This window comes from Cryptomeria japonica, chromosome 10 (genome assembly GCF_030272615.1).
Source record: "Cryptomeria japonica chromosome 10, Sugi_1.0, whole genome shotgun sequence".
In the NCBI taxonomy this organism is placed as follows: Eukaryota; Viridiplantae; Streptophyta; class Pinopsida; order Cupressales; family Cupressaceae; genus Cryptomeria; species Cryptomeria japonica.
The window spans coordinates 41,363,806-41,652,163 of record NC_081414.1 but is presented as its reverse complement, the minus strand read 5'-3'; the positions used below and the strand labels follow the sequence as shown (position 1 = coordinate 41,652,163).

The following is a 288,358-nucleotide window of genomic DNA, read 5'->3' as shown; positions in this document are numbered from 1 at the left end:
GTGCAGACGAGGCAAAAAAACAAAAACGTGATTTTCGAGGGCATAGACGCGAAAAGTCAAAATGTCATCAGATTTGCAACTTCAAAAACACAAAATCTACAACAAAAGATGTTAAATGCAAAAGGGACAAGAGTCCCACCGGGCGTGCCAAAATGTGTATGGTGAAAAGTGGATAATGGAAACAATAATATTGAAAGACTAAATGAATTCAACCACAAAACCCTAGCCTAACAACAACAAAGATCCACCATAACATATGAAGATTACCTAAGACAATGCAAATCAACAAAATCAAAAAGATTATACCATCACATGTCCACTAGGGTTTGAATCTCCATTCTTCCTATCTCCAATGATCTTGCTTGATATATTTTCTCTCAAATTTTATGTGTGCACAAGAGCTCAACAAAGAACGAAAATGTGGTTGATAGCTTCATCACATAAGATTGATTAGAATGCTCATTAGCTGAATAGAATGCTTAGGATTGATAATGAAGGAAGCATCCTCTTATATAGAAGATATTGTAAGAAATGGAGGGATAAGATTAAGAGGTGTAAAGATAAATGGTCAGCTAGGATTAGAGGGTAGGTAGAAGAAATAATTAAATAATGAGAGGGTAGGTAGTGTAGGAATTAAGAGATGAATGACATGTGTCATGGGTAGAAAAGGCTAATGAATTAATTAAATAAATAAAGATTTATTTAATTAATAGAAGAAATGGGATCAATTAAATAAATGGAATATTTATTTAATTTAGGGGAAGGACAATTTAAATAAATAAAAGTATTTATTTAAATGAGGAAAGGCTTAGAAGAGGATAAATGAATTAATTAAATAAATAAAGATTTATTTAATTAATAGAATAAAGGCTTAAATAAATAAAAATATTTATTTAATGAGACAGGTCAATTTTAGGTGTCTACAAGATCATTTACTTGAAATGGATGTGAATGAGTTGAAACTTCTCAATGAAGAACCTAGACATACTAAAAGGAGGTCGATGAATAAAAGTGCAAAAGAAATAATGTCTAATTTCAATAATCTTGATACTACACTAGAGAAAGCTCAATTGTTATCAATTGTACTTACTTGTAAAGACTTAATAGATCCACTGAAATTATTGGGTATAGATACAACAAGTCAAAAGAAGAAAACTTCTCAGCTACAAAAATCTATTGTTGATAATGTTAAGAAAGGTTTGGTGAACATTGGTAAAAAATCTCGAACAATAGATAAGACCATTTCAAGAAGAGTGATGTTGACATCTTTAGTAAATGAAAGATTGCTTCAAAAAAGACAAATCTCTTTAGTATCATCTGAGTTTGGTTTTAGTAGAAGGACAATATCAAAATATGTGAAAAGGAGAAAGAGTTTGGATGATGCCACCTCATAAGGGAATTGGGAAATTATGTGTAGATCTCCTCGTTCTGATACAATTGAAGAAGTTGTTAGGAACTTGGTGACAAGTTTTTGGAATGATAATACACATCCTTCATCAAACTGTAGAGATGTTATCAAGCAAAGGATTGACCCTAATCATTATGATCTCCATGTAAAACGAATAGAGCGACCCTCTGAGGGAGAGTCCTGGTGAGATTCTGGATGTCCAATAGACCCCTGCAAAAGTAGAATTTATTTAAATATTAAATATATAGATCTACACATATACATATGCATATTATTTAAATATAATCAAATCTGACTAGTTAAATTTAAATTAAAATATAAATTATAACGCACACATGTGTATGTATGTGTATATACAAAAGACCATAACTAACCTGTCCACTAGCAGGTGTACCATCGAAAGAATATCTCCTATGCACATGCTTAGACCTCAAGCTAGGGGTGACATGAGATAACTATTATACATACATGTGTATTTTAGGATTAAAGTCTGAACAATAAATGATACTTAAAACTTCTATTATATTTATTAAATAATATATAGAAATTGTACATTACAACATATACATCTTTTAAAAATAAACGCACATGTACATACCTGTATATAAGGAGTAGGTTGTATAGTTTAATCATGTCTTGTGATCATATCTACCACATCACTTGTGCCTGCATATGTTGTACGTATGACTGAGGAGTGTAAGGGGATAACTAGATGACTAGGTATCGAGGATGAAGTGTTTGTCTCTAGTAGCATATCCATAAACCTAGTCTAGCTCAAACCTCGCAGTTGCTCCTCAAATAAATCCAAGCCCTCATTTGTGATATGGACCTGATCAGCTCGTATCTCCTCGTCTGTAACAACAAAGTGATATGTAGGTGGGTCAGTTCCTAGAGCATGCATAGAGTGATGATAATGATGTGATTGTCTCAGGGTATGCGTCGATGCAACGGTAGCCTGCACGTCTTTGAGAATCTCCTCTCTAACAACAACAAATGGTATCCCAAGTCAAGATGAAATAAAATGGTAAGAATGTAGCAGGTACTCAGCTAAATACTACGACATCTGTACATGTCTACCACCTCCTACTATAGCCACTACCTCATCTAGCAAGGGAATCCTGATAGTAATATATCGATCATCTAAATCTGAAGCCACCCCATGACTAGAAGATGCATGATTTGTCGATGATTTGGAATGTGGTCGGCTCATCATATATCTACCCAACCTATCAGATGATATGGTGGTTGTCGTTGATACAATCTCTCCAATCCTATCAATTTCTTCTCTTTGAGAAGCAATCACAATGTGATTCATTGTGGGGGCGAGGGTTGGGACTATAGCTAGAAATCTCTTGCCAACAAGGTCCTAGTGTCTAGGCGGAGCTCTACCATGCCTACGATATGCATCTCTGTCAACAATCTTGCCCCTCCCTTGTCCATAATATGCTGGAATATCAAGGTAGTTGGGTTTCAACTGACACTGAACCTCAACATATACCTCCTATGCAAAGTATAATGGAATCTGGTCATTATTAGGATAACAACCATGGGCAGCTAATAAGCGTGGGTAAATCAACGATGCAACCTGTGGATCAATACATCTCGTAACTTGATATCCTCTCCCCTTACTCTTCTCCTAATACTATGGAAAAATAATGGTATCCTTCGAGACCACCCTCAGCACATCAACAAAATAATAATGACCACTCACCTCACACCTCAACTTTCTATAGATATCGGCTATAACCTCTGGTGAAAATGAGGTGTGACTAACTAGATGGTCCCTCAATGTTCGCAAACTATGAAAAATGGATTGGCATGTAGTCTTGTACATGCCATCTGTCTATGGGTCATCTAATATAACTCTCAATATCTGTAACTCACGATCACTATAATGAAAGATGGTAGCAATATCAGGAAACAGAGGATCCTATTGTGGAGGATCTACATGCTCCTGATCAAGAGCCTATGGAGGTGGATCCTGATCAGGTACATCATGGCCTGAATCCTGGGACGCCATCTATCTAGGTCTAGGTCATGATAAATTTACAATAAATACGTAAGCACACACACATGAAGTGCATTCAATTTAAAACATTAAATTAAAATCAATTAAATTCGAGAGAGAGAGAGAGAGAGAGATCGTTAATCTTGAGCTCATGTTAAAAATTAAAATGTACACATGTGAAGTTCTCAAATAATTCATAGATATATACATTCAAAGTTCTCGTATAATTCAAATTTAAATATTTATAATTTTAAAGAGAGTGAGAGGGAGACTGAATTAAAAATATATAAATTTATCTATATATCACATTCATACATTTTAAATTATTTAAACATTAATGAGAGAGAGAGGGAGATCATTTTCATGATAGAGAGAGAGAGATATATCATTAATTTGAGAGAGAGAGAGAGAGAGATCATTAAATCTAGATATACATTTACTAAATTAAAACACTTGCTGAGCAAATTAAGGGAAGAGAGCTTGAAAGTCTAAATCATGTACATGTATATACTAATTCAAACACATGCTAAGAAAATTAAGGGACTTGAGAGAAAAAGACTAAATCACAATGTGATAAGTATGTGGTCAAATTAGGTCCTAACTAGGTACATTATAAACATTCTAGGATGTTATAAGGGGTCATAAGTGGTCGTAAGGGGTCACACATGTGTTAGAACACATAACACATGCATGACCCCTTAGGACCACATATGACCCCTTAGTACACTATGTGATCTTAAGCCTGGGTAAGTCGTACACACTAGGATGTAATAAGGGGTCATATGTGGTCCTAAGGGGTCACATGCATGTGTTAACACACATGTGTGACCCCTTAGGACCACATATGACCCCTTAGGACACTATGTGATGGACTAAGGGGTATGTCGTACACTCTAGGATTTTATAAGGGGTCATATGCAGTTCTAAGGGGTCACGTAGGACCACATATGACCCCTTAGGACATTATGTGGTCCTAAGGGGTACATGTTGTATACACTCTAGGATGTTATAAGGGGTCATATGTGGTCCTAAGGGGTCACGCTTGTGTTAGAACACATGTGTGACCCCTTAGGACTACATATTCAACCCCTTAGGACACTATGTGATCTTAAGGGACCATATGTCGTACACACTAGGATTTTATAAGGGGTCATATGCGGTTCTAAGGGGTCACACATGTGTTAGAACAAATGTGTGACCCCTTAGGACCACATATGACCCCTTAGGACACTAAGTGATCCTAAGGGGTATGTCATACACACTAGGATGTTATAAGGGGTCATATCTGGTTGTAAGGGGTCACGCATGTGTTGTAAGATATGTGTGACCCCTTAGGACCACATATGACACCTTAGGACACTATGTGATCCTAAGGGGTATGTTGTATACACTAGGATGTTATAAGGGGTCATTTGTGGTATTAAGGGGTCACGTGTGGTCCTAAGGGGTCACGTATGTATTAACACATTCGTGATGAGCCAAGTAGGACCACATATGACCCCTTATGACACTATGTGATGGACTAAGGGTTATGTCGTATGTGTATTAGGATTAAATAAGAGGTCATATGTGGTTCTAAGGGGTCACGTATGTGTTAGAACACATGTGCGTCACCCCTTAGGACCACATATGACCCCTTAGGACACTATATGATCCTAAGAGGAACATGTTGTATACACTAGGATGTTATAAGGGGTCATATGTCCTAAGAGGTTACACATGTGTCAAAACACATGTGTGACCCCTTATGACCACGTATGACCCCTTAGGACATTGTGATGGACTAAGGGGTATGTCATACACACTAGGATTTATAAAGGGTCATATGTGGTCCTAAGGGGTCACACGTGTTTTAGAATACATGTGTGACCCCTTATGACCACATATGACCCCTTAGGACACTATGTGATCCTAAGGGGTACATGTCGTACACACTAGGATGTTATAAAGTGTCATATGTGGTCCTAAGGGGTCACACATGTGTTATATGTGGTCCTAAGGGGCCACGCATGTGTTAACACATGTGTGACCCCTTAGGACCACATATGACCCCTTAGGACACTATGTGATGGACTAAAGGGTATATCATACTGCTAGTGAACATATTTTTCTCTTTGTATTTAAATGATTAATTTTACGACTCTGTTACCTTCTTTTAAGAACAAATGGTTCACTGAACAGTTGGGTCGGCGTTTGTTCAATCACCTCCCTCTGAATTTTTGCCTAGGTACAGCTCCCTATCTAGATTTTTCATAAAGTATGTTTTTGTTTTTATATTTATATCCAAATGAAAGCTTTTAACCAGAAAGCATATAAGGCAGCCTATGTCATTCTTGGATGAAAGGCTATAACTTTCCTCATATCTCATAAATAACGGAAACTATCTTCTTAATTTTCAAAATATGCAATTACAGTAACTGAAACAAAGTTCAATATACTTCTTCCAAATAAAGACGAACAAATTCAGAGAAAATGAATCTTTACAACACATTCAAAGGAAAGAACATCAGAGGAATAATGAAAAACTGCAATGAAATAATCAAATATTGTTTCTTGATCGGATAAACATATGCAAAGACATGTTATCTATTCGAATTCAAAATGCACAGATCTTTCTTCTCCCCAAAAACAATATCACCAGATTTCATATATATATCTTTATGTAATCAAAGACATAATGATACATCTGCTAATCTTTTTCCACCATAGATTTCAACCATCTGATTCCTCCTTTGATTAGGAATAAGAAAATACAAAAACAAACACACGTTCCAGTTTTTTTTTAAATCAGTTACTAAAAATCTAACCCTTCTACCATCGATTCTACTTAATTTATAGTCTAAATGGGGGGGGTCTCCCTGAAAACTCGACCACTCCCTAATAAAACAGTTATGAAACCAACAGAAAGTATTTTGGGACAGTTGTCCCAAAGTTTTTGCATAACTATGAAAAATGTTTTGTTTTTAAAAATAAAGAAAACAAGCCCAAAGCGGATGCATTATGTTATATCTCATCATCACCTTCTTCTTCGTCTCCGTGAGCGTCATGAGCAGCCATGAGTTCTTGGATCATTGATTGGCTTGGGACTTTCATTGCATTAAGCTTCGCCTTTGCCACCTCTTTATTCCACCTGTGTTGCACCATTTTATCTGAGTGCTTCGGCAGCTAATCATTCCCAATGAATACCATAGATTTGATCCTAGCCACTTTGGTTATATCCTCCGGCATGAAACTACTCCTAACTCTGATCTTCTCCATGTTCAACCTGAATGACTTGACTGCTTCCTCTGTACTTGCCCCGCAAATTCCTAGTTCCCAGTCATGATCGGGATTAACCACTTTATTATATTTGACAATACTGCTCTGCAAATCCTGGAGTTCATAGATAGAGGTTTTCGCATCCGTAATTACCGACTGAAAGGTGAGAACCCGCCACATGATAGTTTTCTTAAGCACGAAAAGTTGGCATTCATAAGATACCAGCTTAATTGAATGTTTAGTCAGAAATCTGGTAGTTTCGTACTCTTCAATTTTGGTAAACAGAGGTAGGACATTTTTCCATTTGTGCTCTTCTTTCTCCCATGGTACAAGCTGATTTTGAATTTCGGAAATCAGGCCCTGTACCTCACCACACAACTTTCGAGAGTCAGTAATGTACTTTTCACGATCTTTGATTACTTGTTCAATCCAATTTTCAACCGCTTCAGCGATGCTCTTAGCCCGTTGAACTTGATCCATCAACTTCCTATTTTCCAGAGAAGTTGGGTCAAAATTCTTAGTGGCATGGGATATTGGCATTGCTCCAAGGCAACCGATGCTCTCGATGAACTGAGCCAAAACACTTATATGTCTTTTAAGTTCTCTTTTCTCCCGTCCATCCTTCTCTAACCGGGTAAGCATCTTCTTCGCTGACACTTGGAAAAAATGGTTATCTGTATGCCTGCTCATCTTTCCCAATTCTATTTTTGTTATTTCAAAATCATCAGAACCGGCCTCTTTGTTCTCATCCTTTGGTTTGTAAGAAACAATTTCCGTCGTCCATTTACCAGTTTCCTCATCATTGTTTAGGTGCGCGGTGGTCTTGAACCTCTTTGGCTTTGGATTCTTCTCAGACTACTTGGCAACCATCTCCTGAATTGGAATGGTCACAGGAAGAGAGCTCCTTTTCTTGTTCACTGAGGTTGTTAACCATTTAGGAGTCGCAGTAGAATGAGAAGTTCCTTCAATCATCTTTGGGGGTGGCGTCATAGCCACAGTCACCGTTTGGGAGTCTAGAGCACAAGCAACTTTACCATCCAAATCTTCAATTTCAAAGATCTGAGCTTCAAGCACAGCATCTTTGGCTCCCATATCCTTGACTTGGTCCATCCTCTTCTGGGCGACACTACGTGATCGAGTATGCCATGGGGTATTGAAATCTAGAGTCGGGCTATGTCTGCGTCTAGGCTGAGCCGACTTGATTTCCTTACCTGCACGAATAGGAGCACTGTTAGAAGGACATTTTGGTGAAGACATACTTCTCGTAGAAAGAGGCTTGGCATCTGGCTTCATTGCTTTCTTTTTGACCACCCATGCCACTGTTCTCTCCAGAACTCGTTCGGTTCTCGATTGAATGTCATCATTTTCCTCTTCATCCCAATTAATTGGGGGCATTTTAGTCTCTGTGTGGGCTAAATACCCTGGTTCAAATAGTTCAAGATAATCTTCTTCAAGCCCTTTAATATCTATCTTTATTTGCAGAGAAATAACCTGTTCCAACACCAGTCTCATATTTCTCTTTTGAAGACTTCAAGTTCATCTGAACAGTCTTCCCAGAAATCTTCTAACTGTGGCTTTGGAAGATAAGGCATTAAGCCAAGGCTCCGAGAAAATCCTTTGTTGTCAAACCCTTTTCTTTTAGCATAGAGAGAGAAATTAAAATTTCTAAGGTTTGCTCCTATACTTAGTGCATCAGACATTGAATTACATGATAACACTCCCAAATGTATTGGAAAATGACCTTCCCACTTGTCCTTAGGCTATGCCTTCTTGACCACGGAAGTCTGTTGTCTGCATATTTCTGCTAGGACAAAACAATCAAAACAGAAATGCGGAAGCTTGAAGGGTTCCTCTTTAAAGCCTCCCACTTGTATATAGAAAAAGCGTGGAAACTGGATGTAAAAGCTTCCGAACTTCTTAATCAAAGCCTGCGCATCGTCTGAAATCCATTTAGCTTATGTACCTTTCAGTTCATGACACATATCGCCCAGGAATGCATTATGTACCCTTCTGAAATCTTGTAGGGCATTGTCCTTTTGTAGCATTGGATAAAACTCATACACCGGAACATCTTCCTCAGTGGGTTGCTTGGGTATGTCGGTTAACTCCTTAACACAAGCCAGACAATACAAAAGATATGAGGACATGAAGAAGTTTTGTTGAAATTGCTTGGCTAGACTCAACTGCTCTTTCATTGAATCAGCAATTAACTCCGCCCAATCCAGATATTGTTTTCCTTCCAGAACTAATTGTACATAACAATATATCCAATCATCAAAGCTATAAGCTTCGGCAGAACCTCTGGCTCAATGCAACAAAAGCATTACATCGTGGATATGTGGCAACATGTGGTTCTTGTTAGGATTTTTAGGCAGTCTAGAACCACCTCTCTGAGGGACTTTCAACCAGTACTTCACCACATTATTCCTGTGTCCAGCTCTATCTGCATTGAACTCACTAATTGACTGAGCAGGGGAGAAATTAGAAAACTGATAATCTGGTATTTTGAACACCGAAGCAATCACTTCACAGTTAATGGCGAGAAGGGTTTCGCCGTTATCTCTTTTAATAGTTTCAGATATAGGGTCATATCTGGCAATACACTCCCGAACAAGCTCTAGACAAGGAATTGCTGGAGGAAAGGCTGCAGCTTCTAAAAGTCCACTACTCAAAATCTCTATACAAAAAGACTTATCAACACCCCTGAACACCCTTTCTTTCAAATCTTCAAGGTTCTCACCCTTCAAGTCAGTATCACTAACTATGGCTTCTGTGGACGCCATGCTAAAGACATTTCCAAACAAGTGCAGGGTGGACTTCATGATTTCAAAACAAGAAACCCAAACTTGATTGTAGTGAAACCAAACCTTTGTATGAGAGAAAATGCAAGGGAAAACACTAGAGAAAATAAGGAAAGACTCACCTTCACAGCTGTATAATCGGACGACGGCTAGCGGCAAGAAAAACTCCTAGCCAGGGACAATATAAACACAAATCCAGCAGCAAGAGCAAACGCAAAACACAAATGATTTTCATACCTTATAAAGAAAGGTAATAATGCAGACACATTAAATGCAATGATTTCACAATTTCATTCCGAACGCGGAAAATTGATAGATTAGACCCCCGTACGCATGCATTGAATGCATGGCGGCGTACTTTAAGAAACTACCAGTTCCCGCAATGTTCACTTACTTCAAAAAAACCAAAGAACGACATCACTTTACAATATGGTTTTGCCTCTCCGTATTTAGCAATAAATGCACTTCTCGAAACATTAGAAACCGCGGGACCCACTAGCATTGAACCTGTATGAACATCTTGAACCAACTTCTTGAGTGTTCAAGTAGTTCAAGATGTACGTCGCGTCAAACTGTTGACCACTTTGCCGTGTTGAACACGTTGAACATATTTGAACCCTTTGAACTTAGTTCAACAAGTTCAACACAAATGTTATGTCACCGAACAAGAAAAACTTTATTAAAGAGCCGCTGCAAAAACTTAGAGAAAATGTTAGTACGAAGAACCTTTTCTGAACACTTCGAAACCTATTGAACCTAAATGAACATCTTGAACCCAGTTCAGAACATACAATGAATTGTCCGAACTTGAACGAAAATGACTAGAGAAAGGACTTGACGCCGCATTTAAAGACTTGAACCAAGGCAATATGGTATGAACTAGGACTCCAACATAAAAAAGGAAATTATGACCCATTCTCGGCATGAAGAATAAATGATGCAGTAACATTGGCTCTGACTAGGGATTGTATTTTTCAAAGGAAAATGCAAAGAACTCATAGACTCTGGTTTTGCAAAACATAAAACAACGAGGAAAGGGTTAAGAGCACAACCAAAAATACCTAGACTACTATGTACAAGTGACTCAAACATTGGACTTACAATTTATAGAGCTTGAGATCTTGCCCATTGTAGGTATAAGGCTTGATCGTTCCATCAGCTTAGCTGAGTCTGAATGCATTTTGTCCTACTGCTTCACAAATTCTGAAAGGACCTTTCCACAATGAATCAAACTTGTCGTGAGCACCTTTGGACTCTTTCCTTTTGTCCCATAGTAGCACCTCATCTCCTACCAGGAAACCTCTTGGTCGAGCTTGCATGTCAAAAATCCTCTTTACTCGGCTCTGATGTTCTGAAATCCTATCCACCAGCAATTCTCTCTCTTCTTCTAACTTTGTCAGATACATGATTCTTTTCTCCAAAGCATTTTGAAAGAAGGAATCTTCCACTACTGTTTGCAGCTTAGTTGCTGATAACTCCAGTGGCAAAGAAAGTTTCGCTCCTACACCATACACAAGTTCAAAAGGTGCCATCCCAATAGCCCTCTTGGGTGTGGTCCTATCCACCCATAAAGCCTCATATAACTTCTTATGCCAATTCCTAGCATTCTCATCAACTAGCTTCTTCATGATGACTATCAAATTCTTGTTGCTAGATTCGGCCAAACCATTGCCCTGTGGAAAATAATCAGAAGAATGTGAGAGTGAAATTTGATGATCATAGCAAAACACGGTCAACTCTTCAGAGGAGAAATATGACGCATTATCTGTCACAATTTTTTGGGGTACCCCAAAACGAACTAGGATGTAATCCATGAGAAAACTACACACAATCTCGGAGTTGGCCTTTTTGGTGGGAATGGCTTCTACCCACTTTGTAAAGTAGTCAATAGTTGTCAAAATATACATGTGACCCGCATTGGAATGAGGGTTTATTGGGCCTATGAAATCAATGCCCCACTGTGTGAAAGGTTCATCCATCACTACAGGCCTTAGAGGCAGTGCTACTAAATGTGGCTTCCCAGAAAACAATTGACATTTTTCGCATTCTTTTACATGAATATAGGCATCCTGAAACATGTCGGGCCAATAAAAACAATTTCTTAGAATTTTGAAAGCAGTAACAGACGATGAAAAGTGTCCACCACAAACGTCTCCATGATAAGCTTCCAGGAGCTTTTATTGTTGAGGTTTATCTACACACCTTAGGTATGTTCCATCTAACCCCTTTTTGTATAGAACATCTTGCCAAATTACATACTTCACAGCTTTTAATTTTAAATTCCTCTGTTCTTTAGCCGACAAATGATTTGGGCAACTACCATAAGTTAAATAGTAGGCCACATTAGAGAACCAAGTATCCTGCAATCCAACAAAAAGAGTTAATGGTAACTCTGCTTCAGTTTCTACTTCATTTTCTGCTATCAACTTGCATAAACCCTGCCCTTTAATTGTCTTCGTAGGGCGAATATCTAAGTCATACTCTTGAATTTTCGTCACCCATGTTGCTCGCTTATTTAGTCCAACCTTCTGTTGAGTCAAAATGCTTTTCACGGCTGAATCTGGAACAAAAACCACAGAGCGAGAATGCAGGATATAATATTGAAACTGTTTCACGGCTTTTACGACAGCATATGCATGTTTCTCCATAGGTGAATATTTGAGCTCATGCTTCTTGAGCGGAGTACTCATGAACGCTATAGGCATTTCAGCCCCATGTTCATCCAACTACAACAGAATTCCAGACATAGTATGGTCTGATGCATAGCAATACAGAATAAAATCTTTCATGAAATTTGGGTTAACAAGAGTGGGCGCATTTGCAACTGATCCTTTAATTTTCTCGAAAGCATTTTTGGATTCTTCGGTCCATTTGAAAGGATGTTGCTCACTTAGCAAACCAACAATGTGTTTTGTGGTCTCAGCAAATTCTGGAACAAATCTCCTTAGGAAATTCACTTGACCAAAGAACGATCTTACTCCAGTCTGGCTAGAGGGTAAACTGAGACATTGAATTGCATTAACCCTGTCGGGATCAATCTTGACTCCCTCTTTTGAGACAATATGTCCTAACAATTTGCCCTCAGTGATGCAAAAAACTGATTTCTTAAGATTCAGAGAAATCCCATGTTCACGACAACGCTGTAATACCGCACTCAAATCTTGGAAATGATCTGTCCTTTTTTTTGAAAACATCGTGAGGTCATCCAGATAAACTACAATTATTCTGTCTCAAAAATCCTTGAAAGAGGAATCCATAGCCCTTTGAAAAGTGGCTCCAACATTTATTAAACCAAAAGGCATGCGGTTGTATGCGAATGTTCCCCATGGAGTGATGAATGTTTTCTTGTGTTGCTCATGTTCTGCTACAGATATCTAGTTATAACCAGAAAAACCATCCAACATCGACATCATCTCTGACCCAGACACTGTCTGTAATATGTGATCCATATTTGGTAAGGCGTAGCTGTCCTTCAGGCTTGCTTGATTCAAATTTCAAAAATCAACGCAGATACAAATTTCCCCATTTTTCTTTCTTACGGGTACAATGTTAGCTACCCAGGTGGAATGGTGAATTGGATATATGATTCGGGCCTTAAGCATTTTCTTAACTTCCTTAGAAATTGCATCCGCCATGATGGTATTAAAGTTCCTTAATTTTTGCCTAAAAGGAGAGATGCCTAGCTTCAGCAGAATCTGATGTTGAAAATGTCCATTTCTAAACTCCTTCAGATCATCATAAGACCAAGCAAAAACATCAATATACTCCTTAAGAAATGTATCAAGTGTTCTCTTTTCCTCTGCAGAACAACACCGGCCGATTGTCACTTCTTTTGGGTTAGCTTCATCTCCCAAGTTTATTTTCTCACATTTTCCTTTCCCATCATCCTTGGGAACTTTATTACCTATGAATGCGTCATCTCTGGTGAAAAATCTCTCCAGAGTCACTAACCCCCTAGGAATTTTGTTACCTTTGAGCTGAATAAAGCTATTTGTAGGATCTACCTTTGGGTCTGGACTGAACTCTTTGCAAACACTCTCAGAGCCTTCAAAATATGACTGAGAAAATGATTGAGCACATTCTAGGAAATCTTCGATCTGTGCATCTGCATCAAAAACCTACCAATGATCTACATTATCGGGAACACTGGGCCTATAGATCATTTCGATCCTATATGAGTTATCTTTAAAATCCGGATGTGGTAATAAAAGTGAGGCAGACACGGCCAATGAATCTGCCCTACTATTTTGTTCCCTTGGAATTGCTTCAATCGAGAAGGCGTCAAAGAATTCTATCTCATCCCAAACTCTTTTCCTGTAATGCCTCAACCTGTCATTCTTAACTATATAAACATTCCTCACCTACCTAATAATTAACTCTGCATCACCTTTGACTTTAAGCAACTTAATTCCTTTACATTTAGGCTCACTTAATCCCAATAATAGTGCCTCATATTCAGTAGTATTATTAGTGTTTTTAAAATCCAACTTGAAGGAAAAGGGGAAAATATTACCAGTTGGTGACAGCAAAACCACCCCTGCTCCAGAACCAGAGTTAGCACAGCTTCCATCAAACTCCATCTACCATAGTCCACCAAGTTCATCAGTTGTCTTATCCGTTTTCTCTTCACTAGGTGCAAGGACAAGATAGTTTCCAAACTCACACTCCTGAAACAGAATCTGGGCTTTCGGGTTATCTGAGGGAAATACAATATACTTATTCTTGGGTTTAGGTTCAAGCTTGATTTTCTGGTTTCCAAGGGGAATAACGGCTTCAGACCAGTCCATTTTGATTTCACCTCCGAGATCCTTGCAAAACTTCCTACTCGGAAGCATTCCGTAACTCGTCGGAATATCAGCGACCAGTATAGTTAATCTTACTCTTTTGTTTGGGCATGCTGCCAGCACTGCCTGGACGTCCTTTACCTAACCAATAAGAGGAACCTATTTTCCATCCATTGAAAAGCATCTTCCAAATGTTTTAGTAAGGGTTAAACCTAAAGATTTAGCCACAGAAGAAGGCATTATATTGTCTGAAGCCCCTGAGTCAATTATGCAATTACTTAACTTTTGGCCATTTAAGAGAAGGGAAATATAGAAAGGTTCAGGTTTTAGAATCTCGACCTCATGCCCAGACCTTGTGTCATGAAAAGCACAGGAATCTGCCAGATTAGCTAATGAGCAGGGGATAGATGAAGACCCTTTGGCAGCAGCTAAATCACTATTTTCCATACACCCGTGTACTTGAGACTCTGAAAAGGAATCCCCTTTAACGTATTTGACCAGTTTATCCAACTCTTTTGGGTTAAGCTTTAAGTACTCAGTGGTAGGTAGTTGAACGGTCAAGGCCTTACAGAATTCAATGATATCAAAGGAGGAAGAAGAGGAAGAGCTCTTATGATCTTCATGGTTCCTTTGCAAAATCTTAACCTCAGGAACCTTTGAAAAACTATTACCTGGGAGATCTTTGCTTTTGAAATTGTTTCCAGAAGGGTTCACAAAGGGAGAAGGCTGGGAGGTGCGTTGATTCCTTGTTAGGATCGCACATGAAGAACCTTCAAGAGTTGCCAAAATGTTACTACCCTTTTCTGAATCTGACTCATATTCGAGGTAGAATGTTCCAGAGTCGCCAGGTGCCTCTTGAATTCTTTCTGCTTCAGTGAACTCTCCTAATTCATCCTTTGTGTTTTGCATCTAAACATGTCTTATCATATCGGGACATGAAACCCCATCATGATCAGTGGTAAGATGAAATGAACACATGACACCTTTGTCAGGAGGTGCCTCTATCTATAATCTTTGTGAAGATGTAGGAAGTTGCAATGGTCGTCCATAGTTATATTGATTTGAGGTTCTCCTTCTTATATCCTGATAAGGTTGTGGATAAGAGTTTCCAAGCTTAGGTATTTGCCTCTTTAGAGCAATCATATCATTGACAAGCCGTTGAACAACTGGATCGGTAGAGGACGTAGAAGCCTGAGATTGTCCTTGAGGAATTTGTACATCCTTCCTCCATTTGCCAGCTGTTATCAGATCATCTTCAAGCTCTATAGCCTCATTTTGTGCAGTTTCTAGGTCGGCCGGCCTACTTCTTCTAAGGTTAAATCCTACATCAGGTGGCATGGAGTTTACGAAGAAACATCACTAATTATCTGCAGTTGGTCTCTTGGCTTGAGGAATTTTGTGAATAATCTTATTATATCTTGCTACATAATCCCTCATCGGCTCATGAATTTCCTTCTTCATCTGTGTGAGTTGAGCTAGTAGCGTGTTTTCATCATTAGCACTTTGGAATCTTTTTTCAAAAGCAATTTTCATCGTTTGCCAGTTAGTTATGGATCCTGCTTGCAACTGGCTAAACCATTCTGCTGCCCCTTCAGTGAGGGTTTGGGTAAAAATCCTAACAGCTACATCCTCATATTGAACTGCTAGGATTCTCGTTGCTACATTAAAAGAGTTCAAATGCTCTTCAACTAAAAATTTTCCGTCACCTTTATATTTGGGTAAAACATCCTTTGCTCCTTTTGGTAGCGGATTATGGGCTGTGAGAGCAAGAGGTCCAACAGCCGCACCCCAGGGTTGAGCCATAATGAATACTGGATGAATGGTTACAAGAGGTGGAGCTTGAATTCCAGTAAGTGTTAGTGCTTGCCAAGGGGAAGAAGAAGATATAGGAGTAACTCTGTCAAGAGATGAAGGTCTGCTTTTGGCCTTCCTTCTAGGAGTAAAACTTGGGACAAATGACAGATTTTGCAATTCTTTAAAACAGTTATCAATTACTCCTTCTTTCCTTTGTGCTCTAGTATATGGACGAGAATCCAGGATGATTAAACCAGGTTACTCCAATCAAGACTCAATCTCAACAATTTTCCTGCACTCCAAACACTTTTGCTGATTATGGGCTCACGTTTATGACATACTGGTCTATTGAAAAATCTGGTTTTCTCTTTGTTTCATTCCCCAACAGAGTCACCAAAAATCTGTTAGTGAACAGATTTTTCTCTTTGTATTTAAATGATTAATTTTAGGACTCTGTTACCTTCTTTTAAGAACAAATGGTTCACTGAACAGTTGGGTCGGCGTTTGTTCAATCACCTCCCTCTAAATTTTTGCCTAGGTACAACTCCCTATCTAGATTTTTCATAAAGTATGTTTTTGTTTTTATATTTATATCCAAATGAAAGCTTTTAACCAGAAAGCATATAAGGCTGCCTATGTCATTCTTGGATGAAAGGCTATAACTTTCCTCATATCTCATAAATAACGGAAACTATCTTCTTAATTTTCAAAATATGTAATTACAATAACTGAAACAAAGTTCAATATACTTCTTCCAAATAAAGACAAACAGATTCAGAGAAAATGAATCTTTACAACACATTCAAAGGAAAGAACATCAGAGGAATAATGAAAAATTGCAATGAAATAATCAAATACTGTTTCTTGATCGGATAAACATATGCAAAGACATGTTATCTATTCGAATTCAAAATGCACAGATCTTTCTTCTCCCCAAAAATAATATCACCAGATTTCATATATATATCTTTATGTAATCAAAGACATAATGATACATCTACTAATCTTTTTCCACCATAGATTTCAACCATCTGATTCCTCCTTTGATTAGGAATAAGAAAATACAAAAACAAACACACGTTCCAGTTTTTTTTTAAATCAGTTACTAAAAATCTAACCCTTCTACCATTGATTCTACTTAATTTATACTCTAAACGGGGGGGGCCTCCCTGAAAACTCGACCACTCCCTGACAAAACAGTTACGAAACCAACAGAAAGTATTTTGGGACAGTTGTCCCAAACTTTTTGCATAACTATGAAAAATGTTTTGTTTTTAAAAATAAAGAAAACAAGCCCAAAGCGGATGCATTATGTTATATCTCATCATCACCTTCTTCTCCGTCTTCACGAGCGTCATGAGCAATTGTGAGTTCTTGGATCATTGATTGGCTTGGGACTTTCATTGCATTAAGCTTCGCCTTTGCCACCTCTTTATTCCACCTGTGTTGCACCATTTTATCTGAGTGCTTCGGCAGCTGATCAATCCCAATGAATACCATAGATTCGATCCTAGCCACTTTGGTTATATCCTCCAGCATGAAACTACTCCTAACTCTGATCTTCTCCATGTTCAACCTGAATGACTTGACTGCTTCCTGTGTACTTGCCCCGCAAATTCCTAGTTCCCAGTCATGATCGGGATTAACCACTTTATTATCTTTGACAATACTGCTCTGCAAATCCTGGAGTTCATAGACGAAGGTTTTCGCATCCGTAATTACCGCCTGAAAGGTAAACACCCACCACATGATAGTTTTCTTAAGCATGAAAAGTTGGCATTCATCAGATACCAGCTTAATTGAATGTTCAGTTAGAAATCTGGTAGTTCCGTACTCTTCGATTTTGGTAAACAGAGGCAGGACATTTTGCCATTTGTGCTCTTCTTTCTCCCATGGTACAAGCTGATTTTGGATTTCGGAAATGAGGCCCTGTACCTCACCACACAACTTCTGGGAGTCGGTAATGTACTTTTCACGATCTTTGATTACTTGTTCAATCCATTTTTCAACCGCTTCAGCGATGCTCTTAGCCCGTTGAACTTGATCCATCAACTTCCTATTTTCCAGAGAAGTTGGGTCAAAATTCTCAGTGGCATGGGATATTGGCATTGCTCCAAGGCAACCGATGCTCTCGATGAACTGAGCCAAAACACTTATATGTCTTTTAAGTTCTCTTTTCTCCCGTCCATCCTTCTCTGACTGGGTAAGCATCTTCTTCGCTGACACTTGGAAAAAATGGTTATCTGTATCCCTGCTCATCTTTCCCAATTCTATTTTTGTTATTTCAAAATCATCAGAACCGGCCTCTTTGTTCTCATCCTTCGGTTTGTAAGAAGCAATTTCCACCGTCCATTTACCAGTTTCCTCGTCATTGTTTAGGTGCGTGGTGGTCTTGAACCTCTTTGGCTTTGGATTCTTCTCAGAGTACTTGGCAACCATCTCCTGAATTGGAATGGTCGCAGGAAGAGAGCTCCTTTTCTTGTTCACTGAGGTTGTTAACCATTTAGGAGTCGCAGCAAAATGAGAAGTTCCTTCAATCATCTTTGGGGGTGGCATCATAGCCACAGTCACCGTTTGGGAGTCTAGAGCACAAGCAACTTCACCATCCAGATCTTCAATTTCAAATATCTGAGCTTCAAGCATCGCATCTTTGGCTCCCATATCCTTGACCTGGTCCATCCTCTTCTGGGCGACACTACGTGATCGAGTATGCTGAGGGGTACTGAAATCCAGAGTTGGGGTAGCTCTGCGTCTAGGCTGAGCCGACTTGATTTCCTTACCTGCACAAATAGGAGCACTGTTAGAAGGACGTTTTGGTGAAGACATACTTCTCGTAGAAAGAGGATTGGCATCTGGCTTCATTGCTTTCTTCTTGACCACCCATGCCACTGTTCTGTCCAGAACTCATTCAGTTCTCGATTGAATGTCATCATTTTCCTCTTCATCGCAATTAATTGGGGGCATTTCAGTCTCTGTGTGGGCTAAATACCCTGGTTCAAAGAGTTCAAGATAATCTTCTTCAAGCCCTTTAATATCTATATTTATTTGCAGAGAAATAACCTATTCCAACACTAGTCTCATATTTTCTCTTTTGAAGACTTCAAGTTTATCTGAACAGTCTTCCCAGAAATCTTCTAACTGTGGCATTGGAAGATAAGGCATTAAGCCAAGGCTCCAAGAAAATCCTTTGTTGTCAAACCCTTTTCTTTCAGCATACAGAGAGAAATTAAAATTTCTAAGGTCTGCTCCTATACTTAGTGCATCAGACATTGAATTACAGGATAACACTCCCAAATGTATTGGAAAACGACCTTCCCACTTGTCCTTAGGCTGTGCCTTCTTGACCACGGAAGTCAGTTGTCTGCATATTTCTGCTAGGACAAAACAATCAAAACAAAAATGCGGAAGCTTGAAGGGTTCCTCTTCAAAGCCTCCCACTCATATATAGCGAAAGCATGGAAACTGGATGTAAAAGCTTCCGAACTTCTTAATCAAAGCCTACGCATCATCTGAAATCCGTTTGGCTTTTGTACCTTTCAGTTCATGACACATATCACCCAGGAATGCATTATGTACCCTTCTGGAATCTTGTAGGGCATTGTCCTTTTGTAGCATTGGATAAAACTCATACACCAGAACATCTTCCTCAGTGGGTTGCTTGGGTATGTCGGTTAACTCCTTAACACAGGCCAGACAATACAAAAGATACGAGGACATGAAGAAGTTTTGTTGAAATTGCTTGGCTAGACTCAACTGCTCTTTCATCGAATCAGCAATTAACTCCGCCCAATCCAGATATTGATTTCCTTCCAGAACTAATTGTACATAACAATATATCCAATCATCAAAGCTATAAGCTTCGGCAGAACCTCTGGCTTGATGCAACAAAAACATTACATCATGGATATGTGGCAACATGTGGATCTTGTTAGGATTTTTAGGCAGTCTAGAACCACCTCTTTGAGGGACTTTCAACCAGTACTTCACCACATTATTCCTGTGTCCAGCTCTATCTGCATTGAACTCACTAATTGACTGAGCAGGGGAGAAATTAGAAAACTGATAATCTAATATTTTGAACACCGAAGCAATCACTTCACGGTTAATGGCAAGAAGGGTTTCGCCGTTATCTCTTTTAATAGTTTCAGATATAGGGTCATATCTGGCAATACACTCCCGAATAAGCTCTAGACAAGGAATTGCTGGAGGAAAGGTTGCAACTTCTAAAGTCCACTACTCAAAATCTCTATACAAAAAGACTTATCAACACCCCTGAACACCCTTTCTTTCAAATCTTCAAGGTTCTCACCCTTCAGGTCAGTATCACTAACTATGGCTTCTGTGGACGCCATGCTAAAGACGTTTCCAAACAAGTGCAGGGTGGACTTCATGATTTCAAAACAAGAAACCCAAACTTGATTGCAGTGAAACCAAACCTCTGTACGAGAGAAAATGCAAGGGAAAACACTGGAGAAAATAAGGAAAGACTCACCTTCACAACTGTATAATCGGACGACGGCTAGCGGCAAGAAAAACTCCTATCCAGGGACAATATAAACACAAATCTAGTAGTAAGAGCAAACGCAGAACACAAATGATTTTCATACCTTATAAAGAAAGGTAATAATGTAGACACATTAAATGCAATGATTTCACAATTTCATTCCGAATGCCACAAATTGATAGATTAGACCCCCGCACACATGCATTGAATGCATGGCGGCGTACTTTAAGAAACTGCCAGTTCTCGCAACGTTCACTTACTTCAAAAAAACCAAAGAATGACATCACTTTACAATATGGTTCTGCCTCTCCATATTTAGCAATAAATGCACTTCTCGAAACATTAGAAATCGAGGGACCCACCAGCATTGAATCTGTATGAACATCTTGAACCAACTTCTTGAGTGTTCAAGTAGTTCAAGATGTACGCCACGTCAAACTGTTGACCACTTTGCCGTGTTGAACACATTGAACATATTTGAACCCTTTGAACTTAGTTCAGCAAGTTCAACACAAATGTTATGTCACCGAACAAGAAAAACTTTATTAAAGAGCCGCTGCAAAAACTTAGAGAAAATGTTAGTATGAAGAACCTTTTCTGAACACTTCGGAACCTATTGAACCTAAATGAACATCTTGAACCCAATTCAGAACGGTTCGACGTGTTCAAGAAGTACAATGAATTGTCCGAACTTGAACGAAAATTACTAGAGAAAGGACTTGAGGCCGCATTTAAGGACTTGAACCAAGGCAATATGGTATGAACTAGGACTCCAACATAAAAAAGGAAATTATGACCCATTCTCGGCATGAAGAATAAATGACGCGGTAACACATACACACTAGGATTTTATAAGGGGTCATATGCAGTTGTAAGGGGTCACGTATGTGTTAGAACACATGTGTGACCCCTTAGGACCACATATGACCCCTTAGGACACTATGTGATGGACTAAGGGTTATGTCGTATGTGCATTAGGATTTAATAAGGGGTCATATGTGGTTAGATAAGGGGTCACACATGTGTTAGAACACATGTGCGTCACCCCTTAGGACCACATATGACCCCTGAGGACACTATATGATCCTAAGGGGTACATGTTGTATACACTAGGATGTTATAAGGGGTCATATGTGGTCCTAAGAGGTCACACATGTGTCAGAACACATGCATGAGGTCTTTATGACCACATATGACCCCTTAGGACACTGTGATGGACTAAAGGGTATGTCATACACACTAGGATTTTATAAAGGGTCATATGTAGTCCTAAGGGGTCACACACATGTTAGAACACGTGTGTGACCCCTTATGACCACATATAACCCCTTAGGACACTATGTGATCCTAAGGGGTACATGTCGTACGCACTAGGATGTTATAAGGTGTCATATGTGGTCCTAAGGGGTCACACATGTGTTAACACATGCATGACCCCTTAGGACCACATATGATCCCTTAGGACACTATGTGATGGACTAAAGGGTATGTCATACACACTAAGATTTTATAAGGGGTCATATACGGTTCTAAGGGGTCACACATGTGTTAGAACACATGTGTGACCCCTTATGACACTATGTGATCTTAAGGGGTATGTCGTACACACCAGGATGTTATAAGGGGTCATATGTGGTCCTAAGGGGTCACGCATGTGTTAGAGCATATGCGTGACCCCTTATGACCATATATGACTCCTTAGGACACTATGTGATCCTAAGGGGTATGTTGTACACATTAGGATGTTATAAGGGGTCATATGTGGTTGTAAGGGGTCACGCATATGTTAGAACACATGCGTGACCCCTTAGGACCACATATGACCCCTTAGGACACTATGTGATCCTAAGGGGTATGTTGTATACTCTACGATGGTAAAGGGGGTCATATATGGTCCTAAGGGGTCACACATGCGTGACCCCTTAGAATGACATATGACCCCTAAGGACACTACGTGATCCTCTATGGTCCTAAGGGGACATATAGTATCGTTAGGGGCATATGTGGTTTTAAGGGGTCCTAAGGGGTCATGTTGTGTGTGTAATAGGATGTGAAAATGGGTCATAGAGGTTTTATTTTGTCTAATTTATCTAAATTTATTATCTAAGTTTTATAATGTTTTTTTTAATTTAAATTTATTATTTAATTTTACTAACATTTTAATTTATTATATTTAGTTTTCTAACATTTTTCTAATTTTTAATTTTGCTAATGTTTTTCTAATTTTTAATTTACTACCTTAGTTTTCTAAGTTTTTCATAACATTTTTTTAAAAAGTTGAAAAAAAAAATACATATAGAGTTATTTAATTAAAAAAACAAATTGATGTTAAATCAAAACATTAAATTAAGTTTTCTAACATTTTCTAAGTTTTAATTTTGCTAATGTTTTCCTAAAAAAATTCAAACGTTTTTCTAAGTTTCAAAATTTTATTATAGATATGTTTTCTAAGTTTTTGTTAACGTTTTTCTAAAATGCTGAAAAAAAAAACAATAAATATACAATTATTTAATTAAAAAAAATAAATTATTTATTAATTTTTAAATAAATTTAATATAAATAAATAAATTGTTAAAAAAGCATTATTAACCAAAAAAAAGGTTATTTTGTGCACCTGAAATAATGTAGGTCGAAAGCTGAAAGATGAGCAATGTTGGTTGCTGCTGACAGGGCACAGTGATGTAATGCTGATGTAGGGTTTGCTCTAACCCGCTCTCCACAGTAAACTCCAAACTTGAAAATGACAGTTTAACCGTCACTTTCGGGTTTTATAGAGATTGTTTTAAAAATATTTTTTTAATGGGTTCGATCGAACCCAGATCCGATGGTGGGTTCAATTGAACCCTCTGGGGTGGTTCGCTCGAACACCCCCAATTCGTTCAAACCCTCATAATTTTTTTCCCCCACCTCTGCCAATTTTGTTCATTGGCAAAAGTGGGAACCATTATTGTGAGTTCACCCGCCAAAGTTTTTGTCATTGAAGAAATCAAGGATCTAGATAAATTGACAATGGAGGAATTGCATGGGATCCGCATGGAATATGAAATCAGTATTGAAAAGGAGAATCCATCTAAGTGAGAAGTCACCTTGAAATCTTGAAGGAAGAAAAAGAATAAAGAACATGAATCAAACTATAGCTCTAAAGATGAATCAAATGCCCAAGAAGCTCATTTTTTTTAGAAAGCTTAAGAAAGGATCCAACAAATACAATGGTAAATTACCCTTTAAATTCTTTAACTATGGAAAAGTAGGACATTTTTCTACTAAGTGTCCATATATAGAAAATGAAAGCAGTGATGATGAAATAGACCATAACACAAAAAAGGAAGCAAACATCATCATTACACTGAGAGATACAAATAGGGTAAACATGAAAAGAATAAGAACTTCTATAAGAACAAAAAAGGCTCTACTCTAAAGGGGTTTTAAATATTAAATACCAAACCTTGTAACTTAAAAGAAATGGCTATCAATCCCCTACGATGCATCAAGGCATCTGTTATAGTGTATGTGGGGCATGGATGCTTTTGCGCATCGTAGGGGTTGGGTAGCCCTTTCCTGACTTAAGTGCCTAGAATAATTAAATATTTAAATAAATCAATTTTTGGAGATATTTAAGGTTTAATTAAGTTATAAAGTGATTTTATATTGCACAAGTTTTCAAAAAAAAAATTGGGGTGGTTATAAAAGAAGTTTGAGATCTCATTTGTGGATACAAAAGAATTCACAAGCTTGTTTATTTCTCTGTAGAGATATACAAAAGTTTGTGCATGTAGTCAAACTGTTGCAAGTAGAATGAAAGTCCCAATGGTTTATTGGATTTGAGGATAAAAACCCTATGTATTCAACAACATGGTCCCTTATAGGGATCGACAAGATGTTGAAGATTTGAGTGGGGATGAAAACCCTCATTCTTGACATAGATTCAAAGGCAAATCTAGATAGGGTTTGCATTGGGACATAAAGAGGTTTCATATTATCTTTTGATTTAATCGATTGAAATTACTAAAATTTGTGAAATCTTTAAAAGACAAATTCTAGATTGTTTATGGTGAGAAACTTCATGGCACTTCATGGCTATTTACTGTTGATTTAAATATTATTATCTTAACAATTTGATATTGGAATTCTCTATGGAGTGAGAAAAAAATTTCTTTGCTAGTTTAAAGCGGTCAATTTCATCCTTGGTTGTGAGACAAATTTCAAACAGCTTAAAGAATATTTACATGATTTAAGTTGGTGGACTACTAGTATTTGGGTGCCTTGGTATATTCTTTGTTGGTTCAATGAAAGGATTCTAGAGGAGGAAGCCATTTTTATCGATCATATTTTGGCCGCCTTGTAAAATTTAATCTAAACCTACACAACACAGTAAGATCTAGCTAGAAAGAAAGAAGTAACCTTGCAAAATAAAGAGAAAATTTGAGAGCAAGAAATAAGAATAAAACTATTTCATTTATTGATTTACAAATGAAGGAATTACAAAATATATAGAGCCCTCATTAAAGCAAAAAATGAAGGAAAAACAAAAGCCTCTATGAAAGCATAAAATAGAGGAAAAAACAGTAATAAAACTGTCTACCTTTGTTAGCTTACAATAAAACATTCAATAGCTACAATAACCCATAAAACCCCGATAAGACGGATTGTGGTGTTTGTTATCCAATAAAAACATGGAAAAACAAAAAAATGGATCAAACAGATTGCGCTAGTTAACACCCCTCTTAAGTCTAACTAAGGAGACTTAAGCCTAAGGAAAGGAAAGAGGAAAGAGGGAAAAGTCAGTGGGAACAACCACCCCCCCCCCCCTTCAAATAAACACTAACTCTGCATGATAGCTTCTATGTCGTAACGTCCTTCACCCCAAGAAGGTCTTGCAGAAAGTGAAAATGAAAAGATATGGCCCATTTGTGCCTCCACAAAGAAGAGAAAGAATGTCAATACATAATGTAGCATGACAAATGTTGTAGTAGGTTCCTCTGCAACAAATGATGCCTCTTCCTTTTGGAAGATAGAAACCTCGAGTTGTCAAACTGTTGAATTCCCACTCAAATGAAATGTGTGAAGGAATCAAGATGAATGGTTCTCGAAAATACTCATATTTCTCCAATCTGATGCTAAACTGCACCTTTGCCATACAAGACTCAAGAACAGTGACCACTGAAGTGTGAGATTTGTTCGGATGTGAATCAAGATGTGTCAAGATAGTAGCATGGAGTGGCAGGGAGAGAACAAGAGAATCCAAACCAAACGAATATGCATCTCGATGTGAGCTAACATTGGAGAAATGACATGTGTCCTCAATATTGTCATCATGATCAAGAAGAGATTCAACAAACAAAAGATAAATGTCTGATAGGATAATATCTTGCTCATCAAGAGGACAAGAATGAACCTGCAAAAATTAATCAAAGGTAGCATTTGGAGAAGCCAAAATCTCTATCAAATTGGTAGGTAGAGGTGACTGAATAGATACCAATACTAGAGGTGTAGAAAGAGAAGAAGCAAGAGGAGATGTCTCTGTGTAATCAAGACAATCAAGACTCTTCCAATAATCAATTTCCTCTTTAGTGTCATCATCATACATAGGATCATCTTCATTATCAAGGGAGAGAAGCATGTCTATAGTTGGATCATCTAGGAATGGAGGTTCGGTGGGATCTCCATACATTTCCCATAAAGTGGCCCAAAGAGTGTGAGGGCACTCAATGTGTGATAGAGCCCATGATGTGTGGTCCCCGACACTTAAACCAATTAATCCTAAGACATGATCATTTCTACTTTCCCCAAGCAGATTTCTGCCAACAAGTACTTGGTTCAGGAATAAGGCCATACAAATGTGACAATAGATGATTAATCCATTGACAATGCTTCAGGATTCCATCACGCCAGGACTCGTAGTTTCCTTCTTCCAAAATAATGATAGATGGATGATATCTAATTCTCATTCTAGTCTTAAATTACCCCATTTGGGAACTTCATTTTAGTTCATGAATACATAAAAGAAATTAACAAACAACCCCCAAGATAATGAAATTTTTCATTCTAAAACAACTATAATCTTCAAAAACTACAAAAGATTGTTATGCTTCTTCTTTCCAGCAACCGTGTGCTCTGACACCATGTAAATTTTTATCTAAACCTACACAGCACAATAAGATCTAGCTAAAAAGAAAGAAGTACACTTGCAAAATAGAAAGAAAATTTGAGAGAAAGAAATAAGAATAAAACTATTTCATTGATTAATTTACAAATGAAGGAATTACAAAATATATAAAGCTTTCGTCAAAGCAATAAACAAAAGGAAAATAGAAACCTCTATGAAAAAATAAAATAGAAGAAAAAATAGTAATAAAACTGTCTACCTTTGTTACAAACAATAGCTGCAATAACCCATAAAATAGGGATAAAACAGATTGTGGTATTTGTTATCCAAGAAAAACACAGAAAAAACAAACAAACAAAAAAATGGATCAAACAGATTGTGTTGCTATTGCAAATTGTAGTTTGCGCTAACACGCATGAAGTAAAGGTTATTTGTGGTAAATTGATTGTGTTTTTGTTTGAAGAAGTTGTGAGGGTTGTCAAAGGAGGTTGACTCTCTCATTCCTTAAACCACATTCCTTCCTCACACCTAGACGTGAGTATCTAAGGTGCTTGCCATTGGGAATGTATGCATTGAGAGTTTATCTCTGCTAAACAAATCTCCGTAATATTGGATGCTAACTATTCCAATAGTGGCGAGTACTTGCCTCTTGATTTGTAGTTGAAATAGTAATTTTTGTTATAGTTATTGAATTTTTTTATTAATTATATAACTAATATAGTGTTGGACTATGATAAATTACAATTTTTTTGTTAGATAGCCTTCTTGTTATGTGAGGATCAAATATTTGGTTGTTCAATGTCATTTTGTTAGGGAGTAGGTATATATTAGTGATTATTTTACAAATCGTAGAAGTCCTATAGCTTTTATATGGTGCAAGCATCCAATAGTTTTACTATTAGATGGAGGAGTTGTATTTTTTATGTCTATTATTAACTCCATCATAGTACATGCAAAGTTTGGGCCACTTTAGATCATTGTTGTGTGACATGAGGGCTTCTCTTAGTGCAACATTAATGTGGCTATAATTATAAAATATTTGGTGAATAACACATTAACAACTATATTTGAATTGTTCTATGTGGAGGTTGTACACTATAGTGTATAGATGAAGACTTTATGATCTTTGGTGTCCAAATGTCGTATACTAATTAACATTTCAGCAAATGAAACAACAAAGTGACTTATATTTGTTTATATAAATTATTATTATTATATATATATATATGTATATATTTATATGTCGTATTTGACTATTAATAATTTAATTCCTACAGGAATCTAACTAAAACTAATTCCTCATAAGTCTGTTGCAAAATTAATTAAAAACTTCTTATTACCATTTTGCATGTCTGTTCTTTTAATTATAGACTTGGAAACAGGTGTACCAAGAAGTTATCTGAATATATGAATGATCTCTATGAAGGAAAAGTCTATGCCCTACTTCAGGAAACAATCTTACCTTAGACTTAGGTGGTGCTCAGGATTTGAGGTGCAGTCTAATTTAGTGGGTATCTAAAACTAGCACATGGATTAGCCTAGTCTTATTTATGGCTTGGGTATCTAAAACTGGCACATGGAATAGCCTAGTCTTATTTATGGTTGTCTAAAAGCTGCATTCTGACTGGAAGTGGAACTCGGTCTTTGGTAAGTGATGCTACATGCTAACTTGAACTGTTACCCAATACCTAGTGTTTGTTAATTGATGTTGCATGCTAACTGGAACTTAGTCCAAAAGACAAAAAAAATAAAAAATAATATATCATAAAAATCATCAGAACTATGTCACTTTTATTCACAATGATTACTAAAATTGTATGATTTTGAATTTTAATTTCTAAAGGTTAATCTTTAGATCTACACCTATAGAAATCAATCAAATCGCATCTATATGGTTCAAAGTCATAATTGAAGCAACAACAACAGAAGGAGGTGGCAGAGGAAGAGCACTAGCAATACAACAAGGGAGTCCCCCACAACAGTGTACTCCTCGAAGGCCACTGGGAGATATTGGAAATATCACTGGTCACATCACATCATGAAGCAATGTTCCAAAAAATGAATCTGTATCAGGGTATCATGCTTCATATATTTAACATTGTTCATATTTTCTTGTTTGTTTGGTCTTCTGTTTGTTCTTATAAGCTTCGTCCTGGAAAACAGTTTTAGCACAAAGGAGAAAAGTAAGAGAATGAAACAAAAAAATTGTAGGATTATCTTGCACTCACATCCAACCAAATATGGAGGCTCTAATGCAAAACAAAAAAATCTTATATTTTAGAAAATACAACATGTAAACCAATAGGTTGTAAAAAATAATTGCCCTAAATTAGGAATACGACTATTCTGATAAATGGCAGTCAAGATTATAAACAATTAGATTTTACATAACTAATTGTAAACCTTAAATAATGCAATAATAAAAAACATTATTGCCCTTGTGATGATTTTCATAAACAATTAGATTTTACATGACTAATTGTAAACCTTAAATAATGCAATAATAAGAAACATTATTGCTCATTTACAGAAACAACTTCAATGACAATTACTGCTCATCTCATGCAAACTATAAACAAAGTATTAACAGAAACATTAAAAAAAAATGAATATTTTTTTTAATAACCATATAAGCACAACAAATGAATTTTTACGTTGACCTTTCTTCTCATTGAATTATTTGTGAGAAAGGAGGAAGTTAAATACTGTGTATGCTTCCCTTACAGGTAGATGAGAGTGTGACCTAATTGTATCTTTATTTATGGTTATCAATAGATTAATATCATTTGTTCTTATCTCCCTATTTTCCAAGTGCACGTCCACCACCGCCATGCTATTATCGTGATAGATTTTAATCCCACTTTTTTCGTGTGAGAAAAACTACGGAAAAAGCATCTTATAAATTTTATAGAAGGTTGCGTCCAAAGCAATATACCATTCATACAATGGATGAATAAAAGGGAAAAAAGAAATAACATATTAAAAAAACCTCCCTTATTTAAAATGAAAGGTACGACTTTTTCCTTTTGTGAATATATAAGATTTTGATTATTATTAATAATTTATATTATTAAAATAATATATTGTTTTTATTTTATTTTTTAAGTTGTAGAAATAAACCTTTGAATAATTGATTTGTTTGGAAAAAAATTTAAAAATAGACTGATTTAATTTTATTTTTTTTAATAAATTAATAAATCAAAAAATGTCATTAAATTTTTTATAACTTATATTACATGTGAATAAACTCATAATTTATATTATTCTATTATAATGCAATGAATATTTTAGATCAATTTGTTTTATGTTGCTTAGGATTTTTTCACAATGATTTAGTTTCATTATCCTTGTTTTTATAAGATTTTATGTTTTTTTGGTTTTATGATATTTTTTATTTGTAAAAGGTCGTTGAATTTCAAAAACCTCTTTAAATTTTTATCTTTAGATTTCAATAACAATTTTTATTTTGTCAATAGCATTTTATAAAATTTTCCCAATACTTAAATTAATATGGATATTTATCTTTTTTGCCAAGAAAACATTATTGAAATTTAGTTTATTTTGATTATAAATTAAAGAACATTTTAAATATAATACATATTTTTAAAATATTTTTTTTTATCTTGTTCATAGGTTAACTTAAAAGAACTACCTATTACAACAAATAATGAAGTTAAAATTTAAGCACTTATTTTAGATTCACAAGATTGTGTCGTTTATAAATTTTTAGAAACTCAAATTAAAGAAGGTAAATAATTTTAAAATGTGTGGTGATTCCGAAAAACCTGAGATTATGCGTTGTTCCGAGAAACCCGCCTATAAGAGGCAAAACGATATTAGCCAATCGTTTGCAACAAAAATAATTTTTGTAAATTATAATGTTAACAAATGTGCATCTATACTATAAAATAAATTAAAAAAATTTAAAGAAAGAAAAATAATTGCTTTTCATTGGTCTAAATTTTTTTTTTTAATAACCATATAAGCACAACAAATGAATTTTCATTACAATAGTATTGCCTAATGACAAGTACTAATAAGGAATGTTGTCTTGAAAAACGAATAAAAAAGAAATGAAAAAATGGATTTAGAAGAGAAAGAAATTGTTGGAATGGATGGAGAAGTTGGTCTTGAAGAAGAACTCATTCGTGTCTTAAGAGAAATTAATTAATAAAAGAAATTTAAAACAAAGTTGCAGCTGTGGAAATATGAAGAATATAAGATCATGATTCAAGAACAAAAGTGTCGCAAAGCCTTGAAGAAGTAGAAAAGACTATCATCAACCTAAAGGTTCAACTTGAAGAGGAAAAAAGGATAGAAGAGGAAGTGATATTTTAGCTAAAGACAAAGGGAGAAAACTATGAAAGACTATAATTTGAAATTGTTTTCTTGAGAAAGAAACTAGATAAAGCAACTATCCAATTGAACAAAAGCTTAAAGTTTGAAAAGAGCACCAAAATATTGGAGGATATTATGAATTCCCAAATATCACCCTTCATTATGACTAGTTTTTACTTTGAAGAAAAATAGAAGACTACCAAAGAAGATTCAAATTATAAGGCTATAGAATTACCAAAGAAGATGAATGAATAAAAGATTAAAGGTTATGTTGATGAATTTAAGAGCGCCATCAATCGTGAGAGAAACAAAAATAAATAAAATTATATTTTGTTGAAAACCCACATTCCCCAGAAGAACAATAAGAAAAAAATTAGATCTTTCCCTTCAAGGCAGTCTCACATGACCGGTTTCCAAAAATCTTTCTTTGGTTATTGCTTTTTTTTGTAATCAATTTGGTCATAAATAAGTATATTTTAGGAAATGTGCAAGGTGTAACTCTTATGTATTCTTAAGTATAAACTACAATTCGTTTGCTTCTTTAATAGAATACAACATTATATGCTATAAGTGCAACAACTATGGTCATACAAAATGACTTCATAGAAGTGGTATTGTGGAACCTCCTAGACAAAACATGACGGATACCCTTGGGAAGAAAAAGCAAGAATCTACAAAATTTTAGAAGATGAAGCAAGAGCAAGAAAAACTAAAGAAAGAGAAATCCATGCATGTGTAATTAACTTTTCATGCCCAAAATGAATGAAATCAATGGTACATTGAGAATGGATGATCAAGCAACATGACATGGAACAAGATAAAATTTCTCAATTTCAAGAAATTAGATGGTGACATTAGGAAATTTGGAGATAATGTGACAATAAAGATAACTAGAAAAGGTACTCTAAGCCTTGACAATGGTAAAACAAAAAGTATGTTGAAGGTTTGAAGCATAATCTTCTTGTTGTCAGTCAAATGTATAATCAAGGATACACTCTCACATTCCATGTCAAGGATGTGAGATTAGGAAGACAAGTATTAGAAGATTAGTAATAGATGTAAATGGAGCAACAAATAACTTATACATCCTCAACAAGATCAAGGGAGAAAGATGCTTTATGGGACAAACAAATGAAAGTTGGTTTTGACATAGAGGAAAGGGCCATATTAACTTTTAACAATCAAACATTGTATAATTTAATATCAAACAACCTACTATATGTGACATCATCAAGGACAGATATGTTGACTAGGTTGAAAGGACCGGAATACTGAGATGGGGGGGGTAGTGAATCAATATTCCCACAGATATAATTTTTTTTACCAAACTTTAATCTTTCACTGAAATATCAAATTTAATCAAACATACTTAACAAATATAAAGCAACAAATGTAGAATAAACATGAAGAACACAACCACAAGAGAAACATCAGATTTTATACGTGGAAAACCCAAATGGGAAAAACCACGGAGAGTGTTAATTCTCAGGAGAATATAACTAGTCATATGGTTTTTACAAAAAGGGGTGGTTCACTGTCAGATTACAAAAATGAATCACTGTCAGACTGCTCACTGCAAAGATACAAAATATGGCTCACTGTTGGAATGCTCATTGCAACAAAAAAGGTTGAACTGAAAATGATTGCATCTCCAAATGCATGAGATCAGCTATAAGATTAAACTCAGATCACAACTCACAAACCCTATAGCAGATCCGGTTAAAGATTTCTGTATAACTGTCTTGCAACAAGTTTGGTGAAGGACTACTGCACCACTACAACGTCGTCTACACTCTGATTCTACCTTCGTTGTCTGCAACTCACACTTCACACTCTTCTATCTTTGCTGCTATGTCTCTTTCGCATACACACCTCACATGTTTCTTTAATCTCGTGTATATCCCACAATACATGCTATATATATATATATATATATATATATATATATATATATATATACCGGAGGGTACAAACACAAAATAGTGTGTCGACCAAGCCCAACATGTTATCCAACATAAATAAGACACTCACGTCGGCCTCTACAAGATCTCTACATGCTTCCTTTTTCATACTTCATTTGCCAATGCATATACCGAGATTACCAAAATGAGACAGGGTCATTCAGACCCAAAGGTGTTGACCCATTATCAAAAAACTTAAGCATAACATCTCCAAAATCCATGCATACCAAGAATACCACAACATGAAACTCGAAGAGTTGCCACTGACATGACCAAAACAACTAATTCTGGAAAATATAACTGATACCAGGATGAATGAGAACTCGGAATTTTTGAACAAAGATCTTCCAAAAGTTACTTCATAAATCACTTCATTATATCACATCCATCTTACTGCATCATAACATCTTCCCTTAACAAAAGAAATGCACATACCAACTGCATACAATATCCAGACCAATCCAGACAGCACAGAACTGCATATACTACCCGGTCCAAATTGGATAACTGGTTTGACATCAATGAAAATAATATTCACACAAGTCTAATAAGATATTTTACAAGCAATAAAGGCAAAGATGTAGAATGGATAGATAATATGTTATGATTGCATCAATGTCATATTGCACACAAGTTCTTACTGTAGAGGTAGAATACATAACAAAGGCAGATTTCATAACAATAGTGTCATAAAGCAAACTTTTAAAGACATAAATGTAGTAGAACATGTCAAGATGGAGTATCTTAGTAAAGACATCATGTTAGTAGAACAAATTGTCAACATGGAGGAGTATCTCAAGTAGAAGTTGGGAAGTGATATCTTATGAAAAAAGTATGGACTTAGGGGGAGAGTACAATAAAAGAGAGCATGATGTTTTGTGTCAAAAGGAAAACATTTTAGTAAGGGAGAGATGTACAAGATGAGGAAGAAGTATAGAAAAGAGAATATTCTTTAGAACATCCCTTTCTCATTGATGTCAAAAGGATAGAGTTACAAAAATGGGGAGTATTATAGCAAGGGGATAATCATGTTCCTATCACAAATTATTTCCTTACAAGGTTGCCATCAATGAGAAAAGAGGAGATTTTTGGTTATATATCATTTTTATTTATGTGAAAGGGAAATTAATGTTAAGGTTATTTATAATCGATGTCAAAGGAGTTAATCAAAAATATATTTATATTATTTCAAAGATAAATACTTGAATTTGAAGGTCTAGCCAACCTATGTATATTTTTTTTAATTTTGGTGTCCACATCCCAAATCACCCAAAGTAATTTAAAATCATCTAACTTCACATGGGATTGAACTCCTTGAGAGATTGTCTCCTTGGTGAAATCACCCCTCTTGGCAAATTAAAATCAATTTATTTGTGTAAAATTTGGTCGACCTCCTTGGCACCTGAAATTAAATTAAAATTGTTATTTTCAATTGAGGTCGACCTCTTAGGTGAAAAGGCATGATTGGGGTATAAATAGAAGATAAAATTGAGGTAAAGAAAGCAAGAAATTAAAGTTATATCTTTCAGATTAAAAGTAGAAATTAGAAGAGGGGTAGATTTTAGAATAAGAGTATAAATTATAGAAGAAGAGCATGTTTTAGAAGAAAGTATATTTTAGAAGAGGAGACAATTTTAGAAGAAGAGAAAATTTTAGAAGAATAAAACACGTGGAGAAGTTGCAAGCAAATTTATTACAATAGACTTTAAGAAATATGGAAGAGTAGAATATTCATCAATTGAAGAAGTAATATTCAACAAGGAAGAAATTTTGTTCATTTGGAGGTTGGTGCATCCTAATAGAAGAGATTGGTGTGTCTTGTTAAGTTGGTGCCTAGTAGAGGGTATGGGTGTCTCTAGTGGGTTAGTGCCTACAAAAGATTTGATAGAGAATTTTATTTTTATGGGTGTATTTCGACAATAGATCCAAGTAGCCTTTCTTCATGGTTCCTCCCCAAAGAGTTTCTATATAAATCTTGTGTTTTATTATTGGATCTTGTGTGATTACTTTAATTATGGTTGTTAAGTTTTAAATAAGTAAAAAATTATCTTATACAATTTCACTCCTTCTCCATATAAGTGTGTGTAATATCCCCACAATTTGTTTTTTCAATTATTTCAGTTTTCAACCAACACAAACACCCATTAGGGTTACAAAATGAAATCCCAATACGGCTGAAAGTAACCCTTTCCACCTTTTGATTACCGAAAGCCCAATCTAGGAGGGTGAGAGCATACAGTGTTGAGGGGATCGTTAGATGCAATAAACTGAAATGGATTACAATACTCGGGTGACAAGCCAACCCTTCCACTTTTCAGCGGGATAATGAGAATACTGAAAGATCACTTGGCGGTAAACCAGCCAAGGACAAGCCAAGAAACTGAAGTAGCAATCACTCAACCACTTTTCAATCGGAGGATATTATTACAAGAAGGAAATATATCACTCAACCACTTATGTAGTGGGAGGACTAGTAATGAAAACAACAATCACTCTACCGCTTGTGCAACGAGAGGACAATACTACAAAATCCAAATGTAGGTGGCAAGCCAACCTCTTCCACTTTTTAGCGAGATTTTCTTTACAATCCAGAAATGGTTGATAGTACTACTATCTAGCCTTACAATGATGAGATATGAATCTTAGAATAAAGAGAAGATACTACCCATTACAATGAATACTTCCAAGGTAAACACACTTAACAAAATCAAACACACCCATAGAGAAATAACACACCACTAACTCCTATTCTAAAAAAGTAATTTGTAGTACGCATAACATGCAGAAAACAACCACTACCTAATTCACTGAAAAAGCTCATAACTCGCTCAAAACACCTCTAAATGAAACATGAACATAATCAAATAAAATATATGATAGAGGCGATAAGAATGAACCCTAATACCTGCAACATAGATACCCAAAGACTTCAGCATCCAACCCAAGGCAGCCATGAAATGGTACGACCCCGCTGGCAAGTACAATTTGCAATATTAAATCCAAATCAACAAGTGTTGTTCTGCAAATTGGTAGGCTCCATTGCTTAGGGGAAATAATTAATCAGAGCCAATACCCAGAATGACTTGGCAAACACACAGGGACCCACGAACATATTTCTACTTCTGCACACACACCAACCAACAACATGAACACTTAGAAAACACTCCAAACATCTGAAACTAAAACACAAATCTGCAACATTACTTCTCAAATCTACTCCTTTGGATGAAGAATAGTCACAAGCTCAATTAGTTGTTGTATTGCAAGCAAGAAACCAAGCGGTAGCTAGGAGGTATGCATTCCCTGAAGCTTCACTCCAAATTTCGGTGGCACTTCGTTATATTTTCTTCACAGATGATAAATGAGGAGCCTAGCTCTCATATTTATAGATTCAGAGGTTCAAATTCACATCCAAATGGCGCCTAAATTCCTATCTTCTCATTTGAATTTCATTCCAAACATGTCCATGAGTTGGCATCCCCCTCCTCTAGGTATAAGTTAAAACTTTTTCCTTGGTATACATCTTTGCAACATAAACATTATAAACATGAAGTGTTTTTCATCCTTAACGCCATCTGACTTAGGAAAAATAATAAGATTTTAAGTAAAATGTATTTTTCTCTTTCCTAAGTCATCCAACATAATAATTAAATATTAAACTTAGGATAAAGTATTAATATTTAATAAATCACTTTCAAATCAAGACTGATCAATGCCAAATTAAACCCAAAATTGAAGTGCTGAAAACCAACAAAACTGACTAGGTCGGAGCTCTGCAATGAACTACTAAAAATAGTAAGTCTTGAAAACAACTCCAAAAATATTTATCTTTGAACCCTGAAGATGAGCTCAAAAAACCTAGAAAGACTTAGAAATCCTGTCAACTGCCACCAACTTACTAAAAATAGTAAGTTCATAATTCTTCCTAGAACTGAATGCATGTTACACCTTTGTGAAGCTTTTGTAAAACCTAAAAGGAATCCACAATTAAAATCACATAATTCCAACTAGTCAAGAATCAAACAGCTCACACAACCTCCTCAAAATTGAAAACCCTAATTTCTACTTCCAGTTAGCCTACGGGTCTCCAGAATAGGCTAATGGCCAATTGAACTCCACCTCACTGAGAAGGGGACATTACAGTCTGGCCTCCCCAAGATTGCTTGTCCACAAGAAATTGCAAACCTGGATGTTGTAGAATATCTTCACTCTCCCAAGTAGCATCCTCTACAAGTAAGTTCTTCCACTTCACCAATTACTCCTTGATTGTCCTTCTTCTCAAGGAGCGCTCTCTGAAATCAATAATCTCTTCTGGAATCAACATCAACTTGATGAATAATGATGAGAAACTAAGGTCCTAACTAGTACTGAGAGGGAGGGGGGTGAATCAGTACACATAAAAACTTGCTCAGACACTATAACAAATCAAAATAGATAACCAGTTGTCATATACTGTTGTACTTAACCATAGCAATACCAGTTAACAGAAATACTTCAGATAGCTAAACCTGGTTAAACAAAAGTACTTCAAAAAACATTCAACAAATCTCAAATCTTGATAGCTACTTTACCATTTTAGTCATGCATGAGTTGTATTACTAATATCACAACCATTAGCTCTGCATGCATATACAACTAAAAAAAAATTACTCAATCATCACATAAAAACTCGCAACCCATAACACACAGATTTTTCACGTGGAAACCCAAATGGGAAAAACCACGGTGGGGATGAATACCCACAATCTTGTTTTTGAACTCTTTTGAAGTCTGCTCTGTTAGGAGCCTAGTCCGGTTAAAGACTTTACAATAAAGGTTATGTTAGGAACTGATCCTGTTAGGGATCACCCAGTTAAGGGGTGGCTATATACCCTGTTAAAGGTTGAAACCCTATTAAAGGTTACCTAGCTAGAGGATTTAAATAACTCAATGAGCTTGAGTCACCTGGTTAGAGGATTTACAACAAGCTTGTTAAAGCTACCCGATCAAGGGATTTTCCTTATGTTGAAATGGTTAGAAGACAACAGGTAAGATTTCAATCTGATAACAACACTACTTTGCTAAGGCAAATCCTTTTCAGTTCCTCTCTTCTGCAATCACACTCTGCAGACTACTCCCTCTAGTTTGGTAAGTATCAAAACATGTGGACACACACACAAATTTTGCCAACTCAAACAATGACAAATATCATCGATCTTATAGACAACAATTAGGTCAGTAGCATAAACCCTAAACCCTAAGCATTTTAGGTTTACAATTACAAGCGATCCAATCCTGACTGTCAAATACATTACATAGAATGAAATGATCTAAAATAGATCTCAAGTCATTATGCATCATCCAATCTTCACCGCAACTGGAAAACAGTAATCCATCACACATTTTTCACATACCTCTAAGAAAAATGCACATTCCCGAGGTAGACATTCAATGCATTCGATCTTTCACATGCAAGATCCTCAAAGAGATTCTTCACATGCACATAGCTGACATGGCACCTTGATCTCATCCTTATCTCTTAACTAACTCAACACATAATGTCATCGATTGCACCGCACAAATCAGATCACCAAACCGGAAACCCTTGAGCTAAATTGAGACTACAAACCGGTAGTCAAACTATGAACCCCAAATTGTGAACCCCGACACCAGTTCACTCCATCCCGGTTGACTATAACCACTTCTAGTATTCACACCGGTTTATACCGGTTCACCTGCTTGAGTACCATATACCTATTCACTTATTGACATCAATGACAACATACATTATCACCACTTCATCATATGCCAACAATCTCCCCCTTTGCCATTGATGACAATACTCAGTGAATTATTGCTCAGTAAAATATATACACCGGTTGATACTATACCTATACAACTTAAAAGATCACCATTACCTAGACTGATCAGTGTGTATATGCTCAACATCTTCTCTCCAAACAATATATCTTCTCCCCCTTTGACAATAATGCTAAAGTGGAGGCACAAGCATCCAATCTCCACCATGTTGCTCCCCCTGTGGAGTAGCATCCTTCCTCACATCAATCCTATAAGATCTGACACGGTAGTACCTAATTGATGTGGAAAAAACAACTTTATCTTACTTCATGAAGGGGCAGAACCCCTAATTCACCTCTCAAATAGGTAAATGTAATCTTCGATAAGGGCTTAGTGAATATGTCTACTAGTTGTTCCTTACTGGAAACATGTTCTAATACAACCTCTTTATTCTGAACCTTTTCTCTCAAGAAATGATACTTGAGTTCAATATACTTGGTCCTAGCATGCAATACCAGATTTTTGGAAATGTTGATTGCACTAGTATTATCACAGAAAATACTGACCAGTTCAGATATAGTCACGTTGAAGCCATCCTAAAAATATGCTTCATCTATATTGTCTTAGTGCAATTCATAAATACTGCCACATACTCTGCTTCAACTATAGACTGGGAAATACAGCTCTTCTTCTTGCTCAGCCATGAGACTAGTCTTCCACCAAGGAAGATCGCTCCACCGGTTGTGCTCTTCTGATCATCTATATTACCTACCCAATCTGCATCGGTAAACACTTTGAGATCAAATTTACCATTATATGGATACCACAATCCATAATCAATTGTTCCCTTCAGATATCTAAGAATCCTATTTACCACTACCAAGTGGGATTCTCTTGGATTTTTCTGAAAATGGGCCACTATGCCCACTGCATGAGCAATATCCGAACTATTGTGCACCACATAGTGCAGCTTACCAATCATTGACCGGTACTCCTCATTCACCAACACTGAATCATCCTCCTTAGTCAGTTTGCAGCCGGTCACCATCGATGTTCCAACTGGTTTTCTCTCCTCCATGCCAAAGGTCTTCAATACCTCTTTGATATACTTGGTCTGGGTAATGAAGATACCCTCCTTCATTTGTTGAATCTGTAGACCAATGAAGAGCTTTATCTCTCCAATCAAAGACATCTCAAACTCTTTCTTCATTTCATTTGCAAATGCATGACTCATTTCATCATCTCCTCCAAAGATTATGTCATCTACAAATACTTCACATATCAGTATTTGATCACCTTCAAATTTTAGGTAGATGTTGTTGTCCTCACTTATTCTCTGAAATCCTATCTTCACAAGATGCGAGTGTAACTGTTCATACCATGCCCTTGGTGCTTGTTTCAATCCATACAGGGCCTTGTGTAATCTACACACCATATTAATATCCTCTAACAAAGCAAACCCATCCGGTTGCTCAATATACACTTCTTCTTCTAGGATTCCATTCAAGTATGTAGAATTCACATCCATCTGGTATACCTTGAATCCTTTGAATGCTACAAATGCAAGTAGCATTTAGACACCTTCCAGTCTAGCCACTGGGGCAAAGGTTTCTCCATAGTCTTCTCCTTCTTCCTGAGCATATCCTTTGCATACAAGTCTTGCCTTGTTTCTTACCACCGTGCCTTCTTCATTCAGCTTATTCCTAAAGACCCATTTGGTACCTATGACATTCTTGTGTTCTGGTCTGGGTACCAAGGACCATGTTGTATTCTTCTCTATCTGGTCTAGCTCCTCTTCCATTTCTTTTACTTTGTCTTCATCGGTAAGTGCATCTCTAGTGGTCTTAGGATCAAATTCTAAAATCATGCAGGAGTTTTCTTTCACCTTTCTCCTCATGAGTATCCTTGCATCTTTGTCTCCAATGATCTACTTTGGATCATGATGCAGTTTTACATACCTAGGAATGACCCTAGCTGGTTCCACTTGCTTTTCCTCTTCTTCTTCCAGTTCATCTTCTTCATCTCCTACCGCAGCTTCTACCGATATAGAAACACTGAGGTCTTTGTAGTGTTTGTCACTTGTTTCTTTCTTAAGTGGTTCCCAGAAGGCTAAACCTGGTTCATCTTTTGTTTGATTGTTGTAGGATTCCTCAGGATTCTCAAGGGATTCATCAACCCTGACATTGATACTCTCAACAATTTTCTGAGTCCTGTTGTTGTAGCACTTGAGAGCTTTTCTTTTAGTGGAATCTCTTACAAATATTCCTTCATCACATTTAGCATAAAACTTACTCAGATGCTCACCTCTTCTGATATAGCACTTGCTACCAAATACTTTGAAATAACTTACATTAGGAGTTCTCCCATTCCAGTACTCATAGGGGGTTTTGTCTTTACCTTTCTTGATGAGTACCCGGTTCATAGTATGGACTGCAATGCTTACCGCTTCTCTCCAAAATGTGTGAGCTACCTTTCCTTGGATCAACATAGTTCTGGCCGCTTCCACTACAGTCTTGTTATTTCTTTCTGCTATGTCGTTCTGTTGTGTTGTCCTGATAGTTCTAATACTTAATATAAGTATAGATCCAATAGCCAACAAGACGAGAGGGGGGGGTGAATCATACAAACTTAATCATCCATAAAAACATCAGACTCAACCTCGGTAACACATATATCAGTCATATAACCAAAAACTGTCAAACATGCAAACTCAAAAGAATATGAACAATATAAACCTCATAACACCAAATTTAACATGGAAACCCAAATAGGGATAAATCACTGTGGGATTTTGGACCCACTAAGAAATATACTCTTCCAGAGTATGCTCGGTTAAAAGCAAATCCTGTTAAAGATTACAAACACATTGCTAGATGTGACCCGGTTAAGGGATTTCCCTTAGATCTGTTAGGATCTTCACTTTGTTAGAAGTGACCTTGTCAAAGGATTTCAAACACTCAATCAGAATGTCGCCTTGTTAGAGGATTTACATATAAGACTGTTAAGTCCACTTGGTTAAGAGATTTCCTATCACTTTCACAAAATAACAGTAATACAATCTATCTGCAACTTCACATCTAAAATGCTAAAGCAGATTCCTATGTGTTCAATACAATCTAGACATAGAACTAATCTTGTCTATTTGTTGGGCATCAATACTCTGTTATTCTAACAAGTCTTCAAGCTTCTATGCTCGGTAATCACTATGTAGCATCCATGTGCATACAATTGCCCGCATGCATTGTTCATCAACAATTTCCTATTTATAAACAATCTTCTAACCGCTTAATCTCCTTGATCACATTTCCCATGATCAATCATAGCCATCAGATCTTCAATCTTGTCCAGGTTCATTGTATCTTTCGATCTGAAAATGTTATACCCCACTTTGGAACTTGCACATTCACCTTGGAACTTGTGTTAGGGTAATGTGGTTCAATCTGAGCTGTAGATCTTCCTGCCAACTTTCCATTGCCTTAGATTCATTTAACAAACTTCTTCCATGACTTACCAATCATTGATCCGCTCTAGCTCATCAGCATTTTTTATTAAATATCACATGTAAACATTTAATGCATTCTGTTATAGCTCGGTTACAACTAGATGAATACTAAACTTCACTCAGTAGACATTCTATCTTCATTAACCGACAACGATAACCTTAGGGTTTACCGACTAGGTTCCTTAGGGTTTACCGACTAGGTTCTTTGTCTGATAACATAGTATAGTATTAACCTTTACATTTTACAACATATGTATGATGTTAAAACAATCTAGAACATCAAGATCTCATCATTGTCTGACTCGGTAGAGTTGCCCATTGAATAACTTATCCCCTTATTCATCATATTCTTTTCTGTGTCTTTACTGACTTCTTTATAATCTTCATAACATACTTCTCAAGATATGGCAACATCATACTGAATTAGAAAATCAATTTCTTGACATCAATGACAAAATAATAATATCAAGATAGTAAAACATCTTTAATCAGTTATGTCCATAATCATCAACAACCTTCTCAATATCCTTATTGAAATGTCAACAATCTTTCATTGTCTGTAATAATGTAATATTGCCAACAATCTCCCCCTTTGGCATTGATGGCAAAACCAATTGATTTGACCTTAATAGATTCAGATTTCTATGATTCTGAAATGCTGAAATGCTCTCCCCCATACATTAGACTTCTCTCAGTCTTCACCCATATATTAGTCTTCTCCCCCATTGGTAGGTCTTCTCCTCCTTAGGTCTTCTCCCCCTTAGGTAGGTCTTCTCTCCCTTTGCCAACAATGCCAAAAAGAAAAGAACTAAAACATAATTTGTTTCTATAAGAAGTTATTGCCTGATGTTGTGTAGCAACTAAGTCTCGGTCAGAGCATTTGTCTTCAATTCTTGTTACTTGTATCATTCTCTTTATTATTCCAGTATTTCTTCCAGTACACTTTCAGAAAAACATTCTTAAGTGTATCACTCCAGCATCAACTCCCCAAAAGATATTCAATAGAGTCATCGTAGTGATGCTTTCACCGAACTTGGTCAATGAGTAGAAGATAGGGGTAGGACCCCTAACTTACTTTTGAGGTATTCAAAAGTGTCCTTTGGTAGTGGCTTGGTGAAGATATCAGCTATTTGCTCCTTTGTGTTAACATATTCCAACACCACTTTCTTCTCTTGAGCTTCTTCTCTAAGATAACGATATTTGATAGATATGTGCTTTGTCTTAGAGTGCATAACAGGATTCTTTGAAATATTAATGGCACTAGTATTGTCACAGAATATAGTTACTGGCTTAGTAACTTTATCATTTATACCTTCCAATAGTTGTTTAATCCATGCAATGTTGGTACAATTCAGTGTTGCTGCAACATATTCTGCTTCGACTGTTGACTGAGAAACACATCCTTGTTTCTTGCTAAGCCAACTCACTGGTCTTTCTCCTAAAAAGAAAGCTCCTCCACTTGTGCTTTTCCTGTCATCAATGTTGCCTGCCCAATCAGCATCAGTATAAACTTTTAAATCAAAATCATTTCCTTTCTGATATACTAAGCCATAATCTTCAGTGCCTTTTAAGTATCTGAAAATTCTTTTGATTGTTGTCATGTGTATTTCCTTAGGATCTGCAGAGAATCTTGCAACAATACCTACTGCATGTGCTATATCTGGCCTGCTGTGAACAACATATTGTAGTTTTCCAATCATGGATCGGTAGAGTGTCTCATCAACAGATGTAGATTCATCATTCTTTGATAATTTACAGTTGGTAGTCATAGGAGTACTTACTAGTTTTGAATCCTCCATTCCAAATTTCTTCAAGATTTCCTTTATGTACTTGGATTGAGTAATGAAAATCTCATTTTTCATTTGCAGTATCTGTAAACCTATAAAATACTTTATCTCACCGATTAATGACATCTCAAATTCTTTGCTCATTTCATTTCCAAAGTTCTTGCATAAAGAGTCATTTCCACAAAATATAATATCATCAACAAATATGGCTGAGATTAGTATTCCATTTTCATCATTCTTCATGTACATGTTGTTGGTCTCACTTGTCCTTATAAAATCAATCTTAATCAAATAAGAGTGCAATCTTTCATACCATGCTCTAGGTGCTTGTTTCAGACCATATAAAGCTTTGTTCAATTTACATACCTGATCTTTATCATTGTCTTCAACAAATCCTTCAGGTTGTTCAATGAAAACTTCTTCTAGTATTCCATTCAGAAATGCAGATTTGACATCCATTTGATATACCTTGAAGTTCTTGAAAGCAGCATATGCCAACAATGTTCTTACTCCTTCAAGTCTAGCAATAGGTGCAAAAGTCTCACCATAATCAATTCCTTCTTCTTGGGCATACCCTTTGCAAACTAGTCTTGCTTTGTTCCGAATGACCTCACCTTTTTCATTTAGCTTGTTTCTGAAGATCCACTTTGTACCGATTACATTTTTGTCCTTCGGTCTTGGGACCAGTGTCCATGTGTAATTCTTCTTGATTTGATCAATCTCTTCTATCATAGCATTTATCCAATCTTCACTATTAAATGCCTCTTTCACTATTCTCGGTTCAAATTCAGATATCAAACATGTGTTCTGTCTCAGTTTGTTCCTTGTCATCACTGGATCATCCTTATCTCCTATAATCTGACTTGGTGCATGGTGTCTTCTGACATACTTGGCTAATACAGGCTCGGTAGGCTCTGTATGATCTTCCTCATCACTCGGTAACTAGATATCTTCTTCATTTTCTTCGACAGTTATCTCGGTAGGACTTCTCGGTTGCACATAGACAAATTCATCATAGTCTTCTGGTTCTTTAGAATTCCCTTCATCAGTTCTTTCTGCAAATTCATCAATTTTCACATTTGCACTTTCTACTATTTTGTTAGATGATTTGATCAAACATTTAAATGCTTTGCTTCTAGAAGAATATCCTAGAAATTTTCCTTCTTCACTTTTCTGATCAAACTTGTCATTTCTATCATCTTTATGAACATAGCATTTACTTCCAAAGATCTTAAAATAACTTACATTAGGTTTCTTGCCATACCAGATTTCATAAGGTGTCTTCAAAGTACCTTTCTTCAATTGAACTCGGTTCAAGGTGTAAACAACTATGCTTATTGCTTCTCTCCAAAATGTTTGTGGAACCTTCTTCTCAATCATCAGTGTTCTAGCACAATCCACAATAGATCTATTTCTTCTTTCAGCTATTCCATTCTACTATGGAGTTCTCGGTGCAGAGACTTGTCTTTTTATACCATGATCATTGCAAAATAGGTTGAACTCATCAGATGTGAACTCTCCTCCTCTATCTAATCTAAGACATTTTAGTTGTCTTCCTATTTCATTTTCAACTCTAGCCTTGTACCATTTAAACATTTGAAAAGCTTTTGATTTTTCTTTTAAAAACTTTATTGACATCATCCTTGAATAGTCATCCACAAATAATATGAAATACTTATCACCATAATAACTTTGAACTTTCATAGGACCACAAAGATTAGTGTGCACAAGATCTAAAATTCCTTTCGAAGTGTAGGACTTACTTGTAAAGCTTGATCTTATCATCTTATCCATCTGGCATCCTTGACACATAGCATTCTCAGGTTTTTCAAGACTCGGTGGACCTCTTACTTGGTGCTTCTTACTTATTTTGATCAGATTATCAAAATTAACATGACAAAACCTTTTATGCCATAACCAGGTATTATCAATCTTTGCATGCAAACACTTATTGTGAGTTGAGTCAAGGTGAAATATATTACCTTTTGTTTGTGTCCCAGTAGCAGCTAACTTTCCATTCTTGTCATGAACTTTAACAATTCCTTTCTGAAATTCTATTCGGTAACCTGTGTTGTTTAGTTGTGCTACACTAAACAAATTGTATTTCAAACCTTCAACCCAATAAACATCATTGCATCTTGCATTATCAAGAAGTGTTATGGATCCTTTACCTCTTACCGGACATGGTACATCATTACCAAATCTAACATAGCCTCCATCATAATCTTCTAACATAACAAACTTGTGTTTATCTCCGGTCATATGATGTGAGCATCCACTATCTATAATCCAAGAATCAATAGTGTTTATGTGAGATATTAGGGCTTTTTCTTCATACCTTTCTTCATCTGATCCATCCTTGATAGCCACATAAACAACTTCCTTTGTATCAGTCTCATCTGATTTATCGTCATCAGATTCTTCATCAGCTATTAAACATGTCTTTCTATCTCTTCTTCTGAAGTCTCGGTGTCCTTTGTAATGATTATCTTTCTGTCTGTCATCTTGGTAATCTATCTTTTCAGTAAAATCTTTGTCAGGACAATTAGAAGCCATATGTCCAATCTTATCACAATTGAAACATTTCAAAGGTAGTTTTCCTTTATACTTACCTTTTCCTCTCGGTAACCTTTTGGCCAATAGTGCTTCAAACTCTTCTTGCTTTCTGATTTCTTCATACAGTTTGTGTACCTCCTCCATGTTCTTCCGAAATATTTCACTTGCTCCACTGTGATCTCCTTCAGAGTACTTATACTTTCTTTCATTGTAATCATTAGATTCATTCAGATGAAAAGAACTAAATGCAGATTCAACTTTATTTACCGATGACCCACTGTTATCAAAATTACTTAACTCAAATGCATGTAGCTTACCAATAGTAGCATCCAAGGAAACTGGCATATTAGGTACAAACCTCAATTCATTGATTGCAAAGACTCGAATTTCATAGGCAGGTAGAAGAGTTCTTAACAACTTACTTGCTACATCCTTTTCTTCAATAGTTCCTCTTGCTCCTTTGATTTGATTTACAATCTCCTTTAGTCTTTTACTGTACTGGGTTATGTTCTCACCTTCATTCATCCTCATAGATTCAAGTTGTCCTCTTAGACTATCTACTTTTGCTCTTTGAACATGTTCATCTCCTCCATATATAGATATGAGCTTAGTCCACATTGCCTTTGCATCATTGCAGCCTTCTAGATCATTAAACTCTGAATCGGTCAATGCAGATGTTATTTCAATCATTGCTTGAATATGTTCTTGCTTAGCCTTTATCTCTTCCATAGTCAATGGATAGGTGCTTGGTGCAACAAAATCATTCTCCAGATAGTATATAGCATATTCTCCAACTCCTGATAGATGTAGCTTCATCCTTTTCTGCCATGTAGAGAAACTTGACTTATTCAGCTTAGGTGCATCCCTCTTATACATCTTTGGATCTTTAACTCAAGTGCCTTTTAACTTTCCTTTTGGAGTCCAAAGCTCTGATACCAATTGATAGTTCTGATACTTAATATAAGTACAGATCCAATAGCCAACAAGATGAGAGGGGGGGGTGAATCATACAAACTTAATCATCCATAAAAACATCATATTCAACCTCGATAACACATATATCAGTCATATAACCAAAAACTGTCAAACATGCAAACTCAAAAGCATATGAACAATATAAACCTCATAACACCAAATTTAACGTGGAAACCCAAATAGGGAAAAACCACTATGGGATTTTGGACCCACTAAGAAATATACTCTTCTAGAGTATGCTCGATTAAAAGAAAATCCTGTTAAAGATTACAAACACATTGCTAGATGTGACCCGGTTAAGGGATTTCCCTCAGATCTGTTAGGATCTTCACTTTGTTAGAAGTGACCTTGTCAAAGGATTTCAAACACTCAATCAGAATGTCACCTTGTTAGAGGATTTACATATAAGACTGTTAAGTCCACTCGGTTAAGAGATTTCCTATCACTTTCACAAAATAACAGTAATACAATCTATCTGCAACTTCACATCTAAAATGCTAAAGCAGATTCCTATTTGTTCAATACAATCTAGACATAGAACTAATCTTGTCTATCTGTTGGGCATCAATACTCTGTTATTCTAACAGGTCTTCAAGCTTCTGTGCTCAGTAATTACTATGTAGCATCCCTGTGCATACACTTTCCCGCATGCATTGTTCATCAACAGTTTCCCATTTATAAACAATCTTCTAACCGCTTAATCTCCTTGATCACATTTCCCATGATCAATCATAGCCATCAGATCTTCAATCTTGTCCAGGTTCATTGTATCTTTCGATCTGAAAACATTTTACCCCACCTTGGAACTTGCACATTCACCTTGGAACTTGTGTTAGGGTAATGCAGTTCAATCTAAGATGTAGATCTTCCTGCCGACTTTCCATTGCCTTAGATTCATTTGACAAACTTCTTCCATGGCTTACCAATCATTGATCCGCTCCAACTCATCAGCATCTTTCATTAAATATCACATGTAAACATTTAATGCATTCTGTTATAGCTCGGTTACAACTCGGTGAATACTAAACTTCACTCGGTAGACATTTTGTCTTCATTAACCAACAACGATAACCTTAGGGTTTACCGACTAGGTTCCTTAGGGTTTACCGACTAGGTTCTTTGCTTGATAACATAGTATAGTATTAACCTTTACATTTTACAACATATGTATGATGTTAAAACAATCTAAAACATCAAGATTTCATCATTGTCTGACTCGGTAGAGTTGCCCATTGAATAACTTATCCCCTTATTCATCATATTATTTTTTGTGTCTTTACCGACTTCTTTATAATCTTCATAACATACTTCTCAAGATATGGCAACATCATATTGAATTAGAAAATCAATTTCTTGACATCAATGACAAAATAATAATATCAAGATAGTAAAACATCTTTAATCAGTTATGTCCATAATCATCAACAACCTTCTCAATATCCTTATTGAAATGTAAACAATCTTTCATTGTCTGTAATAATGTAATATTGCCAACATGTCCTTGGGGCAGACAACTTCCTCTTGATGTCGTTCTCTTCATTGTACTTGTTGAATTCATCAGAAGTGAATTCACCTCCCTAATCGGTTCTAAGGATTTTTATTCTTCTGCCGCTCTCCTTCTCCACCAATGCTCTAAAGGCTTTGAACTTTCCAAATGCCTCAGACTTGTCTTTCAAGAATGTGATCCACATCATTCTTGAGCAGTCATCGATAAGAATCATGAAATACCAATCTCCCTAAATACTTCTTTTTTTCATCAGACCACACAGATTGGTGTGCACTAGATCAAGTAAGTTCTCTGCTAAAAAAGACTTACCTTTGAATGTTGAGGAAGACATCTTCCCAAGTTGACATTCTCTGCACAAGGCATTCTCTGGTTTGTTCAGCAAAGGCAATCCTCTTACTGCCTTGATCTTACTGGCCTTTACTATATTGTCAAAATTCATATGACAAAGTCTCCTATGCCATATCCAACTATCATCAAACTTCTCCATCAGACACTGACTGATCAGGGCATTCAGTTGAAACAGGTTTCCTTTGGTCTATTTAAGGGTGGCAATAAGTTCACCATTCTTTCCAATTATTCTGTAGACTCCACCTTTGAACTCCAGAATAGGTCCTTTGTTGTTCAGCTGAGAAACACTCAAAAGGTTGTGCTTAAGGCCTTCCACCCATTAGACATCATCCACAGTGCTCTTTCCATTTAGTGAGATGGATCCTTTTCCTTTCACCATGCAAGGTGCATCGTTGCCAAAACGGATAACACCTCCATCATATTCTTCCAGAGTCATAAACTTTCTTCGGTCACTAGTCATGTGGTGAGAACACCCACTATCAATGATCCACTCATTAGAGTTGTCAATGCAAGAGACAAGGGCTTTCTGATCAGACACCTCTTCCTTTAGAGCTACAAACACTATGTCCTCATTCTCTTCATCCTCAGATTCTTCATTGGTAACACCTTCATCCACTGCAACAAGACAATTTCTCCTACCTCCTCCTTTATACTTTCTAAACCTTTCTGGTTTATCCTTATTGTCATTGTTAGGATAGTTAACAGCTATATGTCGTATCTTATTGCAAGAAAAACACTTCAGAGGAAGCTCACCTCTGTATTTTCTGGTGCCTTTTGGAAGTCTCTTGGTGAGAAGAGCTTCAAACTCCATCAGAATCTCCTCATCATCCATATCTTTGCTTGGCCTGGATTCATAACTAGTGCTAACCTCTTTTCCTCTCTTGGTAGGTGCAGAGGAAGCAGATGCTCTGAAGGCTGACTCAGTTTTCTGAATGCTACCATCATAGCCATTCAATTCATATGCAGTTAATTTAGCAATAATAGAGTCTAAGGATACCTTTGTATTGTTGATAGACCTTAGCTCTTGGATAGCGGCAACCCTGATTGCATAGACCAGTAACAATGATCTCAGAACTCTACTGACAACTGTGGCATCATCAATTGTTCCACCAGTGCTCTTGATATCTCCAACCACAGTCTTGATCCTTATGCCATATTGTTGAATGGTCTCACCTTCAACCATCCTCATGTCTTCAAATTTTCCTCTGAGGCTTTCTTCCTTAGCCTGCTTGACATGCTCATCACCACCATAAATGGTTTCCAGTGTGTCCCAAACATCCTTAGGGTTATCCTTATCTTGTACATCAATGAACTCAATATCAGAAAATTTGCTAATAAGGGCTTCCATGACTTGCCCATTTTCTTGAATCTCTCTTTTCTGATCATCGGTCAGAGTGCCAGTAGTGATTACATAGGCATTCTCAACATAGCTCCAGTGTTGAGTCCCCAAACTCTTGATATAAATCTTCATTCTTTCCTTCCTTATTTTGAAGTTGTCCCTATTGAACTTAGGACCTTCCCTCTGCATCATTAAAGTGGGATCTTTTGCCTCAAGCGGTTAAGCTTATATCACCGAGGACCTGGAGGTGCTCTAATACCAATTGATGAATAATGATGAACAACTAAGGTCCTAACCGGTACTGAGAGGGGGGGGTGAATCAGTACACATAAAAACTTGCTCAGACACTATGACAAATCAAAAAAGATAACCGATTGTCATATACTGATGTACTTAACCATAGCAATACTGGTTAACAAAAATACTTCTACAACTAAACCTAGTTAAACAAAAGTACTTCAAACAACATTCAATAGATCTCTGATCTTGATAGCTACTTTACCAGTTTAGTCATGCATGAGTTGTATTAGTAATATCACAACCATTAGCTCTGCATGCATATACAACTAAACAAAAACTACTTAATCATCACATGAAAACTCACAACCCATAACACACATATTTTTCACGTGGAAACCCAAATGGGAAAAACCACGGTGGGGATTGTGTGTGTGAAAAGTGGACCTGTATTTGTATCTGGAATACACAACACTTCAATTAAGTTATTATATGCATGGTTAGTAAATCAATAATCAATGAATAATAAACCATTACAAAGTGACCCATTTCCTTCTAGTAGATGTGAGTTTAGATTGCTCTCAGATTGCTAAGCTATCCAGTGACTAGACAACACCTAAACAAAGGATTTTTAAATCTATATGAGCATGAATATGAGCTAAATGAATGCAAGATTAATCTAACATGATTTAAGCAATATATGAATATTTAAGCTAAATGATTTAAGCAATATGAAATAACTAATATGCAAATTCTCAATGAACCTAGAGCAAAAACATCATAATAACAATATATTCTCCAGGATTTTTGAATGAGAGATGAGAGCCTGAATTTATAGAAAATTCAGAAAGAAACCAAACGTTGAGATCGAATGATAATGAGTGGTCAAGATTTTCCAAGAGGAAGCACAATCTAGGTGAATTGATGTGATTGGATGTTTTTCTCAGTTTTAAAGGAAATTGAACTAAAATTAAGATAAAATCAGAAAAACTGATTTATTCTCTATTTCATTCAATTTTAATATTTAATTGTTTTAATTGCTTTCTTTGAGATTATCTATCAATTTTTAATTTGTTTTTCAAGATTATCTCCAATTGATTTCTTTTAACAAATTTTAATTCTTTCTTGGTCAATTAATTCCTTTTTTTATTTATTTCCTTTTTTGAAGATTTGTGCTCATAATTTCAAATTCCTCTTTTTTGATGATTTAATGGCAAATTGATTTATTTAATTAAATATGCTAGGGTATTTAATAAAATAAATAAGATAATTGTTTAAAATGATTTACTTGGAATGATCAATTAATTAATTAAATATTTAATTAATATTGAGTGATTAATTTTGCCAGGTGACATTGATGATTTTAGAAATTAATTGTATGTTCAAGATTTATTTTAATTATCTTTGGTTATGATCTTGGTGATGTTGTCGAGATTAGGGGCTCATGGTTTAGATGACCATTTTTAGAGTATTACGTTTGCCCCTCTTTGAATTAATGTGTGAGCAACGCATTGGTTCAAAGAAAATTTGATGTCTAGGAGATACTAGTTCTGAACTTGATTGATCACGAATCAGATGAAGAGCGAGGTGTTTAGCTTGATTTTAAGAGATGAAGCTGAATAGAGTTGATTAAAGCGATATCGATTCCGAACTTGATTGAACTAGGAATGATAGAGAGCAAAGATACCGAACTTAAACTTGATTGATCAAGAAGCGGATCTTACTAATCTAGAACTTGATTGAACTAGACATAGTGAGCGAAGATAAAATCGATCTTGAACTTGATTGATCAAGATACGATGAGCGAAGATAAACTATCTAGCTTGATTCGATGCGATGAAACTGAACACCTTCTTAGATTGAGTGTGTGATCAAAGATACTCTTTAAACCCTTGATTGAGTTTAAACAAATAATCAGCTTGATGAAAAGGGATGAAACTGATTAACGTTAAGAGACTGATTCAGACAAAGACAATGCCAGCTTGATATGAAGCGATAAAACTGATATGCCCCTAGTCATTGATTTGATGAAGCTTACTCGACTTGTAACAAAGATTTTTGAAATAAATTCTTGACTTTGAGGTCATGAGTATGCCCCCTCGGGAGTGAAATCAAAAGATAGTGAGGGTTGCGCAATGATTGAAGGCAATTTTTTTTTGTAGCGATGATAAGTTATTTCAGCACAAAGATTAATGTTGAAGATTAAAATCAGAGTTACTGTGAGAATTAAATTGAGATTTAGCATTGATTAACGAGAAATTGAGCGCAAATTGAAGAAGAGAATGAGCAGTTGATGAAAGCGCTAAGTGGTCAACGTCGTGAAATTTTGATGAGAGAATTGACATCAGATTTCGATTTCGATCCCGAAAATGGACTCAGGACTGCCGATTTACGAGCTCTTGATTTGATTTCATCGTACTTGTGTTGATTGATTATGAGATGTTATTCTATATGCTTTATTCTATATGTATGCATATCTTTTCAATATAGATGAATGAATGCAAATGGAATATGGATGTTTATTTTTGTTTCTTTTTATACAAATAAATGATGATGCAAATAAATGAGGAGAATGAGTAACTAGTAATGCAAATGTTTATTTTTCTTCATGCAATAACATGAATGCAAATAAGTATAAAATAAAATGTATGGATCTATATAAGATGCTCATGTATGCAGCTAACATCTCAATACACAAGAACTCGATTAGAGAAACAATGATGAAAAAGAGACTACTTAGCTGAGAAATGATGAAGCTTCCAACTCTCATTCAGAAGATAAAGAGAGCATTGTTATTATACCGAAATCACTCTAAATTCACAAAATGCAACATGAAATGCAAAATGAGATGCACAATGAAATGCAACCTAAACCTAGTCATTGGATTTGAAAAGCTTAATTTTCATCATTGAGCATTTTACAAACATAGCAGGCAGATTAGAGTTCCTTTCTTTTTATGTGCAATATTAATTATCTTGTCCGTAAAGACCCTTTTTTCGTTCATATCCTTGGATAGATTTCGTAGGGACCTAGATTGCATGATAAAAAAATTCCCTCAAAATAGACAAAGAAATGATTAGAACCTCTCTGTAGCATTCAAATAAGCGGAGTCGAAGTATGTGTGGCGATTTCACCTTAATGTGAAAACACTTATCACAGACACCCGGTTGATTAGATGTTTTCAGATCATCAGAATCATTCCTACAAGCAGAAAATAAAGAAAATATTATGCCCCCAATCCTTGCTCCTCTTAGTCAAGATAGACTTCCTCGAGTTACTCAAAGGGAATAATAAGCGAAAGCCAATGTAAAAGACAACACAAAGAAAATTTCATGCATATCTCAAACAATTTAGTGATTGTTTTCAGTAGCCTTGTTTTGCTTGTGTACTCGGTGATAAAACTATTCAGTAGTCAGGAGACAAGTGACTGACTCGGAGTGGATGACCGGGTATCACTGACTGAAAGATGACTTGGTGATGGGGTTTACCTAGCTTGCTCAACACTTCGTTAGTTGATGTTGCTCAATTCCACCAACTCACCAAAACTAGTTGCTCTCTAGGCCTCCAAGTCCCTCTCACTCTCTTCTAGGTCTTGGTTCTTGTCCCTTCTAGGGTGTTTTCTTCAGGTGTTTTGGTTAGGAACCCTATCAATTCACTGTGCTTCTCTAGTGCTCAATTTTAGCCTCTTAGCCTCAACTTGTCATATTGAACCCCAATTAACATGAGATGTTGTAGAGGTGTATTAGGGTCTTTCAACAAGTTTTTGATGCATAAGGAGTCCTTTGGTAGTTTCCAATCTTTAGATTTCCTACCGGATTCGCAATCTTGCCCGGAAAAGGGCTACAAGGAATTAGGCCTAATTAGGCCTCCTAGACCATTTTTTTAGGGCTTGGAGGAAAACAACTCAAAGAACCCCAAAAATAATTTTGCTTTCCCTCAATGATATACCCATGCCCAATAGATTTTTGTGGTTTTACGCTCTGGTCTGACCGTACAAGGTATGAACCCTAAAATTAAGGTTTGTAGGGTTTTCAAGGGCTTACACCGGTAGTGAGTAGGCAATTTGAGGTTTTGCTATGAGATGGACTCTTCAAGGATCCTCCTTGTTGATACAAGTCTGTCCCAACTCCATAAACTCCTCCAAATTCAGAAATGGTGCTTTTCCTTTCACCTCTGCATTATTCAACACTTCTTCACCTCTTCTTCTCTAACCGGGTTGCTCCTGGACTCGCCTAGGAAGAGGTGTCAGTCATAATCAAAGAATTATCCAACACTTGAACTTAAATATTTACACTATATAGAAGGTTCCCAACCATACCCCAACTAGCCGTGATGGCAGCACGTGTGGGATTCATGGGGCAACCATATTTACAAAGAAAAGACTATTTACAAGCCAAAACTGGCTATTTGTGAATCAAATCACTTCAACAGTAGTAAAAACTAATTACAATGATTGAAAATGAAAATCCTACTCTACAACACACTATTTAATCTCAATCCATCATTTGATTCATGGATTCAATCCATTAAGCTTTCACAAGAATGCAAAATTGACAAAAACAATGTAAAAGTACAGTCCAAAAATCTTGTATTTTGATTATTGCTTTCAAAATATAAGTACACAAACCTTGAAAAATATGTAGGAGGAGGTTTATATAGTTTTTCCATGTGTGGAATCCTTCCATGGCATTGATCAATCCCTAAATCCACCACTAACCAACTTCAGGACAAAAGTTGTCATGACAACTTTTTGCAACTTTTGCAACTTTGTGTTTTTGACACTTTTGATCTCTCCAATGTAAGAGACCTATACCCAGTCATCACATATGACATCATAAACATTTCTAAGGCTTACTTAACCCCCTCTAAGGCTTTTGTCAAATTTTGACACTTTTGACCAACCAAAAAGGTCAAAACTACTCAAAACACACTAACTACACAAAAATGCAAACCTAGATAAAATAAACTCTACCAAGACCCACATTGCCAAGAAGACTAGGCATCAAGCCTATTGGGAACACCTCATTAAGTGGTAGGGAATGGATGAAGCTAACGCTACATGGGCGATGGAGTCAGAGTTCCAAAAGCTTGGCATTGATCCAACACTGATTCCTCAAGAGGTGACATGATCTCTTTTTGTTAGGGAGAATGGTGCAGGAGCACCTAGGTCCTAATTTCCTTGTTTTTGCAAATTTTGGCTTGAACTGAACTTAGCCAATTTAGTGGTGAATAAAATAAACTCTTGGACCCTCCTAGAGTCCTTATTCACCACTAAATTGGCTAAGTTCAGTTCAAGCCAAAATTTGCAAAAACAAGGAAATTAGGACCTAGGTGCTCCTGCACCATTCTCCCTAACAAAAAGAGATCATGTCACCTCTTGAGGAATCAGTGTTGGATCAATGCCAAGCTTCTGGAACTCTGACTCCATCACCCATGTAGCCTTAGCTTCATCCATTCCCTGCCACTTAATGAGGTGTTCCCAATAGGCTTGATGCCTAGTCTTCTTAGCAATTCTTGAACTTAACACCTTCTCGGCCTTAGGATTATGCTTGGCCGATAACTGAAGGTTATTTATATCATCTGAAACCTCTGTAGGACTGAATTCCACACCTTGGACTGGTCCCTTGTATTCTACCAAGTCTATTATATTAAAAACCGGTGACAAGCCTATGTCACTAGGAAGATCCACCTTGTATGCATTTTCACCATACTTAGCTAAAATGGCACATGGACCTATCCTCCTCATCTGCAACTTGTTTGGTATACCTTGTTGTAGCCTTTCTTTGTTCAAGTGCACCATAACAAGATCCCCCACTTGAAATTGTAGATTTCTCCTCTTTTCATCAAAGTTTTGTTTGATTTTGCTTGTGTTCTCCTTCAAAGCTTTCCTAACTGATTCATGGACCTCCTTCATGGACTGAGAAAAGTCCTCTGCATATCCACTTCTGATTGCTGCACCTCCTAAATCTCTCAACTCAAAAATGCCTCTTGGGTGCACACCATAGACTACTTCAAAAGGACTCTTACCGGTAGTCCTATTTATGGTGTCATTGTATGCATATTCAGATTGAGAAAGTACTTGATCCTGTTTATGGTGAAAATGGATAACAATAACAACAATATTGAAAGGCTAAATGAATCCAACCACTAAACCCTAGCCTAACAATGAACAAAGATCCACCATAACATATGAAGATTACCTAAGACAATGCAAATAACTCAAAATCACAAAGATTATACCATCACATGTCCAATACGGTTTTGATCTCCATTCTTCCTATCTCCATTGATCTTGCTTGATATATTTGCTCTCAGATTTTTATATGCACAAGAGCTCAACAAAGAACGGAATGTGGTTGCAACTAGGATCGTAGTGTAGCCAAGTACTCCAAAATCAGTCATTAGTCATTAGGGTTTGACAATGAAGGAGGCATCTTCTTATATAGAAGACACTATATGAAATGGAGGGATAAGATTGAGAGGTGTAAAAGGAGGTCGGCTATGATTAGAGGGTAGGTAGAGGAAATAATAAAATAATGAAAGGGGTAGGTAGTGTATGAATTAAGAGATGAATGACATGTGTCATGGGTAGAAAAAGCTAATGAATTAATTAAATAAATAAAGATTTATTTAATAAATAGAAGAAGTAGGATAATTAAATAAATAAAAATATTTATTTAATTTAGGAAAAGGATAATTTAAATAAATAAATGTATTTATTTAAATGAAAAATAAGGCTAGAAGAGGATAAATGAATTAATTAAATAAATAAAGATTTATTTAATTAATAGAAGAATTAGGCTTAGATAATTAAATAAATAAAATATTTATTTAATTAGACATGACAATTTTAGGTGTCTACATTTTGCCCCTCTTTGAGACAATGCGGCTTGTCGCGTTGTTTCAAAGAAGATAAGATGAACTGATACAGAGTTGCCCCAAGATGGGAATGATATGCCCCCTTGAGAGATTGGATGAAAATGTCAGAAAAGATTGAAGACAATCTCTCAATAAGAAAGAAAGGCTAGAAGGGATTGACCGAATAAAGTGACAAAGTCACAGGATGAAGAATACTGACTCGAGAAATGAAGGCGAGGGCTAGGATAGGCTATAAGGTAGACCACGGGCAAAAGACATCCTCATTATCATCTACACCCTCACGGGATCACAGTGCAGAGCGAGAAAAGAGTAGGAGAAGTCAGCAGCGATGGCTTTGGTTCACAGATTCGACCGCGTTCGCCGATTCCAGAGGCCAGCAGAGGCAGGAGAGCCGATAAGTACCACCAAACCTCCTCGTATTTTCACGCATTTCAATTTTTGTCATTAATGCTCAGTAGGTAGCAATAAATGCGCTTAGGAATAGGGTACAGAAAAATGCAAAAATGTGCAACCGCGTCTGTGTCAGTGCCAGGCGTGTCTGTGTCCAACAGGCGCGTCTGTGTCGGTTCCAGGCGCGTCTATGCCTGGGACCGCGTTTGCGTTGATTGCGGGCGCGTTTAGGTATTGTAGAGGCGTTTGTGTCATGAAGTCGCGTTTAGGTTCCATAGGCGCGTTTGTGCATAATGTAAGCACGTTTGTGTTCAGAAAGCGCGTCTGTGTCGCAGAAGCACGTTTGTGCAGTCTAGAAGCGCGTTTATGAGTTTAAAGCGCGTTTATGTGTCAAAATGCATGGTTTTAGTCTTCTAGGTCAAATCGGCAGTTCTGTGATGAACATACACTGTCGATTGGATAAGCTGCTGAGAGGATACACTCAAACAGGTCCTCTAGGAAGACTAGGATAGATCAAGACACTTTGTGATGAACAGGGAGTGCGAATGTGAGTAACACTTTGTGATGAATAGGGAATGTCACACACGTAGTACTTTGTGATGAACAGGGAGCACTACTAGGATAGAAGCAACACTTTGTGATGAACAGTGAGTGTCACTCGGATAGATAACCATATGCATTTAGATAGCAAGTAGCATTTTGTGATAAACAGTGAATGCCACCATGACTGACATGATTGATTTGTTTGACTGCAGGAGTATTTGCCTATGTTGGAGTCACGGGAGAGATTCCCGTCCACACAGAGGTTGCGACCGGAGTTGTCGTTTCAGGATAGAGCTGCCATTGAGGAGATGGGATTGAGACACGTATTATATGTGCCTGAGTTTCGGGCAAACATGGGTTTGCTGACTGCGCTGGCGGAGAGATGGCACTCTGAGACATGCACATTTCATTTACCGATGGGGGAGATGACCGTGACCCTCGAGGATGTCTATAGGATATTGCATATACCGATCGATGGAGAGCTGATTCCATATGATCGAGATGGAGACAGGGAGGCATTGAGACGGGTATTCCAGGATCCCGGGTTGGAGATGAGAGCAGGGCACGTGGCATGGGATACCATGACTGCGACAGGTTTAGCTTTGCCAGCTGTGATCGGAGGAGCCATCAGTGGGTTCTTGTGTCCTGACAGAGCTACACGGGGGTTGGCAGTGGGTTGGGGAGGAGCACTGGAGATACTGGTGACTGAGCACACCAGATATGCATGGGGGCCATGTGTCTTGGCACATTTATACTATGAGCTGCATCAGTTCGTTTATCACGGATCAGTGGGACTGGGCTATGGAGTGACACTCCTATAGGTGTGGGCATATGAGCACCTTCCTATCACACGGCCGATTCACTTCAGAGGTAGAGGGCATGGACGGAGCTTTGTACACCTCTATGATATGATTACGTAACAGCCTCGGATTGGCCGGCTGGAGCACTGGAGGCGTGTTATAGATGATATTGATATGGTCATCTAGAGGCCGTACCTGGGGTGCGAGGAGTGGGAGGATGATGCAGTGGAGCAACCATATACATTCAGGAGAAGATATCTGATTGGGCGGATGCCCTACATTTTGGAGAGACAGCTGGCAGACAGGGTTGGCAGGCAGTTTGGCAGGATCCAGAGGATGCCACGAGGCTCGGGCATGTATGCCCGTACAGTCAGGGATCGGGCACAGTTCGGGCGATTATTATCGTATGATCAGGCCATGACACAGATGACAGAGATGATGCCATTACCCTGGGATATGTGGCCAGAGGTTGAGGATGCATGTATGGATGCAGAGTACTCCGCATATTGGGCAGAGCATCCGTTTCCGCGGTTGACAGATCCGGGAGAGTTGCTGGAGGGGGAGGTTGGAGGGGATGATGATGATGATGGTGGAGGAGATGGAGGTAGGGGCCGACGGAGGCGGAGGGGAGTAGTGGGAGAGAGGAGAGTGGCACCTCGGAGGGAGGGAGGACAGGAGGGACCAGCCCAGGTAGTGAGGGGGCGAGGTGGATTGCCCCTGCAGGTACCAGCAGCACAGGGACAGAGGCAGGGACAGGTGCAGAGACAGGTGCCAGTATAGGCACAGGTACAGAGACAGGTGCAGGCACCCAGACATGTACAGAGACAGGCACCGGTTCAAGCACCCAGATAGGTACAGGGGCAGGCACAGATACAGGCACCTGCAGAGGGAGAGCCACAGGCAGAGGCTGAGGGTGGAGATTCTGAGGAGGATGAGCTGTTAGAGCTGAGAGAGATCTGCCAGGGCCAGGCAGACGAGATCCAGGAGTTGGAGCGGGAGAGGGATCGCCTCAGGATCAGGCTCCGAGATACAGAGCGAGAGAGGGATCAGGCCATTCAGCGATATACTAAGGCTGAGACAGCTCTGAGGGCAGGGAGGCAGGCGGCAGAGGACGCAGGGGCAGGCTACGCATATGTGCTGCGAGCCGATGAGGAGATTGGCTACTGGAGAGACCTGTACTATGGTGCAGTGCCAGCGGATCAGCGGGCGAGGAGCTTCCATAGACCATCGCAGACAGCGACGGCTACGGGAGGGAGTCGGAGGAGGCAGGCATCTAGTGGTGGGGTTATGGGTCCTCCACCACCACCAGACAGGCAGGGGGATCCTGGAGTGGGTCCATCTACAGCTCAGCGTCCGTCGAGGCCAGGCGGCTTCGAGGGAGGGAGTTCATCATAACCATAGAGGGCTCCCCTTTGTATCAGTACATGTACCATTTTTGTATTGTAGACACCTGCGGGTGATTTTGTAGCCATATGATTCTTTTGACATCATTGTATCATGACACATTTGATTATATATGAGATGATTCACCATTTTTTGCGGCAGCTATATGCATGTGTACCTTTTGTGATGTATGCTTCGATGATGTATGTTTTATTTGATAGATGCAATGCAATATTTTTGTTCTTTTATGTTTTAGATGTGATGCATGATGCAAATGTGAATGTATGTAATGCAAATGAATATGATAATGCAAATGATTATTTACCTGATGAAAATGTAAGATGTGCTAACATATGTTGTATGCAGGATGTGATGCAATTGTGATATCTGAAATGCTTATATGTGGTGTTGCAGTTGTAACTATATGAAATGCAAATGTTTTTGGTGTGTCATTATACTCAGTCATGTCATAGCGGGCTACGCGGACTCGAGAAGGACGATGGAATTCAATCAAGAAAGGGGGATGGAAGACAGAAGATATGAACGTGAAAGAGCTTCTTGTGCGTTATCATCATTGAGCTTTATTATGGCAAAATAGGTTATGACAATCGAGGCATATGTTCGACCCAGAAAGTCATTGTACCCGTTTGCATGGAGATAAGACAGTCACAAACAAGGAATGCCCTAGTTCATACTAGACTCACAGTGTCCTCATATCCTTGGACAAGTCATAGCATTACTAAGAAACAATCCACAGACAGCAAATGCAAATAGGTGACGATACCCCATCCTCGCCTTTCTAGTCAAAGACATCCTGGAGATAGAATCTCTAGTCAGAGACATCTTGGAAAAGCTAAAAGACATGTCACCAAAAGATAAAATCAAAAGAAAACCAAGACTCGACACCAACATCCACTGTAGTCCTCAAGTTTAGTGTCTCTTGTCACTTGTATAAGTCATGTTTGATTGTGGTCACAATGTTCACTTTCACAGAAGGGATAGATTAACACTGAACCATAATGTTGTCTGAGTCTGTCGAAAGATTTGATTTTGTTGAAGCTCATTGTTGCTGCTGTGTCTCATTTGAAACTGACTGAATCCATGAAACTGATACTTTATTGCGGAGAAGATGAAACTTTATTGCGGATCTGTGATGCAAATGCTGCTTTATTGCGGATTGTGCGCGGATAGACTTGAAGGAAGCTGGAAGAAACTGTACTCCTTGAAACATGTGATGTTCTCAGTTCCACACCCATCACTAGACGTAGGATTTGCCTTAGCCACAGATAGGGTCTGATTTGTTATGGATGGAAAGGGATGTGAAAAGGGAGGTTTATTATGAATGGCTAACCAATCTTAGGTAGATCAATAACAAGCCATGATGGGAATGGGTAAGTTTATTATGGATGAATAGGTTGTGAGTGTGTGCAAAGTGAAAGGATGAAAGTGAATCCTGAAGGAGGGAGGAGCAATGTCTCTACGCATGGCGCTGGTGACCCAGTTTTCACCATGGTACTTGCCCAGGGCGCCACCGAAGTGGTTTTCACCGTTGGACGAAATTATTTCTCTTTACTTTTTTCGATTTTTCAATTTTTTTGTGTCACAAGGCGCCTGTTTGCCAGGTTTTCACCAAGTAACGATTTTTTTGTTTTATAATTTATTTTTTTGTATTTTTGAATTTTTTTATTTTTTTTGTATTTTTGAATTAGGATATTCAAGAAAATTATGTGTAGAACCTGCGAAGGTGCATGCTGTTGATAGGATCCTCCAAGGGTTCACCTTCTGTAGTTGAGAGCTGATATGCTCCAGATCCATATACCGCTGTGATGATGTAAGGACCAAGCCAGTTTGGTTCGAACTTGCCCTTCTTATCTCTGTCTTGCTGATTCTTGGGGTTTTCTCTGAGGACTAAGTCACCTACCTCAAATGTGCGAGGCTTGACCTTGTGATTGTAGCTGCGACTCATTCATTGTTGGTAAGCCTTGAGATGATTAAAAGCAGTATGTCTTCGTTCCTCCAGCAGTTCTAGTTCTTGTAAGCGAGAGACCCTGTAATCTTCATCGTTGATTATGTTTCTCAAAGAGACCCGTAAAGAAGGTAACTCGACCTCAATAGGCAAGATGGCTTCAGCGCCGTAGACAAGTGAGTAAGGTGTAGCTCCTGTAGGTGTGCGGACACTTGTATGGTAGGCCCAAAGTGCAGGATTGAGTTGGATATGCCAGTTACGGCCAGCGTCGTCGACTGTCTTTTTAAGGATTTTGAGAATTGTTTTGTTAGACGCCTCAGCTTGGCCATTACCTTGGGGGTAATATGGTGTGGAGAAACGATGAGAGATATGGAAGCGGTCACAGAGTTCACGAACATCCTGATTTTTGAAGGGACGCCCGTTATCAGTGATAATGGAAGTGGGAATACCATATCGGCAAATGATGTAGTTCAGGATGAAGGTAGCAATTTGTTTCCCTGTAACTTGTGTGAGAGGCACGGCTTCAATCCACTTTGTGAAATACTTTGTGGCTGTCATAATAAATTTATGACCATTGGAAGAAGGAGGGTGAATCTTGCCTATGAGATCGAGTCCCCACTGACAAAAGGGCCAAGGAGATGCGAGTGGTTGTAGTTCTTGTGCTGGTGCATGTATGAGGTCTCCATGAATTTGACACTGCCTACACTTCTTGACAAACTGATATGAGTCTTTTTCCATAGTAGGCCAGTAATATCCAGTCCTGATGAGTTTCTTGGCCAAGGTAGGACCACTAGTATGCGGACCACATATCCCTTCATGCACTTCTCGTAACGCAATCTGAGCTTCGTCACTCTCTAAACATCTAAGAAGGGTGCCATCTACACCTCGTCGGTATAGGATATCAGCTAGAATGACGTATCGAGAGGATTGGCAAATGAAAGTGCGGCGTTGGTTGTTCGATAGATCGGGAGGTAAGATATTGTCGCGAAGGTATGTGAATATGGAACCATATAACTGGGATTCAGGACCAACAACGCATATCATTTCAGTAGGAGTGATCTCGTATGAAGGAATCAACAGATTATCTACCAGGAACTCATAGCAGGTCTCATTTTGTGGTAGATCAATGAGCGAAGCAATCGTAGCCATGGCATCTGCAGCACGATTCTGTTCTCTTGGTATCTGCTCAAAATCTATCTTTGTGAAGTGTTGTTTCAAATCATCTACCAGTTGTTTGTAAGGCATTAGCTTTTCATCTTTTGTTTGGTAATCATCAGTTGCTTGACGGATGACCAGTTGAGAATCCCCAAAAACGCGAAGTTCTTGGATCTTCCATTGAACTGCAATTCTTAATCCAGTCGTTAATGCCTCATATTCCGCTATATTGTTGGTGCAAGGAAATGATAAGCGGTATGACTTTGGTATAGAATCGCCTTGGGGAGTTATAAAGAGAATACCCGCTCCTGCTCCATGTTGTGTGTATGAGCCATCAAAGTATAGTTGCCATGGCTTCACATGTGATATTGTTAAAATTGCTTCATCTGGAAATTCTGACTGTAGAGGAACATCATCTATCATGGGAGCATCTGCCAATTGATCTGCAATTGCTTGTCCTTTTATTGCTTTTCTGTCTACGTACTCGATGTCAAATTCACTCAGAATCATTACCCACTTGGCCAGCCGCCCAGTAAGTGTAGCTTTGTTGAGAAGATATTTTAGTGGATCAATTCTGGCAATCAACTTAGTCTTGTGAGTGAGCATATAATGGCATAATTTTAGTGAAGCAAAGACCACAGCGAGACAGGCACGCTCGATTGGTGTGTAATTTAGCTCATATCCCACCAATGTGCGACTGATATAGTATACTGCTTTTTCCTTGCCGTCAGCTATTTGTTGTGCTAGGAGTACCCCCAGTGCCGCTGGAGTAGCTGATATGTATAATAATAGTGGTTGATCTGGAACTGGTGGCATCAGAACTGGTGGATTTAGAAGATAGTCTTTGAGTGTCTGAAAAGCCTGTTGACAGTTCTCATCCCATTTGAACTTGATATTTTTGTGTAGCAGGTGCTGGAAAGGATTACACTTATCTGCAAGTTGTGCTATGAATCTTCGTATGGATTGGAGTCTCCCTTGTAAGGATCGGAGTTGACTGATATTCCTCGGTGGCGGCATGTCCAAGATAGCCTTGACTTTTGCTGGATTGGCCTCGATTCCTCTTTTAGACACAATGAATCCTAGGAGCTTCCCGGAGGTTACTCCAAAGACACATTTCTTAGGGTTTAACCTTATCTTGTATTTTTCCAATCGATCAAAGACGACTGAAAGTATGTCCAAATGTGTATCTCTGTCTATTGATTTTCCCAAGAGATCATCAACATAATCTTCCACGGTTATGTGCATGAGATCATGAAAGATAGTGGTCATCGCTCTTTGATATGTAGCACCTGCATTTTTTAGCCCAAAGGGCATGACATTCCAACAGAAAGTTCCCCATGGACAAGTGAATGATGTTTTATGTTGATCTTCAGGTGCAATCCTGATTTGATTATAACCGGAGAATCCATCCATTAAAGATAACATTTCATGACCTGCTGTGAGATCAACGATCAAGTCAATGTTTGGTAATGGGAAGTCATCTTTCGGACAAGCTTTGTTGATGTCTCTGAAATCTGTACATATCCTTATGCTGCGATCTGGTTTACTGACAGGTACTATATTGGAGATCCATTCGGGATAATCAATTGGGCGTATGAAACCGACATCCAATAATTTTTCCAGCTCTGCCTTGACTAGTAATGCCACTTGTGGGTGCATTTTCCTTAATTTCTGTTTTACTGGCTTTGCCCCCGGTTTGACTGTCAAATGATGCATTACCAGATCCGGATCTAATCCAGGCATATCAGCGTATGACCATGCAAAGTTGATTTGTCGTTCCTTGAAGAAGCTTATGAATTTTGCCCTCTCAGACTCTGTCAAGGATTGAGCCAGGAATATGTTGTGTGGAACCTCTTCTGTACCAATGTTTGTCTTTATAGTCTCCTCTACCAACATGGATGATTTTTCCTCATATGATGCTGGGAGAATGTCGAGCCTTCCATCTTCAGGTGCCTCAGAGAGGTTTTCGCCCTCAGATACGTCCTTTCTTTTTACTTTTTTGGAGTCAGATAGCGCCACAGTGTGGTTTTCGCCATAAGACCCTTGATTTGTTCTTATTTTCACATTTTTGCAACTAGAAGGCCCGACACCCTCACCAAAATATGCCATGTTGTTGAGTTCTACGGTGTATCCTGCTTTGTGGTCTCCAGGGGGAAGATCATCTCCTATGCCAAGATAGTCGATAATAGCTTCGTCATTTTGAAATGTATCAAATTGTGCTGGTCCTTCATGATCCCAGTCAATGAGTTGGGGGTGAACAAGGGGAAGTTCTTTAGTGTTTTCAGAGTTTGCAGGGCTAAGAGTGAAGATGTGGTTATATTCAGGTATGTCAAGACAATCGTCGAGGTCATCGATGGCACTCTCCTCATCAGTTTCGATTGCGAGCGAATCCAAATTATCGTCACTAGTAGCGCCTTCAGGGACAGGTGTCCTCATCCTATGCAATTTCAACCTAGGACCTTGAAATGAAGACTGTGCGGGATCCTTATGGGTTGGTTCTTGACCAACTCTGAACTTTTTGTAAAATTCCTCCTCTTTTGTGGGTTCATCTGGTTCTCTGAATGTCTCGGTGAGCTCATAGTCACTGGAGGATTTTTCTGAACCCCATTCCCACCCATTAGAATCTGTGGAATAGTAGTCCTCTTGTTGAATTTCGGCAACTTTGATTCGCAATGCCTCTTTTGTTCTTTTATTGTGTATCTTGGAATTCAGAAAACCAAGTCCCTTTGAGCGTTCCCTTCTTGTAGTTAACTCAGGTTGTAAGGGCTCCATGACGCCTTCTTTGCGTAACCTGAGAGGGCTTTTTCCATCATACCCGAATCTTTGCAGAATTTTGAAGCCTTTGCCATAGTTCTCACAGGGTATAATAATCTGATATTGTGTGTCCTCTTCAACATCTTTGTAGAGCATTTTGTATAAATTTTCCTCTTCTAGTTCACCCCATCTTTGAAAGGTAGTAGGATCCCATTTGAGTATCATGATGGAGATTTGCTTGTTAGGATGTGGCCTTCCATATTCTTTTGGAGAACTCATGACTTGTCGTAAAAACATTGTCTGATTCAAAGTGTATTCTCCCATGCCTTTGTCTTGAAACTTGCTTCTAAGTTCACCTTGTTTGGATGTCGAGGGTTTTAATGACTCAGGATCAATGTACGTCGAAGAAGGAGTAGCCTCACGATTACTGGGAATTATAGTTTCAGTATGTGATCTCAAGTTATTGCAATATATGAACGGATTTGGATCACCGTTGACCGTTACCTCGATTCCATTATGAGGAAACTTAATGCATTGATGGTATGTCGATGGGACTGCCCTCATTTCATGAATCCAAGGACGTCCTAGCAATATGTTATATGTGAGATCCAGATCTAGGACTTGACAAACCACATCTTTGTGACTGGCCCAATTCTTAGCGGTAAGGTAACTGTGCCCTTGGATGAACGCTCTTCATCATCATAGGCCTTGATGGTGATTTGGTTTGTAGAATTCACAGCTTTGTCAGAATATCCCAATTGTCTAATGGTGCTCAAAGTACAAATGTTTAGACCTACTCCTCCATCTATCAGGACTCGCTTTATTCGATGTTTATGTATAAAGGCTTCAATGTGTAAAGGTGCATTATGTGGCTAACTTATGGAGGCGTCATCAGCTTCCGTGAATGTGAGGGAGTGTGGAACAGATAGGTATCCCACCATGGCTTGGAACTGGTCCACATTCAGATCAGTAGGGATGGCAATGTCTCTCAAGATTTTGTCAAGGATAGCTTTATGAGCAGGGGATATGCGTAGAAGCTCAAGAATGGAGATGAGCGCGGGTGTCTTCCCTAACTGTTCTACAAGGTCATACTCAGGCTTGATTGATGAAGAATTGGTATTCTTAGTTGAGGCACCTGGCAACGTAATCTTACCTCGACGAGTTGTAACATGACATTCAGAAGTAGACTCAGAGGAAGATCCCACACCCTTTAGGACAATCTTGGGTCTCTGAGAAGGATTCTCAGGATTTTTGTTCTTGATAGTAATAGTAGAAATATGATTGTCCATCGAGATGTGATTGATAGTAGAATCATAATTGTAAGGTGCTCTAGTGTAATTGGCTTGATCATCTGTGACTTTACCTTTTCCTTTGTCGTGTTTTGGGAACGGTTCCTTAAACATCTCATGCTCTTGATTAGATGAATGTCCCTCGATCTCAATGTCGCCTCTATCAATGAGATCTTGCACAATGTTCTTCAATCGATGGCAATTACTTGTCTTATGACCCTTGCTCTTATGAAATTCACAAAACTCATCATCATTCCACCAATTAGGTTTGACCTTTGGCTCATATGGAGGAAAATCTGGAACTGTTATCACTTTGTTCGCCACAAGCTTTTTGAATACTGATTCAAGTGGTTCTCCCAATGGGGTGTACTTCCTTCGTGGTTTAGAAGTCGTTTGATTGTTCACTTGATTGTTTGTAGAACTTGATCCAGAAAAGATAAACTTTGGTCTCACTGTATTGGCATCAACCACGCCATCATTAACTGTATTCTTGTTCTTGTTCCAAAATTTTGGTTTCTCCTTTCCTTTAAAGTCATCTTTGTTTTCTTTAAATATCTTGATAACTCCTTGTTCAAGTAAGACCTTTTCTGTTGCTAGGCCTTTTTCAATAACATCCTTGAATGTAGACAAACAAGCTTTTCTGAGATCATAGCCAATAGCCTTGTTAACATTTTGTGTGAACATTTCCACCATTTGTTTCTGCGGGATTTCGCAAGAGCATCTGCTAGCTAAGTTTCTCCATCTTTGTAAAAATGTTGCAAAAGATTCTCCTTCCTTTTGTTTAGTATTGCACAAGGTAGTAACTGAGACATCTGTTTCTATGTTGTAGGAGAAATGTTGAATGAATGCCTCTGCCAAGTCACCCCATGACTTAATACCGGGAGGTAATTGAGAAAACCATTCCATAGCTTGATCGCCTAAGCTTTGTGGAAACAACCTCATCAAGTATGTTTCTTCTGCCGCTACCTCAATGCAAGCTGTGAAGAATTGTCTTATGTGTGCCTTGGGGTCTCCTCTCCCTCTGTATTTGTCAAATTTTGGCGTCACAAAGTGTGCAGGAAATGGGGGCATTGGAATGCTCTTATCAAAGGGATAAGGACATATATCTCTCATAGTGTATGTTGGTTTTGATGTACTCATGTCCTCCATCTTCTTTTGTAGATCTCTAATTTGTTGTTCCAAATTATTCTTGGGAGGAGATTGATTTCTTGTAGCATACCCCATGTTTGAAACACCCATTTGAGGAGGAGCTTGTTGCATGTATGGATGATACTGATCGTAGACATGTCCATATGGAGGTCTATATTGTTGCAGCATATATGGAGCACTTGGCATAACTTCATGTTGAGGGACCCCATATCTGTTTTGTGCATATATACCATACTCAATAGGCATTTCATTTTCCATTGTGTTGCCCCCAATTTTGACATGAGGTCTCCTTGTGTCAAAATTTTGAGGATGTCTTTGAGTATCCACTTGTTTTGATTGATCCATACCTTGAGCATGTAGTTGTGCATATTTGTCTGCATAAGGCCTCCATGATGGTCTTTGAGTGTAAGTATCATACGTTTGAGCTTGTGTATGTGGGATTGCTGGTTTTTGAAGCAAAACTGATGGTGACTCAGGCATCATATTATTCGGTCCTCTATTTCCTCCACTATTTGGTCTCCTTTGATCCATGTTGGGTTGAGTTTGTTGTGAGAGTCGACTTTCCATAAGTTGAGATAAGTCAAAATCATGCGGTATTTTAGCTCCACTTTGTGCCATCATGTGTAAAAAGTACTGACGATCTCTCCTCATTATCTCTTCAACCAATATATTGAAATGAGGATTCATTATGGATTCTTCTATGTCTGCTGATAGTATTGAAGAGTTGTCAACATTGTCATTGTGTGTAGCATTGTTGTTTATAGTATTTGTGCTTTCCACATTTGGATTGTTTCTATAAACATTCATGTCTGGTAATGTAGTGTGCTCAGGATTGTAGAATAAATCATTGTCATACTCATAAGAACTCATGTTTGCGGACTCTTGAGCTTCTTTAGCTATTCTCCTAGATTTTTGAAGGCGGGTTTCAACCATGAACTAGGTGTTTGACCCAGATGTGAGAGACTAGATGAAAAGTGAAAAGAGTATGGAAGACCAAGAGTTGTATGGAATGTAAATGAATCTTGAGGTGTACTTGCAATGTCCAAAGTGTAAGACCAAGTATGTAAGTAGTAGAGTAGGTGTGACTTCCAAAGAGTGGATCGTTTCTCTTGATGAGGTAAGCTGACCTTGACCCTAAGTAAGACCAAATGAGACCCAAAGGTAAGAAACCTTGATGAGGGACCACTTAGCAAAGTGTAGTTGTATGTAGTGTGTTGAAAGAGTATAGTGAGGACAAGCAAGTGACCTTTTTGACTCAAGTTTTTAGACAAGTATGAATGTAAAATGAGATGTAAAGCAATGATGGACCGTATGAGACCTTAGGACAGGTTGAATGCTAGATGAAACCTGAAGAGACAACCTAGGAAGCTCAAGTATTCCGAAACTGATTTTCTTTGTTTGCTGGACTGTTAAAGTTTTCAATTCCTGACACAGACGCCTCTGTATGCTTCATAGACGCGATTCCCAGACACAGACGCTTCTCTGTTGGACACAGACGCTGATAAAAACACAGACGCTATTCTGCCCTTCACAGACGCGCTTAGATTACGCAGACGCGGTTAAAACAGACACAGACGCGTTTCTGTAAACTTCATGCAATTTTTCCAATCTGTGAAGTTGTTTTGTTGTGACCAAATCCGACTGTTTGACTGTTTTTCGTGACAAGAGGACACAATGTTGATGACTCAATGTTTGCAAACTGTCTAGACTCCAAAAGTGTGTTGTTTGATGTAAAAAGTTTTGCATACACTTGAAGACACAAAAGACACAATGTTTTGTTGTTTAGTCTTGAATGTTTGATTGTTTAGCATAAGACAAGCACAAATCTTAGGGCTGGCCAAGACAATAGTTGTTGATCCCACATAGGGTTTTACCCCCGAGGCTACGCTATTCAGAGCGGATACTTAGATGCTTGACCTCACTGGCTCCACCCTCGGCACTCACTTCTCGGGTCAGCCAAGCATCAGTCCCCATGAAAACTCCCCATGGCGAACTTTGTATCTCTACTAAGAACCGTATGTGTGTGGGCCGCTACCAGAGGTCCGACCTCCTGCCTCAACAACTAGAAGGATTTGGGCTTCTAAAACAAAAAGGTGCTAGTAAGGGCATCCGTTCATGTGGCCATACATGCGGCACTTTCAGCTCTGTAAATACAGAAGGCTCCCAGCCGGTAGGGGTTACGCCCTACAAATGATCAAATAAATTTGATCAAATGGGTTTATGGGGAGACATGGTGTCGGTATGAACTAATCAGCACACGTTATTCATAGTTTTCACCATGAATACATTTGATTATAGTGGTTTGGATGAGGTGGGTTTTCCTCGCTACCACTTGGGTCGTTCTCTTCTCACTAGTAGTCCTAATGACCACACGGGAAGACAGGCCCTCTAAAGATTGAACAAAAAGAGCCTATTGCTCAAAAAACAAAAGACAATGATTCAATTTTAGTGCACCAATGGAAGTGTTTGCTAATCTATGAAAACAAGGCACACAACAAAATTACAAAACCCTAGCAAAGGCCCTGCAACAAAATTGTTAGTAGTTTGGGTTGTTTCAAATGATAACCCCTTCCTGCAAGAACACAAGTTAGGTAAATTTTAGAAAACCCAAAAGACTTTGTGAAAAAGGGGCCTTCAACAAAAACGTGTTTTTGCCTCCAAAGCAAGCTGCACAAACTTAGTTAGCTAGATCTGCAAGGGTTAGCCGAAAATAAACCAGATCTGAAACCCTAAGTATAAAATCCGAAAACCCGAATCAAAGAAAAATTTGAAAATTGCAAAACAGAAAGCAGAGACACAGTTATACCAGACACAAACGCGTCTGTATGACACAGACGCGGTTCTGTGATGCACAGACGCGCTCACAGAACGCAGACATTTTTTCCGAACACAGACGCGGGCAGATTAGACACAGACGCGTTTTCAATTCACAGACGCGGCTCCAAAAACCTGCAAAATAAATTCTGACAAAAACACAGACGCGATTAATGATATTGCAGACGCTTCTGAAACACAAAAACGCGATCCGAACGCTCGCAGACGCGGGAAAACCTAAAATGTCGTCGAAAATTGTCCGATCTGCAACTTCAAAAATGCAAAATCTGCAACAAAAATGTTAAATGCAAAGGGACAAGAGTCCCACCGGGCGTGCCAAAATGTTTATGGTGAAAATGGATAACAATAACAACAATATTGAAAGGCTAAATGAATCCAACCACTAAACCCTAGCCTAACAATGAACAAAGATCCACCATAACATATGAAGATTACCTAAGACAATGCAAATAACTCAAAATCACAAAGATTATACCATCACATGTCCAATAGGGTTTTGATCTCCATTCTTCCTATCTCCATTGATCTTGCTTGATATATTTGCTCTCAGATTTTTATATGCACAAGAGCTCAACAAAGAACAGAATGTGGTTGCAAGTAGGATCGTAGTGTAGCCAAGTACTCCAAAATCAGTCATTAGTCATTAGGGTTTGACAATGAAGGAGGCATCTTCTTATATAGAAGACACTATATGAAATGGAGGGATAAGATTGAGAGGTGTAAAAGGAGGTCGGCTATGATTAGAGGGTAGGTAGAGGAAATAATAAAATAATGAAAGGGGTAGGTAGTGTATGAATTAAGAGATGAATGACATGTGTCATGGGTAGAAAAAGCTAATGAATTAATTAAATAAATAAAGATTTATTTAATAAATAGAAGAAGTAGGATAATTAAATAAATAAAAATATTTATTTAATTTAGGAAAAGGATAATTTAAATAAATAAATGTATTTATTTAAATGAGAAATAAGGCTAGAAGAGGATAAATGAATTAATTAAATAAATAAAGATTTATTTAATTAATAGAAGAATTAGGCTTAGATAATTAAATAAATGAAATATTTATTTAATTAGACATGACAATTTTAGGTGTCTACAGATCCCATATTTGCCCATACTCCTTGGTGAGGCACCTCAATAAGTTTCCCAAACTACTATTTACCACCTTGGTCTGCCCATTTGTTTGAGGATGGTAGGCTGATCCAAAAGACAAGTCTGTGCCAAGCTTTTGTCATAGTGTTTTCCAAAAATGACTCATAAATTTGGAGTCCCTCTCTGAAACTATACTCAATGGTAAACCATGTATCCTTACTATTTCCTTAAAGAACAATTGAGCTATGTGGCATGCATCATGAGTGGTCTTACAAGGCACAAAGTGAGCCATTTTTCTAAATCTGTCCACAATGACATAAATACTATCATATCCTTTCTTAGTCTTTGGCAAACCTACCACAAAATCCATGCTAATGCATTCCCAAGGTCTACTTGGAATGGGAAGAGGTTGATACAAACCGGCATTTGTTGAAGTACCCTTAGCTTTTTGACAAACTATGCAAGTCTCCACATACCTCTTCACATCTTGATTCATCCTTGGCCAATAATAGAATCTTTGAACCAATTCTTGAGTCTTATTGACTCCAAAATGACCACTAAGGCTGCCATTGTGTTTCTCTTTTATTAGATTTTCCCTCATTGAGCCTCTAGGCACACAAAGTTGTCCACCCTTGAACAATAGCCTATTTTATAAAGTGAAATCTGAGTATTCACTAAGGAAATGATTTTGATACTCCTTGCATACTTGGTAGGAACTTGAGAAGTCTTCATCCTCTGCATACAAATCCTTAAAACTGTCCACACCTATGCTTCTCAAATAAATTTCTTGGACTATCAAGAGCCTCCTACTTAGTGCATCAGCTACCCGGTTTTTCTGCCTTTCTTGTGCTTAATAGTGAAAGTATAGGCTTGCATATACTCCACCCATTTCATGTATTTGTGACTGAGTTTGTCTTGAGAATTCAGAAAACTCAATACCTGGTTATCTGTGTACACCACAAATTCTTTAGGTAGGAGATAGTGTCTCCATTTTCTCAATGCTTGCACCAAAGCATACAACTTAAGATCATAAGAGGAGTATTTCCCCTTGGCATCACTTAGCTTCTCACTATGGAAGGCTACTAGTCTTCCCTCTTGACTTAGGACAACACCTACTGCAACATTGTTGGCATCACACTCTACAATAAATAGTTTCTCAAAACTAGGCAATACTAGTACCGGTTGGGTAGCTATTTTCTCCTTCAAGGTTTCAAAACCTTTGTTTGCTGCTTCATTCCACTGAAACTTGACCTTCATACCACCTCTAATGATTTCTATCATTAGGGCACATATTGCAATGAACTGCCTAATAAACTTCCTATAGTATTGGGCTAATCCATGGAAGCTTCTCACCTCTGTTGCTGATCTATGAGTGGGCCAATTTACAATGGCTTCAACTTTTCTTGGGTCCATCTTGAGGTTTCCTTGAGATAACACAAACCCAAGGTAAACCAATTCCTGCTTAACAAACTCACATTTCTTCAAATTCATGGTTAGCTTTTCATCGTATAATCTTTGTAATACATCTTGCAAATGACTCATATGTGCTGCTATATCCTTACTGAAAATGAGAATATCATCAAGATATACTACCACAAATTTACCTATGAAGTCCTTCATCACCTCATTAATGAGTCTCATGAAGGTTCTTGGAGCATTGGATAAGCCAAATGGCATTACAAGCCACTCATAAAGACCTTTAGTAGGCTTAATTGCAGTCTTCCATTCATCACCCTCCTTGATTCTTATTTGATGATACCCACTCTTAAGGTCAATCTTGGTAAAGTACTTGGATTCCCCTAAACAATCCATTAGGTCTTCTATTCTAGGAATAGGGAACCTATATTTGATGGTGATCCTATTTATGGCTCTAGAATTAGTACACAACCTCTAAGTACCACCTTTTTTTGGTGCCAACATGGTAGGGACAGCACAAGGGCTAATACTCCTCCTAATTAGGCCTTGGTCTAAGAGCTCTTGGATTTGCTTGGCAATTTCAACATTTTGTTGAGGAGTCATTTTATAGGCTGCCTTATTAGGCAAGGATGCTCTAGAAATGAAATCTATTTGATGGCTTATGGTTCTTTTAGGAGGTAAGGTGGCTGGCTGTCCTTCACTTACTATACCTTTGAATTTCTTCAACAATTCTTGCACCTCTATGGGCAAATATTGTTGTTCTTTCTTGTCTTCTTCTTTGGGCTTCACCACAAGTGCAAACCCTATGCCTTCACCTTCCTCAAGTGTCTTCAAGAACTTCTTTTCACTCACCAAAAGAACATTAGGACCTACTGCCTTTTTTGCACCTTCCTCAAGGATAGACTGAATCTTGAAAGTGACTCCATCCTTCTTGAATGAACATGCATTCTTGGCTCCATCATGGATAGCTTGTCTATCAAATTTCCATGGTCTTCCTAAGAGAAGATGGCATGCATCCATGGTTAGGACATCACATAACACCTTGTCCTTGTACCTTCCAATGGTGAAATCCACCCATGCTTGCTCATTAACAAGAACATGTTGTCCTTTGTTCAACCAAGTGACTCTATAAGGGTTGTTGTGAGGAATCCTTTGCAATCTGAGCTTGCTCACTGCCTCTTTTGACACAATATTGTCTGTAGACCCTGAATCAATAATCACCTTGCACACTTTATCCAAAATATTGCACTTGATCCTAAACAAGGACCTTCTTTAGCTAGGCTCTTCTCTGACCGGCTCTTTGATCAAAGTTCTCCTTATCATCAAGTTGTCACCTACTTCTGACTCTAAGGCAACTTCTGAAGTCTTGTTGCTTGAAGACCCTTCTTGGAGGTAGCTCACTCTTCTTTCACCACCATGTGATGACAATCCCTTCTCTGAACACCTATATGCTGGATGACCAAGTTGGTTACAATGATAACATTTCATTGTTGCAAAATATGAGTAACATCTACCTTGGTTACTAGACCTTCCTCTAGAATCACTATTTGATCCCCTTCCTCTATTGAATCCTCCTCTACTGCTGCCACTATCTTGTTGTTCAATGAGTTTAGACTCTCCTTGTGTTCTTTGTTCAGAACTTCCAAATTCTCCTCCCTGGCCTCTATTGTCTTTTCCTTTGCCTCTGCCCCTATCATTGCTTGAGTCATGTCTCCTTTTTAGTTTTTCCTCCACCTTAAGGGCAAGTTGAAAAGTTTGGTGGACTATTTTTGGGCTCATTAAACTGATTTCCTCTTGGATGTTCCACCGTAGGCCATTTAGGTACCTAGCAACCTTGAGACTCTCCTCTTCTACCATATGAGATCTAAGGCTAAGTTTGTGAAACTCTTCGGTGTAGCTACTAACATCAAGATCTTTCTACGTTAAGTTTTGCCTCTTCCTATGAATTTGCACTTCATAGTCATTAGGGAGATAGACTTCTTTGATTTTAACTAACATCCCTTTCCAAGAAGAGATGGGTGCTTTGCCCATTTTCTTCCTCTCATCTTGCACAAACTGCCACCATGTGAGTGCAGGGCCTTTCATCCTGGACTTGGCTACTCCAACTCTAAGGGCTTCAATTATGCATTCACACTCAAAGTGATTCTCCATACCTTCTATCCATTCTAAGACCACTTCTGCCTCCATCTTTCTAGTGAACAATGGCAATCCTTCTAGTGACTTGCCACTCAAGGCCTTCAATGCCCTCAAGAAGGGTTCTTTCTCTAAGATAGGATCAGGTTTAGGTATCTTTTCTACCTCTGCCACTTCTTTACCGTTTCCTTCTATTCTTTCCACCTTTACATACACTTCCTCTGCCTTGGTCTCAATATCACCAAGCTTGCTCTCCAATCTTTCCAACTTTTCCTTCAGGAGCCTATTCTCCTCCTCCTGATCTTCCACTTTCCTTGTCAATTCAGCATTGGTCACCATGTTGTCTCCAACTAACTCTCATGACAACAAGGACATCAACCTTACTAGCCCAAATCTTGTAGGCTCTGATACCAATTTCATGGGGTTTACCTAGCCTGCTCAAGACTTCCTTAGTTGATGTTGCTCAATTCCACCAACTCACCAAACCTAGTTGCTCTCTAGGCCTCCAAGTCCCTCTCACTCTCTTCTAGGGCTTGGTTCTTGTCCCTTATAGGGTGTTTACTTCAGGTGTTTTTGTTAGGAAACCTATCAATTCACTGTGCTTCTCTAGTGCTCAATTTTAGCCTCTTAGCCTCAACTTGTCATATTGACCCCCAATTAACATGAGATGTTGCAGAGGTGTATTAGGGTCTCTCAACATGTTTTTGATGCATAAGGAGTCCTTTGGTAGTTTTCAATCTTCAGATTTCCTACCGGTTTCACAATCTTGCCCGGAAAAGGGCTACAAGGAATTAGGCCTAATTAGGCCTCCTAGACCGGTTTTTTAGGGCTTGGAGGAAAATGACTCAAAGAACCCCCAAACAAGTTTTTCTTTCCATCAATGATATACCCATTCCCAATAGATTTTTATGGTTTTAGGCTCTGGTCTGACTGTACAAGGTATGAACCCTAAAATTGAGGGTTTGTAGGCTTTTCAAGGGCTTACACCAGCAATGAGTAGACAATTTGAGGTTTTTCTATGAGATGGAATCTTCAAGGCTCCTCCTTGTTGATAAAAATATGTCCCAACTCCATGAACTCCTCCAAATTTAGAAATGGTGCTTTTCCTTTCACCTCTGCATTATTCAACACTTCTTCACCTCTTCTTCTCTAACCGGGTTGCTCTTGGACTCGCCTAGGAAGAGGTGTCAGTCATGATCAAACACTTATCCAACACTTGAACCTAAATATTTACACTATATAGAAGGTTACCAACCATACCCCAACTAGCCGTGATGGCAGCACGTGTGGGATTCATGGGGCAACCATATTTACAAAGAAAAGACTATTTACAAGCCAAAACTGGCTACTTGTGAATCAAATCACTTCAAGAGTAGTAAAAACTAATTACAATGCTTAAAAATGAAAATAATACTCTAAAACACACTATTTAATCTCAATCCATCATTGGATTCATGGATTCAATCCATTAAGCTTTCACAAGAATGCAAAATTGACAAAAACAATGTAAAAGTGCAGTCCAAAAATCTTGTATTTTGATTATTGCTTTCAAAATACAAGTACACCAACCTTGAAAAATGTGTCAAAGGAGGTTTATATAGTTTTTCCATGTGTGGAATCCTTCCATGGCATTGAGCAATCCCTAAATCCACCACTAACCAACTTCAGGACAAAAGTTGTCATGACAACTTTTTGCAACTTTTGCAACTTTGTGTTTTTGACACTTTTGATCTCTCCAACCTAAGAGACCTATACCCAGTCATCACATATGACATATTAAACATGTATAAGGCTTACTTAACCCCCTCTAAGGCTTTTTTCAAATTTTGACACTTTTGACCAACCAAAAAGGTCAAAACTACTCAAAACACACTAACTACACAAAAATGCAAACCTAGATAAAATGAACTCCACCTAGACCCACATTGCCAAAATACTCACTCTTCGACCCTCCTGGAGTCCTTATTCACCACTGACTTGGCTAAGGTCAGTACAAGCCAAAATTTGCAAAAACAAGGAAATTAGGACCTAGGTGCTCCTACACCACTTGGTTAATATTGCTTAAGACATGTAAATTGCTCAGCTGATTACCCTAAGACTAGGACAATGATTAGTTTCAAGCCATGAGGGTTCCAACGAACTAGGATGTCACAAAAGTGACTGAAATATGTACAAGTGAAAGCAAAAATGTATGAAAGTGGGAATACCAACATTGTGTTGATAGATGGAGTGCTTTAGTACAAGAGGCACCTGTTTGCCAGGTTTTCACGTGCTTGGCAGAGATTCATTTTTTTTCTTTTTTTAGGACTTTTTCTGATTTTTAGGATTTTCTTCAGGACTTTTTTCTAATTTTTAGGATTTCTTCAGGACATTTTATGATTTTTAGAATTTTTTATGTTTTCTCCTAGTGTCTAGCAAGGCAAAAGGGATTTTGAGTACATGAATGGATAAGCGAATGATGGTGGACGCTTTCAAGGACTATCTCACAACGTTAATCCAAGCACATGGTCCAGATATAGCAATGTAAACCAAGGATTTTAGCGATGTAAATCAAGGATATAGCGTAGCGAAGCAAAGATATAGTGTAACGAAGCCATATGGTCCAAACAAGTGACCATGTCAAGAGGTTTGTAGAAAACATGTTTTTGCATTTTGTCCATAGTGTTGATAAAGATCTGGATAGGGGACAAATAGGATAATCAAGATCAAAGGTGGTAATGAAGGATGTAAGCGAGAAATGGATAGGAGCTAAAGGGTGTGGATCAAGTGCAATATATAGGACATACAAAACTTGTAAAGATCCTTAACCTTGTCAAGATCAAAGGTGGAAAAGGGATATGAACGTAGATAGAGCGGATGAGGGATAATGGAGGAAGAAGGATAATAGATGGATGTACATGGATGGAACTTTCCCCCAGTGTAAAGAGAAAAAGGATAATGGATTACGCATGACACCCATTTGCCAGGTTTTCATCATGGTACTTGCCCAAGGCGCCACAAGAAGTGGTTTTCACACAAGGACGAATTTATTTCTCTTTACTTTTTTTTCTGATTTTTTTTTCATTTTTTTCATCATTTTTTTTTCTTTTTGGAAGATAATGGAAGCATTCTAGGGGATGGAAGAAGGACCCCAACATCTCGCTGCTTTGGATGGTACCCTTAGAATATGAGTTGCAATAGACCATGGCTATGAAGGTATGCTCAAAGATGTTGGCAGGATAATAAAATGAAACTAGGGCAAGGATTTATGCAAAGGATTGGATAAGTGGGATGGAAGGGTGAAAAAGAGGTGTTGGATAATGGATGGGATGTTGGAAGGATTGTGTATGGATAGATGGAAATGTTGGAAACATCAACATTGGTACACACCTTGAGGGATGATGGATACATGGAAGAGAAATGAATCTCAAATTTTGAGATTTGGATGGAAGAAAGGTTACATATTTTGGGGCATAAGAACCCAAAATGGATGAAGGAGGTGATGGAGGAATAGACTCAGAAGGTTTGGATGGAGAAACAACAATTTTTGATGCCAATTTTGATTTTTCTTTAGACTATTGTGCTTCAAGCAGCCGCTTAGGGATCCACATGGTTTTTTATTTTGCATGCTTTTGTAGTTCCTTAGAGCACATTGCTTGTACAAGTGCTTTAGGAACCCATATAACTTTTGAATTTTCTTCTTTCTTTGTGGGCCTCTGTGGCGTTTTGTATTTTTCTTTTTCTTTTTGGATCATATTTTTCTTTGTTTTGACATGTCGATTAGATGGGACATGTTGATCCTTGAATACATGTGGATTGCGTGATTTATGACTTTTATGCTTGGCATCAAAATTGCTTGGAGGGAGATGCATGGATAGATAGGAATGATATGCAGGTCTTTTAGATGGATGGAAGGTACTCGAAGATGTGTGCCTTTGTTGATCCTTCATAAAGAATGGAGGGATATAGGGACCTAGAATGGATAGAAGTGATGATGGGGAAAGCATATATTTGGATTTAACTGGAGAAATGTAGGATTTATGAGGGATACCAACATTTTGAGAGTGAGAAACGTAGCCATTATAATCAAGATTTTGTTTTATAGCAGGGGGTTCTAATATACCATGTTCATGAATTTCTAACCCTTTTCTTTGATAACGCATGCTTTGAAAGATCTTTTTAACAAAGGGTTTCTTCTTACTTTTAATGCTAGAGGCAAGTCCATTTTGAGGTGGAGGTGGCTTGCAAGGTATGATAGGATCATGAAGTGAACATGGAGGATTATGACAAGGAGATGAAGGGATACTTTGATCTTGACATGGAAGAGGACCATTGGATAGAGCAGGAAGGGTGTTTGACTCTTCATTTTGAATAGGATTGTTTGAAAAGGTGGAAGAGGCATCATGATCTTGCTTAGGAAGTGGATTAGGAATGAGATTTGGAAGGATGCTTTTCTGTTGAGATGGAAGGAGTTCATCTTGAAAGAAATGGAAAGGTATAAGGGGATCATCATGGGATTCTAGTGAAATAGGATCTTCTTCAATCATTAGATGGGATTGAGGAGTTTTGGTGTCTTGATCTTGATTTATGGTAGGACTTATTCTTTCATTTTCCAGATTATCCTCTTGACATGAAGCCATTTATAAGGAAGAGGTAGTGTTTTTTATATGCATGGATGATTCTTGGAAGGTGTTCATATTTTGGTATGATGGGGAAGCATTTTGGAAAGGGCCTTCTGGAGTGGGTATGATTGGAATTGGAGTGCATGATGGCATAGGATCTAGGATTTTTAAATCTTTAGAGGAACTTGTATCAATATTGCCATTAACTTGGATTTCCATAGGAGATAGCCCTTGAAGGTAAACATGAGAAGTTTCATTGTTTGAAGGAGATGGTATGAATTTTTTCTGAGAATTTTTAGGAGATGGAGGCATCATGGAAGGGATGGAGGCCACATATGGAGCCTTTCTAGACATAGGTTCATGATTTTGATCATGATTAGAAGTAGTTCCTTCTTTTTCTTTAGGTGAGTCATTAGGATCTTCAATTTCAATGACACCATTATCAATGAGATCTTGAATCTTATGTTTTAATTCCATACACATTGAAGTCTTATGTTTGTTATGCCTATGATATGCACAGTAACTACTCAAAACTTCACATCCCCATGTGGTCTTTTTAGGCAATATGATAATATTATGATCAAGAAGCTCTTTCAAAGTTGACTCAATAGATTGCCCCAAAGGTGTAAACTATCTATCTAGGGAATATATGTATTTTTGTCTTGGTGAAGGTGTTTTGTGATCTTGTATGATATTTGGTCTTTGATTGTCAATTATTTATTGGTATTCGATTGTCAAATCACATAATCGTTTTAGCATTCCTTGAAGTTTCTCACTCTTGATATCATGCATTTGTTTTTCAAATGGAGTCATTAATTTATTTTGTTGGATTTTCATGTCATATATTTCTTCCTTGATATCTTGAAGCATTTGAGCCAAGGTAGCCATGAGAATTGGAGCTAAGGTATCCATGAGATTCTTACTTTTGTAAAAAAAATTTAGAAGAGCTTCTGGTTTGAACAGGCATTTACAACCGACGGGACCAAGAGCTAGATGTGTTGCAGAAGTCAAGATCAAATTATAGCTAGTTATTCATTTAACGTAGTGATTGAGTGAAGTAACTAAGATCTAGTCTGGTTTTAGGAATGATCTATCTTGTGTAAGACATTATCTAAGTTAACTTAGGTTTGATAAGATGTTTGTTTGAACTAGCTGAAAGATGATCGACAAAATCATGCAACACAACGGTAGGGGTACACTATCAAGGTTGTTTATGCTCAGGAGGAGGATGACCAGTTTTATGCTCGTTGTAGACTGATCTGGGCAGGTTTAATTGTTCTATATTGACAAAATCAGAGATTCGTATGATAGGATTTACTGAGTCGGATGACAATTTAATAGTTCCAGGACGACAATAGTTTTGTTTCGTACGAGTTGTTGCCTAGTACCATACGACAAATGGGTATGTCTAGGATGAAAAAAGATTTAGTACAATTACATATCGTACGACACAGGATTTAGCTTCAGATGACGGACTGTTGGGTTTCGTATGATAGAGGATTGAGCTTAAACGACAGATTATCAGACTCGTACGATACATGATATGGTGTAGGATGATAAATGATCAGATTCGTACAACTGTTCACAAGGCAGAGACTAAAATTTTGAATTTTTTCGATAGCTGAGTATGACATGAGTATGACCAATTCTGAGATGGACTAATTTTTGACCAAGATAAACTATTTTGGACAGAATTTTGACTTTAGGGTAGACTAGTTCTGACACGGATAGAGTTTATCACTGAGTTGTTGATTTGTTTTCTCCAGTTTTAGTATTTCAGTTTAAGTTTTAGGGATGAAAACATAGAAAACACGTAATATGAATAATAACTCCAATCATAGCATGCAAACCCTATGGAAATTGGTGAGAGAAGAAAAGCTTTGCTTGTAGACTCAGGTACACACCCAATAGCTAATCAGAATACGATCGCTAAGTCTCATGCAATGGATTCTTAATGTTGTATTAGCCAACTCCAAACGCTAATGGGGGCATGAAATGACAAGTATCTTGGGAGAGTTACTATCTCTCTTGCACAAAGATTATCAACCTTTCGGAGGTGAACCGGGTAGCTTCTAATCTTATAGTTCTTAGTCAGAAATTTTGTTTGAAATTACCCCTTGAAGTCATGCAAGCATGATTGAGGCCTATAGCCCAACAAGGTACAGAAACAAACTATAGTCATGTAAATGTGATTGAGACCACGAGGCCCTACAAAATGCTCGATATGAGAGATCTCAAAGAGAAAACTCAAATAATCCCATCCTCTGAGACTTTAATCATCAGAGGCCTATTTATTATAGTGAGTTGGAATGCTCAGGTCCAGCTGTACTCAATTGGGTCATTTTCATAGGGTGATTACTTTTTCCCACTATGACAGGCCCACTAAAGGTACACAAATCTCAATTTTAGAAAAAGCCTCAAGGGTCTAGATTTCTGATTGTCTGTAAAAGACAAGAGCATACTCTCCTACCTCTTAGATTTTTCTAAAAACACAAAAGACAGATTTGTTCATTAACCAAATAACAATTTAAGTGCCTAAAAAAAATGAATTTAAAGAATACACGATGTTTGGTTGATTCTCTTTAGGCAACCTGCAAAAACATCGTATCAGTAGTCATGTTTTTATTCTTATTCTTTGACAGGCATATGTTTGATTGATAAATTCTTTGACAAGCATCCTGCAAGTAATTGGTTAGGCTGTGAAAATATCAGGCAGACAAAAGACAATTCAGGGTTAGCGTTAGCGTAATCAAAATTTAATTAAAAAAAAAAAACCCCTGGAAAGTAATTTGTTTTTCAAAAAAAGAATCCTAATCTAACTCCTCCAACTTGCAAGAAATTGTTAGAAACCTGCAAGAAGAAAAAGTTAGTGAAATATCAAATCTCTTAGTGAGCTTACACAAGCCTAATTTCAAATCGTGGTTACAAATTTTTCACTCCGAATGCTGAAATGCCCTGAAATTTGACTAAGTCTGAAATTTGGAAGATCCTCCAAAAACTAGATTTTGCATTATAACTCCTAGAGGTTCGAAACCCTTCTCAAACATCCTGACAATATATATGGAATATAAATTAAAGTATAAGAAAGAGAAAAGAGAAGAGGAAATTTCACTTATACTTAAATGTTATATTCCATATATATATTGACCTTCCACAAGCCTAATTTCAAGCAAACTCCTAAAAAAAAACTTTGTTTTTCATACGAAAAAATAGTAACTCGTATGACAATTCTCATAGACTGAAATGACAAAAGGCTTGAGTTAGAACTAAGCATAGGATGACAGAAGAAAAAATCAAATATTCAGAACAAAATGTCGTATGACACCATTTTCTAATTCGTACGACAAATAAAATGCTTCAATAGAATGTTGTACGATGCAGTAATACTACTCGTACGATATTTCGCAGAGATTGTATGAACGAAACCTACAGGATAAAAAAAAATGATTTTGAGGCTGAAAAATTAGTCTTCTGTCCCATGGTGGGTGCCAAAAATGTGTGTGTGAAAAGTGGACCTGTTTCTGTATCTGGAATACACAACACTTCAATTAAGTCATTATATGCATGGTTAGTAAATCAATAATCAATGAATAATAAACCATTACAAAGTGACCCATTGCCTTCTAATAGATGTGAGTTTAGATTGCTCTCAGATTGCTAAGCTATCTAGTGACTAGACAACACCTAAATGAAGGATTTTTAAATCTATATGAGCATGAATATGAGCTAAATGAATGCAAGATTAATCTAACATGATTTAAGCAATATATGAATATTTAAGCTAAATGATTTAAGTAATATGAAATAACTAATATACAATATCTCAATGCAAATTCTCAATGAACCTAGAGCAAACATAACATAATAACAATATATTCTCCAGGATTTTTGAATGAGAGATGAGAGTCTGAATTTATAGAAAATTCAGAAAGAAACCAAAGGCTGATATCGAATGATGATGAGCGGTCAAGATTTTCCAAGAGGAAGCACAATCCATGTGAATTGATGTGATTGGATGCTTTTCTCAGTTTTAAAGGAAATTGAACTAAAATTAAGATAAAATCAGAAAAAACTGATTTATTCTCCATTTCATTCAATTTTAATATTTGATTGTTTTAATTGCTTTCTTTGAGATCATCTATCAATTTTTAATTTGTTTTTCAAGATTATCTCCAATTGATTTCTTTTCTCAATTTTTAATTCTTTCTTGGTCAATTAATTCCTTTTTTGATTTATTTCATTTTTTGAAGATTTGTGCTCATAATTTCCAATTCCTCTTTTTGGATGATTTAATGGCAAATTGATTTATTTAATTAAATATGCTAGGATATTTAATAAAATAAATAAGATAATTGTTTAAAATGATTTAATTGGAATGATCAATTAATTAAATAAATATTTAATTAATATTGAGTGATTAATTTTGCCATGTGACATTGATGATTTTAGAAATTAATTGTGTGCTCAAGATTTATTTTAATTGCCTTTGGTTAGGATCTTGGTGACGTTGTCGAGATTAGGGGCTCGTGGTTTAGATGACCATTTTAAGGGTATTACAGGGATGAATACCCACAAGCTTGCTTTTGAACTCTTTTCAAGTCCGCTCTGTTAGGAGCCTAGTCCGGTTAAAGACTTTACAATAAAGGTTAGGTTAGGAACTGATCCTGTTAGAGATCACCCAGTTAAGGGATGGCTATATACCCTATTAAAGGTTGAAACCCTGTTAAAGGTTACCTCGCTAGAGGATTTAAAGAACTCAATGAGCTTGAGTCACTTGGTTAGAGGATTTGTAACAAGCCTGTGAAAGCTATCCGATCAAGGGATTTTCCTTCTGATGAAATGGTTAGAAGACAACAGGTAAGACTTCAATCTGATAACAGCACTACTTTGCTAAGGTAGATCCTTTTCAGTTCCTCCCTTCTGCAATCACACTCTACAGACTCCTCCCTCTGGTTTGGCAAGTATCAAAACATGCAGACACACACACAACTTTTGCCAACTCAAACAATAACAAACATCATTGACCTTATAAACAACAATTAGGTCGGTAGCATAAACCCTAAACCCTAAGCATTTTAGGTTTACAATTACAAGCGGTCCAATCTTGACCGTCAAATACATTACATAGAATGAAATGATCTAAAATAGATCTCAAGTCATTCTGCATCGTCCAATCTTCACCACAACTGGAAAACAGTAACCCATCACGCGCTTTTCGCATCTCTAAGAAAAAAGCACATTCCCAAGGTAGACATTCAATGCATTCGATCTTTCAAGCGCAAGATCCTCAAAGAGATTCTTCACATGCACATAGCTGACGTGGCACCTCGATCTCATCCTTATCTCTTAACTAACTCAGCACAAAATGTCATTGGTTTCACCGCACAAGTCAGATCATCAAACCAGAAACCCTCGAGTTGAACTGAGACTACAAATCGGTAGTCAAAATCTGAACCCCAAATTGTGATCCTCGAAACCGGTTCACTCCATCCCGATTGACTATAACCGCTTCCAGTATTCACACCAATTTATACCGGTTCACCTGCTTGAGTGCCATATACTTGTTCACTTATTGACATCAATGACAACAGACATTATCACCGCTTCATCATATGCCAACACAACTATCCTTCCTCATCCAAACGAGGTGATTATGAAGAGACCACAACATTGTGTCCAAGCGCCTTCTTGAGGCGTGACACGTGGAAGACATTATGCACCTTGCTACTTGTTGATAGCTCCAATTCATAGGCCACTGCACCAACTCTCCAGATGACCCTGAATGGTCCATAGAAGCGTGGCTTGAGTTTGTCTTCTCAACTCTTCTTGAGACTAGACTATCTGAAAGACTGAAGTCTGAGATAGACCATGTCTCCAACCTCAATTGAACGCTCTTCATGTTATTGATCAATGTACAACTTCTATTGGTTCTATGCAATATGAAGGTTTTTCTTCAAGGCTTTTAGAATATCCTGACATTGTTGCACCATATCTTTAGCTTGAGGGGCTTTGCTATCACCAAACATCATATCAAATTAAGTTGGGAGCCTCGTAACCAAACAGTGCCATAAAAGGAGACATCCTAATGGACATGTGATATGAAGAGTTGTAACAATATTCCCCCAAATGTAACCATCTCACCCATGCTTTCTGCTACTCTGAGATATAGTTTCTGAGATAGCCTTCCAACCATTTGTTCACAATTTCTGTTTTCCCATCAGTCTGTGGATGATAACTCATGATTGGAGTAAGAATTGTGCCACACAATCTGAAGACTTCTTGCCAAAAAGTGTTCAGGAACTTGTTGTCCCTATCACTTACAATGTTCTTAGGCAGTCCATGCAATCTAAACACATCAGCAACCTGAGCTGTTGTAAATGAGCTGGTAATCGCAAAAAAGTGAGAAAACTTAGTCAATCTATCCACCACCACATAAATGCAATCCTTTCCATTAGCTCTAGGCAACCCAGTGATGAAGTCCATTAAGATACTTTCCCATTTCTGATAGGGAACATGTAGTGGTTGCAACAAACCAGTTGGTGCAATATGCTCATCCTTGTTCATCTGACAGGTTTGGCACTCCTTGATGTATCTCAAGACATCATTCTTCAACCCTTTCCAAGAAAATATTTCTTGGATCTTCCTGTATGTCTTGAAAAAACCTTGATGACAAGCAAGGGGGATGTCATGGAAGGTCTACAAAATCTTCCCTTTCAACTTAGATTCGGGCAAAAGAAGGATTCTTCCCTTATACATAATCAGCCCATCCACTAATTTGTACTTTTCATCATGAAAAGTACCCTCAATTATGTTGGTTGCAAATTGATTTTTAGCATAATCAACAAGCAACAAGTCCCTCCAATCAGTTGTTATCTAGCATAGTGAGCTCAAATGGGTTCTTTTCGTTAGTGCATCAACTACAATATTGTTTTTGCCTTTGACATACTCGATGTCAAAATCGTAAGCTTGTAGCTTACATACCCACTTCTGTTGCCTTTCATTTAAATCCTTCTGATGCATGAAGTGTTTAAGACTATTATTATCTGTCTTAACCACAAATTTTATCCCCACCAAGTATTGCCTATACTTGGCCAACACGTGCATGATTGCAAGCATCTCCTTGTCATAGATGGAGTATGTCTTCTTAGCTCCTCTTAATTTTTTTCTTTCAAACACAATCAGATGCTTGTCTTGCATCAATACAACACCGACTCCTTCTCCCGATGCATCACAATGAAGCTCAAAAGTCTTGGAGAAATCAGGTAGAGCCAAAATAGGGCATGTGCTCATGATTTCCTTGAACTTGTCAAAAACTCCTTGTGCCTTTTCTGACCATACAAAAGCTCCTTTTTTAGTGAGGTCAGTGAGGGGGAAGCCAACTGAGAATAACCCTTCCCAAACCTTCTGTAAAAACCACATAGACCCAAGAACCCCTTCAGATGTGTCAAGTTCTCAGGTGGAGGCCAATCAACAATAGCCTTGATCTTTTTAGGGTCAACCTTGACTCCCTCTATATTGATGATGTGACCAAGGTAAAGTAGTTCTCTCATTCCAAATTCACATTTGGACTCCTTAGCAAATAGGTATTCTGACTCTAGTATACTGAGCACTTCATCCAAGTGTTGCAAGTGCTCTACCCAGGTCTTGCTGAAGATGAGGATGTCATCAAAAAATATCAGCACAAACTTCCTCAACTACTTCCGAAAGATCTTATTCATACAAGACTGGAATTTTGCAGGAGTGTTAGTCAAGATGAAGGGCATGAATAGGAATTCAAAATACCCAAAGTGGCACATGAATGCAGTCTTCTCAATATTTGACTCCCTCATGCAAATCCGATAGTACCCCGATCTGAGATCAATTTTTGAGAAGAAAACCGCTCCATGCAGTTTATCAATCTGGAGGATGGGGTACCGATTCTTGATAGTCTTCTAATTTAATGCTCAGTAGTCCACACACATGCGCATGGTCCCATCTTTCTTCCTAACAAAAACCACCGCTGAAGAAAATGGGCTCTTACTTGGATGGATAAACTCCATGTCCAAGGGTTCCTTGATGGCCTTCTCTATCTCATCTTTCTGCTTCTTAGGATACCGGTATGGAGTGGTAATAACCGGTTTTGCTCCTTCCTCCAACTCAATAATGTGTTCAGATCCCCTATCAAGAGGTCTCCTAGGTGGTAAATCCTCAAAGACTTTGATTCTTTTTGTGATTAACTCTTGAATATCAAAAGGATATTTCCCCTTTACTTCAATAGGATCGGATGGGATAATCATGCACTCTACTTCCCACTCAACTTGTCCATGGCGAATAAACTTTTCCATCCTTTTTTGTGACACAATAGGAGGGCCTCCATTTGAAATCCCTCTCAATACTACCCCCTTTCCTTCAGACATGAATTTTAACTCCATGGTTTGCAATTTAAGGGTGATCTCTCCAAGAGATCGCAACCACTCTATGGTAAGGACCATGTCATCAATTCCTCCAATGTTGACAACATAGAAGTCATCCTTGACTTCATAGTTACCCAGCCTCATTGACATATTGTAAACCATCTGTTTGCAAAAAATGGTTGACCCATCAACCACCATTACCTTTAAGTCTTCAACTTCACTAGTGACAAGGCCTCTCTTTGCAATAATTCTAGCGTCAATGAAGTTGTGAGTTGCTCCAATGTAAATTAGAGCAAAAAGTCAATGCTCTCCCAATGCTCCTTGAGCTATGAATGATTCATTCTTGTGGAAGATCGAGAGTTGGGCAACTATTCCCCCATTATCTTGATCACTTTCAGGCCCTTATGGAACCTCTTCATACTCGCTCTCCTTCATGTCAGTCTACTGTTATGAAATTTTAGAATCTGATCCATCAACAAAATAGGCTTCCAGTTGATGCGTACTACCCTTTCCATGACACCTATGACCTGGGGACCAAGGTTCCTTGCAAGAGTAACATAAATTCTTCCTTCGGAGCTCTTGGTGGAGCTCATCATCCACCTAAGAAGGGAACTTCTTGGTTTGATTTGTAACTTTATTTTTGTCCTTTCGATTGGGGAAGGGTTTTGATTGAAATTTGGGCTTAGGGGAATCCAACTCCATGCTCCTAGCCTTCTTGATTTCTTTAGCCAAGGTGGGTGGATCAAAGGCTTTAACCCAAACTTTCAATGGTTCTTCAAGTTCTTCAGTGAATAGGACCACTAACCTCTTCTCAGAAATACTACTAACCTTAACTAAAAGACTTTGAACCTGAGTTATGTAAGTGTCCAAAGAGCTCTGCTGTTTGAGTTGTGCAAGCTCTCTAAATTTCACCTCTGTATCCTTAGTATCAAATATTTTGATTAGCTTGTTGGTGAATTCTGCATAGGTATTGATCGAGCTATGGCCAAGGGTGACCAGATCGTGATAATGCCACTCATGAGAAGCCCCGTCCAAGTACAAAGTAGTGAACTTGATGACATCTTCTTTAGGCATCAACGTCAAGGACAAATAGTTGTCCACAAAAACACCCAAGCTCTAGCCATACACCTATTGCTCCTGTCAAAATGAGCTAAAGTCACCTTTCCAAGAGCTTATTGATAGTCTCTCAGAGCAAAATAATCGTTATCATATCTCCCATCCCTTCTCTTCTTTTGGTTCATGTATTGGTCAAGGGTGAGGATGTTTCGAATCTCCACTGGAAGAGAGGCATACCCCATGTAGCTAGCCCTTATCTCATCGGCCATTGGAACCTCAACTTCAGGTGGCGGTGCTTTCTTAGGAAGGAAGATGGGTTGCAAAGGTCTTGAAGCAGACCCAGTGGGAGTTCCACCATTGTTGCTACTCTGGTTGCTTCCATTCCCATTTCCTCCAGAGTTGTTAGAGGTGTTGGCATTATTTCCATTGGTGTTTTGATTTTGAACCCCACCAGCGTTCTGAGTTAATGTAGCCAACAACTGGGACATCATATCCATCATAGCATCAAACTTCTTTTCATCTCTCTTTGCAGCCCCATTTGCATCTGTCATTCTTTCTGCCATAGTATCAACTGAATCAGCTGAATCCACTGCTTTCTCTTTGTTTCTCAATACCTCTAAAAATGTCTCTTCCACTAGAACTAAAGGAATATGATATTGCTTCCTTCTTTGTTCTCTGTTGTAATATCTGATGTCCCTATCACTCATCGAGAACCCTTATCACATAGGCTGGCAGGATACGTGGCTCTGATACCACTGTAATATCCCCATAATTTTTTATTTATTTATTTCAGTTTTCAACAAACATAAACACTTGTTAGGGTTGGAAAATAAAATCCTAATACTGCTGAAGGTAACCCTTTCCACCTTTTGATCACCGAGAGGCCAATTAGGGAGGGTGAGAGAATACAGTGTTGAGGGGATCATTAGATGCAAGAAAATAAAATGGATTACAATACTTGGGCAGCAAGCAAGCCCCTTCCACTTTTCAGCAGGATAATGAGAATACTGAAAGATCACTTGGCGGTAAACTAGCCAAGGACAAGCCAAGAAACTAAAGTAGAAATCACTCAACCACTTTTCGGTGGGAGGACATTATTACAACAAGGAAATAGATCACTCAACCACATATGCAGTGGGAGGACTAGGAATGAAAACAACAATCACTCTACCACTTGTGCAGTGAGAGGATAATATTACAAAATCCAAATGTAGGCGGCAAGCCAACCTCTTCCACTTTTCAGTGGGATTTGCTTTACAATACATAAATGGCTGATAGTACTACTATAGAGCCTTACAATAATGAGATATGCATCTTATAATAGAGATAAGATACTGTCCATTTGATTCAGGAGCATCCCCGGTTCATAGCAATCTTGCATCAACCAAAAACATTTTCCTTTCTGTTTTGCTTTCTGTTTGCAGTTTTAGTTTTCCTTTCTATGTGTCTCGGTTTTGGCTCACCGAATATTGTGGAATTGGATTCTACTTGAATAATTGATCATCTTTCTTACTTCCAAACCGCATTGCTTTTGGATCATTTTCCAGCAAGATATCGCTATCGATTTCCTTGACAGTTTCTTGTTACCGGTTGGCAGTTCTTGTCACCGGTTGCCTGGACCTATTTTGGTGATCTATTGGAACCCCTTCCGAAGCTTGTGGAGCCTTGGGAATTGATTCTGATATTCCTTGGCATGTGTCCGACCTTTTCCCACAATCTACGTTTCATCCTTTGGATTTTTTGGAGGAATCTCTTGGCAGAGACCGACCTTGTTATTCTACACGTTAGGTCTTGTTCTTCAGTTTTTTATCCTTTTGGGCCGACTAGATCCTTTGGATCAATATATATACTTGCAATTGCACATTAGAATGTAATCAAGAGAGAATCAAGTAGCTAGACTGTGCATAGAAGATAGATCTCAAGATTCAAGGTCTTGGTTGTGACCTATTTTGTATGTTCTACTACGCCTGTGAGTCGATATGTTGTAACCCGGTTGTTACCGATTGGTTGTAATCAATTTTCATGCAATAAAACAACTTGTTCTACATTGCCTCCATCATATCTTTGTGTTTTCATTTTGTTTACTCTTGTTGACCAGTCCAGATTGATCTCTTTTTGGTCCCTCCTAACTAGTGATTGCTTCAAGTGGTATAAGAGCGAAGTTTCATTCCGGAGGTTGTGTGTCTTGAATTTTTTGTTGTAGGATGGCAAATTGCGGATCCGACCTGCAGCTATAGAGGACTAGCTTGAACAATGGCATGAAGAGGAGCTAAGAATAGTGGAGCGCGTGGGAATGCAGACCCTGTTGTGATGGAGATGTTGCGACCTGTATAGCAGCCCGGTTGGAAGTCATGGAGACAGCCTAGAGAAGAGGCTAACATGTTGAAGATATAAGTGAAGATGAAGGAGAAGAAGCCCTAACAGAACAAGCAAACCTACCGGCAGTTGATTTGGATGAGGAAAGGTTTTTGAGGGTTTTGAGTAGAGCGAATACTAAACCTCATTTTACCCCACCAGAATATGATGGGAAGTTAGATTCAGATGAATTGATGGATTGGATCTTGAAGATGGAGAAATATTTTGATTTTAAAAACACTGCAGAAGAGAGGAAGGTGAAATATGCCTGTACCCAGTTGAAAGGTTGTGCATCTCTTTGGTGGGAGAATTTGTAAGTTGATAGACATAGAAGAGGTAAAGAGAAGATTAAGACATGGGATCAGATCGTTGCTAAGTTGAAGTCAAAGTTTGTGCCGATGAATTATCAAGTGGATCTATTCCGAAAGTTGCAGAATTTGAGACAGAAGGAATCTAGTGTGAAGGAGTACACCGAAGCATTTTATAAGTTGAATATCAGATCCAGACATGTTGATGATGAAGTTAAACAAGTTGCAAGATATTTGAATGGATTGCGGATGTCTATACAAGATGAACTCAGTTTGATCAAATTAGAGAGTGTTGAAGAGGATTACCAGTATGCCCTAAAGGCATAAGAGAAGCTAAACAAAAGACATGAGTAGAGGTGGAAGGTTTACTAGAGGAAGATTTAAAGGAGGAAGAGGATATACCCGAGGAAGAGGAACAAGTATAGATCAAAGCAAGGACAAGGAAGTGAGCAAAGAAGGTAATTCATACCGGAAGGATGATAGAAATTTCTACCGGAGGAGAGAACCAGATGGTTACCGGAATGAGAATTTTGGAAGGCAAGACAAGAGGACATTTAGAGGAACCCGCTTTAAGTGTGGAGGAGAAGGACATCGTGTATTCAAGTGTAAGAAGACAAAAACTACCGGAAGAGCAGTAGTGGTGGAAGATAACCCCACCAGATTAAACAATAAACCGAAAGATGGAGAACTGTTAGTGATGAGGAGAGCTTTGTGTCATACCGGAGGAGATGAAGAGCCCTTCCAGAGGAAGAATCTATTCAAGACCAAATGTAAGGTATTCGGTAAGTGTTGTAAAGTTTTTATTGATAGTGGTAGTTCAGATAATCTCATTTCAAAAGAAATGGTGAATAAGTTGAAATTAGAGAGATTGAAACACCCTAAGCCTTATCAGATAGCATGGATTCAGGATGACCATATGTTGGGAATTATCATGATGATGTCTTGTGTGATATTATGCGTATGGATATTTGTCACATTTTGTTGGGTAGACCTTGGTAGTTTGATAAACATGCAGTACATGATGGGAGGAAGAATACATACACTATTGTGGCCAATGGGATGAAGAAAACCTTGTTACCCTTGGAGGAACCTTTGAAGAATGAAGTCTATACGAATGCTAGAATCTATTTGGTAGATGGAAGGAAATTCTTGGATGGATTGAGACATGAGAATGTGTGTTTTGCCTTAATTCCTAAGAAGACTCAGAAACCGGAACGAGAAGGAGAACACCCGGAAGAGATACAAGATTTGTTGATAGAATATGAGGACATCATTTCAGATAATGTACCTGATGGATTGCTACCTATGAGAAGTATTAGTCATTGCATGGACTTGGTTTCCAGAGCTAGTTTGCCTAACAAAGTTGCACATCAGTTGACATCGACAGAGAATGAAGAACTGAATAGACAAGTGCAGGAGTTGTTGAAGAAAGGTTTGATCAGGGAGAGTTTGAGCCCTTGTGAAGTACCAACAGTATTAGCACCTAAGAAGAATGGAGAGTGGAGAATGTGTACTGATTCCAGAGAAATAAAAAAAATCACAGTAAAATATCAGTTTCCTTTGCCTGGGATGGATGACATAATGGACTTTTTGAGTGGAGCAAAATACTTTACAAAGATAGATTTGAAGAGTGGATATCATCAGATCAGGATCAGAGAAGGTGATGAGTGGAAGACAATGTTTAAGACAAATGAAGGACTGTATGAATGGTTGGTGATGCCTTTTGGATTGACTAATGCACCGAGTACATTCATGAGGCTGATGAATGAGGTATTGAAGAAATTATTGGGAAAGTTTTTTATTGTGTATTTGGATGACATTTTGATTTTCAGTAGGACAAAAGAAGAGCATTTGTTGCAGTTAAGACAAGTTTTGCAGAGGTTGAGAGAAGAGAAGTTGTTGATCAATATCAAGAATAGTACTTTCATGAAGGATGAGTTAGTCTATTTGAGATTTGTGAAATCTAAGGATGGTTTGAAGGTGGACCCTGAGAAAGTGAAAGCAATTGTTGAATGACCTACACCAGAAAGCATTGGAGAGGTAAGATCATTTCATGAATTGGCTAGTTTTTACCGAAAGTTTATCAGAAATTTTATTTCAGTTTGTAACCCTATGACTGAGAACATGAGAGCAGATCAGAAGGAATTCAAGTGAACCACTAGAGCAAATAAATTTTTTGAACTATTGAAACAGAAAGTGACTGAGCAACTTGTGTTAGCTTTATCGGATTTCAACAAAGTATTTCAAGTGGATTGTGATGCAAGTGAAACAACAATAGGAGCAGTCTTGAGTCAGGAAGGGAGAGCAGTAGCTTATTTCAGTGAGAAATTAAATGATGCCCATAGGAGATATTCAATGTATGATCAGGATTTTTATGCCATAGTTCAAGCCTTGAAGAAGTGGAGACATTACCTGTTTCCTAAGGAGTTTGTGTTGTATACAGATCATCAAGCTTTGCAGTATTTAAACAGTCAGAGTAAGTTGAATCAGAGACATATGAGATGGGTAGAATTCTTGCAGAGTTACACCTTTGTGTTGAAGCACAGAAGTGGGAAATCTAACAAAGTTGTTGATGCATTGAGTCGAAGATGGAATTTGCTGACAGAGATGAGAGTGACAGTATTAGGATTTGAAGATTTGAAGACCATGTATGATGATGACCCGGATTTTGTAGAACCTTGGAAAGCATGTAGAGAACCGATTATGGTAGATAGAAGAAAGTGGTTGGATTACTTCATTCAGGATGGGATGTTATTAAGAGGAGTTCAGTTGTGCATACCTAAGAGTTCTATGAGGGAGAATCTGATAAAGGAGAAACACAGTGCAGGACTAGCTGGACATTTTGGCATTGACAAAACAGTAGCATTTGTGAGTGAGAGGTACTTTTGGCCCCAGATTCATAAGGATGTTAAGAGATATGTGCAGAGTTGTAGATTTTGTCATGTTGCAAAGGGTAGTAGACAAAATGTGGGATTGTATAAACCTTTGATAGTACCGGTAAGACCTTGGGAGGATTTAAGCATGGATTTTGTACTTGGATTTCCTAAGACATCAAGAGGGAATGATTCTATATTTGTGCTAATGGATAGATTCTTAAAGATGGCTCATTTCATGCCTTGTAAGAAGACATCAGATGCATTGCATGTAGCAGACCTATTTTTCAAGGAAGTGGTAAGGTTGCATGGATTACCTAAGAGCATAGTTTCAGACAAAGACACCAAGTTTGTTGGCTATTTTTTTAGAACACTTTGGAAGAAGATGAAGACAGATTTGAAGTTCAGTTCTACTTTTCATCCACGGACTGATGGATAGACAAACATTGTTAACTAGAGTTTGGGAAATTTATAGAGATGTTTAGTTGGAGATAAAACTAGAGGTTGGGATTTGATCCTTGAACAAGCAGAGTTTGCCTACAACAATTCAGTGAATAGAAGTACCAGAAAAACACCTTTTGAGATTGTTATTGGAGTGCATCCTAGAGGTATATCAGAATTGAGAGATATTAGCAATGAAGACTAGAGAAGTTTAGAAATAGAAGACTTTGCAGATCACAAGGCAACCTTGCATATTCAAGTTAAGCAGCATTTGGAGGACATGAACTATCAGTATAAGGAATATCTTGTGAAGTGGAAGGACATACCAGTTGAAGACTGATCTTGGATTTCTCAGGAAAAGGTAGATCACCTTGGTTTTCTTCTGACCCTAGCAAAGTAATAGGCTCACTTTTTCAATAACCTCAGATGTCTGATGTAGGAGCATCCCCGATTCATAGCAATCTTGCATCATCCAAAAACATTTTCCTTTTTGTGTGTCCTGGTTTTGGCTCACCGGATCCCGTGGAGTTTGATTATATTTGAAGACTTAATCATATTTCTTGCTTCTAGACCGCATCACTTTTGGATCATTTTCTGGCAAGATATCGCTATCAGTTTCCTTGATAGTTTCCTATTATCGGTTGCCTGGACCTATTTTGGTGATCTACCGCAACCCCTTTTGAAGCTTGCAGAGCCTTGGGCATTGATTTCAATGTTCCTTGGCGTGTGGCCGACCTTTTCCCACAATCTACATTTCATCTTTTTGGATTTTCCGAAGGAATCTCTTGGCGGAGGCCGACCTTGTTATTCGACATGTTAGGTCTTGTTCTTCGGGTTTTGATCCTTTTGGGCCAACTGGATCCTTTGGATCGATATATATAATTGTAATTGTGCATTATTATGCAATCAATGAGAGAATCGCGTAGCTAGACTATGCGTAGAAGATAGATCTCAAGTTTAAAGGTCTCGGTTGTGACCTATTCTGTATGTTCTACTAGGCCTGTGAGTCGGTATGTTGTAACCCGATTGTTACCGGTTGGTTTTAATCAATTTTCATGCAATAAAATAACCTGTTCTGCATTGCCTCCATCATATCTTTGTGTTTACGTTGTGTTTACTCTTGTTGACTAGTTTGGATTGATCTCTTTGAGGTCCCTCCTCACCAGTGACTGCTTCACCATTACAATGAATACTTTCAAGATAAACAGACTTAACAAACTCAAACACACCCATAGATAAATAACACACCACTGACTCCTATTCTAAAAAAGTAATTTGCAGTACACATAACACGCAAAAAACAACCACTACCTAATTCACTGAAAAAAGCTCATAAATTGCCCAAAACACCTCTGAATGACACAAGAATAGAAGCAAATGAAAGATATGATAGAGGTGATAAGACTAGAACCCCAAACCTACAACATAGATACCCAAAAACTTCAGCATGCAACCCGAGGCAATGAAGAAGTGGTACAACTGAGTTGGGAAGTACGATTTGCAATATTAAATCCAAATTGGCAAGTGTTGTTCTACAAATTGGTAGACTCTATTGCCTAGGGGAAATAATTAATCAGAGCCAATAACCAAAATGACTTGGCAAACACACAGGGACCCATGAACAGATTCCTACTTCAGCACACACACCAACCATCAACATGAACACTCCCTAACACTCCAAACATTTGAAAGTGAAACACAAATCTGCAACATTGTTTCTCAAATCTACTCCTCTGGATGAAGAGTAGTCACAAGCTCAATTAGTTGTCATATTGAAAGCAAGAAACCAAGCGGTAGCTAGGAGGTATGCATTCCTTAAAGCTTCACTCAAAATTTTGATAGCACTTCGTTATATTTTCTTCATAGATGACAAATGAGGAGCCTAACTCTCATATTTATAAATTCAGAGCTTCAAATTCACATTCAAATGGTGCCCAAATTCCTATCTTCTTATTTGAATTTCATTCCAAACATATCCATGACTAGGCATCCCCCTCCTCTAGGCATAAGTTCAAACCTTTTCCTTGGTATACAACTTTGCAACATAAACATTATAAACATGAAGTGTTTTTCATCCTTAACGCCATCTGACTTAGGAAAAACAATAAGATTTTAAGCAAAATGTATTTTTCCCTTTCCTAAGTTGTCCAACATAATAATTAAATATTAAACTTAGGATAAAGTATTAATATTTAATAAATTGCTTTCAAATCAAGACTAATCAATGCCAAATTGAACCCGAAATTGAAGTGCTCAAAACCAACAAAATTGACTGGGTTGGAGCTCTGCACTGAACTACTAAAAATAGCAGAAATGACACTTACTAAAAATAGTAAGTCGTGAAAACAACTCCAAAAAGATTTCTCTTCAAACTTTGAAGATGAGATTAAAAAACCCAGAAAGACTGTCAACTACCACCAACTTACTAGAAATAGTAAGTTCAAAATTCTTCTCGGAACCGAATGCATGTTACACCTTTGTGAAGCTTTCATAAAACCCCGAAGGAATCCACAATCAGAATCATAGAATTCCAACTAGTCAAGCATCAAACATCTCACACAACCTCCTCAAAAATTGGAAACCCTAATTTTTGCTTTCAGTTAGCCTACGAGTCTCCAGAATAGGCTAATGGCCCGTTGAACTCCCCCTCATTAAGAAGGGGACATTACAGTGTGTGCTCAATAGATTTTAGATTGTCATTTTCATCTTTGTGGCCTAGAACGTCAATATGGGGACATTTGTGTAGAGTTCAGAGGCTTCATACATTTTAAAATTTATTCCTACTATTCCTTTAAGAAATTAGAAGATATTTTGCCTACACCTTTAGTTTTGTTTCTTTTTAAAGGGGGAATGTTGTTTGACAATTGTGCACTATTCTCTACATCTAGTTTTGAGCATATACCATTGGCATTCCTCTTTGGTGTTGGGGGGATACACACACACACTCTCTCTCTCTCTCTACACACACACACACATATAAATATATACATATACACATATACATATGCATATACATATACATACATACATACATACATACATACATACATACATGCATGCATGTATGCATGCATATACATGTATATATATGTATGTATAAATACATATATATATATATATATATATATATATATATATATGTATGTATGTATACATATGTATGTATATGTACATATATGTATGAATATGTACATATTTATGTATACATGCATATATGTACGCGCGCGCGTGTGTGTGTGTGTGTATAGAGGGGGTGTACTTTCTTGTTGTGGGAGGGGACTTTTTCTTCTTTTGGGGGAATTTTTGTGTACATGGATACCTCATAAAGCCTCAATTTCTAGGAATCATCATAATTTTACCCACCTAAGCTACACTTAAGGGGAGGTGTTAGTGTAGGTTTTTATTAACCTGATGGATTAATTTATTTTTCTGAGACAGATTTTTCTTACACTTTTATTAGTCTTTCTTAGGTTAATAAAGTGATTTTAATTAGTAAATAAATGGGAGATAAGGTGTTGAGGTGTCACCATCCTAAAAGGGAGGATCATTTAATATTTGGAGCACTTGGTGGTCACTTTGAGTATGGGTTGGATTCACCACCTCCGCTCTATCCCTCTATGCAAACTCACTAGCTAACTTGCATTCTGATGTGGGAGCATCTGACAACCATTAAAAGCATGATGACAAAGAATCTTGGAGTTACAAAATATGCATGCAAAGAATCTAGTGCTACAAAAAGGATGGCCAATTCTAGCAAATTGTAAGAAGGTGTAAGAGAACATTCATTGAGCATGAAATTCAAATTATATTTCAATGACATTCATGAAGGTAGGCATTGCATTTTAAAAAGACAAATGAAGGATAATGAAATTACATTTCATTATAGAGTGGTAATATGACATGGTAAGTTTTCATTTATTTAAAGGGAGTTTTATTGCCTGACATGCTCAGAGTAGTGGAGTCCCTGTAGACTCTAAATTTAATAAGTATGAATTAATTTGATTTTTTGGGTGGTGTGTAGTGGGCCGGTTTTCGTTTTTTGGTGTTTTTAAGTAAAGGCTGTGTGAGGCATTTGGGAAGGGGGAGAGGACAACAGTATTGGGAGTTTTGTTTTGGTTGGTTTTTGGGCAAGGTTTTCTGAAACAAGGAGAACTTCAGATCAGAGGAAGAAGGATAGAAAGTTGGGGTTGTTTTTTTTTGGGTGTGGAAAGTTTAACTTGTTGGCTACAGGTGCAACTTAAGTAGGAGAGTTTGAAGAAGGCTTTTGGAGAAGCCATTTGCTGGTGTTAATATGTTTTGTTGCAGGTCTATGTGTAGACCCATATCAGACTGGGATAATAAAATGTGAAGCCAATAGGCTCAAGTTTATGTAATGAAAAACTGATTAAAATTTTAATAGAAAATCTCAAGTTTCTATGTGCTCAAATTTGGTGTTCATTTTTTAATACTTGCTGTTCAAAATCAGATTTTCATAGTCCTAGAAGTGTGCTTTTAGGTGGTGGTTTGAAGTGGGTTTGTTTTCCCACTGCATAAGTGGTATCATAGCCAAAAGATTCTAAGTGTGTAGACAGATTCACCGGATTGAGACAGTTTGCACCAAGACTTGAGGGTTGGATTGTGTGAGAGATTTGTTGCATGTGTACATGCAACTTGCAAGAAGAATGTTTTAGAGGGTTGGCTCCTGCAAGTGTAAACAGATCGCCAAATATGAAGCAATTTACATGTGCAAGATTGAGGGTTGTAAAGTAAGTATTTATTGTTACACAATGAAAGGAATATATGTGAGACCAAGAGTCCGGATTTTGGACTTAGAAGAATGAACCAATTTCTGTAGACTTCAGAAACATATAATAGAGATAAGCAAAATAACATGTATGATTGATGAGATAGAAGAAACAATGGAAGGGAGTTTTGGAATTTTGATTAAAAGACATAGTGATGTTGGAAAAGAGGAGAAGATCAAAGAAAATAGAAGATTGTAGATATGAAAGAGATGGTGCAAAATGGGATGAAGGATCTCATGAACAGAGTGTCCATATTGACAAAGCTAATAAAAAATAAGAATAGAATTTCAAAGTTCAGTTTAGAGGAAACTAGAGAGGGAAGTTAGAATTTTCTTGAAGAGGTGACAAAATCAAGTGTTGCGGATTCAAGCAGTGCAACAAAGAGAAATAATGACATCATATTTGGTCATAGGTTTGAAGATGAAGGTGTGATTGAAGAAGTGCCTAAAGAAGGTAAAGGTATAGAAGACACAATAGTTTTTGTGACAAGCCAAGAGGATACTCAAGATGTGGAAGCTAAGATGATCCACTTAGAGAGCCCCTTGTTTGATGAGCAGATTAATAAAGTTGAGGATGTTATCTTGAAAGAGGAGGTCAGAAGAATCAATAGTTTCTTGGAAGGTGATTTTGGGAAAAAAGGGTAGATATTGCGGTAAAAGAGGAACATGTTGGTTTTGCTAAAGATAACCAAGAAGAAGTTAAAAAAGATGACTTGTTGATGTGTATTGAAGTGGTTGATAGAGAATGGGAAGAGCTAATTTTAGGTGGGACAAAGGTTGCAACATAAGGTAAAGTAAAATCATATTTTTATGTGTTCTTTGAGGTGAATGAGCGTAAAGAGATAGAGGAAATAAATGTAGCAATTGATAACTCTGATAAAGTCAAATTTGAGAAGCATGATGAGGAGGTAAATTTTTATAAATTTTGTAATAAAGAATTTGAGATGGATTTTTGTGTTGAAGTGAATAAAAAGGAGGATAGTGAACTGACAAGGTGGTATACAAATGTTGCATGTTTGTATTTGGAAGTTGTGAAAGATTGTGCAGGTGAAACTTGGTGGAGGTGGTTGGTTCGTGGTGGATTGAAATCCACGAAAGAGGGGAAGAGTGGAGAGGATATTTGGTAGAGGAAACCAATTGATGGTGGGTTGGATCCCACAAAGAAGAAGAAGAGAGAAGAGAACCATTATGGGAGGAGGGTGATAGTTGTTTCAATGGAATTCTGGAAGAAGAGGAAAAATAAATAGTTTCATGTGAAATTGTCAAAGTGATGGAGTTCGCTATAGATTGTTCACAATCTCAAAGGGTGATTCTATCACTCAACTCCACTTTTGTAAGCCTATGCTCACAAAATTTCTACTGAGTGCTTATGATGTGGGAGTATCGAACAACCATTAAAAGCCTCATGACAAAGAATCTTGGAGTTACAAAATGTACATGCAAAGAATCTAGTGCTACAAAAAGGATGACCAATTCTAGCAAATTGTAAGAAGGTGTAAGAGAACATTCATTGAGCATGAAATGCAAATTCAAATTGCATTTCAATGACATTCATGAAGGTAGGAATTACATTTTAAAAAGATAAATGAAGTATAATAAAATTACATTTCATTACAGAGCGATGATATGACATGGTAAGTTTTAATTTATTTAAAGGGAGGTTTATTGCCTGCCATGCTCAGAGTAGTGGAGTCCCTGCAACCTCTAAATTTAATAAGTATGGATTAATTTGATGTTTTGGGTAGTGTGTAGTGGGTCAATTTTATTTTTTTGGTGTTTTTGTGGTGTTTTTCAATAAAGGTCATGCGAGGCATTTGGGAAGGGGGAGAGGGAAACAATATTGGGAGTTTTGTTTTGGTTGGTTTTTGGGCAAGGTTTTCTGAAACAAGGAGAACTTTAGATCAGAGGAAGAAGGATAGAGAGTTGGGGGGTTTTTCTTTTTTGGTGTGGAAAGTTTAACTTGTTGGCTACAGGTGCAACTTAAGTAGGAGAGTTTGAAGAATGCCTTTGGAGAAGTCAATTGTTGTTGTTAATATGTTTTGTTGCAGGTCTATGTGCAAACCCATATCAGATTGGGATAATGAAATGTGAAGCCAATAGGTTCAAGTTTATGTAATAAAAAGCCGATTAAAATTTTAATAGAAAATCTCAAGTTTCTATGTGCTCAAATTTGGTGTTCATTTTTTAATATTTGTTGTTCCAAATCAGATTTGCATAGTGCTAGAAGTGTGATTTCAGGTGGTGGTTTGAAGTGGGTTTGTTTTCCGACTGCATCACATTTACATATAATTTTGCATTGTTGCATACTTAGGCATACATGTAGTTATTATTTTGTGGCTTATGTTGCCATCTTGATATTTGCACCTCTCTTGGAATCAAAAGTTTGTAATTTATGTTATTTCATTCACATTTTTATAGCTTATTCCTCATAGAAAGATCTTGGTTAATTTTGTGTTCCAAAGTTCTAATTTCTACACATGTCTATTGCTTTTTTGTTAGGTTCCTTAAAATACTTCCTAATTGAAGTTTGAAAACTCTTAAGGGATTTTCTATGCTCATCTCCTTTAATACTACTAAAGGATTGGATATCATGTGGCTTGGGAACTTTTTTACCTCCCTCATGATTTTTGAGGACTTGGGTTGATTTCAATAAAATGCCAAAGATTTGCATTATAGGTTAAATGGATAATCAAAGCACTTGGAGGAAATGAAGCACATGAGGTGTTGATTTCAACATGTTACATTTTATTAGAGTGTTATTTCGGCCTTAGTCTTGAAAGGGCCTTGGTCTCCATACTCTTATTATAATGAAGAAACCTATTCAAATTTAGGGTACTTTTTTTATTAAAAGTATATGGGTTAACCCACAATAATGGTTACCACTTTTTGGTCAAATTATCATATTGAAATCAACATTTTACACCAGATCTTCACTTTCTAACACTTATAGCATCTAAACCATTAAGAATTTGAAGATGAAACAAACTACTGATTTGTTAGATATTTTGTGTAGATTCTAAATATATATATTTTTAAAATTAGAAATAAATTGTGAATCTTTTTACGTAACTTTTAATAACTTATATTTTTATAGTAATCAACAGTTTTTAGAAGTCTCTTATGTTGTCACGCATAATTTTTTTAATAGAAATGATAGAATTCTAATTTTCAAAATATAGATGTGTCACACCAACATCTAGTGCATGGATATTTTTTCATAATTTTTTGTTGCATATATATTTTTAGTTAATTTTTGAAGTTAAAGTAATTATAGTTTGGATAAAGGTGTATGTCGTCATGCATAACTTTTTTTGTTGAAATGAGGATATCAATACCTATGAAAAATACACTTTTTAGATATTTTTTCCCTCATTTTTTCTATTTTTCCACATGAGTGAAAACAAAACCTTGATGTTCAATGAAAAACCTACATTCATAAGAAATAAAAAATAAACATATTAATGAAATTAAATATATTCAAAATTATACTTTTTGGAAGGCTTATAATAAGGGCTACATAATTACAAAACATAACTTGTAAATGAATTTATTTGACCCTCCAAAAGGTAAAGTAAAAGTGTTTTTTTTTCAGCATTTTGATAAGTGTAGACGAGACTCCATTGTAGGTATAAGTTAAGACTAGAGGGATTTTATCCAAGGGGGTTTGATTTAAGAGGGCTTGATATAACCCTCTTCAATTAAAATCCTTCAAATGGAACCTCTCAAGGATTAAATCATTATATTCTATAAAAAATATGCGATTTCAAGTAAAAATCAAGATGTCCCAAGTTTGTAACCCACTATTGTGGGATTACCCATATGGAAAGCTTGGGAGACCATCAACCCTTGATCCTTGTGGGATAACAAACAATTTTGTAAGTGATTATCTATCAATTAGCAATTGATTTGGCGATCTCTTGTTTTTTCTTAACAAGAGTACCCATTTTCTAAGGCTCCATGGATTCATGCTTTGAAATTCTATGAAAGGAGAATCAAGAATGTGCATATTTATTTTTTTGAGACAACTACAACTTTTCTCCCATGGCCTAAGGCCAAATTGAAAGAAAGGTATTCCAACTAAGATTTTAGGACTTACAAGATTATTATTTCCACCTAACATGATTCATAATATTGGGGTTAGGTGTATCAAACCTTGATGGAAGGATGGGAAATGGTACCAAACCTAGCTTTCTTTGCATCTTCATAAGGTGCCTAAATTGGACCACATATGTCTTATCTAGTCTTTGCTTGACTCTTGAACCACATAATGCAAATTTTGGATTGTTTGTTGGCTATTCTTAGGCCAAATCTTACCTATTTTACTTGGTGCATTTTTTTATAAAGGTCTTCCTATTGATACTAGATTGACTCATGTGGGGGTTATCAATCCTTGTTTTCCAATCTATGGACAACAAGAGACTCTCAAGCACCTTTTTTTATTTCTTCCTAGAGCCTAGGAAGATTGGAGAATTTTCAAGCTTATTAGATTTGATACTTTCTCCATATGGTTTTATTAAGAGATTGACTCATAACTCTTACTACATTCACCTAGATTTTGTTATAGTATTCGGGTATTTACTTGATTAATTAAGCAATATTTGTTTAATTATTTAAGTTCCCTTTATCTCTTTTACACTTAAGCTAACTTTAGGTGCATAATAATTAATTCTTTTATTAATTATTATGTGCAAACCTAGGTTTTCCCTTTTAGGGTTTCTTGACCCATTAAAGGTTGAGTTCATTCTTTTCATTGTAAGAAGAAGGAGGTTTTTTACATTATACATTTTGTGAATATTGAGCTCTCTCTTTTTGAGCATATTTTCTGTGTATTTCTTTCTTCTGTGATTTGCTTCCTTACTTCTCCTTGTAACAAGTTTTTCAGCTTGCAGAGATCATTTGGGCTCCTGTGGTGTTGTATTTTCTCAACTCCAATAGATTTAACATACTTTCAAGATAGAAATTATTATTAGCACTTGGAAAGAGATAAATTTTATCTTATTCATTTGTTGTTTTGTTAGCATTCACTTCTCAATTTTTACTAAAACTATGATTTGTTCCAATGTTCTTATGCAAATTTAAGTGCAAGCTAACAATTTTTTTCTTGAATTAATCCATTTACATGTGTTTTTAGATCATTGGGGTGATGCCCCATGTATGGTTGCTAGAGTTTCATTTACTCTAGCCTCTAGTAAGGGCCATTCTCTACCCCATGGATATACACGGGAAGGTCATTTTTCTTAACCACATGCTTCCTATTCCCTTCAAGAAGAGCCAAGGATGAATCTACTTGTGGATTGTCTCAACCCTTTTTCTTGTCTTTAGCTTCTTTTCAATGTAATGATTTAAAGGCTCCTAGATAGTTGAATTTTGGCAAATTCTATTGCCTTGCTTTGCCCATTTCACCTATTTGTGACACTTAGCTACATGAAGGAATAAAATAAAGGGACTGATTATTGGCTAGGAGTTTGTATATGATGGACATAAACCCCTTTAATGCATGGGGGATTTAACCAAATGATCACGACCCCCTTCCAACCCCTAATCATATAGCTCTTGCCACTTAATGACTTTGTATTCTCATTGTTTTAATGATATTAGACTACACCCAATTTGAGTTTTAAGGTGTGACTTTTTCTACCCATCCATTTTTAATAAACATAATTATACTATTTTTGTACAATCAATATAAGACACTTATTCATAAATATATAAAATCTACTTAAAATTATACAAAAATTAAAATAATATTATCATCAATGGACCCTTAATCTATTTGTGAAGTTGAATGGTTCTTAATGAGTCTACTAGAGATCAAGTCTTGATAAGTACACCACCTTGACATCATAAGAAATGAGGTTGAAATTGTGTCATGCAAATTTGACAAAATGAATACCCATGTGTCTTTGGCTCTTAAACAAAGAGGTTTTAACATAAAGACTTGTGCTTTCACATTAAACATCTAAAAATTCTTTATAAATGATATAAAATTCTCCATAAAAACAATACAAAACATTGATAATTAAATAATTTCCGTTATTAATAAAAAATAAAAAAATAAAAAAATAAAAACTCTCAAACGGGCAAGCTAAAAAGATTGCCTCCAAGGGTTCAAATAACTGCAGTGTATATGCATTCGCATTCCAAGCTCTGGGAAATGACTACAGACATTACACTGTTCCGTTATTCGGGCTCCTTTGGTGAAAAACCCTCTCCGATTCTGTACCTAAATCCACGCAGTACGCATGCACGACCATTCCAGCGAAGCCTTTAAACCCAATGCCTGCTTCTAGAGCTTAAAAATTGTTAAGAAGCAGAGTTCTTGTTTTTGTTAATGACGGATGAATGTCTACAAATGTTATCTCATTTCTCTGCATTCTTTGTTCTTCTCCCTTAGCATTTTTCCTTTGAAGTCTTTATATGTGTTCTTTTGCTTGCATCTGTTGCGTTTGTTTTCTGAGTTCTCTTTAAGCTCCAACACTGTTATTGATAGAATTTTTTCAAGAGGGAAACGAGGAATTTACAACATTTATTTAATATAAATCAATAGGAGAAGAATCGGTGATTATAACGAAGAAACATTATCTTAAATTTCGCGGCTTTTGCATTGTTGAGACGACTCTAGCTTTTGTAAACGTAATTAAAAATATTTTCGATTAGATTCGAACACATTTGGTGATTGCAGTCAGTTATTTCAAAAATTGGCCATGCCGGCTTCGAATTATCCGTCAGTATTTCGTCGCGAGCTAAAGATTGAATTATAGCAACTCAACTTTTGTATGCTTCTTTTATCCTTTTCCCAAACGATCAAAGGGACTCAAACCGCGGGCTTGCCTTGAGTAGAATTGAACATTTACCTAAACATGATTGCAATTTTAAAGAAAGTGAACATTTATGGTAAATATGACTGCAGTTTCAAAGAAACCATGTCTTGGACTAAGTCTAAAAAATTTCTTGCACTAGCATTCTTCATAATGTATGAGTTTGAGGTGTAAAGACATTAGTATTTCAGTTTAGGAAGTGGTAATGGGGTTTATTTGGGGTTTTATGATGGGAATTTTATGTGGAATAGGGCTGGTTGTTGCGTTTGTTTATGCACAGGACTACCGAGGTAAAGAACGCAGACAACTGGTATGTTTATCTTTTCTCCTCTTTTCTCTAAATTTAATTTATTTAGAATGGTTTCAAATAGACCCACTATTTAGTTCAGTCAATTTGTTGCCATTCCGACGATCTTGCCAAGACCTTGCTTCATGTCCAAAATTGAGCTGCTATGTGATTTCTTTTAGCCGAATTAATAGTCCTTAGCGAATTCGCTGCCACACAATAGGACCGCGTAGAGGCCAAGAAAAGGTTGTTTGAATTCGCATGTTTCATGTATTTTTGCCGAATCACCATGGAACTTGTGTGCGTTGTTGTGAAGACCGCGTCCATTTCATTTTCAATGTCTGGTTGATTAAAAATTGTATTTGAGACTTAATCAACCTGTCCGTTTTGGATGCATTCTTTTTAGCAAAAAAAAGCGATGAGTATCTATGAGTATACTGGACGTTTTTGCCAGAGAAATCATTGGTGCATACCGACATAAACTTTGCATGGTGGTAAAGAGGAAAACTGCAAAGCTAGTAGAGCACCCTTGCCTGCACTACAATTTGAATTTATTGGATTATTTGAACTAGGAAAAACCATGAAAATGCGCACGATCAATGCATGCGCTGGCGCTGGAGATTGGAGTTCTGTATTTTGTTTCAGCTTTTTAGCTTTTGTTTTTTCCCTAATAAAACTGCAGATCTACGTAGTTTTTAGTTTTTGCTTTTTGCTTTAGTTTCTTGCTTTTCTATCTTTTGCAATGCATTATAAACACGGCATGTATTCACAGTATTCTAACACAGTTCAATATCTGTTTCTCAGTATAATGTTAGAGCTTGAAAGATCCCTGATAGATCTTTGCTGTTAGCCTGCTGTAATTTTTTATTTTTAATTTTGTTTTCCTGTTTATTTAAGTTTTTCTTACAGAACTAGACAGAAGTGCAAAAAGGGTTGTTTGTTTTTGTGTTTTTGATTGTTTTATAGCATAGGAAGGAATAGATAACAGCAAATATGAAGCAATACTGAAATAAATGAGGTATACAGCAAAAGTCAGAATTATTGCAAATCGTACCAGGCAGATTTGTCTGAATTACAAAGCCAAACAATGAATCCAATGTATTTCCCAAGCTCTCATACAAATTCGAAGTCAAACTGGAAGATGAAGAATGTTCTCCAACCCCACATACACTGGAAGTGAATACAAGCAATACCCTATACACCACGTGGTGTATTTGCTGCAAATGGCATTCCTCCAGCTGCAATGAACCACGTCTCCACTGGAAAGATGGTAGGCTACGCTGAAACCCTACTGAGAATTGATGCCTCTGTCCTTAATCACCACGCACAATGCCTTATAAGTCCGGTGCCAAAGATTGCTGAGGGCTACGTCCCAGCCAATCCTAATCCTGGGGTTTGCATCCCAGTCTAGAAATCGCTCTCCAGAGCAAATTCATACAAGTTGTCAAATATGCAAAAGATAATCATAGAATGAAGCTCCTATCCCCTTATAACCCCTCTCAATTGCAAATCGAACCCTAATTGTCTCCAAGTGGCGTGGTCTAGTGGAAATGTTATAATTTCTTATTTTAAAGTGGTCATGTTACTAGAAAATGACCTTTTTCCCCATAGACAGAAATCCGCTCACTGAATTGCCCTGAGACCAAAGAGAAAGATTTAAAGAATTTCAAGATCTTTCCAACGAGCTATCACACAATAGGATGCGCATCTAGATGAGGCCAAAAATCCCCTTATTACTCCAAAATGGCTAACAACTTAGCCTTATTTAATTATTAAACGCTAACTTAGGAAATATTAAAAATATAACCCAAATAGCCACAAAATGCCCAACTGACATTACAAACCCTAAAATCATCCTGTCACCTGTCTGCGACTGAAGTCGGAAATCAAGGATTCACTGGTAGTCTCATCCCTAAAATCTAGGGATGCTCCTAAAATTTAGGAAACAAGCCCAATCTCTCTGAAACTGAACCCAAAGAGGCATCTCATGGAGACCCAACCTTGGGCATGATCAAACCTCCTAAAAAGTAGGAACTGCCTCCTAAAAACAAGGAATGTCTCCCAACTGATCAATAACTGCTAGAACACCAAGTCTCCAACACTGAATAACCAAACCGGGTCTCTGTCCAACCCTGTCAGCCTACAAGACCCCATAATAAGCTGACTCACATGTCTCTGCTAGACTGAGCTAGAGTGGGGACATGACAGAGCTGTTTTTGAAATCTTAATCTTTCAATTGGTATCAAAGTAGGTGCAGAAACTTTTATTGTTCAGATGGCAAGCTCAGGGAAATAGTTATTTCTGGATGGTTAATAGACTGCAGTAACTGTGATGTTCCCATCCTTTACATGATAATGTAATGTCCCGTTATTTTATAACTTATGAAATAGAGACATTTAACTTGCAAAGATCAATTGCAAGAGACTTCCTTCAAGTCTCAAATATCACTTTGAATTACAATATATGATACTACTTATGTAATTGATAGAATATATATATATATATATATATATATATATATATATATATATATATATATATATATATATATATATATATATATATATCACTTTGTAGGATAGTTGATCTTATTATATGACTAATATCAATATCACTGTATGCTAGATGAATTGATTTTATATACTTTTTTTTTTTTTTAATAAAAGTGGATTATTCCACAACTTTTTTATTAATATTTTTTATTTTTTACACAGGATTCAAAGAGCATACCGGAGGAAAGAACCCTAGGAAGAAAACCTCTGGTCACAGCTCATAAAATAAACCTATAGTATCTGACAGATCAATTTATGCACCCCGCCCAAAACCACATACAAAATGCGGTCACAACACATATAATATCAGTTTTGCATAGAGCCCATATGACAATTTGCCAAAAAAACCCATCGGATAATTTTCAAATGTAGACTCCACAGCTGCTACCAATGGAAGAAGACAAAATTTTCCAAAGCCCTGTGCCAAATCCCATGAGCCAAAAACCTTCCTGCCAAAAAAGAAAGTATCAAAAAACCTTTGGAAAAACACTATTGTATCAAATACCATGAGTTCGAACTCTCCTCTTAGACAACGAACATGAATACTTGAAATGAAAGGGGAAAGCGGGAATAATTATCATCATAAAATTTTACATCAACATTACTCAAGAAAATCATATAACTATTGCTGCAAACCTTCCCATACCCTAGAAGGAATTTCCTCAAAACCCACCTCTCGCTGATTAGCATTGCTATCAATGGCTAAATTTGCCAAATAATCTGCAATCTTATTAACTTCTCTGTAACAATGGGATACCAAGAAAGATTCAAACAATTCTAATTTTTGTAAAATGGGATCAAGTATATACTGCAAATTCCAACAATTCGATTTCTTTTTCATAACACATTGAATAATCACCATAGAATCTCCTTCAATTATTAAGTCCTTAATTCCCAAAGAGATTGCCATATCCAATCCAAAAGACAAAGCATGAAATTCCGCATAATTGTTAGTTTTAAAACCAATAGCATGACACTTAGCTCGAATAAAATTTGCATTGTGATCATAAATTACCATGCCTACCCCAGCCGGCCCAGGGTTACCACGAGAGGCCCCATCAAAATTCAGTTTAAAGTGCCCCTGCGGAGGAGGTTTCCATCTAGCAGAGCATCTCTCACCTATTGCATCATTCTTTTTTAAAATTGAACCATGAGAGGGTAAAACTGACAGCAGCTTCCAAACTCTAGTAACTCTACTATCCCAGTGCGAAAAAGAAGTAAGATTTTCCAAATTCTTATAAATAAATGACAAAACAACCTCAGAGATTGAAGACTCAATTTTTAATAGAACCTCAGACATAGGAGACCTTGTTTTTTTAAATATCCTGTTGTTTCTCTCTAACCAAACATTCCAAATCACAATAGATGGAGATATGATCCAAAGGCATGCATAAAAAGATGAGGCAAACATAAAGGGCCAAGCTCTGAAATGGGAAATGAGATCCTTACCAATAACAAAGGATATATTTAACTTCTCAAACAACCACTGCCAACATTCATAAGCATAATCACAATGTAGGAACAGGTGTGAAGAAGATTCTAAATTTTTGTTACAAAGGACACAAGGGAAAACAACAGTAATACCAAGCCTGTCTAGTCTCATACCTGTAAGGACTCTGTCCTGAACTGCCAACCAAGCAAAGGCTCCAACTTTAGGAAGACAAGCCGAATGCCAAAACAATTTATAAGGCCAAGATGATAAATCTTTAGCAACCATAAGAGAGTTGTAACCACCTTTAACAGTGTACTTACCAGAAATATTCTTTGTCCAAATAAGTTCATCCTCAAAATCAGAAAGAAATACAATTCTATCCCCCAAAATCTTCTCAAAATCTAATTTCATGCTTTGATCAACATCTAAGAAATCAATCGACTTCCATCTAGCTAGCTTAAGGGGTCCACTAGTCACAATTTCAAAATAATCTGCTACAAAAACACCCCAAAGGGAGGAAAGAACAGCGATAAGAGGAGACCAATCCCTAATATTCACCAAAGGTATGTGTCCATTCCATACTTCATCCCAGAATTTGACCTTTCTACCATTATGAACAATCCATGAGAGATGAGGCAAAATAACTAATCTACATTTACAAAGGAAATTCCAAATAGTAGAACCCGAAGGCAAATTTGAGACTTTAAAAATGTACTATCTCGGTCCATTATTTAAATATTTGGCAAACATAATCTATGCCCATAAGGAGCTAGGCTTGTCATATAATTTCCAAACCAACTTAGCACCTAAGGCTAAATTTTGATTTTCCAGACTCCGAATTCCTGTTCCCCCAAGTTCCTTAGGCAAACATACTTTATCCCATGCAACTAAAGGGAGTTTCTTCTTGCCATCTTTATTATTGTTCCAAAGAAAATCTCTAAGAGTATCCTGTAAACTAACAATAGCTGCTTTTGGAGACTTCAAAATAGACATGAGATATATGGGAACAACATTCAAAACAGACTTGATGAGAACAATTTTACCCGCCAAAGTTAACCATCTATGATTCCATGAGAGAATTCTTTTAGAAATGACCTAAATAATCTTATCCCAAAAACCAATCTTATCCTGTTTAACAAATAAAGGAATCCCAAGGTAAGTACATGGAAGATTTCCAGTCTCAAATCCCCAAAAGGATTGCAACCTATACTGAACTAGTTGTGATGTATTAAGGAAAAAAATCTTTGATTTATCACAATTCACTTTTTAACCAGAAAACGATGCATAATTTTGTATTATTCCTTTAATCACTTTTGCCTCTACTAACGAAGCATGTCCAAACAACAAAGTATCATCTGCAAAGAGACAATGAGAAATACTTTGGGGAATATTCTGAATCCTTATACCTTTCCAAAGCCCCCACACTTTAGCAGCCCTAATAGCCCAACTAAAGGTTTCAACTAGGAGAATAAACAAAAAGAGAGAAAGGGGATCTCCTTGTCTCAAACCCCTAGAGGAAGTGAAAAAACCACAAGGACAACCATTAATTAAAACCGAGAATCTTGCAGAAGAAATGCATGCACGAATCCATTTGACCCAGGCCTTGGAAAAACCTAACTTCTCAAGAACAACACATAAAGCCCCCCACTCTACTCTATCATAAGCCTTCATCATGTCTAGTTTAAGTATCATGGCCGGGGTTCTTTGGGTGGAAATAGAATGCAGCACCTTATGTGCTACAATTGCACCCTCTGTCGTCTCCCTTCCGGGAACAAAACCACCTTGCTCCAATGAAATGATCCTAGGTAGAATTTTTGCCAACCTAAGGGAAATTGCCTTTGTAAATATCTTATACAAAGTGTTACATAAAGCAATGGGGCGGAAGTCAGCAAAAGTCTTAGTATCCTCTTTTTTAGGAATAATTGCAATCATTGTAGTATTAAGTTCTTTTAAAATAGACCTATTTCTCCTGGCTTCCTCGAGAGCCAATAAAACATCATTTCCCACAAAATCCCAACATTTCTGAATTTAATAAAGGAGTAAAACCATCTGGTCCCGGAGCTTTATCCGGATTCATGGCAAAGACAACACTCTTAACTTCTTCTAAGGAAAAGGGAGATATCAACATCTAATTGTCTTCCAAAGATACTAAAGGAGGAATATTAGATATAATATCATTGCTGAGATTTCCATTTTCCGAAGATAATAATGACTTAAAAAACCTAACTGCCTCTGAAGCAATGTCCTCTGGCTCTGTCAATAAATTCCCATTCTGACACTGAATTCAAGATATTCTATTCTTACATCTTTTAATCTTAGTTGAAGAATGAAAAAATTTTGTGTTCCTGTCACCATCTGAAAGCCATAACTCTCTAGATTTCTGTCTCCAATAGATTTCCTCTCTAGCTAACACCTCCTCAAGTTGTAATTTTAGTGACTTCAATTCATCAAAAACTTGTGGCACCATACCATGTTGAAGCACATTAGTATTAAGACACTCAATCATATCTTGAATCCTTTGTTTCTCCTGAAAAATGTTCTTAAAATGCGAGATATTCCATTCCCTAATATTCAATTTCAAATAACTTAACTTCTTAGCAATCTGAAACATACGGGACCCAGAACAAAAAGGAGCAGAATTCCACCATTTCATAAGCAGAGGCAAAAAGGAAGAATCCCTAAACCACATGGGCTCAAATTTAAATGGAGACTTAAAAGAAGTCTTATCCTCAATAACTGAAAGGGAAATTGGAAAATGATCAAAACCCGAGACCGGTAGAATAGAGGAAAAGAATTCAAAATCTAAATCAATCCAATTCTCAGATAACAAAACCGATCTAATCTCTCAGTAATCTGAGAAAAATCCCTTCTCATGTTTGTCCATGTGAAAACTCCATTTTGAGACTTACAATAAAAAAGGCTCATATCAGAAATGAAATCCCCAAAGTCATCCATAATCCTTTTATTAGGGAAAACACCTCCTCTTTTCTCATCTAAATCAGTGATAGCATTAAACTCGCCCCTGAAGATAATAAAGGAACCATTTTTTAAGGGAGAAGAAATCCTCTTTAATTCACCCCATAACTTACTCTTCCATTGAATACTTGACGGAGCATAAATGTTAAAAAGCCAGAATTTAACTTTCGAAATCTTGCTTATAACTAAAGCCAATATCCAATTTGTAGCAGATGCCACTAACTGTACCTCAATATTATAATTATTCCAAAGCAGTGCCAAACCTCTTGAAGCACCACAAGCTGGAGAAGAAAGAAAATTCCACCTTCTCCAAGATGAAAAAACCAAATCAGCAGACTCCTTTGACAACTTTGTTTCTTACAACATAAAAATATCACACTTAATTAAGTCCATCTAGGACTTAATTAAGCGTCTCTTATTAGGGGCATTTAAGCCCCTAACATTCCAAGAAATAATTCTCATTGTCCTTGAGGGGAGGCCGAAGCTCTCCTCTTCCCATTAATTGGAGAATTTTTGCTTTCCCCAAAGCAACCTTGCAAATTACGTTTCACAGCCCCTGATCTTGTCACAGGAGGACTAGTCACAAATCTTTTACTCCTCTTTCTTTTTACACTTACTGGAGTTAGGCATGTTTTCTTAGGCCTACTAAGAGAGACCGAATGCCTCCCTTGCCCACCAGCAGGAGAAAGGGACAAAGTCTTTTGAATTCCAGCATCAATTTCCATTTGAGTCTTAAGATTATTTGGAGGCCTACCTCTCCTAGGAGAAACCACCGATGGTGAAAAAACAGGAGTTGTTTGGACAATTGGTAAACTCTTGCATGACTTTGGAGAAGCCAGGATAAATGGATTATCTTCAAAACCCAACTCTGTTGTAGCCAAAACCGCAAAAGGATTAGCAGATGCAGAAATTGGAAGGGTCGAGTTTATACCCCCCAAATCATTCTCAATCGAACAAACAACTCTATCAATAATACCCTCATCCATTTGATGTGCATGATTGTTAAAAATATCATTTACTTGCTGAACCAGATTCTCATCTGGCATAATAATAGGGACAACCTCTGATGGATTACTATTCCCTAAGGAAGATTCATTAGCCATATTAATTTCAACATTCAGAGGGGAATTATTAGACACCAAATTCTTAATTTCCTGAACTAAAGAAGCATCATTAGGAAAACCTATGGCAGGTACCTGTTTAATAGTTTCCCTATCAACCACTGCATTTTTATCTAAATTCACATTCTTTGAAGAATCGAAAACCTCCTTTTGAGTGCATGAAGACAAATTGTCGCCCTTACCCTTTGTGTGATTATTTGGCATCTTAGGGCAATCTATCATCAATGGATGATCTACTCCATTCATCGGGGGATTACCATCCACTATACCCCCATTATTAGAAAATGTCTTCAGTAAAGACGAAAGTGAGACCGAACCCGAAGTGTGAACATTGGGTTTCCCGGAACTACGACACAATGAATTATTTTCAAGATTAATGTGACCTGTTTCTACCAATTTATGCGAAGAGACATTTCCACATCCTTCAACCGAAGGTCCTGCCGGCAAACTATCTTTATTAAGGGATTTAGGGACAGAGTCAACAACCTGCTGGTTTTTCTTAAAATCCATAAGTAATGGAGCATCCAAAAGTAAAGGAGACTTAAGAAGCTCCGTATCTAATTTCTCAATTGACTGGTGCCAAATACCATCATGAGACTTGATATTACAAGTACGGGGGCAAACATTGTTAGGGTTAATAAGAACACAAATTTTTACCAGAACCTCCCCATCCACAAAGTCCATTTTAGATGTTAAAAAAGTTTCAATAGTATTTCCAATTTTCTCAAGAACATCTGGATCGATAAATTCAAAAGGAATTTTAGGTAAACCAAAACAGAAAGGAATAAGTTTCGAACTAGACCAAGAAGGAACAAAAAAAGGTTTCCAAGCCGCAATTGAAATTAAATGTTTTCCAAACCAATGATGCGAAGTTCTTAATACCTCATCTCTAAAAGAAGGAGAACCAAAGACAATAATAAAAACATTCGCAGACAATAATTGAAAATAATGCATATCCCCCCATCTTTTCTGCAATTTATGATAAAGCTTTAACAAACTAATTTGATCACCCCAAATTTCCCCAGAAATAGCATTCGTATGCAAACAATTCGCTTTCTTATCGACATAGGAACCCAAAAGATCAATACAAGGGATAGGAGCCCAAACCTGTGATGAAGAAACCCCCGGCAGAATAGGATCAGAAGGTATCTTACTTACCTTTTCCGAACTAGCTTCCTTGAGGTTCACATTTACCTTATTTCCCACCTGCTGTGAAGAAACATAAACCCTAGCTGCAGTCTCCTTATTTGCCAAGCCAACAACCCTAGCAAAAGTTCGCTGATTGCCCAGATCCAAAGACCATTTCCTTGAAAAGCCTTTGAATTGCTTCTCAGAATTCCCTTGATTCGCACCATTATTAAAATGCCCTTGAGTGAATCTCCTTCCATTGTTATTCTGCCTCCATGCCACACTTCGTCTGTTCCCAAAGAAGCCTTGAAAGTATTTTGAAGCTGGCCGAAAAACCTTGTTATTTCCGCTCCGGTTTACCTGTATCGCCATGTCCTTGCATCTGCCGTTTGTGTAGACCCACTGCGGAACATGAGGCGGGTCTTCCCAGCCCACATCCGCCCATGAACCCAAATGTCCTCTATCAGCCATATCCGATCACTGTATTAACAACAATAAACTCTTGATCTTATAGACTGCGACCTCTATTTTTAATGACTGAAACTGTGGTCTTCAAACCCTTTGAACTGCTATGAACAAATAGTGAACTACGATCCTCCTGATGCCATTAAACATAATCTGTACCCTCAATACTTTGCTTCCATATTGCAAACCTTCAGGTGGTGTTGACTACCTCTAGGTTGGGGCGGGTTCCAGGTGTCTAGATTCGGATCTACACTCAGAATAAGATTGCAACTCAGATCTGCAATGGATGGAGTATTTGCTGTCCTAATCTGTTTCTTCACAGTGTCAAGATGATTGTATCTCCTAAAGATGGTGCTGGACTGTTGGGATCTACTGACTCAGCTAGATTCGCAGAAGTATTGTAATCGATCTGAACGCCAAGGTTGCCCTTCCGATTCCCACACTCTGTTTATGCGAAAAATTAACTCAGATCTTTAATACATGTTTTGTCGAATACTTTTGCAGAAGAAACAAGGAAAGTTCTCAGATCGGACATAGCTAAGCAAGTTTGTATGGACATGGTGCCCTACGTCTGGAAGGAGAAAGGGGTGCGATGTAACCCTAATGGCGACTCCCCTGTCATATTTTCCGTGTTGTTCATGCCCTACAAATCCTTCGATAATTCCACGGAGTTCCAGTCAGTTGAGGAGACATAGTCATTCTGAATATTGATCTTATATACTTGCATTTAGTGAAATAAGAGGATTTCTGCTATGTCTGATATGACTGATTGGAGTATGCAAGATGATCCTGATGTTCAATAGCTTTCTCTAATTTGACAATGGGAGATATGCTATAAGAGTGTCTATAATCGCTTATAGTGATGATTTGCTATTTCTGATATAATCCCTCAATGTATGTGATGCCAATATCGCTTAAAGCGATATGTTGCTGCTTCAGGCGTGGAATTATATTCTTGCAACAAGTTCTGATGCTGTTTCTGACATGATCGATTAATCTTTGCACCAATGGTTAATGGTGCCAAATGGCAGATGCTCAATCGAGCAGATCCAATAAAGGATAAATAAGAGATAAAGGTTTTCCAATACTCCTTGCTTGAGAGATTGTGAATGCCTTCTTATATCTTGGAATAGGAATGATAAGTCATGTTACCAAATGACATGTCTTATGACCATTCATTATCACTGCACCTTTCCATGATTATCGATTAGACTTAATTTGACCTTTTCAATATGAACGATCTTCAACTAGTAATCGCTGTTTACTTATCATGCCTCTTTAATCATTTTTTCATAACAATTCGGTTCTTTCAACTTAATCGAACCCTTCCTCTAATAAGTGTTTGCTAATAACTAATTAATCTTCTTTATTAAATCTATAGTCAGTGCTAACTTACTTAGTCGATACTCCTTTGCTTTGACTTAGTCATTAACATATCGTTCCTTAATATACAAATCGGTACTGAACACAATGATAATGATTATTTTAATCGCTGTCTCCATTTGCTGCCACTTAATCACGATAATCTTTATTATCGTTATCCACAATTTCTCCAAGTCGCTGTCTAGGGATCGATTCTTGCCAACAATTGGTCTGAGCAATACTAACCTTTCTGTAGGATGCACTGAGCTTATGTCTGGCCTTTGGCAGCGGCGTCAGTGAAGAAACTGTTCCTTGTCGACTTAATATGTTTACTATCACTTATCACTAGTTATCGTGGATGTTATCCATGTCTTATGTCTTAATTATTATGTGTGTCTTTCTCCATTCACCAGCGGGTACTTCCTGATCAATTAAGTTCTCCTTTGACTATTGACTCCTTTCTACGTTGGATTATTACTTCAACTCTTTTGATATACTGCACAACTTGTTTGTTTGATGATTATTATTAAAATTTTGTCTCTTCAGAGACTTCACAAAATTGGGATACTTGGTTGATCTGAATTATTTTGTCAATTCAGAGGACAATACCCAAAGCAGAATTTGTGGTATTGTAAACACATAACAAATCATATAAAATTTCATTTCATTGAAAATTTGTAAGAACCATACAATTTTTGGCAAACTTTGTGAAAAAGAGTTGTGTGCCCTTGAATTTATCCCATTTGGGCAAACTCTGTAAAAGAGAGTTTTATGCCTGGAATGTATCCAATTTGGGCAAACTCTGTAAAAGAGAGTTGTATGCCTGAGCCTATACAATTTAGGCAATCTTGTGAAGGAGCGTATGCCTATAACTCTACAACTCCATAACTCTCCAACTCCTTGCAATTGGATTCGAATTGGGCTTATTTATAAGCTTTCAAAGAAGCTGAACAACCACCACATTTATTTCCTCATTGGAAGTCGAAAAGACAATCCAGTAGTGAAAGGTTATTACATTTATATGAGGACAAAAAATAATTAAAGATTAAAATATTTAATACTCTCACTTATTTCTGATCATTACTCCCTTCTTGAAAGGCAATGGGCCCCATTGCTTGATCATCTTCCAAATAAAATTTTGCCATGTAACTTGAAAGTGCTAATGAGACTCTCAAGAGAATAATCGCTTCTTCCTGATTTGTTGTAGCAGCAGGAGCCTGGTCAGCTTGAGGCGTAGCAGCTACTGGTTCCTTGGTAGATGCTGCAGCAGCTTCCTCGTTTCCTTCTGCTGAAGACGAAGACAAGGAAGAGTTTGACGTAGAATGGGCAGCGACTCATTGGCTGTAGATGCACCTGCAGCCGAAAATGGCTCTGATACCACTGATCTGAATTATTTTGTCAATTTAGAGGACAATACCCAAAGCAGAATTTGTGGTATTGTAAACACATAACAAATCATATAAAATTTCATTTCATTGAAAATTTGTAAGAACCATACAATTTTTGGCAAACTGTGTGAAAGAGAGTTGTGTGCCCTTGAATTTATCCCATTTGGGCAAACTCTGTAAAAGAGAGTTGTATGCCTGAAATGTATCCAATTTGGGCAAACTCTGTAAAAGAGAGTTGTATGCCTGAGCCTGTACAATTTAGGCAATCTTGTGAAGGAGCGTATGCCTATAACTCTGTAACTCCATAACTCTCCAACTCCTTGCAATTGGATTTGAATTGGGCTTATTTATAAGCTTTCAAAGAAGCTGAACAACCACCACATTTATGTCTTCATTGGAAGTGGAAAAGACAATCTAGTATTGAAAGGTTATTACATTTATATGAGGACAAAAATTAATTAAAGATTAAAATATTTAATACTCTCACTTATTTCTGATCATTGGTTGACTTGATGTGAAAAAGGATAGAGACATTATAGATAAGCAAATTAGCGATAAAACATGTGTGATCAAGAGGTGGCAGACCTTGAACACTTCCAAGTAGTTAGTAAATAGATATAGACCTTTTCTACATAACAATTTAGAAGTTTAGTAGTTAGGTTTGCATCAACACAGCCAGTGGCATTAGTATCAATATAAAGATCTTAGCAAGAAAAATCGCCTTATTTAAAAGATTTCACGATTCAGCATCTTCAAGTAAAAACATAGACAATAAGATGGAGTGTTGCCATAATAAGACCAAGTCATCAAAATGCTACTCGTACATTCACAGGATCAGACTCTAAAGATTTCAAGTCACCAAGCAGCAGATATTACACAATAAATTTTTTCCATGTATCAATGAACATTTGATTTCATGATCCAGGTCTTGAAATAAGATGATATCAAACAAGTTAATCTTGTTGGTCACCAACCTTACCAACATGAAGATCATGATATAACCATAGATTGCATCGAACCAGTCCGGTCAACGTAATAAACAGTAATTTCATATTCCGACATGTCCAAAAGATGGTATTCCACATATTAATCATAAAATTCCTTCTATCGATGTTCTCAAGACAAGTATGATATCGATAATATAGCCTCCAAGGAAGTATGATAGTGATCAGCAAAACATAATATTGATATCATTGAGCAAAGGAAATATTTGGCAGGCAGTATTAAAGATAGAGCGATCAACATAATCGCTGCAAATATCAATTTATTATCATCGCCTTGTAAAGAATGGTTAATTCATTAGTTGCGTCTAAAGTGGATTAGTTATTCGTGAATCAATCAAAGGATGCGATGAAGAGTCTCACGTTAAGGTTGCAATAAAGAGTCTCCACTCCTCCATTTGATATTAATTAACATCGAAAATCATTGGAAGATCATCATCGATTATTTCTCTTCTTACTCTCATCCATTTTTGGATTGCTCTTGTTGGGCAGTAGCCTTCTGAAGGCAATCGGTTGCATATATTAAAAGATATTAATCAGGAACAGCAACAGGGACATTGCCATTATAATCAGTATATCAGACAAGCGATTACCGAGAATTGGGAGGTCTGATTAGACCAAACTGTGGCATCATTGCATACTTCTAAAGTACTATCAGAAATAGCAATCATAGTATCATTGCTATAAGCGATAAGGAGAATATCTATAGAATAATTTAGACTACTAAATCTGAGACAGCAGGGATAACTCCATAGTATCAAAGTGACCAAGCTTTCACAATTGCAGATCGGAGTATAGCATCCCATATCCGAGTTCATCATTGCATAATTCACATAGTTATATCAGAGACCGCAAGATATACTCCATTATATCAAATCAATAAGATTCATATGTTGCAGATTTGAATATCCTTGTTTATATATCGCTTGCATTCTTCAAGTTGGAGTAGATCGTTCATGATTACATAAGTGGTATCATTAATATAAGTCTTGTAAGGTATCAAGATACTGTATTTTGTGTTATAAGTATTTGATTAAAAAGAAGTCTCTTGCAATTGAATAATTTTATTATCTTAAGAAATTAAATAAGGGGACATTACAGTAACTTACTATTGTGTTGTTTATAGAAGGCAATTATGATTATTTGAGTATTAAAATGAAAACTCTACTATTATCTCAAGATCTCTGGGAATTAGTGGAAATGGGATACACAGGACCTGTAGATCAGAGTGCTTTGAATGCATTGACACCAAATCAATAAAATCAGTTAAAAGAAGATAGAAAGAAAGAAAGAAAATAAAGGTATTTTCACTATCCAATCTACATTGGATGTTTCAATTTTCCTTCCTATTGCTGGTTTGAGTCTCATTGGTGCACTACTAAAAGATTTCGCAAGTTGCATACCAAGGTGCATACAAAATTAGACTAGTAAGACTTCAAATTTTTTGAAGTGAGTTTGAAAATTTAAGGATGAAAGAAACTGAGTCCATTCAAGAATTTATTATTAGGACTCAAAAGGAATTATGAACGAACTTAAGGCTCAAGGGGAAATTGTAACAAAACAAAAAATTGTAGAAAAGATTCTTAGATATCTTCCTCCTAAGTTGGATCTAATGGTGATAGTCATTGAAGAAAGTAAAGATTCTAACCAGTTTCATGTTAGAATTATTATCATTGATGGCAAACGGATTGTTGAAAATATTGTTATTGATGTCAAAAAGAATCAAAAGACAAATAAAAATAAAAGTGCATGAAATCGTCTAATGGACAAAGGCCACTAATCACAATTCAAAGGCCCACCTATATCAGTTTTAGTTCACCTCATTCAAGGCAAGCCTATTATTCTATTGGCATAGATGGATGCAAGGTATCTAAAGATAAGTTTATGAATACTGAAGTATTCTGGCCGACCTCTATTTCTTATTGACTGACAAATTTAAATACGAGGCTGGCCGACCCCTTCACTTACTTTGGTGCCCAATATGATAATGAAAGATCCCTGATGGATCCCCTTGCTGATCCGCTGTAATTTTTAAAATAATAAACTATATTTTTCCTGTGATTTTGCTGATGGTCTTACAAAATAGAGAGAAGTTGTAGAATGTTTGGTTTTTTTTTGTATTTTTTTGAATATATAAGCAAGTAATGAATAAAGAACAGCTAATAAGGAAGGAAGCTGAAACAAGTAAGAACATTCAATTAAATCAGAATTGATACAAATCGTACCAGGTAGATTTCTGATTTATAATATCCAGATTATTCCCTACGCACTGGGGATGTGCTTACATCCAATAATGGCGCCAACTGAAGGGTAGATGATGAACACAAACCAAGAACACCAGCTATGGCTGAATGAAAGTCTTCAACACTTCCAGCGTAAAGTGTACCTGCTGTAATGGTGGCATCAAGCTGAAACAATCACGCCCCAGCTGGGAAATTCAACCACCCTGCTGAAACCCTCACCAAGCAATCTGAATCTCCACAAGGAATAGCGCATACACTCTGACCAATAATGCCAATGCCAAAAGAATCCACTGCCAATCAATAGCTGAGGGCTACATCCCAGCCAGTACCAATCATGGGGTTTGCGTCCCAGATTGAAGAATTGCTCTACCGGAGCAATATCGCACCAAACAAGTTTTCAATATGTAAAAGATAATGAGAAATTAGGTTTCCTTCTTATATCTCTTTCCTTCCAAATCGAACCCTAAAGATATATGAAAAGTGCGCTTTAATATAGTCATATTTCCCAATATTGGGCACCCAAGTATAGAAAAAACACCACTTTTTCAATATAAAATAACTCCAAGCGCCAAAAGGACCCTGGCAAGTGAAAATCATTTAGAAAAGTTCAAGACCTTTCCAACAAGCTATAACACATGGGCATACGAATCCAGATGAAGCCAAAAACCCCTTATTACTCCGAAATGGCTATAGACATAGCCTTATTCAAAATATTAAAACGCTAACTTAGGAAATATTTAAATATATTAAAAATATAACCCAAATAGCTACAGAAAGCTCGAAACACACCAAAAGCCTGAAACTGAACCTGTCACCCGTCTGTGACTGATGTCGGAAATCATGGATCAACTGGCAGTCTCATCCCTAAAATCCAGGGATGCTCCTAGAAACTAGGAAACACACCCAAATCTCCTGAAACTGAAACCATCTGAAAGGTCATGAATAACCTCACGACTGGCAACTGTCACGACCTCCTAAAATTTAGGGATATCCCCTAAAATCTAGGAACTGCTCCAAACTGGCTCCAAACTGCCTGTAAAGCCAAAATCCAGTCACTATATGCACTGAATGAGTCCCAATCAACCTCTGCTAGCCTACGAGACTCCAATGATAGGCCAACTCCTCCGTCTCTGATGTCCACTCTAGAAAGGGGACATGACAGATAAACACTTTAAATCAATAGCTACTTATTGTGGGTTGACCACCCTTGGAATTTGACAAAGAAACTCATATATAAATGAAGAGTACATTGCTTAAGGTTAGTGACCATGGAATTAATTACATCCATCATAAGGAACAGATAAATGAAGTGCAGCAAATGCAAAAAGGAGTAAGCAGCGATTATATATGAATTATGCAGCGATTAACACATTTCAAAGTAAGTGAATGAGACAAAAGATGAATAGGACAAAAAGAGAATAAAACAAAAAAAGAATAAGACAAAAGTTAAGGCAGCGATAAAAGTTAAAGAAGGCAGCAATTAGCATGAAGGTTTATTAACAACTGTTGTCTCTCTTGAGAAAATGCCTCTCTACATGAATGGGACGCCTCTCTTAATGAAAACATGTAATGATATAAATAGAAGTTAGGAGAGGAGTAAAATGAACGAAGAAGCTGTAAAATGTAATATCATTCAACTCTTACCAAGATTTTAGAGCAGATCATGTGTGAAGAATGCAAAGGCATAACATACAAACACAAGCAGCTTAATGGAGCAGAACTGAATTAATATCAATAAAGAGAATGGAATGATGAAGTGAATAAAAAATATAATATCATTCAAGAATTAATAGAAGAGTAAATGTAGATATAAGGAGGAGAGTATATGCAGTTTTGAAGAAGAGATAAATGCAATAGCTCTCAATATACTGGCAGTCACTGGAGCATACTTGAGTGAATTATATTCAGAATTTATGAATAGATCACAAGGGGGATAATGAGCAGATCTAGATGAGATTTATGAGCAGATCTGAAAAGCTTTCATGAGCAGTTCTAGATGAGATTTATGAGCAAATCTGAAAAGGTTTAATGAAGCAGATTTTTGGGCTGAATTAAAAAAAGAGTAAGAACAATTCTAGAGAAGAAGTATGAGAAACAAAGAGACATCATTCATCACAAGAAGATCGTGTGAGTAAAGTATAGGAAGATACATCAAACACCAGCATATGAAGACTTGAGGAGAAATATAATTATATGAGGCAGATTTGTATGTGAAGGAAAATATATGAAGAGTCGAGGAGAAATATAATTATGAGAGGCAGATTTGTATGTGGAGGAGAACATATGAAGAGTTGAGGAGAAAAATATATGCAGATTTTTATGAAGAATAAATAGAAAGCAGAATTGTGAAAAATAGTACAATTATTAAAGATCTAATTGTCCATCATCTGTTGAAGGTGCAACATCCAAGAAGGTGGAATCTAGTTTTGTTTTGGAAGTTGGTGCTTTCTAAATAATAGATTGGTGTCTCTCACTAAGTTGGTGCTTAGCTATGGAGGTTGGTGCCTCTAGTAGGTTGATGCAGATGAATTGAGGGGATTGGTGTCTTCTATGGGTTGGTGTCTACAAAGTTGTAAGAAGAATATATATATAAGTAAATGTTGTGTCGTGGTTTTCTCATGGAAGGGTTTCCATGTAAATTGTGCGTTCTTGTGTTGCATAATTGTTGCTTATTATGTTGTTATTTTGCAATTGATTTGTTTATGGTATTGAGTTTGAAAAAATAAAGATTGTTGTTATATTGGTTCACCCTCCCCCTCTTAGTATGATTGTGTGTTCATCATTTTAAAGTTGCAGAGTTGATAGGTTCATTGCAATTTCATGAGTGGATGCAACAATCTACAGAAAGCTTGGTACAAGCTTTCCGGATTGCTATAAGAATTGTAGAAAAGTCTATAACTTCATCTCATACAAATAAATATCAAGGTGAGTATTCTGGTAATAATAGAGGATGAGGTAGAGGAAGAAGAAATAATAAAGGAAGAGGACGACGTTCTGTGGATGACAAGAGAATCCAGTGCAGATTTTTTGAATAGCACGGACACTATGAATATGAGTGTAGGAAAAAGAACTCTGACTTGGAGAAGTCTTTTGAAGATGCTAAACACTCCACTGTCTTCACATGCAATTTGGCAAAGGAACACCAAAAGGATGTGTAGTTCTTGAATAGTGGTTGTTCAAATCACATGATAGGTAAATCTAATCTCTTTGTCAAATTAGATGACTCGGTGCAAAGTCAAGTTAAATCTGGTGATAATAAAGAGGTTGATGTAATGGGAAAAGCTACCCTTGCGGTCAATTAAGAAAGGAGAAACTATTCGTATTCGTGATACTTTGCTTGTGCCAAAATTATAGCATAATCTTTAAAAGTATTGAGCAATTTGTAACAAAAAACTATAAAGTAGTGTTTGAAGATAACTGCTCCAAAATATTTGCTAAATTAGATAATTATCTTCTTTAGCAAAGGCTTGTATGACAGAATAGATTGTTTCTTTTCATATTGGATTTTAGTAAGTTGCATGCACTCAAAAGCAACCACAAATGTATGTTTCATGGTTATGACATCAACACAATGGTCATTTGAATCTTCAAGGGTTAAGTTTGCTTCACAAGAAGAGTATGGTGAGAGGGGTTCTTGCAATTCAAGCTAAAGAAGTTTGTTCAGGGGGTGCACTTAGCAAGTATCATTGAGATAGTTTTTTGGTGAACAAATCATGGAGGGAAAAATCTCCTCTAGAGCTTGTGCATGTTGATATCTATGTTGACATGCAAGAGGAATCATTGGGTAAGAACCTATATTTTTTTGATCTTGGCTTTTGTGTATCCTCTGCTTTTGTGCTTTGTGTGATTTGAAGTAAGAAAAACGAAAGTGAAATCCTTGATTGACAAAGATTAAGAACAATGATTTTTATTTTGTGTATCCTTTGCTTTTGTGCTTTGTGTGATGTGAAGTAAGAATAACAAAAAGAAAATCTTTGCATTATGCATGCATAGTTTGAATTTTAATTTCAGAATTATAAACTTATAAATTTTATATTGTTTATTGAAGTGTCACAATGAGTTCTCATGGCATGAATGAGGATGAAGTTGAGGTTCACAGTGAAAGTACTAAACTTGGTTATGCACTTGAGGCTAAGGCTGAGAGGGGTGAGTATGAGGTTGAAGCCCAAACCACTAAGTTCCATGGCAAGTGCAATTGCAAGTATAAATTGCCCTTCCACATTACTGGCAGAGTATGCTAAGGGTCCTTTTGATTGTAAGTCTCCTTTGAAACAATTTGCAACAAAATTGTTGAGCAGGTTTGGGACACAAGATTATGGAAGTGCCACTTTTGTGTACTTGAATTTTATGGCAACATTACTAGAGTTAATGCCCAACTTCTTCATATCCGAGGGAAAGGTGTGGAACCATGTGAATTTTTGGGTTGACCAACAAACCTGAAATACACAGTTGAGATATATAAGCTATGGGGTGTCACTGAAGACAATGTAGTTGCACCTCTATCAGCCTCTTTGTCTCATAGGCCACAAGCACATCATATTTGCCCTTTGCAAGAGTCACAACCTTTCACAATTACCTCCCTTTGAAAGAGTACGACCTTTCATAATTTTTGCCCTTTGAAATAGTCACTTATTTTCTTCCCATTCCTTTCTATTAATCCTTGATTCATATGCTCCATTGTTTTTTCTCCCTTTCTTATTGTTAGAATTTGAAAAGATGAATATCCTAGAATATCTAGTGCAAACAAATAGAAATAAAACTGTGAGCAAATAATACAAGATCAAAAAACATAGTTAACCTTTAAGAGAGAACTGCAAATGCTAAAGAAGTAAAATAGCATAAGGAGAATGCAAGAGCAAAATCTACAAAATGCATTACAATGCAATAGAATGGTATATAGAGACTAGCTAGGAGTGAGTATATATAGGAAATGAGAGAGGGGAGAGGTGGCAAATATGACCAATGGGAAGAGACTGCCACAATAGCCTAAAAAAGGCAAGTATAACTCTCATGGAAGATGCTCACACCTTGCACCCACTCACACTAATATTCACTTTATTAATTCTAAGCAAGCTTAATTGAAAGTGTAGGAAAAACTAAGAATAGGAAAATAAATAACCAACTAGGAAATAAAAACCTACACTAACACCCTCCCTTAAGTGCAACTTAGGTGGGTGAAAAGATGATGGGTCCCAACAAATGAGGCCATGTTAGGTACCCATGAACTAGGTACCCATTTACAAAAGAGAAGCCCCCCTCGCAAATAGAGAGAGAACACCCCGCAAAAGAGAGAGTAAAGAGGACTAGGAAGCCCCCCTAAAGTGACACCTACCCATCCCCAAAAAAGCCCGCAACCAAAGGAACTTTCTCTCTGTGAAGGGTTTGGTGAAGATGTCTGCAACTTGATCTGATGTCAGACAATACTTGAGATCACTGATCTATTCATGAATCAACTCCCAAATGTAGTGCATGTGGATCTCAATGTGTTTGGTCCTTTGATGATGGACTAGATTGTGAGAGATCTATATGGCACTCTGGTTGTCACAAAAAATAATTGTAGGCTTCTAAAAAGCAGTGCCAAATCCAGTGAGAATGTTCTAAAAGAACAATTGCAGATTGCTTCTTGCTCAATACTCAACTTTTGTAGATGAAAGAACAATTGCAGGTTGCTTCTTGCTCAACCAACAAACTGGATTAGACCCAAGAGGGAAGCAATATCTTGAAGTAGACTTGCGATCCTGAGAATCAATTGCCCAATGTGAATTTTTGTATCTTGCCAAGTCAAAACCCACACTTGCTGTATAGTGAATGCCAAAACTATGGGTTCCCTAAATGTGGTGAAGAATCCTATTAGCTACTTTCCAGTGCAACTCATGGGGCTCCTGCGTGAATCAAGAGACCATGTCTACAACATATGAAATGTCAAGTCTTGTGTGAGTCAAGTATATGGGACTACCAACAAGCTGATATAAAATGCCATCCACCAAAGGTGAAGAACACTTAGCCTCAAGTTTGACTCCAGACAACAATGGAGTTAGTGTAGGCTTACAGTTAGCCATGCAAAATCTAGAGAGCATATCAAGAGCATACTTAGGTTGTGCAAGGAATATCCCTAAAGAAGACTAAATGATCTCAATCCCCAAGAAGTAGTGCAATAGGCCTAAGTATGACATCAAGAAACGATCATGAAGGGCATTTTTCACTGCTTGAATGGTGGATGAGTAACACCTTGTGATGAACAAGTCATCAACATAGAGAACCAAAAAGGTGAGAGCATCATCTTGTTGCAAAATGTAGACATTCAGATCAGATTGGCAACGAGTGAACTCAATTGTCATCCCTCCAATTAATCAGCTTGCTAGAGTAATGATAAAATAGTTTTAAAATCAAGCAACAATATTAACCTTCTTTATTAATCAACCTGCTAATGAAAGCAATAGATAGATCCCAGGAAGGAGTCCATCTTGGAATACCAAGCCCGAGGGGCATGTTTGAGGCCATATAGAGACTTCCGAAGATGACAAACAAGTGAAGGATCTTGGATGAGCCCTTGTGGCTGCTCCATGTTTATCTCCTTTAGAAGGTCACCATGAAGAAAGACACTCTTCACATCCAATTGAACTTCCCATCTATGAGCTACAACAATAGTAAGGACAAGTCAGATGGAATTCATTTTGGCAACTGGTGCAAAAGTCTTAGAGTAGTCAATCTTAGCCCTTGTGGCTGCTCCATGTTTATCTCCTTTAGAAGGTTACCATGAAGAAAGACACTCTTCACATCCAATTGAACTTCCCATTTATGAGCTACAACAATAGTAAGGACAAGTTAGATGGAATTCATTTTGGCAACTGGTGCAAAAGTCTCAGAGTAGTCAATCTTAGGAACTTGGGAGAATCCTTTAGCAACCAAGCGAGCCTTATGTTTATCAACATACCCATTTGAAGCAAATTTTGTTTGATAGATCCATTTGCATCAAACAAGTTTTCTTCCCTTAGGAAGAGGGACAAGACCCAAGTGTGGTTCCACTTCAAGGAATTGAACTCTTCCTGTATAGTTGCATCCTACTCGGGGATACCTGAAGCTTCTCGAAAGGATTGTGGATTAGAAGCTGAAGCATTGAAGAGATGTGGAGCTTGTTGAAACTGTGACCTTGTTCTTCTAGCATCTGAAGGATCACCAACCCAATCACCTACAGGTTCTAGTGTTTGATGAGCCCAAAGAGGTCCTGACACTGAAGAATTTGAAGGAGAATCAACATCCTCTAAATGATGATTGTGGGAGGAATGTGAATCCTCATTGTTATTGTCACCATTTGAAGTGGACAAAGAAGACTCCTCATCACAAGTAGGAGGATTTAAATGCTTTGAAAAACTATCATCATGATGAAATATCTCCAAAGTGGTAGTGGATGGAGAAGTGCTAGGAGAAGAGCTAGCATGACTTCTCAAAATGAACACCTCCTCTCAATGAACAACTCATGAGTGGAAGGATCAAGAAACCTGTAGCCTTTGACATCATTTGGATATCCAACAGATATGAAAGGCTTAGACTGTGGATCCATGGCCTTGCATTTCTTTGTTGGAATGTGAGCCCATGCACGAGAACCAAACACTCGAAAGGGCTTAACTGAGGGTTTCTGACTAGTCTAGGCGTCAAATGAGTTAGCCCCTTTAGCTTTGTGAGCGATTTGGTTCTGGATATAACACATACAGTTAATGGATTCTACCAAGTATGGTGGTGCCAAAGATTTGGAGTGTATCATATAGTTGGCCATTTCTTTCAAGGATCGATTTTTCCATTTTGCAACTCCATTCTGCTGAGGACTATAGGGAACTGTATGGTGCAAGTCAATGCCTTCAAAGACACAAAATTGGTCAAACCTATTGTTGAAATTTTCTTGCCCATTATCTGTATGTAGAACTTTGACAACTTTCCTAGATTGTTTCTCTACAAATGCTTTGAAGTCCAAGAATGAGACTTTTGTTTGAGAAAATATACAGAAGTCTACATGGAGAAATCATCAATAAATGTCAAAACATATCAAGTTCTATTGAAAGATGAATGTGAAAATGGTCCAACCAAATCACTATGTACCAACTCCAAAGGTTGTGAAGCTCTCCGAGCTTTGCCTTTGTCAAATTTCTCCTTTGGATGCTTCCCAAGAATGCATCTTTGACAAACACCATTAGAAAAGCGAACTGGAGGCAATCCTGTAACCATGTCATACTGATTAAGCTACTCCAAGTACTTGTAGTTTAAGTGGCCAATTCGTTGATGCCACAAGTTACTCACTTCATCAGAATGAGTGAGAAGAACAAATGCAGGAGGATCAGGAACAAAATGAAAAAAAAAGATAAAGTCGAGACTAATGATTTGCTCTCCCAACTGCAACTGTAGAATCATTGTGCAACTCACAAATTACCATTGAACTAGGAGAGAACTTAAATTGTTTACTTGACTTGTGTGAGTGATTTGATATACTGATAGAAGATTAGTTGATAGTGAGGAGACACAAAGAACATCATGGAATGTCCCATCCTCCACATCAACAAACCCTCTTCCACACACCTTAATAGGAGTGTCATCACCCATCAAAAAAGAAGGCATAGAACATGGATCCAAAGTTGCAAGTTCATCCTTTGATGAATCCATCTAGTGCGAGGCACTCGAATCAAGAATCCAAGTGGATGGTGGTGAAGCAAATGCTACAAGGGCCTTGCCTTTTCCTTTCCCCTTGGTATCTTCGTTAGCCTTGTTAGACCCCTCACTTGAACTTTGTTTTATTGACTCAAGAACAATGATATTATTCTTTTCAAGAATGTTTGTCAAGTGAACAATTTGTTTCTTCAAACATTTATGCTCATCATGACCGGGTCTTTTACAATAGGCACATTTGACCTTCTCTTTCTTAGGCTGGCCATCGTTAGAAGATTGGGTCTCATTAGCTGCTTTTGGGGCAGCTTGTTTTATAATCCTTAGATTCTCATTGCTATTCTTTTGTTTCTTCTCCTTATTGTTACTACTTTGCCGTTTCTATTCTTTTGTGCCTTGGTTGACAGCTAGGGCATGTGACTTAGAGGATTTTAGAGTACTCATTTGGATTAGCTTATCTTGCTCCCTTGTTAGAGAAATAGCAAAATCATCTAATGATGGCATGGTAAATTGAGTCCCAAGTGCACCCTTAGCTGCATAGAAGGTAGAAACAATTACTGAATATTTAGAACTTAGCTTAGAGAGAATACTGAGAATTAGTTGTTCATCTTTCTTTTCAATTCCACATTGCTTTAACTGCAGCCTTACTTATTGTTGACGTGTATTTTGTACACAACCAAACACAGAATAAAATACCCAAATGGTACCTTATCCTCTCTTGATTAAAGCCTCTGAATGCTGAAGATATCGCGAAAAGGATCAATCAGGGTGACTTCAAGGTTCTTCGTTGTAGGATCTCTACGTGTGGATAAGCACCAGTGGTCGTTGTAAATGCTGTTTCTTCAAGGGGCCTTACGTACTTTCTGAGAAAGCTTGTCCGTGTTACTCTCTTTGACTGTAGGAATAGGATTTTCCTAATACTAACAGATTTTTCAAAAATAGCAAAAGATAAGGGTTTCAAGAGATGAATTCTAATCTAATCCCAAGAATGACTCAATGTAGGCTAGACTTGGTAAGATTCTACCAATTTCAGTATTGCCAAGAAATTACAACTCTATTGGAATTGATGCGATCTTCTAAGGTGATTAGTGATTTTCAAATCATCAAGGATATAGATACTATCATAAAGATACATATCAATATTTCAACAATGATTGAATGTTTAAGCAATCTCAATATCTCCAGTTGACCACACAAGGCGTCCTTACAATCAGTAAGAAGCTAGTGGTTTGGAACATGAATCTCACCAAAGATCAAGCACAACACTTAGTCCTTCAAACTTAAACTTAAATACTACTTCGACTGAGAATGATTCAAGAAGATAAACAATCATGAAGATAGCCACAAGTATTGCAATAAAACACCATAACTTCAATATTTTATTGATCTCAAAGCCAAATGGACAACAATTGTTCAAAATTCTTTCTTCACTACTCAATCTTGCTACACAATAACTTTCTTCTCTAAGCTCTCTCTCTTCTCTAACTTCTAACTATTAACCTCTAACTACTATCAAAATGAAAATGAGTGAGGGTATATATAGCATCCTCAAATACAATGAATGGCCCAGATCGAAAGAAGATCAATGGCTGAGATTTTGACACCTAAACCCTAATTAGGGTTTGTTACAAAAAAAGGTCCCAATTTAGATAAACATTATTAAATGCATAGCCAATATTTAATTGGCACAAATGTCGAGGAAACATAGACCAATAGGAATTAAGCTGCCACATCATCCTATAACAACTTTTCATCTAGAATCTTGTTCCCTTTCCTATGCTCTTTTTTAGCATATCCAACGAATCTGGACACAATCCCCTCAATCTCAGCAATGGGAATCTTAGGAAGATTCTTCATCCGTTCTTCCAAGTGAATGACCTGATCAAAAGCACTAAGAAGAGCTGTCTCCCATCTAGGTTCAAGTTCTTTGATCTTCTCAATCAGGAACATGGTAGTGAACATCAGATCTCGTTGCTCATCTGTGATGACGTTCTCCTCTTTGCAAAAGATGACCTTGACTCTCTCCTCCAACTCTTGGATATCCACATCTGTCTCAATCTCGATTCGCCTGCCAAGAATGGTACACAACACCTCAAACACCTTATCTTGAATTGGATGGATGATACCTTCAACTTGACTGCATTTGGTGTTGATGTCTTCAAAAAGGACCTCTTTCATCTGGAGCAGAGCTGACCACTGTAGGAGGTTATGAGTTCCTCCATCCATTATCTTTTCTTGTGCCAGGATCCATCTTGGTGTTTGGCTTATTACTTGCAGGATAGGAATGATAACATCTCTAGTGTGAGTGAAAGCGGCTACAGTTATCATTAGATTATGGATAATCTCAAGGACCTGGATAGCTCGATGAATTGTCTTCATCATTCTTGTTGCAAATTCAACGGCTACCATGTGGGATTTATCAATCCAAGAGCTCATAAGCTGAACCAAGCTTTTGACCCTTTCTGCTTCGCCAATTGATTCAAGAGGAAGTGCTTGTAAAGGAGATACTACTGGATCCTGACGTCTCAAGGGCTGATTGAGATGACTAAAATAGCCTCTCCAAGCACCTCTCTCTCTCTCAAGCTTCCTATTCTTTTCCATTTCTTCCTTAAGTTTGTCTTTAAGTGCTTCAAATGAATCGGTTGCCTCTTCCATCGCTTGTTCGATGGTAAGTGGACCAAGCTCAAATGTTTCTAAGTCATACTCATCTACAAGAATCTCACCCTCATACTTGTCCACCACTGGTGTAGCAATTTGCAATTTCTTGGATCCTGTTTCATCCCTTAGTACCTTGGATATCTTTGTGGCCTTCTTCTTTTCCATTACCTCTTGAGAATTTCCTATAAGGCTTTCTAAATCAAATACATCTTCTTCTTCTTCAACCACAATCACCCTTGTCAGTCTCTCTTTCAACCAATCCGGAATGGCGGATCTTGTTTCTCTTACTTGTATTTCTTTAGGCAGTGGTTCATCCTCTCGGAGAGGAGATGTCACTTCATCATCATTTTTCTCTTCATGTAGCTCATTAGCATCAACTTGGGGAGATTGGCTTGATGAATGTTGAGGCATCTGTCCCTTTTTTGGCTTGTCATTTTGTACCATGGATTCCATAGATTCATCAACTTCAGGTACCATCTTCCCTTGATCTTCTCCTTGGCTTGCCTTCTTTTCATGTCGAGAAGATGTGCTTGATGGGCAACCAAGATTGGCTTCTTGTTTCTTCTTGGACGGTTCCCTTTTCTTAGGTCTTTCTTTCCTTTTTGCACCTCTAGGATGAGAAGTGTTCTCACTCACGCTTGCTTCTCCTTCTTCTGGTCTTGCCTCCAAAGTAAAAGTCATTGATACATTTTGCTCCCTCAACTTCTGATGCTGTACATCCACCCATCTGCGAGTACATGATAAAACAGGAGCCATCAAAGCTCTCAAGTCTAAAACCTCGGGCTCATTCCAATCAAAGCTCTCAAGTCTAAAACCTCGGGCTCATTCCAATCGAGTACATCCACCCATCTGCGAGTACATGATAAAATAGGAGCCATCAAAGCTCTCAAGTCTAAAACCTCGGGCTCATTCCAATCTATCTTCACTCCTTTGTCTTCTTTGTCATAGGATGACTCGAGGTATCTACCATTATCTTGAACTTGATCAGCTACTCTATAAACTTTGCATTTCCTGATGAAATCTAAGGGTAGCCTGGAATGCATCTTCCTTTTAACCTCTAAATCACTTGGGAGATTCATCCAAAAGTCCTCCACTTGAAACTCATGTTTGTACTTCTTACCGATTGTCTCCTCCATATAACCGTGAGGATCAAAATTCTCCCGCGAGGCAAAGGATGTGAATGAATATAAAGATAATTCCTTCTCTGCATCCTCCGAGGCTTGAGTGTTAGGACATACTTAAAGTGAATTCCCTAGTATGATGGGCACGGGAATTCCATTTCCATGTTTGTGTCTGGATACTTTTGCATAAGCTGCCAACTGTCTAGTTACCTCAAGTAGCACTATCCTGTCTGTCGGATACCTCAGCAACATGTAGGGAGGTGAAGGACACCCTTGAACTCTGATGTATGTAAACTTTTGAAACTGGATGAACCATGCACCATACTTCTTCACAAGTTCTTGTGCATCCAGAGATAGTTGATTATGAATCCCACTTTGCAATATCCTAGTAATGTTTATCGTGAAGGTATCATTGACTAACTTGTAGTCACTTCTAGGTGGATGATGCAGATGAACATAGGAATCACAAACTCTCATTTCCCCGGGTCCTCTTCCGATCACTCCTCTGTGAGGTAGCCCTGCATACTCAAAACTCCTGATTAAGGTATATATAACATATGAGCTCATGTGGAATGATTTGGTGGGTCTTAGCCTTCTCAACTGCATGTCCAGACTATTGCTAATAATTTTGGCCCAATGAAGCATTCCTTTTCCTTGGACTATCACTTGAATGAAGAAGAATATCCACTTTTCGAAGTAGAAGGCTTGAGGAGCCCCTGTAACTCGATTGAGCAAAGTTATCAAATCTCTGTACTCCTCCTGGAAGTCGATCCTATGCGGTGTATTGGGAATCTTGTTGAGGCGAGGCAGACTTTTGAGCAACCAATTCTTATTGATGAGATTCAGACAAGTGTCGGGATCATCTTCATAGATCGACCTGGCTCCTTCTAAGCTTTTGTAAATCATATCTTTATGTTCTGGAAGATGAAGAGCTTCACTTATAGCTTCCTTGGAAAGGTAAGCTAAGGTGTTCCCTTCCTTGGATACGATCGTCCTTGATTGTGAGTCATAGTGGCGGGCACACTCGATCATCAGCTCATGACACTTGACTGCGGGAGGGAAACCTGCCGCCTTGATGATGCCACTTTCAATTATCTTCTTCGCAACAGGTGATGGCTTGCCAATGTAGGGGACCTCTCGAAACTTCTTCACATTGAAGTTTCCTAAGTTGGTGTCTCCGATATTACTCCATTTGGACATGATCCTGGTCTCCAATTTGTCATTCTTCTGATCTTCTTTGATGAGAGCCGGGTGACTAGTAGATACTCCTGCCTTTGGAGTCACCATCTCAACACCTACACAACATTTCAAAATTAGTCCTTGAGCATTAAAGGGTAGAAAATAAGACTCAAAAGGAAGATTTAAGATATTAATTAGGAAACTTCATGATAAATCTAGAGTTATCATTTCCTAATTAACTAATCAACACTTAGACTTTTCTAAAAAAAAGTGCCAAAAAATCAAGTTTTGAACAAGGATATTAAAATAATTTCGCCATACCTCCTCTTGAGTACTAAAAAAAAACTTGACAATGATGAAAGAAAAACTAGACTTTGATGGACAAGGCCTAGATTATAGTCCTTTGGATGAATTGTGCCTCCTCTAGCTTCAAAAAGAATAAATTCCACCCTCCTTAGTATCCACGCTTAGTAGAAATTCGCTCCAAACAAGCTATATTTTGCTCCTCCAATTGCTCTTCAATTTCGCACTTAGAAGGAATGAATGAATGATTTGAAATGTGAAGCAACACTCCTCCATTATATAGAGCGCTCACCCTACTCCCTTCAAGGCCGACTTGGCAAAAAGGGGTAAAAAATAAATAAAATCTCTAAAAAAGGGTGGCCGACTTGCCTATAAAGGCAAAACAATCCCCTTGAGCGCTCATTTTAAATTTTTAAAAATTTAATTTTAATCCTCCAAGGTAAAATTTCGATTATTTCAAGGTTTAAAATTAATTTATTAACTGCAAAATGCTTTTAAATTAATGCGAATTTAAATTTAATTTTCCAAATGTCTCAAATTTAGCAATTTTGGCGATTTGAGGATTATCAATGCTTGACTAAGGTCTCATTGAAGCTTGCTAATGATTTCACCCTGGACCCTCTCCAAGGGTCAGGAGCGATTTTCCAAATTTAGCCTTGGATATTTCATACTTTGACTCTAAAATCTCTTGGAGGGTGAATTCATATCCAGTTAAGGTCTTGCACTTCAAATTTTGGTATTCTGCATGAGGAATTTAGGTGGAAATGTGGATTTCACCCTAGACCCTCTCCAAGGGTCAGGAGCGATTTTCTCATCTTAGGTTATAATCCACCCTAGCTTGATTGTTGAATTCTCAACGCAATTTCCAAGATCCATTTCTTTGCACCACCGAGTTACTTCATCAAAAATCTTGAAGGAAATAATGCTTTTAGAGGAATTTTGCCCTGGACCCTCTCCAAGGGTCAGGAGCAATTTTCATAATTTGGCTCAAAATTGACATTTTTCAAAGTTCAAAATCCCTTCAAGGCATCTCAAATAGGTCTTCTTACTGAATTCCAGACTTAGCTCTATCCAACTTAGGAGAAAAAGTGTGTTTTTGGTGTTTTTTGCCTTGGACCCTCTCCAAGGGTCAGGAGCGATTTTTGCAACTTTGACTAGAAATCCTCATTTCCTTATCTAAAAACTTCTTCACCAAGCAAGATCATGTTTATGCCTCCAAACTAAGCAAGAAAATCTTCTTTCCAAGTTTTTTGCCTTGGACCCTCAGCAAGGGTTAGGAGCGATTTTTCTTTCCTAGCCCAGGATCATCAAGTTTTGGAAGCAAATCTCTACTCATCATGATCTTAAAGGGCATCTTTACCTTAGCAAAATCTTCAAAGAAATAGGTAGTTTTTGTGATTTTCGCCCTGGGCCCTCTCTAAGGGTCAGGAGTGACTTTTGAATTTTAAGCATATTCCTTCATTCTTTTGACTTCAAATCACCTCTAAGGCATAACACATCACGTCCTTCTCCTATCCAAGCAAGATTTTGTCTTAATTCTACAAAAAAAGGAGAGAACCTTGGAAATTCGCTCTGGACCCTCTCCAAGGGTCAGGAGCGATTTTGATAATTGCCTTCAAAATTTTCATTCTCAACAATCCTTCTTCACTTCAAGGCAATTCAAACATCATTTCAAACTCATGCCTCGGCTTAGCTTTGTTCAAACTTGGAGGAAAAGGTCCAATGTTAGGTTTTTCGCCCTGGACCCTCAGCAAGGGTCAGGAGCGATTTTCCCTATTTAGCTTGATTGCTTCTTTGTTGGCCATCCAAATTATCTTCAATGGGTAAAACATACCTCTTTACATCCATTCCAACCACAAAAATCATTTTGACTTTGCAAAAAAAAAAGTGTTTTTGAGAATTTCGCTCTGGACCTTCAGAGAGGGTCAGGAGCGAATTTTGCAATTGTGACAAAAATGCTTCACTTTTCACCTTAAAATCTCTTTGCTAAGTAAGATTTCATCTTGTATTGTGCTATGAATAGGTTTTCATGCCCCAAAAAGGTCAAAAAATGTGTTTATAAAGAATTTCGCTCTGGACCCTCAGCAAGGGTCAGGAGCGAAATTACCTTTCCTGGGCAAAACTCCTTCATCTCTTAATCTTCAAACAAGTTTGGAGGCTTCATCATGCTCATTTCACCATTCATCATGCCTTTGACATCTCAATTTGACCAAACAAGGCCAGAAATGACTCCAATAGGAATTTTCGCCCTGGGCCTTCAACAAGGGTCAGGAGCGAAATTTAGGTTTTCAACAAAGTCCTTCATCATTTCAAGTTAAAACTTTTTCCGGTGGGTAGAGGAAGTTGTTCATTTTCCATTCATGTTCAAAACTTGATCCTTTTTCACTGCAAAATGAGGAAAATCAAAATTTCGCCCTGGGCCCTCAGCAAGGGTCAGGAGCGAATTTGCCTTTAGTGCCCAAAATTCATCATTTTTCATGTTTTCAAACCTTCAAATGCATCAAGTGACGTCCAATCTTCCTTCCGGGAGACCCTGCACAAAACAAGTTAGCCAAAATTAGTGCCAAATAAGCTTAAACAACATTTTCGCCCTGGACCCTCAGCAAGGGTTAGGAGCGAAATCCTCATTTTAGGCTAAACTGCTCAAAATTTAAGTCTCAAACCACTTCACAAGGCACAGTCAAGTCATTTTCAAGGCCAGGAACCAGTTAGCAAGTCTTCTCAAAACAAGAAATTGTGTTTAGGATGAAGTTCGCCCAGGACCCTCAGCAAGGGTCAGGAGCGACTTTTCTATTTCAGGCATCATCTTACTCTCCAAAAATTGATCAAAAACCTCTCCAGGTAAGAACACACAATTTCACCTTCAAACATGTTAACACTTAGTCAAAATTGTGAAGGAAATCCAGTCTACAAAGAATTTCGCCCTGGACCCCCAGCAAGGGTCAGGAGCGAATTTTACACTTTCAGGCTCTTGATCCATTTCATTCTCTATTTAACTTAGCCCACTAGACTCCCTTTCTTCACTGACCATGCTTAATTGACTCAGACTTGGAAACAATCAGGACTTTGCCCTAAAAACCCTCTTTCAATCAAGACCTAACCTGAGACCTATTTGACTCTCCTGAAAGGTTTACCTCATTCCAACAATCTCAATTCTTCAGGGAGATATTTAACAATTTTCCAAAATTTGACTGGACTTGGCTTGAATGATGCCAAAAAAAGAACCCTTAAGGTTTAGCCCTAGCCCAGACAGACAACCACTCACTCAAAATCCTAAAAGTAGAGAGAAAAAACAAGCAGAGAGAAAGAAAAACAAAAGCAAAGAAGAGGGGGTCCCCATTCCAATGGGGCGATGTGTGAAATGGTCACAACATCTGGCGACACCACTGAGAATGTTTGCGAACATTTGGGAATCAATCCATCTTAAAGAAAAACTCGGAAAATCTCCCTCAACAAAACAAGGAGTTAAACAACACTTACAAGAAGAGATCTTCAGATCGAGACAAAGTATTAGGTCCATAGTTACCCATGTGTGTGCAAATGAGTTAATTCCCCTCAACAAGACAGTCATGATCTCCAGATTCCCCTGTGATAGGCTACGTAGTTTATTTGAACTTCAAAAGCATCCTGGATAGAGCCTCGCTGCCAGTCAGACGTCCATAGTCCCGGCGAGGTTATCGCCGCAAGCTCACGAACATTGCTCCATTGCCAGTTAGGCGTCTATAGCCCCGATGGAGTTATCCGTATATTCCCGTTAGCCAATTTTTATATTTCCTTGTCAGCTCATTTTTTCTTTTTTTGATTTTTTAATTTTCATTTTCTCATTTTTCCCTTTTGATATTGCTTTTTCATTCCGTCAATTCTTTTGGCTTGTGAGCAGTGAAGCTCACTAGGGTTTGAGGATTGCAGTGGCGCTGAAGCCAGATTTTAGATTTTTCACCGATCACAGCTTTGCCTGAAAATCACAACGACTCGGAGATTATAAGTGTGAAAAGATATAATAACTGGAGGACAATAATATCTGAGTCCAATAAGCTAACCTTACTTCATTGCAAATACGGCCTGACTCAAAATTTTATCAAGAGAAAACTTCTTTATGTTTCCAAAAGACCTCATAATTGTCCAAATGAAACAAACAATCTAGTGAGAGGTCAGAGTGCTTCATCACAAAATCGCCTAATTTCAAATGGATACCCCTCAGGTTAAACCAACCAACCTAAACTAAGGCACCAAAACCACCTAAACTAAGACCCAAAAAACAAAACGAAGGACAAACCAAAACAAAACAAACTAGACAAACGAAAACGAAAGCAAACTAGACTAACTATGTACAAGGGAAGGCCTCCTGAATTCTAGGACTGGAAGAATGTTTGAGATACCTCCCATTGACAGGCAATGGGACGTCTTCTCCAGTTAAAGTCTTCAGTCTGAACGCATTTTCTCCTAGGATCTCGGAGATTTGATAAGGACCCTTCCACAGTTTATCAAATTTATCATGCTCCCCCTTTTTCTCGTGTGCTTTATCCCAGTACAAAACAAGATCTGAGATTCGGAACGCCTTGACTCTGGCTTGCCGATCGAACCATCTTTTCACAACTCCCTGATGCTTTGCAAAATTTTCCAGTGCTTGATCTCTCTTTTCCTCAAGATTCAATAATTGTGTTAATCGGGCTTGGACAACATCTGTGTCTTCCATGTATTCTTGGATAAATCTCAAGGTCGGGATCCTAAGTTGCATGGGGAAAACCGGGTCTTGACCATAAACTAGGAAATAAGGTGAAATCCCTAATGCGTTCTTGGTCCTGATCCTATTTGCCCAGAGAGCAAATCTCAATTGGGTATGCCATTCTCTCGGACTTCTCTCTAGCAATTTCTTGATAACACTGAGTAGGTTTTTGTTAGTTGACTCAGCTAACCCATTACCCTGAGGATAATAATTTGATGAAAACTTAAGGGTTATACCGTACTCAAAAGCCCAATTTGAAAATGTCAATGATGTGAAGGCTGAGCCATTGTCACAAACCAATGCATAAGGACACCCAAATCTTGTGATAATGTTTTCCTCCAAGAACTTAATTACGGCCTCAGTAGTGCATACCTTGAGAGCTTGAGCCTCCGACCATCTGGTACAGTAATCAGTAGCAGTGATGATATACTTGTGTTGTGCCGAGGATGCGGGGTTGATGACACCAATAAAATCCATTCCCCATTTTGCAAATGGTCTTGCTTCGATCACTGGATTTACTGGCATGGCAGGATTCTTTTCTCTGAAGGTGGCAACTTGGCAAGTGTGACAAGTCCTGACATGATTAAATGTATCTTTGAAAAGTGTAGGCCAGTAATATCCTGCCCTCAGGATTTGATGAGCTGTAGCCAGGTTAGCTCCATGTCCTGTCTCGAACTTAGAGTGAAAATGTTCAATTATTTGTTTGGCCTCTTCTTTGCCAACACACCTTAGATATATTCCCTCGTGATTCCTGTGATATAGGACGAATCCTTGAAGCATATAATGCTGACACTTTATCCTTAATGCTCTTTTCTGCGTGGGTGTCTTGCGAGCAGGGCACTTGTTGTTGAGCAGGTATGTCACAATTTCCTTGTACCATTCGTCTGGGGTGACATCCTCCAATTCATAAACTTGCTGGATTGACCCGGGTCCGTCGACTGCCAGTGTTTGAGCTAAAGCCTGTCCTCAAACAAGTTTCATAGGCTGGATTTCAATATCAAACTCTTGAATAATGGCGACCCACTTGCCTCTTCTCTCTCCTAGTTCATTTTGCATGAGGAGGGTTTTTACTGCTGCATCTGGTACAATTGCATAGATTTTGGCCCTTAAGAGGTAATGTCTAAACTTTTTAATGGCTTTGACCAATGCATATGCCTGTTTTTCAATATTGGGATATCTGAGTTCCGCATCTTTCAACGGGGTGCTCATGAATGCAATTGGGTTCTCGTCCTTCTCTTCGCTCCTCTGGGTGAGAATAGCCGCACAAGTGTATTCAGAGGCGAAGGAATACAGGTAGAAGGGCTTCAGGTAATCAGGACTAATCAGTACTGGTGCTTCTGTGATTGCCGACTTTATCTCCTCAAATGCTCTCTTGGCCTGTGTCGTCCATTCAATTTTCGCGTCTTTCTTCAACATCTCATTCAAAGGCTTGACTATCTCGGCAAACTCGGTGATGAATTTTCTGACAAAGTTGACTTTGCCGAAGAATGATTTGAGTTCCTTCTTACTGGCTGACAAGTTGATGGTTGATATAGGCTTCACTCTTTCAGGATCAATAGAGATTCCCCTTTCTGAAATGACATGTCCTAACAGCTTTCCTTCCGTTACCCCAAATATGCATTTCTTCGGATTGAGAGAAACACCATATCTTTTGCACCTTTGGAAGACTCTTCTAAAATCATCTACATGATCTTCCCTTTTTCTGGAGAAAACTGTGATATCGTCCATATATATGATAATGCATTTCCCAATTAGGTCTTTGAAGGCGATATCCATGGCTCTTTGAAATGTGGCCCCAGCATTGATAAGCCCAAAAGGCATTCTTTTGTACGCAAATGTTCCCCACTTGGTAGTGAAAGTGGTCTTTAGTCGATCTTCAGGCTTGACCAATACTTGATTATAACCTGAATATCCATCCAGAAAAGACATCATCTGTGACCCGTTGACAATCTGCAATACTTCATCCAGCGATGGCAGTGGATAATTGTCCTTTTCTGAAGCTCGGTTGAGGTTTCTGAAATCGACACACAATCTGATCTCTCCATTCTTCTTCCTGACAGGAACCAAGTTGGCGACCCACGTCGAATGTCTTACTGGAAAGATGATTTTGGCTGAGAGTAGCTTCTTAACCTCTTGATATATTAAAGGTTCCAGTAAAGGATTGACCGGACTTTGTCTTTGTCTAAACGGTTTGCTTCCAGGCTTCAAAGGGATCGTGTGAGTGATGATTGTAGTATCATAAGTCTTGAGATCTTCATAACTCCAAGCGATGACATCTGGGAAATCTCTTACATTTTTTAGGATACCGTTTCTTTCTTGTGTAGTGCAGGCCTTTCCAATGAACACATTCTTAACTTGTCTACCATCACCAACATTGATTGTGTCGCACACGTTTCCTTCCATGCTGTGGCTCTTCATCTCTCTCAATTTGTCGGGATCAAAGATTCTTTCTAACTCCACCATTCCTTTTGGAATAGTGTTTGTTCTCAAATTCAAAACTCCTTCTGCATCCAATTCTGCTCCCTCCACCTCTTCTTCATCAATGATTTGGGCTAAGAAGACATCCGTGTTGGTCAAGAAATCCAATATATGCTTGTCATCTTCAAAAACTTGAAAATTGGTGATGTTATCTGGGACCGAAGGTATTGAGGTCAGTTCTATTGTGAACTTCTTCAATCCTTCCATCGCTAATGGTATCAAAGAGCTGGCGGCTTGTGCAAGGGAATTAGCCACTTGATTTTGATGCCTGTATATGGACTTGATATTGAAGGCCTCAAAACTTTTGATGAGGTCCCAAACTCGATTCCGGTATCTAGTCAGCCTTTTGTCATGGCACACATACTGTCTTCTGATTTGTCTTATAGCTATTTCCGAGTCTCCATACACTTGCAGTATTTTAGCTTTCTTTCTGATAGCTAGCAATAACCCATGAATCAAGGATTCATATTCAGCTACATTGTTGGTGCATGGGAACTGAAGCCTGTGGGTGGCTAGGTAGGTTTCTCCTGTCGGACTAATTAATTCGAAGCCTACTCCAGATCCTTGTTTGGATTTAGATCCATCGAACCTTAACGTCCATATTGAATTCCCTTGGTCTTCCGTCTCTTGGTCTTCTTGGCTTTCGATTGATGTGTCGGATAGAGTTTCATCTTCTGAGGAGCTTTCAACTCCTGGGTCTTCAATTTCTTCTACAATCAATGTCTGTGGGGCCCTCTTGTATACTTGTTCTAATGCAGTCTGGCACAAAGCACAAGATAGTTTTGAATGGACAGCATTATGTATCCTACACCAGTTGGGGAGGAGTAGATCTTGGACAGACGCCATGTTGCCAAGTTGCATACTTTGTTGCACATTCCTGTGGACGAATTTCCTAAAATTTTCAAACATTCCATCATCCTCCTGGTCGGATCCTTGGTCACTTTCCACGACAATTTCTGTAGATTCCATCACTTCTTGTTGACTGTCTTTGTCTTGTGGGTTCTGTATCATCAAGACTTCTTCCACCTTAGGCTTGTATGTCCCTAAATCCGTTTCTAAGAATAGGACTTTGTTATCTTCTCCATACTCAGTTATCATAAGTCTCAATCTTAGAGTACTGTCGATTTTGATTTGGTTTGGAACTCCTCTCCAGGGTAGCCACATATGTGCAAAGTCTGTTGACACGTACCCATTCAACTTTTGTGACCAATCTCTGCTCAGAAGCATCCCATATGAGTCAGGGATATCTATGACTGATATGTCTATAAAATTTTGAACCCTTGGGTCTGCAGCTAATTGCATGTGGATATTGTTCAATTCTCCCATGACCGGAACTTCTGTCTTGTCTAATTGAGTGACTTTCCTTCTGGTGGGAGCAAGAGTTATACATAGTCTCTGACAGACAGCTAGGGGCATCACATTACTAGAAGCTCCTGAATCATAGAGGCAATTGTGCAATAATTTCCCAAAAATTCTGACTGACAGCAGGAACGGGGCTGGCTCATCTTTTCCTTGGCAAAGGATCGAAGAATCTTCATCATGTTCTTGATTCTTTACTTCATTGACCTTCGAATTGTTACTCTTTTCTAATGTTTCTTCTTTTGAATTGCCCATCTTCTTTAGAGGTTTTCCCTTCTTGATCGCATCTTTCTTAACGGCAACCCCCTTTTCTGGAAGAACCTGACTTGTAGTGAGACTTTCTTTGACGGCGGGTTGAGTTTTCTTAACCTCGCCTCTCTTAAGTAACACTTTGCCTTCTAACATATCTTCTTTTTTGGCTGGGAAGGCTACGGTCTGGACCATACATTCGTCTTGTTCAGGTTGTTCCTTGTTATCAGCTTCATCTTGGATTACATTGATGGTGGCTTGAACATTGTTGGCTGTTTCTTTGAATGTATTCTGAACATTTGGCCTTACTGTGTTTGAATCATTCAAACTATTAATCACAGCATCTTTAATCTTTGATACCTTCAATAGCTCATAAAGCGGCAGGCTAATTTTAACCTTCTTGAGTTCTTTTAATACCAACATAGCCAGCCCTTTCGTCTCATCCCTTGCGGGAGGAGGAACATTTCTTTGCCTGTATTCTCGCGCGTCTTGTGGATACTCTGGATTATTACTAGCTTGTGGATCTGGAGGAGTAGAGAAATTGTTTGGAGGAATCAATGTTGTCAGTGGTTCTTGATTTCTCTAATTTCTTTGATATACTCTCGGACCTATACCTCCTGAGGACTGGTGGAATACCTCTTTTATCCCTTCAACTAGGACACTATTATTCAAAGGCGGGAAATAATACTCTGAGTCTTCAATTGGTTCATTTGCTGATGCAGGTGGAAACTGGGAACCAGGGGGTACCATTGGTCCATTAGCCGACTCTGGTGGAAATCTCCCATTTTGAGTTTGGTTATTTTCTCCTTCTGGTAAATGCTTGTAGCTTTCCACAATCATGGCTTGATCGTATCGCGTAGTTGGGACCATTTCATATCCTGTTGTAGGAGGATTTTCAGGTGGATCATTGCTACGCATCTCCTGCTGGAATATGTCGGCTGCAATTTTGAATTCAGGACACTGCAACTCAGAATGTTGGTTTGTATTGTGGAGTCTACACCAGCTGGACAAGGCCGCCTCTGCTAGAAACACTTTACTGGTAGGATGATTCTCTTGATTCTGTGAACTTGATGGGTTGTCTAACGGCGTCACCACGTTTCCATTATTAGGAGCAGTATTTCATGTTCTCCTTTGAAAGCCTTGGTTGTTATTTCCCTGATAATTGTTCCTGAAACCTTGATTATTATTTCTTTGGAAATTTTGATTGTTTGCATGTTGGCCTTGGTTGACTCTTTGCATGCTTTGAAGTTGATTATTCTGATTCCTCAAATGAGTTACCTCGGTTGACAGCTTCTTGACTTGTTCGATCAACTCTTTCATTTCATCCTTTTCTTCCTGTGTTCTTGAAGAGTTTGTTGCATTTTGTAGGTACACAAGTTGTGCTGGTGGGGCTTGTGAAAGTGCAACTCCGGGATGAAGCACCAGCTGATTTGCCGGTTGCATGTTAGGATAGGATTCATAACTGGAGTCTGGTTGGTCAATGCCATACTAACTGCTTGTATTTGGTTTGGTGCTGCAGTAGGTCCCATATGAAGTAGCGGCCCAGTGATATTCTGTCCCATGTGCTTACTGACTTCAATAGCTTTTGCATATGCTGCGTTTAAATCATTCGGGATAGGATGTGTCCTTACGAACATGGTGGTAAGATGATCTAAGGCTCCATAATAGATCTCCCTTGGGTCAGCAATGAGATATGGATGTCGTAACATCGTGTAAGCCCGATGGAACCTATTGTTGAAAGAAGTGATCGGCTCATGTTTTCTCCTTCGAATCTCAACAAATTGTCTATATAGCTCAGCTGGTGTGGTTGGTATACCAAACTTTGCAATAAATGCATCCTTCATTGCATCCCAAGTCCTGATTGATCCTGTTGGTAAGTGAATGAACCAGAAGTATGCTTCTTCTCCCAATGAGTAGGGAAAGAGCCTACATGCCACATCTCCATATTTGACTCGCCTATTACGAAGAAGGTCTTCGAACATCTTGATATGATCCTCTGTTGTACGATTGAAATCACTGACATTGAATTTGGGACAGAAATTCTCCGGATTCTTTGGCATGTCATGATAGATTGCAAATTCTAATGGTGATGGATTGTTGATCATCCAAGTAACGCCGTTGAGCACATGAGCAGGAGGGGGAGGAGGAGGAGCATTGTGAGCCATCGTGCTTCCCGAAGTTTGAAAGCTTGACAGGAGACTTGATGAACCGGCCTGGCTTGTTGGTTGAGAAATTGCCTGGATACTCGCTTGAATTGCCGCTTGTACTTGTTCTTGAAGAGATGGAGCTTGTGATGACTCAGAAGTGCCTTCTAATCTTGACTCAGATTCCCTTGGAGTATCTTCTCTTTTGACTCGCTTTGACCTTGAAGTGAACTGAAGTTCATTCAGATTTTTAATGCCTGGTGTAGACCTCAATATTCTTTGATGTTTTTCGGGCGAGAAAGAACCAATATGATCCAGCGTGAAAATCTGTTTTGTGGAGATTACTGTAGGTTCCTTTGATTGCGAAGTTCTCTGGCGGCGGCTCTTTGGCGTTCTTCAGCTCTATCTTCTTCTTGTTCCAAGATGATTCTAACTCTGTTATACTCAACTTCACTTCTCTTTAAGTTCCACGCTAGGTGATTCAATCCTGAAACAATGTCCTCTTGAATGTTGCCTATATCCAAATTAGGTTGTACTACTTCATTCAATCCTTCATGTGGCAACACCATCGTGATACATGCTCATGTTGAAAAATATTTTTTTTGAATTTTTTGGATAGTACTGTTCCTTTTGATAATCCAACTTTCGTGTACGGCCCTCCTTCTAGCGCCGATTTTGTTGACGTGTTTTTTGTACACAGCCAAACACAGAATAAAATACCTAAAGGTACCTTATCCTCTCTTGAACAAAGTTCCCGACTGCTGAAGATCTCGCTGAAGGATCAGTCGGAGTAACTCCAAGGTTCTTTATTGTAGGATCTCTATGTGTGGATAAGCTCTCTGTGGTATGACGTGATTTGCTGGAATCACAAGGGGACTTACACTCAATGACCTGAACGTCTGATTTGCTGGAATCACAAGTCCTACTAACTAACTGGAAGACAAACAAATGGCAAAAGATGCAAGGTTTAGGAAGTCTACTTTACTACCTAGAATGCGAGAAGATGGATGAATGACTAGGTGGAGTCCTATTGGGCTAGGTCTCACCATCAGGCTTGAACAATTCGACACCAACTCAATGCGATCTTCTAAGGGGTGCTTCCAATATGTTCAAATCGTACACCATCAGACACTGATCACCATTCGAGATAATGCATGAAACAATAGACGTGTAACGACTTAAGATTAAGCTCATTTTATTCCAGTTGACCACGCAAGGCGCACTTACCATCAGCAAGAGGCTAGTGGTTTGGATTAGACGGATTCCACACAGGTGCATTCAACAATTTCCTTCACTCGATCTAACCATCTACCATCTAGAATTGAAGATTCAACAAGAAACCATGCATATTGCAAGAAACGACACACTTCACCATTACTTCAATGAAAATGGAGTTTATTTACAATCAATGGCAACAATTTCTTGCCTTGTCCTCCTATTCTACTCTAATTGCTATTCTATCAACTGACTATCCACTATTAGCTAACTATTCACCTTCTAACTATTGACTATATATCCTCTATTCTCTATTAGCCTTTACAAATGAAGAGCCGGGGCTTATATAGTGCCCTTAATACAATTCAATGGCTTAGATCAATTTGAGATCAATGGCCAAGATTCAACAATGAAAACCCTAATTAGGGTTTGTTACAACAAACTCAATTCTGACCAATGAAATAATTGTATTAATTGGACACATGTCTTCTCTGGAATATTCGACCAATGGATAGTTGGGGTAGGTACATCGAAGTTTGTGCCATCTCCCATGAGTTAGGTACATTGAATCTGGACATGCTGAGGTGGAGTGATGACTGGGATGCCACCTTGCATGACACTTGTAACTTGGTAGATATTCAACTTGATGTTGCTGGGAAGCTAGCTTTAATTAACTCTTCTGAAACTATCTGCTTCTTCAACGAACCCTTGCTCTAACATCCTTTGTCTTTGATGTGCAGGACAAGGATGATCTCTTCCAATCCAGCATTCCAAGGCGAGGTACATCATCATCCAAGTAGTCCAAGTATGGTTTGATCCATGATGTAGAAATGATGAAAGAAAGTGAACACAAGAACACCAATGCACCCCCCACCTTTTTCACCAACTTGGTAGGTGCAGACCAGCACGACATCAAGCCACTCGGCACCCTGATGGCCCAGCCGGTCACCATCGGCACGCAACCTTTCATACTAGATTTTGTGGTAATCCCACTCAAGAAGAAGGGGTACGACGCCATCTTAGGCAGAGGGTGGCTAGTTACAGCAAAGGTGAACCAAGACTGGAAAAAGAACACCTTTTCTATGGAGAAAGGGGGGCGGAAGTACACCATTGATTTGAGGACCCAGGTTGTTGACGAGGAACTAGCATCATCTTCGGAATTTGAGGGTGAAGGAAAAGGCTACCCGAGGGACGAAGGACGAGGCTACAGGGAACCCAACGACGAAGGGATTCTCAAACTAGGAGAATGCTCCGAGGATGAGACAGGGTCATTGAACGGGCTCTTCCACTGGCAGATGGAGGATTATGAAATGTTCCAGAGCTACAGGCTCGAAGTAGAGGAACCAGAGCAAGTAACAGAAGAGGTGTACCTGCTAGAATACATAGAATATTGGAAGGGAGACGCCCCAAACCTCGGTGACGTAGATAATCCGAAGATCAATTGTGTCGGCAACGATTGGAACCTTGTGTGGAAGGCCGTAGCTTTCAAAATCTTTATTCTTCTTCTTCTTCTTATGTACGGGAAGGAGATCATGGTCGTTGTAGAATTTGTTGTTCCATGTCTTCGGATGGCCATTGAAAATAGATTGGCCACCAACGGGCCCAAATTGAAACCCTACCACGCGAAGTGTGCAGGGGACCTGAGAGGCCGGATGGACACCCGAGAGCCCAGAGGGGGACCTGAGAGGATGGAAGGGGACTCGAGAGGCCGGGCAGGCGATTCAAGAGGCACAGGACCACAACAAGAGACTCTTGGGCGAGGAAAACTGAGAAGGATGAAGGGCGATCCCAGTGGCATGGGACCCGAGCCGAAGACTCTCGACAATTAGATTATATATTAGAAAAAAAAAAAAAAAAACGCCGTATGGGTCCGTATGACAGTTGACCGTACGACTGCAAAAAAAAAAAACTACTCGTACGCCAGGTGATCGTACGACATGGAAAAAAAAAGAAAAAAAAAATTGTGGGGCCACCGTATGGTGACCACACCGGCGGTGGAACCATTGAAGGTGGAACCACCGTGCGGCGGGACCACCGACGGTGGAACCACCGTATGGTGGGACCACCGACAGTGGGACCACTGTGCGGTGGTCACACTAACGGTGGGGCCACCGGTGGTGGAACCATCGTGCGGTGGTCACACCGACGGTGGGGACACCCGCACGCCACACTTAAAACAAACCCCCGCACCACACAGCCCACGCAAGGAAAAAGAAGGAGAAGGAAACCCCGCGGAGGTGTTAGTGCTGTTGTTGACCATACGGGGAGGTTGCATAGCCGGTGACATTATAGAGGAAAAAAAAAATTAAAAAAAAACGACGACGACTAGATCGAAAAATTATTCGATGACATCTGGAGCCTGGACACTGAAAATATTGGAGTGTAGAAGAAGGGTTTTGATATCATAAAATATCACAGAAATGATGCGCGCCATGGACTTCCGTGGGGTTCTGAAGGTTGTAAATTGGAGGAGCGCACTTGGGGTGCTGCCCCCGGACCCCGCGAGGGGCGTTGCGCCAGACCCCGCGAGGGGCGCTGCCCCTCGACCTCGTTGGGGCGCTGCCCTAGACCCCGTGGGGGCGATGCCCCTCGACCCCACTGGGGGCGTTGCCCCCAGACCCTCAGTTTATTTTTGAGCTACAAAATACCATGGGAAGTGTTGTGGTTGTTCGTACTGTGAGAAAGAAGCCTGCAGCTAAGCATTGGCGGGGAAGCCATAAGTCGTAGAGGGAGACGGATTTGGAGGTTGGGAACAAACAGAGTTTGAGGGAAGGCATTGCAAGTCCGCGCAGTTGTATGACACCAGGGAGTTATTCAGTTCAGTTTTCAGCCTTTGGGGAGTGTGATGGAGGATTTGAGGTGTCTCCTAGCCTTTTTGCCAGCGGGTTGTGGCCATCTCCAGGCAGGAATGGTATGCTTTGAGGAACTTGGAGTAGGTCTTGGCTGGACGTGAGGTTGCCTTGGTGGATGCAGAGAGGGCTCGGGAGGAGCTGACCACCAGGTTGGGGGCAGTAGTAGCGTGAAACATAGCTCAACGTACCCAGGAGTTGGATGCGTGAGAGGGCAACGCGGGTGGCTATCGAGGACAAACTGGCTAGGGAGATAGTCTCATTTGAGTAGCAGTTGGTGGAGGCTGAGACTGAAAAGCGTGTTTTGCAGACAAGTTTGGTTTAGACACAAGAGGACTGTGATGCCAAAGGGAGCACTAATGGTGAAATCCGCACTTGAGCATCGGATGGTAGTAGACAAGGGTTTTCTGGCGAGGACGCAGCAAGTGTATAAGTTCCGAGCTTGACTGGCGTCAGTAGTTCCTGCCATTCATCTCTATTTTGTATTAAGTCGTCCGGAGTCGACTTCTTTTCTTTTGGGGGGGATGATGTTGGCGGCAATATTGTACACGGAAATAAAACTAGTTAATTAAGTTGTAATTGTGTTGGTTAGTTGGCAACCGAGGGGTGGTAGTTGTGATGCGACGGTTGGCGCTCGCACCCCCTTGGCATCTTTATATACTTCCGAATGTAACTTGTGGAGGAGAACACTTATGAATGGAATAACATCTGATATATTGCATCTGAGATCTATGGCATTATCACTCTGCATTATGTGTTTTCTCTGTGTGCCTTAAGTTATTCACTCGAGAGGGTAAACACCCCCCCCCAAAAAAATATTACAACGTTGGAACTTTATATTATAGTGCGGTTACAAACTTTTCCCAAATTAGAATAGTGTTAAGGCCCACAATGACCAAAAGTACAATCACAAAATCTAGAAAAAATAGCTATGTAGTTGTGTTCATGACCAATATCAATATGCAATATTTGAAAAAGGAGATAAAAAATTTGATTAAGACCAATATGGATGGAAAGTGCTTATCTTTATCTTTCCAATAATATCTTGTTTGCTAAAATTCGACACTTGAGGTAAAAGATATGAATTTTTGAAAAACTAATTTTATTGTGTAGGAATGGTTTTTCCTAGCAACAAAAAGTATACTTCTAGTTTGATTTTTGAAAAATCTAGTCATTGTATGTAGATAATAACAAAAACCTAGAAATATGTTTGAGCTATGAATCAATCCTAGAATTTTTTTTTTAATCCAACAAATAGAAGATGAAAAAATAAATTAAATTCAACCTTCATCCAGTCAAAAAATGGCCATGCGACGCTTTTTGAATAGAATTTTTTCCAGATTTGATCAATATTTGCAAAATCTAACAGACACCCAAATGGTTTTTTGGGTTTGAGTGTTAATTTTGGATCAGATTTGATATGTGAGTAGTTTTAAATTTATTTCTCTTACTTAGTTCACAACTAAGCTATATGACTATGAACTCTATGTGCAGGTTGCTGCATATATGAGGAGAACACAACTTAATTCACAAAGTATTTGCTGGACTGCAAATGAAGGAGATCGATGTCTTATTGGCTTGCACTTTCGATTTATGTACTTGCCTTTAGAATCGAAATCTATCATGATATATATAACACGGTTTGGGCATGTCGATGAATAGACATGCCTCTATGTACGTGGAGACATGTTGATGAATAGACATGCCTCCATGTACATGGAGACATGTCTCTTCATCGAGATGCCTCTCTAAATACCGATTCACATAACCGTTTGTTTGCAAGATAACGATTCACATAATCGTTTGTTATTATTAACAGCAGATAATGATTCACATAATCGTTGGTTATTATTAACAGCAGGTAACGATTCACATAATCATTTTGATATGAAGATCGACCATAGTCGATTCAAACAGTGATTAATAATATCGAACTGTTTAATGTGGATGATCGATTTATATTGATCATTCCATTTGATCAATATAATCGATACTTATGATCATTTAGCAAATGATAAATAATTCGGTGCTCATATTCAATTTGGTATAAACAACGTGATTATAAATTCAATTTAATCACTAGATTAATATAATTGATATTACTTATCGATTCAACACGAATTTAATCTCATTGATTTATCAACAGCATGTTAATGATTTAATATTCCAATCATTATTTATATATAAATATTCATATATATAATAATAATAAGAGCACTTATTATTATTACATATATTAATATGTATATATACATATTAACAAATCATTAATCATGCTGATGGTATAATCAGCATTACTTATACATATGATTTGAGGAGATTACTCTGACCGAAGCTATAAATCATCAACATTGAGAAGCAAACCTAAAAATCATTTTTCGATTTGACTGGTAGAAGGCAGAAATATGATGCAAAAAATGAAAACATCTTCAATCTTTCTTTAAATTTTTGTGCTTTGATTTTGGTGAGATGAAAGCCAAATCTGATTTTTTTGAGCCTTTTGGATGCTATGGAACAGCTGAAAAGCCACCTGCAAACACCCTAATTTTATAAAATATTTGCACAAAAAATTTGAGAGATTAAAATTTTACCGCTATGTTTTTTTGACTTGGTGGACATTTCATGTCATGTCACGTTTTTTTAACTTAGGTGGAACTTTCCATTACTTAAACCAGGTGGAACTTCCACTAACTTTATCAGAGGCAGATATATTTGCCACTTAAGCCACTTTTGTCATGCAAGGTAGAAATTTAATGTGGTTTTGCTGCCTTAAAAGTACACCCAGGCAGAGATTTGGACTGGCTGAGCCATCATTATAAATTTATGAGTAATAGTTGGAACTAAGTGATGTTGCCAAGGTAGAGATCTCCAACGACCTAGCCAACTCTCAATGTGTTATAACTTATGCTGAACTTTGGGCTGAGTTAGCCACTTTTCCTTGCTCCTAAATGCCTTTTTCTTCTGCTGGTTTGCTGCGTCCTTTTGAATGCTGCCCACTGAATGAAATGAATGAGGATTAATAACCTCTGAATTTCTGCTGTCCTGCTGCTGTGGTGGTCTTCTATTGCTGCCTATCTGAAGATTGAATAGAGAACCACAACGTATATTCATGTAAATACATAAGTATTGCTTTGACAAGTACCAATCTGTCGTATCCTAGAAAAAATCAGGTCGGTTCTTCTTAATTTATGCAGCAGGTCATCCCTAAACCTGAAAAACTTGGCTTTCGTTGAAATATTTGCAGGGTTGAAACACAACGGATTTTAAATGGAGAGAAGTGAAAGTGGAGGCCATGAGACTATCTCCGACTAAGATTTCAAAGGAAAACCGAACAGCCCTCTAGAGATGAGAAAACCAATCAAGAGCTATAGAAATTGACAGAAACAATCATTCTTTTTATTGAATACAGGTCATGGGAAATTTGAAGATAGTTGGATTTATTTCCTCTAAGAAATTCTAGCCAACAAATATTTTGGTCTCACTTTTTATGTGCATATATTTGTGAAACCATTATGTGAACTTTCCTTTCATATTTGAGTACATGTGTGTGTAAGAGAGAGGGAGGAAGGCTGGAATGGAAACGGAGAGAGAGAAATGAAAAATAGTAGATGGTAAACTAGAGATATGGCTAGGGAAATTTTTTATGTGTAGGAAATCTGCTTTCTTCTTAGATTGATGATTGAGATTGCTTATTCTATTTCAAATGTTATTGCAGGCTGGAAAAATTGCAGCTCTATCAAAGTTGACTTTGGAAGACTCAAAATTGATTCTTCCAAAAGAATCTTTTCCACCATGGGTTGTCTTCTCCAATCGTCAAAAGGTGTTGTAATTTTGTTTAATTTTATTTTGTTCTTGAAGGGAAGTGTATTTGAATTTTTTTCTTCTTCAAAATTTTTATTTTCAAAACCAAATTTGTTGGGAAAGTTATTCTTTAATTCTTAATCTGGATTCTTTATACAGCTAAGCTGTTTGAAAGTCATAAAAAAAAGTCTTTGTTCATTTTGGTTGCAGTTAAGCTGGTTGAATTTCAAACTGAAGAAGGTTTGGCCATTTATCAACGAGGTTTACATCTAATACACAATAAAATCATGTTTTGTGAGATGTTATCTTGCAGACTTGCACCATTCAAAATTTCTTATTTAATGTTTAAGCCTTATAGCATATAGATTGGGAATACAATTACAATCTCTTTAATAAATTTAGTTGACTATTCAGATAGGAAAGTTCGAAATTTCATCGTTCTAGTAAGACACTCTCAATTTTAACCATTTAGTAGGGTTTAGGGTCAAGGAAAAGTATTAGAAAATTTTATGTCATGGAGTATAACAATTCATTCTATAATATGGCAGGCTGCATCTGAATTGATCAAAGAAATAATAGAGCCAATTCTAGAACAGTACAAACCATCTATATTGGCTTCTCTCACATTTTCAACATTTACTCTTGGTACTGTTGCTCCACAATTTACAGGTTTGTATTTGAACCCTTACTTCAACTGATTGTATCATTTGCAGAGAGTTTTTGAGGAAAGTGGCATTAACTTTATCACCTCATGAAGTGAAAATTTGACATTAGCTCATTGTAAATGCACATTAAGCTTTCTTTCATTATGAATGGACACAATAAATATTGCTGGCTTTTAGATTCTGAGCTATGTATGCTTATTACTTCCTATTGTTTAGTCATGTATATAATTTAAACAAATTTATTTCCTTTTCAACCACAATAAAAGCTAAAACTAATCATGTAGGAATGAAATTAAACTAGTAGTCTTAGAATTTACTAATGAAATTGACTAGGTTTAATGAGGTTTCATTAATTAGGCTAAAATTTGGATTCAAAGGTAGATTCTCAAGGGTAGTTTAATAAGCAATACAGGGTAATCTATTGATGGAAAGAAGAGGGATTCCCTTTTTGGTTTCACTACTAGCTGGTTAGAATCTCAAGGGTACTTTAATAAGCAATACAAGGTAATTTATTGATGGCAAGAAGAGGGATTCCCTTCTTGTTGTTAACAGTTATACTTTTGAGCCCCTAGTCATTCATAATTTCATAGACATCAATATGGTTGCTTTCTTATTTTTCATTATCTAATGCCTATTGAATTAATTACAATTATCTAAATAATATCGCCTAAAATTTATTATGAACATTTATTTCCTTTCGTGTCCCTATCCAGGCAAATTCTAATTGCAAACCAATTTTTTAGATGACTTGGTAATTTACTTTTAATGATGACTGGTTTTTAATTTTGAAGCCAAGTTTTTTTGCTGAGTCTCGAGTCCTGAGTCCCGAGTTGAGTCCAAGTCTCGTTTCTATGCTCCCAATACACCATAAAATCAGTAAATGAATTTGCAGGTCTGAGAAATGGTGAACAGTAGTCAATGAACAAGTGCCGAAGGTTGTATGACCCCCTTGAACAACATGATAACAACAAATTTCCTTGTGTTACCAAGTACCTATATCCCAAGATTGGGTATGCATGCTAGTGCAGTACAGGTCCTTGATTGGGTATGCCTAGGGTGTTGCCTGGGGTTACTGAGCATACCTAGGCGAACTTGTAGCCTAGGATGTCCATTCGAGTTGCTTTTTTAACAAAAGAAAACATTTTTTAAAGTTTTTCACTCCCTCCAATGAATGTGTGTTGACGTGTCTGAAATCGCATTGCTGCAAACTCCATCCGGCCAACGTAGAATAGAATGTGCTCACTGAGTATCCTATCCTCTCTTGAGATAAGGAAATCCCTAATGCTGTTTTTCGTTTTGATCAAAGGGGACGACCTCAAGGTTTTGATTGTCAGGTCTTGACTGCGGGATTACTCAGTGATCGATGTGTTTTGCTGGGAGCACAAGGGGTCTTACGTTTTGCAACAAGGTGGTCTGCGGCGATTTTCAGATTACGCAATAAAATCAAAAGGGAAGGGATAGGAGATCTAAAACTAACAACACGGGTATGCGGGTAGACGAATTTGACATAACCAATTCCTGCTTAGCCAGAATAGCTCACAACCTTGCAGGAACGGTGCAATCTTCAAGGGGACTTGGAAGATTTTCAGACTGCACGAACATGGCTAAGCACCCAATTCTGGCGCAGCCTAGACAGACACCTGCAATTGAACTAAGGACAATTAAAGTGTAATGTCCCCTTCTCATTGACGACCTTCCAGTGGTCCATTAGCCTATTCTTGAGACCCGTAGGCTAGGTGGAATGAAGAATGAGGGTCCAGCATTGATGAAATGAGGACTTACTATTTTTAGTAAGTCAGGGAATGGCCATTCTGGTGATACTGTCCTCTTGAGCTCTCCATGCTTTGCCTCTAGACGTGAAGATCATGCTTTTCGGAGCATTAATTCTTGACTTACTATTTTTAGTAAGTGGCAGTGTGGCATAATTCTATTTTTGGTAGTGGACAGGGTTCTGATTCTGCAACAATTCTGTGGTCATCTTGGCTCAGTTTCATCCTAGTTTTGATAATAATCAGTACGGGAGTCATATGTGATATAATTAAATATTATTTCCTTATCCTAAGGTTTAATATTTAATTAATCTGTTTAATTGCTACTGATTATCGAATTTGGGATTAATGTCTATATTTTTCCTAAGTTTTTGGCGAATTTCATGTTTATTAAAGAGATGTCAAAATATTTGAGAGAGATATTATTTTTATGACTTATCTCTAATATTTGCCAAAGTGTAACGTGGGTCCATGCCTTGGGCGTGGAGTTTGACTTGTGGGAAACGGCGCCACACTTGGGGTCCACATGTAGTGGAATGAAATGCAAATGAAAGGCGTTGAATTTGAAGGAATTTGCATTTGGGTTTGAGGTGTGTGAAGTTATAAATATGAGACTTGGGCTCCCATTTGGATCATCTTGAAAAATTGTAATGTTATGTTGCCGGTTTGGTGACAGAATTTGAGGCTTCGGAGTGCGTCTCCCTAGTGCTACCCGGTTTCGTACTTGAAATACAGTACCTAGCTATGCATTGTATTCTCTACATTCTCAGAGTTTGCTTAGACATTTTTGGTGTTGAAATGATGCTGGAGACTTGCTGTTTTGCCTGTGGCTGAAGCACATTTTCAATCACACCTCTTTGCTGGAGCGACTGACAGTTATGGGTATCAGCTCTATCTTGCTTCCCAACAATGGCGATACATTTTGTGAGTTTATAGCAATTTTAATTAAGCTTTGAATTTCCTAGATCAAATCGAAATTCCTAGGTATGGCATGGGTTTCTGATATTGCATTGGGATGCGTGCAAATTAAATAGGGGGTTGTTTGGGTTGTGGCTTTAATTGGCTGTCATTGCACATGTTATATGGTGGGTTTGGGACTGGTTTGAGTAGATTCGGATGTAAAATGAAGGAGTTATGAGCATTCTAGCATTTCCATAGGTTGCTGATTTGTAATTCCAGCCTGTAGTTTGGATGTAGCAGAAATTCATTGTTTGTAATATTATAATCTGCATCACTCTTCTCATCTTATCTCTATTTTGTAAGGTTGTTTCAGTAGTACTGATCAATCATTTTGGCTGTCCTTATTTGTAATTCCCACTGCATAAGTGGAAGAGCTTAGCTGCCTTCTTGCTTTGAATTTAGTTTATGTACTCAGTCCTCCCACTGAATAAGTGGTCGAGTGATAAGTTTAATGCAATTGTCCTCCCGCTGAAATATGCGGTAGAGTAATAGCTTAATGTAATATCCTCCCGCTGAAATATGCGGTAGAGTGATTGAATTTCAGTTTCTTGTCATTTTCCCTTGGCTTGTTTACCGCCAAGAGTTTGGTTTCTATCCTACTGCATAAGCAGAAGGGGCTGGCTTGCTGCGGAGGCATTGTAATTTCAGTTTGATTTTTGGTGCTAACGATCCCCGGAACACCGTATGCTCTCACCCTCCTAGATTGGGCTCTCGGTGAACAAAAGGTGGAAGGGTTCCCTTTCAGCAGTTTGGATTATTTCTCTAACCTTAACGGGTTGTGGTGTTTGCTTGTAACTCTTATTGTTAAAAAACAAAAAAAAAAAATTACTGGGATATTACAGAAAGGCTCAGGTTAACCATACAAAAGGATACACAATCAGTATATCCTCAATGGTATGAGCCTGAATCTATCAAATACCTGCACACCCAAAACGGAAAGATCTATCTAAAATGCTAAAAGAAACCATGCAAACATGATGAAAACAAGACAATAAACACCAAATCAATGTCTATATATTGATTTCATCTGCCTATTACAACAATTTCTGCAGCACCTCAATGCTACTGCTAAGATCTAACCTATTCTAACTTCTAAGATCTAACTCTCTCACCAGAGTCTAACTATCTAACAAAAATCTCTAACCCTTTACAAAAGAAAGGCTTCTGCCTTTTATAGAATTTACAATATTGAATCGAAGGCTAGGATGGACTGCATCCAAGGGTCTTGATTTGCCTTCCAGAAGCTGGCAACTTTAACCTATGCCCAATCAATTCTCAGTCATCCATTCAACCACAATCTCAACTACCTGCCACTATTTGGCTTTAATTTGGTCAATTTGGTAGTTGGACATAACTGTCCACAAAAATATCTTGCGCGGGACCCATAGGCAGTTTTTAAAACAGTTCCAGTTCATAGAAATTGAGCTTCTGGAATTAAATCCAGCTGTGTGCTTTTCCTGAGAACGCATGGTTGTTGCATTCAGAGTGTTCTTCGGTCTTTGGTTCCGGTGGTGGACTTTAACTTGTTGCCCGAGTGGCACGCTTCCCAATGCTCGGTTGCTCTCGCGTTCCTGCAGCGTGTTCCTGCATTCTCTTCTTTAGCATTCAGTGCTTGGCTCCTTGACGTTTCAGGTTTTCTCTTGGTTCTTCGATGATGTCCTGCGACCTGCGAACAACAATTTCATTTTAATAAACCAATTTGAAAAATTAAATAATTTAACTTAACAAATATTAAATTTTAACGCCTGGCTCCAGAAGCTCTTTGTGAGATGTATCTTGAAAGGCCGTTTTCTCTTCGAAAATGAAATCTGATCCTTGGTCCTGATGGTGTTTGGGTGATCTGAATCCACTAAAGCTTCTTGGTTGACTGGCGAAAAGTGATTTTGCCCTATTGTTCAATTTCGGCCTACAAGTTGGTTTTGAAAATATCTTCTGCATTGGCATTTTCGGGCTAAAAGCCACTTTGCCAACTTGGTTACTTAATGCCCTTCCATCTTTAAAAGTTTTCCTTTATCTTCAGAAAATAGGCAAAAATGGGGGGGGGGGGGGGTTTGGATGGTTCTTCAGACTTTTTACTTCTGCGTTTAACCCTTAGGCGTCTTGGGCATTTTGCTCCTCAACAAACTATTTAACCTCTGCGGATTTCCCTATGCCATTGAAAATGGGGTTTATGGCATTTCCGCAAGGTTTTGCAAACTTCGGGATTTTGGAGTGTTTTGCAAACTTTGGCGATTTCGCATTTTATGCAAACTTTAAACATTTCGCAATTTCCTCTTTCCATATATCGCGAACTTCGGCGATTTAAGTGGCCTTTTCAAACTCTAAAAAATTGCGATTTACGCTTTAGGTTAATTTCGGGCTTTGGGGGCTTCTTTACAAAGTTTCAATATTTTGACATTGTGCGCTTTATGCCGAAGTTCAGGGATGTAGCCCTCTTTTGCAAGTTTTTTTAACTTTTTGCATTTTACCTCTATTTGCCGAAATTCGGGATTTCACCACTTTTTGCATTTTACCTCTATTTGCCGAAATTCGGCGTTTCACCACTTTTTGCAAAGTATTTAACTTTTTCTTGCAACCTTCCCTTAGATGGCGAAAAACGGGGAATGGGAGGAGTTTTGAAAACTTTAACTTCTCGCACTTATCCTTCTAATGCAAATTTCGGGTTTTCATGTTGCTTTGCAAGCTTTCTCTTGTGGTATTTATCCCTTAGATCGCGATTCTTCCCAATACTGCGATTTTCGGCACTTTGTGTGCTTTTGCAAACTTTCAGAAATCGCGATCTTCCTCAATATGCGAACTTCGGAGTTTTATAGAACGTTTTGCAAGTTTTATAAACTTAAAACTTTCACCTCAGTTGCCAAACTTCGGGGTTTTTACACTTCGTGCAAACTTAATAATAAAAACGCCATGCTTCATTTTCGCGATTTTCGGGTTGCATGCGAATTTCGGGATATGAGGGGGGTTTTCAAACTTAAAACATTGTGACTCCGCCTCAGTTCGCGACTTCGGCATTTCAGAGGGTTTTTTCAAATTTTAACTTCGTGATTTCCTTGTGGCGCGATTTCGGCGAAGACCTGCTCTTTCAAACTCTAAAAAATCGCGATTTTCTCTTAAGTTGAAACTTCAGCGAAATGAGAGCTTTTGAAAACTTGCATTCTGCGATTTACCCTTGGAATGTGAATTTCGGGAGTTTTGGCTCTTTTGAAAATTTTAAAACTTTGAACAAATCTCCCCTTTCAGTGTGAATTTTGGAGTTTATGAGGCTTATAAAAATCGCCATTTTGGAACCCTTTGAAAACTTCGGTGAAATGAGAGCTTTTGAAAACTTGGAGATTTTAGGCACTTTTGAAAAGGTTTTCAGTTTACGATTTCTGCCCCTGCAATTTTGGGCTACAAGGCAAAATTTGGCTTAAAAGCGTATTTCGAAAAGTTTATCATTCTCAACGTTTACTTGCTTTTGGCCTATTTTCGGGATTCTGGCGTATTTTGCTAGTTTCAAATTCGGCTTGGAGAGTGATTTTGCGAGACTTGGTCTTTATTTCTCCCGCACAGGCTAACAAAAATTAGGGGGTCCCCTGTCAACTAACGGGGTGTGTGTTCGAGCACAACAATGTGTCACTCTAATTAACCCTAAAGTGCTTGCCATTTGGTGTTTACCTATAGAAGCTCTATGGCCCTTCTTACTTCTAGCAAAAAATCCAACAAATTGATGCATTTCACAAACTTAAGAGTTTTAAAAGTGAAAAGACCAATGTCTAGGAATTTTTTTCTTCAACATTTACAAGTCCTCACAAGGTCAAGTGAAAGACTTATTGAGTACTCATAGTGAGGCCATGGCTTGGAATCGTGAAACAACCCCTACCAATATTTTTCCACAAACTCGCAATTGTTTCAATTTTTGACATTACATCAAATAGCTGGTGGATGTTTTGCCCTTGAGGGGTGTGTGTGTGTTCAGTGCATAACAAAACAGGAATATAGAAAAGGTAGTAGTACACAGGGATGCAAGTGAGAAGAAATCATATGTCTGCATTCATTGATTCCACAATACTAGTACATTCAAAGCATAGTTTCCCTTCCGCCTATCACATCCTTGGAAATAGAAGCCCAAGTACATATATATAGGTGTCGGTACAGGTTGTCCGATGCCTATTGCCGACAACCATCACGTAACCACTGACCCTTAACACACGTAACATTCTAATTACAATATGACATAATTACCCGACAACATCATCCCCCCCCAAAAGAAGGTCATCTCCTGACGATGTACAAACAAAATGGGGAATGACACTAAGACAAAACATGAAAAATCAAAGCTGACGGGGTACAGAGGGTGTCCCTAATGAAGAAGGGGCCGGTGGTGCTGTAGCTACCAACTCCTCCCTCAGCTGGTGAACCTGTTGTGTCCGATGATGGAGATCTCGCTCAGCTACCAACTGCCTCTCCCTGGATCTCTTCACCATAAAAATTGCTTCCATAAGCTCCTTCTGCTTCCCATCCAACTCCTCTAAGGTAGATGTGAGATGGGTCTCAAGGGCTGCCCATTCTGCCACCTCGTGTGCACGCCCCCCGTCTCTTGGGCCAATTCTGTCTTGGCACGAGCCAACTCCTCATCTAGGCTGGTTGCTCGGGCCCTCTGTTGTGCCAACTCCATCTCCATCGTATGCAGGCGAGTGGCTAGCTCCTCTTGAGCTGTGATGGCTGCCATCCGCTTTGTCTCTGCTGGCGAGGCACTATGCTGGGTACGTCTGAGCTGGTAGTACCCGTCCTGGAAGGCTTGCTCTACCCATTGTAGCAGCAAGTGTACCCCACTAGCCCCAGCTGTCTCCTCACTCTTTCAATCTGTCAACATCTCGGGAGTCTCCACAACAGGCCAACCCCTGGCCTCAAAACATCTCCCAAACTCCTCAGCACACCTTCCGGTGGCAAAGGCGAGGAGACCCTCAACGACAGGCTACCCAAGAGCCTGAATAGAGGCTGCCAATCTCCGTGCACTGGCCTCAATCTCCGTTGTCATCCTCTGTGTACTGGCTCCCATCTCTGCCAAAAATATCTCTATGCCCTCTGGCTGGCTCTCGGTAGTGGCCCGCATCTGTTGCTGCATCTCTGTCATCTCCTCCTCAAACCCAACGGTGTCCTGCAAGAAGTCCATCGCCAACTCCTGCTGTCCCTCCTCCTGATGAGAACTACCCTCATCTAGGTCCACAATCTTAGGAAAAGGACGTGGCTGGGGTGAGGCAGGCGGGGGTCTCAGTGGTGGCATAGGAGGCATCTCATAGCGACCCAGCCACGCATCCATGGTGGCATCATCATCTCGGGCCATGACGGTCACTGTGCCCTTCGTTGCCGTGACCTTGGTATGTACAGGCTTCCTCCATATGCTAGACCTAGTGCAAGGAGGTTCGCTGGGAACCAATGATACTGCTGGAACTCCCTCTGCCGGAAGTGCTGTGGCGATCTAAAGGGTGTAGGCAATGGGGGTCGGGGTCTCAACTGCCCAAATCCTAGGATGGGTACAACTGGTATGGCTCCCACCATCACCCCCGAAGCCGGGAGGGGTGTCGGTCCTCCATCCGGAGTCAATACTACTGGTGCATACACTAGTCGGCCTACTCCCGCAGGTCGCACTCCACCCGCCGGTAATCCACGGATTCCTCTTGTCACGTGCCCAAAAGACACTGCACGACCACTACTCTCCTCTGTACTAGGGGTTTTCTCTACTTCTTTCTGGCTATCAAGGCGGAATGTGTCGTGACTCTGGCTGCTCCTAGAAGAAGTGTCCTCAGAATCTTCCCCTTCCTCTGCATTACTATCATCCTCTTCTTCAGCCTCTTCTTCTGCATCCTCGTCAACTCTCTCTGTCTCCTACTCATGTTCTGACACTACCACATGTGGTGGTCTCCTTCGTTTCCTATTGGAATGGGCTTCCCCGCTACCTGCGACGGTATCCAGGTGGGTCCAATAGAATATGGCTGGCTGTGAAGAGTCCAACGTCTCTCGTGGTTTTCAGACATGCTTCTCTGGAGGTACTTGTGTGCGTACAACATCAAGGAATAACCCTATGGTATGGAACCGTATGTAAAAAGCTTTGTGCCACAGGGTCAGGAATTCATGAATTCTGTCGGACAAGACTGCAACCCAGTTGTACACCGTCCCATTCTTCAATCCTTTCATAAGTGCAATCATAGGTACCGCCGTGTCTGATGCCCTGCTGGCTCCAGTAAGTCTGCTTTTCATAACATCTAGTAGGCACTGCCATTCTCCTGGAACGATGTACAATTTTTTCAACCCTCTACCCTTAGGTGCCTTAATCGCTTCCCATTCCTGATCTGAGAGATCACTTCGACAAATCAACTGTAGTAGTTGCTCTTTCCTTTCTGGCGACATCTTAGTGGCATTCTTGTCGATTTTCTTCCCCTCATCTGGTATGCCAAAGACCTGTTGACGTGTCTGAAATCGCATTGCTGCAAACTCCGTACGGCCAACGCAAAATAGAATGTACTCGCTGAGTATCCTATCCTCTCTTGAGATAAGGAAATCCCTAATGCTGTTTCTCTCGTTTGATCAAAGGGGACAACCTCAAGGTTTCGTTTGTCAGGTCTTGACTGCGGGATTACTCAGTGGTTTGATGTGTTTTTGCTGGAAACACAAGGGGACTTACGGTGATATGAATAATTGCTGGATGAGTTCCCGAGGACTTTAATGGTCTTGCTTATCGAATGGTTTAAGTTGGGTTGATACTGTTTTCAGTAGGATTGTGGATTCTCTTGGTAAAAAAAAGGGGAAAAAGGAGAGATAGGGAGAGAGAGAGAGGTACAGAAAATATAACTTATTTAACTAAGCTAGCAGATTCAGCAAACAAACAGACACCTCCAAATAACTAGATTAAGCATTACCAACCATTTAAGTACAATACTTGCATCAATCTAGTGCGATCTTCAAAGGAAAACTGAGTTTTCATGCTATTAAATACAACATCAGAACTTTAACATTCATTCAGTAAGCATTCAATAACCGAACTAAGCATATGAAGGGTTCAGATTAACCATGCAGAAGGAAAGACAATCAGCCATTCCCTAATGGTATGAATAGCGAGGATTCTATTAGATGTTTACTTAGAAAATGCTATATAAAGGAAGGAAACATAACTGAAAATTCTAAATTAATGAAGGAGGAGACCATGCACTCACAAGGAAACTTGAAACAGTCTTAACTTTGCATTAAATCCTGTAAATTTCGCCAGAGCTTCAGCAACAATCCATGAACTTCTTACAAAATGAAGCAAAACTAGTCCCTTAAATAGGCTTCAAAAATGGATGAATGGCCGAGATCTAATCTAAACAAGAGGCCCAGATTCATCCTTACAAAAGAGTACCCATACCCATAAATGGAGGGTAAATATCAACAACTACCCCAAAGGGAGTAATAACTACCCTTTTTAAAACTTATCCAAAATAATCCAAAAAGGTGCACACATAAAGTTTACATTTAGTTGACTTGGAAGTCAAATATGACCCTTTGGCCAAAAAGTGCACTTTTCAAAATCAAAAGGAAAAAAGCACTTTAGGAGAGCACTTTTTCCTTTTTAGGTTCACATCCCTTTTCCAGGAATTCATCCTCGCCGTGCAAATATTCTTGCCAAAGGTCCCGACCTGTTGTACGTTCCTCACGAACATATTCCTTGAACCTGAGGCACAATTGGAATAGCAAACTAAATGGAGGCATAGGAGGATGATGAATTTTATACTGCATGCCTTCAAGGTATTGGTCTACGTGCTTCAAACCATCCTTCCAGCTAGAACGATTACGCTCGAAGCACAACATGTCTGAATGGAATTGACTTGCAAAACTCAGGTCCCTGGCGGAATATGTGATCCTATCCGTCCCTAGTCTTTCCTCCCAGTCTAGCTGTATCACTTCATCGGACAGGTCATTTTGCCATCCCGAGACCATTGATCGGAGGATTGTCGTGCCGAGTTCTTGCATGGTTTTTCAGAATTGTCTCGCATGCATCGTGTTCTTAATCAATGATTTCTCTTGTGTCATTCTTCATGGTGATAGTCCAGTACCATTCTTTGAAAATGCTGATCTCATGGGGATGTAGGATGTCAGAGAGTGTGGGGATCTGTGCTTGGGTCCAAAAGAGAGCTCTTACGAGGGGAAGAGTAGTGGCAGCCACTTCATGCATTCTAAGGGATTCCCTTTTCACCTCTAATAGCCTGACCAGGGTGGTCTCTCGATGGTGGGCCATCTCTTTTACTTCTTCAAGGATTCGTTCTCCCCTCCCTTTGATACCTTGTATCCATTCTCTGACGGCCCTTGCAGTATCCCGTACTCCTTCAAATTTTGTTGTGGTCCTCTGTGCCAATGCCGTCGGGGGAATGTGGGATTCAGAAGCATTGTGTAATGGTCTCAGGAGTTGATCGATGTATCCCTCGGCCTGTTCAGCACGAGCTCGATACATGTCCTTTTCAGCTGTTATTTCTTCAAGTTGCCTGAGTATGTTCTGTACTGAATCCTTGAATTCCTCCTTTTCCTGTTCCTTAGTGGTTCGTCCGATGGGGATGGTTGTGATGCTATAATCTGCCAGTGTGATCTGATCTGCTGGCTTGTCTACAGGCGGGGTGGCGATGTGAAGAATACGGTTCCTTTGCTCATCTTTGGTAATTTTGGAATATGCCTTGGGCTTTTTCTTCCCCTTGGATTTAGCTTGATCTATATGTGAGAAGATGTCCTCCAAATCGATGGGTGGCTTTGTGGCGGCCTTGCGCTGGGCTCGGGCAATTAACCATTCTTGAGGTACAGTCTGGGTTGATGCTATGGTTAAGTTTGCACTCTGTTCTTTGACGTTTTCAGCCGTCTCATCACAAATTTGCAGCTGTTCCGCTATAGGAGGAGTAGAGGAGGTGCCGAGTTCTTTGCTTGCAGCCGAGTTTTCCCCCACTTCATTGAACAATTGCTCGGTGCCTTCGTGTGACGGTTGCTCTTTAGTCTTTTTAGGCCCGCGGGTATTATCTGTCTTTTGCTCTCCTTCAACAGTGGAGTCATCCTTGGTAGTGTTATGGAGCAGCAATTCATGGCGGCTCTGTTGGGTGGGTTCATGTACTTCGATCCCCTGATTGGATGGAATCTCTCCTTCCTCAATTTGGTTGTGTGGTTCAGCTGATCCTATTACTCTTAGCTCGGCATCTAGAATGTCGAGTGCGGGAGGATCATCAGCTCTAAATGCATCGATGTCACTCTGGGAAGGAGGAGCAGGTATATAATCCAATTCTACTACATCGTCGGACAAACTGGGGTCCTTTGACGATGAAGTGACCTTTGGTCTCCTTATGGGAATCTTTTCCCTTCTTGTTCTCTTGGACGTCCGAGTTCCTTTGCTGGCCTTAGCCTTCTTCCTTTTCTCAGGCTTTTCAATCTCTTCCTTAGGTGCATTGGAAGTTCCCTCATCTCCGGAGGACTGAGAATCAAGGTTACCCTTTAAGTGGTAAGTGAACTAGACTCCTTCATGAATTAGTCGCTCAATCTGTTGATGCAACCATTGGTCAGTATATCTTCCTGGGGCTGCCATGACTGCCTCAAAATTAGTGATCGGGTCCTATGACCAATCAACGCCTGGCAAAAGATGCCTTACTGCCTCAAATTCCTGGACTTGCAGGCAATTTCCTGAATCTGCGAGTTGATCTGGGGCTCGACGATATTCATAGAGTCGCATTTGTTGCACACTCAGCCTTGAATATTCACGCCTTCGGACCTCATAGTCATCAGAGCAGTTTTTCCAATAATCTTCAACTGATTCTTTTGCTCTGTACCGCCTGCCATAGGCTCTCTTCGCTAGATTGTCGTGATCGAAGCATTTCCTTGGAAAATGCTCCTGTAGGCCATAGGAGGCCAGCTCTGCAAAGGATTCCTCCGCTTGGGATGGGGTCTTTAGATGGACATCCTGGTTGCCTATAATCATGGGGAATGCGAATCCAGCCTGCTTGCTGTCTTTGAGTAAGCTACCGGCCGGACGTGACTGCCTTGCGACCTCCATGAGAACTATCTTGTCGGTTGGGTACCGTGGAAGCCGAAGAGGGGCACCATCGAAGCCAGCTATCCGGATGTAGGAGAACCTTGGGAACTGGATGAACCAGGCTCCGTATCTTTGTACTAGAATAGTAGCTTGCTCCGAGAGCCTTATGTGTAATCCTCCCTGCATAAGCTTGACTAAGCGCATTGTGAAGGCATCATTGACGTGCTCATACTGGCCAACTGCATAGGCCGGGCTGTTCTTTTCCCTCTGAGCTATATCCTGATAGTGTAGCTGTGGGTAACAATCGTATACTTTTACTTGATCAGGTCCATTCCCGATTTGACCTTTCATTATCAAACCTGGCAGCGGCTGGTTCCTGGTGAACATGTAGACTAAATAGGATGTCATAGTGAAGTACTTCTTTGCCTCAAGTTCGATCAGCTGGGTGTGGATATTGTCGCTTATGATCTGGGCCCAGTCAAACTTGGATTTCCCAGCGAAGACCTGTTCTGTGAAGTAAAACATCCATTCTTCAAAGTAGTTGGATTTGGGGAGTCCCATAACCCTGCTGAGCAATGTGACCATGTCCCCATGCTCATTGTGAAAGTCACTTCTTGGGGTCTTTTTCCCAATTCTGACGCTTGGAGGTCCTCTCTCTGTACCACTCTTCATTGATCAGTGTTCTGCATCTGGCAAGATTCATATCATACGCCCCCTGCGCTTCATCTATAGTTGTGGTTGTGGGATTGTTTTGGAAGGGAATATCAAATGCGTCGCCAATGGCCTCAGGAGTGAAGTTAGCGAGGACCATGTCCTCGAGGAGCACCAATCTGGAACCTGGTTGGTAATGCCGGGCGGCCTCCACTACTAACTCAGTTTTGCACTGCTGGGGGAAATCCCGCTGCTTGGGCGATGCCACTTTCCATCATCTGCCTAAGCCTGCCATAGGCATCAGGGGAGAAGACTCGGCTTCTGAAATCTTGGATATCGATATGGCCTAGGTCAGTATCATCGACATTGTCCCAGACACTCTGAACTTTTGACTCCCTTTGTCCCCCTCTTTGATACTGCTATTTCATCCTTTCGACTCTGCGAGGGATATCTGATTTGGATGCTTGTGATGTCTCGGCTGTAGCAGGCGTCTTTGATGATTCTACCGCCAATTTAGGCATTTATCCTGCACAGTCGGATGCGGATTACGAGGCGATAAAAAGGAAGTAAAGCGGGTTAGATAAAGGATATACCAGCATACCAGGATCAATTCAAAAATTGAATTGAAAGAACAACATGATATTGTTAGCCGAAAGCTTGATTGATTTAAACATGAATATTTATGAAGCTTTTCAATTGCGGATTTACACTTAGGCATTAATTTCAAAATGGATAAAGCTTGAGAAATTTTCCTAAGTTTGAAAATGCATTTTCTAACTGATTCTTAGGAGTAAGTTCTGATTTCAATCGCTTTGCATGGCGCCTTACAAACGGAAAAAGATGCGATTTTGAAGACTTAAGCATTTTAATCAATTTTTTGCACAGGCATCCATCCAATTTGTAAATATTTCAGATGATCGAGAGAGGTAAAGCGTACTTACCTGGTGAAAATGAATGGCGAAAAATTGCACGATTTGCAAATTTGAATGGGAGAGCTCTGTAATTTTTTGAATTTTAACGGTTAACTTTTAATCCAAATTTTCACGCCCATGGTTTGAAAGGTAAATGCAGATTTAAACACTTGGACATAGCGATTTTTACCTTGGCGATTCTGGTGATTTTGACTTTCAATACTTTAAAGAAGAATTACGGTGGTACCTTCAAATGGCGAATTTCAGAGGATGAGGCGTCTTTGCAAGTTTACTCTTCTAGAAATCGCGGTTTCGACCCTACGCGAAGTTTCAGCGAAAGAGAAAGGAGTCCGTGGGAAACATTTACTGCGCAATTTGCCTCAAAATCGTGAACCCTTGCAAACTTCGGGGTTTTCCCTCTATTTTCAAGCTTTACCCTTTCACGTGTTCTTCTTAAATCGCTATTTTCGGCAGTTGAAGCCGCTTTGCAAGGTCACACTTTCACGCGATTTCTCCTATCACGCATTTTTGACACTGAGGTTGATTTCGCCAGTTAATGAAAAATCACGATTTTCGTGGATGGCGAATTTCGGCATTTCTAAGTTACCTGCAAACTTTAAAACTTCGCCGTTTACCCTTCCATGGCAAACTTCGGGGTTTTGATGATTCCTTTAAACCTTTTAAATCCTTGCGATTTTCCTCCGTTGCGCGAAGTTCGACGATTGACGCATTTTGGCAACTTCGGACCTTTCTCACGTTTTGCTAATTTCAGCCCTTTTGGCCATTTTGCAAACTTTCTCCTTTTGACATTTCGGCCTAAAGGTCCGAATTTCGGCCCTTTTGGCCATTTTGACAACTTTCTCATTTTCTTTCATTTCGGCCTTAAGGTCCGAATTTCGGCCCTTTTGGCCATTTTGTTAACTTTCTCATTTTCTTTCATTTCGGCCCTTTTGGCCATTTTGTCAACTTTCTCATTTTCTTTCATTTCAGCCCTTTTGGCCATTTTGTCAACTTTCTCATTTTCTTTCATTTCGGCCTTAAGGTCCGAATTTCGGCCCTTTTGGCTGAAAGGTGCGAGCTTTGGCACTTATGCGTGTTTAAGGCTTTTGCCCTTCCTTTACCTTCCGGATGGCGAAAATTGACATTCATACAAATTGTGCAAACTTCTAAAAACATCATGTAATCTCTCCCATTATTCTTATGCGAAAATTGGCATCTTTGGGTCCTCATGTGACCTTCAAATGCTTTATCCCTTACTTGGTGGACTTTGCCAGTTTCTATCATCCCATGCCTATTTAAGGTGATTTCACAAGCTTGAACAATCTCTTGGAATTCGTGCCTGAGGGTTCAACTGACCATACGGATCACCGACTCCTTCGCTCAACATCATCCTCTCACGGACTGATCGCAGGCTCGCTTGAAAGGACGCGAGAGGCTCTGCACGGAACTCAACAGGGCGAAGACGAAAAGGCCCAAAAAAGGAAGGGGGACCCTGTCAGCGACAGGGAGCGTGTGCAACGCACAACAAGACCCTGGCAAAATCATCGGGTGCAAAGGATACGGTCACAGTGCTCGGTTGGTAAGAGAATGTTGATGCTCTAGTTGGGTTGTTGTATGTGGCCACCATCATTCGCAAACATGATTCAAAATCCCTGATTGCAAACATGGGTATTTGAATTGCCCAGTGCACCCATGCTTTCCTGAGAGACTCCTTAATCACATTACTATCTGGGGTCTCCAGCCACCAAGTTTTGCATACACTTACACTTAATCCTTCAAATGTAACAGTGTCAGGTGTGATTTTTACTAGCATTGGCTTCTTTTTGCCCTTTCTTGTATCTGCTGGTCCTGCAATTTTCACTCCAGACTGCAACACTTGCTTGCCCTTGTCCCTGCCTGTCGTGCTTCCTTCTGCCACTTTCCTTGACTTAGACGGTTGGTCTAACTACTGCAACCGCTTTCGCCAGTCCAGCTTCCCCAATCTTGGTTTTCCTAATTCCATCAATTTGTTTTAACTGCCAGCCAACACTTAATAAACTTTTTAAATTCCATTATGCTCTACCTTATACGACGACCTCTCCTTATGCTCTCCCTTGTACGACGACTTCTCCTTATGCTATCCCTTGTACGACACATTGTACGGTATGTTGTACGGCTCCCCTACTGGATTGCTTTGAATTGCTTGTACGCTCTTCCTTTATTCCCTATACGGAAATCTTCTTCGTTTATTCACTGTACGACAATCTTCATTTATTCACTGTACAACAATATGCTTATTTACTGTACGGAATTCGAATTGACCTGTTGTGCGTTATGCACACCTCGCCCCGTCCTTGACAGGGACCCCCGTTCTAAGTTTGATCTGCTCGGTAGAAGAGAGAAATCGCCCAGAGTCCTCATCACCCGAAGTTTGTTTTGAGTCAAACGGGTAGGCACAACAAAATCACGAGGTAAAGAAAATCTCGGTGTTCATCTAAGCAGTGTAGAATCTCACAAAATCTTCATTTTGGCCAAAATCAGACCAAGCAATCCCAAGTCGTACATGTTTACCAATAAGCTGACAAATACCTGTTACCTATTTTTCGCTCCTGGCTGAAAAATAGGTTGAGAAATGCTAGCATGAACAAAAGAAAGCTAGTGTATACTTATTCTCTATTTTTGTGTTTTAAGGATGATGTTTCTAAGTACTTTTATTCCGTAGCATCAAAGAAAAACATCTCATTGCAAAAGAAAAGTATTTTATTCATATTCAAAATTGCGTCCCACACAAGGAGCCGTGGGACTAGCTACGTACATCCAATGCAGAAGGGAAATATACATATATGTATGCAAGTACAAAGAAAAAATGAGGCAAAGGCATGTCAAAAATGGAACCAGTCATTGCCTGAATGACTGGAACAGTTGAGAGACGCTCGTCGTAGCCTTTGTCTTGCTGCTCCACCCCGGTCCGTTGATGTTTTCCTTCTGATATCTGCAAAAAGGTTGAAACAAACAATGTGTTAGAACATTTTGTTCTAAGCAATAGCTGGCTGCATTTCTGACATATGTACTAATGCACGCATATATATATGATCCCTACGTACATCGAATGCATATAGCTCGCATCACAAAGGAATCTCCAAAAGGCAAAATTAGATCAAAGGAAAGTCACCATAAATATGCATTTTTTGCTGACAGGTTTGTTTCATGTGCAGGAAAAGGAAAAGGAAAAGGGACAGTTTGCTGGTCATAAAATTCACTAAGATGAGTGGAGACGAATGTGGCTCCCACAAGGGTTGAGCCCAGCTCATGTGAGGAAAATCAAGGTTTAATACAATCAAATCATGTCAGGGCTGGTGATAAAGGGGAGAAGACGTTCAAATTCTAGTCATTATTCCATTTGAAATTAACAGTCTTTATCCTGATTTGAAATTAGCAGGGGTATTCTATACTGATGATTTTGTCAAAACAGGGGGTGGAGTTACTGTCAGAAAATATTCAGATTGTGGTACTAGTTGCAAAACAATGGCAGCCATTGTTTAAAGATAAAGTCAGATTGATAGGAGATCAGTCACCTGGGCCACACCAGGATGTGGAGTAGAAATTTCAGCAGTCTAATCCTAGAAGGCAGTGGTCAAATCCTACTCTCAGGAGACATTCCAAACCTCAAGAAATTCATTGCAAGGGTGGTAAAACTCCGGAAAACAAGCCACAAAAAGAAAGAGGAATCACTTGCTTGTGACTTGCAGCCTACTATTGTTCAAGGAAAAGATGAGAATCGGTCAACTAGCCTCGAAGTTTGGACTCTCAGCCAAACACGTGGAAGCCCCAAGGAGGATGAAGCCCTGCTCACAAGTTCACTTCAGCCTTATGTGGGTGTGGACAATCAAGAATCAAACCAATTATCAGATTCCAGCTACATGCGAGGTATGATAGTCTACAGTGAGATTGATTTTCCTTGTTTCATACACATGATTACACTAAGAAATACTTGTTAAGATCAGATGACCAATGTTGTCTAAGAGAGCTGATTTTAGAAACTAGGAGATTGCCTAATAGGAAGGTCCTACAATTTGATAATGAAATTGGTTTGTCATGGGTACTTCACCATTGTGGGGTTGGTTGGAGGCAAATAAAATAACAGCTAAGGAGATGCAGGTATGTATCAGTTTTATGACAACTAAGGCAGCTAAGAAAACGTGTGTCTTCCAGCTGGACACCTCATAGACCAGCACTTATGGGGATACAACCTACTCTGGAAAAAGATGCAATTAAGTACAACGAAGACACTTTGAAGAAGCATGCACATGATTCTAATTTTCTGAAAGTGACCAGTAGTCCTTTGCCATCACATGAGCCTTGCATTGAGGACCACTCAAGAATGGATTGATAAGTATGAAGTTAAAGATGAAAATTCAGACTTCTCACAGTCTGATTTTGCATCAGCAGTTGAAAAAGAGCTTGAGGTAAATGATCCTACTCTCTGTTGTGGCGATATTCCCTTGATTGAATATGATGTTGACCTACCTTTAAAACGTGAGTTTTGTGGAAGACAAGTTACGAAGGAAGCTGTTTTTAAATGGCATGATGATGAAGGCAAGTCAGAACATTTGTTTGAAGATGTTAGTTTTCAAGAATCACATCACTTGGAAGGTCAAATGAGGGTAAACAAAGACATGACTATTGTTGTCCTGGCTCACGTTGGTGACACTCATAAGATGCTGGCAGCTTATTTTTGGAAGACTCTAGGAGGACACAAAAGCCTTGAAGGAGAACTATCTCTTGCATTTTTACAAGTATTCAATGAAGCTTTGGTTGTGATGAAATTAAATTATATACACCTACTTTGGATAGAGATCATTGCCTCCAGCTTGATGAGATATATTTTAATACATTAAGAAGAAAAGAAGATGAATCATCTCTTGCAGCCACACCTGAGGAAGAGGAAAATAAGAAAATAGTAGACGGGATGGAGGATCTTCAAAGAGAAGAGGATTTAGTTTGCAACCATTTTCAGTTAGATACTTCTTTTGGACCAGCCTTTGTTGAAGAGCAGCTTCTTAGTGAAGAAGTTACAATGAAGGCTCAAACTATGATCAAAGATGAAAAGATTGTTTATACTCCTTCTGGGCCATCAACTGATAGTGGTGCATGATGCTGCCCTAAATTCAGAAAATTCAGAAAATTCAGATTTTTCAATCATTGACAACAGTACTTCAGTTGACAACCTGGAGGAGAATGGTTTTGGGTGTGGTACACACTTTGGCAAAACAAAAATCAATGGCGCACCTATGAACATGACAGCCAAGAGGATGGAGGCTTGAATCAAGCTTGAAGCATGTGATTTTCAGTTACAGACATATCTTGGTGCAGCACTAGATGAAGAACCTTCAACAAAGAAGAAAGGAGTGTTTAAGCTCTTGAGGACACTACGAAAAGGTATGACTGCCATTCTGATTTTTTTCTTGGCAACAAAAGTCCCTCGCCTTTGCATAATCATGAGGTAGCAGCCACTTCAAAGAGAATAAATGTCGAAGGAGTCTCAGGAAAAAACCGAAAAATCAAACAAGAGGTTCGAAATAAACAAGGACTTCGTTCTGCTGGCCAGAATGAAATTGCCAATGAGGGTGGGCTAGAAGAAGGCGGCTTTGGTACTAGGAGTTTTTCAAAATTAATAAGACAGAAGTTCACGAGCAGATCAACCAAATCCCTTCCATACTGAGATACACACTTTGGGGAACCCTGAATATTTGCAGGAAGTAACTAAAGCTGGCAATACAAGTAACATCGCCCTGCAAAGTGGAGGAAATGAGTCTATGGAGACAGACAACATAGGGACACAATATGTAGTAGTTTCCGATAGTAGAGATAGTGAGGAGGTTAATGCTAATAATTGGATTGAGGAAGTAATTCCAAGTGTGCCGCATGCAAGTGCATCCAAAGGGACAGTTCAGGAAACATCTCCAGTGATATCTATAATCTCAGATAACACAAACAGAATGTTTGAGCATCAAAACTATTGCAAGGACAAACAGAAAAATGGAAAACACTGCAATTCGAACTATTTTTCTCATAATTACAATAGAAAGGGGGAAAGATAATTCTACAGTGCTTGGAAAAATGGAAAAACACAGTTTTTCGAACTATTTTTCTAATATTTTTGATAGAAAGGGGAAAAATAACCCTGCAGTACCAAGGAAAGTAGTTTACAGAAAATGCAACAGATCACATAAGTGAATTTTTACAAATATAAGCAGATGGAAAACAGGTTCGAATGCCATAAAGTTTTTTCAGAAAGACACAGAGAGGAAACCCAGGCACACTTCATAAAAAAGGGGATTTTTTCTTCCAGAATCGAGAAAAAAAAATGGCGGACCTGTGCAGCATAGCGGATGCAAGGTGAAAGGAGCGCCCAGCAAGCAAGGAGTCACTTCGAACACCCAGAAGGTACCCAGAAATGCAAGAAATTTTCACAGCGGCTCCACAAAATGAGCCCGAAGCTAGCAAAAACGCAGACAAGAACAGGCCGTAAGGAGAAACAGAGGCCCAGCGCTCAAAAATGCGCCCAGAACAGAGAGCAAATCGACATTTTTCTTCTTCCACGCCCAGCTCAAACCCTAAGCGGCGCCCAGAAAGATGCAGAGCTAGTTTCCAGATTTTTCGAAAGACAAAGTGAAGAGTCAAATGAGCTTTTAGGGTTTTGTTTCCCTTAAAATGTCTTCGCAAATCATTTCTATTCCCTTCTTATGCCACGCAATATTGTTGAAGGCCACATGTTGAGGTTCGCTTATGCCTCCAAGTGATTTTAATCACTTTAAAAAATTTTGTAAAAACTTTGGCTTCCTAAGTGATTTTTTTTTATCACTTTGTCCCCCTTGCAATTTTCCTAGCAAGTTATCTTTCAAAACTCAAGAAATGCGCCCTCTAAGACTTGTAAGCAATGTTTTTTAAAGTTTTTCTTTTTATTAAAAAATTTATTATTTTTTGATCAAACATAGGTTTGATTTTATTTTGCTTTATATTTAAAAAAAAATAATAAAATATAATAAAGAATTTTATTTATTAAAGTGTTAATCAAACACTTTTATTAAATATATTTTTTATTACACTTTATTATTTAATAAATAAAAATAATAAAATTATATATTTAAAGTGATTTATTTATTTTGTCGCTTTAAATAAAACAATTCTATTACTTTTATATTATTAAAGCTTTTAAATATAAATAAAAATAAAGTCAAACAAATGTCTGACCAGAGAATAATAAATTTTTTTTTAAAAATCACTTTATTAGATATTTTTGTTTGGGCAAAGGGAGGGATATTTTTGCATTTATGAGGGCTTGCAGGCCTGTCAGAGACATTTCAGGAGCATTTATGTTGCATTTATGAGGTTTTATGTTTGCAGAATGGATGACTTAGCCTTTTGGCTCAGGTTTATCCCTTTTGAGATATTTTTGAGGCCCAAAAGGTAGGGTTTTTGAGTTTGCTCGACCTAAAGTGAGGAGGTGGAGTCTTCTTGATAACTTTGGAAAAAGGCATATATACTGGGAGCCTTCATTTTTGTAAGGGTTCTGATTCATTCATCTTGGAGCAGACTGTAATTTTTGGTTCTCTCTGCAAGAATGGATGTCTTTGTAACACATTTTCAGGATTTATAAAGCTTGGTGATACCTGTTTGGCAAGGATAATAGCTTGGTTTGCTGCTCTACTTCTCATCTTTCTTTGTTACTGCATCTTCAGGGTTAGTCAGTTCTTTGGTGGTTGGCTTTTGCCCCCCTTAAAATTTACATCTCCTTTTGATGCCTTATGCAGAAATACATATACTACTTGCAGGTCATAAGCTGTGTTTTAATGATTAATAGTCTTAGGTTGTGAAAAAGGATTTTTTCCCTCTTAGGACTGTGATTATCCAGCCTGTTTATGAAGCATTGATGCAAGGGTTATGAGTTGTTGGTCAGTGTAAAAAAAGGTTTATTATCATTGTTGTACTGTGTGTTTTTTGCTTAGATAGATTCCAAAAAAGAATACCATCTGGTGCAATCACCTTAGATTCAAGTTTTAGTTTTACATTTTCTCCTCCTTACTCTTTTCCCTGAAGAAATTGTTAGTTTAGGTGCAGAATCTGAAAAGAACCAGCTTACTCTGGAGGTTCACTCCATTTTTTAGGCAACCCACAGGCCTAGGAGGGTTCCCATGTGTCACAAGCCTGCTGAGTTGATAGCTTAGCAAACAGGGGTGCAGGTTCAAGTGATAACAATACCATAACGTTGAAATCATTCAAAGATCACTAAAGAGAAGATGAGAGAGCATCAAAATCGCAAATGTGCAAATCTTGTTTTTGGGCCGAGAAGTGGAGGTCATGCATTTTCGTCTTTTGGGCCGAAATTGGAAGAGGCAAAAATGTCAAATGTTCAAAGTCTCGCAAAATGGCCTTCTAACCTGAAAACATTAAAATCGTGAAAGTCTCCTCTTTTGCCGAAATTCATAAAGTTCACAAAGTGGCCTTTTAGGCCGAAATTCATTAAAATTAAAAAAATTGGCTTAATAGGCCGAAATGTGAAAAGATAACTAAAACTCACAAAACGCCCAAGTTGGCCGAAATACCGAAAGTCGTTAAGAATCATGCAAAGAAAGCATTTTGGCCGAAAATGACATGGAGAAAATTGTGCAAAAGGGAGTCATTTAGGCCAAAAAGGAAAGAAACACTTAAACTCGTGAAAATACCCTTTGGCCCGAAAAGAAAACACTAAAATAAAATCGCACACTTTTGCCTTTCAGTCCGAAAACCATCTTCTAAGACAAAAACCAAGTCTAAAAATCGCACGATATACATATTCGGCCCGAAAAACTTGATGAGTTCAAGTTCGCGAAAGTTACTTTCAGGCCGAAGTCGAAAAATGGCTCCATGAGCCGAAATCGCGATATAAACACTTAGGCCGAAAATTATAAAAAGGCTAAGTTCACAAATTGGCCATTTCGACCAAAAACCCTAAGTTGCATAGAATCGGTTTCATGCCATATCATCTCCAAAGTCCGAAAATGTCCAAAGTTCACTAAATCGCCTCTTTAGGCCGGTAAGGGCAAAAGTTGGGCGTTGACACTTAAATAAAATAAAATCTCTCAAAAGGTTTGATAGGCCCGAAATTTGACTAGAGAGGTATTTTAACAAATAGAAAATCTCTTATTTTTGCCTATTTCACCCGAAAATTCAAAGGGCGCTTTTTAATATAACCAAAGATCTCTCCTTTTAGGTGAGGGGCCCGAAATCATAAACAAAGGGCAAGTAAAATAAAGAGAAATCTCACATTTTGCGTAATATGGCCGAAATTCATCAAAAGGACGCATTTAAAAGACACTACAGTTCAACCTGTTAATAAAAATGTCGAATTTCAATCAAAAGTTAGGCATTTTTAAAACAAAATGAAAATCACACATCTTGGACGAGCTAGCCGAAATTGCTAAAGTAAAGGTAAAACTCATAAAATAAAATCTCGCGCAGTTTGGTGTAAATACCCACATTCGGCTAAAGAGACAAAGTATTAAAAAAGTAAATCTTTCGCAGTTCACCTCTCAAGCCCGAATTTTGTCTAAGTAGCAGAACGAATCAAGAGGACAGATCGAACTTCATGTGAAAGGGTGAAAACATTCAAAAAATACATCTCACAAAGAGCTTGAGCCAGACGTTAAAAATTTAATGTTTGTTAAATTAATCTAATTAATTTTTCAAATTGATTTATTAAAGTGAGATTAATTGTTCACAGGCTGAAGGCATCGTCCGGAAGAACCAGGCGAAAGCCTGAAATGACAAAGCCAGGCGCTGAAAGCTGAAGAAGAAGATGTAGGAACGCACTGCAGGAGCGCGAGATCTGAATCGAGCATTGGGAAGCGTGCTGCTGTGCCACCAGACCACAAAGTTGAAGTCCATCACTGAGACCAACGATCAAAGAACACTCCGAATGCAACAATCATGCATTCTCAGGAAAAATATACAGCTGGATTTAATTCCAGGAATTCAGTTTTAAGAACTGAAATTGTTTTATTGTAAAATTGCCTGTGGGCCTCACTTAAGATATTTTGAAATAGAGGGGAAATAGGTCAGTTGTGGACAATTATGTCCAAGTATCGGATAGACCCAAATTGAAGCCAAATAGTTGTCAGTAGTTGAGATAGTGGTTGAGAGGATAACTGAAAATTGAGTGGGCATGGGTTAAAGCTGCTAGCTTCTGGAAAGCAGGTTGCAGCCCTTGGATGCAGTCAATCCTGCCCATCGATTCATATTGTAAGATCTATAAAAGGCAGAGGCCTTTCTTTTATAAAGGGTTAGAATTTTGTTGTTAGAATTTTAGGGTTAGAATTTTGTAGTTAGATTTTAGAGTTAGAATAGGTTAGATCTTAGGAATAGCATAGAGATGCTGCAGAAATTGTTGTAATAGGCAGCTATGAACATTGAAATATGGTGTTTGTTGTCTTTGTTTTAGTCTGTTTGCATGGTTTCTTTTAGGTGGTTAATTTTAGAGTGCAGGGATTTTAATGGTGAAGTGTAGAGGGGTATTTGATGCATTTCTGGTTCATACCATTGGGGGTCTGCTGATTTTAGGTTACCGTGCATGGTTAGTCTAAACCCAAACTGTGCTTAGTTCAACTGCAGGTGTTCGTCTTAGGCTGCGCCAGAATTGGGTGCCTAAAATGAGTGTCTCTGGTCTGAAAATCCTTCATCCCTTGGAGCTTGCACCATTCTTGTCTAGTTGTGAGGGTGTCTCTAGCAAAAACAAGAACTGGTTTATCGAAATCTGTCTACCCGTTGCATCAACTGTTATCATCCTTGTCCTTAGGCTTCCTGAACCCTTCCCTTTTCATTTTATTTCACAATCTGAGAATCACAGCAGACCAACTTGTTGCAAAACGTAAGATCCCTTGTGCTCCTAGCAAATCACATCAATCACTGAGTAATCCTGTAGTCAAGACCTGACAATCGAAACCTTGAGGTCGTCCCTATTGATCAATTGAAACAGCATTAGGGATTTCCTTATCTCAAGAGAGGATAGGATACTTAACATTCTATTTTGCATTGGCCGGAGAGAGTCGTAGTTCCACGATTTTAGCCACGTCAACATGACTCCGTACGGAAATCAGGCGCTTCTTGTCATATCGCTTCTTTACTTTGACTACCGTACGGAATTCCTTGATTGCGACTATTGTACAAAATTCCTTAATTGCATCGTACATGCATGATGGTATTCTCCTCCTCGACTGTACGTTCTTCTTGTCTACTCGTTTGTTGTACGGATTCTATTATGTGTTGTCGTACAACCCTCAGTCTCTCCTTAGCCATACAATGTCCTTCTTGGCGCGTTGGTCTCGTACGGATTTCTTGCCCCATCGTACGGATATCAACCTATCCACAATGGCCGTACGAAATTTGTACTATCTGTACGGGTTTTGCTCTTTGCAACCGATGAAAATGTCCATACGTTTTTTTTTTCTTTGCGACTTATGAATTGTTTGTACGGTTTTAATGACGAGTTCGTACGGTGAGTTCTCTTTTTTAATTTTTTTATATATATATATTTTTCTTTTTAAATTTAAATTTTTTTTTTTGAAAAAACAAAATAATTACCTCTTCAACTTGGCCGGGTAGGCCCCGCCTTTGGACTAACTGGGTCATTCTGCTATTGCGTGCGGTGGTAAATTTTCAGTTTCGACCCATTTGCCATCTCCTTTATCGGTTGGTCATCAATTGTGGACAACTTAATCGCTCCATTCTCAGCTACCTCACGGATTTTATATGGCCCTAGCCATTTGACCTTAAATTTTCCAGGCTTGATCTCATTCCGCACATTATACTTCAGCACCCACTGACATAGACGGAACTCCATGCGTCGGATGTGCTTATCATGCCAAAATTTCTGTCGTTGTTAGGGCGCTTCGGTGGCCCATTGGGCCATCATCCTTCGTTCGTCCAACTTGCCCAACGCGTAGAGTCGCTTTCGTAGGCTCTCCATATCTCCTAGCTGGTTCTCAATTGCTATGTTTAGACTCGGGACCATGAACTCTGCTGGCACAATGGCCTCTTGGCCATACATTAATTGAAAGGGTGTCTGGCCTACCGTGACTTTGTAGATGGTCCGGTATGCCCACAGTACGGATGGCAACTTGTCTTCCCAATCTTCCTGTTCAACTCCACAGGACTTATAGATCACAGACACCAATATTTTATTAGTAGCCTCAGCCTGCTCGTTGGCCCTCGGGTAGTATAGGCTTGACAAGGAATGAAAAATTTTGAATTCCGTCTCGAGCAACTTGACTACATGGTTCACAAAGTGCCCACTGCGATCACTCGCCAGTGGAATTGGAATGCCATACCTTGTGATGATTTGTTCATAGATGAACTTGGCTGTACTCGAAGCTGAATTATCGGGCAGTGCTCGTGCCTTAGCCCACTTGGTAAGGTATTCTGTCGCCACCACAATGTAACGACATCTCCGTGTTTTGTTGGCCTTCAAGGGTCCAATGAAATCTAGAACCCAACCTTCAAACAACTCCTAGGCCTGGGACGGATTGAGGGGCATAAAGTCCTGCTTCAATGGTTTTCCTACCCTTTGGCAAGTATCACAACCCACCACCCATTCCCGTGCATCATTATACAGGTGGGCCACCATAGTCCGGTCAGCAATACTTTGCGTGCAGTGGTGTCTGGACCCATGTGGCCTCCTGCGGGTCCTTCGTGTGCTTCCTGGACCACTCCCAGAATATCTTCTTCCATCACACACCTTCTAAGGACTTGGTCGGGTCCCATTTTGTACAGCAACCCATTAATTAGCTGGAATGTCCTGCTTCTCAAGACCAACTTCCTTCTCTCACTCGGTAACATCTCGGCTGGGAACCGAGAGGTGGACAAGTATTCCCCAATGTTTGCATACCATGAAGGTAGTGTCGCAATTTGGAACAAATGTGCGTCAGGAAAGTCATCATTGACTCCCTCCGGTAGCTCTCCCGACTTAATTCGGGACAACTGATCAACGATCACATGGTTCTTGCTTGGCTGTACAATTATGGTGAATGTGAACTCTTGAAGGAGTAATAGCCACCTGCTTATTCTACCTTGGATAATGGGTTTATTTACCAGGTACATCAATGCCTGGTGATCCACATAGAAAGTGAAAGGTGTTGCCAGTAAGTAGTGCTGAAATTTTTGTATGGCATAGACCATTCTGAGGGCTTCCCTCTCGGTGGTACTATAATTCTTCTCGGATTTCGACAGCAACTGGCAAAATAGATGGGGTGGTCCAACCCATGTCCCCCTTCCCGTGCTAGCATAGCCCCAATGGCATAGTTTGAGGCATCCACGCGTACGTGAAATTCTCGGTCCCAATTTGGATAGGCCAGAATGGGTGCGGCCACCAGTCTCCTCTTGAGTTCATCAAATGCTTCCTCCTGTGCCAGTCCCCACACGTACGGTTTGCCCTTCCATGTCAGCTTGTCCAATGGGAATGAAAGTTGAGCAAAGTTCTTAATGAACTTCTGGTAGTATCCTATATGTCCCAAGGACTTTGCTCCTGTCACATCAATGGGCGACTCCATCTCCACAATTACCCGTACCTTATCCGGGTCAGTTTTTAATCCAGCTTTACAAATAATATGGCCCAACAACTTTCCTTGCGGTACCATAAATCTGCATTTCTTCGGATTCAAGGCCAGCCTGACCCTTCGACATCTCTCCATGCATTCTCGCAGTGCCACCAAGTGAGTGTCTTCGCTACTAAAAATAGACCAATCATCCAAGAAGGCCTTAAAGTTTCCCACAGACATTTTGTCGAAGATGTGGAGAACTATCCTTTGAAATGTTGCCGAAGCATTGCACAAACCAAATGGCATTCGGTTGTACACATAGAGTCCATCCTCCACCACAAAGGTGGTCTTTAACTTGTCCTCCTCAGCTATCGAAATTTGATTGTATCCGAGGAAGCCGTCCAGAAATGAGTACATTTCATGGCCAGCCACCTCCTCCAGGATGCTGTCTGTGAAAGGTATAGGGAACAGATCCTTGATGGTGACTGCGTTGAGGCACCGAAAATCCACGCAGATGCGCATCTGGCTGGCCTCCTTTAGTGAGATCACGATCGGCGAGACCCACTCACTTGTCTCGACTCGAAATATGATGTCGGCTTCCAGCATCCGCTCGTTTTCTTCGTTCACCTTGGCCGCATAGTTTTTATTCATGCGGTACGGCCTCTTCCGTACCGGCTGGGCTCCAGGGACCAATGCTATCCGATGGACGCACAGTTCGGGCGGGACTCCTTTCAGATCTTTGTAGGACCAAGCGAACACGTCCTTGTATTCCATGAAAATTTTGAATGCTGTAGCCTTCAGCATCGGGCTCCAATCGTCTCCCACCCAGATATTTCGAGGGGTGGCAGCATCTCCTAAGTTCGTCTCCTTCACGGTGGGGTCTTCGTACCGCATTGGTTTGTCCTTTGAAAACTCGTATGCCGGAAAATCATTCACTCTGGCGTCTCCCTCCTTATACTCCCTGTATTCTGGTGGGAACTCATCTTTCTCACCTGGCTCTTCTTCAATTTGCAGCATATGGCACGCAGGATGGAATAATTCATAATCTTCCATTTACCAGTGGAATAGCCCATTCAACGAGCCTCCTTCATCCTCACAACAATCCTCTAATTCTAGAACACCTTTGTCGTTCGGCTCCCTTTTGTTCTCATCCACCCCGGAATCCCCATCGGAGTTGGAATCTGAAGAAGATGCCATTTCTTCACTCACCAACTGTGTTCGGACGTCGATGATGAATTTCTGACCCCCCTTCTTTATGGACAGCATGTTCCGCTTCCAGTTGTGATTTACTTTGGCTTTAATCAGCCAGCCTCTTCCCAGGATTGCGTCATAGCCTCTTTTCTTCAAGGGAAAGTCTAGAATGAAGGGCTGAGTGCCGATCGTCACCTGTTGAGCCATGAGTGTCCCGATGGGTTTGATACCGTGTTGGTCAGCACCCACCAGGTTGAAGGTCGGCGGCCATAGTGTCGGCTTGCCCAATTTCTGCCACGTCTCCTCGGGGAGTACATTCACCCCGGACCCTTTGTCTATGATGGTGTCTGTGAGGATCGTACCCAATATCCACATTTCCACCATTGCCGGGTGTCTCCCGCTGTTCACCGCCGACAACATGGGGTCAGCCAAGGGGCTGACCGACACCTCTGTGTGAAGTGTTGTTGTACGGATCGACACTTCTACGACATTAGTGATGGCTTCTCTTAATCTCGGTATGGTGTTGAGGAGTTCCTCGAGTTTGACGGGTACCTCGATCTGCAACACTTGTTGGAGGATTTCTGTTCGGATTCAGCCGATGTACTTGTCAGGGTTTGTCGGGGCTCCTTCCTCATTTCCCGCTCAATATCAGCCTTGGCTGCCCATACTCGTTCCTTCTCCGTACGGGGGTCAGGATAAGTAGCCTTCGTTGTTTGTGCTCTAGTGATGGCGAGTGTCTCCCTTTCATTGGACTTTTCAATGGTTAACAAATTTACTCCAGACTTCGGGCAACTCTTGTTGTCGTGATCTCCTGGCCCGTACCACCGACACATCCTGAGAGGTGTCTCCCTTGGGACAATCACAGGCATAGTGTCCCCATTCATTACAGGCTCGACATTGGATCATCGGGCAGCCTTTTGCATCATACTGCACTCTGCGGGTTAAATTGTTGTTATTCTTTCCTCGTCTATTGTTTTTGTACCCGCCAGAAGATGTTGTGGTATTGGGCAATTGCTGTGGGTTAGCAGCTACCGCTGTGGAAGGTTGCTCTTGGGTCAGAAGCACTTGGGCGCTTCTTGTTTTCATATTGTACGGGCACTCCGTGGTGGAGTGTCCCAGTACTTGACAAATGTCACAAAAGCTTTCTTCGGACACGTACCCTTAGTGTGGCCTTCCTCCTTGCAATTTGCGCACCATAAGTCCCCTTCGTTCTTACTGATGCTTCCCTTCATTGCTTTGAATTCTTTCATCATCCTATGCATGTCCTTCTGTAGAGCGTGAACTTTCTTGTTCGATTCCTCGTCACTACTGCTCTCAGAAGAACCATCGTCACCCGATGATTTATCCTTCTTCTTCTTCGAGGTCTTGCCTTTGCTCTCGAGGTCCATGGCTTGGTTGTATGTGTCCTCGTACGAGGTAGGAGGGACAATCTTCATCTCCTTTTTGAGAGAGGATCTTAGTCCTTCGACGAACCACCGCTTTTTCAATCCATTAGTAGGTTGATTATCCATCTTTCCGAGCAATTCTTTGAGTCTCCGGTTGTATGCTCGTACTGTCTTGTTCTTCCCGTGCTTTGTGCACAAGATTTCAGCAATGATTTCATTGTCGTCCCGAAGGAGTCTAAACTCCGTCTCGAAGGCTTTTTGCAACTCGTCTCAAGTTCCTACCTTCGTCTTGTCTGTATCAGAGTACCAATCGATGGCTACCTCGCATAGGGTGGCGGGGAACTGCACCATCCATTCAGCCTTGTCGGTCACTCTATTGGCCGACCAAATGGTTTCACACGTACGACAATGCCGTATAGGGTCTTCTTTCCCGTCTCCATTGAACTTAGGCAAATTTTGCTTGTTTGCCATCACGCTCCTTGGCTACGACCCAGTCTGCCCTCCGGAAGTCGACCCTCCAGGAACTGATCCTCCGGACACTGAACCTCCAGACGGTGCTCCAGACACTGACAGATTTGGTACGTTGGGTCCCACCAGGTTACTCTGACCACCAGGATGTGATGAGTTCGAACCGAACAGATTGCTTCTAGTACCGTGCCCTTGTGTCCTCCCGACACCTTCGGTTGCACCGGTATCTCCCACCCCTCTGTTATCGGTCTTGATCCCCTCTTCTCGCTTGGTCTCAGTACCTCTGAATGGTGTGTATGGCTCTACCGTACTCCCGTCACCAATCTCTTCGAACGTGAGGGAAAGATCCCCCAACCGCTTTCTAGTGGTTTCTATTAGCACAAAAACCTGGCCCTCACCACCCGAGCCATCATTACCATTTCCGCTTCCTTCCTTAGCAAATTTCTTCAATCGTCGTCGACGTTCGGATTGTTGTTCCAATCTTAGTGCCTTCGCTGTTGCTTTGTGTCCGTCTTCCTCTTGTCCCTTCGGTACACGATTTCAATCTTTGTTCAGCGTCACGGGCATCAATTCCTACGTTTCGTGGAGTGGAAGGTTCTTCGGCGGCCTTCGTCACATTCATCCTCCTCTTGTCGACTCCTTTCTTGGAATTGTTGTAAAATTTGTTGCCGACGGTTCTCGCGGTAGGTTTCCTCTCGGCGAGTTTGTAGGCCAAGGAATGCTTGTGCCAACAGGCTAGGTAGGTTATTAATCAACCGGTTCACTGCTGGACTTACGCCAAGGGCACTCCACATGGCGCTCTCAAGAACGCCCTCCACGGTGGCTTCCCTTCTTACGTAAGTTTCAATTGATGCTTGTAAGATGCAGGTGAAGTCCCTTGTCAGTGCCATCTCTCCTTCGAACAACTCTGTCGGCTCTTCCTCGGGATTGCTACTCTTCCCCTCGTTCACTGGTTGTCCCATTATCGTCGTGCCATGTAGTACGCTCCCGTCATTCCAGGTTTAATTCGGCAACGACGCCAGATGTTTTGCCCCTGAGGGGTGTGTGTGTGTTCAGTGCATAACAAAACAGGAATATAGAAAAGGTAGCAGTACACAGGGATGCAAGTGAGAAGAACTCATATGTCTGTATTCATTGATTCCACAATACCAGTACATTCAAAGCATAGTTTCCCTTCCACCTATCACATCACTAGAAATAGAAGCCCAAGTACATATATATAGGTGTCGGTACAGGTTGTCCGGTGCCAACTGCCGACAACTGTCATGTAACCACCAACCCTCAACACACGTAACATTCTAATTACAATATGACATAATTACCCGACAACAGTGGACATTAGATTAATCAACAAATCTGAATTTTATGATTAATAAAAGCTGCTGCTAACAATTAGAGATCAAAGAATTTTGTGCAAACATTTGTGTAAGAACCCAACAGGCTCTAACTGCCGAAACTATCAATACTGTTTTTTTTTTTTGGTTTTTGTTGTTTTGTAATTATTTTGTTTTGAGAGGGTTTTATACAAAAAGAAAATGCATTTGAACATAGAAACTTCTGGAATTTAAAATTAATAATTTCGATGGAAAAGATAACTGATATTATTCATCCCCCTCTATTTATTCATCCTAGGAATTCATTGCATTAAACAAACATACCATTTATTGAAGGAATGACTTAATTATAAGTGCTGGTCGAAAAAGCAAGGACAATGGCTGTAGGTAAGTCCAACAAACAGCAACTATGATCTCCTCTGATGATGCCAAGTCCTCTTCCTATACATTGTGCCCCCTTTGTGATTTTATTGGAATTTATTGAGGGCCCTGTTGTCATTTTATGACACAGTCGGTCCATCAGTGAGAACAGATCAGAGATATGTTCCATGGACCAGCGCTACCCAGTTGATCAAGGAGAAAAGCAGTGAAATCATGGTTTGAAGTGGTCTTGTCGGAAGTTCCTTGGCCCTCTCTTTCTCTATCCTGGAACTTCGGAACCCTGAGGTTCCGAGTTTCTTTGCCTTAGCTTTTTTCTTAACTACTCCGGAACTCCAAGTTTCCGAAGTTCCCTTCCTTCCCTTAGCTTTTCTTCTGTTCTCTACCCCTGAACTCCGAAACCCCCAGGTTCTGAAGTTCCTTAGTCTTCAACCCCGGAACTTTGGAACCCCCAGGTTCTAAAGTTCCTTGTCCAACTACGGAGACCCCGGTCTCCGAAGTTCCCCAAGTTCCTTAGTCTTCAACCCCGGAACTCCGGAACCCCCAGGTTCCCAAATTCCTTGTCCAACTACGGTGACCCCGGTCCCCGAAGTTCCCCAACTACGGTGACCCAGGTCTTCGAAATTCCCCTTCTCTTTTTGACCCTTTCCCTCTCTATCCCGGAACTCTAGAACCCCGAGGTTCTAAAGTTCCTTTGAGCAGTTCCCCGGAACTCTGGAACCCCGAGGTTCCGAAGTTTGTTTGCCCTCTCGGGTGAATAACTTAAGACATAAAGAACATAATGCAGAATAATGCTGTAAATATCAGACAAAGTATATCAGATATTCAACTCATAACAAGTGTATTTTACAAGTTACATTCCGAAGTATAAAAGGGTACCGAGGGGGTGCGAGCGCCAACCGTCGCACCGCAACTTCCACCCCTCGGTTGCCAACTAACCAAAACAATTACACATAACTAACTAATGTTATTCTCGTGTACAATAATGCCGCCAACATCATCCCCCCCAAAAAGAAAAGTCGTCTCCAGGCGACTTACAAAAATGGAGATAATGCAACCTATACAATATATCTGAAAGACTAGGGAGGGGGCTGAGAAAGCATCCACTGCCTCCGTCGCGCAGACCAACCGAGTCTGCTCGGTTGCCAGACGAGTCTCTACCTCGGCCTTCGCTGCCCGGGTCTCAGCCGTCTCTGTGCGGGCCATCTCTAGCTGTGCCAACAACTGCGCCCTCTCGGCTGCCCATGAGGCCTGCTGACTGGCCACCTCCTTCTCCAACGCTACTCGGGCAGCCTCCCTGACTGCAGACTCCTGCTGTGTACGCCTCAATGTATAATAGGCATCCCGGTAGACCTGCTCGATCTCGTGGACAACTGCCGTCACCCCGACTCTCCACAACGGGCTGACGCAGCCTCCAAGCCTGGAGCATCTCCTCTGTCTCCGCAGTCGGCCACCCTTGAGACTCAAAGCAGGTAGCAAAGGCTGTCGGGTAACCCACCCGCATAAATTGTAAGACCTGCTCTAGCTCCACCACCACCTGCTGCAATGCTTGCGTCTGGGCCGCGGCCACCACCCGCCTACCCCTCGTCACCATATCAGCCATGTTAGCTAGATAGGTCTCAACATCCTCCCCCGTCTATGCCGAAGGCTGCGAAGTCCCTGGTGGAATGGTCACTACTGTATCCTGCTGTGAAGGTACCGACTCCGCCACCGAAGGTGCACCATCTCCTGGTGCCTGCCCAGCAGAGGCGACCTCCCTCGCCTCGTTCCCAACTGTGAGTCCATGTGCCTCCCTTGACGAGTCATCCAAGTCGACTACCTCTGCTCGAGCCTCTCGACACGGTGAGAATACAACAGCTCCCTCTGGCTGTGCCAGTGTCATCTGAAACCACTGTGTAAGCCAGCTCTGCATAGCCTCGAGGTCAGCACGCATCTCTGTGACCGGGGGGTGGTTCGCTGTTGTCGGCTCCTCCAACAAGGAAGCAGAAACAGTGACCACTACGTCACTACCCACGACCTCCAACCGTACGTGAGGCTCAGTATCCACCACCTCTGTCAGCCCCTGCTCCTCAGCAACCACTACCCGATGTGGTGACTCCTCTGTCCCTAACTCTACCATGTCCTCGGTAAGTGCCGTCGTGGTTGGGCCCGGTGATGCTCCCTGTTGCCCGTGCTGGAGGGGACCAAGTGTAACAGGCGTATGGCTCTGCCCGAAGGCCGGAATACAGGTGCCGCCCACTCCAGATGATGGCACAGGCGTGCCCATCTGTAACAGGGGTGGGGCAAACAAGACTCGTACAGGCTCCTCCGTCGCCTGGCTGCTATCGTCCTCCTCATCGTCCGCCTCTGAATCCTCCGCGCTGCTGGAATCCCTCCCGCTGTTAGGCTCCCCTGAGGCCGAGGCCCTATCTACCGCTCGTTTCCGCTTAGCGGAAGAGTGCCCAATGTCCAAGTGCCTCCAATACATTATTGGAGGCTCTCCTGCTGTCAACGGTCCCTGCGGCCGTACCTCCAACTCGTCCTCCGGCACTGCTTCCCGCGTGGCCCTCCAGGAATAACCCTATAGCATAGTGAGGCATATAGAATGTGCGATGCTGGAGCGTCAAAAACTCATACATACGCTCTGTCAGTAACGCGGCCCAGTCATATACGATGCCATTCATCAGCCCATTCATCAGCATAATCTGAGGGAGGGCAATGTCCGATGCCCTACCCGACCCTGTCAATCTGCTCTTGATGACATCCATAATGCATCTCCAGTGGCCCTCCGCAACAAAAGTCTTACGGATTCCGCGACCCTTCGTGGCTCTAGCCACGTTGTCCAACTCTGTTGTCGTCAAGTTCCGGGAGACTAATTCAATCCATCGCTCCTTCTCCTCCCGTGTCATCTTTTTGGCCTTCAAGTCTATTTTCTTGCCCTGGCTGCCCTGAATGCCGAATACCCTCGTGAAATCCCCTGCTTTGAAGGATATAGTAACATCCCTCCGAAGGTATTCAAACGTGCTGGTGCATGTATGCCTGTCGAAGGTGTCCACCATGAAGTGTAGGGCACCCTCGTACTCCCGGATAGGGAACACGGGCATCCGAACAGCCCACTCTACTTGTGCCTTACGGAGGTTTTGCTTTACCAGGTCATTATCGGGGGTGTCCTGCCACCATTTTCGGCATTCCAATCCATTCAGGCCTTCAAAAGTAACATTCTGTGGCGTCACTGTGTTTTTCGCACTTATGGCAGCCTGTGGTGCCTTCTGTTTTTGTTTTTGTCGGGCGCTGGCATCCATGGTGCCGCCTGCAACACGTACTCCCGATGCTAAAACCCTGATATTGCTATCCCTATCCCTTTGGCTGCTACTGGAAGAATCGTGCAGCTGTTTCTTCCAGCTTCTTTTCCCTGTCGAATCCATCAATCTCTGTATAACTGGTTTCCTGTAAAACAATCGTACCGTCTTAGGCACCTTCGTAACGACCTTCTTTTTCGTGCGGCTGCTTGGTCTACCTGTGGCAGTCGTTTTGCCCTTACGTGGCTGTGTGGTTTACTTTTGGCGTGGCTGCGTGGGATTGTGCGGGCTTGGTCTCTTTTTTTTTTCCTTTTGCGGCTGCTGCGCGTTGGTGTGCGTAACCCTTGCCGTGCGTGTTGTGTGATCGGGCCGTGCGGTGTGTGGTCGAGCCGTGCGGTGCCTCTTCCTCTTCCTCTATCCCTTGCTGTGCGGTGATGTGCCTTCGGCGGTGTTCGGTGTTGTGCGGGGGTTTGTAATGCCGAGGCGGTGCTTTAATATTGTGCAGGTTGCTTGCGATGACCACCTTCGGTGGCCCCACCATCGGTGTGACCACCACACGGTGGTTCCACCGTCGGTGGTGCCACCTTCGGTGGTCCCACCGCACGGTGATGCCACCTTCAGTGGTCCCACCGTACGGTGGCCACTTTCTTTTTTTTTTTTATTAATTTATTTATTTATTTTTATTTTTATTTTTTTTAATATTTTTTTTTTTCCAATGTTTCAATTTTTAGCGGGCTGACTGACTGGAGGGTCCTGGTACCCTCCGTTCGTGATAGATCTTTAATTTCGACCCGTTGACTGCGTCTGGTACCTCCTTCCCGTCCAGCGTCCACAACTTTATTGCCCCCGTTCGTATTGACCTCGCGTATCCGGAAGGGCCCTAACCATCGGACTTTGAATTTTCCGGGTTTAATTTCGTTCTTCCCGTTGAATTTCAAAACCAGCTGTCTGGGAGTAAACTTCATTCGCCGGAGATGCTTGTTGTGCCACACCTTCCGTCTTTGCTGGGCTGTTTCTGTCGCCCACTGAGCCATCATCCTTCGTTCGTCCAATTTGTTCAAAGCGTACAGCCTCTCCCTCAGGCTTTCCATGTCGCCAAGGCGATTATCGATGGCAATTTGTAGACTCGGCACCATGAATTCAATTGGCACCACGGCTTCTTGTCCATACATTAGCTAGAAGGGAGTCTGTCCAGTAGTTACCTTGTAAGTTGTTCGGTATGCCCAAAGTACTGACGGTAGGCGCTCCTCCCAGTCATCCTTCTCCACTCCGCAAGACTTATATATCACCGACATTATTATTTTATTTGTGGCCTCCGCCTGGCCATTGGCACATGGGTAGTACGGGCTTGATAATGAGTGAAAAATCTTGAAGTCTGATGTCAACTGCCGTATGACATGGTTCACGAAGTGGCCTCCCCGATCACTGGTCAACTGAATAGGTATACCATATCGCGTAATGATTTGTTCATAAATAAATTTCGCTGTGCTTACTGCCGAATTATCTGGGAGAGCCCTTGCCTCCACCCACTTGGTCAAGTATTCTGTCGCAACTATAATGTACCGGCACCGTCGTGTGCTGCTGGCCTTAAGAGGATCCACAAAGTCGAGTCCCCATCGTTCAAAGAGCTCTTGTGCATGCGACGGGTTGAGGGGCATGAAGTCCCGCTTCAGAGGTTTGCCCGCCAGTTGGCAAGTGTCGCACCCCACGACCCACTCCCTGGCGTCGTGATGTACCATTGGCCACCATAGTCCTGCGAGAAGCACCTTGCGGGCTGTAGTGTCTGGGTCCATATGTCCACCTGCGGGCCCTTCGCGTGCCTCCCTTAATACACTTGAGACTTCTTCCTCCATGACACAACGCCTTAATATCTAGTTCGGCCCCATTTTGTAGAGTAACCTGTTGATGAGCGAAAAAGTCCTGCTCCTTAATACGAGCTTTCTTCGTTCCCCTGGAGGCATACCCTCCGGAAATCGGGACGTCAATAGGTACTCTCCAATCTTCCTATACCACGAAGGGAGTACGGCTATTTGGAACAAGTGTGCATCCGGAAAATCGTCATTTACTCCCTCTGGAGGTTCCCCCGACTTAATCCGGGACAGCTGGTCGGCTATGACATGGCTTCGCCCTGGTCTTACCACAATTAAAAATGTGAACTCCTGTAGTAGCAATAGCCAACGACTTATCCTTCTCTGGATAATGGGCTTGTTTACTAAATACATGAGTGCCTGGTGGTCTACGTAAAATGTGAATGGTGTGGCCAGGAGGTAATGACGGAATTTCTGTACGGCATAGACCATACCGAGTGCTTCACGTTCTGTGGTACTGTAGTTCTTTTCCGTCTTCGAGAGCAACCTGCTGGCAAAATAAACGGGGTGGTCCAGCCCGTGTCCTCCTACTTGGGCTAACGTAGCCCCGATGGCATAGTTTGAGGCATCCACGTGAACGTGGAATTCCTTATCCCAATTCGGGTATGCTAGTATGGGCGCTCCCATCAACCTTGTCTTCAACTCTTCAAAGGCCTTGCTCTGTGGCTCTGCCCAAATGTATAGTTCCCCTTTGCTTGTCAACTTATCCAACGGGTGGGACACCTCAGCGAAGTTCTTGATGAACCTCCTGTAGTACCCCACATGACCAAGGAAGGACTTTATCCCCGTGACGTCCGTAGGAGGTTCCATTTCTACTATTACCCGAATCTTGTCCGGGTCCGTTTTCAATCCTTCTTTACACACAATGTGTCCCAGCAATCTTCCCTGTGGTACCATGAATCTACATTTCTTCGGGTTGAGGGCCAACCGTGCCCTCCGACACCTCTCTAGGCACTCCCCGAGAGTTTTTAAGTGGATGTCCTGTTCGCTGTAAATAGACCAATCATCCAGGAATGCTTTGAAGTTCCCCACCGACATCTTGTCAAAGATGTGCAAGATGATGCGTTGAAAGGTGGCAGGCGCATTGCATAGACCGAAGGGCATTCGGTTGTATGCGTACACACCGTCCTCAACCACGAAGGTTGTTTTCAGCTCATCTTCCTCCGTGATGGATATCTGGTTGTAACCAGAGAACCCATCCATGAAGGAATAGATTTCATGTCCAGCTACTTCCTCCATGATGCTGTCGGTGAAGGGTATGGGAAACGGGTCTTTAATAGTGACAGCGTTCAGGCACCAGAAGTCTACACAGATCCGGATCTGATTGGCCTCTTTCTTGAGGGAAATCACAATGGGGGACACCCATTCGCTTGTCTGCACTCTGCAGATTATGCCCGCTTCCAACATCTGCTCAATTTCGTCGTTCACCCGTACAGCATAATTTTTGTTCATTCGGTATGGCCGCTTACTCACTGGCTGGGCTCCCGGTACCAATGTTATTCGGTGCACACATAACTCTGGGGGCACGCCCTTCAAGTCCTTGTATGTCCATGCAAAGACATCCTTGTATTCAAGGAAAATTTTGAAGGCTGCGGCCTTCAACACTGGATTCTAGTCATCTCCGACAAGGATGATCTTGGGGTCACTTGTCTCCCCGAGATTCGTTTCCTTTAACTTGGCTTCCTGATACTTAATGGGCTCCCCCTTCAGGAATTGGTGTGCCGGCGTCTCATTCACTGCTGCCTCCCCTTCCTTATACTCGCCATATTCTGGGGGAAATATATTTGGTTCTTCTTCGATGCTCAATACGTTGCACGAGGGTGTAAATAGTTCATAATCTCCCATTTGCCAATGGAAGAGGCCATTCAAGGAGTCCCCATCGTCCCTTGAGCATGCCTCCAGTTCTAACACCCCTTCGTCACTAGGCTCCATGCGGCATCCATTTCCACCCTCCGCTAACTGGTCTCCCTCAGATTCCGAGTCGGAGGAGGAGGCTAACTCCTCACTCACCATCTGCGTACGGAGATCGATTACGTACTTCCTCCCGACGTTTTCCAAAGAAAGGGTATTCCGCTTCCAGTTATGGTTCGCTTTTGCTGCAATGAGCCACCCCCGCCCAAGGATGGTGTCATATCCTTTCTGCTTCAGGGGGATTACCACAAAATCCAGCACGAAGCCGACCATCACCTGCTGGCCCATGAGGGTACCAAGGGGTTTAATCCCATGTTGGTCTGCCCCTAGCAGGTTGAACAATAGTGATTGTTAAGGTAGTCCCTAGTATACCCATTTCTACCAACGCCGGGTGGCGTCCGCTGTTGACTACCAACATGGAGTCGACCGCGGGGCTCATGACCTCCCTAAACACGGGGTTGGTTGTGGGGCTCACGACCTCCCTCGTTTTTACTTGTGGGGGTACAGAGTTTAAAATAACCGTTTTTAGCTGCGGCATAGTCTCCAGGAGGTCTTGAATTCTCATGGGTACCTCTACCTGCAATATTTGCCGTAAGATTTCCTCTTCTCCCTTCATCTGTGGTGGACTTGCTGTTTGGTGACTGTTCTGTCCTTGTGCGGCCATTTCCTTTGTGATCTCGTCTCTGGCCTCCTGCACTCTCTCGATCTCCGTGTGGGGATTTGGGTAGGCAATCTTTTTAGCCTGTGCCCTTGTGATTGCCAACACTTTTGCCTTCGTAGGTTCTATGTTTAGAAGGTTTACACCAGGCTTTGGGCAATTTGCGTCCTCATGGTCGCCTGGCCCGCACCATTGGCAGAGGTGCTAAGGGTTGGCTTCCTTCGTGCAATCGCGGGCGAAGTGTCCCCACTGATTGCAGGCCCTACATTGAATCATTGGCTGTCCCTTGGCATCATACTAGATCCGGTTTCTGTTGTTGTTATTGTTATTATTTCTTCCGCCGCTGCGTCTATAATCCCGGTATCCTCCAGATGATGCCGTTGTGTTAGTTTGTTGGCCTGTACCCGCTGGTGCGGATGTTGTGGCCTGCTCCGTGAACAGCATCTGGTTCGTGCTTCGGGTTTTCATGTTATATGGGCACTCCTTGGTGGAGTGTCCCATCACTTGGCAAATCTCGCAGAATGCCTTCTTCGGGCAAGTACCCTTGGTGTGTCCGTCACTCCTACAGTCTGTACACCACACTTCATTTTCTTCCGTCTTACTTGTACTCCCTTTCATGGCTTTGAATTCTTTCAGCATTCGTTCCATGTCCTTCTGGAGCGCGTGTACCTTTTTACTCGATTCGCCACCGCTACTGCTCTCCCTGTCAGAATCTTCATCATCGTTAGATGAATATTTATTACTTTTCTTCTTCCTTGATGTTTTGTATTCGCTTTCTAGATCCATCGCCCTGTTATAGGCGTCGTCATATGACGTCGGGGGTACAATCTTCATTTTTTTCCGTAGGGAGGATTTCAATCCTTCCACAAACTATCGTTTTTTTAAGCCCTCAGCCGACTGGCTCTCCATTTTACCCAACAATTCCTTTAGTCTCCTGCTGTATGCCCGTACTGTCTCCTTAGTACCTTGCTTGGTACTGTATATCTCTGTTACAATTTCGTTGTCATCACGGAGCAACCGAAACTCCTCCGTGAATTCCTTCTGTAGGTTGGCCCATGTGGCCACTTTTTGCTTATCTACATCGGAGTACCAATCTATGGCGACTCCACGTAACGTGGCTGGGAACTGTTGTACCCAGTCATTCTGGTTTGTCACTCCGTTGGCGGACCAAATGGTTTCACATGTACGGCAGTGCCGTAAGGGGTCTTCCTTGCCGTCCCCTGTGAACTTTGGCAATTTTTGTTTACTCGCCATCCCTGGTCGTCTTCCTGGGGGCGGTTGTGTTTGTGTCTGTGTCTGTGGCCCTGCGCTGCTTCCTCCGGTGGTGTTGGTGGTGTGTCCTGGAGGTACAGTGTTTTGCTTGTTGCGTGTGGCACCTACACCCGTACTGTTGCCCTCCCCTTCGCTCTGACACGCGCCTACTCCTGCTTCCCGTTGGTGATCTTCACTCCGTGGCGTAAGGGATAAGTTCCTAAACTGATCCCGAGTCTCCTCGATTAGATTTCGCCGTAACCTTGTTTCTTCTAGAAATTCTTCGTGGCTCCGCGTCCTACGATGATCTGGCGACGCGTAGAAATTTCCGTCAGCCTCTGCACCTTCCGTGACACCTCCTTGGTTCCCCTCGGGCCCCCCTTCGGCAGGTCGTCCTTCGGCAAGTTGCCTCAGCCTCCGTCTACGTTCTACTTGCTGCTCCAGAATCAAAGCCCTCTGCACGGCCTCCCACTCGTTCGTTTCTGGTTTTTTATTTCTATCTTTATTCAATAGGTTTGGCATTAATTGTCGCACATTTCCATAACTCTCAATTCATAAATCAAAACATGTCTTTATTAATTCATTTGCTCAAGTACAACTCGTGTCAATGACACTTTTATTTGAAAATAAGAAGTTCACGGTTCAATTCTCTCCTGGGCTGGCGCCATCTCGTTCCGTTTCCCGTCGGCTGTTCTCTTCGTAGCGTTGCAGGATTTGTTGTCGTCGCTCTTCCTGGGCAATCTCCTCCAGGCGGGCTTGTTGTGCCAGCGATGCTTGTGCAAGCAACCGGGGGAGGTGGTTCATCAATCGGTTTACTGCTAGGCTAACCTCCAGCGCTGTCCACACGACACTTGGTGGGATTTTTGCCTCCGCCGCCTCTCGTCGGACGTAGGTCTGAATGGCTACCTGGAGCAAAATTGAAAATTCTCGCGTTGTCGTGTCTTCTCCTGTGTAAAGTTCTGTTCGGGCGTCGTCGGCCTCTGGGTTTATTTCACCAACGGGTAGGCCCATTGTGTCTGTGCGCCATCCGTGTCTTCCGTTCTCGAGTACGTCTAGGCAGCGGCGCCAAATGTTTGCCCTCTCGGGTGAATAACTTAAGACATAAAGAACATAATGCAGAATAATGCCGTAAATATTAGACAAAGTATATCAGATATTCAACTCATAACAAGTGTATTTTACAAGTTACATTCCGAAGTATAAAAGGGTACCGAGGGGGGTGCGAGCGCCAACCATCGCACCGCAACTTCCACCCCTCGGTTGCCAACTAACCAAAACAATTACACATAACTAACTAATGTTATTCCCGTGTGTTGTGCGAATCGCACACCCATCCCCATCTTGGATAGGGACCCCCCCCCGATTTTGTCCCTTTCTGTCTTTGCGGAAGAGGAAGGGGATATGAAGGATCAAGTTGGTGAGTGATGAAGTCTGAAATTTCTTGATCCTGAAATTTGGCTAAGTCTGGAATGTCCTGATCCTGAAATTTGGCTAACTCTGAAAATTGAGGAAACCTCCAAAAACCAGAATTTGCAATATAACTCCTGGAGGTCTGAAACCACTCTCAAACATCCTGAAAGTATATATGGAATATAACTTAAAGTATAAGAAAGGAGAAGGATATCCTTCTCCTTTCTTATACTTAAATGTGTTATATTCCATATGCTCAATTTCGGACCCAGAAGCCAAAAGTTGAAAAGTGAAAAGACCCTCAAAGTCCGAAAAACACTTCAAATGCCCAATTTCGGGCCCTGGGGCTAAAATGTGAAAAAGTTCAAAAGTTACAAAAATGCCCCAGAGGTCCGAATTTCACATAAGTTGTCCAATTTTGGACCCTGGGCCAAAAAAGTGAAAAAGTTGACAAAACTGGCAGGAGGTCCGAAAAAGTGAAATGTTGCAAAAGTGCCTTCAGGTCCGAATTTCACTTAAAGCACCAATTTCGGACCCTAGGGCCGAAATTCGAAGTTTCTTCTAAATTTGCAAAACGCGTTTATAGGTCCAAAATTCTTCTGAAAATTACGAAATATGCCTTATGGTCCGAAAATGCCTTTCGGCACCAAAGCGCGAAAACTCCAAAATCGCAAAGGCAGAAAGTATGCTAACACTCCGAAATCTTCAAAATCGCGAAGGACGCCTTAAGGATCCGGAGTTTGCTATATATTGGCGAAAGTCTCCAGTTCGCTAAAACACCTTTGCTCCAAAATTTGAAATAATGGCAAATCACAAAAGAGGTGTTGAAGCTCCGAAATGTGTAAAACCCTCTATGTCCGAAATTCGCCTTAAGCCTCATTTTCGGACCCTGGGGGGAGGTAAATGGAAAGTGTATCGAGTTTATAAAGGCGCGTTTAGGTCCGAACTTCCTTTTAAACTTCGCCAAAAATGTTCTGAGGTCCGAAATCACTTAAAATCCTCATTTTCGGACCCTAGGGGCGGAATGTGAAAACGCGAAATCTTGCAAGGCTCCTCCAGGTCCGAAGTTCGCCTTAGACACCCATTTTCGGACCCCAGCCCCAAAATTTTAAAAAACCCATCAAACTTGCAAATAGTATGAATGCTCCGAAAATATCTCCAAGGTTGCAAAACGCTGGGAGCTTCGAAATTTGTTTAAAATTCGCAAAATATGCTTCAAAACGCTGAAAGCTCCAGAAGGTTAAAATCGCGAAAAATACCTTGGGCACCAAAACGTTAAAACCTCCAAAAATCCGAACTTCAAAGATTCGCAAAAACGTTGAATGGTCCAAAACCCTGGACAAGTTGTAAAAGGCGCCTTAAGTTCCGAATTTGGCATTAAAATCACAAAATTCCAAAACGCCAGGAGGTCCGAAAATGATAAAGTTGCAAAAAGTTCAAACAATCCGAAATTTCCCAAAAAGGGTGCTTTAGGTCCGAAAATGCTTAAAAGTTTGTACGAAACCCCAAGAGCTCCGAATTTCACCCAAAACATCAATTTCGGACCATGGGGCCGAAATTTAATATTTGGAAGGTTTGTAAAAAATCCCCATAAGGCCCGAAATTCGCCTTGAGTCCGCCAATTTCGGACCCTGGGGGGCTAAATTGGAGAATATGATGAAATTTCAAAAATGTCTAAGTTCTCCAAAATTCACCAGAAAAGCATGAGTGTTAGAGTTTTAAAATCTGCAGAAGCTCTCCAAACCTCCAGAATCGCGCCATAAACCCATTTAAAACGTCCAAGACTCGAAAGGTAAAAACACGCAGAAGTAAAAGACCAAGGATCAGATTTTACAATCGAAGAGAAAGAGAAGCATTTTCAAGATACATCTCACAAAGAGCTTCTCAAGCCAGATGTCGTAATTAAATTTAACGTTTGTTAAAATTAAATTATTTAATTTTTCAAATTGATTTAATGAAATGAAATTGGTTGATCGCAGGACGTCATCGAAGAACCAGGAGAAAGACCTGAAACGCAAATCGAGGAAGGATCGCAATTCAAGGCCAGGCGTTGAAGACTGGAAAAAGAAAAGATACAGGAGCGCAAGAGCAACCAAACATTGGGAACCGTGTCGCTGAACAAAGATGAAATCCACCACCGGGACCACCGACCAAAGAACACTCTGAATGCTGCAAGTTAATGCATTCTCAAAAAGCACACAGCTGGATTTAAGTCCAGAAATTCAGTTTTAAAGCTGAAATTGCTTTATTGTAAACTGCATATGGGTCCCATGCAAGATATTTTTGTGGATAACTATTCTCAACTACCAAGAAGATTGGATAGACCTGAATTAAAGCCAAATAGTGGCAGGTAGTTGAGATAGTTGTTGGTTGGATAACTGAGAATTAATTTGGCATGGGTCAAAGCTGCCAGCTTCTGGAAGGTAGATCAGGACCCTTGGATGCAGTCCATCCTAGCCTTCGGTTCAAAATTGTAATATCTATAAAAGGCAAAGGCCTTTCTTTTGTAAAGGGTTAGAGATTGTTAGATTGTTAGAGATTGTTAGATAGTTAGATGGTTAGATAGTTAGATTTTAGAGTTAGAATAGGTTAGATCTAAGCAGTAGCATAGAGATGCTGCAGAAATTGTTGTAATAGGCAGTTGAGATCAATATATAAACATTGATTTGGTGTTTATTGTCTTGTTTTCATCCTGTTTGCATGGTTTCTTTCAGCATTTTAGATAGATCTTTCTATTTTGGGTGTGCAGGTATTTGATAGATTCAGGCTCATACCACTGAGGATATACTGATTGTGTATCCTTTTGTGTGGTTAACCTGAGCCTTCGATTGTGCTTAGTTCAATTGCAGGTGTCTGTCTGAGCTGCACTAGAATTGGGTGCTTAGCCGTGCGTCTCCAGTCTGAAAATCTTCCAAGTCCCTTTGAAGATTGCACCGTTCCTACAAGGTTGTGAGCTATTCTGGCCAAGCAGGAATTGGTTATGTGGAATCCGTCTACCCGCATACCCGTGTTGTTAGTTTTAGATCTCCTAAACCTTTCCTTTTGCTCTTTATTGCGTAATTCGAGAATCACAACAGACTAGCTTGTTGCAAATCATAAGTCCCCTTGTGTTTCCAGCAAAAACACATCAAGCCATTGAGAGATCCCGCAGTCAAGACCTGACAAAAGAAACCTTGAGGTAGTCTCCTTTGATCAAACTTAGAAAACAGCATTAGAGACTTCCTTATCTCAAGAGAGAGTAGGATAATCAGTCGGCTATTCTATTCTGCGTTGGCCCTATGGAGTTTGCAGCAATGCGATTTCATCCACGTCAACACCGTGTACAATAATGCCTCCAACAAAGTTCCTTCCCCTTTTGCCTTCTCTCCCTAGTTCCTCCGAAACTCCGGAACCCCGAGGTTCCGAAGTTCCTTTCCTAGCCCTCCTTTTTCCTATCCTGGAACTCCGGGACCTCGAGGTTGCGAAGTTCCTTGCTCCTTCCCTTGTCTTCCTCACTACGGTGACTCCGGTCTCCGAAGTTACCCTGGAACTCTGGAACCCCCAGGTTTCGAGGTTCCTAGTTCCTCTACCCCGGAACTCCGGAACCCCTAGGTTCCGAAGTTCCTTGTCCAACTACGGTGACCCCGGACCCTGAAGTTCCCCAACTACGATGACCCCGGATCCTGAAGTTCCCCAACTACAGTGACTCTGGTCTCCGAAGTTCCCCAACTACGGTGGCTTCGGTCCCCGAAGTTTTCCAACTTGCTTTTGGCTTGCAACACTTTCGGATGGCGTGATCGACACTCAAGGCTTTAAATGCTCTGACAGTTTTGGTGACTTGTACACTTTTTTTTGCGGAGACACAAGGGTGCATTTAATGTTTTTGGCAGGATTTCCATCAAGAGAGGTACGGGGCCATGCTGGGTGACTTATGTCATGACTGACTTTGGAAGGTCAGTCAATCTATCTTCCTCAGCATTGCCTTTGGAGGTATGGCTAGGTTGCTTGTATGTAAAAGTTAGGTGCATGCACTTCCCTGCACTTCCAGACTGACATGCAGGGGTCATGATCACCATTGTAACCCATTTTTCTATATAAGGTTGTTAAGCCTCATTGTAAAGGGTTCCCTCCCTGCTGCCTTGAGCTTTCTTATGCTCTTCTCTTCTCTTGAAGACTTGTAATTATTTTTGCATTTCTGCAACTGTAAGTTTGGCTTTTGGCTTTTGAATGAATTGAAACTACCATTCTTGCCTTACTTCAACTTATGCATGATGTGTATGTGTTCTTACCTCCATTATAAGTGTATGTTTGTGGTTTTCTTCTCTACATATATGCTGTGTTAACTTGTTTTTTTGAGTGTGACTTGTGGGAATCCTTCTCCCCTCTTGACACTTAGCAAATTTTAACCTCCATACATGCATTTGGGTCACTCATACAACTAAATTTTGTGCATCTCTTGGGTATTTCAGTTGATTCCTTGTGTCATTTCGAGTGAGGAGAGAAACCATCTCTTCTTGGTGCATCACCTCCTTTCATTTTAAGCAATTCTCTCTTCCCTTTCCTCTGCAAGTTGTTAGGATAGGTTTAGTAGTAAGTTTTTTGAAGTGTTGAGTTAGTTCAACACCTGCACCTAGATAGAGAAGGAAGCGGGCCTTCTCCGGAGATTCAACCCCCTTGTGCAAGGTCCCACACTTCGGGGTTGTTTCCATGTTTCACAAGGTTGCTGAGTTGATAGCTCAGCAAGGGTGCAAGCTTTTGTGATAACAGTTTTTGGCACGCCCGGTGGGACTTATTCAATTCACATGCTAAGGATTCAGTGCTATTCATAGTGTCTTGGCCTTTTGAGGCAGTTATCTCTCAAGCACTTGACGACTCTGCTCAAGGACCAGTTCGTGCTCACGCAAAGTTCATAACTCTGGGACCCTGAAACCCCCAGGTTCCCAGGTCAATGTAACCCTGCTTACTCCGGAACCCCGGAACCCCTAGGTTCCGAAGTCAGTGAAGCCATCTTACTCCGGAATCCCGGAACCCCTAGGTTCCGAACTCCCGAGCTTCCTCACTCCGGACATCCGAGCTCTCGAGGTGCCGAAGTGGTCACACTCCACAACTCCGGACCTCCGAGCTCCCGAGGGCAGTTGCAGATTTCATGCCTAGAATTCATACAAGGGCATCTTCTAGGGGCAGTTTCCAATTCATAGAGCTTCCATCTGCAGGCTCTAGAAGGAGGAGAGGTAGACCTTCATTATCCCCAGTCAGGGGTGACGAGGTTGTAAACATTCCATCTCCCAGGTCTCGTTCTACTCCTCCATTTACAAGACCTTTTCTATCAAGGGCTCCCACCACTGATATCAATAGACCATTGTTTCACATGGCAAGAAATCAAGTCTTTGTTACCTTCAATGGGGGGAGTCCCCTTGTTTTGACTCAATGGAATGACATACTAGTGGCTGCGTTGAAGAGTATACCATACTTCACTCGTGAAACAACTACTACACCATTGAGCACATTCAAGACATTGCAAACATCTGCTCCGTCCATAACATCACTCAGGACGATGTTGCTGTCAAACTCTTGGCCACATCCTTGAAAGACAAAGCCTTGCAGTGGTATAGAGGGTTGCCATCTAGCTCCATCCACAATTGGGACGAATTGGGGGAGAAATTGTGCAATCATTTTGAAGACAAAAGTGATCACCTATCACTTGTGGAGCAGTTAACTACGATCAAGAGGGCACCCCACGAGTTCATGGGAGACTTCAACTTCAGATTCCATAAGACATGGAATAGAATCCTTGCTCTAGTGAAGCCATCTCCAAATCATGCATTCTTGTATTATCTTAGAGCTCTCAACAGCGATATAGCTGTCATGATCCAATCGATGGGTGGAGCCTCTCTACCGGGTGCATATGACATAGCCATAAGAGCAGAAAATTGTTTGATCCAGGCTGGGAAGATAGCTCCAAGGCCTCCAATGCCTTTCTTCCCAGAAGATCCTACTCAACAACCAACCTTGGCTCCTATTCCCATGGCACCTGCAAGTCAACCATCCACGCCATCTACGTCCTCTAATGAGCTCCATGAGGTCAAGGCTCTATTACAAAACTTTGGCAATGAATTGGTGGCACTAAAAAGACAGCAAACTCAGTATAACAGACCTTACCAAGCACAAGATCAGAATTATAAGCAAAACAGGCCACCCTTTCAAGGGCAAAACCAATGGAGCAATGCCAGGCCTTTGAATAGTGTGAACCCCACAAACGCAAGCAACTCAAAGGCGATAGTTCCAATGCAAAATAACCTTGCCCAAGAGCAAGATTGGTGTCAACCATGTAATCAGCCACACAACCAAGGTGTACGTCAAAGTGGAGGGTTTGCCCAAACCTTAGTGGTGCAAGATGAGCCGACCACTTCTGGCCAGCAAGATGACCCTAATCAATATTGTGTTGGTCCCCAAGTTCACTTACAAGGGGATTCTACCTTTGTCAATTGGCAAGAGGCAGAATTCTGTGGTTTGAACCAAACAAATGGTGAGTCCATGTTGCAATATGCAAGGTCAAAGAAGAGAGCCATGGAGGCTTCCTCACCTTCAACATCAGTCCAAGCTCCAACACCCAATGTAGCTGTCCATGATACAAGCCAAAGTACCATGCAAGGGAACAGGAGGCAGGAAGAGGTCCAAGTCGTTCAAAGAGCAAAAGTAGACCTTGTAGCCTCAAAGGGGCCTCTAAAGTCGGTGTTCCTTTCAACATAGTTGATCAGATGAAGAAGGCCAACCTCAACGTCACTATGTGGGAGGCCCTTTCAATCCCATCTTAAAGGGATTTGCTTAAGGAGGCACTGAAGGGCGTCGATCAGTCAGGTGGTGAGGCAGCAGTCAAGGGAAATGCAATATCCACCAGTTTGGTGCAACCCAAGGAGGAAAATTCAAGCAAGATTAGCAAGCCTCCCCCTTTCTATCTCTCCTTAATCATAGGAGATAACTTGGTTCACAACTGCATGATAGATTCAGGAGCTAGTAGCTCAGTCATGCCTAAGAAGGTAGCTGATCTTCTTGGCATAGAATACGAACCTGTGACCAAAGGGGTGGTCCAATTAGATGGCACTTCTATAAAGACAGTAGGGGTGATAAAAAATTTGAAGTTAACCTTGCATGCATGCCCTAGTTGCACTGTCTTGCAAGACGTATCGATCATCGACCTCCCTGCCTTCTTTGCCATTTGCCTGTCTAGAGACTTCACAGCCAAGATAGGTGGGTACCTGTCTTCTGATTGGTCCCATATGCTATTTCGAACAAGGTATGGTACCAAGGTCACCATAAGGGCAGAACCCATTGCCCAAAACCACATTGAGCCCTACACCCCTAACCCTATAAACATGAATTGCACTTTGCATGAAGAGGGGGAAGAGTGTGCTGTCCGTGAGTTTGCTACTCTCTTGCAAGAGGTTCCTGATTGCTTGCTGGACGAATGAACCAATGCTTTTCAGTTTGATCCATTAGCTGAGACTGAAGAGACTGGGCTTGGCACCTATTGTATCCATGAAGAGGATACTCCTATCCCTAACCTCATCAAGACGCAAGGAGATTCAGAGGGGTTATGGAGCATGTTTTTTGATGGTTCAAGAAACAAGAATGGTGTAGGTGTCGGGGTGATGCTTGTTTCTCCTGAGAAGGAGAAATATTTCTTCTCTTTTAGGCTTCAATTTGGTTGCACTAACAATGTCGCCGAGTATGAAGCCTTGATCTAAGGTCTCCAACTTGCACAAAGCAGAAAGATTAGATCTCTGCAAGTATTTGGAGATAGTGAGTTGGTTGTTAAACACATCCGAGCCCAAAGTGTAGCAAAGAACAACCTACTCAAATCATACAAACACAGGGTTTGGGACTTGATTGAAGGATTTGAGGCCTTCAATATCCAGAGCATTCCTAGGGATCATAACAAGCACGCTGATAGGCTTGCAACAGTTGGTGCTCAGTTCGACATACCAGCACATGTTGCACGAGAGAAAAAGCAACACATCAGACTTGTTGTGAGGCCTGCTGTCCCGGACAATCAAGTGAATTGGCAAGTGTTTGAAAGCGATCAGCAGATTGTCAACTTCTTGCAAAATGAAGCAGAGTTTTCTGCTAAAAATCAGTCCAAGCTGCAAGACCAGTATGGATATCAAATCATGCAGCTCAACTCCAACAAGTTGCCTAAAGGTCTAGTTACCTTGGAGGGCATTTTCAACTCAGATGATCAGTTGAAGAAGAGGATGAACTTGGCTGCAAAGAGGGGTGATTACAAGCCAGTTGTTGCTGAAGGTAGGTCCTTGAACTTGGGCAAGGTGTGTTCCTCAACCAAGCAGGAGTCCTTTGTTAAGCTCTGCCAAGAGTATGATGACATAGTTGCTTGGACCTATGAAGACTAGAAGGGTTTTGACCCTAGCTTAGCCCAACATACCATAGAGCTAAACCCGGATGCAAAGCCAGTAAGACAGAAACAAAGGCCAATAAACCCCAAGATTGAGCCACTAATGAGGAAGGAGTTGACCAAGCTAATAGAAGCCAATATCATCTTCCCTATCAAGCACTCCTCCTGGGTGGCCAACCTTGTCCTTGTAAGGAAGAAGAATGGGGAAATCAGACTATGTGTAGACTTTAGGGATCTCAATAGAGCCTCCCTCAAGGATCACTATCCCCTTCCCTCTATGGAGCAGATTCTCCAAAAGGTCAGTGACTCAGAAAGATTTTCATTTTTGGATGGGTATTTAGGCTACAATCAGATCTTGGTCTAGGAATCAGACCAATACAAAACTGCATTTACTACTAAGTGGGGCACCTATGCTTATTGTAAAATGCCCTTTGGGCTAACCAATGCAGGTGCCACGTTCCAAAGAGCAATGGACATGGCCTTCAAGGGTGTATTAGCAAGGTTTGTGCTTGTATACCTTGATGACATAACTGTTTATTCGAAGCATGCAGCTGACCATCTTGGTCATCTTGAGCAAGTGTTCATGAAATGCAAGGAGTATGGTGTGTCCTTGAACCCTAGCAAGTGTGTATTTGCTACTGATCAAGGAAGATTGCTAGGACACATCATATCCAAGGAGGGTTTGACCATTGATCCAGAGCGAGTGGAGGCTATTCTTCTTCTTCCACTCCCCAGTCACAAGAAAGGATTGCAAAGTTTCCTTGATGGGATCAACTTTGTGAGGAGGTTCATTCCCAACCTTGCCACCATGGTAAAACCCCTCACTTCCATGTTGAAGAAAAACTTGGCTTTCAGTTGGACCAAGGAAGGAAGGGCTGGTTTCGAAGAGATCAAACAAGCAATTGCTCAGGCCCCTACCCTCGTCAATCCTAATTATGAAAGGGATTTTATCCTCTATACCTTTGGAGGAGAATCTAGCATTTCAGCTGTCCTAACACAGCTGAATGATGACAAGTTGGAGCAACCTATTGCTTTCTTTAGTGAGGGGCTAAAGGACTATGAACTTAGATATAGCTATGTAGAGAAGCAAGTCCTCACTGTTGTAAGGGCATTAAAAAAGTTCAGGCACATGTAGTCCAACAACAGGATCCAGCTCTTAGTTCCGCATGCAAGTGTCAAGGATTTCCTTCTAAACAAGGATATCAGTGAGAAGAGGGCTGGGTGGATAACCAAGGTCATGGAGTATGACATCAACATCAAGATCACCAAGCTTGTAAGAGGCAGGGGCCTATGTGAACAACTTTTCTCATCTTCTGAGACTACTTCAGAGGTCGGCCTTGTGATACAAGAGGATCAACCAACTGACAACAACACTCAATTCAGTTGGGTGAGTGACATGACCACCTTCTTAATGGAAGGTAGATACCCCCAAGGTCTGGACCGGACCAAAAGAAGACATTTCAGGTTGCAGTCCATTCCCTATGTCTTAGTGAATGGCACTCTTTTTCGAAAAGACTCCAATGGAGTCTTACTAAAATGCATCGAGCAAAACCAAGTCTGCAGATTGTTAGAGGAATTTCATGATGGCTCTTTAGGGGGCCACTTCTCTGCAAGGACTACGACTATCAAAATAATGAGGGCTGGTTATTACTTGCCATTCTTATTCAGTGACTCACATAGATGGGTGAAGAGTTGCAAGAAATGTGCTCTCTTCTCTGGGAAGCAAAGACTAGCTGTCCTACCCCTTCATCCCATCCAAGCAGATCAACCATTCGCCCAATGGGGTTTAGACTTCATTGGCATGATAAACCCACCTTCTAGTGCTGGCCATAAGTGGATCTTGGCCGCAACAGATTACTTCACTAGGTGGACAGAGGCAGTTGCATTGAGGGATGCTATTGAGGCTTCAGTGTTAGAATTCCTTGATGGAATTGTGACAAGATTTGGTGTCCCCTCCACCATCATATCAGACAATGGCAGGGCATTTCTTGGAACCCAAATCAGTTCTTGGGCAGTTAAGCATGGTGTATACTTGAAGACATCATCCAACTCTTACCCTTAGGGTAACGGCTTGGCTGAATCTTCCAACAAGAACCTCATCAGGATAATTAAAAGGACAATTGAAGACAATCAGAGGGCATGGCACACTAAGTTGAGGACAGCCTTATGGGCTGACAGGATCACACCCAAGAGGGCGATTGGTAACACCCCTTTCATGCTAGTATATGGGAAAGAAGCAACTCCCAACTTCCGTAGAGTTACCCTCTCTTGAGCTAGCACATTAGCTGGAATTAATAGAGAATGATGCCATGACAGTAAGACTAGCTCAGCTGATGGAGTTGGAAGAGGTTAGAGGTCAGTCTATGCATACACTTAAGACTCATCAAGAGCAGGTTAAGAAGGTTTTTGACAAAAAGGCTACTAATAGGGTCTTCAAAGAGGGAGATCTAGTTCTCAAGTGGGATGCAGACAGAGCCAAAGCTAGGCGACACTCCAAATTTGATGCTATCTGGAGTGGTCCATATGTCATTACTAGTTGCAAGGAGGCCAATGCATTTCATCTCTCCAAGCTTGATGGTGAAGTTCTTCCAATTCCAGTGAATGAGATTCATCTCAAGCCTTGCTTCTAAAGAGGGTGTTGATGACTATGTAAATATTAGACTAGAGGTTGTTTTGCTTTCATAAGTGCCTATGCACATGCCGCATATTCCTTAAAAGGGTGTATGCTCCAGTTTTCAGTTTTCCTCCAAGTGATGGCACACACATGTTTGGGTCTTCCATGACTCAGTGCCCAATGGATGCTTAAGGCTTCTGGACTTCATGCTTAGTAGGCAAGCATCCCACAGAAATCGCCAAAAATGTTGTCATTTTATGACACACTCGGTCCAACAGTGAGAACCGATCAGAGATATGTTCCATGGACCAATGCTGCCTAGTTGATCAAGGAGAAAAGTAGTGAAATCATGGTTTGAAGTGTTGTCTTGTCGAAAGTTCCTTGGTCCTCTCTTTCTCTAGCCCGGAACTTCGGAACCCTGAGGTTCCGAGTTTCTTTGCCTTAGCTTCTTTCTTTCTTGCTCCGGAACTCTGGAACTCCAAGTTTCCGAAGTTCCCTTCCTTCCCTTAGCTTTTCTTCCGTTCTCTACCTCGGAACTCCGGAACCCCCCGGTTCTGAAGTTCCTTGTCCAACTACGGAGACCCCGGTCTCCGAAGTTCCCCAAGTTCCTTAGTCTTCAACCCCGGAACTCCGGAACCCCCAGGTTCCGAAGTTCCTTAGTCTTCAACCCCGGAACTCTGGAACCCCCAGGTTCCGAAGTTCCTTCCCCAACTACGGTGACCCCAGTCTCCGAAGTTACCCCGGAACTCCAGAACCCCTAGGTTCCCAAGTTCTTTGTCTAACTACGGTGACCCCGGTCTGCGAAGTTACCTTGGAACTTCGGAACCCCCAGGTTTCGAAGTTCCTAAGTCTTCTACCCCGGAACTCCGAAACCCCCAGGTTCCCAAGTTCCTTGTCCAACTACGGTGACCCTGGTCCCCGAAGTTCCCCAACTACGGTGACCTAGGTCTCCGAAGTTCCCCTTCTCTTTTTGACCCTTTCCCTCTCTATCCCGGAACTCCGGAACCTTGAGGTTCCGAAGTTCCTTTGAGCAGTTCCCCGGAACTCCGGAACCCCAAGGTTCCGAAGTTCCTTCCCCTTTTGCCTTCTCTCTCTAGTTCCTCCGGAACTCCGGAACCCCGAGGTTCCGAAGTTCCTTTCCTAGCCCTCCTTTCTCCTATCCCGGAACTCCGGAACCTCGAGGTTCCGAAGTTCCTTGCTCCTTCCCTTGTCTTCCTCACTATGGTGACTCCGGTCTCCGAAGTTACCCCACAACTCCGGAACCCCCAGGTTCCGAGGTTCCTAGTTCCTCTACCCCGGAACTCCAGAACCCCTAGGTTTCGAAGTTCCTTGTCCAACTACGGTGACCCCGGACCCCGAAGTTTGCCAACTACGGTGACCCCGGACCCCGAAGTTCCCCAACTACGGTGACTCCGGTCTCCGAAGTTCCCCAACTACGGTGACTCCGGTCCCTGAAGTTTTCCAACTTGCTTTTAGCTTGCAACACTTCCGGATGGCGTGATCGACACTCAAGGCTTTAAATGCTCCGACAGTTTTGGTGATTTATACACTTTTTTTTGTGGAGCTAGAAGGGTGCATTTAATGTTTTTGGCAGGATTTCCATCAAGAGAGGTACGGGGCCATGCTGGGTGACTTATGTCATGACTGACTTTGGAAGGTCAGTCAATCTATCTTCCTCAGCATTGCCTTTGGAGGTATGGCTAGGTTGCTTGTATGTACAAGTCAGGTGCATGCACTTCCCTGCACATCCAGACTGACATGCAGGGGTCATGATCACCATTGTAACCCATTTTTCTATATAAGGTTGTTAAGCCTCATTGTAAAGGGTTCCCTCCCTGCTGCCTTGAGCTTTCTTATGCTCTTCTCTTCTCTTGAAGACTTGTAATTATTTTTGCATTTCTGCAACTGTAAGTTTGGCCTTTGGCCTTTGAATGAATTGAAACTACCCTTCTTGCCTTACTTCAACTTATGCATGCTGTGTATGTGTTCTTACCTCCATTATAAGTGTATGTTTGTGGTTTTCTTCTCTACATATATGCTGTGTTAACTTGTTTTTCTGAGTGTGACTTGTCGGAATCCTTCTCCCCTCTTGACACTTAGCAAATTCTAACCTCCATACATGCGTTTGGGTCACTCATACAACTGAAGTTTGTGCATCTCTTGGGTATTTCAGTTGATTCCTTGTGTCATTTCGAGTGAGGAGAGAAACCATCTCTTCTTGGTGCATCACCTCCTTTCATTTTAAGCAATTCTCTCTTCCCTTTCCTCTGCAAGTTGTTAGGATAGGTTTAGTATCAAATTTTTTGAAGTGTTGAGTTAGTTCAACACCTGCACCTAGATAGAGAAGGAAGCCGGCCTTCTCCGGAGATTCAACCCCCTTGCGCAAGGTCCCACACTTCGGGGTTGTTTCCATGTTTTACAAGGTTGCTGAGTTGATAGCTCTGCAAGGGTAGAAGCTTTTGTGATAACAGGCCCCTTTGCCAAAATCGTACCCTTCTTAGAAGATGAGGTATGGCTGCTGCTGGGGCTACAAAACACAGACTGTACAACCTGAAATTCAATGCCAACCACTCCCCAATCACTGCGCATAAACCCTTCAACAGTCTGCCCACAAATCTGATAAAAAATACTGCAATAATATACCCAAATCAGCTCAATGTTGACCTCCATGTGAAGCCAATCTGTCAAGCAATATAAGGTGAATATTTCACACCCTCTGACTTCTGCTGCAGAGAAGAAGCAACACTCTCCAATGCCGATAAGCTCAGAAGACTGCAAAAACCCTTGGTTTTGCACGAGCTCCAATGCTCCAAAGAAATGACAAGTAAAAACATCAATCATAATGAAGTTCTATTTCTCTAGCGAAGACTTATATTCCCTCAAGAAGTACGATTTCCCCAAAAAGCATTTGAAATAACATTTAAAATGTTATTTCATTTCAGACTTGGGAAATCTTTTAATAATTCATTAAGTTTGGCATTTATAATTAATTGCTCAAATGGCCCCCTTCCGATGATGAATTGACCCTCAACGTTAAGCCACTTAAGTTATAATATAAAATTATATTATAACTTTATAATATAAGCTCAAATAAACATTAATATCTCTTTTATTACTCAACATTTTTGGACGCCGTCTGAATTGGGAGCTGACATGAGGGAACTGTATATGACCATACCCCCTCACTAAAAATAGCAGGGGTCCATCTCTAACATCTCTAACTTACTATAAATAGTAAGTACTGCATACGGAGTCTTGTAGACCACAAACGAACACCAATCCTGCATAGCTATGACCATTGAAGAAGCTGCATCCCTCAAGGGACCCTCCATCCAACCTCATTAGCCTATGAGGGTCTATGATAGGCCAATCTACACAGCTGACTGATGTCAACTAGAAGGGGACATGACAATTTGTCGTGCATTGAACCTATACATTGACATTTTGTCAACACTTGTGTACATTAATAAATTTCACAAATAATTAATTCTCAGGCCTATTGGAATAATATTGAAGTGTTGGTACACAAAGATGCTCATAAAAAATGATAGACACATCACAAACAGAAATTATTTCTGACCTTTACATGTTTTTTTGTATACTTTGGTGGAATTTTCTAATATTAATAATAGTCTGAAATTGCAGTTTTAGACTTTAGTTACTCCAAATAGCTGTGCCCCAAGTAAGAACACAACACATATGAGAAAGGAGGTATGACAAGGTTTATGAACCCTTAAACCCCTAAAAGAATGCCACAGCTCCCTTTTTATCATATGTCTCCCCTTGTATCGTGGGTGGCTGTTAGTTTGGAGGGTCTCACAAAATTCAATGTCTCCTCTTACTCCTTGTTGGGCTGCAACTAGGCTTTAATCCTTCCAAAAATATGAATCCCACTTCTTGATAGGATACTATCTTTGAGTATGGCAGAGATCTAACATAAAGGACCGACATATTAAATAATAAATCTTTCATAATTTATTTTGTTCGCAATCCTCACTGAAATAGATCCTCATATAAATTTATATTTTATTGCAAACTTTATAAATTTGTTGCTTGTAGATCCTATGAATTCGTAAAATAGGGCAATTTGGCTCAAAATCTCCACTTCTCCGTTTTAGCATCACTGTGAATCTTGGTTGAATCACTTGATATTGACTAAAAAGAAAAATTCCCTCTCTGAAGTCAATAATCCTTAGTTTTTTGTCCTAAGGTTTGATTTGAACAAAGATGTTCAAACTTCACAATGAGAAAAATGAAAATGACCAAAGATATTAAATTTCCATTTGCAATGCCTTTTAAATCTTTCTCAAAATTTCGAGAAACTTAAGACTTTAATTTTCAAGTGATCCCCTTTTTATTTTTAATTCACTTTTGGTCTCTTGCAAATCCACTTTACTATAAATGGTCACTTTTGAATAAAATAATTAATTAAAGCAAAGTTGCCCATAAAATAAGAATTTAAGACAACTTAAATCTAATTTATTGTAATCTTCCCTCTCCAAACCCTCAAATTAACCTACGGGAATGAAATAGGCTAAAATGTCCTCTCCGAACACGTATGTCGAAGAAGGTGACAGTACAAATCATGAGGACTCAGCCATACGTCTGTACATGATTAACTTGGACCCTAAAATGACTCAAAGTACTCAAGATTTTAGCAACTACTCGAAACATTTTGAATCTGCGGTTTGAGGTCTTAAAAAACCAAAAAATTACTCCTTTTCTGTTTTTCTGCATGTAGACTGGATGGGTAAGCTTTACCTATGAATAACTGCAAATACTCACTAAAAAATTGTGGGAACCAACCCACAAGTGGGCAAGTTTCTCAGCTTTGTAATTAACTTGCGAGTTGCATGAGTAGTTTGCAAGTTTTTGATCTATGGTTTGTAATATGGTGGTTGTGAGGGAGACTAACTTGCATCAGACCTAACAATGAATATTGAAATGATTTATTTTGAGGAGGAAAGGTAGACACCATGCCAAGATAAAATAATTATAGAAACGTTGCATCAGGCCTATCCCATAAAGTTGCAAACCTAACTTTATAGAAAAAAATTATATATTAGACATTTGATATTTCAACATGAAAACATTTTGGCAAGTTCATATTTCTACTACTGTGTTTGTGTACAAAGAAGAATTATGTAATAAATTTTTTATTAGGTGTTACAGATTAAGTTACAATTATGCACAATTTATGTAATGTCCCCTTCTCATTGATGCTCTTTCAGTGGTCCATTAGCCTATTCCTGAGACCCATAGGCTAGGTGGAATGAGTAATCAGGGTCTAGCATCGATGAAACGAGGACTTACTATTTTTAGTAAGTCAGCGAATGACCATTTTGGTGCCACTATCCTACTGAGTCCTCCTTGCTTTGACTCTGGACGCGATGATCATATTTTTCTGAGCATTAATTCTTGACTTACTATTTTTAGTAAGTGGCTATGTGGCACAATTCTATTTTTGGCAGTAGACAGGGTTCTGAATTCTGTAGCAGTCTGTGGTCGTCCGGGCTCAGTTTCATCCTGGTGGTGATAATAATCAGTGCGGGAGACAATTGCAACATAATTAAATATTATTTCCTTATCCTAAGGTTAATATTTAATTAATCTATTTATTGGCTACTGTTTATTAATTTGGGATTAATGCCTATTTAATCCTAAGTTTGGCGAAATTCAGTTGTTTTATGGAATGAGAAATATTTTTAGAAGGATATTATTTCACCTTGCATCGCCATTATGTGCCTAAGTGTCTAACATGGGTCCTCCCCCTTCTTGGGCGTGAGTTTTGACTTAGGAGAATGGGTGCTACACTTGGGTCCCACATGTAAGTGGAAATGAAATTCAAATGCAAGCGTGGAATTTGGAGGGATGTCATTTGAATTTGATGAATGAAGTTATAAATACGAGGCTTGGGTTCCCATTTGCATCATCTTGAAAATCTGTAATGTTATGCTGCCAGATTGGCGACAGAACTTGAGGCTTCGGAGTGCGTCTCCCTAGTGCTACCCGGTTTTGTACTTGAAATACAGTACCTAGCTGTGCCTTGTATTCCTCTACCGTTTTTAGAGCTTTGCCATTGACATCTTGGTGTTGCAACGATTCTGTACTTGCTGGTTTTGCCTGTGGCTGAAGCATATTTTTGCTCACATCTCTCTGCTGGAGCGTCTGACAGTTATGGGTATCAATCCTATCTTCCTTCCTAGCACTGGCAAATAAGTTTGTAAGTTTTTAGCACGTTTGTTTGAGTTTTGAATTAACTATGCAAAATCGAAATTCCTAGTCTAGGCGTGGGTTTTCTGCCTTGCATTGGGATGCGTGTAAAATAAATAAGGGTCTTTTTGGGGTGTTGTTTTGATTGGTTCGCATTGCATATGTTGTACGGTGGGTTTGGGACTGGTTTGAGCTAAATTGGATGTAAAATGAGGGAGATATGAACATTTTGGCATTTATCTAGGCTGCTGCTCTGTGTTTCCAGCCTGCAGATTTGGTTGTAACAGAAATTTATATCTTTACTATAGAAATCTGCATTACTCTCCTTCTATCATTTCTATTATTGTAAGGTTAGGTAGTAGTACTACTAACCAGTTCTCTCTTTGTGATTCTCATCTTGCTGAATAAGTGGAAGAGGCTGGCTGGCCCCCTGATATGCAATAATTTGTAATTTTCAGTCCTCCCGCTGAATAAGTGGTCGAGTGATAAGTTCAATGTTTTTTGGTCCTCCCGCTGAAATATGCGGTAGAGTGATTGTTAATGTAATGTCCTCCCGCTGAAATACGCGGTAGAGTGATTGAGCTTTAGTTTCTTTTAATCTTTCCCTTGGTCGGTTCACCGCCAAGAAGTTTAGTTTCTATCCTGCTGGATAAGCAGAATGGGATGGCTTGCCGCCCATGCAATTGTAATTTTCAGTTTGTTTAATGATGCTGACGATCCCCGGAACACCGTATGCTCTCACCCTCCTAGTCTGGGCTCTCGGTGAACAAAAGGTGGAAGGGTTCCCTTTCAGTTGTTTTGCTTATTATTCTAACCTTAACGGGTTAATTGTTGTGGATGAATTGCTATTGGCCTGAAAAAACAAAAAAAATATTAGTGGGATATTACAATTTATGATTTGTTGAGGGTTAGCTCCTTCGGGTTAGTTTCTTCTTGGTCACAAAGTTGTTGACAATGGATTTTATAGTGTACTTTAAGATCGATGAATTGAATAAAAATAATTCTCTATTCTCAATTTTTTCACGTGTTGTTTGTATTATTTTTCTTGCTTTAAGTAGTTAGATGAGATACATAAATAATATAAGAGAATATTTTTTAATTAGGTAATGGATATTTGTAAACAATCTGGAGGATCCAAAATAAATAAAGAGCAGCAGGTTGAATCATAAAAAAGGGCTAAAGCCTAAAATTAATATGTTAATTAAGGGACTAGTTGACACTTTCCAATATTTGTTACATTGGCTTTTTCTGGTCATTGGATGACATTAATTTTATTTCTTTTCATTTCATTTCTCGACCATCATTTAGATGGTTGTGTATTGTGTATCAACCTATATTTTCTTCCTACGTATTTTTAAGCTCATTTAGTTATATACTCTTAACACCCATTTGTTTTGCCACATATGGATTAAATTTATGAGGGCTTGCCAACTGAGATATCATGGGTGATACAGATAAAAGATCCCTTTCTTGTAAGAACCTTTAGAAGAGCCTTAAAATTTTGCATCTCTCTTAATATAGAAATCAGATGACTGATAACAGGTAATCTACTATTTCAACATAAATAAAATATGCTTAAACCTTTAAGGTGAAGTAAGTAGCAGTGCAATGGACCAGGAAATTTTTAAATAGAATTAAATCAACTACTATGGGGGTGAAGTGCCAAATAGGCAAATGTGGTGGAAGTAATAGGAAATGCAAATGAAAGTAACTTATCTGCTTCTACCGCTGTTAATATTTCAGGATGATTTGTTTTCACTTTTCAGAATGTGAACCAAAATATAGGGTTTTGAGGCCTGGCTTCCCTAAAACCATAAGATTTTTGGAAACATACTGAGAAACACTGAACTACTTATATATACACACACATATAGAAACTTGAGTAATATATGGAAAATAAATAGTCTTTATCACCTATGTTGGAGTTACAAGAATGTTATGAAGTGGATTATAAGATGTAACACAATATAGAATAAATTATAAAAGAATGCCTTGTTAGGATGTAAAATCTGACGTCAAAACAACACACGGAATTTGTTCCTCCTAATAAGATGCTATTTTAGGGTATGTCTTAAGTATTAGAACTTTGAAATTTACATGTTTATAGACTATTTTAGGAGATATAGTTATATGTGGAACCTTAACTGAAGTTTTTAAGCAGGAGTTAAATTGGTTGAGACTACAAATAGTGGAGCCATAATGGAGCTAGAGGTGCAGTGGGATGGTGATCAGAATATTGTATTGGATATTAGAACATTACTTGGTGTGACTCTTCCAGTCCAGGTGAACCCTATTACATTCAATTCCCTAGTAGAATAAGCAAATTCTTTAGAATCTGTGCACATAAATGGGGCTATTCCTGCTTGCAATCTCCACTATCTCTACATTGGAATTTATCATCTCTTGATGGTTATAATTATTTTATTGTAATTATAAGTTGCTATCTGTACAACAAGATCTGTGTCCAAAAATGCTTGCTCGTTTATGTATTTTTGCCTTCTTTATGAGTTGATGCATCTAAAATTGTTATTTCTGTTGACAATTTTTACTTGGTAGTTAGCAGTAGTACGTAGCTTTCAACCTCAAAATATATTTTAAGTGCGAAGTAATCATCCTTCCCAAAAAATTTCCACTTATACAATGTGTGATTGCAAGCATAATGTGAAATTGCAACTTTTGATTGGATACTTCACAATACAGTTTCAGAGAACAATTTTCATATGGTGCTTATCACTAACAGCTAAAAAAGACGATAATTACAAAACCTATAAGTGTTTCTTTGGGAAGGATCAATTGAAGCAGTTATTTCTAACGTTTGCCATATCTTGTTTGTGTTTGTTTCATTGATTTTTTTGATTCTGTAATTTTTTGTTTTGTGCACATGACTTATAAGAGAAACGTCTCTCTGTTTGAAAATCTAGCTCCTGGAATTTAAATTTGAAGTTTTGTACATGCTTATTCCCAAGTGCATCAATTTTGATGATACTGTGCTTTCTGCAGTTGAAGAATGCAGAATTTAACATTTTTGGGCGTTGAAAGTCATGGTGAAGAATGACAGGATAAATGATCAGTTTGTTTGATTTCTTTCAGGTAAAAAATATTGGTTTCACTGGTGTGTTCCAATTGATATTGCAACCTTTAGTGAACCAACTTCCTTGCTTTGGGGCGCTTATATATTCTTTGCTTGAGAAGGTTAGCTAAAAAAGGAAGTTAAACTTTTTTATTGGCTTTGAGGAAATAAATGTCATGAAATTAAATAATTTGGAATTTTCATTAACCTCATTTTTCAAGCATTGTTACAGGAGAACCTAGACTTTACTTTGAAGGTTATTGGAGGTGACATCAAGGCAATTCCAGGGTTGGCTGGTGCTATTGAGGTTGGTAAGAAAATTCTTGACTGATACTTAATATCAGTTTTCATGAAAAAATAATCACACTTTCTGAATGTCCAAGTTTGAGCAGGTTGAAAGAGGGCCTACAGGCTCATTTTGCCAGACTCAGCAAGTCTAGCTGAGTATTGGCTGATTTTTTCAATAGATTGTTCTTTGTTTTATATAGTCCCTTGATCTGAAAATTTGTTTTCACCATGCTCTTCATCAACAAGGATATTAGTGAACTCATTACAAGATACAGCATGGAAATCATTCAGTAGCATCACTAGATAAGTTTGAGGATCAAATACTGCTGTTATGACACCTTAATTGCACACTTCCTCATGCTTAAAAGCTGCACACACAACCAAAGAATCATCCTGAAAGTCTTCATGCTCTATGGTAATCTCTTTATCAATTTTGCTGCATTAGCCTCCTCAATATCCAAGAAGGTTTTCATCTTTCCTCTAATTGTCTGAACACCTTGTTGACCAACTCATAAGCAAATTTAGAAACATCTTGTTCTTGCCTTGAAATAGCTAACAACATAGGAATAAGGGGCTGGAAAATAGTATCACTCTCATTATCTGACATAACCATAGTAGTCTACATGGCTGCAACAACATCTTTATTGTGTTCTTTCCTGATTGTGACCAAGAAATGGTGAAACATGGTATGTATTAAATCATGCAATCCCAAGTCTAGGATAAGGTTACTCAATCTGATTCCTGCAAATGTTTTTAGTATGGCAGCTCTTCTGGAAAAATGGAATGCCCCCAAGATGCTGGAAACTATCAACGATTAGCTAAAGTACCTCCTTCATTGTGTTATCTTTGTAGGGTACTTGAGGTGCTTGTGATCTCCATCAAACAAGTAGTAACCAATAGCCTTATCTCACTATCCAAATGCCTCAACCACCTGTGTTGACTTAACGCAGTCACTGTAGGATCAAATTGTTGAGAACATTTTTCCTTGTTTATGATTCCAAACTAAGTTTGCTACTTGTCTCATAAAGCACTTTGGCCAACCACAATCTATCATTTGATGCCATGTCTAAATCTAAAAATCACTTTTTGAATTTGCCCAACAAGCTGGCAAGAAATTCTGAGCTCTAATACCATTGTAGAGTCCTACCTGTTTGCCACAAAATTTTTTGCACTTTCTCTTTCACTGTCAATGATTTAAGTATTCAGGTATATTTTCAAATAGTTGGCAACAGAACTGATTTCATTCTTTTCCATGACATTTTAACAAACAGTTTGCATACTATATGAAAGGTAGGATATTTGTTTGTAGAACTTTAAGTATCAGATTTAGAGATTCTTGATTTTGTCTTGGTTTGAGAAACAAGGATAATACATAGATGCAAGAAAAACTTCAAATGAATGTCTGTATCAATATATAAATTCAGAATAGAAAACAAGAATAAACCTCTCAAGCTGACCTTTACTTGCAAAGTTAATAAGTCTTCAATATATGTTCCAACTTGACAAAGAAAGCCTTCATTTCCTGGTGTAAAATAAGCATTTAATATAACAGAAGCAATGAAATATAAATCAGAGATATTGCATCATGATCTCGAAGCCAAACTGTCATTGTTCACCCACCTAGTATTGAAATATCTGCTTCAAACATTAATTGCACAATGGCAACCAGCTTTGAAGATTTATCAGACTTGGGTAAGATTTCTAATGACAATGAACAAAAAATCTCAGAAAAGAAACTCCACGACCAGCAGACTTGAAAATATAGGTTCTTCACCAAAAGATACTTCGTTACCACCAAAGAAGAGCTCACAAAAATGCATTAATGAATTGCTTCAGAAGTAACCCTTAGCACCAAACCTTTAGAAGGCCAACACACCACAATACAAGCAAGAGTAAACCAGCATCAAAACCCTTTCTAACACCACGCCAAAGATATAATAAACCCTCACCAAGAAATTAAGTAAACCCACACTATGAAAGATGTAGGGAAAAAACCTTTGAAAACCTCCAAATTTCCACGCCAAGCTCTCCTGCAATCTTGTCATTGAAGTAACAACAATAAGAAATCTCTAATCTAAACTGCATTGTAAAATACTTGTAAGATATCTCAAACAAATTAGCCAAAGTAGATCTTTCACTACCGTAGCTAATCTTCTTCAAGAAGGATTTTGTCATCAGGAAGGCTGAGATGGACCAATTCCAAATCTCCAAAACCACATAGGGTTTTCTCAGAGAGAAGTATCAAAAATAATAAACTCAACGTAGCCAAAATGAAGGAAAAACTAAACTCCAATATATAGAAACTCAATGAGCAATTAGGGCAACACAAGTAAGGGCAACATAAAGATGATAAAATCGTATTATTTTACCCTTTAAAATATTTCTTTTTCTCACCCCAAGTGGATGCCCACTTTTGCTCAGAAAATGTTGCTTTTAAATCTTTCTTTTCTTCCTCAAATCCCACATCCACTTTAAAAATAATTTCAAGTTGTCATTGTCTAGGCATGGCTCGGGGGAGGGGGGGGGGTTTCTTTTGAACACTTTATCCACTTAAATTTTGAACACACTGAAGTTGAGGGAAGGTTGAGATTGAGACCAATTACCAAAAATAGCACTTACAACAAATGGTAATATGCTAAAAATAGAAAGTTAGACAAAGCTCCCAACTGACCTAATCAATGTCTAGACTGACCCTTACTAAAAATAGTAAGTATAAACAAGTTATTTGAAATCACTCCATAAAGTATCATTCATCTCCATTAAACCATTTGAGGTCACTAGTGACATCGAAATGCTCCTCTCATCATGCTGACACCAAACCAAAAAGTCAATGCCAACTGCATTGTGAGAGAATTCCGAATAAAGGGACATTACATGGCACAAAGGCATAAGAGAGTGAATATGTGTTGACGTGTCTAAAGTCGTGGAACTACGACTTTTCCGGCCAACGCAGAATAGAAATGCTAAGAATCCTATCCTCTCTTGAGATAAGGAAATCCCTAATGCTGTGCGAATTTGATCAATGGGGATGACCTCAATGTTTTGGTTGTCAGGTCTTGACAGCAGAATAGCTTAGTAGTTTGATGCGTTTTGCTGGAAACACAAAGGGGACTTACGGTTAGGCAGAATTGAATTTGTACAGGCTCCCTAAAATTCAGAGTCCTATATCATCGGATTTTGCCTTTGATTGATACTATTTCAGCTTGACTATATGGTTTCTTTAATGAAAAAAGAAAAAAGGAGAGAGGGATAAAGGGTGAATAAGAACAGCTAACTAATTCTAACTAAGACAACATATTTCAACACATAGACAAAAATCTCAAAATAACTAGAAATTAGTTCGCCAGCTAATTAGCACAACTAGGTAAAAACTAGTGCAATCATCTAAGGATTTAGAATTTTCAATTTTATTAGATATGAACCATAGATTCTTACACCTATTCATCCAAATTTAATAACTGAACTTAGCACAAAAGGGGTTCAGACTAACCATGCAGAGGAAACAATAATCAACTATTTCCTAATGGTATGAACCAAGATTTTCCATCAAATATATGCCTAAATAACTGTCTGAAATTAAATACACTTGCAGAAATATGAAATAAATGAAGAGGACCATGCACTCACAGTAGAACAAACACAGCTTTAACTTCCATTAAATCCTGTATGTATTTTGCCAGAGTTTCTGCAACAATCTTTTTTTTTTCTCTTACAAAGAGGAATTAATTCCTTTATATAGATTTTCAAAAACGAATGAATGGCCAAGATTTAAACTTTAAGTGGGCCAGATTCATCCTATATCAAAACTGCCCATACCCATAAATGGGAGGCAAAATATCAACAACAACAAAAGGAGAAACAATAACTACCCAAAAGGGTAATTAATAACTACCAAAAAGCTGCTCCAAAAAGTGCACATGCACGGAGCTCGAGATTTACAACTGTTTTGGCAGTTAGAAATGAACTTTATGCTTAAAAAGTGCTTTTTAAGATTTTTAAAAGAAACTTGCACTTTATGAAAGCACTTCTCCTTTTTTGCTGTAGACCCTTTTTCCAGAAATTCATCATCACCGTGCAAATACTCCTTCCAGAGGTCCTGACTTGCCGCACGTTCTGCCCGAACATAGTCTTGAAATCTGATGCATAGCTGGAACACCACCATGCTTGGAGGCATAGGAGGATGGCGTATTTTATATTGCATACCCTCCAAGTGGCGATCCACATGCTTTAACCCATCCTTCCAGTCGGACCGATGAGCTTCAAAACATAAAATGTCCGAATGCAATCCACTGGTACACTCTAGGTCCTCCGTGGAGTATGCGACCTTATCAATTCTCAATCTATCCTCCCAATCTGGTTGTACTTGGTCATCGGACAAACTATTTTTCCAGCCTAGAACCATTGATCGGAGGATCTTTCCACCAAGATCCCTCATGTTTTTCAAAATTTCCTCGCATGCCTCCTGCTCTTTATTAATGGTGCCTTTTGCGTCATTCTTCATGCTGGCGGTCCAGTACCATTCTTTAAAAATGCTGATGTCATAAGGATCCAGGATGGCGGACAATGTGGGAATCTGCGTGGGGGTCCAGAAAAGAGCCCTCATGAGGGGAAGAATTGTACCAACCACCTCATGAAACCTGGGACATTCCCTCTTTACCTCGAACAATTTGACAAGAATGGTCTCTCAGTGGTGGGCCATTTCCTTTACAACTTCAATGATTCGCTCTCCCTTTTCCTTAATGTCTCGAATCCATTCCTTGACAGTTTTTGCGGTATCACGTACTCCTTCAAACTCTGTTGTAGTCCTTTGTGCCAATGCCAATGGGGGAACATGGGATTCAGGGGCATGTTGCAATGGTTTTAGCAGCTGATCAATACATCCCTCAGCCTGCTCAGCACGAACTTGGTACATGTTTCTCTCAGCAGTCATTTCGTCGAGTTGCCTGAGCATATTCTGCATGGAGTCCTTGAACTCTTCCCTCTCTTTCTCTTTGGTGGCTCGACCTATCGGGATGGTTGCAATGCTATAATCGGCCAATGCAATATGATCTGCTGGCTTATCGACAGGTGGGGTAGCGATATGGATGGTGTGGTTCCTTTGCTCATCCTTGGTGATCCAGGAGTAGGTCTTGGGCTTCTTCTTGCCTTTGGATTTTGTTTCCCTTATGCGAGAGAAGATATCCTCCAAGTTGATAGGTGGCTTGATGGCTGCTTTCCGCTGTGCACGAGCAACTAGCCAATCTTGTGGGATGGTTTGCCCGGATGTTATGGCCAAATTCCCACTTTGCTCCTTAGAGGTTTCAGCTGGCCCACTGCCTATCTGCAATTGATCTGTCATAGAAGGAACAGATGCAGTATCCATCCCTTTACTTATAGCTAAGTTCTCCCCTACCTCACTGAACAACTGTCGGGTATCCCCTTGTGATGGTTGCTCTTTAGTTCTGTCGGGCTCGTGGGTCTCATCAGCCTTGCGTTCTCCTTCGACAGTGGTGTCATCTTTGTCAGCGCTATTCAATTCTAATTCATGTCGACTCCCTTGTGTGAGTTCATGATTACCAACCTCTTGATTAGGTGGAATTTCTCCCTCCTCAACTTGGTTTCCAGGTTCATTAGAACCAATGATCCTGAGCTCTGCATCTGGCTCACCTTGTGCTGGAGGATTATTAGCTTCGAACGCATCCACATCACTTTGGGAGGGTGGAGCAGGTATATAGTCAAGCTCGACTACATCATCCTCGAAACTGGGGTCTTTGGATGACGAACTGATTTCTGGCCTTCTAATAGGGATCTTTTCCCTTCTAGTTCTTTTCGATGTCCGAGTCCCTCTATTAGCTCTGGCTTTCTTCCTCTTCTTTCTGGGTTTCTCAACCTCTTCCTTCAGTGCACTTGAGGTTCCCTCATCTTCCGAAGACTGCCCATCATATGGTATGTAAATTGAATTCCTTCATGGGTTAGTCTCTCAATCTGTTGGGATAACCAATGATCGGTGTACCTTCCTGGAGCTGCCATAACTGCCTCAAAATCAGTAATTGGATCCTGAGACCAATCAATGCCCGGTAAGAGGTACTTTACTGCCTCAAACTCTTGGACCTGCAAGCAATTGCCAGAATCTATCACTTGATCTGGGACCCGACAGTACTCATAAAGCCGCATCTGCTGGACACTTAGCCGGGAATACTCACGCCTTCGGACCTCATAGTCATCGGAACAATTTTTCCAATAGTCCTCAATTGATGCCTTTGCTCTGTAGCGCCTGCCATAGGCTCTTTTTGCCAAATTGTCATGATCAAAACATTTCCTTGGGAAATGTTCCTGTAGGCCATAAGATGCTAATTCAGCAAGTGACTCATCAGCTTGTACTGAATTCTTGAAATGCACATCGAGGGCACCCAAAATCATAGGGAAGGTGAATCCGGACTGCTTCTTATCTCTGAGTAAGCTGCCCGCTGGATGTGCCTGCCTTGCAACCTCCATAAGGACTATTTTGTCTGTCGGATAGCATGGAAGTCGGAACAGAGCTCCCTCAAAGCTGGCTATCCTGATATAGGTGAACCTAGGGAATTGAATAAACCAGGCGCCGTACTTTTGTACCAATATGGTAGCCTGTTCCGAGAGCCTTATGTGCAATCCCCCCTGCATCAACCTGACTAGGCACATTGTAAAGGCGTCATTGACACGCTCATATTGACCAATTGCATAAGCAACGTTGTTCTTTTCTCTTTGAGCAATGTCGTAGTAGTGTAGCTAAGGGTAGCAGTCATACACCCTGACTTGATTTGGGCCGTTCCCGATTTCACCCCTCTTGATTAATCCTGTCAGCGGTTGGTGTCGGGCGAACATATAAACCAGGTAGGAGGTCATGGTGAAGTACTTCTTTTCCTCAAGTTCGACCAGCTGTGTATGGATATTATCACTGATGATCTGAGCCCAGTCGAACTTGGATTTCTCGGCAAAGACCTGCTCCGTAAAGTAGAACATCCACTCCTCAAAAAAGTTAGATTGAGGGAGTCCCATAACCCGGCTGAGTAAGGTGACCATATCACCATGCTCTTTATGAAAGTCACTTCTGGGGGTCTTTTTATTGATCCTAATACTCAGAGGCTTTCTCTCCTTATACCATTCTTCGTTTATCAATGTCCTGCATTTAGTAGGGTTCATGTCGTAAGCAACTTGTGCTTCATCTATAGTTGTAGCAATGGGATTATCAGGAAACGGGATGTCAAATGCTTCGCCAATGGCCTCAGGTGTGAAATCAGCTAGCACCATATTTTCTAGAACCACTAGTCTGGTCTTTGGCTGATAATGTCGGGCAGCCTCAACTACTAGCTCATAATTTTGCACGGATGGGGGAAATCCTGCTGCCTGAGCGATACCACTTTCCATCATCCGTCTAGGCTTGCCATAGGCGTTAGGGGAATATACCCGGTCTCTGAAGTCCTGAATGTCTATGTGGCCCAAATTAGTATCACCTATGTTCTCCCATATGCTCTGGACTTTTGACTCCCTCACTCCTCTTTGGTACTGGTACTTCATCTTCTCGCCTTTGTGGGGAATGTCAGATTTAGAGACCCGAGATGTTACGGTTGAACCAGGTGTTTTTGAGGATTCTACCGCCGATTTAGGCATTTATCCTGCACAATCAGACGCAGATTACGAGACGAGACAAAGGGAACAAATAGGTTAGTCAAAATAGAGGATGATGTTAGCGCATAAGGATCAATGGGAAAATTGAAATTTGAAGAAAGTACGATGCTTCAGCAAAAGAGCCCGATTAATTTGGAAGTGAAATGCTATTAAGTTCTTTGTTTAAAATCTGCTACTTGGCTACAGTTCAGTTTTCCAAAATGTTCAAAATTTCCCCAAGTTTGAATTTTGCCTTGCCATTATGCTATGTTTAATGCTTTCAAATAGACGACCAATTTTGCATAAATAATGATTTGAAGGAGAGAATTGAATCATACCTGACGAATTGCCTAATTGATGAACGAACTTCGGAGGCTTAGGCGCTTTTGCAAAGTGTTGTACCTTACTTTTTTTCTTTCCCGCGCGATATTGGACTGCCAGGTTGCCAGGTTTTGCAAACTGCTGAGGTAAGATGCCGCCTCCCTATTCTTCTAACTTGCGTTTTCGGAATGCAAGGGTTTTCATGAAAACGAGAGAGTCTAATACTCTACCTCTTTCGTGATTGGTATTTTTGGCTAAACAAGATGGAATGCAGACTTTCGCGGTTTCCAAGATGGGAGATTTTTGGGGTTTTGAGACTAAACGCCTTACATATAACCCGCGCGAATCCTTGGTTTGCCCATTTTCGGGGCAAAACAAGCTTTTGCAAACTTTTCAACTTTCAACGCCTTCCTTTTGATTTGCGATTTCGGACTGGGAGGATTTTTGCGAGCTTGAAAGAGTTAAAACGCTACCTATGGACTGCGTGATTCCCACCCTTCTTGATTTTTGGGGTAAATAGCTACAAATGTAAACACAAGTTTAACGCCCCTCTTTATTTCGCGATTTCCACCTCCCTTGCGTATTTCGGACTGAGAGGAAAAGATGCAAACATTTGAAAGCCCTTCACGCGATTTCCAACTTCATCGATGCTTGCCCATAGGAAGAGATCAAATGCAGATTTATAAAACCTAACGCCTTCCTTTCTTATTGTGACTTTCACTCTCTTTGGCAATTTTCGAGATAAAAGAGAATTTTGCAAATACTAAACTTAACACCGTTTTAAAAAAAACTAGCATTTCGGGGCAAAAGCACATTTTGAAAACTTCTAAGTTACAACGCCTTCACTTGGTTTCGGAATTCGGGGGGCAAATAGCGATTTTGCAAGGTTTTTTTTGACTTAGACGCTTTTCTTCTTATTTGGTAAAAATCGGCGTAGAAGGCCTTTTTGAAAACTTTATTAAGTTTGATGTTTTATCTCCAGGCCCCGAAAATCGGACCATATGGCACTTTTGCAAACTTCTTTTAAGTTTTGCGTTTTAACTCCAAGCCCCGAAAATCGGACCAAATGGGATTTTCGCAAGGTTTTTAGTTTTTAACACTTTATGACTTGGTTTGAAATTCGGCCTAAAAGGCCTTTTTGAAAAGTTTATTAAGTTTAACGTTTTACCTCTATGCCCCGAAAATCGGACCAAATGGCACTTTTGCAACTCTTCACACTTAGACGTTTTACTTCATGGCGAAAATCAGCCCAAAAGGCCATTTCGCAAGGTTCTAGAATTGACATTCTTGCCTACCTAGCAGAATCTCAGGCTTTAAAACTAGGTTTCCCTTGGATTGATTTTGGGTATTCAAAATGAGAAACTCTCTGCGCAAAACTCCCAAGCCATGCGACTTAAAATCCAAACATGCCCTTTCTTTAACGACCACAAAGCTTATTGCTTCACCACTTCCTGGATCCCAACAAAAGGGGACGGCGGACAAAAATCAAAATTCGAAATTCAGCAGGACGAAGGCTGAAAATCAAAGAGGGGAACCCTGTCAGCGATAGGGAATGTGTGCAACGCACAACAATATGCAAAGATGAGAACATCATAAAGGATTACACATGGAAAACCTATCCTAGGACTTTTCCCACGCCTAGGAAGGATTTTTATCACCTTAAAACTGTTTGTCACATGCCTTAAAAGTGTTTGAAGGGAAGTTGCAGCAGTCAAGGAGAAGTAAAAGGCAGTGATTGAACATTGGAGAGAATATAGGGCAGGTTGGTGACTTGTTCAAGCAGTTGAGGATTCTAGGGAGGCGTTTTTGACCTAGTTTGAGCCAATTGAGAGCATCTTCGAGCTAATTGAGGGGCACCATAAATGGATGCATCAAATTACAAGACTTTTCTTCATGAAACCATTACTTTTTAGCACTTTAAGGGCCTCAAAAGTAGAAACACATCAGCTAGACGCCCAAGGAATATTTGAACAAGCAAGTAATGTAACACGTGTCATTTCTTTCTCAAACACATGTTCCTTTGTTGTAGCAAGTTGTTGCACAACATAAATCACAGCTTTAGGCTTCATTTTAGAGTTAGTTCTTGCATTCTGGATGCAATATTCTAACCTGAAACAAGGTTCTCCCACATCCACCTTGTATTGTAACTCATTGTAACTTAGTTTCAGAGTAAGAAGCAAATATTTCAGATGTGTATAAGCTATTGTAAACACCTTTTATCAATAAAATTAAGCTTTGTTACCTTCTTAGAGCTATTACATTGTGCAAGTTCATTTATGATTATTGATGTAATCTTGTGATGACATGTTTTCTCCTTGATTTCTATTCTCATCTTCATTGCCTTTAGGCTTTATGTAGAAAGATGTCTATTTTTGCAGGTTATGAGTTGTGTTAACCAGCTAGGGATAGAGTCCAAGTTGTGACAACTTTTATAGCTCCTTCTAAATGTTGTCCTTAGTACTTTAAAACTAGTTATGAAACACTTTTGCAAAGTATATCTGAAATTATGAGCTGTGTATGTTTTGGTTTGAGAAGTTGGTCATATTGTGTGTCCAAAACAGTAGTATAGGTCTTGAAACCATTTTGGTGCATCATCTTTTTAGTCTTAGTTTCATTTCATGTTTCCTTCCATCCTTTTTCCAAGTATGCAGCAGAACCACAAGTTAGATTAGGTGAAGCTCCAAGGGAACCAACACTCTCTAAAAGTTGGTCTCAAGCATCAAAGTCCACACTCTATGGGAACATCCCATGTTTCACTAGGTTGCTAAGTTGAGAGCTCGCGAGGGTGCAAAATTCAGTGATAACACTAACTTTGTAAAACTCTAGATGGTAGTATTAGTAGTGGTTTCTTTCTTGCTCTTTTAAATATTTACTCACCCCTTTGAACAAGTAGAAGTATGGTGTTTTCTCACCCACTTGAATAAGTGGATGTGTTGTATTTGCTTACCCCACTCAATAAGTGGAAAGTATAGTATTTACTCACCTGACTAAATAAGTGGATGTGTCGTATTTTCCTACCACTAAGTGGAAAATTTGTAACTACATACTGCTGAATAAGCAAAGAAGTTTGCTTTTTTGCAGTTCTTGCATATCACACTCCACTAAAGAAGTGAGATTGGCTGGTTTGCTCCTCCTTAGTTGTTGCATTCTAGATATTTGTGTGGTCCTATACGCTGTATGCACTCACCTTGCCCATCTCGAGAACTGGGTGATAAGGACATTACATTGCAGCTTCATTTCAGTTGTAAAATTGGGGTGCTTATTACAAACAGCATATAAACAGTTTTCTTACAGGTTGTCACACATTTTGAGACTTAATGTAATATTCCCCTTAATTTTTTTTTTGTTTTTAGCAATAAGAGTTACAAGCAAACACCATAACCCATTAAGGTTAGAGAAATAATCCAAACTGCTGAAAGGGAACCCTCCCACCTTTTGTTCACCGAGAGCCCAATCTGGGAGGGTGAGAGCATACGGTGTTCCGAGGATCGTTAGCACCATAAATCAAACTGAAATTACAATGCACGGGCGGCAAGCCAGCCCCTTCTGCTTATCCAGCAGGATAGAAACTGAACTCTTGGCAGTAAACCAGCCAAGGGAAATAACAAGAAACTGAAACTCAATCACTCTACCGCGTATTTTAGCGGGAGGACATTACATTAAGCTATCACTCTACCACATATTTAAATAGGAGGACAATTGCATAAAACTTATCACTCGACCGCTTATTCAGTGGGAGGACTGAGTACATAAATTGAATTACAAAGCAAGAAGGTGGCTAAGCTAGCCTCTTCCACTTATGCAGTGGGAATTACAAATAAGAACAACAAGAATGATTGATCAGTACTACTGAAACAATCTTACAAAATAGAGATATGAGATAAGATAAGAAGCTTAATGCTGATCTCAAACAATCCACTATCAAAATCACACCACACTTGAACACTACTGCTGTTCTAATTCTGCAAGCTAGAAAACACACTATCCAGCCACTACCGGAAACACCAAAACACTCATAACTTTCTCAAAACTAACCGGAAACACACCAATTATTTTGCAAATGACTAATATAACCTAGGCAACAAATCCAATACCTCAAACTTGCAACTTGGAAGCCCCGAATGTGTTGCACACATCCCAAGGTAAGTCTGAAAATGGCGCTACAGAAGCAAACTTCGATTTGCAACCAAAAATTGTGATGACCACCAAAAGCCATGCCAAGCTAGGAGAATGATTGTCTTTCCAATACGCTTCCAAAGAGCTGATACCCAAAACGATGCAATCACTTGGTCAAGAGGTATGAGAAAAATATGGTTTTAGCAACTCTGCGACCAGCAACAAGGAAACACTCCAAAATCCACACAAAACTCTCCACAATTTGCAGAACACTCACGGACAACACTGAAATTATAGGAACACAGCTAGGTACTATCTTCCAAGTACAAAACTCTGAGACTTAGCTAGGAAGCCACACTTCGAAGCTCAGATTTTCAATCGCCAAACTGACAGCATAACAATGCAATTTCATAAGATATCCAAATGGGAGGCCAAGCACCTGTATTTATAGTTTTTTTCCTCAGAAATTCAAATGTAAATGCCCTCAAATTCACCTCCAATTTGCATTTCATTTCACTCACACATGGCGTCCTGTTGTGCGTATTGCACACACACCCCGTCAGTTGACAGGGGACCCCCCCCTAAATTTTGTCTGCCTGTGCGGGAGAAATAAGACCAAGTCTTGTGAAATTCGCCAGTAATGGGTAATTTGCACAGTTTTTTTTAAAGGTTTGCAAGAGAGGATAGGATACTCAGCGAATACATTCTATTCTGTGTTGGCCGGATGAAGTCGCAAGTTCAGCGATTTTAGACACGTCAATAGAATTGGCGCTAGAGGGAGGGCGATATGATGAATGTCTAAACAGCTAAATACAGATCATTTCAGTCTATATTTTCGAGGAATAACTTTATAGCTTTTACCCTCCGCATGCAACAAAATCGGGGAGGGCACCTTAACAGTTCCTTGCAGCAAGTTGAGTCTAATCGACCTTTTAAATGCTATATTCGGGATATGCAAGATCCCTGTTAAACCAGAAAAGCCAAAAAATCAGAAAACCAAAAAATACCAAAACTATTTCTGAGTCAGTATGTTGAGTTAGTGGCTTCATGAAGGCTGTTCGCAGTTCGAAATTTTTCAGATCCAGCAGAGGTTGAGTTTGCAGCTATATCCCAAGCAGTTGTTCGAATTTGCATCTGCAGCTCACTGCAGAATTCACGGCACCACAACGCACGATGAACTGAATTGCTTGACATTTTTGTCAAGGGTTGAGATCGCATTACAGGGGCAAATATTCTTTTGGGATGTCCCCAAACCAGAAGTGATCGTACAGCTGGATATCCCCAGTCCTCCGTCCAACATCGAAGAATTTACAAGATTCAAGAATTTGTTTGAGAACCAGTTTGGTCTCGAAGAGGAGTTATGCTTGGAGAACGTGCTGTCACCTTGGTGGTGCAGAATTCACCGCACCCCACATTCAGAATTCACCTGCTCGCTATGCATGGAGGCAGTCAGTCAAGTTAAAGCTCAGTTTGGACTGTCGGAAGAACCAGAGGAGAGCATCACCAGCAAAGTGTGGAGTGCCTACCTTGCTGCAGACGAGTATAGAAGATCGCAAAATCAATACAGCACCACACCTTCTGACGATGTTAAGTTGGGGCTATCAAGTGCTGAGCAAGATGAACCAGTCAATCAGACCAAGGTAGCAGATGAATTTATTATCCTTGCAACTGATCAGCCACAAGTTGAAGAGCAGTTTTCAGCAGCCCCACAAATGGACGATGCAGTCCAAGAGTTCGTCGAGGATGTTTTTGAGGGCCAATCAATCAAAGAGTCTCTGCTATTTGAGGACATACTGATACAAGTGCATAAGGCCGCATTGTTCATACAGCCCAAGGATTCACTGACAGGTGATGCGCCTCTCTTTCCTGAGTTCGAGTTCGGTTTCAAGACTAATTTTCAGCCTACGCAACCTAATGTGGAATGTGATGCTGATTTGCATACACCAGACGCTATCGAGATGCTGCACCACCAATGGCAACCTCCTGATACAGCTGTTGAAGCCTTCTCGCCACACAACCCATTGTACAATACTCTGTATGACTCAGAATCTTGCCAGGTTGTTTCTTTCCCTCCTACTGTTAATTCTGAAAATTTTCTGTTTAATTTTGAATATTCTGGAAAAACAACCTGTAAATGGATTAACCATGGACCTAATGGACTTCCCCAACTAATAATTTTGCCCAGTGTCCTAGTTAAATTCGAGAGTGGCCAATTGAAAATTTTCTTTTCAGAGTATAAAGACAAACCAACCAAACTGAGAACTAGTCCCACTGCCCTCTCACTGCTGCATATACTGAAAAATCATCCTGGGTTGAGAATGCATGCATGCAGCCCGCATTTTGTGCAATCGGTCTCTTCTTGTACATAGTTAGTTTAGGTTTTTGTTCGTTTTCTGTTCTTTTAGCTTAGATTTCCTGTTTTTTGCTTTAGTTTAGTTTGCTTTCCGTAGTGTAGGTGTCCTTTTGGAAGGGGCTGTCAAACTGTCAGTTTTTGAAGGGGTTTGTTTGCTTTTCCCAGCACTGGTGTATGAAGTCGGAAATTTTTTTCCGGCTCATTTCTTGGATGCCAACTTTGGTAGAGCACCTAATTGACGGTTGCCCCCGTAGTTAGTCCATTTTGGTTTAAGGCTTAGTCAGTCTAAAAATTTAGTTGCTTACTGCGTCTTGTCGCCAACGTTGTGATCACTGCACTTTTAAACGCTTAAAACGCTTAAGTCTGTCGTTTTATCAAAGGGAGGTCACTGCAAGTGAAAAATTCTGAAGCTCTTCTTCAGAGACCACTGTAACGCTCAATCCCACGTAAGCTTCACTGCTTGCCAGCCAAGGTGAAAAAGTGAAAAGTAAAGGAAAAATCAAAAGAAAAGAAATTGAAAAGCAAAGAAATATCAAGTTGCTTGGCTTTGGGAATGCAGACACCTCTGCCGATTTTCAATAAGAAAATTTATCGGAAACAGAGCAATCTCTGTGAGCTTACAGGTGATAACTCCGTCGGGGCTATAGACACTTGTTGGCAGCGGCGCTCTATCCAGGTTGCTCTTGGAGTTAGAGTCGCTCTACGTAACTTGCTTTAACTAAACAATGATATCTCAACCTTCTTTAATGCTAGAATGAATTTCACTGCACACACTTGATTTCTCAAGGTGGGTGACTTGATTCAGTTTGCAACCTCATTTTTACTTTGAATCTGTCTTCTGTCATTTGGGTTGTTTTGTGGGGTATATACCAAAGATTCTGGGGTTCCATCCGGATAGTCATCTTTGAAATGTTCAGGAACATTTCCCAGTTGAGTCGCCATTTGTTGTGCGTATTGCACACACAACCCGTCAGTTGACAGGGGACCCCCTAAATTTTGTCTGCCTGTGCGGGAGAAATAAGACCAAGTCTTGTGAAATTCGCCAGTAATGGGTAATTTGCAAAGTTTTTTTTAAAGGTTTGCAAAAAGGCCTAAAAGGTCCGAAATTTGCAAACTGCCTAAAAGGTCCGAAATTGGCAAAACACCTAAAAGGTCTGAAATTGGCAAAAGGCCTAAAAGGTCTGAAATTGGCAAAACATCTAAAAGGTCCGAAATTGGCAAAAGGCCTAAAAGGTCCGAAATTTGCAAACTGCCTAAAAGGTCCGAAATTGGCAAAACACCTAAAAGGTCTGAAATTGGCAAAAGGCCTAAAAGGTCTGAAATTGGCAAAAGGCCTAAAAGGTCTAAAATTGGCAAAACATCTAAAAGGTCCGAAATTGGCAAAAGGCCTAAAAGGTCCTAAATTGGCAAAAGGCCTAAAAGGTTCGAAATTGGCAAAACACCTAAAAGGTCCGAAATTGGCAAAAGGCCTAAAAGGTCCGAAATTGGCAAAATGCCTCAAAGGGCTGAAATTTGGACCTTTAAGTGAAAATGTGAGAAAAAGGTAAAGTTGGCAAAATTCCTCAAAGGGCCGAAATTTGGACCTTTAAGTGAAAATGTGAAAAAAAGAAAGTTGGCAAAATGCCTCAAAGGGCCGAAATTTGGACCTTTAAGTGAAAATATGAGAAAAAGGTAAATTTGGCAAAATGCCTCAAAAGGGCCGAAATTGGACCTTTAAGTGAAAATGTGAAAAAGTGAAAGTTGGCAAAATGCCTCAAAGGGCCGAAATTTGGACCTTTAAGTGAAAATGTGAAAAAAGGTAAAGTTTGCAAAAGTGCCCAAAATCTCGAAATTCACCATAAAGGGGTGAAAATGTCAAAGTTTTTAAAACTTTTCGAACGCCCCTCTTGCCCGAAATTGCTAGGAACAACTAAATTCGCGGAAGGAGTAAAAGCGTTAAAACTTGGGAAATTTTCAAATGGCCCTCCAGGCGTTAAATTTTAATATTTGTTAAATTAAATTAATTAATTTTTCAAATTGATTTATTGAAATGAAATTGATCGTACGCAAGACGTCATTAGAGAACCAGGAGAAAGACCTGAAACACAAATCGAAGAAGGATCGCAATCAAGGCCAGGCGCTGAAGACTGGAAAAGAAAAAAGATGTGGGAACGCGCTGCAGGAGCAACCAAACATTGGGAACCGTGCCTCTGAACAAAGATGAAGTCCACCACCAGGACCAAAGACCAAAGAACACTCTGAATGCTGCAAGTTTATGCCTTCTCGAAGAAAAAGCACACAGCTGGATTTAATTCCAAGAATTCAATTTCTAAAAAGTTGAAATTGTTTTATTGTAAAATTGCTTGTAGGTCCCACTCAGATATTTTGAAAGAAAGGGGAAACAAGTCAGTTGTGGACAGTTATGCCCAACTACCAGATAGACTCAAATTGAAGCCAAATAGTGGCAGGTAGTTGAAATTGTGGTTGAATGGATGAATGAGAATTTAATGGGCATGGACTAGGGTTGCTAGTTTCTGGAAGGTAGATCAGGACTCTTGGATGCAGTTAATCCTAGCCTTTGGTTCGTATTGTAAAATCTATAAAAGGCAGAGGCCTTTCTTTTGTAAAGGGTTAGATAGTTAGAGATTTTTGTTAAATAGTTAGACTCTGGTGAGAGAGTTAGATTTTAGAGTTAGAATAGGTTAGATTTTAAGCAGTAGCATAGAGATGCTGCAGAAATTGTTGTAATAGGCAGTTGAAATCAATATATAGACATTGATTTTGTGTTTATTGTCTTGTTTTCATCTTGTTTGCATGGTTTCTCTCAGCATTTTAGATAGATCTTTCTATTTTGGGTGTGCAGGTATTTGATAGATTCAGGTTCATACCATTGAGGATATACTGATTGTGTATCCTTTTGTATGGTTAACTTGAGCCTTTAATTGTGCTTAGTTCAATTGCAGGTGTCCGTCAGAGTTGCGCCAGAATTGGGTGCTTAGCCGTGCGTCTCCAGTCTGAAAATCTTCCAAGTCGCTTTGAAGATTGCACCGTTCCTGCAAGGTTGTGAGCTATTCTGGCCAAGCAGGAATTGGTTATGTTGAATCCGTCTACCCGCATACCTGTGTTGTTAGTTTTAGATCTCCTAACCCTTTCCTTTTGCTCTTTATTACGTAATTCGAGAATCACAGCAGACCAGCTTGTTGCAAACCATAAGTCCCCTTGTGTTTCCAGCAAAAAGACATCAAACCACTGAGTAATCCCGCAGTCAAGACCTGACAAACAAAACCTTGAGGTTGTCCCCTTTGATCAAACGTAAGAAATAGCATTAGGGTTTTCCTTATCTCAAGAGAGGATAGGATACTCAGCGAGTACATTCTATTCTGCGTTGGCCAAATGAAGTCGCAAGATCAGCGATTTTAGACATGTCGACACGTCCAAATGACATTTCGTTTCATTTCCCAAGGTGGGCGCCCAAGTTGCATTTTTACCAATAATTTAAACAAGTTCGAACTTGCCTAAGTCTTCAATAATAACATAATGCATTCTTCAAATTTCAACGCCTAACATAGGAAAATATAACATTGATATTAGATATAAATATGTCTTTTCCTAAGTTGCCCAATATATCATTAATCAGTAATAAAATAATTAAATATTAAACCCTAGGATAAGGAAATAATATTTAATTAAATCACTTATGACTCCAATATTGATTATCAACAAAATCCAGGATGAAGCTGAGCAATGAAGACCACTGAACTGCTACAAGATCGGGACCTTGTCCAAACTGCTAAAAATAGAATTGCTCAATACTGCCACTTACTGAAAATAGTAAGTCGTGAAATACTTCTCCGAAAATCATGATCTTCGCACCCGGAGAAAGAGCTTGGAAAGCTCAATAAGATAGCATCATCCAAACAGCCAAACCCTAACTTACTAAAAATAGTAAGTTCTCACTTCACCAAAGAATCAAATGCATGTTATGCCACCCTGGAGCTCATGAAAAACCCATAAGGAAACCATAGACAAAATCGAAGAATTCCCTCCTAGTAAACCCTAAAAAGCTCGAGCAGAACTCCACAAAATTTGGAAACCCTAATTCTCCTTTCCAAATAGCCTACGGGTCTGTGGAATAGGCCAATGGACCACTGAACTAATCATTGCGGAGAAGGGGACATTACACTTAATCAGCCTAGCCACTTTGGTTGCATGACTCAAATTTATGTAAAGATATTAACGAGTATCTAAATTTATACTTTACACCTTCCTTGAGAGATCATCAATGCATTCTTGGATATGCTCATTTCAAGTTGTACTCCTACCCTATGTTACATCCCATTCATGCCCTAGTTGTTTTTATGCTACTTTACGCCATTTTGTTTGTGCCCTAGTTGTTTTATGTGATATTTACAAGATGTTAATCTTGCCCTAGGTGTTTCATGTTATAATTGAGTGATGATGCCTTAGATGTTTATGTTATAACTGAGTGATGATGCCCTAGATGGTATTTGTGTTCAATACAGTGAAATGATGACTTACAACTGTTAAATTGATGTTTTTGATATTTAGCATGAAGATATTTAAGATGTTTACTTCTATTGATAATATTTTTGAAATGTCAGAGTTATGACAAGATTTCAGGCTAATTGTTTGAACTGGCCAAGTGTGTGTAGGAGTTCATTGTCCTCCGAGAAGGGAGGGGAAGTATCATTAGGTCAAAGGTAAATGAAAGAGAACTCATGCCATCTGGAAACCCTAACTATAAGTGAGTCGGGTCGTCTCATATTGACCATGTTTTTTGTCAGCCTATCATGTCAGGTAACCCTAATTTGGTTTGGATGAGGGTTTTAGTGTTTCACGACTCTAAAGTCATAGATCGGTGCTTCAAGTTAGTTTGTTAATATTATTAATTTATCCATTATTATTATTCTTAATCTTTAAATTAAAATGGCAATTGGCACCTTCTCATAAAGTGTATATAAATATATCCACATATATATTGTATGTGAATACATGTATAAGAAAGTACGTATGTACATTATCAAGATCAAGAAGAATACGTTTGTATACGTGCTCATATAGATACGTATACATGGAATATATATATTCATATATATGTATACATATATGTGTTTTAATGCTTAGGATAAGCAAAGAAAGTTTATTTTTAATTCATAAGCCGATAATACTTATATAGCTTTGAAATAAAAACTAAGTATGAAAAAGGGGGATTTTATGTTTGAATTAGTTTATCCTAAAACATTTTTTAGCCGCTAAAGCATACAGTGGCATTTAGCAAAGGTATCGATTTGGTATAAATCCAATGTGCAAATAGCCAATATATGAATCCAATGTCTTTTTATATCTTTATCTGGCAATTTGAGCGAACCATGATATATATATATATATATATATATATATATATATATATATATTTAGATTCATTCTAAGTAGGAATGAATAAAAAAAAATCGAATGAATAGCAAATAGACTTTTTTGGAAACTTCGGAAAGAACAAAAGGTCATTTTGCGTGACCTGTTGCTTCCCCTAGAAGACAAGCAATTCTGGCATGACTCTTAGGGCGAAATTCAAATGAAACTGGGGGAAATGAAAGGAAACTCCTCCGAATAGAAAGTATATAGTGATTTTGAAGGAGGGAAAATGATCTTTTCCATCGACTTGTTCTTCTTTCTGGTTTGGTGAAGACGGTTCTGCAATAGTTTTTGGTTCTCTCATTTGGAAAAATTAGGGTGATTATTTGGAAGTGACGCCTTGTTTAACCTATTTGTGGCATCCATAGAAGAATACGAGGGGGCTGCTCAACTGCAAGGAAAGACACAACACTCTTAGCATTTTCTGTTAACCAAGTGTTGATGTGTTTTTATGCACATAACAATACAAAATAAATTACCAAAGTAATTTACCCTCTCTTGAACAAAATCACCTCAGATGCTAAGAATGAGATCAACTAAAATGATTCCAAGGTTTCTACATGTCAGGTCTTGACGAGTGGGTAAGTTCAGTGGTTGATGTGAATTGCTGTGTTTCACTTTGGGGACTTACGCAAATGTTTGGATTATCATGAATGATGCGGAATATGTGTATTGACAACTTGAGATTTATCAATAAGGCTCTGGATTTACTTCTTACTAAAAAAGGGGGAAAAAGGATAGGGTTCAGGAAATCTATTCTAAGACTAAGAATGTAGGAAATGATGAATGGATCTAGTGGAATCAAACCAGGCAAGGTCTCACAATCAGGTATTGACACAAGCTTAGTGCAATCATCTAAGGTATACTTAATGATTTTCAGACTATTACCATCAAACGAAGACACCATCCAAGTTGATGCTTGTCAACGGACGCATAATAATTGAAGTTATGCTTACTCAAACTCCAGTTGACCACACAAGGCGCACTTACCAGCGGAAAGAGGCTAGTGGTATGGACTAAGGATTCCACACAAATGAATTCAACAAATCTTCCACTCAATCTAACATACATGAAAATAAATTCTAATCTAAATTCTAATCTAACTTGGAGGAATTGAGAACCATGAATGCAATTACAACACTTGAAGAGCAAAATCACCAACAATTGAACAATGATTAGGATTCAAATAGCTGTAGCATATACCAACAATTCTACAAAAACTCTCTCTTACAAATGAGAGACAAAGGGGCATATATAGAGTCTCTTACAAAATGGATGGCCTAGATTGATCTAAGATCAATGACCGAGATCATGCCAATAAAACCCTAGAATTGCCTTAATTAGGGTTACATCAAAAATGGCGCCACCAACATATGGCCCAATGAAAAGATACCTAGTCATCATATAGGGAATCTTCTAGAAGATTCCTTCCTGCATCTCCCTCTCTCCTAGCATACTCCAAGAATCTAGCCAATACTGAATCTAACTCCTCCATGGAAATGCTAGGCAAGGTATCTTGCTGTAAATCAATCACATCCAATGAATCCGAGCAAGCATTCAAAGTGTTCTCCCATTCAAGCATGAGCTTCTGCGAATTATGAACATGAATCAACAAAGAGACCAAGTCATCAATCTGACTCTTCTCCAAAGAGTCCAATTGGCAAAAATACATAAATTTCATCTTGTCTCTTAATTCGGCTAAATGTAAACCACTAGCATCACTAACATCAACACCCAATAATTCCTCGATCGAGGCAAGGATTTTAATCTGAATGTCCTGAATTAATCCTTCCATCTGCATACAACTCGATTGGGCGTTCTCATAAGCTGATTTCTTCAAAGCTAGTGTAGAATACCAGCCATGGAAATTATATATGTCTCCACTGTGCACAATGTTCTCGTTGACCAAGGTGGAGTTAGGAACCTTCTTCAATGCCAAGAGGCGTGGAATAGTCTTCTCTTGGATAGGCCGGAATTCTTCCCAAACTCCCTCCAAGTACTGGATTCTGAATACAAGCGTTGTTGTCTTATCATATGCTTGAAGAAACTGAGTAAGGAAATCATCTGCCTGCTTTCTTGTGCTCTCAATCCACTTTTCCACCTCTGAGTGTGTACCTCTCGCTACCTCGCAGTGTGAATGTATTCCATGGTCAACTGCAATAGGGGAAATAAGGGTGGGATCTCCACGCCTTGTCCCTGCAATATACTCTTTGAGTCTAATATTTTCTTCTCTGTACCTTTCATTCTCCGCAATCGCTGTGTCTAACTTTGCATTGATTGCTTGGAGGTTGTCACCAATCTCCCGGAATTCCTGCCCTGCGGATGGACGACCAAGGGCAACTGAAGTGATCTGGAAATCCATGGGAGTAGCAGTGTTCGTTGTCACGCCGGCTCTAGGAACAACAATCTGCGCGATCCGCATTCCTGTCTCATCTCTAGCTATGTGCGACAAAATCTCCACTCTCTTGGGCTCCTTCTTCTTAGCACTCCTAGCTAGGTAGTCATCAATATCATCAATAGGCTGTACTTCTATCATTTGTTTACTTTTCTCCATGCTTCTTCTCAGCCATCCAGGAATAGCGGCCGTTTCCATACCATCATCGAGACATACTTCTTGATCCAGTCCTTTCAATGCCGAGATAACATTCTCATTATCATCAGGATTATCCTTAGTCCAATCATATACTTCATTTCCCAAACTAACTTCCAAAAGGATAGTAGGGGATTCTGACTGATCATTATTCTCATCAGGAGGTGCAGATGTTGCTGTGGCATGGAACTCCTGAATATTCTTTGGTAGTATCACTGTGTTGGAACACTGCTGAGTCTCCTTATTCTGTTCTGTTACTTCAATCACTTCGATTGATGAGACACTGGGAGGGGGTGAAGGAATGATAAGTGGAGTGATAGTCTTCTGTTTCTTCTTCACATCCTCAATCTTCTTCCCTCTAGCCTTGACTTCTCCAGGCATGTTCTTCCTTCTCTTGGGAGCTTGACTCTCTTCGTCTGCATGAATCCTGACATCACTGACAGTCCTCTGATCATCCTCGGAAGTAGACTCTTCCGGTTTCATCCTTTCATAAGTGAAGGGAACACCCATGTCAACTAATCTGTTCATCTGCATATCTACCCATGTGCGGGAGAAATTCAAGACTTCTCTCATCAATACATTCAGGTCAGTCTCTTCTGACTCTGACCAATTTGGCAATAGGATTGCCTTCTTCATTTCATTCTCATAATGTGGGTGTGTATGATCTCTATCATCTAATACCTGATCAGGGATGAGGAAAAGTCCACACTTCCTCATGAAATCTATCGAAATTCTGGACCACATTCTTCTCTTCATTGCTTGTTCGTCCATTAAGTTAGCCCAATAATCCTCTATGTCAACCTTATGAGTGAACTCCTCTCCTCTGATCCTTCCGACCTTCTTGTCTGGATCGAATCTTTCTCTTTTCTTCTAGGTAGCAAATCTGTAGAATGCAATCTCCTCACCTGCAGTGCTGGCAGCTATGGTGGATTGGCAGACCTCTGATGTCTTCCCAACTGAAATAGGGAATGTCATTCCTGTCCTGTGCTTCTCTCTCTGGATAACATCGAACTCTAGAAGCTGTCTTACCACTTCCAACAATATCATTCTGTCAGTAGGATACCTAGGAAGTTTGTAGGGTTCAGATTGAAACCCATGAATCCTGAGGTATGTGAAAGTGGGAAATTGTATATGCCACGATCCATATTTCTCTATTAACTCTGTTGCCTCCTTGGACAACCTTCTGTGGATTCCGCCCTGCAACATCCGTGTGATGTACATAGTGAATGCATCATTCACTCTTTTGTAGTCTTTAATTTTGTGCATACTCAACTAGGGGTAGCATTCATAACTCTTAAATTGTCCTTGCCCATTCCCGACTTCACCTTTGCATATTAGTCCTTTGTATGAAACAAATCGTGCAAGTAGGTACACCAGGTAAGAAGTCATGGCGAATGACTTGGACCACTCTACATTCCTCAACTGAAAATCCAGATTATCGGTTATGATCTTGGACCAATTCACTAGTGTTCCTCTGAGACAATCCTGGATGAAGTAGAACATCCATCCATGAAATATTGCTCCCTGCGGCATTCCCATCACTCTGTTGAGTAGGAATATCAAATCACTATATTCCTCCTTAAAATCTATGCACATAAGTGTCTTGGGAGCCTTGGAATGATTATTCTTAGGTTCAATCATCCACTCTTTATTAATTAAACTCTTGCGTATACCCATCTTCTTCGTGTATCTGTCTGCATAATCTTCCTTGGTCACATCCTTCATGTCTGTTCCACGTGGAATTCCGAATACCTCAGCAATGGCATCCTCAGCAAGGTAGGCGATGACAACACCTTTGGGACTCTTGATCATTCTTGTGAGCGGATCGTAACATCGTGCACATTCCAGGATCAACTCACTGCACTGTATTGATTGTGGAAACCCAGCGGCATGGAAAATGCCACTCTTCATAATATTCGCATATGCTGGAGAAGGAACCTGATCTCTAGATCCGAACATCCGACGCTACATCTGGTCGAAGTCTAGGAAATGCATGTTGGTATCAGTGATCTCCTTCCATCTGGATGAAATCTTAAACTTTGGATAAAATCCAGTCTCCAACGTCTTCAGCAGCTCTTTCCTTTCCTTGTATCCTGATTTTGTCATCACACCTCCTTACGCTTAGAAAATATGCAAGCAAAGAATGCAAAGGAGTATACCGGATTGATGATGACTTAGGAAAGGTGTGAAAGGTTGTGTTTTCACACAATGAATGTCTAAAGACACCTTCTGCAGTAAAAAATAGAGGTCAAAATTCTGAAGACAACCTGAAAATTCAAACTTTCAAAACATGTTGTAATCTTCAAAATGTGCATAAAATCAATAAAAATCAGTTTTATTGATGAAAACAATCATTTTCTGGAATGTAAGTATGGCTGGTAAAATTTAGTTTTCTGAGGAGAAGTCTGAAAATTGAACACTTTAGACTTACCAGCACCTTGCAAAGTGGTTTAAATCCTTGAAAATGATGAAAAATTGCTAAGGAAACAGCCCCAAGCAAATTTCCCAAAGTTGGTTAGGTGGCTGGAAATGAAAATTTCTGAGGACAACCGCCTAACAATGGAGTTTCAGACCTGCAACAACAATAAAATGGTCTAAAAAGTGCACAGAAAACTCCATAAAATGTCTCCAAATGCTAAATGTTTAAGTTGGAATTGACTGGGCAATGAAACTTAAATCTGAAAATTAATGGCAGCCATTAATGGAGGTCAAAATCTGAAGCAAACCTCAGATCTGAAGTGAATCAGCAGGCTGGAAGTGATGGCAGCCAACAAAAATGCATGAAAATCATCAAAACATGGCACCAAAACACCTCCCAAGCAAAATCGAATTTTCCCCAAGTCTAGCGCCAAAAATGGAATTCTGAAAATTGATGTCAATGGCAGCCTTGATCTGCAACAATGAAGGTCTGAACAGCAAGCACAAATGGTGGAGGAAAAATCGCCCAAGTCTTCAATCAAGATTTTGCCAACTTTTACCAAAAAATGTTAAATTTGGAAAAATCGCCAAACTTAGCAAAAAAATCGAAAATCTGAAACTGGTCTTTAATGGCAGCCAAGGAGGAATAAGTCAGCAAGCTGGAAAAAATGGAGGAAAATAAATCCTCAATCCCACGCTTCACAAAAATGCCTTGCTAAAAAATTCGCCCAACTTGGAGAAAAAATCGCTTTCATGGAGACACCTGGCAGAAATAATAATAAAATAATGTTGAAGTTCCTCTCATATACTTGCTTTCACCTCCAACTTTCACCACATAAGCAATGTGGGATAAAAAACACTTGTATGAATACTTGCTTGGTGAAACCTTAACTTGCTTCTAGAAGGTTCAAACATTTAATAATTATTGCAAGTTATTAAATTTGCTTTTAAATTTTAAATAATCATTTAATAATTATTTAAAAGCAATCAAAATGGGGCTTATTTATTAAAATATTCCAATTTGAATCCAAAATAAAGCCTCCAGGGGAAAATCGATATAGGTTGGGATTAAAAAATCCCTTCAAAAATCACTTAAGTGTCAAAATTCGCCCCATAGGGGAAATTCGACCCATGCTTGGATAAAAATCCATGCTCAAATTTATCAAAATGCACACAAAAACCATCCCAGGGGAAAATCGATATGAGTTTGGACAAAAATCCAGACAAAAAATGCACTCATTTTGCAAAAATCACCCCCCAGGGGAAATTCGATGGGTGTCTGGACAAAAATCCACACTCAAAACTCACTTAACTTGAAAAAAAAACCTCCCTGGTGGAAATTCGACCTTAGTTTGGACAAAAATCCGGACTCAAAACTCTTCATAATGTTCCTAGTGGAAAATCGATCCCTGTCTGGATAAAAATCCGGATAAAAATCCTTACAAAAATGCTCAGGGGATAATCGATCCCTGTCTGGATAAAAATCTGGACAAAAATCCTTACTTAGTTGTCACAAAAATCCTGGTGGAAAATCGACCCAGGCATGGAATTTTCCTTGCACTCCAGTTCGCACTCCAGTCCGCACTCCCAGGGGAAATTCGATGGGTGTCTGGATAAATCCTGACACTTAGCCAAATTTTAGCACTTCCAGGGGAAAATCGCTCTAGGTGTGGATAAACAGTGGGGGAAATTAGTGGCCAATATGGATTCCAGGGGAAACCCATGTGTAGTATGGATTTTGAGTGGGGGAATGGGTTGGGTAGTCTGGAATGTGAGGGGAAAATCACCTCTAGCATGGATTTTGACCCTTTAACCCTTGGAATATGAATTTCCCTTAGGATTTTATCATTTTAACCACTCAAAATCACTCAGCGACTTTAAATTTAACTGGACTTAGACTAATTTTCCAAAAATATGAGCGAAACGCCAGGAAAATGTTGGAATAAAGTGCGAAACCAACTCCAAAAGGTCTGTGAATACTGTGGCACTTTAAAATCATTTGATGCGCGTGTTTAAAAACACGTTAACGTTCAATAGGTCTAACACTTAGCAAAACTTAGGATCATTAAAAAAAATCATCTTTTGCAACTTGATCCTAACACTTCAAAAACCCTAGACGGCACTAGGCATGATCAAAACTCCGAGACTCGGGCACGAGAAACGCAAAATTGCCCACTAAGCAGCCAAAACCCTAACCTAACAACGCAGGAAGCTGGAAAAGAGGGGGTCCACGTTAGCAATGGGGCGATGTGTGAAAAGGTCACAACATCTGGCGACTCCACTAAGGAAATGTTCCAGAACATTTCAAGAACAAAGCTCAATCCGACACTTGGAATCTTCAATTAATCCTCGCATAACATAGCAAAAGGTTAGAAAACTCATTTGAAAAGATGGAATCCAAGAATTGTATCAAGTTACTTAGTCATTGATTATCCAGGTGTGTGCAATTGCGTTCATTACCTTCACGAGAATATTGTAAAGTGAAAGGATCCAGTGAGACTAGCTACGTAAGATGTCCATACTTCGCCAGCGGCCAATTATAACCTCACGAATATTGCTCCACTACCGGCCAGGCGTCTATAGCCCCGGTGGAGTTACTCGCATATTCCCACTAGCCAATTTAGATATATTTCTTTGCATTTTTTGCATTTCTTTCTTTTCTTTTGATATTTCGCTTTTGCGTACTTTCAAATTCTGTCAATTCATTTGGCTCGTAAGTAATAAACTTACTCGGGTTCGAGAATTATAATGGCACTGAAGCAGGATATATAGATTTTTCACTAGTCGCAGCTTCACCTGAGAATTTATAATAACTTGGATAAAATTAATATGTGAAATATAATAATCAAATGATGTCAGTGTCAAAATACAATAAAAGTTTTCCAATCTTGTCAAATACGGATTCAACCTATGATACACTATACAAAAACAATCTCTAATTCAAAGAACTTCATGAGGTATCGCTCAAGAAATGGACTAAACAAAACCTGGTGAAACGCAAAGTGTGTCTTGACAACAACTCCCACATCACAAGCGGATATCCCTCGGAACCAGCACCAAAGCAAAGCCGAACTAAAACCTTACAGCAGAACTGGAAGCAAACACTAAACTAAGGCAAACCAAAGCAGACCTATTCTAACTATGATACAAGGGGTAGGCTTCGAAAGAAACCTAAGGTTGGAAGTAATGCTTGAGGAACTGTCCATTGACGGGCAACGGAACATCCTCACTAGTTAAGGTTCTCAGCTTGATGCATTCTCTCCTAGTATCTCAGCAATCTGATAGGGGCCTTTCCATAGTTTGTCAAATTTGTCGTGATCTCCCCTTCTTTCATGGGCTTTATCCCAATATAGCACTAGGTCAGAAATCCTAAAGGCTTTTACCCGTGCTTGTTTGTCAAACCATCTCTTAACTACGCCCTGATGTTTGGTGAAATTCTCTAATGCTTTATCTCTTTTTCTTCTAAATTCATCAACTGTGTCAGTCTCATTTGCAATCTGTCTTCGCCCTCCATATAATCTTGTATGAATCTCAGTGTAGGAATTCTCAGTTGTATGGGGAAGACAGCCTCTTGGCCATATACCAGAAAATATGGGGATGTCCCCAATGAATTCTTAACTCTCGTTCTATCCGCCCACAAGGCGAATCTCAATTGTGTGTGCCAATCCTTCGGATTTTTCTCTAACAATTTCTTAATCACACTTAGCAAATTCTTGTTCGTAGATTTGGCTAACCCATTACCTTGAGGATAATAATTCGATGAAAACTTAAGGGTTATACCATATTCAAAAGCCCAATTTGAAAATTTTAATGATGTAAAGGAAGAACCATTATCACAAACAATAGCATGTGGACAACCAAACCTGGTAATGATGTTCTCCTCTAAAAATTTAATCACGGCATCAGTTGTACATAACTTCAAAGCTTGAGCTTCTGACCACCGAGTACAGTAATCAGTCGCAGTTAGAATGTACCTGTGTTGCGCAGAGGAAGGTGGATTGATCATACCAATGAAGTCGATACCCCACATAGCGAAAAGTCCGGTCTTGATCACGGGCTGCAGCGGCATGGCTGGATTCTTCTCTCGAACGGCAGCAACCTGGCATGTGTGACACGTCTTCACATGTTCATGAGTATCTCAGAACAAGGTAGGCCAGTAATAGCCTGCTCTCAGAATTTGGTGCGCAGTAGCCAAGCTTGCACCATGACCTGTCCCAAATCTGTTGTGAAATTGTTCCACAATCTGTTTAGCTTCATTCTTTCCAACACATCTCAAATATATTCCTTCATGATTTCTTCGGTATAACACCGAGCCTTGTAACATAAAATGCTGACACTTAAATTTTAATGCTCTCTTCTGAGCTGGGGCCATATGCGCGGGGTAGCAAACAATATCTTTATACCATTCATCTGGAGTGACATCTTCAATTGCATAGACTTGTTGGACTAATCCGGGTCCATCAACTGCTAGAGTCTGCGCTAAGGCTTGACCTCGAACAAGTCTCATTGGTTGTATCTCAATGTCATACTCCTGGATAGTGGCGATCCACTTTCCTCTTCTTTCTCCTAATTCATTCTGCATAAGGTTCGTCTTAACTGCTGCATCTGGGACAATGGCATGAACTTTTGTCCTCAAAATGTAATGTCTGAATTTCTTTATTGCTTTCACCAAAGCATAAGCTTGTTTTTCTACATTCGGATATCTCAGCTCCGCATCTTTCAACAGTCCGCTCATAAATGCTATGGGATGTTCATCTTTATCTTCGTTCTTCTGTGTAAGGACTGCAACACAAGTATGTTCTGAGGAGAATGAATACACATAAAAAGGCCTCGCATAATCAGGACTGACCAAAACAGGAGCCTCAACGATGGTGGACTTGATTTCTTCAAATGCTTTCTTTGCTTCTGTTGTCCAATCCATCTTAGCATCTTTCTTCAACATTTCATTCAGTGGTCGTATTATCTCAGCAAATCCAGAGATAAATTTCCTCACGAAATTAATCTTACCAAAGAAGGACTTCAGTTCTTTTTTACTGCTTGGGAGGTTTATCTTAGATATAGCCTCAACTCTTTCTGGATCAACGGAGATTCCTTTCTCCGAGATAATATGTCCTAACAATTTACCTTCTGTAACCCCGAATATGCATTTCTTGGGATTAAGAGATATCCTGTATTTTCTGCATCTTTGAAATACCTTTCTCAAATCTTCAATGTGATCTTCTCTTTTCCTTGAGAAAATTGTAATGTCATCCATGTAAATAATGATGCATTTTCCAATCAAGTCTTGAAATGCAATGTCCATAGCTCTCTGGAATGTGGCTCCAGCATTGATTAAGCCAAATGGCATCCTTCTGTATGCAAACGTACCCCACTTTGTGGTGAAGGTTGTCTTTAATCTATCTTCATATTCTACCATCACCTGATTGTATCCTGAATATCCGTCCAAAAAGGACATCATCTGCGATCCATTCACAATCTGTAAAACCTCATCCAATGATGGAAGTGGGTAGTTATCTTTTTCTGATGCTCTATTCAAATTTCTGAAATCAACACAAAGCCTTATCTCTCCACTCTTCTTTCTAACTGGGACCAAATTGGCGACCCACGTCGAGTGTTGCACAGGAAAGATAATCCTTGCTCATAACAATTTCTTCACTTCTTGATATATGAGAGGCTCCAACAAAGGGTTCACTGGCCTCTGTCTCTGCCTAAATGGCTTACTGTCTGGCTTCAAGGGAATAGTATGTGTAATGATTGATGTATCATATGTCTTCAAATCATCATATCCCCATGCAATCACATCAGGAAAATCTCTCATATTCTTTAATATGCCTTCCCTTTCACTGGGTGTGCATGTTTTCCCTATGAATACATTCTTAACTTCGTTGTCATTTCCCAAATTCACCGTTTCACAGACACTTCCACTTGAGTCATGCAATCTTTCAATCTTCATTTTATCTCTATCAAACATTCTTTCTAGCTCTATCATTCCCTTAGGAATGAAGTTTGTCTTGAAATCTAGGATACCATCTGAATCATATTCTGCTTCTTCGGCTTCCTCTTCATCAATAACCTGACTCAGGAAAACATCTGTATTCGTCAGAAAATCCAATATATGCTTATCATCTTCAAAAACTTGGAAATTGGTGACATTATCTGGTACAGATGGGACTGATGCGAGTTCCACTGTAAACTTCTTCAATCCTTCCATGGCGATGGGTGCCAAGGAACTAGCAACCTGTGCAAGCACATTTGCCACTTGATTCTGTGATCTGTATATTGACTTGATATTGAAAGCATCAAAGCTCTCGATGAGATCCCATATCCTGTTGCGGTATTTTGTCAATCTTTTGTCATGGCAGACATACTGCTTCCGCACTTGTCTTACTACAATCTCTGAATCTCCAAACACATGTAAAATCTTCACTTTCTTTTGAATGGCTAACAGCAATCCATGAACTAAGGATTCATACTCAGCAACATTGTTCGTACATGGAAACTGCAATCGTTATTTCTTTCTTCAGTTCGAATTGTAGAAAAATGAGTAAATAATTATACAAATCTTCCTTATTTTGCATGACTGAAAGTTAAGCATGCTGAAGATAAATGGAATGAAGGAAAAAAAAAACTAAAAGATGCGTGTTTTTTTTTAGAACAGCTGTAGCAGCATTCTTAGTGTCCGATAAAAAGAAAAACAAATATATGTAATCTGTAAATTTTTCTTTTTCAAGTGTTGGGTTTATGTTTTCTAGAGTTTGGTAAGGAATTTACCACATCATATGGCATATTGTCTGGTTGTAGTATTCTTTTGATAATAAAAGAATATCTGCACCAGGCAATATGAGGTGTGACTGCACGTATTTCTTTGCTGGCTGGAAAATAAAATGACAGGCCATTAAATTGTACAGTTAGGAGAAAACCATTGATAGCTGTGACAATATATTACTTTGTGTTTTTGGTATACAGATGAGAATAATTTAATTGGCAGTTAATTAAATTTACATTGAGAAGTAACAGTATGTCTGGGATAGTTCCTTAAATTGGAATGTGAAACATAGGCTTAAATGTTTGTCTATTTGAAACAAGCGCTTGTATATAGACGTATATATACATATACATATATATGCATGTGGGTGAGGGTTATTACACAAAATTTTTGGAGAGTATAATTGGTTAAAGATTTGCAGGATAATACCACTCAAATTAGAGGGTATGCGTACCAAAAGATTCATATTATGAAGAATTCACCTTGTTTAAAGCTGTCTCAGAATTAACCAAAGCTGAAAATATTACAGCAGTGAGGCTGATTGTCCAAACTGAGATTAACCTTCACTAGAATGTGAATGAAAACTAAAACCCTAGATTAAGAAAGAAAATGGGCAAGGGCAGAACAAAAGTACCCAATATGCATTTAGCATTTCAATTAAAAATATATAAACATTGCAATGACAACAGAGACATGTCATGCATGATGTTCAATCAAAACTTAAAGATTATATGGGTAGCTAGCGGCTCTTATGCCATTTTACCTTTCCTAATCTAGGGGAAGTGTTACATTTTCTAATACCTTATGCAATGATTTATAGGAAAGATAAATCAAAAACTTTTGATGAGAATTAGTGCTGATAACAAAAATCATGTAAAACTATTGTGTGACCAAGGGTCTCTTTGTGAGTACAGATATGGTCAACCATAAGTTAAAACTCACTTGTTTCTAAAATTATGCCCTAGAACCTTAAATTGCAGTCGAGAAGGGTGTAACTATGATTTCACACTTAAGTGTGATCACAACTATTTGAAAACTTTTGGGCCAAGGAGGTGCTCATACTAGAGCATCTGACAAGATGGTTAACTTATCTTCAGTTTGGAAGAAACTACATGCAAGATAAGTATTCCAGTACTCATTAATGCAGTTGGGCATAATAAATACTACAGGTACACTTAGACAGTTAGAAAACTTAACGTAGTGCGAAAAGATGTGATGGATAAGGTAGCTTATAGCGCTTCTTAATGTAGATAGTCATGTGTATGGAAATACATAGCTTTACTGCTTCTAATGGAGTTTGGCATTCATACAAAAATATATAATTTCACTGGATGGTACAGTAGTAGTACGAATGCTCATAATACATATAGAACATAGAAAAGTAATGCTGAAGAGGAAGATAATAGCTTGTTATCTATCTCATATTTTCCTCACTAAGGTAAGTTTATCGGTTTAAACCATGCTACAATAAAACTAGAAGGGAACAATTTACATCTAAAACAAAATAAGGCCTTTAACCTCAGGATGAGGTAGAGTTCTGGCCGATACAATCAAACATGCTAGACTATGGAGAATTATTGACTGATTGATATTTCATGTAATATTCATGTATGAAAAAGGATATCATATGTTAATCATTTGTGTAATGGACACCCTAGAATGCCCAAAAACTAAACCAACTGCTGATAGGAATTTAGTCAAACAGTTTGCATCCAACTCCTTATTTCTCCGTTTAATGTTTAAACCTCTTATGGCTTCAGAAATGAAATGTTTGTTTGTTTTTAAGTCTTTGGATAGGTTTAAAATCACATAACAAGAACTAGAAGGAAATTACAATAATATGCAACATGAAGATTGAACTACTGCTGATATGATATTATTTCCAGAATTATTAAAGTCAAATACATAGCAGATTTTTCAACTCACTAAATACTCCAGCATTTTTGACATAATGTTCCAACAATGACTTCCCATCTTGCTGCTATAGTAACATGAATAGTGCCATGCTACAGTAACGTGAATAGTGCCGCGCTACAGTAGTGTGAATAGTGACGTGCTATAGTAACGTGAATAGTGCTGCGCTACAGTGCTCCTATAGTATTAATTAGTCTTCAATCAGTCCAATATCTTCATAAAATCATCCCTTCAGAATGGCATAAGCATTGGTCAAGAAGTGAAGAAAGTATGAGCAAAACACCAAATCTGCCTGTAGCTGGAGATGCACCCAATCTGCCTGTTAATGAAGCTGATAGCAATGGATTCCAAAGGCCAAACCTCAAGGGAATGACGTCTAGAATGTCACAAGAGAGGATAGATGTCCTCTAATGCCAAGAACGGATCTGCAACTCACACATCAATTTCTTCTCATATTTAACATGCTAAATGAAGCCACAAAAGCTTCCTTTTATTCTTTCTGCAAGGGTCGACCCAACTCACTTGAGCAATGTGGGATAAAAGATGTGCAATATAAAACATATTAAAATACTCACTTATGTCTCCCTTGGGTGCCCCTTTATTTGCACACATCCCCATAAAATAAATATTAAAGTAACACTTTAATATTTTACAATTAAATTAAATGTTACTTTAATAACACTTCAGGCATTAAAATATATTAGCAATCAGGGTCCGAATAGCGTGAGTGATAGCTCGTTGGAAAGCCCTCGTCGAGGAGTATCAAATCCAATCACCAAAGGTAGCCTCTGTTGTGTCCTGCTGACTTACTAAAAATAGTAATTATGCTTGAAACTAAGTAAATCAACTCCGTTTTAGCCCAAACTCGAAATGACTAGGCCAAACACTCCAGGATCCCCTTAAACCCTTCGTTAGCCCTCGGGACCATGTAGAGCTAGGCTAACGCACATACACTTGGTCAACTCCTAAAGTGGGGACATTACAATTTGCAACTTAATGGCAGATACCAGTTAATAAAGGCCAAGTATGAGCTACTTCTCTTGTGTAAGCAACATTGAGACTGTGTGAAATATGAACTATTCAACTATGTGACTAGTAAATTTGTACAGAACATTGGTTCATTAAAAGGACGGTGAATTATACATGTTCTTTAAGCTTGAATTCATCCTTGTACTCATGAGAGAGTAGGTTGCTAGCTCGAGGGCACAAGTATGAACTACGTATTAAATTAATCTAGGGTTGTGTCAAAAAAAGATTACATTATAAGAGTATAAGTCATCTCGAGTTGCTGACCAGCATGGGAAATTTGGATCCAAACATGTATGACAGCCAATAGCATAGCATATGTCTTAAAGTTACATTCATATCTACTATTTTCGCTCATAGCATAGATCTATGTTTAATTCAAGATTTTAGTTATTTGATGTTTAAAAAAAAGGGCAAATTTGCATAGGTTGTTGCATGTTACACCCTATACTTTCTATATCTCTTGGATTAGCATTAACCACACCATAATTAATTAGGGTAGTTTTGGTGTTTAAGTAGGTGGTTAAACCACCTTGTATAGTGTATATATATAGAGGAATTATAGGAGAATATGAGATTGCCACTATGAATTTGATTAATTTTTCATGTTCAATAAGATTTTAACATGCATACAAACTTCAATTTGCATGGCTTTAAAGAAGCAAAATGGAAAGCAACTAGCATACCATCACCTATAGTACGGTTTCCATTGAGTCGATTCTTTGAGAAAGGGATAATCTCAACCAAGAAGTTTTTGTAGTTTGTTGCATATGCATGGTTTTGATTCTATGAAAATGTTAGGTCTAATAAAAAATAACTAGTGAGAACAATAATATGGTGAGGTCTCAGTTGATGTCTATTGAAATCATTCTTTTGAATTATCTCAACTAAGACTTGACTATATTATTCTTCTCCCTAATTATTTTTATCAGGATTTAATAAACAATTGTTCCCATAAACACCTCAATTTAAATCTAATAAATCATTATCTTGACAAGGATCTAAATGATAATTTTCTCCTATGAGTTGCAACAAAAAAAATTTCAATTTAGAAGAAACAAACCAATGTTTATGAATAGGAGCACTCATTCATGAGAATTAACTATGGGTTAACAATATGTATTTTTAATGCCCCCTTTTTAGAGAGGCGAAAGCCTTGCAGTAAGCCAACCAAATTTTCTATACCAAATCTTTGCAATTTTTGCAATGTTTGGGGCACAAGCATTACATCAAACAATTTGCATGTCTATTGTTTCTGATTTTTGTTTCCAATTGTAATAATTTTTTTTTCAAATATTCATTGTAAAACATCATTCGCATCAGATTCATTGCATAAAATACTTAACAAATAATTTTATATTTTCTTATAGATAGTTGTTACACCAATATTTCAATAGTTTTTAAATATTAGTAACATTACTATCTAATTATTAATGTTTTAATACAAAATATGCTCACCTGTAAATGAGAATATTAGAAATCCCATTTCATTGTTTCCTTAACCTTTCACTAAGTTTTACGGATTATTTCAAATGGCATGACACCCCTTTTATGAAGGTATGATATCCTTGAAAAGGGTGTACGACAACTCATTACAATTAACACCTCCTTTATTTGGTGCATCATCCTCGTTTGACTGTTGAATGAGAATATTACCTGTAAATGAGAATATTAGAAATCCCATTTCATTGTTTCCTTAACCTTTCACTAAGTTTTACGGATTATTTCAAATGATATGACACCCCTTTTATGAAGGTATGATATCCTTGAAAAGGGTGTACGACATCTCATTACAATTAACACCTCCTTTATTTGGTGCATCATCCTCGTTTGACTGTTGAATGAATGAATGAAGGAATTTTAATGATGTCCACGAGACCCAGCGGTCTAAGGGACCAAGATGCAAATTAATCCGTTTTCAGGTTCCTTTCCATGTCAATTCCTTTGTTATGAATTGAGTAAGAAACTCTTTGTTTTGTGAATCCTTGTCTCTTCAAAAAGTTCATTTAAATTGTCCACCTTTAATTCGTTATCAAACTGATTGCGAATATCTTCATATGCTGTAGACTCCTTGATGAAATGTCATTCTGTTTCCATTGCCTTCTTGGAGCAAAAAATGCATAACCTCTCTTCCCAGTCTTCTTTGGGCACCTTCCATCTACCAGTTTCACATCGCAAATGATGAGATCCAGTCCTTAATTGTGCAATTAAAATTTTGGCTTTTCCTTTGATTGTAGATCCCAAATAAACTTTTTCATCATGTTCCCAAGTAGGGTTAAATTCTTTAATATAGTATGCTTTTTTTTGGCCTAGCTGTTTTGTCCACATGACATTCTTGAATTTTTCTAGTACCCACTTTTTTATCTCCTCTTTAGTGCTAGGTGATTCATGCAGATTTATGCCCACTTGTTCATCCATTTTCTAATTTATTTTTTCTAGGTCTTTTTCCTACGACTTAGCTCCTCTCTAACAATCATTTTGGTCCAGCACTGTGTTGATGTGTTTTTTATGACTACGTCGAACACAAAATAAAGTTGCCTAACGGTCACTTCACTCTCTCTTGATCAAAGTGCGATTGCATGCTAAGATTGCAAGAAGTTCAAACAATCGACTCCAAGGTTCCTTTATGCTACGGACATGGCTCAATTGGCTGATGTGATTGCTGGTAATCCAAGGGGCCTTACGTTTGCATCATTCTTTCACTTCTTTGTTGTGGCTGGAACTCCATCATCCGATATGGCAATTTTGCGATGCTTCTGCTTCGAACGGACTAAAATGAACTGAAAGTACAAGAGAAAGAGTTCAAAAGGATCTAAATATACTCCTAAGGGCAGTGATAACAATGAATAGTGCTCTGGTGGACAAATTCCAAATAAACCAAGCTCTGCTTCACCAAGTTTAACTACAACTCCGCAAGAACCGGTGCAATCTTCTGAGGATGATGAAGGATTTTCATATTGAGAAATTGCATTTGAATACCCAACACGATGCAATCCAAACAATTGTCCACAACCGAACTTAGCACAAGTTTAGTGGCTCAGGGTAACTTTACACTGCAACTTACAATCAACAAGATGCAAAAAGTATGAACCATGGAAATTCATCAAACACCATTACATTCTCCATTGAAATCAAAGCACTTTACTATTTCTAATCTAAGTGAGGAAGGTGAAACCATGCAAGCTTTGAAAAAATAACTTAAGTGGACACCATCAGAGAACAATGTTTCACTGGTATTATCTCAAAACTTATCGCAACAATTTCATACAAGTCTCCCTCCTCTTACAAATGAAGGGGGTCACCCCTTTATATAGGCCTCAGGCCATGATTACATGCAAAACCCTAATTAGGGTTTCACCCTAGAAGATTCCCCACTCAAGATGCAACAAGGTGGGAATCAACAATAAATGCCCATAAAGCCCATATACAATTAATTACAATCCTTCCAAAAATGGCACCCATGAAGCATTAATTAACGATTACATTCAAAAGGTGCCCACTATGCAATGAATGTACCCTCATGCAAAAATTGCCCATGATGCCGTAAATGCACCATCATCTCCTAAACGTGACAGTTGCATGCAAAAGGAATTTGCCATAATGCCATAAATGTGACGGCTGCATGCAAAGAGATGCTTCATTAATTCAGTGTGTGTTGACTCGACTGCCACTTGGCGAAAAAACCTTGGAGAGAGAAAACTTCAGGAGAGAAGAATTTGATCCATGAAGAATTTTCTTGAAGTTTCTCGAACTTTCCTTGCTTTGAGGAGATTTCTAATGATTTTCCACCATCTCCTATTTTTTAGGAATTTTCCACACATTAGGGTTTCAAGTCCAGGAGAGAGAGAATTCTCCTACGAATGCAAATCTTCAATCATTTTCAAATTCGGATGATTCTTGATGCCTGAGAATGGATTTTTCAAATTTTTCCCTGGGGGGGAAATTTCTTGTTCAATTCATCCTTGATTTCTTCCTTGCCTTAGAAATTGTTTTTTCCACCTTCAATTCATCACGGTGTGGAATTCATGTTGTGAAGGAATTCTCCTTTGGAAAGAAGTTTGTTGCTTGCCCTTGAGGAAGGAAATTCTTCATGCCTTAGCCAATTTTCATGATTTCCAAGAACTATGTCGTGAAGGAAGAAATTTCAAACACTTAGTCAATTTTTCACCTTTCTTGGAATTTTGTCGTGAAGGAAGGAATTTCCGACACTTAGCCACATTTTCACCTTTCTTGGGATATCTTCTTCTTGGGCGCAATTCTTCCCTAAGGAAGGAATTTTTGTGCTCTTTGAATTCATCATGTTTGTAGGGAGATTTTCGACCAATTTTCACGTCGCCTATTTTTTAGGAAATTTCCTAAAATTTAGGACTCGGGTCCAAGAGAGAGAGAATTCTCCCACAAGTCCAAATCTACAAAACATTTCGGATTCTGATAAGATTTGGTGTCTAAAAATGGAAATTTAAAAAAATTTCTCGAGGGGATTTCTGCTTTTCATTCTTCCTTGACCCTTGGATTTTCATGCCTTAGACAATTTCTCTTCATTCTTTGACTTGAACGTGGAATCCAGCTTGGTGAAGGAATTTCATTATTTCCATGCCTCAGAAAATTTCTCTTCAACTTCCTGACTGGGCATGGAATTTTGACCTTAATGGAGGAAATCTCATCTTGAAGCATTCATCCTTGATCCCTGGACTTAGGCACCTGCCTTTGGACTAGGGCAATGATTCCGCACTGGTAAGGAATTTTGTGATTTTGTAGCTCTCCATGACCATCAAGTTTTGGCGCCCTGGTACCTTCCTTAGGCGCAATTCTCCCTAAGACAAGGAATTCTTAACTTCAACATTTTTCCATGCATCATCCACTTTGGTGCCCTTCCATGTCTTAGGGCGGAATTTTGCTAGGAAGAAGGAATTTCATCACATTGAAGGTTTTCCAAGATAACACCTCTTTGGCGCCTTCATCATGGCTTGGGCGCTAATCTCCTTTAGGTGTGGAATTCTAAACTTTCTCCATTCTCCTTGAGCACTCCACTTTGGTGCCCTCCCTTGGAGTAGAGCCAAATTTTCACTAAGTTGTGGAATTCACAATTTTCCATGCTTTCCATGTCAACTTCACTTTGGCGCCCTTGGTGAAGTATGGGCGCTAAAACCACCTAGGCAAGGATTTTCACATACTCCACGTTCTCCATGGACTCCTTTGTTTGGGGCCCTTGGCCAAACGTGGGCGCTGAATCGACTTGGGGAAGGATTTTAATGATTTTTCCTCATTCTCTTCATTAGGATATATATGAAATGTTATATTTAAGTATAAGTGGCATCTTCAATATGTCTTTTTCCTTCTTTTTCCTTTCTTATACTTTAAGTTATATTTCATATATATTGTCAGGATGTTTGAGAGTGGTTTCAGGTCCCTAGGAATCATAATGCAAATTCTGGATTTTGGAAGATCTTTCAAGTTTTCAGACTTAGTCAAATTTCAAGCCATTTTCAGATCAAGATGACATTGGTGGATTGATGTGAATTTATGGACTAGGATGATTTTGCATGCTTTCCTCTTCTGGAATAGCAGTTCCAAACTTAACCATTTTTTTTGATCCAACTTGTCTGCCTTTCGACTCTTCCGGATTTAGAAATGATCTTCAGGCACGTTCGGTCTTCAGCGTCTTCAGGGATGAACCTGCCAAAATAGATTTTCCCAAATAGTAAGTGTTTCAAAATGTCAAGGTTTGGGCAAAATAGGTCAGAAAAACACTTACTAAAAATAGAAAGTTACTAAAAATAGAAATTACTAAAAATAGTAAGTTTGATTTTTGGCAAAATTAGACCAATTCGGGAGGCAGTGAGACTTACTAAAAATACTAAGTGCTCAGAATTCGCTCAAATTTTACTGGGAGGTTCCTTGAAGGGTCCCAATTCCAGTTCTAAGTTTAGTTTTTCCAAAACCCTAAAAGAAACGCCTAAAATCTAGGACTGAAGGCAAAAACCCTAAAATTGACGAAACGAGTCCTAGACTTAACCAAATTTACTCAAACGAAAACTAGACTTAATCAATATGACCCCCGAACACTCGCGAACTTAGAGAGAGATTGACAAGACTGCTGCGGAAAGACCCAACAACAAAAACCAAAAGACTAGAAAGGCCTAAAAAGTAGGGGTCTCCATTTGCAATGGGGCGATGTGTGAAAACGTCACAACACACTACTTATCCATATTTTCAACCTTTGTTAAGTAACATAACAACCAAATGATCGCTAAGGCTTCAATTGGTAACATACCAGCCCCAACAAGAAGGATCTCATAAGGTACCGTTGATTTGACTTTGAGGCTACTAGTGATTAAATGTTTTTGAATTCTTTCAATCTGTCGCAATTTGTTATTTGACATGTTATTCCCCCATACTTCACACCCTTAAAGGATAACTGGCACCACTAACAAACCGAAAAGGGTTTTCTTTGTCTTCCAGTCCCACAAATTTGCTTTCCTACATTTGTTCTGAAGAAGGTATAATGCTTTCCATCCTCCTTGGATCCTCTTTGATCTATATGTCTCTCAACTAAGTCTATTATGAAAATCAATTCCTAGGTACTTGTATTCCACCACTATCTCCAAGGGGATTCCCTCAAAGATAAAATTTACCAGCTGCATCTTCCTTTTCAAGGAAAAGATCATGACTTTGGTTTTGCCGGTATTCACTTGCATTCCAACTTCTTGACAAAAGAGTTCAAGAGCCTTCAAATGCTCTTGATGAGACAAGGTTCTTGTGAGTTGGAGGTGAGATTTGACATTTGCAATTGCTCTATCTTTATTTATGAATTTGGAAATGTTCGTTATTGAATTTGAGTTTGACACTTGACTATCTATTTATGAATTTGGAAATGTTCATCGTTCAAGATCTACAATAGTGCAAAGGGGAGACTCTTCTCATCACAACTAGCAATTGATAGGAGAGGAAAATAAGAACCAGGTATAAAATTTAGTAACTTAGTTCAATACTGCAAGAAAAAAACTACAAACTTGATTGTTACATTTTTTTCTCAATTCTAATATTCCTAAATGTTTTTGGTAGATTTATGGTGGGAGAGTTATGGTGCTGGCATGCCTAATCTTCAAAAGATAGCCGTTTGTGTTTTGTCTCAGCCATGTAGTGCTTCTGGGTGTGAACGAAATTGGAGTGTATTTGAGAGCATTCACACAAAAAAGAGAAATAGATTGACACAAAAGCGGCTCAATGATCTTGTCTTCATTCGGTACAACCTTCGCCTTCGAGTTAGAAAGGTGGAGGGTGTTTCACATGAGGCCATTGACTTGGATGAAATTGATCCATATGGTGATTGGACCGTGAATGAACAAAATGATGGTGATGATGTCCTCCTTACCGAAGAAGAAATTGCAGAAATAGAGAGAGGAGCAACACAAGAAGCAGGAGGAGCAAGATTGGATGAAATGGAGGATGAAGATGAGGACTTTGATTTTGAAGAAGAATCATCTCACCATTTAGATACCACAACACCCACTGCTACTACTTCTAGCTCAAGGCCTGAAAAATTGAGCTATATTAGGAGAAATACAAAGAAGAAGATGTAGTCTTCTCTTTAGTTGATTCATTGTTGTTTTTCACATTTGGAGTTGGACATATCGTTATATGTAATTTTGTAAACATTTATAAACTTATGCTGCTATTATACATTTTAGAGTTGAAACTATGAGTATGAATGATGAAATTTCAAATATTGAGTGTTTGTAGATCGTATGACATGTGTAATGTTTCAATTATGGCTCTTATGTTCTCTAAATGCATTAATTTCTTTATGTTCTTTTTGTAAAACTACGGTTTTTTTTTTGCTGAGTCCTTGTCGAGTCTTTCGCGAGTCTTTCACGAGTCCAAGTCCGAGTCCAATTTTTTTGTTTGCCGAGTCCATGGCGAGTCCGAGTATTAAAACTTTGGACTTTGAACGTTGTCAAAGTGCTTAGAAGGTCTGAAGGACGAGGACCACAATTGCTTTGAGTAATTTCTGACAACTTTCTATTTTTAGGATTTTTTTTTTTTTGCTTTTTTCTAAAAATAGAAAGTTTTGTTTTTGGCACTTTGGGCACAATCCGGGAAGCAGCTTTTTTGGCTTGCTTTTTGCTTTTTATTTTTTCTTTTTTTTTGAAAGTAGAACCTGGGTTTTGTTCCTCATGTTATTTGATCACTGCCGATGTTGTCGGATTTGAGAAAATTTGCCTCTAAGTACAAAAAGCAGGGTTATCTTTTTTTCTGAGATTAGGGTTTTGATCCTCAGGCCATATCATTACTGCCCATGTTGTCAGAATTGAAAAATTTGGTCTCTAAGGGTAAAAAGCAAGATGGAAACCCTAATTAGGGTTTTGTTCCAGAAGATCAGCCATATGATCAATGCCCATGTCCTCAGATTTGAAAAATTATGTCTTTAAGTGTAAAAAGTAAGGTAAAACCTCAATTAGGGTTTTTGTTCCAGATAAACTACACATGAACATGGCTGATTGAGTATAAAGTCAAGCATGGAGATGGCACATAGCTGTCCAAGTTGAAATTCGCTCATGATAAGGGAAGAAGGTTTGATCAGCTTAGAATCATGTCCAGGCCTAATGTAATATCCCAGTAATTTTTTTTTTGTTTTTAGGCCAATAACAATTCATCCACAACAAATAACCCGTTAAGGTTAGAGAAATAATCCAAACTACTAAAAGGGAACCCTTCAACCTTTTGTTCACCGAGAGCCCAGTCTGGGAGGGTGAGAGCATACGGTGTTCCGGGGATCGTTAGCAACAATAATCAAACTGAGATTACAATGCCTGGGCGGCAAGCCAGCTCCTTCTGCTTATCCAACAGGATAGAAACCAAACTCTTGGTGGTAAACCGACCAAGGGAAAATGACAAGAAACTGAAATTCAATCACTCTACCGCGTATTTCAGCGGGAGGACATTACATTAAGCTATCACTCTACCACATATTTCAGCGGGAGGACCATTGTATTGAACTTATCACTCGACCACTTATTCAACGGGAGAACTGAGTACAAAAACTGAATTACAAAACTTAGAAGGTGGCAAGCCAGCCTATTCCACTTATGCAGTGGGAATTACAAATGAAAGCAGAAAGAAGGGATGATCAGTACTATTGAAACAACCTTACAACATAGAGATGAGATGAGAAGAATCATTGCAGATTTCTACAACAAGGATATAAATTTCTGTTACAACCAATCTGCAGGCTGAAAGTACAAACCAGCAGCCTATAGAAATACCAAAATACTCATAACTCCCTCGTTTTACATCCAAATCAACTCAAACCAGTCCCAAACCCACTGTACATCATAAGCAATGACAACCAATCAAACCCACACCTCAAACAAACCCTTATTTATTTTGCATGCATCCCAAGGCAACACAGAAAACCCACGCCTAGCCTAAGAATTTTGATTTGGCATAATAAATTCAAAACTCAAACAAACGTGCTATAAACTTACAAAGTTTATCGCCAGTGCTGGGAAGGAAGATAGAGCTGATACCCATAACCGTCAGTCGCTTTAGCAGAGAGGTATGATAAAAAATATGCTTCAGCCACAGGCAAAACCAGCGAGTCTCCAGAATCACTTCAACACCAAAAATTGTCTATGGTAAACTTTGAGAATGTAGGAGAATACAATGCACAGCTAGGTACTGTATTTCAAGTACGAAATCGGGTAGCACTAGGGAGACGCACTCCGAAGCCTCAAGTTCTGTCACCAAACTGGTAGCATAACATTATAAATTTTCAAGATAGTGCAAATGGGAGCCCAAGCCTCATATTTATAACTTCACTCTTCAAATCCAAATGCCATTCCTCCAAATTCCACGCCTTGCATTTGAATTTCATTCCATTACAAGTGGACCCAAGTGTAGCGCCACTTTCTTTCTAAGTCAAGACTCATGCCAAAAAGGGGGAGGGCCCACGTAAATCACTTGGCACAGAATGGAGATGCAACATGAAATAATGTTCTCCTAAAATATTTCGACATCCCATAGTACACATGAATTTCGCCACAATTTAGGATAAAATAGGCATTAATCCCAAATTTAATAAACCAGTCACCAATAATCAGATTAATTAAATATTAACCTTAGGATAAGGAATTAATATTTAATTATGTCGCAAATGACTCCCGTATGTCGTAAATGACTCTCGTACCGATTATTATCACAACCAGGATGAAACTGATCCCGGACGACCACAAAACTGTTGCAGAATCAGAACCCTGTCAACTGCCAAAAATAGAACTGTGCCACACAGCCACTTACTAAAAATAGTAAGTCAAGAACTACTGCTCAGAAAAACATGATCATCGCGTCCAGAGGCAAAACATAGAGAGCTCAGTAGGACAGTGACACCAGAATGGCCATTCCCTGACTTACTAAAAATAGTGAGTCCTTGTTTCATCAATGTTGGACCCTCATTCTTCATTCCACCTAGCCTACGAGTCTCAGGAATAGGCTATTGGACCATTGGAAGGTCATCAGTGAGAGGGGGACATTACACTTAAGCACATTCAAGAATGGCACATAGACTTCCAAGTCCACCAAGGTCAAGAAGGATGGCAAAGGCAACATGAAGTGGAAGCATGTCCAAGACACATCAAGGTCCGCCTTGTCTAAGATGGCTGAGACTCTTTAAAGTCCGCCTTGGTATGGAGTCTTCCAATTTGGCATGACAAAGAGAAGATGAATTCCTTCCAAGCATACATGTCCAAGAATCTTCCAAGTTTGCCTCATGCACAAGTGAAGTTGTCCGACACATGCTAAACTCCTACCTTCAGTCAACTAACTCATGGCGATGGTAAATCAAACTCCTACTTGAGGTTAAGACAAAGTTGAAGTGAAAAAATAAATCTAAGGCAAGGAATGATCAAATTCCGCCCAAGCGAAGCCAGGAAAATGGCGATAAAAGACAAACTCCGCCTTCCTAAAGCACATGGCAAGTTGCCTATCAAGTCCACCAAAAGAAAGCATGGTTAAAATTGTCCAAGACAAGGCATAAAAGGATGGCAAGAAGGGAATTGTCTTAATATCCATAAAGTTCACCCATGCTAGATGGAAGATGGAATGAGACTCTCCAAGTCCGCCATGTCTTGTCCACATCAAGGTCCGCCATGCACTTGTCAAGTCAGCCTTCTCATGACGACTTCCAAACTCAGCCTTGTCATAAGATGGGCAAATTCCGCCTAAGAACATGGCAGATAGAGCATGAAGTCCGCCTTGTCCAACAAGATATAAAGTCTGCCATATGGAAAAGCAAGAAAAGGTTATAATGTATAAAAGCATGAAAAAGATATGTCTAAGGAGACCCTAAGTCCGCCTAGCCAAGGGAGAAAGAAAGTTGTCCAAGAGTCTCCTAAATCCGCCCATGGCAAAGACACATCACACTCCGCCCAAGTATGGAAGCAAAACATGTCAAGACTTCCCTGAACTCCGCCCTAGCAAAGATATTATGACTAAGACTTTCTCAAGTTTGCATTGGCATCAAATGCTCAAGTGTGTTTGAGCATAAGCCTAAAACATGTGGCAAGGATGAAGGTAAAATCAAAGGTGGCAGGACATGATCAAAGTCCGCCCAAGTGAAGCCAGGAAAATGGCGAATAGAAGACAAACTTCGCCTTCCTAAAGCACATGGCAAGTTGCCTATCAAGTCTGCCAAAAGAAAGCATGGTTAAAATTGTCCGAGACAAGGCATACAAGGATGGCAAGAAGGGAATTGTCTTAATATCCATAAAGTCCCCCCATGCTAGATGGAAGATGGCATGAGACTCTCCAAGTCTGCCATGTCTTGTCCACATCAAGGTCCGCCATGAAGACAAGGTTACAAGAGGGATAAAAGAAAAACACATGGCAAAGAGAAGAATGTCTTATGCCTAGCAAAGTCCACCTAGGCAAGTACAAGCTAGACTCCGCCCAAAGCAAGAATGGCAAAGCAATGGACAACTCCGCCCATGCACAAACACAAATTGGCCAACAAGTAGCAAACTCCTACCTAGAGTTAAGAAAGGATGGCAAAGGTTAAGTAAACTTCGATCTGTAGTTAAGTCAACACCATGAAGAATGTCTACACTTGTGCCAAGTCCACCTAGCATGATGAAATTATGGCTAAGACTATCTAAAGTCTGCCTAGGCATGAAGAATATGTGCCAAAGAAGTCTAAAGTCGGCCCATAGCAAGACTCCATCCAAGTCCGCCTAGGCACATGTGAAGATGGGCAAACAAACTACTAACTCCGCTCAAGCTTGGAAAAGCACATTAAAGACATGGCATGGAACTAATGAAGTCCGCCTTATCCTAAGTAACTCCAAAGTCCACTTTGTCTTAAAGTTGTTCAAGTCCGCCTAGCCAAGGAAATAAAACAAAAGCAAAGAGCAACGTAGACCCCGCCTTGTCCAAAGTGATGCAAACTCCGCCTTGTCCAAGCTTCCTCCAAGTACGCCATCTAGACAAAGTTGTAAGGAAAGAAAATTAGGAAAAGCAAACAATAAAGCAAAGCCAAAACAAAGTTGGCAATACTTCCTCCAAGTTTGCCAAGAAAAGAAAGACATGGTTAGAAGAAAGAGAAATGGCTTGTAAGCTCTTAAGTCCACCTAGGTGGGAAAGGTAAAAAGCATGGCAAAGGAACCTTGAACTTCGCCTAGCTTTAAGATGGATATCCAATGCAAGACAAAGTCTGCCTAGGCAAGGAAAGGTGGGGGTTTGGCATGTTAAAAGAATAAAATATATTGCACAAACACAAGTTGGCAAGATATTCCAAGTTGACTAGGCATAAATGGAATATGTGAAGATGCCTGAGCAAGACAAAAATTCACCTATGGCTCAAGGGTAAGACATGAAGTCAATCAGCTTGCCATGCCAAAGAGAGAAAATGGCTAAAGGGAAAAACAAATTTGACAAAGTAATACATGAAATCAAGGGTCAAACAAACGAAAGGGTTGGAAAATAAAAGTTTGATACATGAAAAATGGCTAAGTGTGGAATTTTCCACAACCAAAAGAATCAAATTTTGACTAAGTGTTGGAGAAGAAACAGGAAGAAAGAAGAAGAATAAAGAGGAAAAGTAAGGAGAAGATGAATAAAATCCTTGTCCAAGGGCAGAGTTTGTTCTAAGCCAGATCTAGAATTGAAGGCAAATCCACAGGCGAAGTGAGTCCGAGCATAGAAATGATCAAAATCTTGGCTAGGTGCTGGAGGATCCACATGAAGGTGTCACAAAATAAAATTGACTAGCCAAAGTTTGGCTAAGTATGGGAAATACTTCACAGAAAAGTTCCAATTTCCTTCATTGTGGCGAAGGCACAAGGGAATTCTTATCCAAAATTCAAGACACTTGAAATAGTTTCTAGGCATCAAGAAAAGTCTTTAGACAGCACAAAAATTCTAGACTTCTTGAAGGATTTCATCTCCTGAAGAGTCAAAGACAAGCTCCCAATCAAGATCAGATAGTGGCAAGAGGACTATTCCAAACAAAGTTCCATACTTCGGCAATTTTTCGGCACAAATTAGAGAATTCAAGAATGACATTCAACAATCAAGATCAACATGTCCAGGTTCAATGAATCCGACTTATCCAGAAACTTCTAGAAGGCACACTTCACAATGCAACAACCTTTTATTTTATTATTGGTTTATATTTAGCAAGAAGGACAAGTGTCCTCAGATGTAATTTTCTCATTGGTCAAGAGGTAGTTAGTTGTACCAAACCCTAATTAGGGTTTATTTTGTAATCTCGACCATTGATTTGAAAGCAATCTTGGCCATTGAATTGTAATTGGGGAGCCTATAAATTGAGCTCACCCCTCATTTGTAAATCATGGGAGTATGTTGCAAAACATGTTGAGATAAGTAATTGTTGCTTACAACTGCCAAAGTAATAAGTAATGCATTGTTCGAATTGATGGTGATTACCTCTCTTATTTTGGAGTGGGCATGGTTCTTATCCCTCATCATAGTTTAGATTTTATTTCATGTATGTTAGAAGAATGCAGATTTGATAAGTATTGATTAATGGTGAATTTCCGCTCATACTTTTGATGAACAGATGATTTTTGTTCATTGTGTAAAGTTAGTCTGAGCTTATTTTGTGAAGGTTTAACTTCTACTTTGAGTAATATTGTTCAATTGTTGGTATTATTCATAAGTATGAAAATCATAAGCACATCCCTTGAAGATCGCACTCACTTTGTGTAGTTGTCCTAAGCGTGGCGAAGCAAAGTGTTGTTATTGAAGTCACCTAGTCAATACCATCTCTTGAATTCTTAGGAATAGATTAGAATTTCTAAACCCTTATCTCCTTTTCAGTTTTCTTGAAATCCATGATCCAAAACTCAAACGATAAATCTCCATTGCGAATTGAACAAGCCAAGCGTAAGTCCCCCTTGTATTTCAGCATACATAACCAAGGAAGCTATCCAACATAAAGTCGCCCGTTTGCACATATAATCCTTGGAGTCGCCATGTGGTCTTTCTCTCAATCTTGGCACACGTAGTGATTTTGTTCAAGAGAGGGTAGAGTATCCTTGGATATTTTATTCTAATCTTCGGTAAATGATAAACTGCATACCAACAGGACCTCCAATTCTTCCATTCTATGCTATAACTTATCTCTTCAATCAGCTTGTTTGAACCCTATACAAATGGTGACCTCTTTTCTTGGTACTGGCAATAGCTTCAACCCTTTTGAATCCCCTTCCAACCTCCACGTAAGACTTAGAACTCCCTTAACTGTGGTTGGAATCTCACAAGGAAGAGTGCAGCTAGTCTAGAAGACTACGCAAGCATAAAAGGAAGGCTTTAAAAGCTTCCAATAATATTTATCAGCTCTCCTTACTGAAGCCATAACTTATCTCTTCAATCAGCTTGTTTGAACCCTATACAAATGGTGACCTCTTTTCTTGGTACTGGCAAAAGCTTCAACCCCTTTTGAATCCCCTTCCAACCTCCACATAAGACTTAGAACTCCCTTAACTGTGGTTGGAATCTCACAAGGAAGAGTGCAGCTAGTCTAGAAGACTACGCAAGCATAAAAGGAAGGCTTTAAAAGCTTCCAATAATATTTATCAGCTCTCCTTACTGAAGCCTCAGGTTGTACGGATCCTTGGGGAAGCTGAAAATTGTACGACAAGCTAAAATAACACAATAACAGTACCAAATATCACTTTGCACACACAACTGTGGTAATTTCCGATTTTTCCACTATTTGCACATACTCCAACTGAAAATTTATTATTGCCTACAAATCTAAATATATTTGTACCTATAAAATTGAAGCTTGCAACTGCAAATAAAATCCTTGTTCTTCCATTTAAGCACAATTGTGAATCTTGTGTGAATCCACCATGAATTTGACTAGGGGGAAATATTTTATCCTTAAATTCAAATACCTCTTGTTTTTTCGTCCTAGGGTTTGAAGTGTTGGGAATTAGTGTTCACATCTAGGTGTTAGGAATATTAGAATACATAAAATAATTTGGTGTTATAATATTAAGCTGTTAATAAACAACTTAATATTATTAATAGTCATGAGATTTGTTCAATAAGTTATTTTATTAGTGGCATGCATGTTGAGTTGTTAAAACAACTCAACATAATAAGGAAAGTAGTTCAGGAGGTTCCCTATAAAATAGGAAATGAAACTCCTATATATATGTAAAGGTAGTAAATGAAAATAATGTGAAGCACGTATTGTTTTGGTTTGAATTATTTCTAGCTTCTCTATCCACATTTGAGGCCATTTCATTCATAGAGAGACATGACTTACAAACAAAGGAATTGATTCGGTGGAGGCCATGCGATCTGGAATTGAGGGAGCAACTGACAAAGGGAAAAGTAACTCCAGTGGCTTCTCTTTGTCACTGCCGACACACTGCATTGCAGTCCATTGCTTAGTGCCATTGCTCAGGGCGTTCAATTTGCACAAATTGATTCAATTTGATCTACTCAATTTTCCTTTGATTACCTTGCTCGCTTGAACTCTCAGGCATATCGCAAAGCAATATTTTGCGCTTGGATTGTTTAGCTATTCTATCATAATATCATATATGCACGACTCACAAATATTGGAGTGCATGATTTTGCAGTAGACGTTTGAGTTGCCTGTTGTTGTTGTTGTATTCATTAGGTGTTGCGATTGAACATTGTCCCACAACAGTTTTAGGGTGTTAGAGAAGTTTGTGTCTATTAAGCGCCTATTACTCTCACACAGGATTTTTGAAGAAACCTCTACGTAGTCTGATCAGATATTAGTTGATGTCCTTGGTCTTTGGCATTTATATCCCATGCTTAGTTGCTCAAATGGTCCCTATTATTATTGAAGGTATGGATTTCTTGATGAGAGTCAAAACAAGCTTGATTATGTTTTAGCATTGACAGTCGAGATGTTCAAGTTTGGGATAGCTAAATCAATCCATCAAACAATGGCATGTAAGGGTTGGCCAATAGGTAGTAAAAGTTTTATTGGTTCATAATAAGATATTTTGTGTCAATGCTAAGTCGTATTAATTCATTTTAGAATGGGGTTTATTTGATGAGTTTTTATTTGTTATAAATAAAGGTGTCATTATTCCAATTGTAATGGATGCATTTTTTTTTTGTACATGACATCCATTGTAAGGGGGGGCTAGATATTACTCATATGGAGACTCATTGTTGTAGTTTAAAAATCAAGTTGTTTTAGTTAAGGTCGAATAGTTATTCTTTAAATGGAGAAAAGTAGTGTATTAATAGAAAAGTTTCAAGGTTTAGAGTTTCACACGTGGCAGATTAAGTTACAGTTAATCCTTATTGAAAAGGATTTGTGGGATATAGTAAGTGGAGCAACAAGGTCAATTGATCCCGACGAAAGCACAAAGTGGACTGTGAAGGATCGAAGAGCAATATCTTTGATTGGTCTTGCACTTTCAGATGCATACCTCCACCATATTGACTTCTCAAAGACCTCAAAGGAAGTGTTGGAGAATTTCAATGCTTTGTTTGGATCAAAAGCATCAAGTGCAAAGATGGGCTTAAAGCAGAAATTGTTTGGGCTGAACATGATGGAAGGTGACAACATTGTTCAACATATCGGTTTCACTCCCTATTAAATCAACTAACTGGGATAAAGGCTAAAGTAGATGACGATGATTCAAAATCTATTTTGTTAAATAGCATGCCTCCTAGTTATGGAAACATTGTTTTCACATTAAACAAAGTAGATCCTACCCTAGAGGAAATAATATCTACTTTGATTGATGGAGTCAAGAAAACTGAATCAACTATAGAGGAAACTGCATTGTATGGCAAAAATAAGCCTAACCATTCCTCCAAATATAGTTCTTCTGCATCAAAGGAAAATCGTTTCATCAAGAACAAAATTTTGTGCTACTATTGCAAAAAGAAGGGACACATTGTTATGAATTGCACTCAGCGTGCTAAGGATCTTCTTGATGGCAAACTAAATACAGATAAGGCATTGGCTGCAGATGATGATGAAGAATGCCTTCATGGGATGGCTATTAAAGACCCTCCACATGAAGATAGTGAGGAGGAATATGCTATCTAAATCAAATCAACTAGAGGATGGAGGCATCAGAGGCTGGAGGACAATCAACGTCCTCTCGTTAGTCACCAACGATAGGGCCGCTCATCAACTTTGGTGGCATTTTATGTAGAATGATATGATTTTCTTTTCAGAGTTCCTGATTGTGTGAATAAGTGGAATTTCACATTGTGGGGGGGAATAATAACCAATGTTCCATTCCCATTTTGTGGTTGGATGTGTCCCCAATCACTATTGTTGGTTGTTTGTGAGTGGATGTGTTTGTTCCCATTCACAAGATGATGTATGTGATTGAAGTGTTTGTCCCAGTCACATTTGTTGGGTAATTATGATTGGATGAGTTTGTCCCCAATCATAATAGTTGTGAGCATAAGTGTGTCCCTGTTCATGATTGATGTTGGATGGATGCGTTTGTCCCTATCCAAAATTGATGTAAGACCTTGGATAGATGTGTTAGTCCCTATATGTGGCTCCATGAGTAGATGTGTATGTCTCTACTCTTTTTTATAGTGTTTGGTGAGCTACTGTGCGTGGTCATCAAGTATTGTGATGTACAATCTCCCCATGTTCACACTAAGGGGGGTGTTGGAAATTAGTGTTCACATCTAGGTGTTAGGAATATTAGAATGCATAAAATAATTTGGTGTTATAATACTAAGTTAATAAATAACTTAATATTATTAATAGTCACAAGGTTTGTTCAATAAGTTATTTTATTAGTGGTACGTATGTTGACTTGTTTTAACAACTCAACATAATAAGGAAAGTAGTTCAGGAGGTTTCCTATAAAATAGGAAATGGAACTCTTATATATATGTAAAGGTAGCAAACGAAAATAATGTGAACCACGTATTGTTTTGGTTTGAATTATTTCCAGCTTCTCTATCCATATTTTTAATATGAAGTTGACCCTGAGGTCCAAAATTTTTTATAGGAGAGAAAAGATGTTCAAGATGTCCAAATGAGCTTTTCATTCCTCTTTTATAACTTCCTTGAACTTTTGAGAAGTTATAATTTAAAATTCACCTTTATTAAATAATCACCTTTTGGCCCCATTAAGTGACTTTATTTTATTTCTACATTTTAACTTAGTCACTTATAAAATTACCCCCAAAACTTAAGGTAACTTATATTTAATTAATTAAAATATTCCCTTATTTAGTTCTCCAAATTAGCCTACAGGAATAAAATAGGTTAATAGCTCTTCCTTGAATGTTTAAGACGAAGAATGGGACATTAAAGACATCTAGCCTATCCCCAAATCCCATAGGCTAAAAGGAAAAGCAAGGGAAATAATTTTTAATATTATTTTAAGTTGGGCCCAATACTTTAAGGGTAGCTTAAATAATATTATTTTTCAAATAAAAAGTTTTTTCAACACTAATAAAACAAAATTAAAAAGTATTTATTGATGCTTAAAGAAATTGGACCCATGAGTCCAATTGGAGTGCTACAAAAGGAGGATAATTGGATTCATTTTTCATATCACATTTTTGTCATCATTTTGCCCTTCGATTTCTATAATTTGAGGCTTGTGTTCAAGTTTGCATCTGAAGACGACAACCCTTGTCTATTTTGGGATCTTAGAGGATAAAAACCCTCTTGACTTTCCAATAACTGGATTGAAGATGAAAACCCTCATATCCTTTGAGGCGATTCTACCAAAGGATTGCATTTGAGCACATTGATTGCAATCTTTCGATTTTTATTTGTAAGAAAATTGCATCACAACATCAAATAAGCATTTATGGGCCAAGTTTCAAGTTTGCATGTTTGTGCTACAATGTCACTATAGTGATATCAAGATTTTGGGGGGTTCATTTTTCATCTACTCTTGCTAGATTTTGACTACCACTCCTTGGGGAAGTCCTCATCAAACTTTGTTTCTATTTGGGGATTTGTGGACATCGTTTTGCAACCATTCAGTGCCATTTGTGGCTGTATCAGTCATATAATGAGGGTTTCAAGCCTTGGACTGATTGTTGACATTATTTTTGTTGATTGCCCTTATCTAGGGCCTGCACCAACAATTTGGAGGGTTCTAAAGAGGGTTTTGGTCTTCATTTATTGTTGATGCAACATTTCTAGCCATCTTTCAAGGGAGCACTAACATTAGGGACTGTAGATCTGCCATATTTTTTGTTGTCGAATCACTTTTCCTGTCTTCAATTGGGTGCACCAGCCCTGGAGGAGAATTTGAATTAAGTTTGGGCAAGTTTCATGTACATTTATTTCTATTTTGAGGTTTTTTTTATATTTAGCAATATTTTCAATGGTTCATCCTCTAGCTCTAGCCTTTGTGGACATCTTTTCTGCCATCTTCTATCTTTAATTCCTATTTGCTATCATCATAGGGCAGTGAAAATCAGATATGAACAATTGTGGGGCATGGTACAGCCTTGTTGGCATGTTTCCTTTCATCTGAAGCCGCCAAAGTTGTGAGATATTCACCATATAAGGTTCCTACATCATGTGGCAGCTATATGTTCACTGTTTTTGGACAAAACTCAAATATTTTAAGTCTGGAATTGTTCATATTAGTCAATTTAAGCTACTCCAACAAGATGCTATAATGCCCACCCTAGGTTGTTTTTTTCAAAATTAGACCAATCTGAAATAGAGATGGAAAGAAATTTCATTACCAATTTCTGGATCACCCAAATCCTAATATGGGCATATGGCATTCTGACTTAGAATCAATTAAAGTGCAATGTTGAAAGGAAAGCACCAAGCGACAAGCCAGCTAGTACCACTTATCTGGTGGATGCATACGCATTACAAAAAATGTAAATAAGAATCTTCCATTTAATTCAGTGGTGAGCATAGGGGCACATCCACTTCTTTAGCAGGAAAGATTCTGGGTACATCCACTTATCCCTAGTGGGAAAGCTCATACAATATTGAAATCTAAAAACAATCTTCTTCCACTCATCCAATGGCGAGTCATTATAATAAACCACTTATTCAGCGGGGTAAGTACATCAACAAATATCAAAGCAACTCACTGATGGTACTACCATCCAGTGTTACAATAGGATGTATGAAATAACATCTTTTGACAATAAACCCATTTGAACCATACAAAATTAGTACATTGGCATCACAATCATCAAAATAAGAAGATTAAAATGTTGATAACAAGTGTTGATGTAAATATAAACTGCTGTAACACCCTGCAATGGTGACAAATAACATGTACCCAAGAAACCAACAATGAAATTACAATGTAATACCTTGATTGAATGAATAGGAATGCTGGTGCAGGTCTGAAAATGAACTAAAAACATGCTGCTATGGGTTTAGGGCAAGGAAGATACTTGGAAATCTCACAAAAACATGTCTAACACACACCCATGCTGCAACTTCACTTCTAGCACTCCAACATCACTTCAAAACTTACCCAAACATGAATACTGGAAAGATATATCAAACTATCATAACCGAACTGAACACACACTGAAAACTTCTAATCACTAAAATTTTGTCAAAGCTAGAATTTGCATTGTAACTCTTAAAGATCTAAATCTCATCTCAAACAGCCTAACAATATGCATGAAATATAACTTAAGTATAAAAAAGGAAATACACAAACTTATACTTTAATGCTTATTTCATGTATAGCCTCTTGTAATTATGATAAATCCACAAATGAACATTTCTCCACCTCAATGAAGTATGAAACCCTCAAATGGAGATAGGGCGATCCCAAATAAGAAGAAAAAAGCACCGAAACCCAAGCGACCTGCCCTAGGGCCCTCACACATAGCTCAAAATGGTAGGACTGAACAAACACCTTGTTTCCTCTCAAATCTACAGCCAACAAGAGCATACATAGCCGTCCAAAAGGCTAAATTAAAATAATTTCAAAACACCATTAAATCTGCAATATGATATACAACCAAATATGGGAAGTGTACAAACTGCAAAAAAGTCTCCAATTTTTCACTAAAATGTCATGAGATAATCACTCAGAAGATTGGCAAACAAAACTTCATCAGAATACATCAAAAATATCCATCTTTGCAACACCAAAACTTAAACTTTAATTTAAAGCACAACTGTAATCCCTAGATGGAATTATCAAGACTAGCTAGGGGGGTTTCATCCTCAAAACCAATTACTTAAGGAGTGTTTTCATCCTCAAGAAGCTTTGGAAGAATTCGGGATCATTCCAATAGCATAACAATATCATTTTCTCAAGTCCATCTCAAAATGAGTCCCAACACCTCCTTATATAGCTTTTTCAAAGGGAATTATTCAATTCAAAATTTATAATAATTCACTTTGTTCCCTCAAAAAGACGTTTTTGAAATAATAATAACATTTCATGAGCAAAGGCCCCCTTATCTAGGCATTCCACTTTTGAAACACTTAATCACCTTTCCAACAAGCTATTACACTAAGTTGTCATTTTTTAATATTTTCCAACATTAGAAAACTTTAGTGAAATATTAATTAATAGCTCAATTATTCACCCAAGTTGCAGAAAGCACTGAAATTGTATTTGAATCCAACTTTTATCACATTGATATGATATTGAACATGTAGGATGATGATTGGAGTCAACTGATTGACTAAAAATAGACAGTCTCTCCAAAGAGTTTGGAGAGCACACGAAAAGCCAGAAATTGATTCTAAAAGCATCACGAGATTCACCAAGACCAATTGAACTCATTGCCATAAACCAAAGTCATTGATGCCCAACCCAGAGCACTCCACCAATTTTTGAGTTATTCCCAATACACTAAGAAGCCTTTGGAAGGACTAAAAAACTAGCTGAAAGTTCACAATTTATTATTGCTAAAAATGGGGACATTTTAGTTGCAAATCAAATAGAGACTTTTTGAAGGTAATGAATTGGTGATTAATTCGGATCGATGCAAGTTTAATACCCTAGGGTTAATTCAATATTTTTGGTCATATTAGCACTTACAACCATAGTTGAACTACTCGCGACTCGGCTCGACTCGCCAAGCCCCTGGGAAAAATCTCGGAGAAAACTTGGGAAAAACTCGGCAACGTAAAAACACGCTTAATTTTAATAAAAAATGCATTTTTTTTGCAAAATTTAATGAGAAGATGCATCCAATGAGTCAATAAATGATAACACAAAAGAAACAAGCTGATTCTAGATATATTTAAATGCAAAGTGTCTACAAAATCGCATCCTCGTGAGGAATGCTGATGGCTGGAAGCAAAATAGTAAATAGTTTTTGTAAAACCAAAAGTAAATACATCATTACAAATTACAATCACAACTTCCTCTTCCCAGCTCTAGGTAAAACTAGAGGGTCTAGTCCTAGAAGTCTGTAGTGGGCGTGACTGTGCCTCCTCGCTCGATATGGCTGGCTCATCCTCCATCCTGGATGAAGCTATGTCTCCACCTGCTTGTGGCATTGGCAATGACTCCTCATCCTCATCCTCTTCCTCCTCAATGTCATCCAGCGTGAAACCAAATCCACCCCCCTCCTCCTCCATAGCTTGCCTCTCCAAATCAGTGTTGTCATCCTCAGAAAACAATGGAGGCTGCTCCTGTGATGTCCAATCACTGTAAGGATCTATATCATCCAAGTCAAGTGGACCACTTGCTACTTCCTCTACCTTCCTTACGCGCAATGGAAGATTATGTTGCACAAGACAAGGTCATTGAGGTGTTTTTGAGCTAGCTTGCTCCTCTTCTTCGTGTCGATGGCTTCAAACAAGCTCTAATTGTGCTCACACTAGATGAACTACAAGGTTGACATAAGATTCTGAGGGCAAATTTTTTGGGATTTGGGGTATTTCCACCCCAACTTTGCCACCAAGCATCTGCAAATTAAAATTAGGTTGAAAGTAGCACCCCTCGCTGGGGTCTGAGGGTGAGAAAAAGAGGGGTAGAGAGATAGGTCTAGATCTTGGTGGAGATCTACAAACGCGCAATATTTGAAATTTCATCATTCATACTCATAGTTTCAAACTTTCAACTCTAAAATGTATAATACCAAGATTTCTTCAATGCTAATTATGTTGCTATATGGACTTGGAGCATAATCAGACTCAGAGGTTAAATTTTCCCTACTTCCATCAACGCAGTTTCCCCCTATATTCTTCGACGGGGGTTTGGGGGCAGCGCCCCTTATGCGCTCCCTCGCGATATAGGGCGGGGTCGAGGGGCAGCGCCCCGCGAGGCCAAAAATACTTTTATTATATTATAAAGGCGTCAGGTGTTATTTTTCTATTGGCCCACGTCCAATTAGGGTTACCCCTTAACCCCCAAAAAAGTCAAAAAGGGGGGGAGTTACGCCAAATGAAGGCAAAAAAATCGAAAAAAAACTCATTTTTAAAGCTTGCCTGATGGTTTTTCTGGGTCGCGCGAGTCCATGCAAAAGACTCGCGAGTCTCTCAAATGGACTCGCCAGGGCTCGCCTCACGAGTCCTTGGCGAGTCGACTTGTGGCTCCCACAGACTCGCGAGTCCGTGGCGAGTCCACGAGTTTTTAAACTATGGGATGGAGGACGAGCCACAACCTAAGCCAGACATACCAAGCGAGGAGGCACAGTCACACTCACGAGTCATGCCACACCCACAACAGACTTCTAGGACTAGACCCTCTAGTTCTACCTCTCCCCCAGTTTATACTAGAACTGGGAAGAGGAAGATGTAATTGTAATGATGTATTTACTTTTAGTTTTACAAAAACTATTTACTATTTTGCTTCCAGCCATCAACATTCCTCATGAGGATGCATTTAAATATATCTAGACTCAACTTGTTTCTTTTGTGTTCTCATTTATAGACTCATTGGATGCATCTTCTCATTGAATTTTGCAAAAAAAATGCATTTCTAATTAAATTTAAGCAATTTTTTAAGTTCCCGAGTTTTTTGCCGAGTACTAGCCGAGTTTTTCCCGAGTTTTATTTTTAGGCCCTGGCGAGTTTTTGCTAATGGCGAGTAGTTCAACTATGCTTTTATCTTCGTGTAATTGCAAATAAGAGGCTGTTAAATTGGTTGTTTGTTTCATTCAGGCTTTAAATAACATTTTTGTTTGGATTTCTTATCATTTATAAGTGAATTTTGCTGGTTTGGGGTGGAGATGAAGTTATTTCCAGCCATTGAGGGTTTGACAACAAGTTTCCAGCAATTAGTTTCATTTTGATTTTTCTATTCTAGTTTGTGTTTTGTTTCAAAAAAGAAGAAAACCACATAAAATTTAGAAAATATACAAAATTCCTAGAAGGGGACATTACATTATTCATAGTCCATTGTTGTCAACAGCATACAATCATACCAAAGGTCAAATATTCAACTTGCCTACTCAAAGGGTCAAAAGTTTTACCTTTTATCAAACCATTAGTCAACAATGGACAAGCACTTCAAAAAGCAGCAGATTTTAGTGAAACAACAAATTCTTGCTAGACAAAATATTGTTATCGAACAGCAGATTCAAGTGAAACAAAAATAGCACAAGAAATAGTTTTGTCTACAATGGTCAACTTGCTGATGCAACAGCCTTCTATGTTAACATCAGAAGAATCAAATCTCCTGTAATACACTATCATCTTTTAAATCCTTTTTGTTCAATAAAGAGAAAGAGGATTTGATGTATTCCATTAAATGAGGTTCATTATATGCATCAAATATCCTAAGTTACCGAATTACTCTAAAATCCATCGGGTACCCATTTGGGTATGGTTTGGCTTCACGTCTGGTTCGAGTTCCCCATTGGGTTCACCTATGGTCCATCCTGAGCACCTGTTACCTATAGGTCCTTCATATTCCTTGTAGGTCCCTCTACGAAGGACCACAAGGAATATGAAGTACCCACAGGGAACTCGAGATGCTCGAGAGGGACCCTGAGAGAACCCAGGAAGAACCTAGGGGAACCCAAGGGCTGTCCAAATAAAACACAAAAAATAAAATATTTTTTTGAAACATTTTTATAAACAAATAAATGTGTGCGTCCATAATTTTGCCCTTAACTGATAAAATTATGAAAATGGCATGTGTCATGAAGGTTTGTGTCGTTTCGAAGGCTTTAAGAAACTTGATTACAATGAGGGGTAGACGAGGAATTGGGATCTAACTCTTGAGCAAATGAACTGATTCGAGCAAGATGTATCTCAATTATAGGGGCCCTCCTACTAATGCCTTTCGAGATCCATGCACTTGCAGTATCAATCACAGCAGTCCTGTAGTGTGTTGACTTTAGATGTTATTGTTGCACAACTTGCCAAAAAAAATCTTTTGATGAGGCAGCTTGTACATTACGTGGCTAGTGGAAGTGGCATTGTAACTCATTGTGGTTCAAGTGAAATTGAACCAAATATTATACTTTGATGATTTTGATGAAGATCAATATGAAGATTATTAAACATTGATTGTAATTTTCATTGTCTATTGACATTTGACAAATCATACAATTATGAACTTATGACTATTTTCATTTTTACGAATTATGAGCTATTAAAATTTTTTGTTATTGGCAATTATGAGTATTATTTTTTTATATTGTAAAATTTTATATTTTTTAATACATATATATATTGTATGTATACGTCTATGTACACATACATATACATATACCTACATATATACATACATACATATATGTATGTATGTCTCTTGGATGCTATCCAATGCGCACGATCTATTCGGAAGATGTGGCTAAACTGGCTCCAAAACCGCAATGTCGTACGATGCAAAACTTTCGTGTTATGCAGACAAAAAAAATTGCAGAATAGGCTCAGAATGGCTGCAGGGCTCGGCAGAAGCGCTGCGACGGCTGTCCCTCCTGTGTATAACACAAACGTTATTTTCGGTGTACGGCAATGTAGTCGGGGCATTTTTGGAGCTAGAATAGCCACAGCCCTATTCGGATATGTATATGCATGTCTATGTATGTATATATATGTATGAATACATACATACATATATATATATATTCCCATACCAGTACCCAAGGAAAAAAAAATCCATACCATCGTATTGGGTTTCAAAACCCATACCTGAACTCATACCAAACCGGTAACTTAGCAAATATCATTTATTGGGTCTGGCATCACACCAGTCATTACAATCAGATTTAAGGGGGTAACTATGCTATAAAAGAATTCTAGGTTCGAAGAGAGAAAATGGCCATGTTCATATACAAATTATCTGAAATTGTATTTCAAATGTGAGGATAACTTACAGATCAGCTTAGAGTATCATCGATTCCGTTTGGGTCTAAATTGAATTCATTATCACAATCCGGTCTCTAGCTTTTCTCTAATAGTTTAGTAACAGCGTCTCTTTCTAGTAAAGGCCTTCATATGCAAAATTGGAGATAAATTAATTCCAACTACTGAAATGATGCACCTGACAAAGTCTTAATCAAGTGAGGACTTCAATTGTAAATGATACTACTTCCAGGTTAACAACACCTCAAGTCTAGTATTTGTTTTCAAGAACATGACCGAGGTAAGCCAAAAAGGAACACGCGTATCTGTATAATACATGCAATCCATGATAGTTAAACATAATTAATGCATTGGAACCCATTTCAGGTTAACTTCAATAAAATGTCTCAAATTAATCTTTTATTCTTCTATCATTTCAATCAATATTAAGCATCAAGAGTGAATTTTTTTTGTTAGGTTTTAGTTCATAAGGTGGAATTATTTCCAGTGAAGTAAAATGGTAGAATTATTTGAAGTATAGAATGATTCTCTCGAAGGATTTTAATTGGCAAATTTTGTTACAGGCAACAATTAAAGATGCACTTGAAGGCTCTCTAATGTGGCCCGCACGGAACATTATTCCTATTTTACCTGGAAATTACAGGTGAGACTAGAAGTGACTTCCATTTTCAGAATAATATATGTAGTGTACCTAATGATCTGAATTGTAAATATCTATAATATAATATGAGCCACATATACCTGTATCTTTTGCCATTTCCTAACATTGTTTACAGTGAGCTGGAGTTACGAACTGTAGGAATCCTGGAGGTGAAGCTTGTACAAGCTAAGAATTTGAAAAACAAAGAATTCCTGGGAAAGTCTGATCCTTTTTGTGTCATCTATACAAGACCATTACGAGATAGTTTGAAGAAAAGCAAAACCATAGTAAGACCCAAGTAACCTGAGTATTGGCTGTATAAAGTCAATAAAGTCATCTGGGAAAAATCAGTGAGGATAAAACTGTGATCTATTTCAATGTGGTAATAGTGTTTGTATGTTTTGCCACAGAACAATCAACTGAATCCTGTTTGGAATGAGCATTTTGAGCTAGAGGTTGAGGATGTCTCAACTCAACGTCTTCACATAAAGGTTTTTGATGAAGAAAAGGTTAAAGGAGATAAAATTATGGGTTATTCCAGTATCAAATTGAAGGACTTGGAGCCAGGAGACATTAAGAGCTTGTGGCTGCCATTAGTCAAATATTTTAAAGATAAACGGGATACCCAATATAGGGGTGAGGTAAGATGTTTATTATTGCTTGCATTTGGATACATGTCTCCATAGGTATGTCTAGTTGGATAGCATTTTGATTAATCAGGAATGGTTACAAACCTTACGAAAAATTGACCTCTGTACCAATGGAATCAGGTAAATGTAGAGCTTAGGTATTGTCCACTTGGCATGGAAGCTGAGCTTACAAATTCTTTCAAAAGAAAAGAATATACATTGCTCGACGAAACATTTTCTATGGATATGATTGGGCAGGTCAATTCTTCATTAAAATATGAACTTTCTTCCAAGAGGCATAGAATAGTACGGGGTGTTCTTTCTGTGACAGTTAAACGTGCTGAAAATTTGATGCCAATGGATTTTTTGACTAAGTTGTCTGATCCTTTTGTCATATTAAAGATGCAGAAATCCAACACACTGAAACAGACAAGAGTGAGTTAATGAATTTTCCAAATATTTCAAATTAATTTAATTTTGATTTCTGTTCAATTACTCAGTCTGTCAATCAATATTGTGGATTTTATGTTTATCTTTATTGAACTAAAATAATAGTTATGCAGGTTGTGCCAAAAACCTTAGAGCCTACATGGGACCAGACATTTCACTTTGTGGTGGAGGATGCATTGCATGACTTGCTGATTGCGGAAGTGTGGGATCATGATACCTTTGGCAAGGCAATTTCAGCACCACTTCCCCTTGTATTTGTTTTGTTACTGCAGCAAATCTGCTGGCCACAACAGCTAGATTATTTGATGTTTTTCTTGTTTCAGGATTTCATGGGCAGAAGTATTTTGACGTTATCAAAGTTGCTTCTTGACGGGGAATACGATGCAGACTTGACACTGGACGGTATAGAATCCGGCCAATTATTTCTGCATCTTAAGTGGACACGACAGCAATACTACATCTGATGGTTCTCCATGATAAAAACATAATTTTTAATGTGAGGAGAAAAAAGACACCAAAATAATCTGTTGGTTTTTAGTGTTATATTATTTCTTACTGCAAGTTTGCCATTTGCAAAATATTGCACCATACAGAGGCAGGAATTACCTTTTAAAATCTCATATATTTATTAGGGGAAGAGCACCAATAGCCGTCATAGTTCCAATACCCGCACACTTATTGTCATATTGACCCCCCAAAAAATACAAATACCAATAAATATTTAATTGAACATCAAAATATGTTCACAACTGAATGTTCAGTTGACCACAAAAAAATCAAAAAAATAAAACAACTACTAGTACTTTATATACAATTTTTTTTTTTAAAAACTTTATGTTTACATTTACCACTTTATGCAAGTGGCTAAAAAGTACATGACATAAAAACAATCAAATATTGACTTTGTAGACACCTAAGTGTATACATTAAATAGATTTGCATTTGGTACCTGCATTTGCAACAACTGGTGTAAGGCTCCCCGGTAACTAAAAATTTGCATAAAATGAATAAAAAAAATCAAATTTCATTCAAGCCAGCATAGAAAACAAATATTGCTTGCATTTGAAGTCTAAAGGGAATGAAGCATTGAAGGTTTGCATATTAAATATGAGATGACCAATTGTTTCTCACAAAAATTCAAATTTGAAAATAAACTACCACAAACGAATGCATTCATATTTCACATTCGAATTATTTTATAAGACAAAATTTCCCATGTCACTTTCATTACAATCCAATTTAGCATATTCTAGAGCTCTGCAAATTCCTTCTGCACATTCCTTATTCAAGTGCTCTCATTCAAGTTGGTACACAGAATAACTAAATTCGTGTTTATATTAAACTTTATGCTTATTTCGAGTTACTGTAGTCAATGTTTAATGTTATAATTCTTTCAATATAAATTATAGTGTTTTCAGTAAAGTAGCATTTCTTTCAATATCTCAAAATTGTATTTCATTCCAATTTTTCCATTCAATATAGTCGCTATAAATAATATTAACATGCATACAAATTATATTTTTTTTAGTCAACTTAAATTTATAGACATTCACTTTTATTCAAAACCCTTGATTTTGTTTCATAAAATTTAATGGGTGTACTGCTAGTTTCTCCATTGGTTTGTATAATGATTTTTTGTCTCATTGGAGTCGAGGGTTTCATTTAAATGGTGTCTCTTTGTTTATAATGCCAAAATCATTACAAAGAATGCAAAAAAAATAATTATTGTTAATTATTATTCGAAACCCTTTCATTATTTATCATTTCACTTAATGGGTGTGCTATTAATTACTAATATTTTTATTTCAATAATATGTATGCTTTATTTACAGTGAGTATATATTGGCTCTAAGCAACAAAAAAATAACTAAACATACTATTCTCAATCAACTTTATTTTCTGTAAGCTCCACATTTATATATAGCAGCATCATTCATTTATTAATCATATGAGAAATGAATATGTATCTAATAGAATATCAACAATATCTAGTTTTTAATCACATATAAGTTGAATCTTTAAGTCCTTGTTTTATAAAGTTTCAAGTTTTGTGGCTATATGGTTATTGTCCATATTGTTTTATAAAGTTTCAAGTTTTGTGGCTATATGGTTATTGTCCATATTGTTTTATAAAGTTTCAAGTTTTGTGGCTATATGGTTATTGTCCATATATATGGACAATAACCATATAGCCACAAAACTTGAAACTTTATAAAACAAGGACAAAAAAAATAAAATTAAAAATAAAAAACAAAACACGAGATGCAGGACTTAAAGATGTAACTTAGATGTGATTAAAAACTAGATATTGTTGATATTCTATTAGATGCAGATTCATTTCTGATGTGATTAATAAATGAATGTTGTTGTATATAAATGTGGACCCTACATAAAATAAAGTTGATTAAGAACAATATATTTTGTTATTTTGTTGTTGCTTAGAGCATATATATATATATATATATTATAAAGTTTAAAATGGGTGGTCAAAAAATCTGTTGAACACCCATGACTGCCTTCCCACGTACACGTTATGGGTCCACTTGGCACGAAAAACTGTCAACTATGTTGCTCTATGAAATTTGGGAAATGTGGATTTTTTGGGGGCATTTTCATTGTTTGCTCTGCAAAAAACCTTGTTCTTCGCCATTTCTCTTTCAATTTGTTAATATTTTTATTTCAATAATATGTATGCCTAATAATATTATTTACATTGAGTATATACTCACTGTAAATAATATTATTAGACATACATATTATACTGATTTTAGACAACTTTATAATATTATCAGACGACATATTATATTGTTTTCAGACAACTTTAATCTTTTCTATTTATTACTTCCAATAAATTTCATTCAGAGTTTTTAGGCCATTGTACTCACTCTACATAATGTTAACATGCCTACAAATTTTACTGTTCTCAGTCAACTTTATTTTCTGTAGATTCCACATTTATATACAACAACATCATTCAGTTATTAATTATATGAGAAATGAATTTGCATCTAATAGAATATCAACAATATCCAATTTTTAATCACATCACAGTTACATCTTTAACTCCTACATCTTGTGCTTTTATTTTTTGTTCTTGTTATATAAAGTTTTGAGTTCCGTGGCTATATATATATATATATATATATATATGCACACACACACACACAGTTTCATTTCAATGATTTGTCTCCGTTTTTAATGACAAAATCATTACAGAGTGACAAAAAAATAGATTATTCTTTACTTTTATTTGAAACCCTTGATATTTTATCGTAAAATTTAATGGGTGTCCTGTATGATTGCAGGTTAAGTGAACACAATGGCATGAGGTAGAAAGGGAAATAGATTTGTTAGACGTCAATCAATTAGAGTGACTCGTGGGGTGCACTTCACTGACAAAGATAGTATGGTCCACAATGAAGACACAGTGAGTCCTGATTTGGCCCATGCAACGAACAATGCATATGATGTGGAACCTACTGTTGTAGATGAGCCTATTCTTGAAGGTTGTAATCCTATTCCTAAAACGCCAAATGTACAACTGCCCTCAAAGGTGCCAGTTAAAAAATGAAGCATATGTGACATGAAAGAAACAATAGCATCTGTAGAAGACAAAAATATGTCTATTAGACACGCATCAATCAAGTATGGTATCCCCATTACCTCTATGAGGGCATGGCTGATGGGAGTTACAAGAACGACTGTGAGAGGACCATGCACCATTTTATCACAAGAGGAGGAGACTGAAGTTGTTCAATGGTGCAAGCACATGGTTGAAATTGGCCACGATCTACAAATCAATCAACTACAATCAACTGTTACCCAAATTAGTGGGAATAGGCCCAATCCATTCGAAAATGGGATGTCGGGGAGGTCATGGTGGACAGGTTTAAGATAGAGGCACCCAGATTTGACAATTAGAACAACAGAAGGAGTGGACTCCGATAGAGCCATTATGCTTTGACCTTGTATTGTTGCATCTTTCTATGACAACTCGGAGAAGATGTAAAACTTGAATCACTATGGATCTAGTCAGATTTGGAAATGTGAT

At 39.1% G+C, this 288,358-nt stretch overlaps 1 protein-coding gene across 1 annotated transcript; it reads left to right on the top strand.

Annotated features, from left to right (window-relative positions):
* The first annotated feature begins 155,589 nt into the window (after positions 1 to 155,589).
* On the top strand, positions 155,590 to 285,121 carry LOC131048824 (synaptotagmin-4). The gene is made up of 14 exons (XM_057982899.2): positions 155,590 to 156,401; positions 156,535 to 156,901; positions 157,006 to 157,110; positions 157,302 to 157,352; positions 157,640 to 157,760; positions 220,125 to 220,246; positions 221,054 to 221,155; positions 221,266 to 221,340; positions 283,152 to 283,231; positions 283,365 to 283,515; positions 283,639 to 283,869; positions 283,999 to 284,292; positions 284,421 to 284,534; positions 284,631 to 285,121. Exons 2-14 carry the CDS (start codon positions 156,899 to 156,901, stop codon positions 284,769 to 284,771), a joined length of 1,590 nt encoding a protein of 529 aa, XP_057838882.1. The 5' UTR covers positions 155,590 to 156,401; positions 156,535 to 156,898; the 3' UTR covers positions 284,772 to 285,121.
* The last annotated feature ends 3,237 nt before the right edge of the window (positions 285,122 to 288,358 follow it).

Coding starts and splice junctions, on each gene's coding strand:
- LOC131048824 (XM_057982899.2), top strand. Junction 157,353..157,639: donor TTTGGCCATTTATCAACGAG/GTTTACATCTAA, acceptor ATAATATGGCAG/GCTGCATCTGAATTGATCAA. Junction 283,516..283,638: donor TGAAGAAAAGCAAAACCATA/GTAAGACCCAAG, acceptor GTTTTGCCACAG/AACAATCAACTGAATCCTGT.